This window comes from Dermacentor andersoni, chromosome 2 (genome assembly GCF_023375885.2).
Source record: "Dermacentor andersoni chromosome 2, qqDerAnde1_hic_scaffold, whole genome shotgun sequence".
NCBI lineage: Eukaryota > Metazoa > Arthropoda > Arachnida > Ixodida > Ixodidae > Dermacentor > Dermacentor andersoni.
Window position 1 is genome coordinate 170286760 of NC_092815.1, and position 253887 is coordinate 170540646.

Genomic DNA, 253887 nt, shown 5'->3' on the forward strand with positions numbered 1-253887 from the left:
GCACGAGAGAGCCTGGTGCAATATAGGTGTCACGATGGCAATTGTAAGCGTGCCGTTGAGATTCCTGCGATGCTAACAGACGAGAACGGGCAAGCTGGCGCGCACGGTCAGCGTGAGGGATGGCGTCGCGGGCATACTCGGTCCTCGAATCCTGTGTCAAGGGGAGTGAAGTGCCCAGTGGTAATACAGGGCCGCGACCCAAGAGTAAGTAAAAGAGGAAATACTCAGTAGTATCGGGGCGTGATGAATTATAGGCGAACGTGACATAAGGGAGCGCCACATCCCAGTCCTTGTGGTCGGGTGAAACGTACTTCGATAACGTATCAGTAATGGTCCGATTAAGTTGCTCAGTAAGGCCGTTGGTTTGTGGATGATAGGAGGTAGCCAGTTTGTGCTTGGTAGAACATGAGCGCAGGATATCGGCGATGAATTGGGAGAGGAAAGTGCGGCCGCGGTCAGTAAGGAGCTGTCGCGGGGCGCCGTGTACTAAAATAATATCCCGGAGTAGGAAATCTGCGACGTCGGTTGCGCAGCTCGTGGGAAGTGCCCGAGTGATGGCATAGCGCGTCGCGTAATCAGTAGCGACAGCAATCCACCTGTTACCGGAGCTGGACTCGGGGAAAGGGCCAAGGAGATCCAAACCCATGCGAAAGAATGGCTCAGGTGGAATGTTGATTGACTGTAAGTACCCGTCAGGAAGCGTCACTGGCTTTTTGCGATGTTCACAGGGCTTGCAAGCAGCTACATAGCACCGTACGGAACGTGCGAGGCCGGGCCAGTAGAAGCGGCGGCGCACGCGGTCGTGAGTGCGAGCAAACCCAAGGTGTCCGGCAGTTGGGGCGTATGAAGCTCCTGAAGCACGGTTGAGCGGAGGTGTTGAGGGACGACAAGGAGAAGGGGAGGACCGTCCGGATGAAAACTGCGTCGGTACAATGTGCCGTCGTTGAGAACGAACCACCGTAACGACGGATCAGTAGGAGCAGATTCCATGCGGTCAATGAGGGTCCTCAAAGTAGCGTCAGGGCGTTGCTCGTTGGTCATGTCCAAAAGCTGAAAAATGGAAAGAACACTTGCGGAGGCGTCCATGTCGGCGTTGGCTGGTGTGTGTACAGGGTAACGGGACAAGCAGTCGGCATCCTTATGTAGGCGACCAGACCTATACACCACCGAATAGGAATAATCTTGTAGCCGCAAAGCCCATCGTCCAAGCCTCCCTGTGGGATCTTTTAAGGACGAAAGCCAACACAGAGCGTGGTGATCTGTTACAATGGAAAAGGGCTGCCGTATAAATAGGGGCGGGATTTCGCCGCTGCTCAGACAACTGCCAAACATTCGCGCTCGGTAATAGAGTAGTTCCGCTCCGTAGGTGACAAAAGACGGCTAGTGTACGCGATGACACGTTCATGGCCGTGTTGAACTTGTGCCAAGACAGCACCAATTCCGTAGCCACTGGCATCAGTGCGCACCTCTGTAGGGGCTGAAGTATCGAAGTGTCCTAGAATCGGTGGGATGGTGAGCATTGTGGTAAGGCGCGAAAAGGCGGTGGCCTCAGACTATTCCCATGAAAGCGGCACACTTTTCTTCAGGAGATCTGTAAGAGGGCGTGCGATGGTGGCAAAATTTTTAACCAAGCGGCTGAAGTAAGAGCAAATGCCCACGAAACTTCGGACATGTTTTGTGGACCGTGGAACAGGGAACTCTTTCACTGCGCGAATTGTCTCTAGGTCCGGTCGGATGCCGGTCGCATTGACGACATGTCCAAGAACAGTAATCTCACGATGGCCGAAGTTACATTTCTTGGAGTTGAGCTGTAGACCGGCCTTGCGAAAGACGGCAAATACAACCGAAAGGCACTCAATGTGTGTGCTGAATGAGGGCGAGAACACAATAACATTATCTAGGTAGCAGAGACAAGTCGACCACTTGATCCTTGGAGCAATGAGTCCATCATACGACCAAAGGTAGCCGGAGCATTGCATAGCCCAAAAGGCATAACTTTGAAGTGGTAAAGAACATCAGGCGTTATAAAGGCGGTCTTTTCACGACCTAGATCATCGACAGCGATTTGCCAATATCCGAACCGTAGGTCGATGGGCGAAAAATGCTGTGCCCCGTATAGGCAATCGAGGACGTCATCGATACGAGGTAGTGGGTAGACGTCCTTCTTTGTGATGCGGTTGAGGTGGCGGTAATCAACGCAGAATCTCCATGAGCCGTCCTTCTTTTTGACCAGCACGACAGGGGACGCCCAGGGACTTGACGATGGTTCAGTGATGTCTTTCGCTTGCATCTTGTCTACTTCTGTTTTGATGACGTGACGCTCCGAAGCTGAAACTCGGTAGGGTCGCCGATGGATGGATGGATTATCGCCTGCATGTATACGATGTTCGACAAGTGACGTCTGGCCTAATGGTCGGTTGTTCAGGTCGAATATATCCTTGTAGGAAAGTAATAGACTGCACAGCTGTTCAGTCTCCGTGGGAGTGAGATTCGGGGCGATCATTTTCTTAATGTCGTTGTCAGTACATTCGGCAGACCAGAAATGCTCACAGGAAGCGTCGACGGCAAAAGTCTCAACGCAACTAACTTCTAAAGCAGTGATTGTAGCCAGGTTGATGTCTTTAGGCAGAATTTGCCTAGCGAAACCAAAATTCACCACAGGGAGGTACGTGCGATTGTCTGTGACCCTCAGTATTGTACGCGGAACAGTAACGCTGTGGGTGAGAACGATGGCAGTTATGGGAGCGGAGATGTAATCACCATCGGGAACTGGCGTAGAAGGCGACATTTCGATGTATGTCAAGACCTGTGGTGGAATGTGAACAAAGTCATTAGGTCTCATGCGAATTTCTTATGGTGTTGGAGGAACGTCCAGTAAAGGCAGGTCAAGACGCACAGTACTTGAGGAACAATGATGAGTGCTGAATGGGCGGAGAGGAAGTCTAGGCGTGGGATGATGTCATGGGGGAATTCGTCAAGCACGGTGAAAAGGACGACAGTATGGCAGCCGGAAATGCTCACACGTGCAGTACACATTCCGACCACGGTCACCGGGCTACCGTCAGCGATTCGTACGAACCGAGTAACGGCAGGCATAACAATTTTCTTTAAATGGCGGCGTAGGCGGCTGGTCATAATCGGTATGTGTTCTCCGGTATCTATGAGCGCTGTGACGAATGTGCCATCAACTTGGACGTCAAGAAGGTTACGTCTTGTAAACAGCGTCAAAGGAGGATTTTGCGGCGAATCCGACATTGCAGCACCACCTCGAGGTGCCGCATTGCCTAGTTTTCCTGCTGGTACGGTGCTGGGTAGGTCGGCGACGGCGAGCGGTGAAGCTGGGGCGTACGTGGCTGGCGACGTTGAGGCGACGGCGAGCGAGCGTAGCGGCGAGTCGAGGTAGTAGCGTCGGAAGCATCTAGGGGCGAACTTGAATTCCAGAAGGTGTTTCGAGGAGGGGACGGCCAGCGGCTCCGGCAGTGATGGGAAACGTGACCGATTCGGCCGCAGCAGAAACAGATCGGCCTGTCGTCAAGTGTACGCCAGTCCGAGGGATTCCTGTTAGTGTAGGGATAGCGGACACTGTGGACTACGATAGGACCGAGCCATAGGAGCAGGGCGGGTGTCAGGGCCACTCAAGGAGCAGGCGCTGGGGAGACCCATATTAGCGATTTCCTGGCGAACGACGGACTGGATCAGCGATATCGTCTCAGCAGTGTTGTTCCAAGACGTCTGTTGAGGCGAGGCAGGAAACGCTGCTTCGAGTTCGCGGCGTATAGTTCGGGTTACGTTTTCGCTTGGTGGTGGCGAGCTAGGTTGGTCGGCGGGGTCGGTACAGGAAGAGGTCGCTGCAGTATTTGGAAGCCGTGTAAAATGACTGTATATACGGCGACTCTTCGCCTGCTCGAAACGGCGGCATTCTTTCATGATGGCGTCGACAGTTGATACGTTTCTGAAGACCAGAAGGTTGAATGCGTCGTCCGCAATGTCTTTGATACTGTGTCCAACCTTGTCCGCCTCTGGCATGGACGTGTCGATTGTATGACAGAGGGCTAGGACTTCCTGAATGTAGGAGACATACGACTCGGTAGCACTTTGGGCACGCGTGGCGAGTTGTTGCTTGGCAGCTAGTTGTCAACCAGTCGGATTACCAAAAACGTCACACAGCTTTTCTTTGAACAAGTCCCAGCTGGTTAGCTCTTCCTCGTGTGTGTGAAGCCACGTTCGCGGTGTTCCGTCGAGGTAGAACACGACGTTGGCCAGCATTATGGTCGGATTCCACCTGCTCACCTTGCTGACGCGCTCATACATCTTCAACCATTCTTGCATGTCAACACCATCGAGGCCGGTGAACTTGCCGGGGTCTTGCGGCTGAGATAGAGCAACGTACAGGGTATGTCTATCTTAAAACTTTTTGTGCGCAAACAAACAGGGATGAAGAATAGGAGCAACACAAGGACGAGCGCTCGTCCTTGTGTTGCTCCTATTCTTCGTCCCTGTTTGTTTGCGACAAAAAGTTTTAAGATGAATCTGTTCCAACTAGGCCGACTCGCAGTTATGCTTCGGGTATGTGTAGTTGGCATTGCTGCTGCAGATGCGGCGTCTTCCACTGGAAGCATGGTCGCCGGCTGGGTGAGACGTCCGCTGCGGAGCTCCGTGGTGAAGACGCATACCCCGCACCTGCACCAAGATGTCACGGGTATAAAACTATTTACACGGTGTATTTACAGTGTGTATATAGACAGCAGCCGAGGATCCCGAGAGGCTGTCGCCCCTTCGTCGTCTTTACCATCGACGACCTTGTTCTCTTTTGCCACCGTAACAATACGAGTTATATATACATATATATATATATATATATATATATATATATATATATATATATATATATATATATATATATATATATATATATATATATATATATATATATAAAGTTAGAGAGAGTGCTATTTCACCTGCAAGGAGCTGGTGTGACAAAAAAAGTGTACACCTGAGTATTTTGTCGCTTTTCATGGTACCTCAATTCACTTAAAACAGTTTGGATTTTGCAATTATATTCACACGTTTATAGCTGAAAACCGCAGAGAAAACAACAGAGAACTACCTGCATTGTGACTGAGAGGTCACAATGCAAATATTTGTGTTGTGTCCTTGCTGTTCATCTATGCGGTCTTGCACTATAAATAAAATGTCACACCACCGTAGCTGAGGAACAACCCTTACATTTCAGAGGCTTTTTCGAACGCTAGAAAGTTTCGCATTTAAGCATATTCTGACAACACATGTGCACCACCTACATATCACAGGGATGGAAAGAAATACTTCTGCATAGCCATGCTGTTCAAGCGTGCGTGTAGGAATACAGCAGTGTATGGTGTAACATAGTGAACAAGTAGTGAAGAAAGCAGCTGATATTAAGGTGACCCGATTTGTAGGATCATTATATTACCTAAGCTGCATGCAAAGTTGCGTTCTTTGTACTGAATTACCGCAGCTTTGATTTGTCAGGTTGTTTTACTCCACACACACAGTACTGCAATAAAGTATGCACAATTGTGAGCAATGCGGAAAGTAATGAAACATTACTTGTGATATGTGGATTCGAACACATACTTATTAATCAGCGCGAAAAATAACGTAAGACACAGAGTTAGAACACAGGACGAGCGCTAACTGTTGTAACTCTGTTTGTTCTCTTGTGTTCGCGCTGATTAATAAGTATACATCCTTTCCAACTCGTCCATCTTTCTACCTTACTGGATTTGAATATGGTACATGCGAATGCATACCCAATTTGCCACTATAGATATATTTTTTTTTTGCACCTTGTCCTCCAGAATGAGATCTGTCATCGCTGCAGCTGAGGACATGACAAGATATTAAGTGAAGTTCGGAGCGTGACGCGTCCATTTCCCCGCCGGCGGGCGGAGTCTGGCGGGTGTAATGAACTATTGTCGAGAAGAATCACTGCCAGCTCGTTGTCTTAACCTAAAACATTCCTTTATTCGTATCCGTTTGTTCCACCTTGTTTGACCCTCATATTAGTCACTGTTGAGTGCTTTGTTTACCTTTCGGGTCTATTTTTCATAAAGGCTGAGCACGTTGCGCGCAGATTTCGGTGTCTCTCTGTTGTTGCTGCGTGTTACGGTAGCACACACAGTGAAGAAATATAAGTGCACGCGCTCAGTACCCCGGCCTTTCGAAAGAACAAACGACGCATGCTGTCAAAAGAATTTTGTGAAACCCCATTATCGCCAATGAAGGCTCAGAGGTTGTCGTCGCACAACGCTTATAGTAAAAAAATATCTGTCCTGTTCCCGCAGTAGCGGCGAAATCCGCACACGGCCCCATTATCCGCCATGTTGACTCTTTGATTGGCTGTGGAAAGCTCACGAGCCGTGAAATTTGAGCCGGGAAACGGAAGTTTTGCGAAATGCGATTTTGCGTTTTCATCAAGATGACGAAACGTGACGTGGAGCTGCGAATTTTATCGACTAATACATCTTTTTTTTCGTCCTTGGCAGCTATATTGTGACGTTAGCGTTTCAAAAAGAAAGTGAGCGGTAGCGTGCAGAAGCCAGTGCAATGCATCTGCAATTTCGCGAATATGTGGTGGCGATCCAAGATAGCCGCCATGCCAGCTTGCTGATTGGCTGAAGGAATATGCCATGGGGAGCGTCACAGGAAGGACCCTTTCGTAAACGTCAATTTGACGTTGCGTTGGGTCGCCATTGCAGAAATTTTCCGCCGTAATTTGTTGTGCGACGGGCCGCGCAAATTATGCTATTGAGCAGCCATATGCAATGGCGGCCGAGAGGAATGCGTAGCGCCACATTTTCGCCGTCGTTTGGCGCAATGAAAATCTTTTTTTCATAACGCGTGCTCATAGTATTTGCATCGCTCTCAGGTGGTGTTGGCATTTGTGTTTCGGGCCATCATATTTTAAAAGAACGCATTTATACGAAATAATAATGATTGAACATAGCAAACTTTCTGCAACGTTGTCCACTTTGCACTGCTGCATTTGTATTGTAATCAAGATTAATGCCTTTTCGCTCAATCAAAAGTTATGACAACGGCGTCTTTCTAATTTATAAAAAGGAATGTACGTAAGGCGGCGCCTTGAAGTTTCCTCCCGCGGTTCGAGTAACCAGCAAAGTGAACAAGAGATGGTAGCGCCGGCTCTTGCGTCGCGCTAGTGGATATCTCTGGTGCGCACAATACTATCGGCGATATTCGGCCTTTCTCAGCCAGCCGAGTCGGGCTGAGTCACTTACGTTTCGCGAGATAGCGATAACGTGGCCTAGAACGTGTGCGCGTCACCACTGGTAGGTCACGTATGTTGTCTCAAGGAAGAAAACGAGAGCGTTGGCGCAAACCTACGATGACTCATTTCATTTTCCGGGGACACGCATCCTAGCTAATGAAGCAGACGACGGAGGCGAGAAGCGTTTTCGACGGAATAGTCATGCGCTTTGAGCTAGCTGCTTTATTTTTACTGCCGAGGAAAACAGTTTTGCTTTACCGAGAACCTTACGTTCAGTGCCTTCATTTCAGTTTCTTAGGCAAAACATCAAGTTAGCGTCACGTTACGAAAGCAAAATGGGGCCATCAGCGCCATTTTATTCGCGTCGCGCCTACGTCACGCCTCGAAGGAAATGGCGGAATGTCCATAATTGGGGGCGAGCTCCACCACAGGAAAAGTTGGCGCCACCGTCGGCGTGACGTGGCATGAGGGATCACGTGGACATAGCGGCCACGTCGGCTGCTTCGGAAGCGCCGAAGCGAGCTGAAAACGAAAGTTTAAAGTTCCACCTGCATGGCATATGTTTGTGTTATGAATTTATGCACTGTATTACGAAAAAGAAGCGGAGGGAAATCACACGCTGAGAAGACCGATAAACATACAGTGCGACGCAGCTTGAGAAATAATACTGAAATGTCCACGAATTTAGAAGACAAAAAACATTGAATAGTCGCGACGGCACATCACAGTCGCCGTAGGCGTAGAAGTCTCTACAACGAAATTATTTTTGAACAGTTCTGATAGCGTCCACGCAACAATGGTTGCTAGTGTGCTGTCAAATGCTCATATGCTGCGGCCTGAAGCCCACGGCCCGGTGCGAAAGCGCGCTCACAGCGAAAGCAAAACATTGTGCGCGGACATGCATGCAGACGCACAGTCGGTTGATGCGAACCCGCGCGATCGCTGCATTGAGGCTTCATTCTGTTATGCCCCATTTGGTTATACAGACAGCCCACTATAAGAACATATTTCACATAGTTTAGTCTCAACGTTTGCCTACCTTTCATGCAAGAAGCCGGTTCTGGATCCATCGCGGCGACCGCGCGCAGTGGCGTTCACTGTACCTATTCGGTAAAGGCCGATCCACACGACGGACCAAGTCCGCGGGCCCCTCGGTCACGTATGCGACGTCACGGCCCGCCGCGGTCCGGTCCGGCGCAGAGCACATCCACACGGCGGACCGCCATAGCAGACGGCAGAGCAGACCAACCAGCTACACTCTCTGCCAGAGTGTTACCATTGTTATCATTCCGGCTCGAGTCCCACACAGCCGGGAACTGCTCAACGAGGGATACAAAATAAAAAACCTCCTCGTCACTCCAAAAGGACACGGTGTTTAAAAAATATATCTGCTGCACGCACGTGTAGGCGGAACGGCGGACAGGAAACGACTGTCTTGACTGGCTTTTGCTGAGCTGAAAACTAGATTGGATTTGGCTGAAGACACTCTGTTGCCGGACAACATTCGTTGGCTACGCCAAAATCGCTGCGGTTTGCATGCGGTCCGCCGCCAAAACTGAAGCGGGAAAAGCTTCGGCGATTTGTTGGACCGCGAGGGCCGCAGTCTTGCGCGGGCCAACGACGGTACGCACGAACTGGTGACGTCCTATCACGTGATGCATGGACCGCGGTCCAAAAGAGCAATTTAGTCCGTCGTGTGGATCGGCCTTAAAGGGACAGCGTCCGTAAACAATTCTGTGCTTTCACTTTGGTATGGTATGCAGGGGCGAAGCTAGGAGGGGGGGGGGGGTTATGGGGCTTCAGCCCCCCCCCCCCCCCCCCGAAATTTTTTCGTGCTGTCCATGCACCGCCAACCAAAGCAAACCACAGCGCCGGAAATCATTCTGAATTTTGTCTAGAACGTCTTTTTCGCGTATAAAAAAGACATTTCACCGCGAACATTGCGAACTCGGGCTGGATTTCACGGCAACGCCCATGCACCGGGAGTCACATAACGCCCAAGCAGCCCCATCCGAGCACAAAGTTTCAAGGGCGTTTTGATGGCGAACGGCCTCGCCGCGGCATCTTGCGGAGGCCGCGGAATCTACGGAGCGCATGGATGTCAATTCTGAAACTTGACGGGTATAAAGTTATCATGTGTGATATCACTTTATATGTGAAAGGGACATTGACATTTCCAAAGTTGTGCTTTAGATTTTCGATTGCGGAATTTTGTGGGTTTAATGTTCCTATAAATATTTGACGCCAAAGGTGCATTGACTTTTGTAAAGTCTTACATCGGGACATACAAGGAGACAAGCCGTATCAACAAACTATCAGACAAGTTGACAAAGCCTGCAGCGAGGTCTGATGAGATGAAGCGTTGTGCTGGTTCATTTGTGCCGTCATGACACAAAAAACATCACCATCTTTCTTCACCTATGCCAAAGCATCCATGTCAAGACACTAAAGCCAGCCAAGGCACCGACGTTCTTATTTATTTTTTCTACTTTGACTTTTATTCGCGAGGACACATTGAGCCTCTTCAATTTCTTTGTCCCGCTACCCTACCCACGGGCTGCCAGAGCCAGCCAGAGCGCATGTGTTTTTCTCTCGTGGCACCGACCACCACGCGGCGCACTTCAATGCGCGTTCGTTTTTCTCTGGCCGAGCATATTTTCATATGGCACAGTTATGGACGCTTTCTGGCTAGCAGACGAAAAAAGAAACAATAGTTGCTCGCCGCCGTCAGTGTGGGAACTCAAAGAATTGCAACGCGTTCGCTTGAGCGCAACCTCTCCGGAAAGTCTTGTCTCGCCAGTGTAGGATACAGAGCAGTATGCGTATGGTTCTCAGTGGACCAAGCGCCTCACGTTTTCTTCGATATTTCTTCAGTACTACCCCGTTTGTCATATATTCGCATTGGCTCATTTTCATTTGACTTGCCCTCGTATATTTTGCAGAACTCCTGCTTTTTATACGTGCTCTCTGTTGTGGCTGTAATTTCGGTGCAATTACTCACGATACACGACCGGTGACAGCTGCTCCTGCGTCATACATTGGAACAAATGACAGCGTCATTGAGATTTTTCACTGGCCATAGCATATCTACAAGAATCTAAGCAAGGTTCATGAATGACAAAGTTACATTAACATATTTGTCCTCAACTTGGTAATTTCATGGCATTTACATTTTTCATATCAGCGGCATGCACTGCTTTGGTGGTTTCGGATTGATATAGTTCTAAAGTTCGTGTGATATTTTCTTTGCTTATTAAATAGACAAAACCATGAAAGCATTGATATCAGTTATTCTGGGCACAATTTTTGGCACATACAACTATATTCTTTTATGAAAAAATACATGTTTTACTTGTTTTGACAGTGCGTAGCATTGAAGAATTCGTTTGCAGCATCTTTGGCAATGGCAATGCAGTTATTATTCACGTATTTTATCCCCAGACAAATTGTTTAAGAGGAAGCTTTAGCTCGGGCCCAACTCCGACGCGGCCTATTCGAATACATGTAAAAGGCAGAAACGCTTTTCTATGATAACCCCTGGATCGCTTTAATGAAATTTGTCGCATTTGAGAGAGAAAGTTAAATTATAGTGCCTATTGGAAGCGTAATTTCGATTTAGGGCCTGAACATTGTTTAAAATATTTTGAAAAACTCGAAAGCTAGAAAAAAATAGAAGCACGACGTTTGCAAGCTAATAGCTCTGCATCAAGAACATATGTCGCTGTTCTGTAAACGGCATCTGTTATAACAGTCAAAGCGGAGAAATTTGGTGTGTCAATTCGTATCTTACGTGAATTGGTTACGTTGTATACAAGGTTTCTGCGAAAGCTGTATTACCATAATACTAAATTTCTTGAGGTTCATGTGTAACATAGTAATTTTATCCGCTATAGGTGTACTATTAGGTGCAATTCACATAAGTGTGATATTATTTTTCATTGCTGAGTTACAGAGTTTTGAACTTGATAGTCTCGTTTTCTGAAAATTTGCAATCTTGGTCAATTTTTAATAAAGAATTGACAATCTAAATGAAAAAATCCAAACAAACAGTCACTAGAATTAACGTTTTTCTTTTAAATGCAACAAACTGTCAAATTTGGTGCATTGGTTGCCGAGAAAAAGGAATTCTCCTTCTACGTGCATTTAAATACGAGCACCCGAGCTAAAGCTTCCTCTTAAAGAGGAGGCCGAGCTACAATGTGAGCCCCCCCCCCCCCTCGGACGAGATTTCTGGCTACGCCACTGATGGTGTGGTATGGTGAAACTTTAAAGAAGTCCTGCAGATCGTGAGTCTTCACGAAGCGGGCCGCTCCCACGTGGGAACCGGAAGGCCGAGCCTCTCGGCGGCATCGTGGGCCTGCTGGACAGCCCAGAGTTGGTCAGCCAGAAGAGGGCTGCGGAGAACCGCCTCCAATCTGGCCGAGCTCTTAGCCATGATAGAGCGTGGCCGGGCACACCGCCAGAGCATATGTTCTAACGTGGCTATATCTCTACAATCGTGGCAGGTAGCGTTGGTGTAAGTATCCGGATAGATTTTATGTAAGAGCGACGGATTCGGATAGGTATTCGTTTGTAGTAGACGGAGCGTTAATGCTTGAGCTCTATTGAGGCGCGGATGAGGAACAAAGTAAGTTCTACGGCTGAGATAGTAGTGTTTAGTAATCTCGTTGTAGGTGGAGGGCGTGTCCCTGTTCTCTCGGGACTCGGCTTCCGATTGGTCGAGGGTAGCGCGGTGGGCAAGTTCCCGCGCAGCCCCGTGAGCCGACTCGTTGAGGTTGGGAGGAGCACCCTTTATCTGACCCTGATGTGCCGGAAACCAATAAATGAAGTGGTGCGTGATTGCCTTGCCCCCAATAAGTCTGAGGGCCTGTTTGGAAACGGTGCCTTTTTCAAATGCTCTGACTGCAGATCTTGAATCACTATAGATGACATCCCGTGAGCTATCCAGCAGGGCTAGAGCAATAGCCATTTGTTCAGCTATTTCGGAGTCCCTCGTCCGAACCGAGGCAGCATTGGTGATGCCTTGCCGACCATCAACAGTGACGATGGTGAACGCCCGACGTCCCTTGCAAGAAGCGGCATCCACAAAGCTGACCTGTCGCTGATCACTGTGTATTTGCCTAAAGAGGTTGGCCGCCCTTGCCCTCCTTCTACCGCGATTATGATCGGGGTGCATGTTCCTAGGTATTGGCGCGACCGTAATGTTCTCACGAACCGACGGAGGAACGTCAGAGAAGTCCTCCGCTACTCTATCGGAGTGATATCCGAGTTCCCGCAAGATGGATCTCCCTGCCTTCATTGTTGTGAGGCGAGCTAGCTGTGCGCGCTCCTGGGCCTCTACAATCTCTTCAAGAGTGTTATGAATGCCAAGCTGCATTAAGCACTCTGTACAAGTGTATACGGGTAACCCAAGAACCCGCTTAGTAATCTTCCTAAGCTGTGCATTCAATTTATCCCGCTCTGCGCGTTTCCATCGATGCATGGCTGCCACGTATCTAAAGTGACACAGAACGAAGGCATGCATTAGTCGAATGAGGTTATCCTCCTTGAGTCCATGATGCCGATTTGATACCCTCCGAACTAAACGAACAGCACTTTCAATTTTAGCAATTAGCTTGCGTATAGTCTTGCCATTTGTACCCCCTGACTCAACGATCATGCCCAAGACCTTGATTGAATCGACTCTGGGTATACGGCAACCATTTATTGTATATAAGTTAATGTCTCTATCTTCTAACGATGTCCATCCCTTGGGCCTTGGACCTCGTTTTTGGGGACTATATAGCAAAAGTTCCGACTTCAAGGGGGAGCATCTGAGACCGGTGGGTTCGAGATAGGTTTCAACAGTGTCTATTGCCTCCTGTAAGGCTCCCTCAACCTGACCGTCATTGCCTCCTGTGCACCATATAGTTATATCGTCAGCGTACATAGTGTGTTTGATGCCTTCAATCTCGAGAACCTTTCTGCTTAGGTTAACCATGGCTATATTGAATAAACGGGGGGAAATGACTGACCCCTGTGGGGTGACGCTCTCGCCAAGTTCCAGCAGTTGTGATTCGAGATCGGCCACCCGCACGGTAGCCTTCCTATCCGAAAGGAATGATCTAACATAGTTATAAAATCTCTCACCCAGATTGAGCCGAGATATCGAGGCTAGGATATGCGAATGTAGTACGCTGTCGAGGGCCTTCTCAAGATCAAGTCCCAAAACGGCTCGAGTGTCGCTAGAGCCGTTGCCTATGATTTGATGCTAAATCAGTTTCATGGTATCTTGTGTGGATAGGCCTGGTCTGAATCTTATCATACTATGGGGGTAAATGTCGTTATTCTCCAGGAACCGGGAGAGTCGATTCAGGACCGCGTTTTTCGCTACCTTACCCACACAGGATGTAAGCGAGATGGGCCTCAAGTTGTCAACGCTAGGTGTTTTGCCAGGTTTGGGGATGAGTACTGCGAGAGCAGTCTTCCGAGGTTTCAGTTTGCCCGAGATTATTATATCGACAGTCAAAAACTTCCCTCGTTTTGAGAGTACCTAGATAAATGTCCAGGAGTGCTGCCACGTGGTTTTTATTGAGCGCCGTAAGCGAAACCTATGAGCAGCACGCCGCGTGATCCCTCATACTACGCAAGGCAGGCGCTTCCGAAAGATGGCGACTCCGTAACTCTTCGCCCCCAATAGCGCCCCTGAAGTTAATAGCGCCCCCGATAACTCGGCCAGTGCACGCCACCGTAGCTACCGTATTCTAGTACACTCTAGCCGTAGCAGACAACGCGGTTCAATACTCCGGGTACCTGCCGTGGTTGCTCAGTGGCTATGGTGTTGGGCTGCTGAGCACGAGGTCGCGGGATCGAATCCCGGCCACGGCGGCCGCATTTCGATGGGGGCGAAATGCGAAAACACCCGTGTGCTTAGATTTAGGTGCACGTTAAAGAACCCCAGGTGGTCAAAATTTCCGGAGTCCTCCACTACGGCGTGCCTCATAATCAGAAAGTGGTTTTGGCACGTAAAACCCCATAATTTAATTTTTTTAACCAACATTTGCCGAATTTTCTGCCTGTCGCATGGTGCCTACGTGGCAATTCGTTCAGACCCTTCCTGCACAAATTGCCCCTGCTCCAACGTCAACGCATAAAGAAATTGACAACGTAGAACATATTGACACGTGTACTTGTTTATCTTTATCGGGTGACCGCGTTTCACCGACTAACAAATGTTATTGCACAGCGCAGGACGCGCTTGCATGTATCGGAAAATTCTCGAAAGTTATCGATTGTCCTATCAGCTGTCTGTTGTCACCGAACCTTGTGTAATCTGATTTCATCGTGCGACGCGAATGATGTAGAACTTTCCGGAAGACACGCGGGTCCCAGCGATTACTCTGGAACTTTCGATGACTGATGTATAAAAGCCGATGCGCTTGACCCGCTGATCAGATTTTCGACGATCGCCGAGTGTGTTCGCCGCTATCGTTGTTCTTTGAGTGTAGCCTGCGTTTGAGGGCACAAGTTCGCCGAATAAAACGCTAGTTTCGTTAATCACAGTTTTGCTGCCTTCTTCACCGTCACTACTACGTGACAATATCCTCTTCCGTTGCCCCACAGCCACCACAGCCATCCGTTCCCTGCATAACTCCAAACCCTCCTCCTTATCAAATGCCGCCGTCGAACGAGTGTTCAGCCAGGTCTCGTTCAGTAAACCGACCTTCGATATAGAATGTCGAACGAGACATTGGTAGCGCTCCTCCACGTGATGTTTGGCCTGGCCAGGAACGGAGGCTGCTGCAAGGATTTTAAACCGGGCGAAGGATTTTTGTCCCGTTTCAGCTCTGACATTTTGTATGGACCGAGCAGTTCCACTTCGCAATGAGCTCGTGATGCTCAATCATAGCATACTTCTTTATATCTATATGGCGTACTATATTTTGTACCAACCGCCATCTATTGTGTTCGACTTTATCTTGCAATTTTCTGTAGTTTTTCGTTTAGTGTATTGTGTGGTGTTAAGCGAAATTATCATGAACTGTAAGTTTATAATGAACGCCTGAATGGTGCCATTGCTTAGCGTGTTTAGTGCGCGGTGCTATTTGTGTGCCGTTCTTTTCGTGAATTTTTGGTCCTCTATGGAAAATAAAACAGTGCATTTGCAATGAAGACTGCATTTGCCTTATCATGAATTTACCTGCATGCCAGCGTTTCTGCATGTCTTGCGCTTGTACAGCATCTGTTTTCCGTGCCGCATGGCCTCCGTGACGATGCACGCGGATGTCATGAGTGGTCAAGCGTGGAAAAACTAATATGCAGGTATTCTTGCCGAAAATTAATTCAGTATGCTTAAAAAATGACTTCAGAAAAAGACAAAGCTTTTTGGCCACTTTTGGCCACTCAAAAGTTTTGCTTTTGGCTACATTTGGGCTACTGCAGAGGCCAATTTGGCTAGCTGTGGTTGGAGCAATCTGGCAACCCTGAGAATTTCCCCGCCGTTTGTTTGCAATCGAAAATGGCTGTCTTCTTGATAGCGTTGGCGGCGGCGGCTCGTCAGCTCGGGCTCGGGAGGGAGCCCAAGGATGCGTTTGACATGCCAGACGACCTGTTTCGGCGACACTTTCGCCTGAAGAAAGAAACTGTGCGGTGGCTGTGCGACGAAGTGGCGGAGGAACTCGGAGGCGTGACAACAACAGCGCTGTCGGTGGAGCAACAAGTGTTGTGTGCGTTGCGGTTCTTCGCGACGGGCAGCTTTCAAGCTTCGGTAGGGAGCGAGGAGACGATCGGCGTGACCCAGCCTGCGGTCAGGAAGTGTGTGCGACGCGTGGCGGAGGCAATCGTCCACGCCGGGACCCGCAACAAGTGGGTCCGCTTTCCGAGGAGGTCGGAGGAGAAGGCGGCCGTGAAGGAAGGATTCCTTGGACGCGGCGCCATTCCCGGCGTCATCGGATGCGTGGACGGCAGCCTTGTCGCCATCATCGCACCGAAGGGCGCGCAGAAGGCGGCATTCATGTGCCGCAAAGGCTACTACGCCCTCAACACAATGTTCGTAAGTATCTTAATTTTTGTCGAATTGGCCCGTCATCGCAACGCGTGGCTTATACTGTGCGCGCTCTCGTCAGATCTGCGACGCAGGCATGCGGATTCTCGCCGTCGACCCTATGCGACCGGGGTCAGACCACGACGCCTACATCTGGAGAACCACGTGGTTGCGTCGTCGGTTCCAGGATGGACATATTGCCAAGGCCGGCGAGCACCTCCTCGGTGAGCACCGGGAAACATTTATACAGTTGCAATTCTGGCAGCATGCAGTAATGTGTGCTCGCGCCGTAAGAGAATATTGAAGCCCGTACCGCTTATGTTATAGTTGGTTATTAAGTATAGGCGAGATGTAGAAAATTTTTCAATGGTATCTGCGCGAAACAAAGTGACAACACACCTGCGGTGTACTTTAGGCTAATTTTTAATATGTGTGCACAGTGCACGTGTGTTGTCACGTTATTTTTTACACTGATATTCATTTATGAATAAAAAGCACACAACTCGCACAAAGAGCTGTCTTGCTTTAAATAGGGATGCTACTATGTCCCAGCTACCGTTATCTGTGATTACAGCTGCGTCAGGTGCTCAGCCTGTACATTCCTTTATTGCAGCCTTTCTGTAGTAGGTGTATGTTACATGACCGAGGCATCGCTTACTCAACTTTGTGCAGATGATTTAATACCATTTTTTATGATCATGCAGGTGACAGCAACTACCCCCTGGAACCATGGCTGCTGACTCCGGTCGCAGGCCGCCCTCCCATGCACACAGCAGAAGGCAGGTACAACACTGCACATGCCGCCATGCGGTCTGTAGTGGAGCGGTGCATTGGGCTTCTGAAGAGCCGCTTCCGCTGCCTTCAGCAGTACCGCGCCCTCCACTACAAACCAGACCACGCTGCCAACATCGTTGCAGCATGTGCAGTGTTGCACAACTTGTGTCTTGATGAAGGTGACGACATGTTTGATGATGTCAGTGATGACAGCAGCAACAGCAGCAGCAACAGCAGCAGCAGTGATGATGAAAATGGCAGCCCCTTCCCACAGAGAGTTCCCCAAGTGAGGGCAGCGCGTATAATGTATCTGAAAGGCTGTGCTGCCCGGGAAAATGTTATTAGATCATTTGGCACGACACGGCAGCAGCACCAGCACTACCTTCAAAGGGTGCGAAGGCGGCTGCGTCGACAGCAGCGCCGACAGCAGCGATAAACATGTGCCTGACACTGCAGGCAGATATTTATTACTGCTGTCTATACACCTAATAGAGAGCAGGAACCAGTGTGAAGAAATGTGCCCACTTAGTGGATAGCGTGCTGTTTTCTTTTTTTTTTTTTTTTATCTCGTGCTCAATCATAACCAGCGTTTTCATGTATCCTGTGCCAGTGAGCTGTGACTACCGGAGATGATTGCATCATTCCACTGTGACGCTACATGAGAGCCTTTCATTTAGTACCTGTGGATAGAACACTTTGTGTTTATCAGCAGAATGTTGTAGCCACTTCTTTGGGCAGCTGGGGTTTGCCAAATGATTTGCTGCTGCTGCTGTTACTTCTGTCATCACAGACACTGTCACCGCCATCTGCACTGTGCATGGGAGGATATTGGTCTTCGTCTCCTCGCTTCCTATTTGGGCTGCTGCCAAGCACAACACTTCTCGCTCCACCATGTGTACTGTTCTCACGCACCTTGTAGGCCCTGTGCTGTTTTGCCACACAGCCACCGCACAGTTCCTTGACATAAGGCCAAGTTATGCCGAAAACGATCGCCTGGCATGTCAGGCGCGTTATTCTCCCTTGGGAGAGTGTACATATGTAAATAGTTCTGAAATTGAAGGAACACGAATTGTAAATATTCATTTCAAGTGCCAGTTGCGTAGTTGAATATCCTTTATTTATATCTGCACTGTAAATAAAAGAATGTGATACATCTTCAATGCCATCTTTCATAAAAGCAAATGACAGACAAGTACTCAGAGCATGACTTCGTGGCGACAAAATAGCAGTGTGATATTCACTACATGGGACCCAGTACACTACCAATGGGCCATTGGCAGATATTAACTCACATAAATATGATACGAGGATAATGATGTTTTTTAAGCTCATGCACAACCATTCATCTTTATCCAGCAACTTCACAGCAAGAAAGATGTGTCTTGTCTGTTATGTAGTCAACATGTCTAGCACAAAATAGAATTTATTTTCAATGACTAGTGCCATAATAAGATCAGTATATAAAGATTAATGTGCAGAAAACAAAGCTGATACATAACCTGGCAAGGGAACAAGAGTTCAAGATTGCAAGTCAGCCTATAGAGTCTGTGCAGGAGTGTGTTTACCTAGGTAAACTAATCACAGAGAACCCTGATCATGAGAAGGAAATTCACAGAATAAAAATGGCTTGGATCGCATACGGCAGACATCATGAGCTCCTGACTGGGAGCTTACCGTTATCATTGAAAAGGAAAGTGTACAATCAGTGCATTTTACCTGTGCTGACATACGGAGCAGCGACTTGGAGGCTGACAAAGAAGCTTGAGAACAACTTAAGGACCGTGCAAAGAGCTATGAAACGAAGAATGCTAGGCATAACTTTGAGAGACAGAAAGAGAGCAGTTTGGCTCAGAGAGCAAATGGGTATAGACGATATTATAATAGACATTTAAGAGAAAAAAATGGCACTGGGCAGGTCATGTAATGCGCAGACTAGATAATCGTTGGACCATTAGGGTGACAGAATGGATACCAAAGAAGGGAAGCGCAGTAGAGGATGGCAGAAGACTAGATTGTGCGACGAAATTAGGAAATTTGTGGGTGCTAGTTGGAATCAGTTGGCACAGGACAGGAGTAATTGGAGATCGCAGGGAGAGGCCTTCGTCCTGCAGTGGACATGAATAGGCTGATGATGATGATGATAAAACAGCAGTCACATGCTTTTAAAGAATGACAGAAGTGACAAAATGTTTGGCACTTCAACAGTCTTTCATATAACAACGGCTGCCAGGGCAGCCTGTCAGTGAATGACAAAATAGTGGCCACATCGATGGCTACGTTACGTATATCACAAACTGTTCTCAACTACAATGGGGACTAGATTGTGTCGCTGTCACAGATAAGGACACCTGAAATATCACAATGGCTATCACAAGTAATAGGCGCTTGGGGTTAAAAAAAATTCCAATTTGGCCCCTTGCCTTCTGTAGGCACAAAAGGTTCGACATTGCAAACATGACATACATATGGCATGAAAATTCAAGCAAGAGATTTCAATTCCAGTTATCACAGCATTCTAGTTAAATGCACCCATAGTGCACAAGACAATGTTGAAGTTGACATAAAAGTGAATGCATAGTGTACATCTTCCTTGGAAAAACAGTGCACATTGAAACATCGCAGAAACAGCAAAAGGAAAGTAAACAACACCTAACAAAAATATTGAAAGAACTCAACATAATTTATAATGCTTCACTGGGAAACTTGCACTGCGAATAAAAATACACAGGAAAAAAATTAACTTGTGTGAAAAATATGACATAGGGACAAAAATGCACGCAAAACGATCATATCCGTTAGTGCTACATACCAAAAAAATGGGCATTCGTGTTTCAAGTGACATCACAGCACTATCAGCTTTCGCTGCCATGGTCACGCATGACCTGCACATCATTTCAAAAGGATGGCTACAACTCATCACAACAGCTTGTGAGGACGTGTGGGAACCACCACCAAATGCTGCAGAGGTGATTTGAATGGAAAGATAGGCAACACTTGCACCTGTTCGCACTAAAGGATGATATGGGGGGTGGGGGGAAAAAGAACTGTCCCTCATGGCTGAGGCGGCTCACCGAGGCCATGCGCCAGGGCAGGCGGGAGCTGGCACAGCGTGGTCGCGATAAGGCCAGTGGCCTCCCGCAAACCCCACATCTCCGCTGCCAGCTGACGACGCTGCGAAACAAATTCACTTACTTCAGCTACAGGTTATGCAATGTAAATGTTTGTTTCGCGCTGTTTGCAAGCGTTATAGTTTCAGCAAAGTTACTCTTGAGGGAAGCGAGATCATATATATGTGACATGAGAAATGGCCGTGCAAACTGATACGGTCTGTTACGTTAAAAACATGTTAAAAGTAGCAAATCATACCAAGCCGCCTCTGCCTGTAAGAAGGCAGTGTTAATGACTACTTGAATTAATATACAACAGGTGATCACGCTGTGGTGATACATTCAGCCATGGAAATGTTTTGTACGTTACTGTGTCTTAAAGAACTCCTCAAAGGTGATATATAAACGTGCATGAGCCAATGAGTACAGATGCCTCTCATGTATAATCTGGCTGTAACATACATTACCATGCGCACTAATCCCCTCTTAAAAATGACCTGGTCAAGTTGCATGTACCTGCCTATCTTGCTGCAGCAGCAGCTGGTGGACGCTGGTGGCCTGTGCGTTTGCAGCCTCGGCCAGCTGGCCCTGCAGGCTGCATCATCAAGTGGCTGTTGCCGAGGTGTCCTGCGGGGCTGCTGCCGAGTTGATGACAGGATTTAAAAAATATTGCTCCGTCCTGCGTAGAGATTTTACTGGTTCATTATCAGGTGGAAGCCCAGAAAAGTAATTCCAGCCACAAACCGTTCACAAAATGAACACTAACTTTGCATAAACAAAAAGACACCACAGCATTATAAAATGCTACAGTGATAGTAATTTCAGCTTGTATGCTACAAAAGCTGCTGATTGGGCAAATTGTAAAACGTCGCAGGTTCCCGCCCCCATACGCATAAACAGCCGCGTCACTTTGACGTCCGCAGTTTGGTATAATTACAGTTTGGAACAGCGTTACATACTCGCTAGTTAGCACCACTTTTCAGCCCACGATTTCAAATTTAGCGCTCAGCATTGCTGTTGCAGCGCCTCTCTGGAGGCGTCATCACAGGTATAGAGGCTAGAAAATTCTGTATATCACACGTGTCCAAGCTCTTTTGCGGTGTGCTTAGAAAAAAGAAGAGGCGAACCGACAAACGGACGACTGTTCACTGCGAGCGCACGCTGCGAGTTCCCTTGACATTACCTTGAAAAACCTGCTCTCTTGTCAGCGTCGGTGGTTCAGTGGTAGAATACTCGCCTGCCACGCGGGTGGCCCGGGTTCGATTCCCGGCCGACGCAGCTTTATTTTTCTTCATATAACATCACTTCTTTTTTCGCAGCATGAAAACGGTTCTCTATAATAGCACTTAAGTACGTATTATCATTGCGTATATTCCGTGATTGGCAGCAGTCACAGGATTTCTAACATATTGAGTACTAATTGAGTACATAACCTCCTTGCGCTTACTTCTGGTGCTCCAGTTATTACTGTAATATTACCGCATAAATCGTGACACGTTGACGCGAACGGTGTGCTGATGGAAAAAAGAATCGTCTCTTATTCCTTCCTGCACTGCGTGTCATCATAATCGGCCTAATTTATGTTCACAGCATGGACGAAGGCCTAGCCCAGCGATCTGCAGTTAAAGTCCAGTGACTCCGTCCCGCGCGCCTGTACATTGCCTAATGTCATCTCATCACCTAATATATCTCTTGCGTACTCAACAACATTTCCATTCGCTTGGCAACAAATCCGTTGCTCTCAGTAACAGATCATATGCTCTCCGTTGCATTCGTTCCAACTATACTTCCTCAAGCTTTGCGTCGGTGCCAACTCCGATTCCTCTATTCAAATACATGCAAAATGCAGAACTTCTCTCATTCGACATTGCCGAACCAATATGAATTAAATGCTTTGCATTTACGAAGAAACTTTACCTCGGGAGCTCCTATCTAAATACATCAGAACGGAGAAATCTTGTTGCTCTGCAACCATATTGCACCAATTTTGATCAGGTTTGCTGTATTTGAAAGAAAAAAATTAAAATCGATTGAGTGGAGGAAGCGAATGTTTTATTGGGGCCTACAATCTATTTAGGCTACCAATTTATTACAGGTAAAACCTTTGATATTTCTCCTAAAGCAGTACTTGAAGTGTGTTGGAAGAACGGGGTCCAAATAACTGAGGCTAACGGGGCTTATAATCTGTTTTTAGACACATTCGCGAACATTTTGTTTCGCTCACTTTACTGTAAGAAGGCGCAGAAATTATAGAACACGGAATGCATGGCTCGCACCAAAACTGCGCGATGAAATGAGCATCGTTATTGGACTAGATTGGCCTAGGCCGCGATGTCGGCGCAGCCTGGACAGTCGCGCGAGGCGAAATCGAACGTCGGCTTTTCGAACGTGTACAAGATAGCGGCCCTAATCTAGTTACGTTCCGTGCGGTCGCTACGACCTACTCAACACGCTGCTATGGTCTAGCCACCATAACGCTGCTACATCGCCGTAATTTTTGCACCGAACTATTAAACATGCCCGTTGATGGCAGAGAGATATCTGAAATTGGCTGAAACATCTAACGACTGTTGTACCAATATCCCTGCGACTAGTGGCTTGCCTGAGGCAATTGATTATGTTCCTGATCACGCTGATCACGCTATATCTGTAAGACGAAAAATCATCACGAAGCCATCAGTAAAAATTGCATGTGTTTTCCAAAATTTGAAAATTAACTCTAGCTGCACTGACAGTCAACGACACCAGAAAAGACCTGTTAAATATATGGCTGCTATGATTAATCCAGTTCTCGCAAATATTTGAACATTTGTGTAATGAACATCATTTTTCCATAGAAACTGAGGTTAGCCTGAATCTCTGTTGTTCATAAAAAGGGAGATGGAAATACCATAAGTAACCATACACCATTGTCCATTCTGCCAATATTTTTTCCAAGGATTTTCGAAAAACATTTGCGCGCTCAGCTTTACATATTTATTGATGAGTACAGAATACTTATGCTCCCTCGTCATTATAGGCTTATTAAAAATAAATCAACGGAGTAAATAAACGGCCAAAATAAATCAATGGCTGAAGGAAAAAAAATAACGAATAATGCTTCATCAGTTCGAAAATGAGTTCTTCGTAATCGATGTTTCCGTTTAACTTTCAGTTGCCTTTGACATAGTGAAGCATGATAATTGCTTGAGAAGCTCCAATTATAAGCAATAATCATCGTGCTTTAGAACTATTCAGAGGTTACCTAACTACTAGGAAACAAAGAGCATAAACAGCTAACTCACTTTCTGAAGTTAGACATGTTTCTTGTGGGGTGCCTCAAGGTAGCGTTTTAAGACCTCTGTTATTTACGTTGTTTGTGTTAACCTTATTGATAACGTAAATACTAATTACAAATAAATATTTATTATATATGCTGATGATATCAGCATATTTCTTTCTTCAACGCGTGAAAAGTTAATTTTACTGTGTAATGAAACAATGCAGTCCCTCCAGCACTGGTCGGACTCGAACTGCATGGCAGATTAATGAAAAAAAAAACTAAAATAGTACTATTCAGCCTCCCCCCCCCCCAAAAAAAAAATATAAAGCAAATTAGACCTTCCACGCCAAGCAATGTTGAAATTGTTGACAGTTTTAAGTCTCTCAAAGTTAATTAAGTTTTCGTCTAATGTCCTGGGAGGACCATGTAAAGTACTTAGTAAAAAACTAGGTAAAGTCACGGGCACAGTAGATCATGTCAGGTATCAGCTAACTTCAACAACAAAACGAGATGTGCATAGCTCACTGTTGTATTCTTATCTAAATTATTTTCGACTTCGATGGGAACAGCGACATTTATTAATTTGCAGTAGATTCACTTGATTCGGAAAAGTTATCTTCGTCTTATTTTTGACACAGCATATGGGTCACCAAGCGCCGATGTTCTTCCAAAGTCCTAAATGATCAGCAAATATAATTTATATAAATATCGGCTAACTGCAAAACTTAAACTAGATGCTCAAGATAACGTATATAACCTTAAAGGTCTGGCACACTTACAGCAAAATATATTGCATTACCCAGCAGTACATGGTGAGCCTTGGGCTTAATGTACACATCGTCTGAATTTCAGCAATGTCTGCCTTCGCTCCTTAACAGCTATCGTAATAACAACCTTGACATTTTTTGCTTGTAAGCATTGCAAACTACGTGAAATGTATACATTATCTTCATTTAAGATGAAATTTTAAATTTTATCTATAGCTTTTGCTTCTGTGTGCTATATTCAGCTGCATGTGTGTGCTTATTTTGCGAGGATTGAGTGTGTTGTGTGATGCGACTACCAAATTAATTTAACGAGTGGCTGTTGTCTCGTAAAGCAGCATAAGAGCAGCTTTTATCTGTGGTACTACATTAGCATTTGCTGTACATAAACTCATTTCATTAATTTTTTTTTCAATTGTTCAACCTATAAGAACTCAAGTACCAATGAAGTTTACAACTCTGTAATTAGGCAATAATAACGATATCACAATTATGTAAACTGCTTCTAATAACACAGCCAAAACTTACACCATTATAGGGGTGTGCGAATATGTTAAACTATCGAATAACGATTCAAATAGTGCGCTATTCGATTCGGTCTTCGAATAGAATACTCACTATTCGTAAATGTGAATATTTTTGGAGTACTTTTTTATATTTAAAAACGTCAGCTACGCCCGAATAAACACAAAATCGGGGCAAAAGTACGATAAATTTTCACCGTCGCGGGCAAAGTAGACATAGATCATGAGAACTTGCGTAGTGGTGTAGGCTACGTCAATTAGGTAGCCATACTTCGCAGGCTATGCAGCGATCATTTGCACTCTCTGAAGAGCCCTGTGCATGCAAAGGAACTACCTGTTTGCTCCTGCTGCTCCATTTGTGCCTTTAATGAAGAACGCTTCATAAAATAATTACACGACGAATAATGACAGGAACTTGCTTACTTTAAGAATACTGGGATGTGAACTTTGTTTTGTTAAAATTGCGATAACGAAAACTATTCGAAAAGTATTCCATTCGATTCGCTTCTGGCACTATTCGATTCGCATTTCACTCGGTCTTAAACATCACTGTTCACAAACCTTTAATAAACTGATGTCCTATAATATACCAGTAATACGCCAGTAATTTACGAGTAGGATTTTTTGCAAAACCCCCGTAAACATTGCAACAGTTTGACGCAAGCAGCACATTCATATACAACATTTATTCGCTTTATGTGTAACGGACACAGCTTACAGAATACAGAACTGCGATACCTGTTTTTGGTGTAGAGTTACAGGTTTGTAAATTTCGTGTTTCAATTTTCTTGAAACAGCAATTTCCGGGAAATTTACCGAAACTTTGCAAGACCTAAACCAAAGTTCTGCTTCTAGTCACTAGGATTTACATTTCTCTCTCAAACTCAAAAAATTTCATTCAAATCGGTCCGGCGTTTGCATCAGAAAAGCATTTATGCATTTTACATATGTAGTCGAAAGTAGAAATTGAAGGAATCACATATTTATTTGAGGCAAGAAATGTTTTACAAATTTTTCCAAAAATCGGCAGCTTCAAAAAAAAAAAAATGCTGAAGGAAAGAGTTTACAAACCTGTCACTCAACGCAAAAAAAATATATATATGGTAGTTCTTAAGTCGCATGTGCTCCAGCATCTGAACCGTGCAAATGTTGTATATGAGTTTACAACTTACGTTGACCTATTACAACGTTTACAACAGTTTTGCAAAAGTCCTGCTCACAAATCAGTGGTTTATTATAAAGTGGTCTATATACACCGAGTGGTATAATACGCTGATTTTGACCGCTTTAGATTTCCGTGCAGTTCAGAGAATTGTGATGCCGTTTATATTGCTGACTTATGCCGCTGTAATGAAATTTCGCGACATGGAATATTTTTTTCTAGAAAGCCTGACGGCCTAAATTGAACATATGGCTCTTGCAGCCATTATAACTTTTTTTTTTAAATCAGACAAACATAACCAAATTAGATGCCGTAGATGTTAAAGAAAACGATTACTCTCTTTCCATGTATTTAGACAGACCTCTCTCTTGTGTTTTTGCGCAGTTACATTATTTATGTGTCACCAATGTCCATAGTCTGCACAACACAGTATTTCACCGTACGCACGCCAATAAAAGCCCTCATAATTCATCCTGCTCATTATGGCGGTTACTGAGCAATGCGTACGACTTGTATTCTGGCTTTACTATCTCCACATTTTTTATTGATCTCGAGTGGTTTGCATTGTAATGTTTAGCAAACTAGAACGATTAATTTCTGTACTGTATGCCACGTGTGTGCCACATTTCCGTGTTCTTAAATTGATCTCGAGTGGTTTGCATTGCAATGCTTACTAACGATTCATCTCTACACTGTGTGCCACGTGGGTACTGTGCTGCCACCCGTGCTTATATTAATTACTTGATTAGTTACGGCCGGTACATGTCTGGATAAGGTGTAGTTGTGAAGTGTATCTCTATTAAGGCGTTAGCGTTAAGGACCCCGTGTAGCAGGAAATCCGGCGACCCGCGTCCAGCGTCGACTGTCTTTTCGCGAAATGTCATTTCGAACCACGCATACCCAACTCCTCTTCTATCACCAAAGTTGCTCATACCTTGCATTTCATTCTTTATAAAGTAATTCATCGGAATTTTAAAAATGATGGCCCGCAAACAAATTTATGAAAAAAAAATCGTCAACGCGTACCTTTTATGTTAGATCTTCTCAGACTGAAATATTAAAAGTGCGAAAAAGGAGATCGGCCCATGCAAAAGGCCGCGTTTCTCCGAGGAAGCTCGCTTTCGTGCATAGCTTTCGCCTCCAGCGTTTCCCGGTAAACATTACGGTTACGTAAGATGCAGTTGCCGGAAAGCGTGATTAGCAGTCTGGGATCTTCGAATGCTCTCGCGTTCCACTCCTAAAGGCGAAGCTTAAGCATCCTCATTTTTTTTTTTTTTTTTGTCACGCGCGATTTGGTTGTACTGCCACGAGTACTGAATTATGTGGACTGTTTGTAATGTTCGATTTCCTATCAGTTATCATATGGTCAACTTCGCCAGTGTTATCGCTATTTTAGAGCGCAGCTCTTTGGCACCCGTTCCCGCGTTTCGCATCGCCGTCGGTCTCGCCGTAGTGCCTAGCCGTAACGAGCTCCGTAGCCGAGGCCAGCGCACTGCTCTAGCCGCACGCGCTTCTGGCGCCATCTCTCGCTCACGGCGCGAGCCTTGCTCTCCCTTTGTCCTCCACAGCCAAATCAAGTGTTCTCGCATATCCTCTCGCCCCCTTCCTCCGCGCAGCACCATTGCGGTGACTTTCCAGGGTTGCCAGATTGGGCTACTTTTTGTCCGAGTTGGCGTCAGCATTTTCCTTTTGGCTATGTGGCTATTTTTAGGCTACATCTTTCTGTGTAAAAAAAGGTAAAAATAGTTGAGCACGAATGAAAAAAAGCACGCTGGAATCAAAATGCAGACCACAGCAGGTTAAAGAAATCGACCGCGTCTGCTACAAAATCAAAATTTGCAGGTTCTATGTGAGAGAACACATATGCATGTCAAAAGGTCAAGGATCGCGGCCTTTTGATAATTTTAATTAAGAAAGCTGGCCTCAGGGAACACGTCTCCATCCGCGAATAATGCTACCCGCGCGCGCGCGCGCCAGCGAACATAGATTGTTGCTGTCTCCACATGTGAGGTTTCGGCGTTCTACGTTTTAAGCATGAGGTGCTTTTAGCTCCCGTTGACGGTGCGCCGCGGGTGACCTCGGGGCCACAACGGAGGGAGAACACCCAGCTGAACCTAACCGAAATTTGCCGCATTTTCTGCCTGCCGCATGGCGCCTACGTGGCAATTCGCTCTGACCCTTCCTGCTCAAATTGCTCCTCCTCCAACGCCAACGTAGAACATATACTCTTCCGTTGCCCCACAGCCACCACAGACCATCCGTTCCCTACACAACTCCAAAGCCTACTCCAGTCTTTGCTATACTACCCATATCAAATGCCGCCGTCGAACGAGTATTCAGCCAGGTGTCGCTCATTAAAACCGACCTTCGAGATAGAATGCCGAAGGAGACATTGGTAGCGCTCCTTCACGTGAAGTTCGGCCTGGCCAGGAGCGAAGGCTGCTGCAATGATATTAAACCGGGCCAAGAATTTCGGTCCTGTTTCAGCTTTGATATTTCGTATGGACCAAGCAGTTCCACTTCGCAATAAGCTCGTGATGCTTAATCATCACGAGCTGTCTTTTTGTGTCTATATATCGTACTAGATTTTGTACCAACCGCCATTTATTGTGTTAGGCTTTGTCTTGCATTTTTTTGTAGTTTTTCGTTTAGTGCTTTGTGTGGTGTTAAGCGAAATTATCATGAGCTGTAAGTATAATACTGAACGCCTGAATGCATGTCATTGCTTAGCGTGTTTATTGCGCGGTGCTATTTGTACGTGTGTTGTTCTTTTCGTGATTTCTTGGTGCTCTGCTGATGGGAAAAATAAAACAGTGCATTTGCAGTGAAGACCGCATTCACCTTATCATGAATTTGCCTGCATGCCTGCATTTCTACATTTCTTGCGCTTGTGCAGCATCTGTTTTCCGTGCCGCATGACCACCGTGACGATGTGCGCGGAGCGCACGCATGGTCAAGCGTGGAAAATCTAATATGTTGGTATTCATGTGAAAATTAATTCAATATGCTTAAGAAATGACTTCACAAAAAGACAAAGCTTTTTGGCTACTTTTGGGCTACCCAGAAGTTTCGCTTTCGGCTACATTTGGGCTACTGCGGAGGCCAATATGGCTACCTGTGGTTGGAGCGATCTGGCAACCATGTGACTCCCACCGCTACCGTCCACTCCGCCCTTGCCGTCCCTTCTCCCACTGTCGCGGCACTGCCGGGGTGCCGGCGGTGGGCGCTCCTTGCCGCCTCGGGTGTCATCCACGGCTCTCCGCTCCTACGTCTCCGCGTCGCGTTGCTGTACGGCTCTCAGCCGTGTCTCTCGCTTCCCCGTTTGCGGGGCGCGTTCCTCAGTGGCATTTGTCGCCTCTGGCAGTGCTTGCGCTTGGCTGTCCTTCTCCCGCCTCCACTCTTGCCTTATACCTCCCCTTACCTGGCGAAGACTCAAAATACAGTTATTGTGTTTCGTCCCCTTACTTCTACTTCCCACCCCAACCTTATGCGGCCACATTGAGGCCACATTGAGGCCTGTCTGTGAGTGAATGAGTATGTGACCTCTACTCAATACCCCTGTTCTCCACCCGTTTCCCCATCCCACCTTAGAAGAAACATTAAATAATAGTTGCTAATCCACCCCCACCCCCCTCTCCACGGCGGTGACCCCGCGTCGCCGGAGCGCCGGCTCGATAGCTGCGGATCGCAGTGTGTGCTGTCCAGTCCGAAACGCATGCAGAACCGCCTCCGATCGTCACTGCGTGTTCTGTATGCGGTGGCCTGTTGTTGAAACAAGGCAGCAGCTGCGCTCAAAGATCGCATTACCAAGAAGCGTAATCATCGGCCAATTTCTTTAGGTTGTCATTACTGTGCACAACATTTTCTAATATGTAGCGTGTTTATAAGAAAACCCAAAGGCATGTACTTCTCATTTTGACAAAGGCTAGAGCACCAGCCGTAACGTTACTAAAGTATATTGTGCAAATCCTGTCCTCATCACACACTTGGCGATTTTTCCAGTTCATGAAGTGGTGCCGCAATGGGCCTTTAGAGCACGGGCACTGAGCGATACAGATAGGCGCTAGAGCACTGCACGGGCCTGATTTTTCGGTCTGGCCCGGGCCCCCTTAATGAAGCCCGAGCGAGCCCAAACCGGGCTCGTGATACCAAGTCCAGGCCCGGCTCGGGCCCAGGCTTTCGGGTCGGCCCAGGCCCGGGCAGTGCCCTAATAGACACAGTGACACAGTGCAATGCACAATTCGTCGTCGTACGAAGGATAGCCACATCGTCTGCGCGCACCACGCGCAGCTGGAGTGGGCTCCGTTCCCGCGTCGGCACATCGCGCAGACCAACAGCGAGGACGACTGCCTCTACCTGAACGTGTGGCAGCCGCTCCTCGAGGAGGAGGAGGATGGCGGTAACGCCGGGTGTGGCATCTGCGGCCGCTCTCCACTGCTACCGGCCGTGGTCGTGCTGCACGGCGGCCGCTTCCAGTATGGCGGCGGCGGTGGGCCATACACCTTCTACGACGGAAAGTACCTCGCCGCGGCGTGGCGCGCCGTGGTCGTGGTGCCGGCGTACCGGGTGGGCGCCTTCGGTTTCCTCAATGCAGCGCTGCAACCGGACGAGGCCCCTGGCAATGTCGGTATCAGGGATCAGATGGTCGCTCTGCAGTGGGTGCGCGACAACATACATCGATTTGGAGCCTCACCCTTCCAGGTATATATACTGCGTGCGACCATATGCCTGTGTGCAGAGAAAATCCCGTAGGATAGTCGTACACCTTTAAAGTGAAAGTGTTAAAGTGAAGCTTCTAAAGCGAAGCTTACTTTGCCTCTTCCTTCAACTTTTCCACTGTTGCTGTTGCTGATGTGGCTTTCTTGAACGCCGCGCGTCAGGAGGTAGTTCAGAGCGTTCATATACATGGAAGGAGCGTGGCAGAGGGGAAAGGCGCTGCGAGAAACTCGTTTGGACCTTTCCATCGCGTCGCATGTGCACAATGCCCTCTGTAGATCCCTGGGCGTCGCCAAAGTACCCTCTTGACAGCTGTAATTATCCGTGACTCCCCGCAAAAGCATTGCAGGAACTGCAGCAATTAAAGGGACACTCATAGCAAATACTAAGTTGACGTGGGCTGTTAAAATACCATTCCAGAAACCTCGCAACGCTTATTTCCTGCCAGGGAAAGACAGTTTAAAAAAAAGTCGCGTTTGAAGGGTCCGCATAACTTTAGCGCAATTCAAATCGCGCACTCTCGGGCGAGGAGTGGTGAAATTGCATACGTCATCCCCGCCCTTAAGTGCCGTTGATGAGTAAAACGGTGCCCGACAGAGGGCACGACAATTCTCTGTGCAAAACGCAAACGTGCAGCTATGGAGAAACCGAGCCAAGACAGAGCGTTGGATTCGCCGCTGCAGCTACTTCTGGTCAAGTAGTGGGGGTCATTCGGGAATCCCGCGACGTCACATGGACCTGCTGGCATTCACTCGCAGTTTGTGTCTGGCTGGCTACTCGCAGTTTGTGTCAGATATTCGTGAGCCAGCAAAACCAGTGCAGCACTACGCGATAACGAAACTACAGAAAAGCGAAAGCACGGGCGGCTGCGAGGGAGAAAACGAAACATTTCGACCGACCGCGTCGTTGTCAAGGGTAACGTCAGTGAGTTCTGTCTAAAGATCAAATATAACTGGGCAAGTAGCATTTTATTTTGTCTTATAATGCAATACAATGATTTTGGTATTACGAGTGGTCGAGTACTAGTGACAAAATTATAATTATGAGTGCCTTCGCCATCGGGCTAGTACTTGAATGTCCCGGGGGAGTCTCTAATCATGTTATGCATTTACCTCAATTTCTCATTACTAGAGCTCTGTTCGCGATGATATTGACGCCTTAGATGTTCTCGAGCACTAATCTGTCACTTGAGCTTGACCTATTACATGACTTTAGTGTCCCTTTATCCTCTACTAACGTGCAAGTCCAAAGGGGAAGTAGACAAAATGACAGAGAAGATGCAGGGAGAGGAGACATAGAATGGGTGTAACCGACACAATCGTGAAACGAGTGACTAACAGCCTTTCCACTCTTAGTTCGCAGTTCCCATACAGGTGGGAGGGATAGGGGGTCGTAGAGGTAATAGGTGACGTGGAAGGCAAGGAAACGCTACTACTATAGACGCGACAGCAGTTGCGGGCAAACTGAAGGTACTGTACGGTGCATTTCAGCTAGTTCTGAAAAATAAACACCATCCAAATTTGTCAAACGGACAACTGACGCAGGGCGTGCAGACGCAAGGCTTATAATAGCACCGTAGCGTCGCGACACTAGGGAAGCGGTCGCACGTCAAATCGACACTTATGTGCCCGCCGAGGTAGCTTTGCGGCGATGGCACTTCTTGAGGTCGCGGGTTCGATCCCGACCGCGGGAACCGCATTTCGATGGAGCGAAATATAAAAATTCTCGTTTGCTTATATTTAGGTGCACGTTAAAGAACGCCAGTGTGTCACAATTAATCCGGAGTCCGCCAACACGGTGTGCCTCATAATCTGATTGTGGTTTTGACACGTACAGCCCCGTAATTCAATTAAAGTTTAGCACTTCTGCCACGATGTGTTGCGGCGTGGGAGGCAATGACAGTGACAACCTTATCGCACGTTATGAACAATGACGCATAACGCCCCAAGCAAATACATCTCGCTTTGTGTTCTGTGTACTATGTTGACAAATGAAAGTGGCGCACGCAAGCAATGCTTAACATCAACTGTGCTAAACGCTGATGCTAAACGCTGATGCTAACATCAACTGTGCTAAACGCTTAACATCACTGTGCTAAACGCTGATGAAATTAAACATTCGCCGTAAACATCACTTCCAATTATCGTCATTTAACGCAAACAGCACAGAAGAGATTGCTTACATCGATTGCCACAGTGCGTGCGATGCGCATATATTTTTGACAAACGATGTAGAAGATAACATTATAAGTAGGTGCAACCCAGCATCATACAAGGACTTCAGGATTCCGTAGTGAATGCAGGCCTCAGTGATCGATCGCAGTCCTGCTGTGCGTGCTACGGTCTGCACGCAATGTTCATTATCTCTCTTTCTATTCCCCTTTCCCTTACCCCCATGTAGGGTAACAAAGCGAACGCTCGTCTCGTTTACCTCCCTGAATTTCTTCTTGCTTTCTCTCTGTCTTGAACCCAACTGTTGAAGTCGGCAGACCGGTCACGGCACACTCGATACATTACTGCTGCGAACGCTTAGGGGTGCCAGATATGTCTTGTGCGGTAAGATGTCCACAGCAGGCGACGCACATCCGGGTCTTGTGCCTGGATCGTACAGTTGCAGCAAGTGGTGTCGACCTTGCTGGTGCCCTGCCACTTGATGGCGACAGCAGGAGTATCAAGCTCGGCCGATGTTACCGCCCGGAAGGAAACAATGCAAAGCTGCTGGCCACACTGTCATTGTGCAGGTAACCCTTCTGGGCCATGAAGCGGGAGCTGCGTCCGTGGGCTACCACCTGCTGTCCAACCGGAGTACCGTGTACTTTCAGCGGGCGGTGATGATGGCCGGTTCACCGTACGCTCCTTACCCCGACAACAGCGGCAGTGCCGCCGAGCGCAACGTGCGCGCGCTGGCCAGGGAGCTGCGTTGTCCGGATTCATCGGCCGGAAGGGCCGCCGTCGACTGCCTCAGGTCGCGCTCCGTAAGGGCCACTCTCGAAGCAGCCGACGGCGCCGGCATCGAGTTCGGGCCTAGTTTCCTCTCCCCTCAAACAGGCACGCATATTTTGACGATTGCACTCTCAATTACGTCTGCGATTATATGCAGGGGATAATCCGACTGCGAATCCAGCGTCTACACGAACAACCATTTATGTTCCACAGATGTCCACAGAACACGGCGTTTTAGACATTGCACACATCCTATAGAGATCCACATTTGTCCAGACATTATAAATACATACCATGGATGGTCCAAGTGCCATCCAAATCTCGTTGCTGTAACGTCGTAAGGATATCGCCGCTGAAGATATGTGCCTTCTAATATATAGATGCTCACTTTAGGCATGCAGATGTCTACAGAACATCTAGAGGGTATTTTGCAGTCCACGTTAGCGAGCTGTATATATGTGCTTGCGGGTGCCACAGTAGATGTGCTATTAAGGGCAATTTCAACATTATGTTCTCAGCAGATGCTGTGTGACTGAACACCCACAAAGCACCGTCAGCTACATTGCGTGCACACGTTACTGCACATGCTCGAAACTAGAAAGCGCAGCCTATACTCATTCTCCTGAACCTCCCGCCTGGTACACTGAGCATATTAAATTAACGAAAGTTTTAAAAGTAAATTGCATCAGAATATAGGCAGAGTATAGATGTACATGAGATGCAAACATGATAGTTTCGAACTATAATTTCAACAAATGAGAAAACATAATTATGTCGTAGGGAAGCTGAAAAATGGGCTGTGGGTGAGGGTGGGAGTAACTATTCATGTGTAATCCGAAAAAAGTCATTTCGTCATGTTGTTACAAAAATCATACATTAGACGCCATGTTATCAGCAGCATGATGCCATAGCCACGGGCTACCACGTTTCGGAAAAAAATTTCCGAAAATGTTCGACTGTGTAACCTGAGACTCTGGTTCCACTTTTGCTTCTGCGAAATTCAAGTACCACTTTCAATGTGAAGGGCATTATATGCGCAGTAAAGCTCCTAGAATTTAGAGCCTAGCATTTTCAAAGATCTCGTCGCATAAAAAATTGACCTACTTAACTTTAATTACATCCTCCAACCAATACGGCAACTTAAATAAATCTTGAAGAAAACTTAAATGTAGCCAACTGATATGGCGTAGCAGGCACAGCTCTACGATGTTAGTATGCAATGTCCATGAACAGTCATGAACGCCAGAGTAAAATGAACGTCACTAGCACATCGGGTACATGATATTTTCGAAATATGTTACTAGGACGTCCTTTAGACGTTATCACGAGACAGACGAATGGATCGTGCCTGGATGTCGATAGGATATGGGTGGTTCACTGGGTACACTGTCTTTCGAAAGCTTAGACACTCCGTAAGCTCGTCATATCAACATTCAGCTGAACCTCTGTAGAGGGAGTATCTGCTGCACTTCTCAAAGTCTCAGATTTCAAGCCAATAATTGAGACCCCATATATACGGCGGCCATACAAGTTCGGTCTCGCGCGCCGTGGCTACGAAACTTATTACACACTCTATATCCGCTGTCAAAAGCGCAGAGTCCGCCCATCGTGTGACTATATGTGACTCAATGTCGCGTTGTTGTTGCTTGTCGCATGGCCACCTGCCAACGTTCGATCAGCATTCAGGCGGCACGCATGCGACAACCAGAACTGCAGCGCGCCTAGCTGATGTGAAGGATGGAGACAATTTTCGGTGCTTGGGATTAGGGAGATCGCAACACAGCAGGCACAACAAATTATATTTGATGTCGTCTCCTTAAAGATGTTATAGCTTGAAGAGCGTTTTCAGATTGGCTGTTGACGGTCCCAATAAATTACTCTGTCCATAGGACATCCGAATCATTTCCCAATGTCCATGCACCCTTTAGTATAAAAATAGGACGTACTCTGGACGTCCACTTTCGGATATCCTATTACGGATGTCCCAAGGATCTGCTTCGGATATCCTATTATGGGTCTCCCAAGGTTATCCCACATGGGCTTTTTTGATATACACGTAAATATTTGCTCTCCAATCGTGGCTTTGTCTGAGGTTGCTCGTAACAGAATTAAGTTTTATTGCATGTTCGAATTACAATTCGAAACTATCATGTCCGCAGTTGGTGTGTAAGTCGTGCTTTACGAATTTCCTGACACAATTTACTTTGAAAAATTCAATTAGTTCAATAAGGCACTTGCGCTTGGCGGAAGGCCTAGAAGAATGAGTATGCTGCACTCCTGCACACGCGCACGCGCGCGCAACGTGTGCACGTCATGCATGTATCTGTCCTGATGCGTGCGCGCTCTGCCCGTTGCATCTGTCACACAGCGTGTGCTGCGACCGTAATCGTCATTTTGGCAAACGCTGTGCAAATGGCCCTGGCAAATCTCCGTAAAATGTACGCAGCATGTCCCCGTAATGTCCCTCGCGGACATGCAAGGGATATCCGCAGGACAGGGAAATAGCTACCAAACGGTGGTGTGAGCGATCTCCGCATGACGTATCTGACGCATCCCTATAGATAAGATATCCATGTCCTGGCAGTGGATGTCTAAGGATATCCATATGACATCATATATATTTGTCATTGGGGTGTTAGCAACGGCCAGTTTATGAAAACATTTTAGGCCTAGCGCTCGGCTGGGACGCTGACACATATTTTACACCTTTACATCGAATAAGCGTCATTAGAAAAAGTTTACGCCAATCTTGTACTCAGTAGCAAAAACGAGCACAAGAAAAATGTGAAAACTTCGTCCTAAATACAGCTTTGTAAAGGAAAATTCATTACTGTTCCTGGAGTAGAGGGACGCTGCTCCTGCAGTCCTTTCCTCATTCCACCGTGGTCCATGGTGTTATTCAGTCGCTCCTGGTCATCTCCATTCCGCTGCAGTCACGCACGAGCACCAACTGGCAGAAAATGCCGTGGTGCCAGAGAAGCCCCCCAACATGCGCGCGCGCTTCAGGCCCCTGGATTTTATTGCGGGCTACACCAGCAACGAGGGCGGTCCATATGTGGTCGAGATGTTACGACGTTCGCGACTGCACTTCAGCGACGAGACCAGCGGGCGAGATGTGCTAGGCCCACTCGTTGACTGGCTCCGGAGGCACGGAGTGCCGGAACCGCACGAGGTGCTCGACTTCTACGGTCTGCACGCGCAGCAGTTCGCGGCCGCTAGGGGCGTCAGCGTGCTCGCGTCCCTAGACGAGCTGCTGGGCGACATGCACGTCTACTGCCCGGTTAACTTCATGATCGAAGAGGCAGCGGCGCTTGGCAGCCGCGTGTTCACGTACGAGTTCACGCACCTTCCTTACTACCGCTGGTGGACCCGCTGGAAGGGAGTTCCCCAGCTGTTGGACCTGGTCTACGCGTCCGGCTTGGTGCGCGCCATCCAGCACGAGTATGGGCTCGACCACAGGGAGCTGCGCTTCTCGCAGTACATGGCCACCATGTTCGCGGGATTCGTCTGGAACGGGTCAGTGTGCCTTAAGAGGGGAAATAACATAGGGTTTCCACATTACACTGCAGTTGCACAAAACGGCCGGGGCGCGAGGGTGCACCCAAACCAACATTTTTCTGTAGGATGCGTTTTCTAATGACGACGAGGCATAGCCAAAGAAAATGTTCCAGCGCACGTGAACGTGTTTATGTGTACGTCGGTATGTATAAGTGCCGGGGAGGGGGAGTGGTCTAAAAACAATTTTAATCTATTAACTATACACGGGAAAATTTCTTCCGAGGCCAGTTTCGAGAGTCATCAGAAGCAGTTTAGCTAGCGAGAAACAGGCGCACTTGCAGCGCCCAGTGTGCGACTTGTTCTTAAAAGTGCTCATTTATAGTGTGACAAACACTTAAATGTTTCACAGTTACGGAGATGTTACTGAATAAGAAGCACTTGACCTGAAAAGGCGGTGCATTGGTAGTTCATAAAGCCCACCACTCAGTCTCGTCACGCCAACGGCATGCTCCGACCCTGTTCGAGTGTCGCCTCCAGCCAGGTCATCCAGCACACAGAACGATTTGAGGTTGTCTGCTTCCAATGCACTAAAAAAAAAGAATGTGCAGGGATGGCCTGCACTGGCCTGGACCTCTTGTTACTGATGTAGCAATTATATGGACACTCCAGGCGCATTTCCGTCGTCGTCGTCGCCGTGATTTTCCGTATAAAGCTCAAGCGCGATAACACCATGGCCACGCGCCGTATGCCGTAGGTGCGACGGTGAGCCGAGAATGGCGGCTTGATCTTAGGCGGGGAGGAAACGTGGTGTCTACCGCCGCGCGCAAGGGGTCGGGGGTGGGAGGGGACTGCGTATGGCGTGCCTGAGGGCAGCCGCGCGGACCTTGTTTTGAAAGTGATCTGCGATGAGTACAGCGTCTAGGTGCGCCGAAGGCCCAAAGGTTCGCGTGCGCCGTATTCTCGACACTTTGTTCGCATTGAAGCGAGAGCCAGCACGAAAGTGGATTCGCTCGCTGCTGCTGCCTCTCTTCCTTACGCCAGTGTTCTGACATAGCAAGTGTCCACGCTCATCGAGTGAGATATGTTTGTTTCCCTGTGCACGCATGACACCGTGCTTGTTAATGTAGTTGGTAAGCGAATGTTTACAAGTTTATACCGCCGATAAAACAACTAGTCTAATATTTTGTTATTGCAATCTATGCTTCGCCCTTTGGGTGAAACTGCGACTTATTTTTAAAGCAACAACGCATTCTGCTAAACTATATTTTTAAAGAAAGCACGAAAGCAACATCTCACCAGATCTTTGGCAAGTGCTCGTGGCTATTGGTCTATGTTAAGCCATTGTTTCTTCTGCAATAAAGGTCTAAAGCCTCCAAACAGCATGAATGAATGTGCAGCCTTTGATTGTTGTCTGTTTTGCAGTCCTATACTGTTAAATGATATGCACTGCTAAATTAGTTTTAAAATTGTGTGCAACTTATTTCAGTGAGCCACCACCGGCGACCAACTGGACCCGCTGGGAGACCTTCCATCGAGGTCCACTAGTCTTTGCGGGCAGCGAGAACAGCAGCTATACAAAAGCGGCTTCAATGCCTCACGAGACAAACTGTGCCTTCTGGAGGACGTTCCTCCACCCTCAAGTCACAAGTGCAGCTACGACTATGAGGATATAGTATTTATGCAGTGATATATATATATATATATATATATATATATATATATATATATATATATATATATATATATATATATATCACATTGTGCGCGGTTTAAAAGGCTGACCCATATATGACTTCTAAGTGTGGATGTAGTGGTCAAAGAAAGGCTAGCTTACAGCACACTATGGATTGACTGTTCTTGGGAAGACTTGCAACTAAGATGCTTGATATACATCGCAATGCACAGTTTACATCAGCAGCAAGGGCTTTCAGCCACTCATCCTTAATAAAACAGAATATAGTCTCCGATATATTTACAGAAATTTAACATCAAACAGCCACACAGTGCTTGAATAGCTATGTTACAGAAGAAAAGCAGTGTTTCAACTTCTATGGAAGTGCGTTTTGAGTGAGAGGGCAAGGAGCTGGGGCTCAGTTAACCTATACAAACTTTTTTTAATGCATTGAAATTCTTGCGGTACTTCACGCACTTACTGGGGGCCTATACTATACATATATTTTTTTTATCTGACCGTTCTCCTGCCTACCTGGGTCGCTGGGTAGTCCGTGGTTGAATAGGTATCAAATTGGGCTGCTGTGCTGAGGGAACAGAGCACGAAACCAACCGTTGGACCAACTTTGGGCCCCGAGTATGTGAAGCACGTGGCCTCCGAAATGTATGGCGCACCGGTGCCTGGGAACGCTGAGAATTGTTCCCTCGCGTGCCGCAGATTCTGGGGCATATACTCATTGTCCCAAGTTGTCGTGAGCTTCATTGAAGAGCGACACATACCCAGTGCATTTGTGGCGCAGCCTGCTAATGCGTTGTGTTACCGTCATTGAGGAACCCGTCTCACATAGGTTCTATTCCACTGAGCATCGAACAAATTTAAAAGGATGTATTTTTTGTCACTGTAAGGCGGCACGTTCCCAGTGACACATCCTTAGCTACCCAAGTTAGCATCAAATGCATTCATTTAATAGTGGAACACGCCTACTGGCACGTTGCCCAGTGACCCAAGTTGGCATCAAGCAGGTTCACTGAAGACCAGCACAGACCGAGTGGCATGTGCCCGTTGCTCCAGTCGGTGTCAAATGGTTTCTTCAAACAGCGGTGCCTACCCAGTCCTGCATCCACAGTGGGCTCATGTAGGCGGGAGAGGTTCGTTAAGAGCAGCACGCATGTACACACTGGCATGTACGTACACTCAGTGAACCAAGCTTGTCCGGTGGATGGTTTCGTACCGTTACCTCAGCACAGCAGCCCAATGTACTAACCATTCGACCATGGACCAACCAATGACCCAGATAGGCAGGAAAACGGTTAGATGCCAACATAGATACATGCATAGATAGCCGCAGAAAGTGCGTGAAGTACCCAAAGAATGCTAATGCCATTAAGGGGTCCCTTAAATTTCCCCGATGTTGAACGGAATCGAACCCTAGTCATGAGGCTGCCTCAAGGACAGCAACATGACATTTTAGGAGGCTGCGCGACAAATGTACTGGGTATATGCGCTCTTCAATGAACATCTCGCACATTGGGTCACTACTATGTGGCACTGAGTGAGCGGCAAGCGAGGGGACCATTCTAAGCATTCCCAGGCCTTTGCACGCGACGCTTCTCGTCTCTGAGGCCACACGCGGACTTCTTGGCGGCGCCACTAGATGGCGCAGCGTGTCCAGAAAGAAATGCAAGATAGGTGCCCGATTGCTGTATGACACTTTCTCAGTGTTCACACACACCAGCACGCCATGCATTTCAGAGGCAACGCGCAGGCTTCGCAGCGACGGTGCTAGATGCTGCCGAGTGCTCTTAAGGAAGCGTGAAAAAGGAATCCTGCTGCAGTACATGCCTCATACATAACTAGTTTTGACGATGGCCATACACTGTTGCTATATGCATTCAATGCTAAATGGATTACTGTTGAGTCATCGTGAGATGGGTTCTGCCTAAATTTTATTGTGAAACAAAGGCTTACTTAATTTGTACATAAGAGGAGGTCAGTCCTCAGGGCTGAGGAGTGGGGGCGGCAGTGCCCCTCTCCTCCCATCAGTATAAGGTATATGAAGATGTGTTGTGTGTAGGCGAGAGGCTTTTCGGAAGAAAAAAGCAGGCTTCATTGTCGGGGACGGACAGACCTTGAGACAGAGACACAATGCGTCTGCTCGTCTTCAGGTTTTCATTTTTTGCCTTGTGCCCTGCATCGCATTCTGTGTGGCACGCGCACTCCCCCAAACCTTACTCACTGGCATCTATGCACCGCACGGCGTAGCAGACGACGCTACCGCAATACTTAAAACAAGCATTTCCACAGTGCGGCCCAGTTAATGCGAGTGCTGCAAAGCACATGTCAACTTCTCACACTGCTATATGGACCCATTACCGCGTAAGGCTCCTGCCGTATATGCTTCTTTCAAACGAAGGACGCGGGTCAGTTCCCCGAAGAGGGCCTTAAACACCCTCCCTCCTTAACTAGTGTTGAAGCTAGCAAAGCATAAAGGGAAAGGAAATTAACTCCCCCTTGCAATAAAATCTGCGGGGGCGCTCACACATGAAATCGGATGACCACGCATAGGTGTCATACCTCATGAACCTCCGCTGCTGTTTAAGATATTCAAGGCACAAGGCTCAAGCTGCCATTCTTTATTGACACTCATTCTTTCAAACGAAGCATGGTCAAATAAGGCAAACTTAGCCATGCACTAAACTCAAAAGGAAGACAAGTGCAAGTGCTATTGCAAAGCAAATTACTGCAGATATCAAAGTACCAAACTGTGGAGAACACTGTTGGCCACAACAAAATTTGTAAACAAATAACAATCAGAACAGAAAGGAGGAACAACTGGTGCCAAAAATAACCTGTACCTTGAAAATAACAATAGGAACTTCACCGAAAGGTTTACATGAATATACGTTGGCCACAAATGTCTCAGTTACCCAACGCATGCCTTACTTAACAAGGATGCCATCTCTGCAGTCATTCAGTATGCTGCAGCATGTACACACAAATACACTTGAGCTTTTCACAGTAAAGATTACAACAGACAAAATCCAGTCAATGTGAGCTTGAGCTTATGCACTCTGGCAACAAAGCTACCAAAGCAACAAGATAACAGCAATCCTCCAGATTGTATATTTAAGCTTCAGCGTGCACTCAAGCCCATAGCACATTTTTGATGACATGAATAAGGTAAACAAAAGTACACATCGTGCCACAGAAACTTTGGAAACACGGGTTGCTGCACCCTGGCAGCTATAAGGACTGCTTCAGCTTATACAGTTTACCGATGATAGGGTATGTAACTATTACACAACCCAAAGTGCACTCCTACGACACTCCAAGCTTTGTTTCAATGCTTATCGGTGCTGTTTAAATCAGTGTTTTCGTGAAAGAGTGTGCTAGCAAGAATTGTGGTCGCAGAAACAAAAGAAAAGGAGCCTAACAACACAGCTGAGCTCGGGATTCATTTATCTTTCCAAAACAAAGCACAATCTCCGCACAATAGCCGCTTTACACAGTGCCCAGATAGCTTTTGCTCACAGAGCCGTGGACTGTACGATTATAGCTTGAAGGCAAACACAAACAACAAAGTTGCACTTGAAGTCTCCCGCGCTCCTAATGACATCAGAAAGTGCTGATGTAGCAAAGCTGTAAACACCTGGCACATTGTGGCTAATAAACAAAACACTGTTCCTGCTGCCACAACCTTAGCAGGCATGAATGCATACTCCACATCCATGTCTGTTAGCTCAGTCTCCTAAAACCCCGTATAATGCTAGCCCATACACAGGAAGGCCATGAAGTCCCAAGCAAATCTCTACCAAAGTCATTGTATCCCCACTTGCATTTAAAAAGCCTGTGGTACAGAACAAAGGACTAGCAATTGGGGCTAAAGCACAGGAACGGGAGGATGGAGACCATAAGGGACGCCTCGAGGCCAACAGCATGAATGACAACAGTCGTGCAAGTAATGGCAAGAACTTATATTGACTTGCTTCTTCCCAAGTCGGCAACATCTTATCAGCCACTTCAACAACTCTGTCTGCAAACATTCAAATAGCATGTAGCAAGTGGCAAGAAACCAAACAAAAGCACAAGCAAATGAGGTTGCTAAAAGTAGCGAAAGAGGTCTGTAAGGAGGAATTGTCACCCTAAGGTGTACTAGAGGCAAATATTATGTTTATCTAAGTAGGTAAGACTAGCTTTCAAAAATTCCCAAAACATCATGCCTTGGACAGAGTGCCTGCAAGTGAGAAAATGACATAATTGCAAGGCAGGATTGATCCTACCATCGTGAAGATACAGAACCACCTCCAATGTGTAAGGTGTCCCATCTATAATTGGCAAACTGCAGCCACGCGTTGATAATAAAATAGTCATTAGATTGCAGTCCTACAGGGAATAAAGTGCAGATTGGTCGATATTGTTGAATTTCCTTACAGAACTCACTGGTGCTACCTCTTCACACTGCTTCATCAGTGCTTTTTATTGAAATGCAGGGTACTCTCGACTTAAAACAGGGAGCAATGCATGACATCCACAATCACCAGCATTTGAATTGTGGAATAATTGTGAAGCCTTTTCAGGGCAATTGCAATTCTGCAACTGAGTCATCCACAAAGTCTAATCTAACAATCTAGACTAATTCAATATTTGCCGTCAGCATTGCTTTAATGAAAGTACTGTGTAATGTCACTGTACACACAAAGAAAAGTTTTAGCGCAATGCAATGCCATTCTCACACCACATGCCCCACATCACAAACAAGACTTTATTTCAAAGCACTATAACAAGAGTTAATTTACCATGCTACTTGTCATCCTCGACCATGTTTACTTAAGCTGGCACATCTTTCTTTTGATCTGAGATGTACGTTAGCAAAACATTCGAGCAACGAAGGAACCCTTTTGCTTTTCTTGCAAGCGTTCGTGATTCTCACAACCTTAAGGAACGTTTTGAATAAGTGGCACCGAACTGTCACGCACAATCATACTGTCTACGGCTACAGTGAGCACCCATTAGTTATTAAACAGACAGGGTGTGTGAGCTGCTACAGTAAAAGCTCTGTGTTCTCAAGGAGAGAAGAGAAATGTCAAAAGTGAAATGACCACAGCGAAATGTTTCATGTGTCTCACACATATGCAAAAAGTGATTGCAAGCACACTTACTCCTCCTCTGTACCGCGGCATGGACACAAAAAGCTGCTAAACTAACATGTTCAGGATCAATTACCTCTGTGTTCTTTCACAACAAGTTTTACTCATACACGCCACAGTTCGCAATTTATAAACACACCTCTGCCTACCCGCAGGAAGTTCATCCATCGATGATTGAAGAAAAGAAAACGCTGACAGCACGAGTAAGAAGTCCTCACATACTCAAATTCTCAATTTGAGCTACCGCCTGTGTGGCTCTGCCCAGCATTCAAGAAAATGTTTTCCATTGTGAAGCAAGTTATCACTGGGTTTCACGAGAGGCCTTGGAATAGAACACAAACGTAACGACTTTACCTCATCGTCATGCTTCACAAAATGTGCTAGCAAACTGTATTGTGGTTACCAAATGGCACAACTCATATGAAGCAGTGCCAACTTATGTAAGCTAAGCAGAGTTTTTTTCTACATAGTGTAGCACTTTTTTAAAATTAGTTTCTTTACCAGCTATCTGTCACTATATGTGAATAATAGCAGAGCAGGTCAGCAACAAGAGCACAGCCAGCAGAGGCCCTAGAAAAAGTAACAGATACTTTTATGGTGTGCCCATCATGGAAGCAATGACCAAACATATGTCTAAAGGAACTCTGTAATAGTAAAAGAAAAGAAAAAAAATGAAAAAAAGGCCTACAATAGCTCTGAGCTGATGCTTAATTACATTGCAGATTCACCATGCACCTTGTCTCTTGTACCTCATAAAAAGATAAACCATCTCTATCTTAGACTATTTCCATGTCACATGCCATACATACATTCAAGTGTCGTTACCTTGTAGCACATATCATAGTGCTCGTCTTAACAACAATCTCTCGCAGCATTACACAAGGCAGACAGTCAGTCAAATCTTGCCTCATGCTGTATGTATCAAACCTTCAACTATGTGCAAGGCTGGTCATCACAGGACATCACAGAAGCATAAGTTCTGTAGCATACACATGCAAAGCTCCAAGAAAACATGTTCTGAATGTGGAAGCATTCTGGGTCACCTTTAGACAAGTGCATGCAAGCCACATATGAAGCCAAAACAGGAAGCGCCGAAGACCTGCCGCAAAAATTGGCACACACCTTTTAATCAAGTCGATGAGGATAGCTATAGGGGCTTGTTGGTACAGCATATCTTATTTCAATGTAGTGCAAGCTGAACTAGGACAACAGAAAGGCACATCTGACACACACAGATGCATAACTGGCAGGCTACGAGAACACAGTGACAAAGTAAGCAACTTGGCCACTGACGGCTTTCTTGCCATCTACTGCCAGAGATGCAAATGCAAACCTAGATTTAAAGAAACAGTCATCATGAGTAGAAGCAGGTGTGAGACGACGCACTTGATAATAGAAGCTAGACACATCAACATTCAGCAACGCATGCATCAGTAAACCTTCCATTTCATTATCCTCAAAAGAGCTGAATTATCTTTGTTCGCGCTGAACATGTACATGTCTGTGAATATGTGAGTAAAAAAACTGCTTACATGTGGTTCCCAGTTTATTTTTTGTTCATTTTTACCGAAATATTTTACGTGTTGTATGACGTTTCGAGGGTGTATATATAACGATGAGAAAAGGAAATAAATCTGTTGTTAAAAGTTAGTGCTGTGTGTGTCAGATGTGCCTTTCTGTTGTCCTTGTTCAGCTTGCGCTACAACGAAATAAGATTTTAATCAAGAGATAATCAATACAGCTCTCTATCTGAACCAACCAAAGAAAATACAATACACTAAAAAATAAAAGATCCCCACAAGGGCACAAGAAATAACTACACATGCACAGCTTTATTGAAATCAAACTTCTCTATAATCATTTTACATTTGTTACAGTTCCTTTGAAAGCTACCTTCAAGATATGCTTTTTGACAAGCGTTCAGAGCAGCTTACAATTTAACAGTAGATTAAAATAACCAACTTTTTACTTATGAGTTGCAGGTGACTAAAGTGTTGAGCACACTATCATAAATCAATAATTACACTGCAAATTTAGCATGCTGTTGGATCGTCTTGCCCACTCGTCCACCACACCAACTGATTTGAGCAGAGCACAGCAAATGATAGTCGGCAAAGTCCTGAATGTTAAGGTGTGCTACTTAATCTTCACATCCAAGAATGTTTTGAGGATCGTGCCAATTATATTGACACTGGAATCCTCACTTGGCTACATTAAAATGCAAAGCAACAAGAAACCACGAATAATGCTCAAAACACTGAGCATAATGTCAAGAGATTGAATGTAGAAAGCATTTGGTCATCTGTTTATGTTCATGTGGCCTTACAATATGCATGTTGCATATTACTAGTACTTCAATCAGAGCATCATTCTCAAAATATACGAAGCCCAAACCGTGAGTGTCGCATAACACACCTAAAAGAAACGCCCTTGATTGTATGTTACGAGTAGTACACCAAAAAGCAATCTATCACAGCATACAGAAACAGCCTATTGCACACTAGAATCTTTGTTTCTAAATAAAAAAGAAAATGACTTAGAAACAGGAAGCATTACAATACATCAACGAGTCGCCATTACCACTGTCTTAAGACAAAGAAACTCAGCAAAGATAACAGCTGCTCACGTCTGTGCAACACCCACCAACCCAACTGAGTGAATGAACGTGTGACAAAACAAGCACACCTCGATCCTTCAAGAAAAGGCCTGCACGTATGTGCTTCGTGGTCAACACAAGCAGGCACCCCAGCTACTCATTGCAAGCAGATAAGGCAGCATTATGTCTAACTATTGCCACACTGAGTTAACAGGCATTAATAGTAATTGTTATAATGAACCAGTGGCAAAAAAAGAAGTGTATAGCTTCATCAAAGCTCACCAAAAGAAAAGCACTCCCACAACCTGTATACAGTTCAGTGCACACAGAGTGCCCCGAGTTGAGAAACGGTGGCAGTGGAATGGCAAAGAAAAGGGAGCAACAAAACGCATGCACGGCGAGTGAGCAAGTCTCCTTGACTCATCCAACAACACATAAGGCGGTGCATGCAAGTGCCACACAAGCAAGGGGGAACGCCGTCTACTTGTAGAACTTGATCTCGCTATCAACGACATCCTTGAAGAGCTCCTGCAGCTCCTGCGTACTCCCGGGATTGTCCAGGTAGCTGTCCACCTCTCGGATGCACTTGGCCTCCAGCTCAGTCATGAGCGCGTGCAGTTCTTTGCCCGACGCACTGCCTGTCTGCATCGCCTGCAGGGCCTGCTCGTGGTGCCGATACAGGGTGTGACGACGGTCGACGGTGAACTCGAAGCGTGGCTTGGTCTGCGCACATAGCGGAAAGAGAAGCAGAAAGAACTTGGGGAAAGTGGTGCAAGAGATGCAACTTGGTTTTGGGACCTTCAGCCATCCTAACTGAAAGGCTCTACTGGTAGCCCTATGCTTAAAGAGCTGTGCTGTTTACTACAAGGGAATCTCAATAAACAGTTCTTCTGTCAGCTCGTCCTGTCTATGTGTCCGTTTCTTTGTAATTTTTGAAATCTAACTATTTAGGACTTCGTCCGCATGCAGTGTCTCAAGCAATGGTAATGGCACCAAAAGTTAATACAAGCTCGCATTTTCTATTCTAGGCAAAGGCAGTTTGCTTTTTAGCGTTGGATAGAACACATGCCTTACAGTCCAGTGCCTTTGAGGGTCCTAGCACAGAAGTTTTCAAAGAGCCAGGAAAGAACAAAATCCTGTCACTTCTTGGTTTCCTTTCTGTTAAAATATATATAAAGCAACAAAGCTAAAACGGAACACACCAATCATCTGGTCAGCCAATTCTAATATTCCCCCCTACACCATAATACACCGAAAATGCAGGGTGCACCAACCGACAATAACTTCTGGTCATTGCTAGGAAAATTTTAAATGAGTTTTGTTAATAGTATGGCGCAAGATCTCAGTGGCTTAATATGCTTCAATACTGTGGGTAAAGGTGACAATCATATATCTTAATATAGTTTTATTGACATGTAAAATGTTAGGTTGTGCTTCTGCTTACAGTGCTTTCTATGACGTTTCATGCGATGCTAAGTTACTGAAGGAAAATAAATGAAACGAGCAGAGATATAAGGTTAAATGGGACCGCATTTACTCTGCAGAAGATATGGCCAGTACAACCAGTACGGCCGAACCTTAGGTTAGCCCCACTACATCGTCTCTCTTGTCTTGTTGGAGATCGTCGTCTTTGTCCCTCTAGTGGCAATGTGACATAAACCCCAGTGGCGAAAGCGCTGACCCGGCACCTCCTAGATGGCGGCTGCATGATATGGCTTGAAACAACCCACATGGACGACATCAGTTGACGTGGACAACGGGGAAGCATCGGCTGGAGCTACTTCATAAGTCACATCACTGAGCTGTCAGACGACACGGTAAGGGCCATAGTACCGGGATGACAGTTCTTCTGATAGGCCCACACGCCGTGAAGAAAGTCCAAAAGAGGACAAGGTTGCCGGCAGAGAACTGGACATTACGATGACGGTTGTCATAAAGAGACTTCTGTCTTGCCTGTGACTCAGAAAGGCAATGGTAGGCAATCTGACGTGCCTGGATGGCTGTAGCTATAGTGTCGTGAGCATACTCAGACAGGGACTCGAGAGCAGTTGGCAGGAGCGTGCCGAAAGGCAATGTCGGGTCATGACCAAAGAGGAGATAGAAGGGAGAGTAGAGAGTGGTGTCGTGACGTGACGAGTTGTATGCGAACGTCACAAACAGAAGCGCGGCACCCCAGTAATGATGATCAGAGGAGACATACATCGAGAGCATATCTGTAAGTGTACGGTTCAGACGTTCAGTGAGGCCATTCGTTTGAAGGTGGTAGTCTGTCGTGAACTCGTGTTTCGTGGCACAAGAACGAAGTCGATCTTCAATAACCCGAGATAAAAAGTAGCGGCCCCTATCTGTGAGAAGCTGGCAAAGAGCTCCGTGAAGTAAGATGACGTCTTGGAGCAGGAAGTCTGCGAAATCGGTAGCACAACTGGTCTGGATGGCTCGTGTGACGGCATAGGGGGTTGAATAATCCGTTGCAATGGTGATGTACTTATTTCCAGCTTTGGAGGTAAGGAAAGGGCCCAACAAGTCGACGCCAACATGATAAAACGGTTCGCTGGGTATATCAATTGGCTGGAGGGTTCCAGCCGGAAGCAAAGCAGGCTTACGACGTTGGCATGGTTCGCAAGTAGTGGCATAACGTCGCACGGTACGGTAGAGTCCAGGCCAGAAAAATTGTCGCCGGACACAGTCGTAGGTCCTGGAAACACCCAGATGGCCAGCGGTGGGGACATTATGGAGTTGCGCAAGTACATTTGCCCGGAGATGATAAGGAACGACTATCAGCAGTTCATGCTCTTCTGTGCACATATTTCGGCGGTATAAGATGCCATCCAAAACGAGGAACAAGCTAAGCGAGGGGTTTGACAGGTCAGAACGGAGGCGGCTGATGAGGTCGCGCAAGGACGTATTACATGCTTGCTCCTCGCCGATGTGATGTAAGGCGAAGTGTGTGAATATTCCAGCAGTTGCATCACTGGAGTCAGGAGCGTCGACGGTGTGCCGAGATAAACAATCGGCATCTTGGTGTAGCCTACCGGACTTGTGCACTACTGTGTTGGTGAATTCTTGAAGACGTAGTGCCTAGCAACCTAGACGACCCGTTGGATCTTTAAGTGTCGAAAGCCAACAGAGAGCGTGATGGTCCGTGGCAACAGTGAAACATCGACCGTATAAGTAGGGCTGGAATTTGCTCACTGCTCATACAAGTGCGAGGCACTCACGCTCTGTAATGGGAGTAATTTTGCGTAGCGTGTGAAAGCAGGCAACTTGCATACGCAATAACTTTGTCATGCCCACATTGACATTGAGCTAAAACCGTGCCAATTCCATAGCCACTAGAATCTGTATGGACCTCTGTTGGGGCAGATGGGTTGATGTGAGCAAGAATTGGCGGAGTAGTGAGCAGGGTGATAAGGCGTTGGAAGGCAGCAGCTTGGTCAGGACCCCATGAAAAGGGCGTGCCTTTCTTCAGAAGTTCAGTCAGAGGCTGAGCAATGCATGTGAAATTTTGGACAAATTGACGGAAATAAGAGCATAAGCCTACAAAGCTGCGGACGTCTTTGGCACAGGTCAGCACAAGAAAATCGAGAACAACACGAACTTGTGTGGGAACGGGGCACACGCCAGTTGAGTCGACGAGATGACCGAGGATAATAATTTCGCAGTGACCAAAGTGGCACTTCGAAGAATTTAACTGTAGCCCAGCAGCACGGTAGATGAAAAGAATAGACGGAAGGCATTCAAGGTGTGTCACGAAGGTTGGCGAGAGCACGATGACATCGTCGAGATAACAAAGGCATATAGACCACTTAAAGCTGTGCAAGAGCGTGTCCATCATGCGCTTGAAGGTGGCTGGAGCGTTGCACAAGCCGAATGGCATGACTTAAAACTGACAAAGGCCATCTAGTGTAGCAAATGTGGTCTTCTCACGGTCCATGTCATCGACGGCAATCTGCCAGTAACCGAAGTGCAGGTCTATCGATGAAAAATATGTCGCGCCGTGTAGGCAATCCAATGTGTCGTCTATGCGTGGCAGTGTATAGACATCCTTCTTTGTTATCTTGTTTAGATGGCAGTAATCTATGCAGAATCTCCAGGTGTTGTCCTTCTTTTTTGCCAAGACAACAGAAGAGCCCACAGGCTCGACAATGGTTCAATAATGCCCTCGGTACGCATCTTATCAACCTCCTGTTGTATTACTCGGCGCTCGGCGTGTGACACGCGATAAGGCCGTCTGTGAATAAGTGGTGCATCGCCGGTATGTATGCAATGCTGAACAAGGGAGGTTTGTCCCAAAAGCCGACCGTCAAGGTAAAAAATGTCGGAATAAGATGTGAGCAGATGATGAACATCGTCGGTTTGTGCAAGGGTAAGGTCCAGGGCTATCATCTTGGTAATGTTGTCGTGCGCTGGAGGCGACGTGGCGGAATGAGAATTGCAGGCAGTGGAAGAGTTGGATGAAGACAGAAGAGGTGAGAGGGAAGAAAGGTCGTACACCTGCGACAGTGACAGTGTGGAGAGAAAGATCCCTTTGGGTGGTGTCTGAAGGCAGAATCCAAAATTCAGAAGGTAATTTCAGCGGAAGGTAAGTTTTGTTAGCCGATACGGTCACTACGGTGTGAGGAAACGACACGCCGTGCGAAAGTAAGGCGCTGACACAGGGAGTGACAACATAGTCACCATCCGAAACACACGGGTTGGGCACAGCATTGATACAGGTCAGTGCCTACAGAGATAGATGAACAAAGTCGGCGCAACAGAGCTGAATCAGTACGGCGTCGGTACGGTCGGTAACATCAGGGAAATCAAGTTTGACTGCACCAGCCGAGCAGTCAATTATAGCTGAGTGGGCAGATAAAAAATCAAGGCCAAGGATCACGTTGTGAGGGCAATCATCAAGTAGATGAAACAATACAGATGTGTGGTGATCGGTGACGCTGACACGAGCGGCACACATTCTCAGCACAGCAGGAGTTCCCCCACCAGTGACTCGTACGACGCAGGACTCAGCAGGAGTGAGCACTTTCTTGAGACGCTTCCGGAGATCAGCGCTCATGACCGAGGTGTGTGCGCCGGTGTCAATCAGGGCAGTGACAGGCAGGGCATCAACTTCCACGGCGATTAGGTTCTGATCTGTCGGCAAGGTAAGGAGAGGATTTGCAGGTCGAGAGTCCAATGCAACATCACCTCTGAGAGCTGCATCTGTCAGTTTCCCAGGGATGAGAGTACAGAAGGGTGAGGCAATGAAAAATGAAGGGGCAGGGGCGAGCGGGACCAACGATCGTACAACAACGGCGAACGGCTCGGGCGTCTGATGGATGCAGAAGGGCGGCGGTCATGGAATGTCGGGTCATTTGGAGCATGAAATGGCTCGCGCTGGTTGTCATTGTGGCGGTGGTAGAATGTGAAGCATGAGAACAAGGGCTGATAATAACGGTAATAGCGAGAAATGTGCCCCACGCCGCTACAATGGAAGCGTATGGGCTTGTCGTTTGGTGTTCGCCATTGGGCTGGATCTCGATAGCATCGAAACGTTGGTGGAGGTTGATGAAGAGGGGCAGGACTAACCGGAGGGCGTTATGGAGCACACGGGTGGAATTCATGCGTTGGCCAGTTCTTCGAGGTCAACTGCGTGGATGAGGGAGATTGTCGATTGCATATCCCCAGAAGGGCGCACGAAAGAAGATGGTGATGCAGCCTCAATTTCGCGCTGCACAATTCAGACAATGCTATCTGGAGTGGATGATTGAAGGGCTGAATGAGTGTCTTTGCATTACGACGTAGCGGTGGTGTTGGGAAGCCGCACAAACTGTCCGGCAATATGATGGCTCTTCGCGTCTTTGAAACGTCTGCACTCACGGATAATTTCATCTACCATCGAGCAGTCTTTAAAAACGAGCAAGTTAAACGCATCATCGGCGATGCCTTTCAGAATGTGCCTCACTTTGTCAGCCTCGGGCATACTGGCATCGAAGCGGCGGCAAAGAGCTAGGACATCAAGGATGTACGCAATGTACGACTCGGTAGCTGTCTGAGCCCGACAGGATAGGACTTCCGCAGTGGCGCACTTGCGACCAGCGAGGTTACCGAAGCGGTCGCGAAGTTTTTGCTTCAATACGTCCCAGATGGTCAACTCTTTTCACGTGTGTCATACGAGAGCGTGGTCCCTGGAGGTAGAAGATAAAATTTTCGAGCATCACTGTCGGGTTCCATCAGTTGTGTGCAGCGACGCGTTCATATATGCCAAGCCATTCTTCGATGTCGACTTTGTCGGTGTCATTACCAGAGAAGGTGCCGGGGTCGCGCGAATGGGTCAAGACAACTGACGGTTGTGGTGTCATGGATGCTGATGGCCAGGGTGCGCCAGGTGCTGATGCCATGCTTAACCCAGCGGCCTGGTCGTCTGTCAGAATGGTAGGACGGCCGAGGACAAGCCCGCTGCAGAGTTTCGTCTTGTGCAATAACCAACACCTCCACCAAAATGAAACGGGCAGAGATATAAAGTTAAATGGGACCGTGTTTACTCTGCAGAAGATATGGCCGGTACAACCAGTATGGCCGAACCTTAGGTTAGCCCCACTACATCGTCTCTTTTGTCTTGTTGGTGATCGTCGTCTTTGTGGCACTGTGACGATATGATAATGAACTTTTCTTTCTGTATGCCACTGCTGTAAACTGCACAAAAAAAAGGAGCCCTTTGTGGAGCGATTTTATCATTTTACCCCTGATTGTCTAGCTGGCTCAGTATAATGTCAGTTCAGCACCGAGAGAGACAAACAACAACCAAAGCTTATTTCCTCCTTTCAATGTAGCCTTTTGACATGTTATCGCAACATAGCTTTCTGGTGTGTGATCCCCATTTGCATGAGTGCGGCACATTAGATTTATGACTCGAAGCATCCCCATGTTCACCTAAACATAGCTTATGTAGTAAAATCAGGTTCTTCTCTCTTCTCGAAGGTACAGGTGTCACTTCCCCATTAGGGTGTCCGAGACGCACGGCTAGAGATGGTCTAGGTAAATAAAGAGTGCTGTTGCCAAGGGTAGCGGTGATGAGTTCGCTGGAGGCTTTGGATGCAAAGAAGCAGACGCAGGTGAAGCTCTATGACACTGTATATATAAGGAGTTTTTACAAGGAATAGCATATATAGAAATGAATTGTATACGTACTGAAAGTTGGGGGAGTTGGTTGCTATTTATTATGAATCTGCAGTGCGCCCAACAAACAAGACACAAGGCAAAGATTGTGTGTCCCCTTTGCCTTGTGTCTCGTTTGTTGTGCACAATGGAGTTGATAATGAACATATATAGATGCAATGAGGAACTGGAGCACCTATAGGGTAACCCTCTATTGGCAGAGACGACAGTGCATAGCACCTCAGGTTTACTCCAGAACGACTGGCCGGGGCAGCAGGGCCCTGTTTTCTATGCCTCGGTGCCCCACCTTGAACGTTTATAGTTTAATCACTGCTGAGTGGTTTTTAGAAGGGACCACCAGCACACCAATCATCGAACCTGTATGAGGATCATCATGCAAATGGTTCACCAGCTATTAAACCATTGAGCCTCGTCTACGTGCACTTTCTTGTACCACAGTTCAAAGTGCGTACTCTTCTCCTCAAATAAGCATGTAAAAATGCAACAGTGGAGAGGGCCACAAACACAGCAATCATACGTTGTCCAAAAGGTCATAGGAACATTATGATTTGGTTCGGGGAATAGGTTGATAGTCAGAGAGACGTCCGAGGGCAGCAAGGAAGAAACAGCCTCGCTATTGTCGTCGTATGCCCAATGCTTTGAGTTCTTGTAATTGTCCTTTTTGTCTTTGAATATATGTTTGTGTGTCCTACCTGTTGCCGTTGCTTCCTTGCTGCCCCCACAGCCATCTCTGACTCCTACCACTAAAGCTTGCTCCCCAAACCAAATCATAACAGTGGTGTCCACGACGGAGACTTTCTCTCCGGGTGAATAAGAATGTCCGAGCAATGCAGTCAGAGACTGCAGCTGAGTGCAGCATGGAAATGGAAATTGTGATGCTCATTGAGGCCGGTGAGAAGCTTGGCTTGAATGGTGTGGAGCTAAAAGCATGGGCAGAAGTGGAAGCAAAGAAAGCGCTTGCGGACAGAGCACAAGAGCGTGCTTTGGAATGCACAGTGATTGATGCCCGATGCAGAGCCTCTTAGGCAGCAGCGTGGATTCTCAAGCTAAACCTCATTACCTTGAAACAATGAAGTGCGTTTGAGAGAAATGCACGTGAGCAGATAAGTTTCTGAGGCTCAAATGACAGGTCCGGGATTGGGGCACGATGTGGAGTGCGAATTGCAGGTGCATGACATGCAAATTGTTCTTGCAAATTTAATGTAGGAGCAGAGCAAGAAAGGAGTGTTGGCTTGGTCAGGCATCGACGTTCGGGAGGCCAACAGCAGTCAGAGGGACCCGGTCGAGTGCCAAAGCTTGAGGAGATTGCTAAATAACACATCTTCCGCTCCTGTCGCCCAGCAGGCACACAGGAGTCCATGAGAGCGTGCCTGTCGTCTCCTCCTTGAGCAAGCCTTGGAGTGAAGCAGCCACGTCGACTAGTTGCTAGTTGTACCAAGCACAATATGCTAGTATGAATGCTTTACAAGGATGCTTTGCTAGTGTCCTCATATGCCCAATGCTTTGTGTTACTATAACTGTCCTTCTTTTCCTCAAATATATGTTTATCTGCTGCGCCTGTCACCGTTTCTTCCTTGCTGCCCTCGGAGACATCTGTGACTGTCACCATTAAGCCTGCTCCACAAACCAAATCATAACAACAGCATAAAGCAAGAGAGCCCAAACAATGTGGGTGCAATAAAACACTAACAAGCAAGAAGCACTTTTAAATTGAGGCAGCAGGACGAAAGATCTGCTGTGTCGCCATGTCTCAAATTTATACACAGGCAAGACCTTCGGAACATCCGCCAGTGTAGTAATTGCTGGTCATACGTCCCCGAAGGCTGTGGGCGGACCACCTCCAGCAAGCATGCATCCTGTTTCTGAATGGGGAGTAAACACTCCTCTGGTGGCCTACATCTGCTCGGTGCCGAACCCATCGGCTCCCCTTAGTCTTCAAAGGGGTGGAGTTCCCACGACAGTCAAAACAGCCACGGTGGGCGCAGCAAGCAATGGCTGTTGCTGACAATGACAGTGCTCAACATCATTGCTCAATGAGTGAGCAATGACATTTCTCGCCTGCGTCGGAGCCAGAGGTAGGCAGAAACATCTCAGCTTTTGCCGTCAAAATGACCGTATGAAACATGGGCCTAGTGCACTACCGATTGTCACCCTTCTGTAGGAAGGCTTTGTTCCCTAACAGGCACGAACAGCCCCACATCCTGGGCCTGTTAGGGAACAAAGCGCAATCGTACCAGCAATCGGGTTCGCCCCACTTGATCCTTCATGAAAGCACTTCGGAATCGTGCGTCGCAGATGCCTAAGGTTGTAAACGCAGCATGGGTTGCTGGCTATGATCGCAGCTCTTCAGGGCATGTAAAATAGGTCAGCGTCGTGAGCTGCACAACTGTCTCATCTCGGTACCATACACTACGTTAGGGACATGCCACTGCAAGCCAATTATCCGGATGTGTTTATAAATCCTCAAGAACATACTGCCAGCCATCCCTCTACCCATTTTTTACAGCCACTCCATTTGGCTGGACTGCCAATTGTGAAAAGAAGGAAGAAAAATGTGGATCTCAAGCCAAAATTAAAGAATTAGATCACGCTTCTGTTGCAGCAGGCTTGCACTCATCACAATCATTACATGCACTGCATCTAATTCTGTTTCAGCTCTACATGCTCTCGCATAGATGCAGTGCTGATGGCTCTTGCACAAATAATAACAAGGATTTTTTGGGACACCCGCCACATATCACAAGAGCTTAGTTTCAAGGCAGTACTGCTTTCACTTTCAACTTGATTGAGTTGCACATTCTCTCAGTTTAACACACTGCACCATATATATATTTTTTTTCCTTTTATTTACAGTGAATAGTTTTTACAGAAGTGCCCATGGGAGATGGTGCAATTCTGTTTCAACAGCTGAATTATATTTGAAGAAGTAGACACTACCCACACAACCATTTGCAATGATCAATTGGCTAACAAACTCTCACAGATTAATTTCGTAATTATTCATATTATGGCATATAAAGCACTATTGCAATTGCAGAACTGATGTCAGTTAATTTAGTAGAAATCCTGTGATTAGCAATAGTTTCAAGATATCCATCACCAATATGTGTTAAAAAATGCGCTTGTGTACTAGTTGACCTTTTTCTGCAGTGCCTGCAAAAGCCAAGCCATAGTCAGGAGAGTAATGACATTTTGAGTGGGCGACAAGAGCACAAAGCAGCTATCACAGCAAAAGGAAACTACCGGACTGTACCTTCGCTGGGTCGTGCTCGAACACAGGAGAGACGATGTGGCGTGAAGGAACCACTTGATCACAAAAAATGAAGGGCTTGAACACTGAGTGTGCCGGGTCAGGTGTGCCCGTGAACCAGTGGCAGCACAGCCTCTTGCTCGAAGCAGCAGAGAGAACAGACACCTGCGAAAGGTGTCAGGCAACACAAGTACAGCATGCTGCACTTTGCCTGGCAAGCAATGGCTGCCCAAGTTGTTGAGTACAGTTATTGGTAAACTCTTCAGGGCATTCTCCTGTGCACTCCTCAAAACGGCTAACAAAAGATGCACTTGACAGATTACAGAGATAGTACCCACTGCTAAAATTTTTTTAAAGAAGGCTGCAATGCTTTAGCCTCAACGCAAACAATTAATATTAGCTACCGTTAAATTGCAAGTGCACAAGCATCAAAATGTGTTCGACAAACTTCCCATACGATGGCGCCAGCCTGCTTGGATTTGCGAAGTCCACACATACTACAGTACACATGCTTGGGAAAGGAAAGTGGCAATAACTTGAATGCTCCACAAACTTGTTCCCCAAACTTGTTCCACGAGACAGAAACTCAAGATAATATCCCCATGGATGGCAAAAGGATGCCTGGTTAGCTCAGATGTACACAAAATTCACGAAATTTCAACAAGGGTGCCAGTGTATAGTCAGTGGTTTTATTTACCTGACTGGCAGCAGTTGGTCGCTTGTGCTCGGTGCCCCGACAGATCTCACTATCCTTATCCCTCAGCACGGTGGTCATTGAGCTCACATCAAAGTCACCTGCCAACAAGAGACAGCAACAGGCAGGCAGGCGACAGAATTTGTGGCACCCTTAGAATGGATCACAGTGGTCAACGCAGAGAGCTCTCTTTGGATATCTCTCTGAATCGAGAAATTCTAATTCCACTGGCCTATATGGACTGGGTTTGTGTCTTTCACTGGTCATTTTGGAACAATTAACGTAACAGTGGAGCACTTGTTCACCCCTCTGCTATCGGGCCATGAATTTGGGCAGAAATGCATGGCGAGTAGCGTAGCTATCACCTGCTTAGGGGATGAGTTTGTCTAGATTTAGCGCTTCGTAAAAGAGTACTAATAATAACAATAATGCCACGCTGTGCTTTTTCACAGAATGGCTGCCTCTCGCGCTGTTGTGGGGCTCAATTGGTATTCCAAGAAACTGCGATACAGAAACCACCCCGGTGCCATAACGATCACAAGAATGTAGACTCGGAGGCAATTGAATCACATTTCCAAAACAGGTTGCACATCGCAACTTGTGCTATGATTTGCTGCAGAGCAGATTTTTAAGGCAAAGTTTTCCTTGTCTCCCTTCCGAGGTTTGGTGTTCGTTGTCATTTCCTTGCTGCATATTTTGGGGGCACTACACATAAACTTGGGTCACTGGAAATCTGCCCAAACAGATAACTTCAGCGCTCGGTATACATGCTACTAGGTATATGCCACTTTGACACAAGGCATGTGTATTTAAATATGTCTTGATTTTCTGTGGGTGCACACTTCTAATCAACATTCTTCCCAGATATGTAGCACCGTGGCTTCATATCAGGTCTGCCAGCCTGGTGATGTGATATTTCACTCCTAGGATAGTTGAAAACTGCTTTTTACTCTCATGCACCGAAGGCAACATTCAAGGTCTCTTGCTGTCTTCCCAAGGTAATGCGAGTATTTTTGCAGCATAGATGAAGGAGGCAAAACCAACACTGTGCATAGAGCCATGCAACAACCGTACAGAATATTTCCAAGAGAGAGGGAGAGAGAGAGAGAGATCTTAAGTGAGCTGGAATGCAATGCGAAAGCCTTGTCACTTTAGATAAAGGAAACTGAGATGGCATGAAAAGAAGAACAGCTTTTTTTTATGCAACAATAATAATTTTAAGAAACGAAAAACGAAGTTTAGTTGCATGTCCAATGACAAAAAGCATCTCCAATTTCGGACTACTGTAGGGTAAGTAAGGCAGCTGGGCCTTGATGGCTCAGACTGCATTGACATTTCTGTCTCTAAGCCCTAGGAAATCAGTGATCTGAACTGTCAGTGCATATCAAGCAATGTCTTTGCTGCTAATCACATGGTGGCATACTAATGTTGGCGATCACTGAAGACAATCTAATACACGCCACAAAATGAATGTCAACACGCTGCGGCACCCCTGCAAACTTGCAGCGTGTGGTTGTGTAAGGAGTCCTCATATATTTGGGACACTCTCAAAAATCTCGTGTTATATAATTGATAAAAAGGTTTACACATGCATTTCAGTCATGGAAGACTCCCCAGGCAAACAAGTCAACTGAACCAGAATGTGGGAGCAACGAGTAACATTCTGAACAACAGTGAACAGACGGAACGTGAGATATGGCGAGAGTTAACACAGTGGAAACATGCACGCCCTAAAAATGGGCACGAGCATGTCAGTTGATGAACAGATGTGTTGCACATACATTATTGCATGATGCAATAGCATTTACAGTGTCGGGTACCTTCAGCATTGCATCGCAAGCTACTCAAAAGAAACTTTTTTAAGATCATTCATGGGGAGAGTGGACAACTTGCGCAGATGCTGCCATGCAGCCGGTCAAGATTTTCCTGCCTAGTGCTCCAAGAAATATTATTAGCAGAAACTATGGTGCACGCCTTCGCAAGCATTGCAAAACAAAGTTCACTGAACTGAGAAACAGTGGAAGACTTATTTGTTGAGTATGGAAGTCTGCTCTGCTGTAGCAAGCTGCATTAAGATTTTAACCCAAAAGCCTTTGCTGATGCTTCACAATTACATTTCAAACACTGTAATCACATCAAGCAAGCCCTCCAGTTCTCGTAGCAAATGCCCAGCGCTGAATGCCAGACAATTTGCCGTTATTTCACATAGTATTTAAGAAAGAGCAATTGTGCCAAAAGCATGCATAACCTACGTGATAGCTTGATACATCAAACTTAATTTGTTGAGCTCCACTTCTTCAGCCACACTTCGCAAGCAACGCTTAAGTAATTTCACCAGTAGGTAAAGTTTAAGAGCAATGTTCAAACTATAAAAATGAAAAGAAAAAGAAGTAGTGGCATGCACTTGCGGGTGTATGTAATTTTTGTGATGCACCCCTGAATCCTAGGCTATGTGCTGAGGGTGTGTATTCTGTACTTCCCCCTTCGTAGTCCAAAAACTTTCTTATCACATTATACGGCAACTTAAAATCAAAGCACAAACCAAACCCAAGCGGTGACAACACAGTTAAGAAACAGGAGAGCAAGTTTGCAACAGCAATGCAGCCTTCTTTTCGTTACTGCACAGCAGCCATGCTTTCTGATTGGGTTTCAATGTTTGTATTTCTTTTTTCTTTCTTTCTTTCTTCTTCGCCTTCTTTTTATTTTATTTTTATAAATGTCCATGGCTACAGCAGCTGTTGGCATAGAGATATGTATATCAAAGGCTATGAACCGATGACAGAGGCTCAACATAAAAACCAAGCTACTACTTCACCATGACTGCCATTAGGCGCTGTATGAAACCAATCCGGCAAGCAGATTAGGTTTAACAGGTGGACATTGGTCAATGTGACTAGAAAGCCATGGTTAAAAAGCTAGCGCATGATGAAAACATAAAAGACAGTTTGAACTAATATGCTATATTTTAGCGCGACAGCGTTGAAGGGACAGACAACTGCTCAGAACATGAATCGAGATAACCCTGCCGATGGAATGATTCCCTATCAAATTGGCTAAAATGAGCCGTTTCTCCCGTTAAACGTGGATTTATACTTTTAATTCATCACCGAAAGTTGCGAAAAATGACTTTCAGTGCCCCATGGGGCAATGACATGAAGCTGCATGAGAGGTCCACCACATGACCTACTACTAGTGTACACGGTTTCTGGTCTTTCTATTAGTATTCAGATGCAGTATACTTTTTATTATTATAAGTTTTTCCTGACTAACACTGTACAGATAAACCTTCATATATAGTGAGCAGAAAAGTGGCACTGCTTTCATCTTCGTTTTTGATGAGTTGGCTTGGCTTGTCTATCGACAGAACAATGACGACGGGGACCAGCCAGCCATGACATAGGTGTGTACATACTTGGGGAAAAAACGCGCTACAAATATAAATGTCTGTACAACAACGTGAACTTATTGCACCAGCTTTTTATCTTCAAAAGTGGTTGAAAAGGTCAAAATGTAAGTGGTTAACCACAGTTACTCCTATGAAGGCAGAACGATGGGTGGCTTTCACAATTTGCGAGGCAGGCTATTGACATCACTTCTCAGCGTTACTGGAGGAAGGACTCTTACTTTTTCAGAGGCTGCTCAATCGAAAAATTCTGCTTACTAAATATCCACGTGCTTTTGGAAATAACTGCTGCTGGTGTAAATACTACCAAGGGTGGGCTTTGAGTTGCACCATAAAATACTAGGTACTTGAAAATTGCTTTTCAGTCCCTTTAACAGCCTCGTGTCACAGAAAATCTGGTGTCTGCATCCCACGTCAACCATCGTTTCGGCAAAAATTATTTCTGACGGCGCATACACAAGTACGCAGGCCCTCCATGTAGCACAAGGAAGTTACTGAACTAACTTAATTTCTCAAGGTGAAATATGTAAAAAAAATCATAAAGCACGACTTACGCACAACCTACAGACAACGATGGCATTGCATCGTGATTTGAATGTATGAGAAAACATAATTCTGTTACACAGAAATTCAAGACACCAACTCCTTTTCCAGCATTTCTACCATTCATGGAACGGCCATGGCCTCCGAGATTTGCAAGCACCGGTGCGCGCAAATGTCAAAGGCCATAAAGTGTCGCGCCCGGTTTTTCGCGACACCTCCAGATGGCGCTCATCTCCGCCACATCATGGCCCACGCGAGAGGCCATGTTTCTACCAGAAAGCTCACCTTCGTGCATGCCGTTCACTACCAGCATTTCCCGGTAAACATTATGGTTGCATAAGCTGCAGTTCCCAGGAAGTGTCAGAAGCAGTCAGGGATCTTTGAATGCTATAGCATGTTACTCTTCAGGGAAAAGCTTAAGCATCCTGCAAATTTTTCCCTGAGCACTTGGAAGCAATTTTTTCTTATTGCTACCAACTCTCAACTTGACTGCATAAACTAAAAGCAATCCTGGCTCTCACATTTCTCCCACCCCACTCTAATGATACCTCATCATATTATCTTCAGGGGCACTCGTAGGGTCATTTATAAAAATGAAATCGCAATAAACTATCGAATGTACTACTGTGCCAAGAGCACACAGTCATGAAGTATGGATGCGTGCGATCTAAACAGTTTTTCTTGGCTCTCCAATCCTTAAGCAGAAAAATGCCATGAACTGCTGGGATGTTACTAATTAAAATCCTGCTTTCTGCAAAGCTAAAAGCTTTTGTGAGGATAACACAACCCTTTTCATTAGTATTTCAATCTCACCAAATGCCATTCTTACATTAAAATGCTCAAGACTGCTAACACATCATCACATCATTGCCAACAGTACTGAGTATCGCGGGGCACTTTCTGGTGACATAGGACCACTGATTTGAGTGCAATGGTAAAACTACTGTTCATCACAGAAGGAAGAGATAGGAAGGCTGTTACACATCTCTGAACTTTTCACAACAATGCATCAGCATTACTGGCAACTACTAGCCCATTGCTGCATCATATTTACTACCTTACTATACAGGCAAATAAGCAAAAGCACACTGCTGCACTAATATCAACGATAATGGGAAAGACTGGCTGGTATCTGTGGGATAACATTTACGCTCTGGCAATGTCTTCACGGGAGAACTTCTTCAAGCTACAGTATAAAGGCCAAGCTAAGGAACCGAAGCATACATGGCACCTGTGTTGAAAATAGTAGTCCTACAATTCCATTTGCATTTTCTGATAAAGAAAATACAACTGTTTTATTTACTATGATGTGCCATATTTGAATAGAAACGACCACATTCATGAGTCAGCACAGACTTATTTAATTTCTTTAGTTTGCTCTTATAAGTTTTGGGGGCACACAAGCTTTCAATGGGAGAGGTCCCCCAATATTTTGCATGCCTTGCAGCATTCGTGCCTTGTCCCCTACAGATTAAGCTCTGTATGCGCCTGCCTGCGTTGTAAGAAGCATACATGGCATGCCAATAAACTGAACATTTTAAAATTTTGTTCAGGAAACTTCTTTTGAAGATGTGTTGGAAATAGTTTTAAAGGTAGCACCTGTGGTAACCAATGATAACCAATTTGTGGTAAAAGAATTCAGTGCATTGATTGACACTACACACAGAGAGTTGCACAAGCTGGTCCTATATACATGCATCTGTGTGTAGTGTTATTTCTTGCAGTAAATTTTTTTACCAAAAAACGCACTACCTAGCCCAACGAGATGCTCAGGCGTAAACACACCAAGTTTCAGCCAGAAAGCCTCATTCAACCAGTCTTGAAAGCATGTCTGTGATTAGCCCAAGTTTTGGCAAGTCACGATGCACCTGACCACATGCAGTTGGAGTTGCTTGATTATATGCACAACAAACAGCACTATTGCACCACCAGCAAATGTTAGGTTCAATTTGATAAGCAACAAGCTTTGTACAGAGCACAATCTTGGGCTAGTTAAGGTATGGCTTTTAAAAAAGGTAGCACAAGCAAAGGCAACGACAACAGAAATATCAGATGGGCGTGCTAATGACCAAACAAGGGAACATAGACTTTCAATGACGAATAGGATTTATGGTAAATTTGACTGGTTCCTACTACACTCCAGCTCGAATTACAGTAATGCGGAGTTTTCCCAATATTGGAGCCAGAGAGAGCCTGCCCGAGCTGAACATTCTGCTGCTCTCGGAGCAGTCAGAGTAATCACAAGATCGAGATTCTGTCGGATCTCAGTTGCATTCCTAGCTCGAAGCTGAGAGCACCTCCTTGCACTCCCAAGTTTGGGTATGGCGCTATGAATGAACCAGTTGAATGTGCTCCAGGCACTGAATTTCGACAAGCTGAATGTGAACAGCACAGCGAGAGCACTCTAGAGCACTTGCAAGTGACCAGTCAAATGCACCATTAGCATTGTTTGCCTGTTTCCTGTGGCGCACACAGCCGCGCAATCCATTTCGGGTACACCCACGTCCTTCGGCAAAGCCATGGCATTACTGCCTACAAGTTGATGGAAGCATTCTTCATAAAGAGAAAAGGTGCAGATTGTGCGAGCGTCTCAATGATTTTGATGCAAAGCAGTGAGCTCGACCTTTTAGATGTGGGGCTTTATGTCTGCTATTATGTCACAGGCCAATGGTAGCGCTTCCCCTTTTTGTCACTAAGTTGCGTGTTCAACGGATCTTGCGTGTGTGCATGGGGCTTTCACCTTCTTGCAAAAAAATGTCACTCACAAACTAGTGCCTGTTCCGTCTGGGTTTCTCTTTGTCTGTTTGCACTACACTACATATTCAATACTATCTTTGCTTTGCGTATGTACAGGTGATTTTCTGACACGTCTTCAATATTGAGAAAAGCACAGACCAAGCTGTGCTCACTTCTGAAAACCCCTTTCCATCTGTGTTCCCAGCGTATTCTTCGGAATGGTACAGCACAAGGTTTTCTTTTCATTGCTTTCACAAGTTTACAGGTAAGTACACCTGATTTCTTATATGGAAACTGCTCAAATGGCATAGTGGCCGAGGGCATGCACTTGGCTTCACACACTTTCTTTCTCTGCCAAACAGCTGTGCAAATGCCTGCAAAGAAAACTGCTACCAGCTCTCCATAGACCTAATAAATGTGGCAGTCAAATGACTTGATGGAAGCATTTGAAATGAAAGCAATGTAATTAATGTGAATGCTCATCGTAATTAGTGACATCGGCTAATTATGGCCCACACTGTTTGCTGCAATTGATGCCGACACGCTATCCATTGAGTCTTGCATTACCGATGTCCTCAACAATGTCAAGGAAGCAAGCAGGGAGCAATCTTCATTACAGTCAGGGAAGCAATCTTGCATTACAGCTTAAGGGAGCACAGCAAACATTGTTCTCAATAGGGATCCTCTGACACTGCAGAAGATCCATACTGAGAACAGTGTCCTGTGCTCTGGTCTCCCGCAGGAAAGCAAGGGTCACAATGAAGCTGTCTTCGATCACTACAAAGCTAGGTATGTAGCGATCAGAAAACAGCTTTACCTAGACAAATCATAGAGAGGGATGTGGCCAGCGAGGCTTATTGGTTCCTCAATGCTCTTTGCATCAAGTTGGAGTCATCATCCTTGCCATGATCTCAAGCCTGGCCTGCCACATCGCATAGTTAAAGGGTCGTAGACTAAGGCTATGAGGCACAATACTTTTTAATTAGGAAAGCCATTTATCTTTGAACCAACCTAAATCACTCATTCGGCATAGCCAATGAAAATTTGTGCGGCAAAAGCGTACACTAAATAGGCCAGCCACAAGCTAAAGCTTCCTCTTAACCAACACAGGTTTCGCTGGTTAAAGGAAGGTCACTATGCTAGCTCGTCCACGTTGCCACATTGCTCGTATCTGTAGATAAGTTTGACGTGAATCCACTTTCTGTCACATAAACTGAGGTGCACAAGAGAAGAAACCAAGCCACACCTGACTCCACCTGTGCCAGTAGAATTTTCCACAGAGGCACATCTTGCCCGGTACTACAATGCTAAAAACTGTGCATAACCATAGGCAGAAAGTTCTGACACGTATTTACATCGCTTTCATTATGCCAGCTTCCAGTGAGGTTTGCTTGAATGGCACCCAGACGCAAAAAGTAGGCTGCAAAGGTGCGGTATGTACCTGGCTGCCTGTGGACACAAAGGAGCCGGAGGACATGCAAATGCCGCTACACTTGTCCCTGAGCACCCTCATCATTTCCTGCTCTCCAATGCCTTCTTCTACGAACAAGAAAAGAAAGAAGAAAACAAACAGAAAGGATGCCTCCATTACTCAAGTATACTGGACATGTCTGTCACCGAAGATAATGTGACCCATCTTATGCAATGCAAACAAGTTCACATGTTTGCGGTGGTAAGTATGGAGTGGGTTAAATTATGCATATACACAAGAAGTGTAGTGTGCTTGTGCAAATAAAAAGTTATGTGTGATACTAGACATATGTAGACTGAAGCTTATGCATGCTTTTGACACAGAAGTGGGCTGCAAATACAGTTACTAGAAACCTCTTACTCCACTCTGTCTGAAGACTTTACCTGCAAGATTTCCACAGAAGATGTTATGCAATCCTGTAAGGTCACTTAGACATGCATGATTACTGCCAATTAGATATGCAAAAATGGTCAGTATCACTCTCGTTTCCTTATCAGTGAGTTTTCACATTAATGACACACTTAAAGGTACCTATACGCAAGCATGTTTCAATTACAGATCATGGTGAAAACAACAAATGAACATTTATATTACATGGTGGAGGGGGCCCCCCCATATCTAGCAATTCAAAACATCCAGCTAAAAAATGTGGTATGTTTCAACTTGTGGACAAAAAAGAACAGCAGGCACTGCCATCACATTTAGAATCTCATCTAGATCAGTTCAAAACATTAAACCATAGGTGAAAGCAACACATATAGTAAGTTGCAATCACACGGGCATTGGAGAAGCTATAGTACTGCATTTTCTAAGAGCATGTGTATGTCTCAAATAGTACCCTTTAATCCAGTGTCTAACAGAAGGCTCACAAAAATACTTTTGCCCATGTAAAAATATTGTGCTGATTATATTATCCACAATGGTCTTAATATGCACTTGTTCCCAATACATGCACAAGCTTTAACTAATAATACAAAAATGTACTCGAAGCAGAGATCAAGTTATGATGACTGAAACATGCAAACATGCTGCTGGTAAACTTCGCACTGCTGAGATAACTCTGCCACTTTGTAGGCTTGCAGGCACTTTTCGTCAAACAACTGAGCTCATTTAAATCATACTAAATAATCACATGAAATGCAGTCATTGTATCAGCACTGGCTTGTTATATCTAGGTTCTCACAGTGTAATTCAATTTCATTGTAATTCAATGTAATTCAAATTCAGTCCTTACAACTACTACATCATTATATATAATATAATTACAAGTGGGTTTGATTTCATGTGTAAATAATCTTAGGCATGTATGTTCATATCCTCTATTCTATTATGCTGCTTTAGTTAATCAAAACAAGCACAAGAGAAGTGATCAAGACATGTGATGCATAGTTTCTTGCATGGAGTTTTCTTTCACCAGAACAGCTCAGTTAACCAGTAGTAAAACCTCGTTCATACATTTTCAGAAAAAAAATAACACAAGGCAAAACTTACTAACTGGGAAAACATACTATCCGAAGCCACTAAAAAATCTGGCAGACTCAACTGTAGTTGGCATCCACACAATGTGAAGTGTTGAGCAAATCACTGCAGCATAAAACGCGCGCCATGGTGGTGGGGCACAAGCGGCCCTAGAGGTGCATTGTCCTTTTTTGCAGCCTCCGCAAGCTTACACCTGTGCTCCACGAATTCAGCCCGAGTCAGCAGCTTCTTTCGGCAGTGCATTTTGGTGGGAAGTTTTTATGTCCCCACTCCACGACATCTTTGCGGCACGAGATGCCAACACGTATAGAGCCAGTGGGGCCCCAGTGGCTCGAGACGCATTTTGTTGTTCCCCTATACAGTGGAATGTTTTAAGACAGCAACAGGAAACCGAAACGAAATTCACCAACTGGCCGACACCGGAATGCAATGCCACTGGAGCGAAACGAGACGCTTACATTGCGCCACCTGCCGCAGGGAACAGTGGCACGTTTGGGTCATCGCCTATTAAAAGTGTGCAGAACACTTACAATGGCACTATGCAAGAGGCACCGTGAAACAGATAGCTGAAGATGCTTATAAGTTAATAAATGTTTATTCTTTCCCTCCCTCTCTCTTTATCACAATAGGGTTGAGAGTGATAGCTGTCAACGCAAGGTGTGACTATGCACGAGGAGATTTGCCGGTATCAGAAAAGGAAACTGAGTGCATGCCGACATTTTCACGTGACGTAGGCAGGTAAATACTATAGGGAAGCTGCTGTGTCAGGTGCCTCCTGCTGTCAATCGTGCACGCCTTGTGCCATTTCTTGTTCATATGGGATCTAGCAGCAGGAAAACGTATCATACAACAGCTATTTGACGATGCACGGAACGTAGGTGCCAGAAGATCACGTTTTCTGGGAACATATTAACCAGTGAAAAAGAAGCGTCACTGTATTGGGTCCTTAAAAGGGCGTGAAACTGAGCTTGTTGGTACCGACTCATGGCAAAAAAACGGTGTGAGAATAATGAGACAAGAAAGACAAAAGAGGCAAGCACTGTCTTTGTATTGGGTCATTTTCTGTGTTCTCGATCATGAAAGTTGGCACCGGGAAATCATAAGAAACGAGATTGTATCAATAAGGCTCTACTTTATTATGTCTCAACAACTATCCTATGCTTAAGCCTCATATACATACATGTTTGCCATATACAGTACAATGCATCTTGTTAGTATGTAAACTAGGAAAGATAGCATACCATGGGTCCTTATGTATGCAACAAGTGACCTAAAGTCGCCACCGTCTCTTAAGTCAATGTTCATAAATAAAGTCAATGAAGCCACTACCTGAAATATAAGCTCCCAATCTTTCATGAAGTCAACTTCCTTTGATTATGTGGCAACTTAAGATGCCTGCATGGTCCAGGCAAATGTACTGTACTGTGTTGGATACTTTGTTCTTTCTTCAGGATTTTGTATGAAAGGGAGATTTTGAGGAACAGGTTCCGGCTAGTGGCAACCACAGCGCGTAGTGCCACATGGCTTGGCTGCACCATGGAAGGCTGCTGCCTGTGTCTGTTGCATGTGGAGATGGCACATTGCACAAGACTACAAGACTAGTCTTTATTTTTTTAGAAACTCTGTTAGCCCCACTTCGCATGCTCATTCAAAACTTGGCTGCCCTTAAAGGGCCCCTCACCAGGTCTGACCATCTTGAGCTGACAAGTGCAGTGCATACAATGCGCGCTCATGATCGTGTCTGCTAAGAACTACGTCGCTACACACCACGGAAACAGCAAAAATTTCAAACTAAATGGCACTTGCCCTCCTCCTCATGGGCGCCGTGCTCCAAGATGATGGGATGACATATGTCAGCAAGGGCGCCACGTACATGTATATGCTATGATGTCGCTCATAGTGACACGTGACACTTCGATAATTATTCAAGGCAACAACAGTTATTTGTGTAATCTGTTGCTTCAATAGACAAATTAATGTTTACAGAAATAATAAAACACACAAACCAAATTTCTGCATGTTTTTGTTTTACTTTGCACTGCAGCAAGAGAAATGTACTTCGGTTTTGACCACACACACTGTATTTGCCCATGTGCTGTAGCGCCGTACTTTCATATTTCCCTTTTGTCCAGTTCAGATGTCGCTAGGTTTATAAAATTTGAATTTCATGGTATTCTTGTAATATGATTTCTTAATGATTACATCCACTGCACATGTCACTTGCATTATATAAATTTTTTGTAATCATTGCTATTGTTTTACGCATGTGCCCCACTCCCCTCTGTAATGCCTTGGCACTTAAGGGTATGTGAAATTAATAAAATAAACAAATATAGACCTTTCCAACAAGAGCTGCATGAGTATTGTCATAATGTCCTCTGTACTCTTGTGAGCCTGAGTAAGCACTTCCTCAAAAGCACAGAGGACAGCAGAAGCAGCATTTGCTTTTTCTGCCTTCGTGCAACCGTCGTGCACCCTGATGGAAGGGAATATAAAAAGCAAGCGATGCAGTACTATGAAAGAACTGGAGAACAAGTTGACACTGCAGAGACGGCACACAATGGTCTGCTTGAATCAGAGAGTGAAATATGTTCGAGCTTCTAGAGTAATGTGTAATGTCTGCAATGTTTCAATGAAGCAGGCGTATCGAGGCACCATTCAGAATGTCCAGAAAGCCCACCTTTTGCCGAGAGCTTCTCAAGAAGCTGCTTCCCGCACGTGTAGCGGCTGTCGACCTCACCCGTGCTGAATGCCAGGCGAAAGTTGAGGTCCCCCCGGCTGTCGTTCCAGAAACCCAGCTGCTTTGCCTCCTCCTTCAGCCCTTGGCTGCACAGGTCAATCTTGGTCTCAATGGAAAGGCAGTTGGAGATGTTCCTGCAGCCACCTGGGAGGAGACAGTGATAGTTAGCAAGGCTGGCAAAAATTAACATGGAAGGAAAATAAGTAAACAACATGAATGAGCAGTGGCATGAGAACTGATAAGCATAACCTCGAGAGATAAGAACATGGTAGCACGGAAAAGATAATGATTCAGTCAAGATTAAGAGAAAGGAGTAAAGTCGCGCAGGTCATGTAGTGCAGAGAAAAATGACAGTCACTTTAGCATACGTCAAAGAGTGTGAAGGCAAAAGCCTGCACACTCAAGAGACATTCATTAAATTACTTGACATTTTCATTTGAATGCGTTGTTACTTCTTATTACTTGTTTTCTCCCACCAAAGGTCTTGGGTCCAAGTGCCTTAATTGATGCTACCTTAATTAACTGTGCTAAAATTAACTTCACCCTAATTAACACCAAAAGTCGTGGGTGCAACTCCAACCAAAGGTTGTGGGTTCAAGAGCCTTAATTAACTCTATATTAATTACCTTTTCCTTTTTTTTTGACATCATGAGCGGTATCGGCGCCAGACGTGGAAGAAGACAATGACGAATGTGAAAGTAGTGGCACGAGCACATGTCTGTGCGAGGCAAGCTCATGTGGCTTTCTGTACTGCACACCGCATTTTTCAGACCATCGAGGTATGATCCACTTAAGGCTCTTGCCTTAATAAATAGCAGGTGGTCTATAACAGTGGCATAGTGGATGTAAAAAAAGCAAATGCAGCCAAGAGTTGATTGTAAGTTAGAGCAATGAGACTAGGAAATGGGTCAGCACAAGGTGGCTTCAGCTAGTACATGGAGCACAGTGGTAATACATCTCTGGGAGCGGCCTTCGTGCTGCACAATAAATATAGATTGCATTTGGCATAGTTGCGCTAACGCCTCTATGCATGTGTCGCTGCACCCTTCCACTTTTTCTTCTTCTCCGTCTGCCTCCTCGCTTCCCCTACTTTTGTGTGAAGCACAAAAATTTATTATCACTTCTTGTCAACTTCCCTTCATTTCGGCTTTTTTAACCCTCTCTGTCTATGTATATATAAGAAGCACACGGTAATAATGATAAACACAATGTAGACAGATTACATCCAGTAGGACAGATTTTCCAAGTCTGAAGCTCAAATAGATGCTAAGGAGACACTATAGCCAAGCTATTTAATTGCATTTCTTAAATGAAGAAAGACTTATTTTAAGTAAGAGTGTGCAAATACTCGAATATCACTGAATCAAATTGAACAGTGAACATTTGAATAATTCAATCTGTGAATTGAATATAGATACTAGAGAGTTTTAGAATAGAGGCCCCAGACCTGTTAAGGCCCCAAAGAAATAGCGTTGAAGCCGCTGCGCATTCGCAGGACGCAAACTACGTTCGGGTTCTGCGTCGAGCATGCTATACGACTGATTTAGTGAGAGCCGCAAAAGCTGCCCCAAAGGCTTTGCGTCAACAAACAAGGCAGCACCCATCGAAGCGACGGCTCCAACCCAGCACCAAACTAGGCTCAATTCGTGGTAATGCGTGAAGTTCATAAACTAGGAGAAGTGACTGTGGTTATCGCTTTCCCTCACCTAATGTGTGTAATGAAGACCAATTCATTAGATGGCGCTGATTCCAAATACGAGGGCCAATTTAACAGCTCGTAGGGCTAAGACGGCTTAACTTGGCTGGTGAAGGCATGTAATGTTGGTTACCCAAAACTAAGCGAAACAAATTCCTTGCAGCTAATAAAATAATCTCTAAATTGTAATGAAATGTGAAAACACTAAAGTCAAAATTACTCTTCTTATCACGAAATCGTATATTTTATTTAATTATCTATGGTAGCTTTTCTTTGATGCTGTCGTGGCACTGCAAGCACAAGACGCTATCCGCAAACATAAAGACTTGTTCTAAAACTCTTCACTCCTGTGTGCCCCAACACCAACCCCCACAAAGCTCTTTTATTCTGAAACTCTCTACTGTTTGATAAGTATGTGATATATTCGGTGTAGGGACCCGTGCAGTGTCGCATGCGTGCGCTGCGGAGCCCCTCGAACTAGGTGCCGCCCAAGGCGAGCGTTTCACCTGGTTTTCAGTGCCAAAGGATCACCGAGCGCGCCCCGGGCCGACGCAGTGGCGAACTTTGTCACTACAGGCGCTTCCCGTCGTCCGCTCGATGCGGGGATTGCGCACACACAACGCCCGAAAGCCGCCTTTTCCATGGCGCGAAACGTTTTGGAAGGGTCGCGTGCGCTGCCGCGCGTTTTCCAAAGTACCCCGAAAAAAAAAAAAAAAAAAAGCACGCGGACGCGCGCTGCGGCAAACACTCGTGCCTTGCACCGCGTTGAATCCGCCATGCGCCGCCATGGGCGCCACTGAAAGCCGCGTAGCGGCGGCCGTTGGAACCGCCGGCGGGCCTCGTGCCGGAGACGCCTGCTTCCACTGCAGGCATGTCTGAAGTGTGTGCGTGATATTTGCCGCTCATGCGCGTCCCAGATAGTTACTTCTGCGGTGTCAGTGTGCGCAAGGAAATCGCACTGTACAATGGTGGACATGTGTCCGACTTCACCGCTATCTGGGCCATTGTTTCCTTACGCGCCAAGTGTTTGCCGCAGATGAGCATCAACAAGCTTGCCTACGAAATCGAGCTCATCGTTAGTGTGCCGCTTTCGTTATAACGCCACGGCCGCTAATGGCTTCAATTGTTGGCTCGTGAACCAACGCTCTTTATTCACACACTTGCTTGGTTTACATGCCCGTGTATGCTTATAGAAGGTTGAGAGAGCGCCATCGCGCCTGCGAAATAACGCATGGTTTGTACAGGCGCGGCCACACGAGAAGCCAGTGACGGTAAAGCTTGCAAACCAGCACGATGTGCTTGAAAAAAATAGCACATATAGTACTCCGGCAATAATTAAGGGTTGATTGTTTTTATGCCTGTGTCTTACCACTGCACAGCATGGATTTCACATGTTCCATCGTCAAACAAGCAGAGCGTTTCGATGATTTCACCGGAGCACGCAAGCGAGATATCAGAAGACGCCTTAGCTGAAAATTTGCCCCCCTGGTCAGTCAAAAGCATATCGCTTTTACATTTTATGTTATTTTTTGAATGTCACAACCGTTTTTGCTAGTATCACCCTCGCACCCATGCCGAATTAAACCGCATGTTGTATCGCCTGTTGTAGCGCCCCGAGTCTGTATAGCCAATGCAGCGCTTTTTAATTAGTTAAAAGAATATGTTGACACAATATTAACACTTTCAAAGCAAGTACAACGCGTGGCAATAAATAATTCTTATAAACCACACGCTACATTGAAATCATTCTCAAAGCAGGGACAAATACAGTGAAGCAACATGAACTATATTGACTCATCATGAAAAAGAAGAAAAAGAGAACAAGCACTAGCCAGCACTAGCAAGAAAAGAAAGCAAACAAGAAAAGAAACATGACGGTTTCAGAATTGACCACAACGCATGACACAGCTGGGGTAAAGTGAATAGAGAGTTTTAGAATAGGGGCCCCAATATTTTGGGGCCCCAAAGAGCTTTGCGGGTGTTAGCGTTGGGGCACGCAGGAGTGAGGGCCCGTACATGGTCAGTCCGCCTGTCCGTTCCGCCCTCGTCCGCCCGCGTGCTGATGGCTCTCTACGGGTGAGCGAGGAGCGGTCGCAACTTTCCCTTCCGCACGCCTGCTCGTCTCTCATTGGCTGGTCCGAGGCGGACGGTTTGGCTGTCGTCACAGCAAACATGGCGCGTGCTCGAAGCGAAGCGAAGCGGGGACGTAAGGCCTAAGCTACAGCCGAGTCAGAAACAGTATATTTTTTCTCCTTTTAGAGCGCAGCTCTTTGGCGTCTGTTCCTGGGTTTCGCGTCGTCGTCGGCGTTGTCGTCGGCCTCGTAACCAGCTCCGCCCCCCTTTCATCCCCCCAGCGCTAGCAGCGACCGACTGATACCGCTGGATGCCGCTGACGCCGCTAGAGAGTCAAGATAACGTGACTGCATAGAACACCGTCGCCGCCATGCAGAAAGAGGAGGAAAGGGTCCCCCCCCCCCCCCTGTTCTTGTGTGGCGGATAGGGTGCTCTTCAGTTGCCGACGCGCCGGTTATTTCACGTAGGCCCCGGCACGTCGACGAATACGTGACCACCTTCCCACGGCTAGACCTGGTTCTTAGCGCTGCGGAAGCGAGGGTATCATATTGTTTGTGTCGGCATCGGCGGCGTTGTCCCTGAAACCAACTCCGCAGCTGGGGTTGACTCACTATCGGCGTCAGCGGCATCAGTCAGTTGCTGCTATCTCTTCCCTCCTCCCTTTATCGTGTTGTCCGCTTGCTGCGCGCGCTTCTGCCCCCATCGTTTGCCGCTGGGTGTACACGCCGCCCCCCTCCCCCCTCTTCCTGCGAGTCTCCGGTTGTTAAAGCGCCGGCTCGAACTTAATTCCTTTCTTCGCTCCTCCTCCAATGCAACCCCTGTGCGGTGGCAATCAGAGAGCCAGATCGGTGGCGGCGGATGTGTATATGTGCACCGCCCGAGCCGAAATTGCCGCTGCCGTTCGCCCTGTGCGGTGGCAATCAGAGAGCCAGATCGGTGGCGGCGGATCTGTATATGTGCACCGCCCGAGCCGAAATTGCCGCTGCCGTTCGCCACTGCGAAATTATCTTGCTGGTAGTAGCTGCCTACTTCGCCCCTACCGCACTCACGAAAGACGTCGTGCACTTCCTGCAACTCGCATTAACCGTCCATCGATCCACACCGATGTTAGTAGTGGGGGACTTTAATGATGACATAAAGACAAACAGCAATTTCCTAACACTTATGCGGGAGAACATCCCGTTCCTCTCGCTCGTAACGCGTCCCACGGCTGTGACAACCTCGCGAGGCACTTGTATAGATCTCGTCTTTGAGAATCAAGCATTGGTGTACCAAGTCGAACATATATCAGTCTATTTCTCCGACCACAAAGCTTCCTTCATGACTGTCAAGAACTGTTAGTGGAGTCTTTGTTAAAGGAATACGTGTGAAAAATAAAAAAAAAATTCTGTGATAGCGCATACATGTGTTGCTCGATTTCTTTGCCTCAATCTATCGAAAAGGTGAAACAGCTTATTTGCTGCGCTCAAATTTCGCATTAGGAAGTAACGTAATCGTCGGTAATTTTTTTTTTGTGATATTTACTAGTTATCTGGCACCCACGGAGATAGTCATCGAAAGCAGCAAGCCGGCGTACCCTTCCAGACCTGATCAGTGCGTGCGATCGCCAACAGAAACAGACGGAGCGCAGGAAGTGTGTGTTGTGTTTACGAGAGCGTCGGAAGAAATATTTGAAGCCGTCGACTTCGTGATATTTTGTTCCATGCTTCGCGTGCGTGTCGCAAACGAGAAGTCCATCACATACACGTGCATTCTGAGCAGCAGGACACATGTACAGTGCGTGGCGAAATAACTAGCGTCCGATTGGCGCACCCAGCGTACACGTTTGGTTTCTGCTCTGTGTATGCGGATCGTTGCCGCGAAGTGGTGAACGCCAGCCCTTCGCAACTTTCAGAAGTAATGATACGATCAGTAGCGATAAATGTTTATCGCCTTGTTATCGCTGCCATTCCGCGTGTGCTATACTGCGCGTGAGCCGTTTTGCCGGCTGCGACGCGCCGAGGTGACAGCGACGTTCGAGCTGTGTTCTTGTTATGAAGTGTGTCCTATACTGCGTGTGAGCCGTTTTGCCGGCTGCGACGCGTCGAGGTGACCGCGACGTTCGAGCTGTGTTCTTGCTGTTATGAAGTGCGTTTGCAAGCTACAAACCGTGATATGTATGTGCGATGTGTCGCAGCGTTGCTGGGTGTAGAAGTGCTCGTTCTACGCGATGTGCGTTTGCTCAGAAGTGAACTGTGCAGAAGTGTTGCCGATCGCGTTTTCATATTTAGTACCCTTACAGATAAGCCCTATCACACCGGCCTTTTCTGCTTCGTACATCTATTTTTTCTTTCAAAGGTTGTTACTGCACGGTTGAAGATGCTTCTATCGGTGGGGGGAAATTAGGGAACATCATAATAATTGCATACGTCAAGACGTTCAGCGCTGTCGTGAAATGTGGACGCACCTGAGAGCACTAATGTCATGAATGCAAATTTCTGGCAGCCTTGATTTTCATAATGTGGAAACTAGTGTGAAGATCAAGAATTTCTAGATTTCACGAAGTAAGTTACTTTATATCTTGTGATGCAAGCGGCTTACATAGCCAAAAATCTGAGCTGCTTGTTTTTGACTAGTGACTAAGCACAGCGTCTGTTTGTGAAGACACCAGTGGCATGGTAGATGAATATGTTATAGGTAAGAACTGGATACTACCTTCTTATTAACTAAAAATTTTACGCTTGCTGACAAAAAGCAATATGAATGTAAAAATGAACACTTAGGACGAGTAGTAACAAGTAAGTGTCACAGGTATGGTGTTATATAATATTCTGCTAGCAGCCAGCAGAACTGTGTGAAAGAAATTTTGCCCAGAGTTCTTCCTCACTAGCCAGCCATGGTCACATTACTAATGCAGGCAGAATTGGGTAAGCGAAAGTTTGTGGTTACTTTGTTTATCCACCCTATTTGATTATCTGGTTCGTGTCGCCTGTTTTGGCACGAGCCTTCAGTTTAAAGCGAACAATAGCACAAGTACCAGCATTATATGCCTGATAAGTGCTTTATTTTCTTTCCTCTTGTTCATTCTGCCAACAGTCATTAGCAAATAATGTGCATTAAACTGACTTTGGCCTGTAAAGTATGTCCATTAAATGTTTTTCCAGTGCACTTTCATCTGCCAGTAAGTTTACTGCTACCTATCATTCGTGGGTGTGGGATGTTGGACGCTATAAGTGGCTATCTGACTGATCTTTATTTTGAATAGGCCACGGTTCCACTCATTAACTGAACCGTTTTCAGCTGCGCTGCCAGACTATAGAAAGGGGGACCTCGCCTCTTGTCATTCTTTAGCATGTTCATGGCCACAGTGCATTGTCCCTGAGAAGTCAGCTGCTATCACAATATAAAACGTGCCTATTGGCTGCTATGAGTTTATCCTGAACACGAATTTTCACATTTATGTAAGCAATAGTTATGTGACCGAAGCCAGCCAATGAGCATGAACTGCTGGCAAAATTTTCAAGTGACTCTGCAGGCAGAGTGTCTGCTCCCTATATTATGTTAGCCACACTGCTTTGTCAGTATGCTGAATTGTTCTTTTTTTGACAGAAATTTACTACCCAGCCAGACAAGATATTGCCAAACCATCAATTTTAGGCCCGTACACATGGTCACTTCTTTATTTTATGATATTCTGGACATGACACCCATGTCTAGCTTAGATTAGCAACATCAGCTTAACTTATGCACGGAGTTGAGTTGCTGCATGTGAGAAAAAAACCACTGCATAGCTAATAGGAATTAGACTGGTACGAAAAAATTATTTGTCTTTATGGCTTGTTGTCTAAGTGGTGCTGTTCATTTGATGCACACAGTAATACGTGAACACAAATGTATGTGTATCTTGCATTTATGTGCATGTGTGTGTGAAAAAAACAGCACAACTTCTAATATCAAGGGACGTTGTACCAACTATACCCATTAAAGATGTTCTATGTGGTATTCAGCTGATATTATTGAAATTTTATCACATGGTGCAGTTACAACATTTCATACCTTTATGTAAACCAATTTAAGACCTGTATTCACTGCATGTGAGAATGCATATTTTGGCCAATGCAGTACCTGGGGTAGCAGCTTTTTAGTTAGCTTTTGCCACAGCTTATTAGAGGGATCTTGTTGATTATGCCATCCAAACAACTCATATAAAGGTTTGTGTTTAGTATACCAGCAGTGAAATACTGAATGCAGCTGCAATTCTTTGTATACTAGTGAGATTAATTCCACTGCTCATTGTTCTGTAACATGTTGTTCTTCAGTCACACATGGTGACAGTATTTGACGTCATGAGTTCTAGGCTAATTTTCACATGGGCCTTTCGATGAAGTGAAATCTGCCTCTTCAACAGTCAGTTTAGTGGAAAGCCACCACTGAACCAATAGCTCAAAGACCAATTCCTGCATGCTTTTCACCAGTTGGGTAATGTGCGGAAACTATGTGTGATACATCACTTCAGCTACACCAATAATCACACAGCTAAACCTGCCACATATAGTTAAGTCATTGATATAGGCAGAGGAAGATGATGCACGTATGTAACAGTTACTCATCCCTTGAAATGTGAATGACCCAAACCTTTGTGAGCATATCAGTCACAACCATCTAGCAGCACAAGTGGGAACACTTGTGCTATCACAAGCGAAAACAAGTAGAATAGTACCACCGTCTCAGCTGGTTTGTCGTGATTACCTTGCCTGCAAGTTTCTTGTTTATATTGGATAGGCTTCCTACTTTATGAATTAACAGCTTTCACAACATTTACTGCGCTAATGAAGGCACAGCACAGATACCAGTACTGAAGGAGGTATATACAAGTAGGGCAGAGAACTTGTGGGTAAGTTCAAAAATAAACAGGTAAAACTATGTCGAACAAACCATTTTCACAATAGAAGATATACCATCGGCAATTAATGCACATTCAGAACATGCAATAAGTGCCCTGTGTGGGAGACTGAGACCTGTGATGCCAAAAACTTGTTTCCCTTTTAAATATTGACGAAGAAAAATTCCAGTCTGTACTTCTGTGTCGGAGGGTAGAATATCAAAGGAGAGGTGCAAAACGGATTTTGCATGTAGTAGTCCCTTATGAATGTGCTACTCAAGTTGTGCCAAGCATAGCTATCTGTGTGCAAAGCATTGCACAAGGTACCATATGTATGTCTGACACATTAAAAATCTTTTGCATTGAACATTCCGAGCTCTAAATGTGATGCATGCTGTTTTCAGCTACAAATAGTGTGTATACATATTTGACCTGCACCACAAAGAGCTGATGTCACAAAAAAATGTGTACACCTTAGTGTTATGTTGCTTTTCATGGTGTCTCAGTTTACTTAATACAGTTTTGAATTTACAGATTGCTTCACATGTTTATAGCTAAAAACCACAGAAAACTACTTGCATTGTGACTGCGAGGTCACAACACGAGCATTTGTGTGGTATCCTTCCTGTTCATTGGTGTGTCCTTGCACTATAAATGTAAAACGTGACACCTGCAAACCTGAGCATCCACCATTACATTTCAAACACTTTGTTGAATGCTCGGCAGTTATGCTTACAAGCACATTGTGACAGCAAATCTACACCACCTTAATTTAAGTGCGATGTAAAGGGTTGTTTGTGCATGGCCAAGCTGTTCTAACGTGCCTGCAGGGATACAGCATTGTCCAGTGGCACCGTATAGTTCAGGCGTAACAGTGAACTAGTAAACAAAGCGGCTGATAATACTAAGCTGACCCATATGTAGGAGCATTATATTAGCTAACCCACACGCAAAGTTGCTTTCAGTGCACTGAATAACCACAGCTTTGATTTACCAAGTTATATCGCTGCACACACACAGCGCTGAAACAAAGTCTGTACAATGGTGAGAAATGCGCCAAGGAATGAAAGATTACTTGTGATGTGTGGATTTGAATAGTAGATGTGAATGCATACCCAATTCACCAGTATGCATGTTTTCTTTTGGAACAATTTTACATTTGGCCCAGAGGCTGAGCCACTACGGCCTCTTGACTGCAAATTTCTGTGCTCTCACAGTGCTAATGGGAGTATCATTCATTTGGCTACCCGAATAGTGAATAGGTAATAGAACACTACAATCTTTCAGTTTTACGCAGAGCACTTTGTGCATTATTCAGAAAACTGAACCTAAGGAACTATTCGCTGCTCTGTTATGGAAATAAAAAAATGGCAATGAATGTTACCTCACTTTTTGTGTGGCCCTGTCTTCTGCCCTATGTGCCTTCATTTCATTGTCATGTGCATGTTAAAACAGCAACTAATTAAGAAAGACAAACACAAAACTACTAACTACATCAACCCATCAACCTTTTCACACCACAAGAGGTCACTGAACTCACTGCTAAGCTACACTTGATAATCTCGGTTTGCTTTTAAATAAATACAGGCACTGGCCAGCTGTTTATGTTATGCTATACATTTTTCATTTTCCTAAAATATGGCTGTGCATGAGCTAGCAAGGTTGTTACTACATAAATACATAAACAACATGCAGCCCATGCCCAACTAACTCGTATAACCTGAGTAGAGCTTATTTTTTATATGTAGAGCAATCAAAATAGAACACGCATGTATGATGCCGACAGTATCAAACAGTCTCAAGTCGAACATCCTTGTTTGGTGCCATGGGTGAGAGAGGGAGCATGCCTGTCAAGGTACTGCTTAATTTTGTGCGCTTTGGTAATGTTTGTACATTGTTAAAATGTTAAATTAGGTATGTTAAGTAGTAAGGTGGCAACATATTGGCCACCCAGGCTGGCAAGAAAGAATGCAATTGTTTGATTTCACTCAAAATAAGTTATCAGCAATGTAAATTATATGCTTTAAAATAAATGCTCCCTTTGGAAACATCTCATGAGTATACCTATATCTGCATAAGGTCACTGCTATACATACATATTGCTTTAAGCCAGTCATAGTGAATCGTACACTCACTGCTTAACCTTCAATTCCTTGCTGCATGAAGTAACCACTTATGCACAACCTTCTTGCACACGGTGAGAACTTCATTCATCGCTGAGCACATCATTTAAGGTTATATTTTGTTTAGAAAGTTTACAAGCAGCAAGTATTAAATTTCTAAGGTGCATGTTTCATGCCTCATCTTTGGTGCCTTTATATCTGTAAAAAAGGAAAAGGCATTCCATGCATCCAACTGCTTTAAGCACTCTCTTAAGATTGGCAGAGTGAAAAAAAAAAAAAAAGCACGAGCAAGCGTATCAGCAAGCTGTACTCGGAGCCTCACACGTGTGCTCTGGGCCGCTATTTTGTAGCAATGCCTTATGCCTTATTCTATCCTATTCATATTATCCACCACACACGGCCGCCTGATCGCGTTGATAATGTGGGCAGACCGTCGCTCTGACCAGTGGCCAAGCGCGACAAGCCTGTAAAGGTATAGAATCGGAAAAGGCATCGCTAGAAAATACCAGCCCAGTAGCAAAAAGGTGCGTCTTGGCGACCTACGCAAATGCATTCCGCGACAGATGTGCGTGTGTTCCATATTCTGGCAAGCTGTCACTAGCACTCAGAAACCGCGCCACCGCGCTTCCGGCGACACTATCAGTTTCGCGTGACGCAGAACGCAGCACGTTGGATAATTAGAGAGGTTTTGTTCAACCAGCCAAGGCAACGCGCACTGAAAGTAATCATCCGAGAATACGTCGCGTGCTGCGACGTGATGCGATTGCAATACATCTGTAAAAGGTGGCGCAGATAAGATGACTGTGCAATGTTTCGAAGAAGGATGACGGTGCCAATGCAACACATACGGCTGCAGAACAGAATGTGGCAGCGTAGAGTCGCATTTTCACCGGAACGCGGAAACTTGAAATCACATCTGCAAAAATATGCCAGTGTCGTCTGCTGTCAAAGGTCGTTGCCAACCTTGAACACCTTTGCTCTGCCGAACGGTTGCCAGCTGTCAACAGGCCGCGTCGCCCAATAGGAGTGCGCGTGGGATCCGCTCGTGCGGATTGAGCGAGCATCGAATTTTGCGACACCTTCCGCCTTTTGGGCTTCCGCACGCGGGCGGACCAGGGCGGAACGGACGGGCGGACTGACCATGTACGGGCCCTGAAGAGTTTTAGAATAGGGCTTTGCGTTTGCAAATAGCGTCTTGCGCTGACAGCTCCACTACGGCGTCTAAGAAAAACGATTAAAAATAATTAAATAAGATATACCATCTTATGATATGAATAGTAATTTTGACTTGCGTGTATTCGCGTTTAATTACAATTTAGAGGTTATTCTTCAAGCAGCAAACAATTAGTTGTGCTTAGTTTGGAGCAACAAAACCAACTTTACGTGCCTTCACCAGCCAAGCTTAGCCGTGTTAGGCCTACGAGCCATAAAATCCACACTCGATTTCAGAATCAGCGGCGTCTAATGAATCAATCTTCATAACACACGCTAGTTGAGAGAAAGCGATAACTGCAGTCACTACTCCTAGCTTGCGAACTTCACGCATTACCGCGAATCGAACCCAGTTTGGTGCTAGGTTAGAGCCGTCGCTTCGATGGGTGCCGCCATGTTTGTTGACGCAAAGCTTTTGGGAACGCTATTTGAGCTCCCGCTAAATCGGTGAAATAGCGTTCCCAACGCAAAACCCAAACGCAGTTTGCGTCTCGCGCATGCGCAGTGGCTTCGACGCTATTTCTTTGGGGCCCCTATTCTAAAACTCTCTAATATGTATATAGTTGCAGACATCAGGGCTTCGAAGTTCAGGCGTCTCCCATTACCGCGAAGTGATATTAAGAGGCATTCAAAACGAGGTTAAATGCCCTGTCAGAAACCTTTAATGCTCGCATACGCCAGATTGTACAGTCAACGTGCAGATAGCTGAGGCGAGCGTACGCCTAACGTTATATGCCGCAGGTCGCATTTCAGTGCCTTCGATAGGTAGAGCAACAGCCGATGCCGTTCAACGCATGGGTGATTGCGAGACGTTTTTTATTTTTTTATTTTATTATTATTATTTTTTTTTTTTGAAGGCAGTCACCTGCTTTTTAACATGGAGCCCTTTGTTCAAAGCGTCTAAACACACCGAGCGCTTCACACCTTCGCTCTGCATTCTCTGGCTTAGCTTTTCGCATGTTTTTTTTTTTTTTTTTCAAAGGGGGGCATCGCGTCTCATCAGTACCAACAACCTAACGTTCATCGTATCTTCTGGACGACGAAGTTAAAACGACCCGCCGTGGTTCGTTAGTGAGTTGGCTTAAATGAAGGCGAGCGTGGACACTTACGGTAATTTCATGCTTCTAAATAAAATCCGAGTCACCAGGAGGTTATGTTCACCCTCATGAGTCTGCAGCGACTTCGGGTATTTATTGACTCATGCGCGTCCTGTTGAATTTACATTCCGCGCTTTCTGAGCCGGAAGGCAGTGATTGAATTATTCTCACTCTGTATACTGCGTGAGTTTTGCGATGTGTGCGCAAAATTAACAGATCATTCACATTACTTTCCTCTGTTATCCCGCATGTTATAAATACGCATAACGCTATGTTGTTCTTCCAGAGCCCAGCAGTGTGAGAATTGTTAGGTTATGTTACATGCACATAATACTTTGAATGTGACTGATCTTGTTAAATATAGCCTCGCCATATTTATTTTTAGGGCATTGAACAATGATATACCAGTAACTATCATACCAAAAACATCCCTTATTAATATAAACAATACTAGATTTGCAGGCAATATGAACTTCATTTCACCCTTCGTTCGCACCAACTATGGTAAGCAGTCATTACACTCTTTAGCTTTATCTCTCTGGAACACATAACCATTTCCTTTAATATTGCTCAACGCTCACAGATTTCATACAGAACTTAAGCACTTTCTTTTAGCTTCCTCCGACTTTACTATTTGTATGTGTCGTATCGTTAGCTTTAACTTTGTTTCTATGTTTGTCTCCCGCATTTTTTTTCTCTTCAACTCCCTTTGTAGTTTCACTTTTGTTGACTAATCCGAAGCCTTGTTATTGTTTAATGCATTCGTCTGCTGCTTTTCTGTTCATTTATGCCTTGTCTCCTAGAAACCTTTATTATCGTAAGTTTTACATTTCGCCATTGTTGTATGTATTATTAATTCTAGTCATCATGCACAGGAGGTCCTTTTCAGTTTCTATTTACGGGACCTCCTTCTGTATATACCTATCATGTAATTATCCCCATTGTTGTCATGAATAAACTGATTCTGATGTTAAATTGCGAGGTTTAGCGTCCAGAAGCTGAAAAGTGGACTATGAGGGGCACCGTGGTGGAGGCTTCCATATTTATTTTCGCCATCTGGTGTTCTTGACTGCACACCCCAAACACGGTACACGAACATTCTTTTTTTTTTTTTTTCGAATAAAGAAGCAGCCACGTGCACTGCGAGCGAGGTGCAGCTTAACGAAGCGCTAAGCGGGGGAGACGGGCGTGACCACTCGGGAAAGCTCGCACTTGCTCCGGTAAGGGAATGACAAGCGCTGACGTCGGCGGAGAAACTTGACGTGGGCTTGTGTTAAGAGAGGTTTAGCTTGCCCTGTATTCGGGTAAACACAGACGGATGAGGCGCGGCGTAAACGGGAGCGGTCTGCGCGGTGCAGCCAGCTGGTGGCGCAGAGCTCAAGCAGACCAAAAATAGCTAATATTGCCTTAATCAAGTGTATTCTACTTCGCTGCTGGTGTAGATTTTCGGCACTGGCGTAATAGTGTTGCTGCCAAAATTTTACACCCGCAGCGAAGTAAACTACAATTGCTTGCTGCACTATTAGCCGTGCTTCTCTGGTTGAGCTGGGCGCCAACAGGTGGCTGCACCATGAAGGACGCTCCCGTTTACGCCTCCGCCCCAACGACCCCGTCCGCCTGCGTTTACCCGAATACCGGACAAGTTAAACGTCTCTATTCTCTGTCTCCTCTCCTCCCATCCTCTATACAGTTGTATCTACGTCCCCTCCGTACTTGCAATATTAGTAGAAAGGTAAGCGCTGCAGTTTCTGCAATGCTTCTGACGGGCGTCACGGATAATTACAGCTGTGAAGAGGCCAATAGAGTTTTAGAATAGGGGCCCCAATATTTTGGGGCCCCAAAGAGCTTTGCGGGTGTTAGCGTTGGGGCACGCAGGAGTGAAGAGTTTTAGAATAGGGTTTTACGTTTGCGGATAGCGTCTTGCGCTGACAGCGCCACTACGGCGTCAAAGAAAAGCTATTAGAAATAATTAAATAAAATATACCATTTTATGATATGAATAGTAAATTTGACTTGCGTGTATTCGCGTTTAATTACAATTTAGAGGTTATTCTTCAAGCAGTAAACAATTAGTTGTGCTTAGTTTTGAGCAACAAAACCAACTTTACGTGCCTTCACCAGCCAAGCTTAGCCGTGTTAGGCCTACGAGCCATAATATCCACACTCGAATTCAGAATCAGCGGCGTCTAATGAATCAATCTTCATAACACAAGCTAGTTGAGAGAAAGCGATAACCGCAGTCACTTCTCCTAGCTTGCGAACTTCACGCGTTACCGCGAATCGAACCCGGTTTGGTGCTAGGTTAGAGCCGTCGCTTGGATGGGTGCCGCCATGTTTGTTGACGCAAAGCTTTTGGGAACGCTATTTGAGCTCCCGCTAAATCGGTGAAATAGCGTTCCCAACGCAAAACCCAAACGCAGTTTGCGTCTCGCGCATGCGCAGTGGCTTCGACGCTATTTCTTTGGGGCCCCAAAACGTTTGGGGCCCCTATTCTAAAACTCTCTAATGTGGCGGCATCCAGGGAGCTTCGGAGGGTATTTCGCACATGCGACGCGATGGAAAGGACCGAACGAATTTCTCGCTCTCAACCACCCCTCGACGCGGCGTGCAGGACGACTACAGCTGCAGCAGCAGTGCAAAATACCAAGGAAGCGGCACAGAAAGCCTCGTTTTAAAATTCTAAGCAATAAATAAAAGATTGCCGCAAAACACAGGTCTTCTATACTAAGAACCTCATTAGTATTCCGTACAACAGAACGTCACTAATTCATTAGTTTCAGAGGAAAAAAAAGAAAAGCGTTTTATTCTGTTCAACAGAAAACCTACTGACAAAAATATTTTCCAGAGCTTCGCATACTAGAAATGAGCTGTTATCAGTGCTGGCATACTAGTTTAGTGTTCCCCTTAATAAGAGTAGACCGTATTGTATATCTTGATTTCAGTGTACTTAAGTTACTGAGACAATGCTACATTCTTGTTATGCAATACTAGGACCACCCCGAGCATGTGCAGCCCCGCATTTTCTGGCCCAGAATTTGTAAGCATTAAATTTTGTGAAATAATTTCTATTATTCAATTCGATATCTGGCTTTGTCTTCTTGATTCGATTCGAAATCCACTATTCGATAATCGCAGACCCCTAAATATAACCCAAAAAAATTAACCCAATGTTCCTTTTTGAACATTACAAACAAACCACAATGCCACTATTGTTAGGGTGAAGTTGCAGCTTTTGTCATGGTATCTTTGCACAACTAGATCTTTTTACTTTCAAAATAGTCCAAAACCTGCCAAGATGAGCTGTTGCTTACTCTGCCAGGTTCTCGCCATATTTATTTCTTGTTTGTCTCGCTTACGAAACTGCTTCGAACAAGAATTCGGTGCTGTCCTTATCATGCAAGCGATCCCAGCCAACTAGCAACCGCTGCCCCCCACCCCTTTTCCACCTTTACAGATGAACCCAGTTAATCAACAGCTCACATGCCTATGCTCAAATGGAGAACGGCACGTTCGCGATTTCACTCCATGACCTGTCTTGCCTCTTTTATTTTCCACACTCTCATGGTCTAGAGCAGAAATTTTGCATTGCAGCTAGAATTTAGCAAAGCCACTGTATGCTTCGTGATTACTTCGATAGCCTTTGTAAAAAAAAAAAAACATCCTATGCGACAGCGACGCACATAAAGATACCGCTGTGTGATTTGCGGCTTCATGTCATGCAGTGCCCGCTCGCGAGGTATAAAACTTCTGGAAAACGTCGCCAAATGACGTGGATTGCATTAAACATTTGTGCCAAGAGGTTTCTAGAAATGTTTGTAAAATGTTTCTTAAATTGATACTCTTGACCAAGAGTACTTCCTTGCGCACTGTATATTTAGGTTTATAAAATTTCTAAGAATGTTTTATAATAGTTAGGTTTATTAATTGAAAGTCGTATTGCCTTCATCCCCCCGCACAAAGTGCATTTAGTTGTGTTTAGCAAAACAACATTCGCGATCTGCACGAATATCGCTACCAATGAGACGCAAGCAAGGAAGAACAAAAAAATATGACATCTCATCACGATAGACATATATGCAAAATCAACATTTCCTGTGACAGATGTGTTTATACACACAACACAGTTCTTGTGCCCTTCTCCGTGCAAACATGTAGAGAGACCGCTAATTTGCTCACTTTTCTTGTAACGTGTATGCGCGAAGAACAGACTCATGCACTGGTTGGTATTGCATTATAAATTATGGGTAGCGCAAACGGAAGCACGCACGACAGCAGAGAAGATTTAAAAAAACTTACCTGTCATGTTTCGTGCTCCCTTTGTGTTACGCATTGCATTTATGTGCCTAAAGTTTAATCACCTTACGAGGAATCGGGCGGCTGCCTTTCGGAATTGTACTTGGTTGCAAGCCCACGCAACGCCAGAATCTATGTGCATAGCTTACGCAAAGTGATGCACGCCTGCTTTGAGCTGCGTAACATGATCCCGCAATTATGTCAATTAAATGGAGCGGCCGTGGTCTAGACAAAAATTAACATCGAGGAAAGATAACGGACATCCTTTAAAGAAGCATAAAAAAGGATGTTGATGTAACGTCCTTCTCAATTTAGTTGTTGCCTTTCAAAAATTCCGAAGATTACCCGATTCCCAATATGACATCTTCGTACTGTTGGTCTAGATGCCCTCTGGAAAAGATGGACGCACGATAGGCATGAAGAAACCCCACGATAAACTTCGTAGAGAGCTATTCTTTTTTCATGCAATGAAGAAAAAAATACTGCCATGGTCTAGTGGTTAAACTTTCTGTCTCGCGAATGAGAGGACGTGAATTTGAATCTTGCTGTGAGATAGTTTGCCTCTGGCCAGTGTTCCTTTAATATAATTGTATAAATGGCTACCGTCGTTAGCTTTGACACAAATGAATTACAATTACTGGCACTGAACTGATTTGTAAATAAAGATAAAGGTCTAAAATAGCTCTCGAAAACCTCATGTCAAGAAGTTTTCTAACCCACTAATTAATGTGGCATTAGGACAGTTACAGGAGGTTTTCCGGAAGTATACATACAAGTATAACGTTTAAACAGGGACTTCCTTTAGACGCTTCGTTTATTCTTTAAAGACGTATTTTAGACGTTCTTTAGCTCTTTTCGTGTTTCGTGGCCGCGCTTCGTTCGTCCTTGTGGGGGCAGCCCCTGAGCAGTTGAGCTCTGAAATACACGAGGTTTTGCAAGCTGACAGCCACGACCGAATCTAGCTGTCACCCTGCCTCCAGGTCGACTCTGCAGTGGCCGATGATCGGGGTTCGTGCTCGCGGGACACACGTTTGTCACGCGATTCGCCATCCGAGAGCGCGTCGGCGCGGGCAATTTCCGCGCACGCTGTCTTGTTTACACACACACCGCGCCCGCTTCTGCGTTATCTGGAATAAGAACTTGCGACGGACACTTATAAGGCACGCGCGAGGCCCACCGCGAACGAGTGACGCGCGCTTTCGCTGCGATGCTTCCCGGAACTTGGTTTGTGCTCACGGCGCCTGGCTTATACGTCGAGGAGCCGTCGTCGGTAGGCGGCATGCGCAACACAGCGTAGGGTTGGCGAGCAATTGTTAGGAAAAACGCGACGGGGACAAAGACGACAGAACAAAAAAAAAATAATACAGGACGAGCGGTGACGTAGTACGCATACGGGCACGGGCACGTGCATGCGTTCCGCGTGGTCACTGGGGCGCGTTGTGCCGACGCACGCTCCATGCCGGTGCACACGGCGCTCCGTGCCAAAAATACTCCGCATGATTGCGTATTACCACGGGCACCACAGATACCGACGACCCTGGAGGTCAAAGATAACGCGCGAGAGCGTAAACACCATGGGAACCTCACACCGCGGCGACGGCGCTGAAAACGAACGCCCGAACAAACGGCGTTCAAAGGCGCTCGTTCAAAACGCGAAGGCCAGCAGGATTTTTTTTTTTTTTTGTCAATTTAACAAGATTTTCATTTATTCAGTAATCATGTCCAGGCGCAGGCAACTCGGCAATGACTCTCAGATGCGCAACTGTTCAAAATTATGTGCCTGCGGCTCCGAAACAAAGCTGAGGGAGGGGGGAGGAGGGCGCGGGCTCACAGGTTAAACTGCAGGGGTTGGTTCCACTGCATCGCAACTGCCTCACCATCTCTAACAAACTGTTACGGAACATTTAGAATGGGCAATGCGCGAAAGACGAGACGCAGGTAAAGGCTGACTGCTGGAGCTGTGGGCTCTGCAAGCTGCATGTGTATCACCGTGCGTGTCTACCCACCGCCTCCGCTAAATGTTCGTTTAACACAGGAAGCGTAAGGCACACATTTATCTACGTACTATTTACATTCAAAAGCCCAGTGCAGACACCCCGGGTGATTCAGAGCTCCAAGCTCCAGTAGACAGCCAGCCTACCACTTCTTCTACATCTCTCTTTCGCGCACGGATTTTTCCAAATGGTCCGTAACATTATTAAAGCGATCGTAAAGAGAATCAGGCCCTTAATCCGTTTAAACTGATTAGGTGTTCTTTCACAGCACAGGCAAAAATAAAACTAGGGAGAAGTATCGAGAAAGTTGATTGGAGGATTCTTTGTTCAAGGGCTGAATTGCTCCAATGAACGGTGATGACTACCGCACCTTTACACATTCATGTGCCATCGATGTGTGTTTGGCAAGGACATGTCCATGTTTCAAAAAATTAGTGATATTTACGTTTAGCTCCCGTCGCTAAGTAGGATCCTTGAAGTATGGTTTTGGGAGTGGAAAGTGCTACAGCTCATTTACGAGTGAAGTAATTTTTGTCTTCAATGTCCCTTTAAGCATGGGCTTCACAAAAGCATAAAAAAATAACAGCCGGCACCTGTCTGCCTGTGCAGTCATTCCGACTGATACATTGCGACATTTATAAAATAAGAGGCCGTACACAAACACGTCAAAATCTAATTTATGGGAGGGGGTTCCCCGCCGCACTCTGCGAAGGCGAGTGGCGTCGAACTTGAATTTATTTTTCACCAGTAGTACACACAAAACGCAAGTGCAGAATTCAGCAATTCAGTGAGGCTGGAAATTTCGAGGATCCGTGCAGCGAAGCGTACACATCTGGCTATAGTGAACAAGTCATTTTTGACCTGATCGGTGGCTGTGGCGTTACGCTGCCAACCACGAGCTCGCGGTTCTGACCCTCGGCAGAATTCAAAACGAGGAAAGCGCTTGTGCACCGTGACTTCAACTTCGTAAAATTGTTATTAAATTCTGGGTTATTAAATGCGAAAACGACGGCATACGATTATGGGGACACGGCCGTGGTGCGGGACTCCGGATATAATGCGACCACCTGGAGATTATTCTAACGTGCACCTAACGCACGCGCGGTTCACATGCCTTTTCTTCCATTTCGCCCCCATCGAAATGCGGCCCCCCGCGGCCGGGTTTTGATCTCGTGCTTAGCGTGTGGAACTTCTCGATTCACGTTACCAGAGCGATACAGAAATGGGACGCAAATGGGATCGAGACGCTGACATCGCAATCGGTTCCTGCGTAACCCCTTTGCGTCTCGTTTCTATCACGCCCGGGAACGTACGTAACATTATTCTGGTCTGTTTCTTTATTATAAATCCGCCATCATAGTTTACCGTGATACGCCAAAGTGGCGCTCGAATCCAGCCTATATGGGCCCGAGCCATTACGACCTGACACGGAGGGCCAATGCAGGATTTGGAATAAAAAAAAATATAGACCGGAATAGTTTTGCGTTATATCCCGGCCCTGGTAACACGAATCAACAGTCTCCCCATCAACTAGCAAATCTAGCGGCACCACTTGCGTGCTTTGAACCCCTGGCGGCAGAAATTGATTCGAAGACCCCAGTTAAGGTACCTTCCACAGACCATGTGCTGTTTTGGGACGTTGAACCCCACATCGCATCTTATCTTCTAATACACACACATTTCGCTGACGAATAAGATAAATCGACACGGAAAGAACGAAAGAGTTCGATCCGTACCAAATGGGATCACAATGCGCATAAACAGCTCGCAGACAGGAAGAGAGAAGCCGCGAATGCGGACGGTGCTCACTCACTCTTGATGTTCTCGGCTGCCCACAGCTTTCCGGCCGTCTCGAGCACCCACGCCTCGGTGCGGTCGGCGATGAGGAAGCTGTTGTGGTACGTGAACGACAGGTCCGTGTCCGAGCAGGGTCCGCCCTGACCGTGCTTCTCCAGCAGCGACACTATTACGTCCAGTGCCGCGCGGGCCGTCTTGCCCCTCTCCAGGCCGAGCCTGAAACAGTCGGAAAAGAAAGAATACGCAGGCTGCTTTACAGAGCTCCCGCTCTTACAAAATATTTAGAGGAACAGAACCGAACAGAAATGTTGCCAGCGATAGACTTGAGATTTGACAGCCTCGAGCACTTTCTTCCTACGTGTGTCAAAGAAATCCTTGCACACATTATTTTCTTTTTTTGGAGGGGGGAGGACAATTTGCTTTTTTGAAGACGTATTCTGTATGATCACATGTAGAAAGCGTCTTCGTAAAATATTTGGTTCGCATGTAAAGCCTGTAGAAAGTGTCTTCGTAAAATATTTGCCACTGCGTCATGGGCACGCAGATTTTCGCATAAGGAATGATCGACAAATAAATGAAGCGATAAGGCTACCACTGGCTAACCAGGCAAGAAATGGTATGGAAATCTGCAAGCCTCGTCATGCTGTGTCGAGGACGGCCGAAGTCCAAACGTCGTGCTTCCACGTAATATTATTTTCTGTGACCAACTAAGTTGCTTCCTCACCTACTGCGAACTCTATTGTCACCACGACAAGCGCACACAGGAACACTCGGAACCGCACAATGTGGGCTTCGAGATCGAGCGGCGCGAGCGGGTTAGGACACTGAGCTCCACCCGATTTCGGAGGCCATACGCACAGCATCACGGCGCGGTGACGTCACAGGAGTGCACTCTGCGCAGGTTGCAGGCAGTGCGAGGCACAATTGCCGCAGTCCGAGAACCGGGGTGCGTGTAGGTACTGTTGCGAAGCGCTGTCAGCGATGAAGAGAGAGAAGACGACGAAGGTCGGTGACGTTCGCGTGGCTCGGTCTCCATCTTGAGTGACATCCGAAGCGTCCTTCTGTATACAACCTGTAAACATATTATACGTCTTTTCCTCCACGTAGCAGTATGTTCGGAAGATGCGAGAAAAGCCGAGAACTGTAGAACAAAGAGGGCGCGCTCATCGCTGTCGATAAGAGAGGTCGCAAGCGCCGGGGGAAGAGGAGAGCTGACAACGGCCACGAGCCACAGGCAGGCAGCCACACAGACAGATGTAAAGTATCGGAACAAAAGGGCTGATCTTGTATTAACAGTACACGTCAATCCGTCTGTAAGACAACGTATGGAGGGCTCACACAGGTAAGGTTAAATACGCTTTCTCGGAGCAGGAACCTTGTATGCGGCCTGCAAAACCATTTTAAGCTTTCGAAGACGCACTACTGTGTCACACATGAAGAAACTGCACATAATATCGGCGGCCCCATGACCGCCTGAAGTTCAAGACTCCCGCTATATGTAGCTGCTGTCCCTGAGCTCCTTTCACTATAGAGTCTATAGTAAATCGCTCCGTCAGCTTGACGTTAAAGGGGCTGACAACTGGCTAGAATGCGTTGTGAGACATTGATGAAAATGAAATGACCATAATTTATAGTGTTAGAATCCAGCACTCTGTTCGCGATTTAAATAGGGATTATAATTTCAAATTGGACCAAGAAAGTCATAAAGGAAATCACGCGGAAACTCATCTGGGAGTTGTCTAAGTACGCGTAAACACTGTGCCGCTTGCTCACCTCCACACAGCTCGGTGTCATTAGAGAGTTTTAGAATAGGGGCCGCAATAGTTTGGGGCCCCAAACAGCCTTGCGGGTGTTAGCGTTGGGGCACGTAGGAGTGAAGAGTTTTAGAATAGGGTTTTACGTTTGCGGATAGCGTCTTGCGCTGACAGCGCCACTATACGGCATCAAAGAAAAGCTATTCGAAATAATTAAATAAAATATACCATTTTATGATAGGAATAATAATTTTGACTTGCGTGTATTTGCGTTTAATTACAACTTAGAGGTTATTCTGTAAGCAGCAAATAATTAGTTGCGCTTAGTTTTGAGCAAACCAACTTTACTAGCCTTCACCAGCCAAGCTTAGCCGTGTTAGGCCTACGAGCCATAATATCCACAATCGAATTCAAAATCAGCGGCGTCTAATGAGTCAATCTTCATAACACACGCTAGTTGGGAGAAAGCGATAACCGCAGTCACTTCTCCTAGCTTGCGAACTTCACGCGTTACCGCGAATCGAACCCAGTTTTGTGCTAGGTTAGAGCCGTCGCTTCGATGGGTGCCGCCATGTTTGCCGACGCAAAGCTTTTGGGGACGCTATTTGGGCTCCCGCTAAATCGGTGAAATAGCGTTCCCAACGCAAAACCCAAACGCAGTTTGCGTCGTGCGCATGCGCAGTGGCTTCGACGCTATTTCTTTGGGGCCCCAAAACGTTTGGGGCCCCTATTCTAAAACTCCCTATTAGAGAGTTTTAGAATAGGGGCCCCAATATTTTGGGGCCCCAAAGAGCTTTGCGGATGTTAGCGTTGGGGCACGCTGGAGTGAAGAGTTTTAGAATAGGGCTTTGCGTTTGCAGATAGCGTCTTGCGCTGACAGCGCCACTACGGCGTCTAAGAAAAACGATAAAAAATAATTAAATAAAGTATACCGTCTTATGATATGAATACTAATTTTGACTTGCGTGTATTCGCGTTTAATTACAATTTAGAGGTTATTCTTCAAGCAGCAAACAATTAGTTGTGCTTAGTTTGGAGCAACAAAACCAACTTTACGTGCCTTCACCAGCCAAGCTTAGCCGCGTTAGGCCTACGAGCCATAAAATCCACACTCGAATTCGGAATCAGCGGCGTCTAATGAATCAATCTTCATAACAGACGCTAGTTGAGAGAAAGCGATAACTGCAGTCACTTCTCCTAGCTTGCGAACTTCACGCATTACCGCGAATCGAACCCAGTTTGGTGCTAGGTTAGAGCCGTCGCTTCGATGGGTGCCGCCATGTTTGTTGACGCAAAGCTTTTGGGAACGCTATTTGAGCTCCCGCTAAATCGGCGAAATAGCGTTCCCAACGCAAAACCCAAACGCAGTTTGCGTCTCGCGCATGCGCAGTGGCTTCGACGCTATTTCTTTGGGGCCCCAAAACGTTTGGGGCCCCTATTCTAAAACTCCCTATTATCAATGTTATGAAACTTGATCGGGCGAGTACTAACGACAGCGCAGTGGCGACACGAACTGGTGCCGACGGTGGCGCAAGGAGCATTGATGACGCAAGCAAAGTACTGCAGCTGGCGGCGCCAGGTGCGCTGATGACTGCGGGCTGGAAAAGTTTTGAAGTGAGGGAAGCTCAGAAGCAAATTGATTATGAAGGACGACTGAAGAATATGAAAGAAAGTACATGGGCTGGGGGAGTGCTCAGATATTTCAAGAAAAACATCGATTCACAATGGAGGAAAAGAACTAGGAAGCTTACCAGCAAATAGGCGACCGGTATGGTGAGCAACATGGTAACAAAGAACGTCAAGCGGAAAGTCGGAGAGGCTGAGACAATCTCGTGGGTGGCAGCAAGGGTAAAAGAAACCTGCTATGAGTAACTACTTAGGAGGAAAAAACGAAATCAGGAAATGACCAATTTATGATAACTCAAAGGGAAGCTATTTTCGAAGCGAGATCAGGATGTCTTAGAACACGCACTTATAAAGCGAGATACAACAAGGACGAAAAAGCACGTGCTTGCTGCGGTAAAGCTAGGGAAACGATGGAGCATGTTTTATTAGAATGTGAAGATATCTGTCCAGCGTTTGATTTAGACACCTCTGGCCTCCTTCAAGCCCCTTGGTTCAGCGAGAGCAGGGGGAAAATAAAGATGTGTGCAGTAGAGATTAGTAAGCGGCGATTGGAAGACTGGTGGAAGAAGGGAAACAATAAACAGCAGAGGCGTACAAAAACAATGTTACCAGTAGGAGCTCAGAAAGTTTGGTGATGGGAATTCTTCTTTCCACCCTTTTTTTTTTTTTAATACAGGTAGGATAGGCAATATATTAACAAGAGCCTGGTGGCCCGACCCATCCATCCATGACGTTCCTATCACCATAAGCCGTTATCGCTCTTTAGCGCCTTATCCATCGGCGTCGATCCATTATGAACCGTGACCAAACGTACTCAGGCGGCGGCTTCGTACGGCATCGCCGCGCGGGCCGCATCTTGAAAACGATGTGCGAAGCCGACAAAGAGCGCCGACTGCTGATAGCTTCGCGCGTTGTGTTCTCGCCGCTTGGAGAGAGACGTGCGGGCCCGTAGCTTGAAAGCGGCAGAGCGAGGCGTGTCCCGAGAGCTTCGTGAGCGCTGTGCTCTCGCGACCTCGTTGGCGTTGCAGCGAGAGGCGGCGTGAAAGTAAATTCACTTGCTGCTGCGGGCGCTCGCTCGAAAGCGGTCTTCTTACAGGACGGACGGACGGACGGAGGAACGGACTGTTTTCTCGTTGGGTAAGCATAGAACTGCTCACGCATTTAAAACCAGTAAGTGGAGCTAACTGGCGGTGAAGCCTTGGCACTTCGGATGTAGTACATGATGTTACTGTGCGTGAGTCGGCTGTTATTAAGTGCCACATATTATTGCTTAATATTGCAGTTCGTTGCCTTTGCGCTTTACTTTAGGCGCATTACGAAGCAAGAAGAAAAAAACTGCGCTTTAACGAGCGGCGCTCGAGTCCCTCAGTGCATGGCGGCGAACATGATTGCAGTTGTACTTGCGCGCAATTCTGAGCACGCATGCTAGCTAAAACCATTTGTTCCAGATGGCTCAGGACTTCGAAAGACGTTATGCTTCAGAAATCAAAAGGACAAGCGCGGCTACGGCGATACGCTGAGCTGCCTATCACGTGTAAAAACGCGATTTCATTCACTTAAGAGTGAACTTGGCTTGGCTAAAAAACACCCTGGCACTTGTTAATGACAAAAGCTGTTGGACAGCAAGGCACGTAGCTATTATTGTAAAAAATAATTTATCATTACAAAAAACATGAATCGCAGGAACATTGGCCTGATAAATAAATTACTTTCTCACAGCTACGACCACACTTGTCTTTTGTCTCTCCCAGTATGGCCGGCGTGTAATCGCTATCGCGCACACGCATCACTGTTTCCAGCATGCTTGCAGTGAATGACTGCATCCTCAATGCAGATCGAAAAATTCTGATAAAAAAATTTTCCACAGCGTTTTCCACATTAACTTGCATGCATGATTCAACACTCTGACTGGTAAGCTGTCCATTGCACTAAAAAAATGGGTAGCATCAAAATTGGTTGTCAGCGCCTTTAAGATCTCTTTCAATTGCGCCCGTTTCTTCTTGGCACCACAATCAATCTCAGTCACCTTCTTGGCGGTGCAACTACTGTTTCCACGTGTTGCATTGCTGAAGCATTGCTGTTCATATACGTCCGAAGACACCCCTCTTTCCGCCGGCTACAACCGGGGTGGGGGGGTGACAGAAGACCTATGGGCCCCGGGTGCTAGACGACCTAGCTACGCCACTGGTCCGCAGGAATAAGGAGATCTCACTTTTTTGACGATGTAAAACGCGGGAATTTGGTGACCGGTCGAAAACGGGTTTTTAAAATTTTATTTTCTTGGAGAGAGAGGGCGTATAGTGCTAACAGTTGCAATAATTATTGCTTTTGTGAGTAGCTAATTGAAACCAAGCCAATCCGACATGCTTAGACCATCACGCAGACGCTATTTTGCATAGTTTCTAGATCTAAAATATCCACTGAGTGGCCAGCTTTCTTCGCACTTGAGACAGCTCGTTGCAAGGACTGCTCTAAAAAAGAACATTCTCTTGCGCTCACGTAAGCACTCGTACAATAAGCTTTCTGGTTACTGCGGCACAGTAAAAAATAAAACTAGGAAGAAGCGTCAGGAAAGTTGGTTGGATGATTCTTTGTTCAAGGGCTGAATTCCTCCAATGAACTGATGACTACCGCAGCTTTCATGTACAGCCACACATTCATGTGCCACCAGCGTGTGTTTGGCAAGGACATGCTCATGTTTCAAAAACTAAACAATGATTGATATTTATGTTTTGCTTGCGCCGCTAAGTAGGATCTTTGACTATGGTCTTCGGAGTGTAAAGTGTAACAGCCCATTGACGAAATGTTTTCTGGGTTAGGTAACAGAAGGTTTGAGAGCGTGAATGGCTGACAAAAAGCACTTTATGTGTGAGGTTTACAGATGTATCACTGGAAACTATTTTTTTTTTATTCTCCACACGGCTGCCCACACATGAAGATGTGACAAACTCAATGCAGTCTTTTGGGCATCTTTCTGCTAGACTGATATATACCATAATTTCATTTTATATCAGCATAGGAGGAGTTCATTTAATTGTAGATGTTTTGAAAGCAGGGTATCGAGTCGGAACTGAACCAAAACCGAAAAATAAAGAAAGAAACGTTATTTAATCGAACCGGAACTGAACCAGAACGTTAAAATTTTGTTTTACCCTGGAGCGATACCCAAGTGAAAAAGATAACAGTTTGCGGTTAAGGTAGGCCACCTTTTCTGGAGCTTTTCAACCACGCATTGCCAGCACTTGTGGCTCAACTATGCTACCTCATCTGTAGATACACACCATCCTCCCACGGTTTTAATAGTAGCGGTGTAGTTAGTACGGCTTTCAACATCTTACGTAATTTGTCAGACTAGGTGTTGTGTTAACGCGACAACATTTACATCGCGTCCGACCTAAAGACTCGCTAGCAAGACTGCGATGCGTGCAAAATACCCGAGACAGTGAAGCACGTTATACTTGTTGCTTGACCCTGTTGTGACTGTGAACGGCAGGCACTGATCTCTTCGTTAGTGCCATTAACAACAGGCCGTTCAGCTAGAAAGTGTTACTAAGTCGTCGACCAGGCATAACTATGAAGAGAGTTATCAAGGTCATCTTAGAATATTTATTTAGCACATGCATAGAATCAAGGCAGTGAACGGGCGCTTTGAACACGAGCGTGTATACAGTCTCTGTCCTGCTTGCCTGTGCTCATCATTACTCCTCTGTCCCCTATTTTCCTCCTCTCCCCCATTGCTCCTTGAACAGCGTGGCAGACTGGATGACTCTCTGCGTTTCCTCAATATATTTTCCTCTCTCTCCCTTCCCCTCAATGAAGGTTCGATTCATAGATTCCAGCATTGGTGTTGGAATCTGCATAACTCTTCGGTAACTACGTGCAACCTGAAGAACAAACAGGCGTAACCTTTCAGTGAAACTGGAGTAGCATCGAGTTTTTTGTACAAAATAAACTTGTGCTGTTTTCTTGTTTTATTCTTTGGTTCTGCAAATGAATCTGAACCGATTCGAGCCGGTTTGAACCGTTACTTTTCCGTTCCAGATTTGAACCGGAACTGAACCGTTCTCGGTGAACCGAAACGAAAACGGGAGCGAAGAAAGGAGGTTCGACAACCTGCCTGAAATTGATTTTTCTTCATAGATACAAATAAAAAATAGAACAAGCAACACTTTTCTAGAAACATTTTCCTAACAAATTTGTTTATGTGGAAAACAAAACGAAATTTTACCGCGGAAAAATAGGAATATTTTCACCTATAAATGTGTTGGGGGGAAGGGGAGTGATAATCTGACAACGCTTACTGCAACAGGCCACACGATATGGGGCACTACAGGGCGTTTTAGCAGGTTTAACATTTAATGAAACATTGTTTTTCGTAATTTTTACGTAATTTTATTGCCGACAAATTCTCACAAGCGAAAGAAAGTTAGCGTCGTATGCGTTTGTTCAGGCCACATGCTTGTACGTTCCGACGTAGTTAAAGAGATGAACGGTGACGAGGGAGCAAGCGTCCCCCATGCTAAAAAAAATGGGAGAGATTTTTACATTGACCCTTGGAGGGCGCTTCTCCCGTATTGTTGCAAGACGCGGGTTCCCCCCGCGCGTGAATTCGCGAGACGGCGTGGAGGGACGGAGATATCAGCCTTGATGGTTTCACATACTCGTCATTGCCGCCGACGGACATTGCTGACTGAGGTCGCACCACGCAAACAGAGCGAGCGGGTCAATTTACGGCGTGATGGTCTTCGCGGGGGAGGGGGAGGGACTGAGGGAAGTGAGGAATACATTAAACAAACAATTAGCAATCTCCATTGGCAAGGAGAAATTGGCATGAATTGTAGATTGCAGGAACGGAGACTTAACCTCAAGTTTATTCAGGCAAACACAGACCATACAAAGAACGCAATGGCGGTGCTGATACGTGCTATGGAGGCCAGGGCAATCTCGTTCGCGATCGTGTGCGACCGAAGCATGCGAGGGCGAACGAGATTCCTGGCATACCATCTCCTTTTCATCAATTTAAAGCACCAGAAAATCCAAAAAGCGGTAGTGTTTTCCGAAGGGTCTGGGCGTATGACTGTTTCCCTACTTCTGGTTTCCACACACGTCGTAGCGGTAACATTCTCTGCGCCGTCCCGCGCCTTCACGGTGGCGGGGGTTTACGCCCCGCCACATGCGGACATCAGGCAACAGCTAGAACACAGTTACTCGTAATAGTTCTGCGGAAACCCGTAATGTGGTGAGAAGTAATTAATAAGGGAAAATGAGACATTCACCCAAACGTAACTAAGTGCTACAAAGGAAACCCATACAGCTTTCTCGAAAGAAAAGCCTCGCATTTGAAGAAAAATTCGTCCTTATTCGGGACTCGAACCCGGCACCACCGCCTTTCCATCCTTTTCATACATGCGTTAAACGCTCTACGCGAGGGCCTTCTGCCCTCGTTGACCGGACCTTAGGACACTAGGAGCTACCGTGCCCACATTTAGTTTTTCAATTGGTTCTTGTCTAAAAAATAAGCGCTTTGGGTTAATTTTAAGAACCCCTTTTTATTCATTTAATGTCAATTGGCTATAAGCCCGTTATTGCACGCCAGTAGGAACGGGTTTCCCCACGTTTATTTAATTCATTCTACAACAGGAGACCAGAGACAAAACAGGGGCTAGTCGCCTTTGAGCAACGGTATCAAAGCCCAAGCACACGTGACGTGGCCTCCGAGACTGCACCATCTCGGAGGCAACAACAATGAATCCGTTGAGTGAGTATAGTGGTGTCATGCGCGAGTAGCTACGAGCAGACGACGGCAGCCCGGAGGAAGGCTTCCGGTCGCCGTGCTTTCGAGTGAAACGTTTATGGAACGGTCATCATTTCCGCGATCGGGCGCCGTGACCAAGGGCTGCGACGAGCAGCCCGATCTCGCAGCACGGTATAGCTATAGCTGCACGAGTCGGCACATCTGCATTATTATCCCGCATGTGTGAGCTTTTATATTTATACGCCTGTTTGAATGCAATAAACTTTCAGTCGTGAGTCAGCGCTCGTGTTTCGTCTCTCTTCTTTGTCCATGTTCTTTTAGGGCGCGCTGTAAGTAATAATAATGCGATCTCGCAGGGCGTAATATAGTACACCGCAGAAATCGCCCACACAGAGGCTTTCCCTACTCGATCACTTGCCTTGCCGACCGTTAGCGCAGGGAGGGCAGACGCAGCAAAGAGCATGACGGCGATCTCGGAACGGAGGGCAATCTGCACTGTTGGAATCGCACCGCTGGCACGAGTTGTTGGAACCTCAGTGCTGACGCCCGTTGTTGCAAATGGGTCGCAAGCCCCAAGGGTAGCGTTGGCCTGGCGGCCTGGGGCACTGGAAGCATCCGAAGGTCCCGGCAAAGCATGAGTCGACTGGTAACAGAACAACTGGTTTATTCTAACATCGCAAAAGAGCGGGCGGTCAGGTCGACCGAAGTGAGAGACGGGAGAGCACGTAACTCGACAGAAGAAATCGGAGCCTCTCTCTCGGCGTCCGGGGGCAGCTGCTCTTATACTCTCGGAGTTGAGGGCAAGAGGGAACGTCTCGGGATGAGACCACGTGACTCTGGGCCCGGACAGGCTGAGAGACATGTTGAGACCAGTGTAGTGACGCATCGCCAAGCCGGCGCCGATCAGGCCTCCTCGCTTCACACTTGGGGAGCTACTCTCCCCGGCTGCCGCGCTTTGACAAGCGTGGGCACACACACACACACGCACACACGAAGACACGTGGCACTGAAACACGCCTGAACGCGCTTGGCGGGGAGGCTTTGCGGCAGCTCCGAACGGGCCAAAATGTCCGCCGCTTTGAACGAAGCCCCGGCGTCCGTTGCATCCGCGCCGGCTATACCGCGCGCCGTAGGCGAAACGTAACAGACCGCCCCGCCGGGGGAAGGAGATCCCGATGGTCAGGGGACTGCATCCGCTGTCCGGAGGGATGTCGCTCGATGATGCTCATAACCGAAGTCGGGCGTCCTTTGGCGTTTCTTGAGCGCAGCGCACAGAGAAGCCCTCGTTCTCACGTTCAGGTGCACACAGGACACTGCAAAGTGACTTCGGGAGAGTTGACATTTTTGTTCTCGTTTCCGGCAAGCGTTAGAACTACGCCGAAAGTCAACCGCTCAGTCAGCAAGCACGGCACAACCCTCACTAAGCCCTGCCAGGCTCTTTCCCCTTTTATACTGCTGCCTAGTTCCTTACAGTAGTTTAGCAGCACTCAGAACGCGTCCACAAATCGGAAAATTGCACTAGAAAGCACATCATCACTTTGAAACACTACACAAAAGCAATAAGTTAAAAAAAATCCTGCCTCAGGAAGAAAAACATCCGTAACAAGCAATTTTGAGGCTGATTCCCACGTTAGGGGCTTCGACTTAAGCCATCGGCGTTACCGTTGAGACTCCCCTTTTTGTAACGCACCTCAAAGGAATATTGTTGCAAAGCGAGGCTCCAGCGCAGGAGGCGGCCATTTTTGGGAGAGATGGTCTGCAGCCATTGGAGAGGGCAGTGATCCGTCTCAATGATAAACCTCGAGCCAGCTAGGTAACATGACAATTTCTGAACGGCCCACACGATACACGCACACTCTTTCTCGGTGGCGCTATACGCCTGCTCACGACTCGTCAGCTTACGACTAGCATACAGGACGGGGTGTTCTACTTCTCCATTTTCCCGTTGGCACAGTACAACGCCCATGCCTCGCTCACTAGCATCACACTGAACAACGAACCCTTTTGTGTAGTCGGGCGATCGTAGCACAGGCTGGCTTGTTAGGGCGCTCTTTAGGGCGCTAAAAGCTCTTTCCTTTGTCTCATCCCAGACGACTGTTTGCGGCTCTGTCTTTCTTAGAGCATCCGTCAAGGGAGACGCGATATCAGAGTACCTGGGGATGTACCTCTGATAGTAGCCGGCGACACCTAAGAACGACCGAATACCGGTCTTCGTGCGCGGTTGCGGGAAGTCTCGCACAGCGGCCACCTTTATTTCAGAGGGGCGGCGACGACCCCGACCAATCACGTGTCCGAGGTAGACAACCTCGGCCTGTGCTAACTGGCACTTGGGAGCCTTGACTGTCAAGCCCGCATCGCGCAGGCGGGTTAGCACTGCCCGCAAGTGAGCCATATGCTCAGGCCAGGATGCGGAGAATATCGCTACGTCGTCTAGATACGGTAAAGCGAATTCTTGCTGTCCCCGCAACACTTTATCCATGAGGCTTGAAAAGCAGTATGGCGCGTTCTTCAAACCAAAACTCAAAACTTTAGGACGGAATGTCCCCATTGGTGAAATGAACGCCGCATACCTACTAGCCTCTTCTGTAAGTGGAACCTGCCAATAACCCCTGACAAGATCTAGGGTGGAAATAAACTGAGCGCTACTCACTCTCTCAAGGCGCTCCTCGATGTTAGGGATCGGATAAATTTGATCCTTCGTGATGGAATTAAGCCTGCGGTAGTCGACGCAAGGACGAGGTTCCTTGCCCGGTACCTCAACTAAAATCAAAGGGGAGGTATAATCACTCTCACCCGCCTCAATAACACCGAGCTGTAGCATTTTCTTTACCTCAGCCTCCATAATATCGCTCTGGCGGGGTGACACCCGGTACGCCTTGGATCGTACTGGCTCTGGGGAGGTAAGTTCTATGTCATGAGTAAGGACAGAAGTCCTACCAGGCCTCTCAGAGAACAGACCTTGAAACTCTTGTAAGAGCTGGTGTAGTTCGGTTTTCTGCTCAGGCGACAGCGATGCTTTACTGATTAAGTCACTAATGACTTGATCGGTGTCTTTCCTGTTCGTCACTGAGCCTAGTCCCGGAAGCTCGACCGGAAGCTCTTCGGGAACGTTTACCATCATGCACACCACTGCTTCCCGTTGTTTATAGGGTTTGAGCAGATTACAGTGGTAAACTTGCTGTGCTTTCCGCTTTCCTGGCAGACTCACTACGTAGTTAACGTCCGACAGTATTTGAACAATCCGTGCTGGGCCCTCCCACTGCACGTCGAGTTTGTTTTTTAGCGATGTGCGCAATATCATGACCTCATCGCCCACCTCAAAACGACGGGCCCTGGCTGTCCGATCATAATAAACCTTGGCCCTCTGCTGGGCCTTTGCCATTGCTTCACCTGACAACTCCTGTGCCCTTCTTAAGCGTTCGAGGAGCCTAAGCACGTACTCCACCACGACTGGGTCGTCGCCCCTGCCTTCCCACGATTCTCAAAGCATGCGAAGCGGAGATCGCAGCGAGCGACCGTACACTAGCTCAGCTGGCGAAAACCCCGTAGCCGCATGCGGCGCGGTCCGTAATGCAAACATCACCCCAGGCAGACACAGCTCCCAGTCAGTTTGATGTTCAAAACACAATGCTCTCAACACGCGCTTCATGACGGAGTGGAGCTTCTCAACGGAATTCGACTGGGGGTGGTGCACTGAGCTGTGTAACAGCTTTACCCCGCACCTTTCGAGAAAGGCTGTCGTCAAAGCGCTAGTAAACACTAGCCCTGATCTGATTGGATTTCCGCAGGAAAACCAACTCGCGCAAATATGGACAGTAGTGCATTGACTATCTCAACTGAGCTGAGTTCCTTAAGCGGTACTGCTTCAGGGAACTTTGTCGATGGGCAGATCACAGTCAAGATGTGTCTGTACCCTGTGGCTGTTACCGGCAGAGGTCCCACTGTATCAATAACGAGCCGTCTAAAAGGCTCCGTAATGATAGGTACTAACTTCAACGGCGCCCTCGATTTGTCCCCTGGTTTGCCCACCCGCTGACAGGTGTCACATGTCTTCACAAAGTGGTCTGCGTCCCGAAAACACCCTGGCCAATAGTACTCCTGCAAGAGACGGTCCTTAGTTTTCTTAACTCCTAGGTGTCCGGACCACGAACCCCCATGCGACAAGCGCAACAGATCCTGACGGTAGCACTGAGGCACGATCAGCTGATCGAACTCCACTCCCCTGCGGTCTAGATACTTCCGGTACAGGACCCCACCTCTTTCCACAAAGCGAGCATTTTTCTTGGCAATACCTTCCTTGACGATGCAGCGGATGTTTTCTAGGCTGCCATCCTTCTTTTGCTCGGCTATCAAAGCCGACCGGCTGACTTTTAGCAACCTGTTAAGTCCATCTGACGTAGGCGCGATGAGCAAATCTGCAGATAGCTCTTCTAACTTTCCCGTGTCGGGCATTTCCTCTCCAGTATCTGGTGCCTTCAACGCTACAGGCTCAATTTTATTCAGTTCGGACGTGCTCTGAATATCAGCTTGCTGCGCCTCTGACCCTTTTTCATTGTTCGACAACGTCGGCCCCGCAACTACCGCCTTTGCAGCGAGCTCCCGAACCTTCGATCTGGTTAAGGCCTGAACGCTAGCCTCACCAAACAAAAGCCCCTTCTCGCGCAGGAGGTGATCGGACCTGTTCGAAAATAGGTACGGGTACTGGGGGGACAGCATAGATGACACTGCGGCCTCCGTCTCAAGCGCTACGAAAGGTCCTTCAATAAGCACTTTTGCTACGGGCAGACACACGCTATGAGCTTCCACGGCTTGCTTGATCCATGCACACTCGCCCGTGAACATATCGGGTTCTACGTAAGAGGGGTGAACTACATCCATTGTAGCTGCGGAATCGCGAAGCACTCGGCACTCTTTCCCGTTCACGAGGAGGTCTCGCATGTAAGGCTCGAGAAGCTTCATGTTCTCGTCAGTGCTGCATAAAGACAAAAACACGACTTTTGTTTTTGTTTCTAGACACTGCGCCGAAAAGTGACCCGGCTTCTGGCACGTATAACAAACGCGCGCTTGCCTCGTCTCGAACCGCTTTCTGCGTTCGGCTTCGGTTGCCGCCGTCTCCTTACGTTCGGTCGGACTGCTTTCACTCGCATCCGCACTACGTGTGTCCCCCTTTGCTCTCATGGGCGTGAACTTTGGCCTCTCAAACTTGGAGCCAAATTCACCATTTTGACCGTCCTTAGCTCCGCGAGCCCGACGCGTCACAAACTCCTCGGCTAGCTCAGCGGCTCGAGCCACCGTACTAACGTCTGGCCTATCCAAGACCCAGTACCGCACGTTCTCAGGTAACCGACTATAAAACTGTTCTAGCCCGAAACACTGCAGAACTTTCTCGTGGTCACCAAACGCTTTCTCTTCTTTGAGCCACTCCTGCATGTTTGACATAAGCCTGTAGGCAAACTCTGTATATGACTCACTTTTGCCTTTCTCATTTTCCCGAAACTTCCGACGGAACGCCTCCGCGGACAGCCTGTACTTTTTTAGCAGACTCGATTTCACTTGGTCGAAATCCTCTGCCTCCTCTCTTTTCAAGCGAGCGACTACGTCGGCCGCCTCGCCGGGTAACAAAGTGAGCAAGCGCTGTGGCCACGTTTCCCGAGAGAACCCCTGCTTCTCGCACGTTCGCTCAAAGTTAACCAGGAACAAACCAATGTCCTCTCCAAGCTTAAACGGCCGCATCAGGTCAGTCATTTTGAACGATACTCGTTCTCCTGCACCGTGTGCCTGACTTCCATTACGAGCGCGTTCCATCTCTACCTCGAGACGCTTCATTTCCAAAGCGTGTTGACGGTCGCGCTCTTCTTTTTCTTTTTGTTCTTTTCGTTCGCGCTCCTGTTTCTGTTCTTTAAGTTCGCGCTCCTGTTTCTCTTTTTGCTCTTGAAGTTCGCGCTCATGTCTTTCTTTTTGCTCTTTAAGTTCGCGCTCCTGTCTTTTTGCCCGCTCCTCAATGGTCTCAAGGCATTCCGACAGCTCGTCATCCTCAGCTTCTAACTCAAGAATAGCCCTTAGCAGTTCCGGTTTTCTGAGTTTGTCTGAGACATCCAGACCCAACTCTCTTGCAAGCTCCAGCAATTTCGGTTTGCGCAACGACTTCAAATCCATGGCTGCTCTGAATGCTGCTTTCTCTACTGCCTACTATTGTCTTGCCGCAAACTAACCCGGCAGCAACGACAACCACAATTACCAGCTCTGTTTCTGACACTAACAAAAGCCTGGCAAAACTCAGAAGAAGAAAGTCCCGCACTCACCAAACCTCGCAGCCAAGAATTCAGCGCAGTCGTTCCGCTGCAGGCAACCAGTCATCACACAGGGCTCGTTGCACTGCTCCCGGATGGTCGTTGTGCTGCTCAGCATACAGTCAACCGCATCTCTTCGCTGCTGGCCTCCGTTGTCGCGATCCCACCGCTGCCACCAGTTGTTGGAATCGCACCACTGGCACGAGTTGTTGGAACCTCAGTGCTGACGCCCGTTGTTGCAAATGGGTCGCAAGCCCCAAGGGTAGCGTTGGCCTGGCGGCCTGGGGCACTGGAAGCATCCGAAGGTCCCGGCAAAGCATGAGTCGACTGGTAACAGAACAACTGGTTTGTTCTAACATCGCAAAAGAGCGGGCGGTCAGGTCGACCGAAGTGAGAGACGGGAGAGCACGTAACTCGACAGAAGAAATCGGAGCCTCTCTCTCGGCGTCCGGGGGCAGCTGCTCTTATACTCTCGGGGGTTGAGGGCAAGAGGGAACGTCTCGGGATGAGACCACGTGACTCTGGGCCCGGACAGGCTGAGAGACATGTTGAGACGAGTGGAGTGACGCATCGCCAAGCCGGCGCCGATCAGGCCTCCTCGCTTCACACTTGGGGAGCTCCTCTCCCCGGCTGCCGCGCTTTGACAAGCGTGGGCACACACACACACACGCACACACGAAGACACGTGGCACTGAAACACGCCTGGACGCGCTTGGCGGGGAGGCTTTGCGGCAGCTCCGAACGGGCCAAAATGTCCGCCGCTTTGAACGAAGCCCCGGCGTCCGTTGCATCCGCGCCGGCTATACCGCGCGCCGTAGGCGAAACGTAACAGCACGGATGGGATTCACGCCAGTCTGCTATAGCTGTCCTCGGCAAGCAGACGAGAATGCCACCGAGTGGCTATTCTCATTCGTTGTTCTAAACTGCAGCTGCAGGTTTTTCTTTTTCTTTTTCGCGTACTGGCCAGGAAGGGCGCCAGCTGCCACCCTCCCAGTGGTGAGGTTACGTGACTTTCTTCTTCTTCTCGTTGACTTCTTTTTTTTTCCTGCAGGTGCAGAGGGCAGGTGCTCGGCGCTCACGCGCGCTCGAAAGAGTGCAGCGCCGAATACGACAGCGTCCACACCTCGATTGTAAGTAAACTTGAGATATATCGTTCCGCGCGTGCGCCAGACAGAATTTCACGGGAACGGCAACGTGGCGCTTCGCTCACTCGGTGGAAGCTGTCACGTAATTCGAAAAATAAAACGCATATCTCAATCACACGATATCTCAAACTGACACAGAAGAGAAACGCTAGGTCAGTTTAGACTGATTATATAGGTAGTGGAAGGCTACAGGTGCGGGAACTGACAAAGACAAAGGAGGCACACAAAGTACACAGTACTTTGTGTGCCTCCTTTGCTTCCGTCGGTTCCCGTGCTGTAGCCTTCCACTACGTTCCACCAACAAGCCCAACTAGTTACAGTTATAGTTACTGATTATAGGTATTCTTTCAAAACTATATTTTTGTTATTTCGCGCGGTAATATGTTGATTGCTGGCAAAAACGAGTAGTAAATTTCTTTTTTTCGCGCCGATACATCAGTGTGGAGGGAGCTCGACGTCGTTGTATTTCTTTTTCTTTCTTTCCTTCTTGTTTTGCCATCTCGGGCCACTCCGGCTCTTGAAACTTCCTAAGTGCGGTCCGTGGCTCTTACGGAGTACGTTGTGGTTCATCTTTACCGAGTAAAATAATTTAATTAGGTCATACCCGCCGCCACCAAAGTCCTTGAGGCAGCGGTCGCCACCCGCCTTTCATTTTTCTGCCTCTTCTGTTGTCGTTGATGTGGAAGGGCGATTTGCTAAGACAGCTCAGGACGTTTTGTTTTTTCTCCTTTAGTGTACCTTTAAAACCCACTACCTAAACATATACACAGGAATGCAATGCTTAGCGTTCCTGTATATGCTCCCGCAGGGAGCACAGTTGCGCATAACCTTTTCGGCGCCGCTCGCACCGCTATTCGCTGAGCACTATCACGTGATGCAAAATGTCAAATGTTCAAATGCGCCGCTGCGAAGCCAACTTTACGGGCGCGGCGCCGACTCGCTTCCGGATCGTCAAGCGTGCGTTGTACCAATCGGCTCCGGGTTGCAGGTACGGTAGTCGACGATATTAAGTGAATGACTTTGGTGAAGTGATGCGAAAAACATCATAATTTGACATTTATATTCCAGTATGATGGGGTGCAGCGCACCAAACTGCACGAACCGCACGGAAGGTGGCAAGGCTTTTTACGCGGCGCCCTGCAGACGGACGAGACCGGCCGGCTCCGAAAGGGACCACGATATGCGAGGTGCGTCGCCTTGTTTACAGAGGTGAGTTCGGCTTGTTTACACTAAAGCAGCATTTATATCGAGTAACACTCCTGTACACGCTGAAATGCGCACGCTTGGCATGAGAGGCTGTTCACTTGTGCAATTTTTGGTGCATATGCGCAGCGCGACACAGACGCGGTACAAAGAATGAACAACACATCTGTGTCGCGCTGCACATATACGCCAAGAATATTAACATACCAACTCTGCCAATTCATTGTGTTGCTTGTACGATTGTTCTGTCTATGCGACTCTAGGACAGTGTGTTCAAAACAGAGCAAATACTAGCAGATACAATTTGCCCGCTGCACCCTGGTTTCTCTCTACTCTTTTCTTTTTTTTTTTTTTTGTCGGTATTCTGATTTTTCATGCGAAGTCGATTGATGTGCTCGTGTTCATTGCATTGTAGTAAGCGAAAACATCGTGCGCTTCCGCTGATGAGACAGCTGTGATAGCTTCAGCATTTACCGCCCGCAATATGTTGCTTGTTCGATCAGCCTTAGTCGACATGAGGATCGAATGTAAAACTGCGAAAAATTGCCGTATGTAGCTCGCGACCAGCAGACAAAAAAGCAAAGGGAACACCGCGCGGCATTTGCCTACTGCGCGCTCGAAGAGTGGAGACCTTTTCATCGGGCGAGGAGGATAAGGCGAGCGGCGAGCCTTTCCTCCTCTCTGACTTGGGCGATCCGGCGCGGCGCTGCTTGAGAAAATATTGCTGTCGCGTGCTGGCTGAACGATTTCGGCATGTTTCAGATCGTACTTCGTTAAATTTACGCCATGTTCGTTTATATAAGGTCGTCAGGGAAGCATTTCGGAGCATAGGTAAATACAGTAGGAAGAAATATGTCTTGGGGGGCGCAAAAATGTGACCCGCATAATCAGCCGCGGAGTACGCGCATTATCAGTCGCGGTGTGCGTATCAGTTGTGAACTATTTCGCTTATACCGGTTTTAATTCAACAAAGAAAGCTGGTGTCTCGGTATTACGAGCATTAAATGGTAAATCAGCTCAATGTCTGATCGCTTGGCGTAGGGAGTAAAGCAAAAATCATAAGAGCGCATGCTCGTGAACGGCCAACCTAAGGCAACCACGAAACATCTATAAGCGGCAGGCGCTATCAAATATTTGTGATACACCGGCATCGTTCTCACGCATTTCAAGTCTGGGAGGCTTGAAATTACTATATGTCTACGCTAGCCTTCCTGCCTGAGGCCGATGGCGCTGCTCAACACAGAGATCACTGCGGTTGGTGAACCAGCATGATAGATATTATAAGCTGTGTGCTTCGGCATTGCCTTTTTGGCCTGTAACTGTAAGATATGCTGCTTTACTACTCAAAACTATTTTTATTCATGGGTGGAAACCATTATCCATCGAACCAAGTAGTCACGCCATGTAACCTGCAACGAACAGTTTGAAAGCTTAATTGTCAAAGTATAACACCACAGCTCCTATCGTAGCAGAACGGTATACCCACGCTGTTACGATTGTCGCCTATGTTTCATTTCTCCTAAACCGCAGTTTAGAACTAGAGGACAATACTGCAATAAGGTCACATTAGTGGATGGAACACTCAGAAATACACACTTGATCTCCGAGGCTGATTGTAGGCTCAAATACATGCGCGCACACATCGCGCTGCGTGCCCCGTCCGCCTCAATGCCAGCAGAAAGTCCGGCCATACCGAATTAACCCACTTCAGTACGTCTCACGGAACCGTTTAGTGCGTAGAAGACGCACGTCATGCTAAATAGACCGCGAGAGAGCGAAAACAAACACCAGAAACTATCGCCGAACCTGCCGTGCAAAACGGAGCGCTCGCCCAAGCCAGCATGCCGACTGCCCATAGATGGCGCCACTGCGTAGCAATATGGTGGCGCCCATGAAAAAACGGTGTATACTGCTGAGCACTCTACTCTGGATACGTGGCGGTTTCGCAAATACTTTCCGCGAACGATTACGCTTTGTATTGGAGCCGGTGTTGTGAGGAGCGCGAGATGACGGGCAGCGACAAAGCAGCACGTATAGAGCAAAAATACGCCACTTGTTTTGCAGCACGCTATAGATAGCACAAGGTCGCACACTAGGAAATACGACAGAGCCCTGCGTCGTGTGCGCTTCTGTTTGTGTGTGTCATTGTTATTGAGCGCTGCGAAGGAAGCGGTGCGTTCGCAATGCGTGTGCAGAACGAGAAGAGAAACCTGGCGGCTTCGATTTTTGTTAGTTTAAACCATATGAAGCCAAGAAAATTTTAGAGGAAATTATTGATTGTTTAATTTAAGTTTAAACATGATAAGATAAAGGGAAAAAGAAAGTCGACGAAAAAAACAATACTATAGACCCTTCCTACACTACATACATACGTACTACACCCTTCCGCATTGTTCACATTCAACTATGGAGCGTCGATGATGATGAGGATGATGTTATGCAGACGTCCCCTTCGAAGCGGGGCGGTTTCCGCGGCCGCCGGCGCTAGGGGGGGGGGGGGGGGGGAGCCGCGCATTAACCGGTCAGCACTCGAGAAACGTTTAGAGTTTTGAGAAACCGCTGTAGCGCAAAGAAACACGGACAAAGAAGAGGACAGGACACCAACTCGACCAAGAAGAAGTTCTAATACGTTTAGAGCATTGGTTAAACAAAAACAAAAATATGTGGATCCCACGCACTGTGGGAAGCCATGTAAGCGAAGCTTTCTGTGCTCTGTTTGCTTTGATTGACGATAATCAGCAGTGATGTTGACGGCGAATGTTTAATTTCTTCATCGTTTAGTCCAGTACGAGAATGGTGACATTAAACATTAAATTGCGCGCACCACTGCCGTTTTTCTGCGTAGTACATAAACAAGAAGCTAACGTGGTTGCCTGAGGTGATGCGTTCACAACCAGCAAGAAGATTTAACACTGTCAGTGCCCCAACCGGCACAGCCAACCGTGGCAGAAGTGTTAACCCTTAATTGAATTATGGGGATGTACGTACCAAAACTATACAACCGCATTATGAGGCACGCCATAGTGGTGGACTGCGGAATAATTTTAAACCCCAGAGGGGTTCTAGTTTTACCGAGCTCCTAACGCTAAGTACACGCTAGCGTTTTTTTTTTTTTTTGGGGGGGGGGGGGGAATTTCGGCCCCGTCCAAATGCGGCTGGCGCGGTCGGGATCGAACCCGCGACCTCGAGATTAGTGCCGCCTATACGGTGTTGCGGCTTTGCGCGTGCACGCCGTGCGTCACTTGAAAACAATTTGCACGGTGTTTATTTTTTCAGAAATAGTGGAAACGAACGGCACCGTACCTTGAACTTTGATTTGTCCATTTTGCGAGCAACCGCTGTCGTCCTCCCATTCCCAAGTCTAATTTTCCCTCTCCCGCCCTCCCCCACATGTACGGGAACTACGAGCGAAGCGTGGCAAGGCTCGACAAGACGGAAGAAACAAGCAAGCCTGTATTTTCTTTTATTTATAGTTTTCTTGAATAAATGTTTATTCCTCCTCCTCTTCCATTCCTTCCTGAGTTCCTTCCTTTTGGGGTCATATCATGAGAAGCCAACAAACACTGACACCAAGGACAACATAGGGGAAATTACTTGTGCTTCATAAATGAAATAAAGAAACGATAAATTAATGGAAATTAAAGTGGATGAAAAAACAACTTGCCGCAGGTGGGAACCGAACCCACAACCTTCGCATTTCGCGTGCGATGCTCTACCAATTGAGCTACCGCGGCGTGGTTTTCCCGTCCACTTTCTTGGGTATTCATGTGTTCTAGTAGAACCCTGGGAGTGTTAGCCAGCGCCACCACTAACAGATCTTGGCGGCGGACGTGGAACGTCCTTTTTGCCGCAGGCGTCACGAGAACGTGATCTTTTTGGGTGAAGGCAACTGGTCAATAAACCCACATATGCTACCTGAAGGCATCAATGTTGCCCCACGAAAGTGGATGGGAAAACCACGCCGCGGTAGCTCAATTGGTAGAGCATAGCACGCGAAATGCGAAGGTTGTGGGTTCGGTTCCCACCTGCGGCAAGTTGTTTTTTCATCCACTTTAATTTCCATTAATATATCGTTTCTTTATTTCATTTATGAAGCACAAGTAATTTCCCCTATGTTGTCCTTGATGTCAGTGTTTGTTGGCTTCTCATGGTATGACTAATAAAAATCGGGCCCCTCGGTTAACCCCCTTTCTTCTCGTTGATTCCTTTTGGGGTGTTGCACGATACCAGAAAGCGCTGCAGTTTCTGCAATGCTTTTCGGGAGGGGGAGGGGGCCCGGATATTATTTACTACTGTCGACGATCATGGAACCCCAGAGGGCATTGTAACGATGGAAAGGTTTCCCGCGTCGCCTTTCGTCTCTGCCACGTTCATAACTTGCACTCTCTGAACCACCTCCCAACGCGTCGTGCAAGACATCGGCAGCCACAGCAGTGGAGAAAAGTCGAAGGAAGAGGCAAAGACAGCTTTCCTTTATGAGAGAAACATTCATCTGGCACCTGCGACACCCCGCATGCCCTATGCTAACATGTGCCCTCCCCCCTCACTCCCTTGCTCCCGGCATTGCAATAGCTGCTCCTTTCCATCTTATATTTTCACGCCCCTCACTTGTGGACGCGACTGCACGCAAATACACGCAAAGTGCTTCGAGCGGCCAGTCGCGCGGCAATTTTGCGTGCATTTGCAGGCTTCTTTCACACTCGGAAAAACGCTTTTAAGGCTAAAGCCCATGAGCGCGATTTTGTGCGCGACAGCGACGAGCGACGGATCGGGCCGTCGCGTGAACAGATCGATCGGTCTTGTCGCGCGATCGCTCGGTTCTGCAAATCTAGAATTTGTCGCTCGTCGCCCGGAAGTGCTATGAGCGACTAGCCAATAGCGCGAAGCCGGAACTGGATGTACATAACGATTGTCGCACGGAACAAGCAAACGATTGAATTTTCATACGTGCAAGGATAAGAACCTACTGCAAGACTTTCAGAAATATTTTATGCTGCTTTTTACAGTAAAATACATCAACTTAAGTTGATAAAGCACGCGTCGCACTAGTTTCGGCGCCTATATTGCTGCCCTCATACCGGCAACACTGGGGAGACGTCACTCGAAGCATGCTCGAAGTCATCGCTCGCGTATCGCTCGCATGGGGTACGATTTGTAGGCGACGAGCGAACGCGACAGCCATCTGCATCGCGTCGCTTGTCCGATGAGCGCGATATTGTGCGTGACAGCGACGAGCGACGGATCGGGCCGTCGCTTGAACAGATCGCGCGGTCTCGTCGCGCGATCGCTCGGTTCTGCAAATCTAGAATTCGTCACTCGTCGCCCGGAAGTGCTATGAGCGACTAGCCAATAGCGCGAAGCCGGAACTGGATATACATAACTTAAGTACTTCCGACTGTCGCACGGAACGAGCAAACGATTGAATTTTTATACGTGCAAGAATAAGTACCTACTGCAAGACTTTCAGAAATATTTTATGCTGCTTTTTACAGTAAAACGCATGAACTTAAGTTAATAAAGCACTCGTCCCGCTAGTTTCGGCGCTTATATTGCTGCCTTCATACCGGCAACACTGGGGAGACGTCGCTCGAAGTCATCGCTCGCATGGGTAGGCACCCTAGCATGGGATACGATTTGCAGGCGACGAGCGAACGCGACAGCCATCTCCATCGCGTCGCTTGTCGCTGCCGCGTGCAAGATCGCTTGCATGTGGTTTATACTGAACAGAAAGCTGTATCAGGAGTTTTTCATGTCGCTCTGCAATTTTCTCATTGACACTTTTAATCTAATTATAATATTTGAAAAACTGATTAATTATTTAAGACTAATTACATAACAAGTCGGAATGAAGAAGATAGTTTTAGTATCTCCAAGCGACGGCAAACAACATTACATTGGCTCTGTCCATCTGCATGGCATTCGCATATCTTAAAACTCTCGCTAAAGTTAGCTGGGACACGCTGTATATACACACTCTGAGCACTTCAATTCGGGATGAAAAAAGAAAAATGAAGCTAGCACCATTTCTTTCACCATAGCACCACATTCACAAGTGCAGTGTTAAAACCTAGGTGAGCTTTGCTCGCTTGCCAGCAGACTTGCACGTTCAAGGCAGGTTCTCCCTGCAGGAACGGAACATATAAATATGAATTCGCGTCACCAAATAAAATTGGACGATACGGGCCGTAAACTCGTCAAAATTCACGCGGCATTGAAAACTCACAAGAGTGTCGCAATAAGCGCCGAGGCTGCAGCAAAACGCGCATCTACACGCACCGCCAAGACACGTCAACAGCTGCGGACAGTGCTTCGCCGCCCCGTCCGCGCCGTGCTGACCGAGCAACGTGCGACAGCAGCGCCACGAGATGCGAGGATCGGTGGCGGGTCCACGCAGTCACGGGAGTTTGAAAACTGATCTATTATAGGCAACGTTGCATTCAACCACCTCGCTTTTACCCCCGCCGAACCCGCGTACACCTTTCGACTCTGCTATCGTGGGGCGGAGGCTACAGAATGTTAGTAAAACGCTTCTCGTCACTGGGGGAGAAATAATTAGGGGCGGCAAAGACGACGTGAAATTCCAGGAGTAAAACGCTTTCATGCTCCCCCCGGCAAAGCAATGCCGGGGCCGCCAAACAGGCATTGCAAACAGCAGCCGACACTGTACAAGCCTACGTGGCCGGCAACGGCCTCAAATGCTCCTCTACCAAGTCGGACCTGTTTATTGACAGGTCCGACTACCTACCTAGAGGTCGCCCTCCGGCGACCTCTAGGACATACCTCTAGGACATACCTAGAGGTCGCCCTCCGGCGAAGCAGTAGGAACCAGCAGCAGGAACCAAAGGCGCCAGCGCGACCACAGCAGGCCAGACATGAACGACCGAGCGCCTCTTTCGAAAGACCGTTCTTCCCCTCTCCCGTAGGGGAGAGTCCCGCCTTCGCTCTCGATGAACTCTTCCGCTACCTTCGAGCTGACCGCGCGTTACGCAGCAATTAATGGAGATAAACGCCTTACTTTCGTTCCACGTCGCCTTGTCTAATGCTACCCCTGGGACTGGGGAGCGTCCATGAGTTGCTCCTTAGATGCTATTTCGACACTAACCTTACGACAGCGGGGGAAAAAAAAATTCCCACCTTGTGCGCAACTCCAGTATACACTCTAACAATTCACCACTTGCGTAATTAAGTGTTGTTGCTCGTGCGCGAGAAATGTATTTCTTTTTAAAGTAAAATTAACTAGAGCACAGAGCAGCGGAACGAAGTATCATCCCTATTCAAGTTTCTCCTTTGTAAACAGTGGTGGGAATACATTTCAGCTTTTTGGCAGCAGGCAAAGTCAACTTTCGGAGCACGTAACTCCTGTGTTTGGAGCAGATGAGGTTGTAAGCCAAGGCGTGTAAGGTTTCCACTAAAGCACGCAAAGATGGACAAAATTTAGTTTTGTGCCATCTACAGTTCACATAGTCATTTTCTCGTACAAAGTTCACATAATAATTTTCTCATAAGCACTGAGAACAAAAGCGATTCACCAGGGCACGCGACATCTGCAGCAGGCGAGTTTACACTGAAAACGACGTGCTGCCGGTTGCATTCAAACCAGTTCTGATAAAACCATTAAAAAAATATTCTTGCTTTTCAGCAAGTGCTAAAAGGGCATGCATCCTGACAGACGCGCTTTCTTCTGTTGTTGACGTTAGATTTTACAGGTACATTTACATTTGATACAGCTCACACATTTCGCGACCTACTTTTTTTTTTCATACAAGCGTCGCACACACAGATCATTCACACGAACTTATAGATATGACAAACGTGAAATACAATTTTTTTTTTTCTGCCAGGATTACAGTTCAGTGAGCACATTTTCTTATAGGGCATGTTATGATCTAAAAGTTTTTATATAATGTTTACATTTTCTGAATGGCATCAAAATCTATTTCCTGGTCGACACTATTTAACAGTGGCGATGGTATTGGGCTGCTAAGCACGAGGTCGCGAGATCGAGTCCCGGCCACGGCGGCCCCATTTCGATGGGGGCGAAATGCGGAAACACTCGTGCACTTAAATTTAGGTGCACGTTATAGAACCCCGTGTGGTTCGATGAAATAACCGAAGTTTCTCGCTGGCTCATAGTTCGGGCATGCTTGATTTTTGACGTGGGTACAGAAACTCGCGATCTCGCTTCGTATAAATTGATCGTTGTTAAACGTAGCGCTTGCGCGTGCGTCGTCTTCTGTCCGTTTGTTTCTCAGGTTTCTGCGCTAAGTACAAGGAAAACACGTCACACCATCAAAAACTCAACATTAACAAAGTTCATTTTGTGCATCCCTCACATTTATCATCGTCAGCTAACATATTGTCACCCGCCTGCTTCATCGCTAAGTGTCTTGACGACCGTCCACGTACTCATACACTGTCACAGACGTCGACAGTACATCACCAACGCAAAAATCTCGCTTCGTGAGTCTTTCCGGGTACGTATAGCGAAAGGGAAGAAAACACGGACGCACGCGCGCGCCCAGTCCCAGGGTCGGCATTCTTCCCTCCTGTTGCTCAAACACGTCCCGTGTTTCAGCTCCCGTGGTACCTTCCTTATTTCCTCCCTCTGTCTCTACAATATTCATTGGGTCCCGGATTATGAGAGAGGCTAGCGGAAGCTTTTTCCTCTTCTTCTTCTTCTTCTTCTTTTTTTTTTTTTTCCGGGCGCTGAGCCAAGCCAAAGGGTGTTGGCCAAGCTCGTTGCAGGGATGCCGAACATGCCATTTCCCATCAAATCTCTCTCTCTCTCTCTCTCTCTCAGCACTACCGAAGAAGGCATTTCAGAAAAGGGGAACCAATATTTTGTTCTATGAACCAAGCCGGTCGAAGCGAGCGGCTGCTCCTCCGTTCATCTCCCGCGGTCGAAGGGAGAGGGCGCTGTCGGATCAGCGAGCAATAGAAAAAGGAGAAGGAAAGCAGTAGGAAAAGCAAGAAGCCCTCGCGCACCCTTCCCTCTCGCTCTTCGGATACCTGCCCTCCTCTCCGACAGCAGCGCGCGCAGCAGCATTTACCTTCTGTTCGTCGTCGTCGTCTTTGCCGAGCGCATCGGCAGTAGCAGCTGCAGTGGCGTTACGGCGGCTTCGAACTACCGGCCTGTCCGTTCAAAGGCCTCCCGTGCTCCGAACCTGCCTCGGCACACTACGCAACGAGCCGGCCGGCGCACTGTCAACGGCGCTTCGTGGGCGCTCCCGCCGCCTCGGCCTACGACGAGCGGCCAGTGTTGTCGCCCCTTTGTGTTTGTGTGCGTGGGTCCTACACCGACATGTAGCAGACAGGCGGTGCACCGCAGCGAAACCAAAAGGCTCCTCCGCGATTCGGCGGGCCGCCCGCCGCATAGTGTGATGACTGTTGTGGTGTTACAGCCGACTTAAGCCGACTCGCAAACGTTTTCCAGTTACCGGCATGCAGCGCTATCACAAGCAAGTGCGCCGTCGTCACGCGACGACGATCTGACCGTGTTTACCTGCCAAAAGACGACGCACGCGGATACACCGATCTCGCGTGCCGCTGCACGAGATGCACCTCTTCCTTGCGTTTCCTTCGGAGGAAAGTGCGCGTTTGTGACTGTTCGCGCCGCACCGTCGCCGTAGGCCCCGTCATTTGTGTGGGTGTGTATCTGTGCGCGCACGGAGTCGCCACATTTCGTCAGTCGGTGTTTGTCCGTCGTCCGCCGACCCCGGTTTAGCGCGAATTTAGCTGCACTTGGTCTGTACTGTGTTAACCGGCGGATGTGTAGGCGCTTGAGCCATCGTCGTGGAATACGGGCCGTGCTCTGTGAGTAGACATTTAACCGTGCTATCTCCGATTAACTCTATCAGGACAATAGCCTGCTTCGCTTATTGTGTTATTCGGCGCGTCGAGTGTCAAACGTCATCCGGTGGCCAGGCGAGGAGCGTTCCGTTCTGCCAGCTAGCCACACAAGTACCTGCAATCCCTGACGGCCATTACCGCATATGCCTAAGCTGAGTCCGCATGCCTCGCACAGGAAGCATAAGGAAAAGGCGGAGTGTAGACAGGAGAAGTCACCGAAAGTACCGCACCGTCACCAGAAAAAGACTGGCACTGTCAAGGATGAGGCGGCCGTCGTAGTACGTGAAACTTCAACTCGAGGACAAAGTCGGCTGGGTGGCATCACCACTGGCCCAACACGTTCGTCACACTATCACTGCGACACCTACACAGTGCAGTATGTGAGCGGTGGAGTGCTAAGACAAGTTGAACTGAAAAAACCCGTGCTTCAGCTCTACAGACTGGACATTTTTGCAAAAGAAAGAGTCATGGCGCGTTCGCGATTGCCAGGAGTTGATAACTCCAAGGTGAAGCAGCAGAATGCAGCATCTGTATGCTCGAAGGCTAAAGTGCCTGCTGCAGCTAGCGACACAGAGCGCATTCCTGTTAGAGCGACGCGAAATGATCTGCCTTCGTTGTGCAAAGCTGGGCTAGCTTGCAAGAAGCTGCAAAAGAAAGTTGCTCCAAAAGAAAAAAACAGGTTGCAATCTCTAAAAAAACAGGAAATCTATGATGATGTTTCTGATGTTCCACTGGAAGAATACTGCGATGCAAGTGGCGGCGCAGACTCTACACAAGTTAATGTAGCAATGGGTGCAGCTGTGAGTAAACAGTGCCACCCTCCACATAAACAGCACAAGGGTGTGCCATTAGAAACGGGTGAAGTTAATGTAGCAATGGGTGCAGCTGTGAGTAAACAGTCCCACCCTGCACATAAACAGCACAAGGGTGTGCCATTAGAAACGGGTGCCACTGCGAATAAACCGTGCCAGCCTCCTCACAAAAAACACAAGGGTGCGCCATTAGAAGACTATGAGGACATCTCTGACACGCCTCTCGACGAGTATAGCCCCTCGGAAAAGGCAGTCCAGTCTGCATCTGTTTCCGATGCCACAAACGGAAAAGTAAGTAATGCGCATGGCAAAATCGTTGGATTGAAGCCTGTTGATAGCCCAAGCAAAGGAAGGGCTTCAAGCAGCAAAGACTTGGTGAATAATGCTGAAAGGAAGGGACCTCCAGAAGCACAGAGTTCTGTCAAAACATCAGCTGCAGAAGTGCAGCCAAGTGAAGCCAAGTCAAACACCATTGGGTCAAAGCTCACTAGCAAGCCAAGTTCTTCGTCGGCTTCTGACAAGGACATGGTCGAAAAGAGAGCAGCTAAACGACCTGGAATGCCATGCAAGGACCATGGCGCTAAAAAAATAAAAAGTGATGCAGATGTAGCAAAAGACAAGACTGAGTCTGGGGCTAGCACTGTCCAGAAAGGCAGCAGCAGCTCATCACTAATTAAGAAAGCATCACTAGCCAAACGAGCAAGCGAACTATCACCTTGCGCCAAAAATATCACAGCAACATGTGCCTTAAAAGAAACTCCTGCAAGCAAGTTAAAGGTTGATGTAACTGAAACAGAAGCAAAGACTCACACTGGTACCACTAGTGTACAGAAAAAAAACTGCCTGCAAGCATCTAGTAAGGCAGAACCAGACAAACTAGTGAGGAAACCAGCGTCCGGTGGCAAGAGCATTTCTGATGTATCTACTAGCAACTTCGGCATTTCTAGAAAAGTTCCTGTATCATCCACTCCTAAAACAGCTAAGGATGTGGCTGAGACAAAGGTTAAGCATGGTAGTGAACGTGTCCATGGAGACGGCACTTCGTCGGTTACTAAGAAAGTGTTGCCAAGTAAACTAGAGAAGAAACCAGCATCTTCCACGAAGGGCAGCTCTGACATTCTAGCAAGCAAGTCTAGCTGCTCAAGCACACCTACAAAAGACTTGACCACTGCAAAGACTGTCAGCCCATCAGTTACTAAGAAGGCACTGCCAAGCAAGCCAATGTCCTTTCCTAAGGGAAGTCTAGATGTGGCCAAGTCTAGTAGCCAAAGCATTCCTGCAAAAGCTCCTTTGTCTACCCCAAAGCCTGCTAGCAATGATACAGCAAAAGTGAAGCCTGGTAACGATTCAGCAAAGTTGAAGGTTGGCTCTACTACGCATGCCATTTCAACAGTGGCAAAGGTGGCATCGTCAAGCAAGCTAGCAGAGAGACCAGTGCCCTATGCCAAGAACACCTCAGAAGCACCTGTGCCTACATCTGACAAAGCTTTGAAATCTGCAAAAGAAATGCAGAGTTCCAACACTGCAGCCAAAGCTGATAGAAAGCCTCAGTCTGAACTCAAAACAGAGCACACAAAATCTGCCTGTCATTCTGGATCGTTCTCAAACAAAGGAGCTGTGAAAAATGTAAATGCAAGTGGGAGCAAAGCAAAGCAATGCAGCATGACTGCGGCACCTGCCAAGGACACGCTGAAAAAGAAGCCACCAACGTGTTCTGCCAGTGGCATTGAAGTCAAAATCAGCCGCTGCAAGCTCCTCAGTAGGCAAAAATCCCCAGAATGTTCATCCAGTTCACAAATTCAAGCATCAGCCGAAAGGCTGTCAAGTGCTCCGGAGTGCGATAGGAATAAGCAGCAGGGCACACCTGAAGCTCCGGCAACTAAACAAACTGAGCAGGTACGAAAAGCAGTGAGGACACAGCCAACAGAAAGCACTGAATCTTCTGTCAGTGTCCCTGACAGCGCCAAAACTACTTCACCATCCAACACTTCTAAAGAGCTCTCTGAAAGTGAAACACAGAAGTGTCGCTCATTGAACGTCCTCAAGGTTAACACTGCAGAAGTAACAGGAGAACAGAGTAGTTTGCAGCACTACACTATGTACAAAAGTTCACCTAAAGCCACAAAAGTGCCAACCGAGGCAGTTGCTCCAATGAAAGACCATGTAAGCAAGGTGCCCACAAGTGACATTGCAGACAGTGTTTCAGAAACTGCACCATACAGTTCTGACAGTAAAGACAAGGATAAAAGTTGTCTGCATGACTCCTGCATGCCTGCAGTGCAAGAAGTGCTGACTGAAGCCCTAGAGCGAAATGCCACGAGTGCTTTAGGTGCTCAGGATGCAGAAGCAGATGTCGCTGGTTGTGTGGAAGCCGCAGCAGCGCCAACCGAGGCAGTTGCTCCAACGAAAGACCATGCAAGCGAGGAGCCCACAAGTGACATCAAGAACAGTGTTTCAGAAACTACACCGTACAGCATTGACAGTACAGACGTTGATAAAAGTTTGGTGCATAAGCCCTGCGTGTTTGCAGTGCAAGAAGTGGTGATTGAAGCCCTAGAGCAAAACGCTACCATTGTCGTAGGTGCTCAGGATGTTGAAGCATATGTCGCTGGTTGTGTGGAAGACTTGAATATTGGTTCAGAAGTAGAATGCCAAGATGCCTGTCCTGCTAAAAACGAGTCGGCCATTCACCAAGATGATGGACATGAGCTGCAACAGGACACAAGTGACACCGCTGACCAATCACGTAAATTCATAGTGCTTACTGCTGCTCCTGATGACACATTTCCTGGTGAATCGACAATCATTCCTACGTGCCATCGATTTGGCCAGCAAGACAACACTTCACAGGAGGTTCATGATGTTGCAGGTTTACTAGAAGAACTAGGCAATACTGAAGAAGAACAAGACTGTGCCTCAGCATGCGCCAGCACTTCTCCTGCACCTTTGCAAAAGGGCCTCTTTCAAGCAGAATGCAGCACTCCACCAACCAAAAAGGTAGACGTTGAGCCTCCAGGCAGCACAGAAGTTGGCGCAGGCTCTTTAACTGAGCAAAGCAGTGTCAATCGTGCAGAAGAGGACCACGGTGTTTCACCACGAAGTAAGATGGCCAGTGGTGTGCTTGTCTTGAGAGAGTGTAACAAGGCTCGTAATGTGTTCCTAGAAGGTGCTAGTTCCCCAAGTCTAGCTGGCACCACACAAAGTGACACTGAAATTCCTTCCAGTGCCATGCAAAAGGGCCTCTATCAAGCAGAATGCAGCATTCTTCCATCCTCAAAGATCGATGTTGAGCCTCTGGCCAACACAGAAGTTAGCATAGGCTCCTTAACTGAGCAAAGCAGTGTTTCGCCACCAAATAAGATAGCTAGTGATGCACTTGTCTTGAGAGAATGTGACGAGGCCCATGATGTGCTTCTAGAAGGTACTAGACCACCAAGTCCTGCTGGCACTACAGGAAGTGATGGTGAAACGCCTTCCGAAATCGGTCAAGGTGATCCACGACACACAGATTTGGGCACAACTTCAGCACAGGACCCAGCAAGTAACTTTTTCGGTGCGGACAAACAGGGTGCACAAGGTGTGGACAGCAGCATGTTTATAGCTAGTCAAGCTGGTCTTCAGCAGATAGACCGAAAAAGGGTCGCTTTATTACAGAAACCTCTCTGCGATGCCAAAGTGGTTAAAGAAGTTTGTGGCAGTACACCGCTTGAGGAACGTGAAGACACTGCCAGCAAAGTGGAAAAAACAACCATAGTAGCTGTGGTGAATAAGCTTATCGGTGAAGTGGTCATGGGCACAAAAAATCCTGATGCATGCAGTATCACAGCTGCCAAAGGCAGCTTCCAAGAATCGGAAGAACCAAAGTCAAGTCCAACCCTTCCTCAGCAACAAGATGCAGCCGAATGCTTGTCAGTAAGGCCAACTGGTGAAAGGGACAACAATGAAAAATGCATTGCAACCTGCCATCCTGCATCTGATGAGGTCCTACAAAAGCAAGCACGAGACTCTGGTGTAGTTTTTCAAGAAGAGGAGCGGATCTCCGACACGGTCACAGAGCTGCCACAAAAGTTGCAGGGTGAAGTTGCCGACACAAAAAACGATGACGATGAAGGTGATTTTCTCCAAAGTTTCGAAAATAGTGATCAGGTTCAAGCCAAAAAACCACACACGGCCCCTCCTCTGCCCAAAATCCATTTGGGCTTAGCCGTGTCCCAACCACTTCTTGACACCACAGTCAGCAGCAGTTCCAACAGTAATAACCAGCAGAAAGAGGCATTGAAAAATACTCTGGCTCAAGAACTACAGGGCAATGCTATCACTGCAGCAGCATCACTGAGACCAGATGCCGACGGTGGTAAGACAAATGGCGGAAACGGCTTTCCAGCCAGCAACAGCGAGTCTCACGTGGCAGATGAAACAACCCTCGCTGAAAAGTGCCAAAGCAAGAGCGCAGTTAACACTGGACGAAGTTGTGCCGACACCAAGTCAAGCCGTCATAGTGATGCATCCTCAACCGAAGAAACTAGCTCAACGCGAACAACGGACTCTTGTTTAGAGTCCTCGGAAGCAGAAAATGTCCCTGAACATGAGGTTGCAGTCGCAAGTGACCATGATGCCGCAGTGCCCAAACCAATTCAACCAAAAAAGAAAAAGAAGCGCAAGAGCTCAGGCACAAACACTTCAATGCATTCTGCATGGCTTTTCTCACGCAAGAAAAGAGTAAAGCGACCACCGAAGAAAAAACAGCCTCAAGAGGGCAGCAGCCAGCCCACTGAACCATCAGTGGTGGTGGAGGAGACTGAGCTAGTGAACAGTCGCAAAGCTGCAGACTCCATGTGCCCCAAATTAGGTGTTGGCAGCACAAAGAAAAAGCCACCCATGGCCATTGTTGGTGAAGTGGCAACATCCGACAAAGTTATGCTCAAAGGCATCAACCGAAAGCCTTCATACGCTGCCGCTGCAGACCAAGCTGTGGAGGATTTGAAATTTCACACCGGGAAGCACCTCCAGCATTCAACCACTCCTTACGCAAAGGTGACCAGCTTCATGCATGACGCTATGTTGGACCTCGACATGTTCACTGGCTTCAACATCTTGGATGTGTGTGGCTCTCGCACTGGGAATCTCAAGGACCTGAAGGCACAGATAACAAACCGGAGCATCACCAAAAACGAGGCTGTGGCCCAGATTGCCCAGTCTGTGCACACCACAGTCGTGGAAGAATACTTCAAGCGTGAGCGTGCAATCAGGACGCTCAACCTTTTGGCCAGGATACCGTTCTCTCTCGACCCTCGCGAGGTGGGCAAGATACGGAATGTCACTCAATCCATTGTGGAGCAGTCACAAATGTGTGCCAAACTCAAACTGTGAGAGTAAGTGATGACAATGATGATAATGCCATGGACATGTCTACGTATAAGTGGTGTGCATGACTGGGACCAATTCATTCCGTCCTTGTGTCTGTTGTGTGTGTCTTGCTGTGTGCTAAGTTCATAATGCCAAAGATTGCCTTTGCCACTCAGTGTACGCTGTGATGTTGATCTTAATAATAAACTTCCAGCAAAGGTTTCATTTTCCTAAAATGTCACTTGATGTTTTCATGCACTACGCAAAAAGAAATGGTGACCTAGGCAGTGTAATTTAGGGATTGTTTCACTCTGTTCCATTTCTTTCTTACTGTTCACAACAGCGGGAATGCCGCTCAATGTATTGGAATACTAATATTGGTGCATTATCTCGGCCCTAGTCTGCCAGCACATAAACAGATGACAAAACTTTGATGAAAACAGGAATGTTATATTTAATGTTTGTGTGCACCACAAAGAAGAATGCAAATTATTAATGCTATTAGCATTCTTTGGATATTTAATGCATTTTCCGGTACATCACCATATTCCTTTCATGCAAACTCGGGTCACCGGGTGTGTGCCACTCTCCAATGACAAAAAAAAACATTTAGAATTTCTCCAGTACTGTGTGGAATCGGACCTCGTCAAATGTATTCAGACACTCTTGTCTGAATATATTCAGCCACGTGCAAACGTCGTAGCGGTACAGCTAGATCGCAGCGTTGTCCAGAGGGAAGTGCAAGAAAGAAGACCGACCTCGGTACACGCCTCATACATGATGCGTTTCAGTGGTGGCAATATACAGTATGCCGCTACATTGCTTCAGTGCTAATCTCAGTAACGTCAAAAGTCGTCCAAGATAGTTCATGCAGGAATTTTTTATCTACATGACATTTCTTTCTCTACTATCACAGGATTTATAATTCTCATCCAAATAGTTCAAAAATTTAATTTCTTCAAATTCTTTCTCTAGTACATTATTTTTCGACTGCAACCCTGCTTCCCCAACCAACAACACTATAACCGCTGGCTTCTTGCCAGTTTCCCCATAGTGGCCGAGTGCATTATTTGAGAAGCAAGCAAGCACAACCACAATGGCGCTCATCACTGTGGGAGAACACTGCTGTCTCAATACAAGAGTTCAGAGCCGAAAGAATCGGTGAAGTCTGCCTTTCCCGTACAAGAATTTTTCTTTAATGGCAAGGAAATTCTATTTTCTCTCAGTAGTAAAATATGTGCAGCATCTCCACAGGTAGGCAGGTAGGCAGACTCCCGTCTTGCCTCATCAATAAAAAAAAAATGTGTGGTGCTTGGATTTCGTTGAGGTTCCCTCAACACAAGAGCCAGACACTTTGTTTACTGGGCCACAGATGCAGGCGTGAAATAAGTTAATAATTGTCAAATTGAGCACTCTGCCCTTGTGGCAGGTTATGATTTGAGATGGTTGGCACGTTGGTCCTGTTGTATAGCAACAATTTGCTCTATCGAAGCAAGAGCGGTTGCATGGGCACTGGTTTCCCTCGTGGCTGAGAGGTGAGAACTAAGTGCTGCTGAGATGGCTGTGTGAAAGAGTGCTGACACACCAAACAAGCAAAGGGTAGGTATGCTGTGAAACGAAAGTTCCTTGGCACGGAAACGCAAAGCCAAATGCTTCGTACTATGTAAGCCAGCTCCAACAGAAGTTGGACTTAAGCAATTATCTTTGTCTCTTTTGTCCATACGGAATTTTTTTTCGAGGAAACGTGACTGTTTTGTATGACGTTGCTTAGATGGCTTCTACGTGACGTCCCATTCACTGCATGCACTCCGCTATGCCATAGTAAAATGTGCCACATATCAGCGTTTGCGAATAAATTTCTTTTTTCCTCCACGTGCTTACAAGCATGGGATACTTCACTCAAGTATGAGCTATTCCAGAGTGACTTAAGGTACACAGCACAACAAAATTCAACAAGTTCGCAGGAAGACAACAAAATTACAAAGAGAAGACTTAAAATCTGAAGAAAAATCAGTAGACTAGAAGAGGAAAAAGTTAGCTAACTGATGGTTTTAGGGAGCGTTCACGAAACCACCGCTGACATTATCAGTTCATGTGTCCCCTGTGGGGTTTGAATTTCTCGCAAAAGTATAAACTTGCAGTATGCTGGCCCCAGCTCATGATTGTGGGTCCACATTACAGAATCCAATCACAGTGAGCAGCACTTTTGGGAATGAAGTAGAGGACGTATATGCTTGCAGAAATGACATTTGTTCTGCTTCCTGTTCAGCTAGCCAAAACAAGTAGCTCATCAAACAGACCAATCTTAGAAATTGAAAATAGTCTAATTGCCCTCCGGAATATCAAGGCAGCGTAAACTCCAATATGCAAGTGAGGCACTGTTTGCAGCAGTCATTTGCAGCAGGCCGAACTGTGTACATGCAAGGTTTAACTTGCACCAGTAGCATGCTCCAAGCTAAATGGGAAACATTCCACGAGATTACACCACAAACTAACCTCTGCGTGCAGTGCATCTGCGGAGCTCATGCAAGACAGAGACACGACAAGACACCCTTTCAGTTCAGGGTACAAATCACTTCGTTTCTTTATTTCATGGGCTCATGCCAGTGCACCAGCTTGAGCACTCGTGGCTCGGCCCAGACGCTCTCGGGTTGCCGGTCATGTCGATGACGCTGCCACTACACATCAGTGCACACCTACCCCCTGAAGCGATTGATGACGAATTAAGTTTCATATATGCTCCCGCTACCTATGCTGTCCAGTGGCACTAGTAGCAGAGCACTGTATCGTATCTGTGTAACTACAACAAACCAGTCCTGCCATCTCGCAAGTTTTAAGCAGAAAAGATAAACATCGGGTAATGAAAAACAGTCAAGCATTGCTGAATGATCATACCTTCCATACAAACAAGCCACTGGCAATTGTGTTATTCAATTTTAGTGGCAAAAACTGTTTCACAGATAGTCCAAGTGTGATAACATGCATTAAGTCCAAGCTATTGGCAAAACACAGTACGCCGTCAAGACAAACACTGCTTTTCACCTTCCATGGTAGCCAGAAAATGGTCATCTCAATTTGTCTGTGCTGTTGATTACAACAGTGTCTCGTACATGCAGACACACTCCTTTTTATTGGATACTTTCACTATCTGGACTAACTTTGCCTGTAGATATACATACATGTGCAAAGACAAACTTTGTGCATTTTGATGCCAGTGAAGTGCGCAAATGAGAAAAACCTTCAAAGATGTATGCTAATCCGAGCAACTCGTACATCAAGAGCAGCAAAGCTGTATATGAGAGTTCTCATAGCTTCAGAAAGTCTCTGGGGTGTGCTTTCCCACTGTTCAAAACCTATTGAAGACTTGCAAACGATTCACTATATCCAGTGCAATTCCTTCGCTACTGGCTGTGAAATCGAGCAAAGTCACTGCCTGGCGAGCACATGTACTTATTTATCGAATGACTGCATTTCATCGTCTAACAAATGCTTCGCTCAGCACAGGACGCGCCTGCATGTCTCGGATGTTTCTGGAATGTTATCGATGATTCTATCCACTGTCTGTTGTCGCCGAACCTCGTGTAATCTGATTGCATGTATGCGCAATGCGAATGGTGTAGAACTTTCTGGAAGACACGCGGGCACTAGCAATTACTCTGGAACGTTCAATGGCTCATAAAAGCTGACGCGCTTGTCCCGCTGCTCAGATTTTTGACGATTGCCAACTGTGTTCGCCGCTGTCATTGTGCTTTGAGTGTAGCCCGTTTTTGAGGGCACAGGTTCGCTCAATAAAACACTAGTTTCGCCATTCACAGTTTCACTGCTTTCTTCACTGTCACTACCACACGAAATTATCACCTGCTACGCTTGAAGTGTTTACATGTGTGTATAAGCCATGGATATAGGTCACTTGCATCTTTAAAGACCATTTCTTCCATTGCTGTAGCATGGCCATAAAACTGTTCTGCAGTTTTCGCGATGTACAGAAGCATTTAACCTTGCACTGTAGTGAGACCAGTGAGTGCCCATGGCAAGCGTGAGATGTGTGACCGTCGCATCCTGTGTTCGCCACAATCACATACCAATTTATTGTCGCCTTGTGTTTCGAGTAAACCTCTGAAAGCATTTTCGCTCGTTTTAAAGAAATCAAGTGGTTGCTACAGTAAGTGAATGCTGCACTTTAGCAACTTGTTGTGATGTGTTGATCACTCCGCAATCTTTGTGTTACCACTCAACATTAACAAGGTGGCATGAATCAGCAGTAAAAAAAGAAAGGAATGCTTAGCAAGAATGCATTATCATGTCATAAAATTTATAATTACGATAACTGTGTCATGCAATTGTAATAACTGACATAATAGTTCTGCGAAAATCCGCAAGGTGGAGAAGTATTTAATAAAGGAAAAATGAGCCGTCCACCCAATCGTAGCAATCGCTACAAAGGAAACCCATACGGGTTCCTCGAAAGAAAAGCATCGCAGTTGAAGAGAAATTCGTCCTGGTCCAGGACTCGAGCCCAGGACCACCGCCCTTCCGGGGCAGCCGCTCTACCATCTGAGCTAATCAGGCAGATGACAGGGTGAAGTCAAACTTACCAACAACTCGAAGCAAAGACGTAATAGTTCTGTGGAAACACGCAAGGTGGAGAAGTAATTAATAAAGGGAAAATTCTACCTTTGTAGAGAAGACCACCTTTGTAGCAATTGCTACGATTGGGTGGACGTCTCATTTTCCCTTTATTAATTGTAATAATTGCATAACTCTCACTAATGGTTACACAACGGCCTGAAGTGTTATATTATCTATGGTTCTGACGCCACGAGGGTGAGTTTATTTTGCCTCGCAAGTAAATCATGGGCTTTGTGTTTTGACTCACTGCAACAAAAGGAAAGTTAAATAGGGTATTGGTGAGGATCATGTGTGACAGTAGCCTCTAGACACACAGCGTCACAACACCGAGTTGAAAGGCAGTTATATATAATTTCCTTTCACTCTTCAGTGTAGAGTTGTTAGCTGGACGGAAAACAGCGGCTATTATTAGCTGCAGTAAAACAAGCTAACAAATTTAGCATTTCAAGTAATTGCAACTTTGCATATAACTATGCAAGGGCAGCTTCGTGCTTAAATTCCACATTTTTAGTGTTACTGCAGTAAGAATACTCTCGTTTGAAGCAACCTGGTGATCCTGTTAACCACTCGCAGTGGCCTAATATTGTTTAATTGAACTCATGAACTACTTGCGCTTTGCAGCATATAAAATAAAAAGAAAGAGAGAAATGGAGATGCATGCTCAAAATTGGTGATGCAAAGTTTGCATTTCATTGCTACTATAACTTAGTTATACCGGGATACTGACTTATTTTGTCACTACCGCAAGATTCACAGAGAATCTGGTATAATTAGGTTGCACAACAACTTTAGCAGAGCAGGCAAGAATGCCAGCGAAAAATGCACAAAAAGCCTCAAGTACCGAAATGAGCAATGTTTGGCTGAGTGCCAGGCCCCCGTTCTATGGCAGCTTGAGCTTACTTCAAGTAAAAAGAAACTTTTTGACTCAGTTCGAGCAAAAATGTGGCACTGAAGGGCAATATACAGTTAAACCTCGATATAACAAAGTAGGTAGAATCAGCAATTTGCTTCGTTATATTGAAATGTTGTTGTATTGAAGCTCAACCTTTTACACAAATAAGTACAGTCGCCAGTTGATTTTTCTTACATAGAAAGGGGCCGCAGGATTTTTCAAATTATCAGGCAATTGAAAAAAAGCAAGTCTGAATGAGAAAACAATTCATTTTGATGAATTTGGGAGTTGGCGACGATATCTTCACGTCGGCAGTACGAATTAGGCGAGGCCAGCCACGCTTTCGCATGTACTCTGCCACCGTGGCTGATAGCGTTGCCCGCACTGAGACGACGCTATCGTGAAAAGTGCCGGCAACGGGGAGCGAATGCTTTGTCGACCTCTTGCTCTAATGGGTCGCCGAAACTCGAGATTATGCAACATCCAACACTAAACACGTGGCAAGATAGCTTACTTGATACCATGCCGTCTCGGCACGCCCACTCTTTGCACACACGGCAGATTACCTCTAAAGCAAGGTGCACGGATGCGTATGTGCTCAGCTGCGCTTACAGCCACAGCCGAGACGCCCGCCAGAAATCGCAACGCATGTGCTTGATCGCATTACCGCGGGCTCACTCCGCTCTCCCTCTTTCCCTTTGCTCGCGCGGGAAGGTGGCCCCCGAGAAGCCACCATCTTGTATCACCCTTGCATACTTTTATTTGCATCTAAAGCACAAAGTGCGTGGGGCGCGATAGGATCTCATCGCACTTGCACTTCCACAGAACATGATGCCTCTCCACTTGCGCCGCCTGCGATTTGAGAGGTGCGTTTGCAAGCAGCCGCTTGTAATTCAACCGTTTGACCATGTGCGTCCACGGAAGTTTCCATTTATTGCCTCGGCATTCCTTAGCGGCGAAAGCGAAATATTGTAATATTGAAGTTGCATACAAACACACTTCGTTAAATTGAGGTTCTAAATACATGGTGTTCTATGGACAAGAGGTTATGAAAAGTTAAATACTTTGTTATATCGACAATTTCGTTATATTGAAGTTCGTTATATCGAGGTTTAACTGTCAGCGCATTTCATTACCATAAAATTGGGCCAAATTGTCTACAATGACAGGCCGCCGTCTACATTTGAATGCATGCCGCCGACTGCCTATCCAAACTAAGGCGGCAACGGTGCTGCCCCTGTAGCTTGATCTTGCAGCAAATACCCAAGCCTTTTCACATGCTTTGTACAGAACTCCGTAAAAAAAAAAATTATGGGGTTTTACGTGCCAAAACCACTTTCTGATTATGAGGCACGCCGTAGTGGAGGGCTCCGGAAATTTCGACCACCTGGGGATCTTTAACGTGCACCTAAATATAAGTACACGGGTGTTTTCGCATTTCACCCCCATCGAAATGCGGCCGCCATGGCCGGGATTCGATCCCGCGACCTTGTGCTCAGCACAGAACTTTGTACAGAGACATGCATTTTCGCTTTAAAATCATTCTTTTAAAAACAGTACGGCACAAGCGCCCTCACAAGAACAGATACTAAAATTGATTTTAGCCAAAAGGTCCAGATGCTGCTACCAATAAACGTTTGTCTATTTGGGCTCCTCTCAGTGACATGAGACACAATAATTATGGATACTACTGGCAAAAATAATCCGTGCCAAGAAGTTGTCTATTCGAGCGAGGTATACAAAAAGTAACTTACTTTATAATCATTGATAATTACATTTCAAAGTAAATTAGGGGCTTGACACAGGCAGCACTGCTGGCTGTTCTTTGATTGCCATTTGATACCGATTATGTTAGCTTTCACCATCACTGCACAAGAACCATTGCAGAATTCCCTTCAACAGTTTCGCTGTAAAATAACTAGTGGCGGCTATTATAGCAGAGCCAAAGCAAAAACGAGATTTGCTTACTGCAAGCATGACGTGGAAGTAATGAAGGGTCAAAGAATTTGGCCTACTGGTGTGGACCATTCAGGAAGAGGCCATACAGGTGCTGAGACTGGTCAACTATGCTCCGGTCTAGATGATGCCTTCTGCAGCAGACACTGGCCTCTGACATGGTATTGCCAGCTTTGAACTACAAGATCCACAAAGCAATCGAGCACACCATGTAATAGGCCACTCAAGCTCATACAGATAAGGTGTTGATTTACTGAATTCATGGAAAGCAAATGTACGTAAAAAAAAAAAGGGGCATAAGTTAGATATGTATGCTTTTTGTCTTTGTTTTGCATTGTTTCTTTTTTTCCCGACTTCAGTAAGCTTGTCTACTTGGATAATCTGTTTCTTCATTCAATAACTCTCCATGTGCAATACATTCTTTAAACCACAGTTCCTCGGAATAAAACGTTAACACAATATGTAGAATGTATATTTTACTTTAGGCTGTGAATAAACTTGATGTTGACAAAGTATCAAGAGTTCATAAAGCCTTCATGCTGTTATTTTTCTTTAATTTATCTCTTCTATCTGTAAAACAGTAATCTACCACTGCTTCGGAAGGCAAAGAATCATGGCAAGAGGATGCACAATCAGATTAACTGACCAGTACAAGGTCAAAGCATGCATGTCCACAGCACAGTCACATGACTGAGCTTGTGTCATCAAACCAGTGCTGCTAACCTCCGAAGTCAGTTTCCCATAACCTTGATTAAAAAAATTCCCCAGATTTCTGCGAAATGTCATCGTTCGGTTTGTCAGTACCATTTCTGTAACAATAATTTTTTGGGTCATGCTAATAGAGTATGATAGACAAATAATCCTGCACAAGAGACAATTATAGTTTAACTTATATTTAAGTTTCTTTTAAAATATTGAAATAACGAAGTCACTGGACTCAAGCTGAAATGATACCACAGTGCAAGTTGGTAAGCTAACACAGCCTCCTGCTTGGAGCCACATTCGTAGCAGGTGTCAGCACATCTATACTCTCATCATCATCCTCAGCCTATTTTATGTCCACTGCAGGAAAAAGGCCTCACCCTCACCAGAACAGGAATTGGCCTCCCTGGTGCAGTATTCGGCCACACCTTCCCAAATGAATTATTTATATTCTGTTGTTACCTAAATTTGTTTTGGATGTAGAGAAAAGCGATACGAAACCTTACTCGAATTGTAAGCAAGATGGGCACAGAGCCTTCCAAACAGAATTTAACAGTGTCAAAACAGAGTGCCATTTCCTGACACCAATGCAAAAGATGTGAAATTCGTAGTACAGCATACATTTGTTATGCCAGTTACATATAAATGTTTCATTCAGAGTGTACAGACATCAATGGCAGAGCTAGAGATATGAAAGGAATAATTGCCATAGCAGTACTTTGTTAAAGAGCCCAGGGCACTCACACCCTGTCATTTACTTGGGGAGATGCGTTCACTGCGCTGCAGTATGACTTAGTCATACTTTGCATGCTAATGGGATGGTAATTTGCAGTAAAATGCTGTCACATTAGCAGTTCTATGGTTTCTTATGTCTACAAGTCTTTCCTTTTAGAGTGCAGCTCTTAGATGCCCATTCCTGCGATGAGTGGCAGCGTAACTGAGCAAACAAGCATAGCGAAAGATGAAAGCGAAAAGCGAACGCGGAGTGCAGTGGGGGATGAAAGATGCGAGGAGGAAAGCGAAGGAGGGTATGCGAAAACGTGAGAAGAAAAGCGTAGTGCAGCAACAATGGCTACGAGATGGCGCCAGAGTAGCGTGCATTGTCTGTCGGCGGCGGATGCTGTGAATAATGCCCATGCATCACCCCTTCATCGGCTCTCGCAATATCCAGATTAGCGAGGCAGTTGCGCTACACTTCGCTCCATCTGCAACATGCCACACGAGACAGATTGCCCACGCCAGCCAATATATCGCAAAATGAAAACACGCATAGAGCTGTGCTCAAATTTCACATTCGGGAGTATCGTAATGGTCAGTGAATTTGTCAATGCCGTAGCGTAACATTTCCCTAGATTTGGACAAATTTCTCTCTTTCCCTAAACAAGGCCTAAGATCCTTAGATCCAGGAAAACTTCCCTACACTTGGCAGCACTACATCACACAAAGGAAACGGCCACGTGATGGTAACCAAATGTGATGCAAATCTCAACATGCCATCGCCTCTGAGATTTTCAGTGCACCACAGGCACTGACCAATAGCTGAAGTTATGCTCAGATGCCATGCTGATTCTCAATGTTTGGGATTCCATGTCATTCCTGGCGAGCAGTAATGGCGGCATTTTCTTGAGTTTAGGTACTGTTTCAAAAACGTCCCTTTTTAGAGCTTTTCATTAAGCATACACTTGCATTTAAAATGTAAAGCTTTGCATGGAGGCTGCTCTAAATATACACTATTTGAAACTAGTATTTTTACATGGTCCAAGCTTTCATTGCAGTTGTCCTTTAAAGGGGCGCCGAAACACCTTTCTAAGTAACAACAGGATGGCCTCACTATTGAAAGACATCGCTGTAAGAAGCTCCTGCCACAAAAGTTTTTTAACCCTTCAAGCATAATTGAAGTTAGATGAAGTTATTGCATGAATGAGTGGCTTTCTCGCTCTCCTTTCTTCTCCACTTGTGTGCTGGAAGCTACGCAGGGGGAGTGGCAAGAAGGCAAGGCTCCGCCCAAGAACTGAGCATCAAACCAGCGAGAGCACTTGTCGCAGCATGCTGTAGCGGCTATGGCATCTACACGCTATGCAGCATGCCGCTGCTCTCTTGGAGGCCACACAGCTGTGTCAAACTGTTATGTGCAGACCAGTAGTGCAGATTGGAAAGGCCTTTTTTGTCTTTTGAGATCGTTTGAGATATATTTTTCATTTAATTTAATTTTCATTTAAGAAATAATTCTTTCTACAACATTCATATGACCGCAAAGATAAAAGAGGCGGTGGCATCCTTCTAGGAATAAGAAAAACACTTCCATCTTATGTAATTAACTCATACTCTAACTTGGAAATTATCGGGGCTGCATGCATGTTCTCATCCTTGCGAGTACTTATAGGTGTATGTTACCGGACCTCCAAATTCTACTAATTCATTTATTAACGACTTGCGCAGCAACATAGAATCAGTGACGAAACTTCACCCGTTTGATGCCATCTATCTACTAGGCGACTTCAATTTTCCTCTGATCGACTGCGTTAACTTATGTTGATCCTGTAATACTTCGACAGAATTCATTAGTTTAACCTTAGATTTTAACCTGTTTCAGGTTGTTACGCAGCCTACACGGGGTAATAATATCTTAGATTTAATCCTCACCACGGCACCGGAAACAGTTCATCACATTGTGTCAATTAATGGTTTTAGCGATCATTCCTTACTGCAAGTAACTCTCAACGTACTACCCTCTTCTTTTACAGGTTCCGCTACTAAAAAAATACGCGATTATAACAAAGCCAATTACAACATTATAAATTCGGAATTAGATATATTCTTTTCCTGCGTGCTGTTACCTTCATTCCATAGTCGATCGGTGGAAGAGAATTGGATACTCTTTAGGAATAAGATTTCTGCCTTGGTTAACCAGTACGTCCCTCTCATTAAGATAACCAATGATAAATCTTACCCATGGTTCACCAGATACCTTCGCTTACTGAGAAACACGAAAAAGCGCCATTACGGAAGTGCTAAGCACTTGCGCACGCTAGCAGCTTGGGACACATACAAGGAAAGCTTGAAAATTTACTGTGCTGCCCTGTCTTCAGCTAAAGATAAATACTTCACTCATGACCTACCATCTCTTTTAAAATCTAAACCCAGAAAGTTCTGGCACATTATAAGCCCAGATCAGGACCACACTAACATTTCTTTACACAACAATAACACTCCCATTCCAGATAATCAGTGTGCTTCCACATTAAATACTTATTTTTCTTCTATATTCACCACAAAAGATCAGACTGATCTGCCAGATGCATCGGAGCTGAACTACCAATACATGTCGCCAATACAAATAACAGTTGAAGGTGTTGCATGCCTGATAAATAACCTCAAGCTAACCACATTCTGTGGCGTTGACAACATTAATTCTAAAATTCCGAAAGACACCGTCACAGCATCTAATAAAATTCTATCTCACATCTTCAGGCAATCTTTAGAGACTGGACAGCTGCCTTCAGATTGGAAGACAGCAAAGGTCATACCCATATTTAAGTCAGGTAATAAACACGCACCGGAAAACTACCGTCCAATACCATTAACATCTATGTGCTGTAAAATGCTAGAACACGTAACTGCATCAAATGTCTACAGTCACCTGGAAGCCAACAATTTTTTTCTTTTCTAACCAACATGGATTTCACAGGAGCTTCTCTTGTGAAATGCAATTACTAGAATTAACAACTGATTTGCATGCTTACATGGAAGAAGATCTCCAAACTGATTGTGCTTTTCTAGACTTTGCAAAAGCATTTGACCTCGTAGCACATTGCCGTTTGATATTGAAATTATTTGCGTTGAATTAGATTCTCTCACATTAACATGGATTCGCAATTTACTTTCTAATCGTCAGCAATTCAAAGCAGTTAATAATTTTTCCTCTCCTCTTTCGCACGTTACTTAAGGTGTACCACAAGGCAGCGTTCTTGGGCCATTACTATTTCTAATATACATTAACGACTTACCCAATAACAGTTCCTCACACGTGCGCATTTTTGCAGACGACTGCATTCTTTATCATTCCATCAAATGTGCCGATGATCATGCAATCCTCCAAAAAGATCTTGAACTTATTTCTCTTTGGTATAAGACTTGGCTAATGAAGCTTAACATTTCTAAATGTAAAATTATCTCTTTTAGCCGCAAGCTGGGCAGTAATTACTAGAACATTTCCTTATCATATATATAACATTACTATTTTGCATGATACTCAATATAAATATCTTGGTGTTCACCTAACATCAACTCTTTTGTGGTCAACGCACATTGCACACTAATGCGCCAATGCTTCAAGATAATTAGGGTACATAAGACGCAAGTTGCACAGTTCTGCTAAAGACATTCGTAAACTAGCTTATCTAACATTTGTTCAACCTCAGCTTGAATGCGCCGCATCCGTCTGGTCTCCCCATCAGAAATACTTGATTGAAAAACTCGAATCTATCAAGAATAGGGCTACCCGTTTTATTTCATTGTTATGACTATAACAAAAGCATAACACAAATTAAACTCAACCTCTCACTACAGCCCTTGCATGATCGTCGTGATATAACCCTGCTATCATTATTTCATAAATATGTCCATAATACAGCACCATCAGTCCTGCCTCTTGAACCTCCTCATTACAGGTCACGCCGGCTGTACAATCAGTTCAATTTCATGCGTATCTACGGAAAGACTAATTCATTTAACTACTCCGCTCTTCCAAGAGCCATTCACCTTTGGAATAATCTTCCTAACGCCATCGCTTATGAGAGTGACCAGGAAAAATTCCAGCATCTTCTAGCAACGCATTTTTCAAACTCTACATAACCGAACATGTTATTTTTTCTTGAGTTTCCTGTTATTATTGTGCCACTACCCCTTAAATACTCTTTTATTATAGCCAAATATTGTCCTGCTTGCTCTGTAATTCTATTGGTTATATTTTACTTTATTGTGAAAATTTCTTGTTCGCTGACCTCCCGCATCCTAAAGCATTCGGTTTGTCCTTTGCACAATTTTTAACACTACATTACTGCATGTTAGCGCATTTCTTATGCTGTATTTCTTGTATATGTATTCACATATGTATTATAATTATGTATAACCTTTGAGTGTACTCTCCCCCTTACACAATGCCTCTAGGGGCCTGTAAGGTATCTTTAAATAAATAAATAAATTATTTACCTCAATATTAACAATAATATTATTACTGAGAATGTTCTCATGATTAAGAAATTAGCCAATAGCTATTGGTGGGCTTCAATGCTTGTGATGATGACATTTCAAAGGAGAAAGCAAGCTATTTTTGGCTGTTTTTAAAACAAGATAGTAAATGCCCTGCTACATGCAGCACAATATTTCGCTCATATGTTCAAAGAAGCCATTTCCTTCGATCGGCAGCATTTTCTTATCATGTTCCAAAAGTGTATGCAAGCCTAGTGCATGTCACAGCACCAGCGGCTGATAGTCAGTGCATTTCATTACCATAAAATTGGGCCAAATTGGGTCATTCTACTGATGAACAATCTAAACAAAGAAACCACCGCTAGTTCCAAGCTCCTCTTGCTCCCAGATGAGCATGATGGCAGTTGAAAGGAAAATCTGGTATTCACCTACGTGTTGCCCAAAGCTACACTCCTGAGTCTTCCATTCGCGACTCTATCTCGACCTTGCATATTTACACAGAGCTCGTTGGGTTAAGTGGTAACTGCTTTTTCTGCATTCTCAAGTCACTGCTGCATCCATATGCTCTCCGCTCAGCGCCTCTATTAGATAGAAAGTCGTGGTAACTGCTCTGTCGTGGTAGATGCTCTAGCCACACTGAAAAAGATTGGTATGCATTTTCCAATTACTGTATTAACGTATATTACTGTATTACTGTATTAAGAATAGAACTGGCAGAACTTTCAAAGTTAATCAACAAGCGTAAGACAGCTGACATCAGGAAGTATAATATGGATAGAATTGAACATGCTCTCAGCAATGGAGGAAGCCTAAAAGCAGTGAAGAAGAAACTAGGAATTGGCAAGAATCAGGTGTATGCGTTAAGAGACAAAGCCGGCAATATCATTACTAATATGGATGAGATAGTTCAAGTGGCTGAGTTCTATAGAGATTTATACAGTACCAGTGGCACCCATGACGATAATGGAAGAGAGAACAGTCTAGAGGAATTCGAAATCCCACAAGTAACGCCAGAAGTAAAGAAAGCTTTGGAAGATACGCAAACGGGGCAGGCAGCCGGAGAGGATCAGGTAACAGCAGATTTGTTGAAGGAAGGTGGGCAGATTGTTTTAGAAAAACTGGCCACCCTTTATACGCAATGTCTCATGACCTCGAGCGTACCGGAATCTTGGAAGAAAGCTAACATAATCCTAATCCATAAGAAAGGGGACGCCAAAGACTTGAAAAATTATAGACCGATCAGCTTACTGTCCGTTGCCTACAAACTATTTACTAAGGTAATCGCAAATAGAATCAGGAACACCTTAGACTTCTGTCAAGCAAAGCACCAGGCAGGATACCGTAAAGGCTACTCAACAATAGACCATATCCGCACTATCAATCACTATCAATCAGGTGATAGAGAAATGTGCAGAATATAACCAACCCTTATATATAGCTTTCATTGATTACGAGAAAGCGTTTGATTCTGTCGAAACCTCAGCAGTCATGGAGGCATTACGGAATCAGGGTGTAGACGAGCTGTATGTAAAAATAATGAATGATATCTATAGCGGCTCCACAGCCACCAGAGTCCTCCATAAAGAAAGCAACAAAATCCCAATAAAGAAAGGCGTCAGGCAGGGAGATACGATATCTCCAATGCTATTCACAGCATGTTTACAGGAGGTATTCAGAGACCTGGAGTGGGAAGAATTGGGGATAAAAGTTGATGGAGAATACCTTAGCAACTTGCGATTCGCTGATGATATTGCCTTGCTTAGTAACTCAGGGGACCAATTGCAATGCATGCTCACTGACCTGGAGAGGCAAAGCAGAAGGGTGGGTCTAAAAATTAATCTGCAGAAAACTAAAGTAATGTTTAACAGTCTCGGAAGAGAACAGCAATTTACGATAGGTAGCGAGGCACTGGAAGTGGTAAGGGAATACATCTACTAAGGGCAAGTAGTGACCGCGGATCCGGATCATGAGACGGAAATAATCAGAAGAATAAGAATGGGCTGGGGTGCGTTTGGCAGGCATTCCCAGATCATGAACAGCAGGTTGCCATTATCCCTTAAGAGAAAAGTGTATAATAGCTGTGTCTTACCAGTACTCACCTAAGGGGCAGAAACCTGGAGGCTTACAAAAAGGGTTCTACTTAAATTGAGGATGACGCAACGAGCTATGGGAAGAAGAATGATGGGTGTAATGTTAAGAGATAAGAAAAGAGCAGATTGGGTGAGGGAGCAAACGCGAGTTAATGACATCTTAGTTGAAATCAAGAAAAAGAAATGGGCATGGGCAGAACATGTAATGAGGAGGGAAGATAACCGATGGTCATTAAGGGTTACAGACTGGATTCCAAGGGAAGGGAAGCATTGCAGGGGGCTGCAGAAAGTTAGGTGGGCGGATGTGATTAGGAAGTTTGCAGGGACAACATGGCCACAATTAGTACATGACCACTGTAGTTGGAGAAGTATGGGAGAGGCCTTTGCCCTGCAGTGGGCATAACCAGGCTGATGATGATGCTGATGTGTTAACGCGATAAACTTAAGGGGCCCGTGTCACAGAAAATTTGGTGTTGGTGTTGGCACCATCACATTTGTCCATGGGCGAAACTTTCCCTATATATTTAGGTACATGTATATGCCACGCCTTGCTATATTGCATGCGGCATAAGCAGGTTATATTGCCACACCATTCTATCACTAAAGTTGCTCATACCATGTCTTACATTCTTGGCAAAGTTATTCATTGGAATTTTGAGAATGACTGCCCATAAACCAATGTCATGAAAGGAAAGACCGACAGTGCATGCCTTTTATGGTAAATCTTCTTAGACTTAAATATTAAAGGTGTGAAACAATAACAGAAACCTGAAAATTATGAAACTTTTTTTGCCGCAGCTGTGCACTACCTTCGGGATCGGCCCACACAAGAGGCCGCGGTTCTACTGGAAAGCTCGCCTTCGTGCATAGTGTTTCTTGCCAGCGTTTCCCAGTAAACATTACAGTTACGCGAGCTGCAGTTGCCAGGAAGCCTACAAAGCAATGAGGGATCTTTGAATGCTATCGCGTTTCACTCTTAAAAACAGAGCTTAAGCGTTCTCCAAATTTTTTCTTCGAATACAGGCAAAGCTTTCTTTCCCGAAAAGGTTACCCAAAATGAACTATCAACCTACATTTGTGATCAAACAATCTCCACCTATATTTGTGAACAAAGCTAGCAAACGTACCGAGCTAGCAGAGTTCCCACGTCTAGCTCGCTGTAAAGCCAGCCTGGAGATTATCCTGACTGGCTTTAAGAAATGCTGCATATCCAACGCACATGATGGCATCGAGGACAACATCATTTGGAGTTCCGAGAACACGAGCAAAGCACCCGACTAGGTAGACTGCTTCGGAAGTTCCGACAAGGATGCAGCTCATGGCATCAACTAGCGAGAGTTAATAGCCGAGCTTATGGTATATAAAAGTGTGTCATGATCAATGTTTCTCATTTTTTAAAAAGACGTATAGTTCAACCTATATTCAAATTACAATGTTTTATTTCTCGGCAAGTGAAATATGTAGGAGTAAACCTAAATTTGTGTTCGACCTATTTTTGAGTACATATGGCATGTATTATTTGTATATCATTCCTGTAAGGAGAATACAGAAAATGTCTGCAACTGCAACAATGCTTACAGAATCTTTTCTGAGGGAATGAATTGAGCTAAGAGCAGTAAACAGCACTAAACAACAGGAGAAGGAGGGGGACACAGACAAGAGCGCTGACTAACAACCAAGTCCTTATTCCAAAGCTTTGCACATTCATCATAGCGGTGAAACACGTGTAAGCCCTTCCCTCTATTTCTCTTCTTCCGAAGGAGATTGCCTTTCTATCGCATTAATTGAAATTTTCGCCCCTGCGCATGCTGAATTCTGTTGATTCTGTGCTTTCAGATAGCGGCGGAGCATATATATGCTGACTGAAACAATAAAGACACTTGGTTGTTATTCAGCGCTGTTGTCTGTGTCCCTCTCCTTGTCCTGTTGTTTAGCGCTGTTTACTGCTCGTAATCATGAACCAACCAGCCCAAATGTGTACTCTTCTGCAGAAATGAGCTAATGCCAGAATGATAAATGAGGCAGCCGCCTCCTTCTGACATGGCAGAAACTTAAGAAGAAGTCCGTAAAATCTCAGCTATGTGTATACTATGATCAGGACACCTGGAATACTTTGCTTCAAATAAATGACACCGCATCGACGGTAACAATGTTTAGTAGCTAGTTAAGGTTTTATGGTGCAGCAGCCAAGATTGACCACAGTGCGCCAATGCAACCGTAACAAATGTAATGCTTCTACTGTGAAGCTCTGTCGACTCACTAAAGTTCTCTCCCTTCTACTTAAGTGAAAGCATTGACAGTAATACGCTAAAGGGGCACTGGGGGCAACACTCAACACTTTTTGAGCATAATTAAACCTGCCTGGTTATTAGACAATGCTATCATGAGCACATTAGCCAAGTTTTGTTCCATGGCATGTAGAAGGAAGTCTACTATTTTATTCAAGAGACCACCTAACCTTTCCTTTAACTTCTTAATACCCTCCCCCCCCCCCCGGTCTTTCATGCTTATTGTTGATGCACCAACAAGTGCGATAGCTATTGGCCATATATTTTTTAGATATCACGGCAGTGCATTGCCCTGGTAGGACCAAAAAATGAACCAGCAGTGAGAACTGTGACTTGATGATGCCGATGGTTTATTAGCATCCCACTGAAACAGGGCAGTGACAAATGGCCACCTAGCCTGCTTGAGTTACTCAGGTATGCTATACGTGCTTTTCGTTCTAGCATTCTTGTATACACCTCTCTAATCTTTTCTCTCTTCCTCAACATTTCTCTATCTGCCTTGTACCACTACCTGTGCTTGCAACAAATCTGGGCGTATCAATCTCATCCCTGCTTTTTTTCCACCAACACTCTAAACGTCTCTTGCTTATCTTGACTGCTGACTGGTTGATGCTTCCGTTCACTTTAAAATCCAAGCTTGATCCTCAAATGCCCTTCATACTGACATAATGTAGCACAAAGGCACAAAACAAAGAAGAGACACAGATACACATCAGAGGCACTTGTGATGTGTATCTGTGTCTCTTATTTCTAATTGTGCCTTCGTGCAACATTATGTCAGTAAGCAAACACCAACTAGCCCAACAACGAGTCCTTCTACAGAATCTTCCCTTCACGTTATTGTACAGATTATCCCTTCTAATTTCTTTCTTCTCGTTCTTGTAAATCTCCATTGTCTTTTTTGTTTCCATTCTTTGCATTCAATTCACAATCTCTGTTTCTCTCACTTTCTTTCTGATGACTCCTGGTTGTCTATTTACAGTTTCAATCACCCTGTACTCAATTGCCAACTTTCTTGACTTCTTTCTCCATTCTGTGTCCACACTTTTCAGGTACAGATACCTGTGCAGTATAACTGCCCATTTATTTTCATCCATGTTTCTGAGTCTTTCTTCAAAACTAACATGCTCTGTGCTTCTCTGACTTCAAAAGACGCCCAACACATGTCACCCTGCAATGCCTCATTTATGATTTTACCTTGGGGGCCCAAAGCCAACTGGCATACTGATCTTTAGTTAAATTCCGGCCCCGACAAGATATGCCATTTTAAGCATAGAATGGCATTTGCGAACATCAGCTCTGGCACCATTACTTCTAGGTGCGCCATTTTTCCATATTACAATAAGTATAGTGAACTCTCGTTAATTTGAATCCACTTAATTTGAACAGATGCCATGGTCCTGTCAAGATTATGTGTACTTCAATTAGCAAATACTCCCGGTAATTTTGAACACACAGGCATTCGTGATGGTTAATTCAATAGTACCGCGCTGCCGACCATGCTCTCAGCAGTGCACCAACGCATGTGGCGGTGCCTCTGACCTGGCAGTGTGGCCGAACGCTGGCTGCTGCTCCCATCTCTCATTGCAAGTACCATAATTTGGCATGTATAATTCGTACCAAAAATAAAAATTCAAGGCTATTCCGCCCTGCGAAGGTAGATGACCAGTGAAGCTGTAAGCATCGTGGCATGAAAACTTGTGGAAAAGACTTTATTGCATCACTCACTGTCACTTAGTAACGACGGTCACAATGGCTTTGTGGTCACTATGTACACTGATAGGCACACGCGCAAATGCAAACACATTCTTTGATAACGTCAAATTGATGCACGTATGCCGCTAGGTGGTCGGTTGGGCCGGATCGGTGTGGCATAGCAATCACTATGTCTGCAACACGAAACAAGTAAACCACTCCCTTTTCAGTCCCGACACATCCACACTGAAATCACCGACAACGACCAGAGGGGTATTGCCATTGCAACTAACCCATGCAAAGTGAGTAGCCATGAGCCTTACGGGGCTATGAGCCATTGCATTTCTCGCTTGCTTACGGGGGTATGAGCCATTGATGATGACAGTTTTCGACATCCGGTTCCGTATGTTGTATGTGAGATTAGAAGGAATGTAAGCACTGTCCGCTATACTTTGCTGAATGCTTGTAGGCTCTGTCTTATGGGGCTATGAGCCAGTACATTTTTTGCTTGCGTACGGGGGTACGAGTGTTTACGAGTATGAGCCGTTGATGATGATAGTTTCTGTGGGCGGACACGAAAATTCTATCGAACCCTAAGCATGTACAGCTCCGCTGTACAAATAATTTAAGAGTAAAGTCGTGGTGAGGGTTATATGCTATATTTGCATTGCGATGCGGCTTCGCAGCAGCAAAATGTTTTCCTAGAAATGTAGCTTCACGGCAACACACGCCGCACTGCCGTGAAGCCACACTCCCGAAACACGTCACACATGTGTTACCACGGTGCACATGAACCGCCTAACTTGGCGCAGCACTTAAGTCCTCCCTTCAAGGAGCTTCCGTTAATTAGAACTCCATTTGATTCGAACCAATTTTTGGGCTCCTTAGAGTTCGAATTGTCGAAATTTGGCTGTACCATGAAAGAAAGTGGAATGCTCTGGGAGGTAAGATCTTTGACAATCTATTGATTCAGTGTTTGAATCGTCAGAGTGTGTTGTGGGATTTTTTTTTCTTCTTCCTTTTTATCCTTATAAACATATCGCAACGCACTTGGAATTCCTGCAATGGGCACTGGCCGGACTGGCAATACATCAAAATGACCAAGGCAGTGTGTCCATAACAGCTACTGCAGTAAAGAAAAAAAACTAAAAGGATAGTTACCAGTGTGTAACACGAATGTTAAAACGTTAGCTGTGGTTTTTCTGCGGGCTAGGTGTCTTTGCTCTCGATCTGGAACTCGTCAAATTGCTTGGGGGTCTGAAGGTCCTGCTTCCTTCATGACATTTCAGTCTCAAAAATGTTTCATAGCATTTTTGTTCAAACTGCTATGCTCCTCTCTGATGCTTGAGTACTTCCCGACTTTCCAGGTATACAATAGCACAACTGAAGGTGGCATGAAAACAATAGGATGATGATTCTGAAATGACGACAAAGGTAAAATGATGACAGAATGATGACAGCGTGAGGATCATGGCATGACGAGTGTATGCTGGCGATGGCGTAACGAAGCAAGTATGATGAGAATCGGATGACAAAGTTGAATGACAATGATGGAATGACCACAGCAATATCACGACAACAGTATGATAACAACTGTATGACGATGGCACAATGACGATTCTGAAACGATAGCAATGGTACAACAATGACATTGTGATGACGACAGCATGAGGACAGTGGCATGATACCGAGTGTATGACAGCAATGGAGCAACAATGATGGCTTGACGATGATAGTATGAGGAGCATTGGATGACGAAGCTTTAATGACGACGATGGAACAACCATGACAGTACCACGACGATAGTATGACAACGAATGCAGACGACAACTGTGTGACGATGTCATAACAACGATGGCATGGCGACAATGATCGTGACAACACTCATAATTACAAATGAATGATGACAGCATGATAAGATGGAATGATGAAGAAGAAATTGCATCGACAGAATGATGAAGGCGACATGACAGCAATGGTGGGCACAATCGGTTGGTTTCTGCCGCCCATGATGCATAACGATGCATGGAGGGCAACACCACCTAATGGTGCACCAGGGAGCCGAGCTTTGCATCACCATGACCTAACTACTTGCCCGCTCTCATTTATGAAAGCGCATGCATCATCATGTGCACTTCAACCAATGGAAGTACCTTCTGGCATGTTGCTAAGGTCTGCTTCTGCAAACAGCACAAAACTCGGCAACATGATGTTACAAACTTTCTTTCACTCACTTCTCTTATTGCGAACGATGCCAACAGCACAAAACTAAGCCATGAGCTAATACAAGCTAGCGCTTTGCCAACTGAAGACCTAAATCAGGAACCTGCTTTGAACATCCAGTGGACATTAGCTTTCTGCTCGAAATACAAGAAGCCTCGTCAATATCAGTTAGATGAACGGCAAACAGAACAACTCCTCCATTTCCAACTATGTATTTAGATATGAACTCCCAAGGTAAAGCTTACTCCTGAACAGAAGTAGTAGTCTGGAGCAATGCGCAAGCAAATTTGCACTCACCTCACCAAGTCCATGCCCAGCAGTCGTTCGGTGCGGTCATCTGGTCCATTGAGGTGTGTAAAGATGGCCTCGTTGCCAATACAGACACCATGCTCGTTGGCTCCCATCTCGGCACCCCACATCCAGGCCGGCTTGCTCAGCATGACTGCGCACGTCTCGGCCACCTGGTCAACTTCAATGTAGGTGCACTGCAGTGGTTAACCAAGAAGTAAAAGCTAAGTCAATCTTTGTCTTGTGCCCAGAATAAGGATATCAACAGCACATTGTTAGAAGCTATTTTTAGAAGCTCACACATGACAAAGTGATGAAGTTAGACATGTAGTGCGCTACTTGAGTGAGAGAGAGAGAGAAAGACAAAGGAAAGACAAGGAGGTTAACCAGAGATTATCACCAGATGGCTGCCATGTACTGGGGGAGGGGCAAGGGGATGCAATAGGTGAGAGAGAGAAGGATAAAAAAAAACTTTAAAAACCTACGCACACACACACACGTACACAAAAACTGTTTCTGTGGGCACTGTCACGCTGCCCGCAAAGGCGTTCCTAGTGTTATGCAGTGTCACCGTACAATCCCATGTCACACAGTGTAGTCACAATTTGTCAGAAAGTGCAGTGTCTCTTAAGTACCACAGCAGCGCCTTCATAGCGGATCGCGCTGATGTTCGCATAGGCCAGTTTCCAAGAATCTTGTCTTCTGTCATTGGGCGCTTGTCCAGTTTGTCTAGGGTGGCTGAGAGTGTTGAGCGAGCTGTTGGTGTAACATTATGATGTGTTTGCCAGTGCACCTGCACGCACAATTAGCTTGTATATATACATTTCCACCATCGTCTTCCTTCTTGCAAAATTTAATGGAAGCGTGGGGTGTTAAATCTCAGAATGGAGCTCGTGCAAGCAGCCTGCTGCACCTTCATCACTTGGCCTTGCTTAATTTCTTACCTCAACTGCACGACTGTTATGCAAGTTTTTTTACAGAAGGACCTGCTGTTCATGGCGACATTTCTTGCAAACTCCTCAGTGGTGAAAATACACCATCGCAGACCATCCCCCCCCCCACTGTGGTGTATTCTAAAAGTAAAAGAAAAACAACAAAACGGCAATAAACGCAAGTCTTGCAAGTCAAAAGGTCAGTGCTTGCTAGACCCAATAGTGATTTTTTTTTTCCTCGTTGACAACATCAATGTGTGACATCGTAACAAGACGCACTGTTGGGTGAGTTGGTTCATTATATTTAATGGGCCCATGATGACAAAGCTTTAAGCTTGAATTATATGTACTGCACGTTATACCATACATGTCCCACAGGAAGCTGGCAAATTTTGAGCACATCTGGAGTGGCAGAAAATTTGTACATGCATAAATTTTTTTTTTTACATAGTGATTGCCGTTGCTGTGCCATTGAGCGCCAAAACATGAGGAACAAGCAGAGTCCAGCATGGCAGGCACGTGGTTTCAGGATGTTTCATAACGGATAACACAGTGGTGACCTCGCATTTCTTGATGTCAGTCAAGCCACGCCAGAATGGCAGCTGCTGTCAGTGGGAGGGATTTATAGGCAGCGATTTCAAATTGGAATTTCATCTAGAAATGTGTGTTGAGACTCCAATTTCTTCTCTGTACGTAATCATATTTGTCCCATGACCCTTAGTTACACTGATAAATGTAGAATAGTTGGATTACCATGTTGTAGCCTCTTTAAGAAATTAAGAGAGCACAACAAATGATATGGACAAGACTAATGGCACAGCTTGCACCATTTTGTTTGTTTTTTACCCCTGAGGCACTTCTTTCTGTGCATGTGTAGACAATGGATGCCTTTCTTACCTCTTCCCGAACTAAAGCAGTTGCTAGCTGTTAACCGTGCTGTTGGGTGTTTTGTCCGTGTCTGTCTCTTTTTCACTATTTTAATTCCTTACCCCTTTACTTCATGAATTCTATTTTGTTGTGAAAAAAATTAGACAAGCCTGCGTTTAGGCCTGCTACGCCTAAATAAACCTCACTTTTCTAATGAAATGCTTGGTTGCGAATTTGTGAGCCGAACTTGCCACTTGTCACGTATTACATATGACAACACCATGCAGTACGGGCATATTTAATGCCCATGAATAAAGACATTCCCATTGCAGAAAATTTTGTGCTACATGTCTTTTAGTCAACACATGTGCAGTACAATGCCTGCACAAAGTAACTGCTAAACAATGACAAAGCAGGAAGCCCAACCATCACTCTGCAGCACATGTGTTTGTTATTGCACGCTCCTGGAATAAAATAAACGTCAACACGCAAGCCATCCTCAACCATTGCTGTGTGAATTCTGTGAGCTATGCACAGGGCTGTGAATATTTCACAACACCATCCATACATATTCTTACGGGGTTCAAAACAGTCAGGCGTATATTTGCAGGATATTTACAATAATCCTAGCGCCTGACAAGATGGTAGGCAGCGCGCGAAGTCCAGAGTGTCGTCTTCTTCTGACCAAGCTGACATCTTCTTCGTCAGCGCGTCACATGACCCCCTGCGGCGGAAGCACCGGCTCGGTGCTGGTTAGGAGGCGGGCGAGTGATAAAACTTAAGATGCGTGACATGGAATACGTCGGAGTGATGCTGAGCCACGGTTGGCTCAAGAGGGACGATTTCATACGTGACGTCAGTTACTTTACGCAAGACACGGTAAGGGCCAGAGTAGCGTGAAAGTAACTTCTCCGAGAGGCCAACGCGTCGCGACGGCGACCAAAGAAGAACCAGGGTGCCCGGTGTGTAATGGACGTCACGATGGCGGACGTCATATAAGCACCGCGGATTGTCCTGCGACTCCACAAGTCGACGTCTGGCAATATGGCGTGCTTCTTGAGCTTTGAGTATGGCTTCACGGGTGTACTCGGACGTGGAATTCAGGCTAGCAGGCAGAATGGTGTTGAAAGGTAGCATAGGGTCGCGGCCAAACAAGAGGAAGAATGGAGAGAAGCCAGCGGTATCATGGCGAGACGAATTATAGGCGAAAGTAACGAACGGTAGCGCAACGTCCCAGTTGCGATGGTCAGTGGAGACATACATGGACAGCATGTCAGTAAGGGTGCGGTTACAGCGCTCGGTTAGACCGTTCGTTTGTGGATGGTAAGCAGTAGCAAGTTTGTGTTCAGTAGCGCACGAGTGCAGAATGTCGTTGACGACTTTAAAAAGAAAGTAGCGGCCGCGGTCGGTGAGGAGCTGTCGAGGGGCACCGTGGTGAAGGATGACATTCTCTAGGAGGAAGTCGGCGACATCAGTTGCACAGCTTGTCAGAAGAGCCCGTGTGATTGCATATCGGGAGGCATAGTCTGTTGCTACAGCAATCCACTTGTTTCCAGAATCAGACGTAGGAAAAGGGCCTACAAGATCAACACCTACACGGAAGAATGGTTCTGATGGTACGTCAAGTGGTTGAAGGCAACCAGCAGAGAGTGTGGTCGGCTTTTTGTGTCGTTGACAAAGGTCACACGCAGCGACATAATGGCAGACGTCACGGTATAGACCAGGCCAATAGAAGCGCCGACGAACGCGATCATAGGTCCATGACACGCCAAGGTGACCGGCAGTCGGGACATCATGAAGCTGGGCGAGAACAATCTGACGCTGATGCTCGGGCACAACGAAGAGTCGGGCAGGGCCGTCCGGGCGCATGTTAGAGCGGTACATATACCATCTTGAAGTTCAAACATGTGAAGGGAACGATCGGGCGTCGTTGAACTGAGCTGTTGAATAAGGTCTTGTTCGGCTCCAATATCAGACGTTGTTCGGCTCCAATATCACGAAAAGCAGCCAGAGAGAGAACGGTGACAGGTATGCCGGCCGCAGAAACGTCAGGAGGGTCGACAAGCAGTCCGCATCTTGATGTAACCGGCCGGTCTTGTATACAACTGAATAGTTGTATTCTTGAAGGCGCACGACAGACTCTATCAATGAGAAGGTCGCCTGGCAATTGTCGGGGCCATGGGTTGGGGTCGTGACAGGAGATGCGGCTTCTATTTCACGTCGAATGACATGGACAATGTCATCAGAGTGATTGGGTGTGGGCGGACTGCGGAGGTCTTCGCAGGTGGACGTAGCAGCCGTGTTGGGAAGGCGGAGAAATGGCTGGGCAATGCGGCGACTCTTGGCTTCTTCAAACCGCCAGCATTAGGGAATTATGGCTTGCACAGTGGAAGAATTCTTGAAGACAAGAAGATGGAAGGCATCATCTGCCATGCCCTTAATGACATGTGCTACCTTATCTGGTTCGGACATCTTCGGATCTACTTTGCGGCCCAGAGTGAGCACGTCCTGGATGTAAGTGAGATAGGATTCTGTGCACGTCTGGACACGCGAAGTGAGGTCTTTTTGAGCAGCGCGCTGACGTCCAACTGGCTTGCCAAACAAATCTTTGAGTTTCTGTTTACAGATGTCCCAGCTGGTAAGTTCCTCCCCGTGGGTCTGAAACCAGACGCGTGCCATGCCCACGAGGTAAAATATCAGATTCGCAAGCATGATCGTCTGGTCCCAGTGGTTGCTGGCGCTCACCCGCTCATATAGTTGAAGCCAGTCTTCAACATCAGTGTCGTCGGTGCCAGAAAAGGTTCCTGGGTTGCGGGGTTGTGATAGAATGATGGTGGGCGTGGGTGCTAACGGGCCCGAAGCATCCTCCCCTTGTGCTGGCATTGTAGATGCAGCCAAGGAGCGCCCGCTGCTTAAATCCGTCTTGATAATGATCCCGCAACCTCCACCAAAAATGTTACAGGGTTAAAAGCAGTCAGACGCATATTTACAGGATATTTACAATAATCGTAGTGGCTGACAAGATGGTAGGCAGCGTGCGAAGTCCAGAGTGTCGTCTTCTTCCGACCAAGCTGACAACATCTTCTTCGTCAGCGTGTCACAATATGTATATACAGTGAAGGCTGTCTAAATTTTTTTTCAACACTTGCAACAGTTGTCAAGCACTAACAGTAGCCATAGGGAATACAAGCACAAGCATATTTTTTGTTGCCACATCGTTTCTACTGCAAAGCTGAGTACTAAGTGTGTCAAAGATTGTGAGCAGTATAGTCGCAGTAAAAATTACCCCAGAGCAGCACCAGCAGGCCCCTAAAAAAGTAATGGAACCCGGAAAGGACACTAATGGTACCAAACACGGACGTCCATACTGTAAACAACATGACTCTACTAAAGTTGTTCAGAAGGGCCGCAGTAACTACACCGCATGCATTCGCTGTGTAGTTTACCACACCTGTGAATCTCTTAGTACATCTCCGACTGTTGACTCATGACGAACATCTCACTCTATTGACGATTCACCTCCTGCATCCAGACAGTGCTTTTTCGAGATCTCTATCACATCATCTTTATCATCATGTGATCTCTATCACATCATATCACATCACTCTTTCAGGTTCTGCTCCAGCCAAAATAGCAAACATACCAGCATGAACTTCATCAAGAACTGTGGTGCACCTCTCTATTCCGGGAGTTATTAAAAAGTTGCGTATACTCTCATGTGCCCTTAGGCAATTTGCCTTACCACATATGTCTGCAGAATATGCTGCTTCCATGCCTCTAAACACACACACACACACACACACACACACACAGATGGGTCGGTTCCTTCAACTACTTCAAGCACAATACTGAATTTGATGATCAGTAAGCATTTCTGCCTCAACTGCCAAGCTACATCAACGGCTGCAGAGACTGTAGCCATCTGTGAAGCTGTCCATTTTATATCAATGAAACCACCTCAAGTCTGGACTATATATTAGGACGCAAAACTAGTACTACAAGTGATTCGTTCTACCCTTAAACAAGCATTGTACTGTCTCCTTGCTCAATATGTGGTAGAATTACACGATTTCACCTTGAGCACTGGTCATCATATAAGGTTTCAATGGATTCTAGGGCACTGCGTCTTATACAGAAATGAGCTCACCAAAGAAGATGCAATAATAGCCCACAATAATGCCATGCAAGCGTCCATTCCAGTTTCTTGGCCCGACACTGACGTTCTAGTGTACACGCCATATGGGCAAAAAACAATGGAACATACCGGGCACTGCCAAGTCACCGTCATCACTGCCTTCACAGACTCGAACTTGGTATAGAAATGAAATTACCACTTATGATGAAAAGAAGTAATGCAAGCCTGCTGCACAGGTTATGACTAGGTGTGGCATTCACTCAATGCTACTTGCATCTTATTGCCTGTGCAGACAGTCCGGACTGCAAAGAGTGCGATATACCAAAAACCACAGCACAAATCCTGTGCATCTGCTCGTGATATGCTGTGCAAAGACAGCCATTTGTATAACATTTGTTCAAGTTTACCAATCAACCTTTGTCTGAAAAGGTTTCAGTGGGACCTTGGCTGGTCCTTTATTATCAGCGTGATGTCCTAGTGGTTCTAATCAAATTCTTGAATGACAGTGGCTTGTATTTGAGATTTTGAAGAGTCTTTGTTGTTTAAGTTCACTCACCACCATTTTCATCTTTATCATGAACACTTCTCCCTCTTTCTCTTTTTCTTACTCCCATTTCCCTTCCCCAATGGTAAGTAGCAGGTAGGTCAGAACTTTGATTCAAGCCGACCTCTGAACTTTCCTATCACAATAAATGTATTTCTCTCTCTCTCTCTATCTATTTCGTAACACCAGTCATAAAGAAATAAATATTATAAAGAACCCCCAGAGCATAACCTCAGTGCCAACGATTACAGAACCTCACCAGATCATAAATTCTGGTTAACTGGTTTTCCATTGTCGTACATTAGTGCACAAAAAGATGTATACAATGTTGAAGCATTGTGTATGGTGGCCACTAAAGAACAACATTAAATCAGTTTAGATTGGTAACTTATTATCTAGAAAACATATTCTCATTAACGTGATGGAAAAATTTTCGTAATTACCAGAGAGAATAAAGATTCAATTGTTCCCTTCTGAATTTCGTGCTGAAGCCTCAGTGGTGGTACATCAGTCTGATGTCACAAATTTCAAAGTGCTTTTAATGCATTCGCATTCTTAAGGTACTTCACAAACTTTTTGGGGGATATCTATCCATCTATGTACATTTGTTTGTATGTATGTATGTTTGTATGTAACCGTTTTCCCACCTACCTGGGTTACTGGGTAATCAGTGGTCAAATGGGTAGCACATCGAGCTGGTTTGCTGAGGTAACAGGGTTCGAAACTAACCATTAGACCAATTTGGGTCGCTGAGTGTTTGGCAATGTGTACATGCATGCTGCTCTTCAACGAACCTCTTTCATGCTGACATGGGTCAACGTAGATGCAGGAATGGTTAGTTAGTTAGTTAGTTGAATGGGGTTTAATGGCGCAAAAGCGGCTGAGGCTATGCTGCGCCAAACACGAGGTGTTTTAAAATCAAGTTTATGAAGGAAAAGGCTTTGTTAATCTATATTTTATGTAGAAATCCAGTGTCGTGTAGAAATTTACGGACGTCACTCAATGGGACTAGCGGATCATCACCTAAAATTAGAGCAGGGTGTAAAGGTATGTGTAGTTGATATAATTTGTGCAAAAGTGTTCGTCTGTGTGTTTCAGTCTGCGTACATGTGAGTAATATGTGCATAACTGTTAGTGGCTGTTGACATTTCTCACATGTTGGTGTGTCTTCTTTGGTGAGTAAGTAATTGTGCGTGAGGTGTGTGTGCCCAATGCGCAGTCGGCATAAAACTACTTCGATGAACCGCTCCTGATGATAGCATGACTTCCACTCGCCAACTATGGGTTTCGTGAGATGTAGCTTGTTGTCGGCACAACGGTCCCATTCGCGTTGCCATTTTACCGTGAAGGCTTTTCTAATTGCACGGATGCTATCATTATATGGGAGTTTCGTGTTTGTGATACCTTTGTGTGCTGCCATCAATGCACATCTATCAGCTGCTTCGTTACCTGGTATCCCAACATGGCTTGGGACCCAACAGAAACGAATTGACCTCCCGTATTCGTTAAGCGCCAACATATTTAAAATGTCTCCTATCAGGGGTTCACACTCAGATTTCAGCTGTAGGGCCTTCAGTGTGCTTAAAGAATCAGTGTATATGAGTGCATGTTTGTGTTTGTCAGTGATTATCTTTTTAACAACAACCCATATAGCGTAAACTTCGGCCGTGAACACAGAGGCGTGTTGTGGCAATCGGATACTTGTTTCCCAACTTTCTGTTACGGCCCCCACACCCACGTGATTTTTTGTTTTAGAGCCATCAGTGTAATATTCCATGTTATTTTGATATTTGTCCTGAAGTGCACGGAATTCTTGTATAATGTGTTCGTGTGGGGTGTCTTTCTTCTTTAAATGTGTCATTGTCCAGTCGCACAACTGTGTGAAATCGTACCACGGGGCCAACCATTGTGGTTTCTTGGCAACCTGGAGGACTTCGTGGGGAATGTCATAATCCCGACAGTATTGCTCATACCGCAGGACAAGTGGCCTAATCATGTTCGGTTTATTTGTGTAGTGTAAGCGTGTGTTGCATTGTGTGAGGATGTTGTAGCATATGTGTTGGGGTGATGACTGAATTTTGAGTACGTAGGAAAATGTGAGGAATGCTCTGCGCTGCTGTAAGGAGGGTTCATTACACTCGACGTATAAACTTGGAATAGGTGAAGTTCGGTAGGCACCACTTGCCAGTCGCAGTCCAAGGTTATGCACCGGATCAAGTCGTTGGATGTAGGATATTCTGGCTGAACCGTAAACCACGGAGCCGTAGTCTAAAAGGCTACGCACAAGAGACCGGTAAATACGTAAAAGACAGGTTCGGTCGGAACCCCAGTGCTTATGAGATAAAACTTTGAGGATATTCAATGCTTTATTTGCCTTAGTCTTTAGTGCTTTAATGTGGGATAGGAAGTTTAGTTTTTTGTCAAAGGTTACTCCCAAGAATTTATATTCTTGTTTCACCGGCAGCGCGACATTATTCATTTTTAAATCTGGGTCTAAATACAACCCTCGTTTTTGCGAGAATAGCACTGTAACGGTTTTTTGGGTAGAGAAGCGGAAGCCATTTTTCTCAGCCCATTCGGTTAGTTTATTAATTGTTATCTGGAGCTGCCTTTCACATGTTTGTAAGTTTGAGGCGCGGCACGCTATATGCAGATCACCGACGTATATGGAGTGCATAACAGAGGGGGGAATGACTTTGTTAACGGAGTTCATTTTTACTATAAAGAGTGTTGTGCTTAGTACGCATCCTTGTGGCACACCATTTTCCTGATTGAATACACGTGACAATGTCGTTCCTAAACGCACCTGGAATGTTCGGTCCGACATGAAATCGGCTAGACATTTCAGCATTCTACCTCGGATTCCTAAATCTGCTAAGTCCCTTAATATACCAAACCTCCATGTTGTGTCGTACGCCCTTTCTAAGTCAAAGAAAACAGTGAGACAATATTGTTTGTGTAGGAAGGCTGCACGTATCTCGTCTTCTAGCCGGACTAGGTGATCTGTTGTGGAGCAACCTTTCTTGTATCCACACTGATGGTTATCTAGCATGTTTTCTGTGTCAAGGACGTATGTCAATCTTATGTTGATGATGGCCTCATAGGACTTTGCAAGACAGCTTGTGAGTGCTATGGGTCTATAACTGGTTGCTGTTGTGGGAGACTTTCCGGCTTTCAAGAACGGGATTATGATAGCTTTCTTCCACTCTTTGGGCATTTTCCCCGTTTCCCAGATTATGTTGAAAAAATGAAGCAAGGTCTCAACTGCTTTAGGGGATAGGTGGGCTAGCATTGTATAGTGTACCCTGTCCGGACCGGGTGCTGTTTTTTTGCCACTAGTAAGGACTCTGTTGATTTCTGGAAGTGTTAGAGGGCCGTTATACAGTCTTTCTGAACTTCCTGTGGTCGGAAGCTTTAGTTTTTCTGCTAATTGCTTATGTTTCAGGAATGCAGCAGAGTAGTTTTTCGAGCTTGATATATCATGGAAATGTTGCCCTAATATGTCTGCTTGTTCTTCTATATTTGTTTGTGTGCCTGGAGGTGACAGTATGGGGATAGTGTAAGAAGCGTAATCGCCTCTAAACTTGCAAAGCTGATCCCACATTCGTTTGGATGTTATTGAACTATTTATAGACGAGACATAATTTTTCCAGGACTGTCTTTCGGCTTGTCTGCGTGTGTACCTGGCTTTCGCTTTGGCTTTTTTGAAGGAGAGTAGATTGTCTTGTGTTGGGTATCGCCGAAAGATACCCCACGCTTTGTTTTGTAGTTTTTTTGTTTGTGTACATTCCTTCGTCCACCAGGGTTTCAGGTTTTTTCTTAATAAGTCAGAGGATTGTGGGATTGTTTCTGCTGCTGCAGCAAGTATACAGGCGGTGATCTTATCATTCATTTCATCTATGGTAAGCTCATCTGATATGTTATCCAGACTGGCCTTTTGAGTAAAGAGAGGCCAGTCTGCTAGGTGGAGTTTCCAACGGGGTGGTCTTAATGGTATGGTAGGTGAAGGAGATTTTCTTTTAATAATAGCAGGCATATGGTCACTACCATAGGGGTTGTCAATAACACTCCAATGAAAATCGTCAAAGAGAGATGGAGAGCATAGTGCCAGATCTAAGCAACTCATAGCGCCTGTGCTTGGGGAGTAGTAAGTTGCCGCACCGGTGTTTAAAAGGCATATGTTATTTGTTAGGATAAAATCTTCAAGTGTTTGACCCCTGGTGTCAGTTGTTTGACTACCCCACAACGTGTTATGTGAATTAAAATCACCGGCTAATAAAAATGGTTCGGGTAGCTGGTTTAAAATTAACTCAAGGTCTCTTACGGTAAAATGTAAATGCGGCGGAATGTATACTGAACAAATGGTGATGGTTCTGTGAGCTAAAACGGTGACAGCAACGGCTTCTATGTGAGTGTTAATGGGAACTTCTCTGGCTGCTATACCACCTGGCAGGACAATGGCTACACCACCTGACAGCCGGTTCGCCTGAGTACGGTCGCGCCGTACAACAGTGAGACCTTTCAAAATGTTTTTGTGTTTTTCGCCTAGGTTTGTTTCCTGTAAACACAGGGCTACAGGAGAGAAGTTTATTAATATGTCTTTAATGTCACCTAAGTTGTGTAAAAGCCCTCTACAATTCCAGTGGATAATAAAAGCCATTTTAAAATGGGAAGATAAGAAATGGCATTACGGAAAAATTAAGTGGTGTGGTATAGGTGACATGGATTTAAAAAGGCTAGTACAAATGAGCGATAACCTTTAGGTTAACGCTTTCTTAGTTTGAGTTGTTATTGGGATTTTATCCCTCTTGCCGCGCTCGAGAGAGCGCTTATCCTTCGGTGTCAATGACACCGGAGTTTTTGTGTCGACCTCCATCGCTCTCTCTGAGGCGCTGGAGGACCGAGAGTTAGGCGCCGAGACACGTGCCTCGGGCCTTGGGGTTCGTTTGATTTTAGGGCCCTGTGGGGCTGGTGTCTGCAGGGCCGTCGAAGAGGGTGGAGCAGTACTGACTGCTTCCACCACGGGGGCGGGAGGAGTCACTGCGGCACCACTGCGCCTGGGCTCGGAGGACTCCGGAGGCCTCTGTGACGCTGCCCCCGCCTGCGTCACTTCGGCATAACTTCTTCGGGGAAGGTACGACAGTCTTTTTCTGGCTTCGAAGAACGAGATTTTTTCTTTAACAGTAAGTGCAATGACTTCTTTTTCTTTTTTCCAGCAAGGGCAGGACCGCGAATAAGCTGGGTGATCTCCCTTGCAGTTAACACAATGTGGCGAAGAAGTGCAATTCTCTGATTGGTGGTCGTTGGAGCTGCATTTAGCACAAGTTGTTTGTCCTCGGCATGCATGTGAAGCATGTCCAAATCTTTGGCACTTAAAACACAGTCTGGGATTCGGGATATACGGTCTCACATTGACTTTGACATAACCTGCATCGAGTGAAGTAGGCATTACGCTTGTTCCGAAGGTGAGTATAACATGTTTGGTGGGGATTTCTTGATCGTTTCTTCGGATTACTATTCTTTGTACTTTGGTTACATTTTGCTCCTGAAAACCTTCCAGGAGTTCCTCGTCGCTTAAACCAATGAAGTCTTCTTCAGATATTACTCCCCTGCTTGTATTAAGCGTTCTGTGGGCTGAAACAGTCACTGTCGCTTCGCCAATACTGGTAAGTTCAGAGAGCTTATCTGCTTGATCTTTGTTATTCAGTTCTAGGAGGAGGTCCCCGCTAGACATTTTGGATGCTTTGTATGTTGGTCCGATTTTGTCTTTCAGACACTTCGCTACCAGGAAAGGAGAGAGTTTCCTTACCGGAGTGTTGCTTTCACTATGCACTACATAGTACTTTGGAAATGTTGGGGCGTTGCTTTGAAAGGAAAATTGAAATGGTACTTCGGTGCGGCATCTCTTCAGACGCCGATCATAAACAACAGAGGCTTGCGCTGCCATAGGAAAATGTGTATGTTCGGCAACAGCGCCGACCGCCCACCACGGAGCCCAACGAGGGGACGCGGCACAGCTTGTGTACAAGCCTGCACGACGCCAGCCGTACGCCATCACTATAACCCAATATGGTGTACCCAAGGTAGGATATCCACACAAGGTTAACCCTTGCCGCCGTGAAGAAAGGAAGTAAAAAGAAGAGAGAAGGAGACAGGAAAGGTCAAAAAGTGAGAGATAAAGACAAAGATTCGAGGAGGGAGAGACAGGAAAAGGCGACTGCCGATTTCCCCCGGGTGGGTCAGTCCGGGGGTGCCGTCTATGTGAAGCAGAGGCCAAAGAGGTGTGTTGCCTCCACCGGGGGGCCTTAAAGGTCCAAACACCCTGCATCGGCTCAACCCCCAGGATCCCCTTTTCCCCAGACACGGCTAAGCCGCGCACGGCTACACGCGGGAGGGTCCAACCCTCGTGTGCTCGGGTCCGTGGTGTCGCAACACACCAAACGCCTGCTGACGCAGACGCCCCTGCGGGGAGATGCAGGAATGGGTAAGTACCGCTGTTCGAAGACTCTTTGGCACCAACCTGGGGTGTACAGGATATGTGCCACTCAGTCTGTGCTGGTATCAAATGAATCTCTTTGATGCCAACTTGGGTTGATGGGTATGTGCCAGTAGGTGTACACCCCTCTTCAATTAATGTCCTTGATGCGAACATCTACAACAATGAAAAAGCTCCCTTAAATTTCGCCAGTGCTGAGCGTAATCGAACCCACGTCACAAGGGTTCCTCAAGGACAGCAACCCGGCGCATTAGCAGGCTGTGCCACAAAGGCCCTGGGTATACTGCTTCTCAGTGAACACATTTCACACCACTGTTTTAGCGAGGCGGGCAATGAATGCACTCGGTATGTACTGCTCTTCTATGTACGTCTCGCTAACTTGGGTGACTGAGTATGTGCCACAGAATGTGTGGCAAGCGAGCACACAATTCTCAGCGTTTGTAGGCACTGGCGCACCACACTTTCAATCTCTGAGGCCATGCACAGACTCCCTGGCAGTGCCACTAGATACCGCAGCATGTCCAGAAAGAAGCGCGAGAGAGAAAAGTCCGGTTGCCGCACAACGCATTTCTCAGAATTCGCATGCACCGGCACTCCATGCATTTCAGAGGCCATGCACAGGCTTCGCAATGGTGGCGCTAGATGGCGTCGACTGCTCTTAGGGAAGTGCAAAGAGAAGTCCAGCTGCAGTACACGTCTCATACATAACTCATGTCAATGGTGGCACTATGTTGTGTCGCTATATTGACTCAATGCTAACGCATTACCGTCGACAGTTATCGTTATATCGGTTCTGCCACAATATTTTTTTGTACTTGCATCATTCTATTGCCGAGAAACCTTTTGTAATTTTCCATGTGGAGTCATTGGCTACTTTCACATCATTTATCAGCTCCCACAAGGCCTGAAGGCATTACAGAGAGGAGTGGTAGAATTCATAAATACAGTCATATGTGGTAATATAATATTAGCTCAATATTCACAAAAAAGAACAATGTCTATAGAAAGAAAGATGTCCTTCACTACAGACAAACATTTTACTAGGCCAGAGTAGACACTGTCAAAATTTTTGACATCACAACAAGCTGGCACGGGAACCTCAGGGCAGCGTTGCCACCGGTCCATCGGTTAGTAGCAGTCTTTAATGCAATTAGCGTTCTTAGGATACTTCACACACTTTCCGGTAGTTATCAGTCGGTCTCTCTAGCCATCTGCCCACTAACTTGGGTCATCGAGTAGTCCGGGGTCTAACGGCTAGAGCATCAGGCTGCTGTGCTGAGCAAACTGGGTTTCAAACCAATCGTCAGACCAGCTTTGGTCACTGGATATCTACCGCTCTTCATTGAACCTCTTTGATGGCAACTTGAGTCAATGTGTAGAGCATGGTCTAATAGGTGGAGAGTGGGACTGCTGTGCTGAGGGAACTGGGTTCGAGACTAACCGTCAGACCAACTTTGGTCAGTCACTGGGTATGTGACGCTGTTCAAAGAACTCTTTGACACCAACTTAGGTCACTGGGTATTTACCAGTGCTATATGCCACCTCTTCGACGACAAAAATTCTTTAAGCTTCCTCCAGTAAAGGGCGGCATTCTACCTGCGCCAAATATATACAGAGAAGCTTGTCTGAATAATATTCAGAAGGACTTCGCATGGACCGCACCAGCATCGCTAGATGGTGCACCGTGTCTAATAAGAAGCGCGTGAGAGAAGCCTGGCTGCCTACACGCCTCGTACATGACGCATTTTGGCATTCGCGATACGGTGTGTCGATACACTGTTTCCCTGCTAATCTCATTAATGTCGACATTCATCGTAAGATGGGTTCTGCCAGAATTTTCCTGTTGTAGAAACGTGATTCACTAAAACAGCTCCACTTAATGGCTCTCTTTAGTGCGATTTTAACAGTGGCATTCAGTTTCTCCTTCGGTGGCCTTTAACAGCTTTTTCTTTTTTCTATGGCTGTTCCATTAGCGTATTACTTTTCTGCAGTGGGACGGCAACCTCACCTGCAACTTGGTTGAAGTGCTGTGATGGGTCTTGGGCACGTACACCACCTCCTGCACCTCCCCCGCGGGACGGTCAGAGTTCTTGCCAAACACGATGCAGTCATTGCGTGTGGCCGGTGGCAAGGCCACAAAGGTGTCGCATGATGTAGGTCGGTTCCTAAGAACAGACTCTGCAGGGAAGGAAAATGTGGAACAATCATGAAATGCAGAGGCGATTTGAAACAACAGGTACTATGGCGTACGGTTTGAAAACAAATTACATCGTTCGGTGACAGAGGGCTTGACACTGTGAGCATCAGTAGGCCTCAAAATTGCTGCCAATTCTGAGTACTGTACACTCTTACAGCAAAGCTGTTATAGGGACACTAAAGATTAAATGACTTTGCCTGTGATTTAACCTTTCTGCAATACCAAGAAAGCTACTGTTACCGTGAGAGGAGGCTTGGTAAACCAGAAAAGACTCAAAATCTAAAGACGAGTGGTGCCGCTACTTTGAAGTTTCCACACCAGATCGTTGTGACATCACGGATTTTGATGGCACTCGCTAGGTCCTATTTAGTTTTTTTATCAGCAAAAATTAACTACACTGCGTTCTAAAGGAGACAAGGACTGATCATGGCAAGCTTCAGAAAATTTCAATGAGCCAACACAGTCCAAATATGAAAAAAAAATACTTTGAAATATGTGACGTCCGTTACCCTGATGTATCGCCGTTGGGGCTTCTGCGGGAAATTCAAAAAATGAAAATTTGAATGTCATTTTCTTTTTTAATAATAAACCTGTTATGGTGAAATTAATGACAATAGAGTTTTCAAACATTACTTTTTCAGTCCAAACCGAATTATTGTTTTACTTTAGTGTCCCTTTAAGGGGACTTCCACAACTGTTTTCATGTGGCTACAGTGAAAGCCGACAGCAGTCGGTGGCATGGCCGATATCAAATGTCCTTTCTAGGAACAGCCAGCAATGCGACCTGCGTCAAAATCCCCAATTTTTTTTAAATGTAATTATCAATGATTATAAGTTGTTTTGCATTACCTCAGTGAAATAGACAGCAACATTTTTGTGCATTTTCTTTTTAGCCAGTAATTCGTAATTTTTGTTTTTCACACCATGTTTTTACCAGCTCTACATTGTAGGTCAGTCATATGGCTATGGCGGAGAAAGCTGACAGCGCAGTCCAGCAACGCAGCATGCGTGGGAATCCTGGAGCGGCAATGTGACCAGGGAATCTGTGAGAACATGCAGGCAGCTTCGGAGATAACTCATCACCAAACAGTCCCCTAGTACTTTCGTATGGCGTCGAAACTCGCCTATACAGCTTCACTGATATTCAGTTATTAGTTGCTCCGATTAACATATATCTGCGAATAATTTTTTTTTTGTATGTGCATGTACAAGAGTACAGTAGTCTCTCATACAAATGTCCCTGGTTAAAGCATTTTCTTGGCGCTTACATTGTCCATACAGAGACCTGGCACAAGGACTTTCCTATGTATAGCATTCCAGCTTTGTACGTCATAATGCTGCTATGTTTTCACCAATTCTGTAGCATTTCTGATAAGCAGGTGACATAAATTTGGCGGTGCAAGCAATATGCATTTTACTGCGCAGGCATACTGTATTCAATGGGCGAATGGTCCTCTATTTCAATTGCTTAAGCTTCCCAGTAACATGGAATATTATGTTGCTCACCACCAATCACCAACCCACAGCATGGCGGCACGATCCTCAGCTAGTGCCTACAGCACCCAATGCAAGATAGGGGAAGCACGAGGCTGTTAGTCACAGTAACAGTGATTACATATCTGAAAACCTCATTTTGTGATATTTCCAATCAATTTGTATTTCCACTTGGAACAAGAGGAAGTGACAGCTAGGTCCAAAAGACTGCAAGGTTCGCAAAAATGGCCAGTATAATTTGTGCACGGAAGCCACCTGGAAGTTGACCTTGCCTAGTATATCCAGGGATGCAGGCCACAGTACTAGTAATGAGCCAGTGTACAAAAGGAGTTGCAGCAGTAACTGGTGAACTAACATGTACAGTGGCAGCTCGGTTCACGAATGCTTCTTTTCTTGAACAATTTCATTCGTTAACAGCAGTGTTTGCAAAATTCTACTTGGCTTCATGAAGTCTAGTTTGGTTCACAAGCTTATTGGGCTCACGGAGATACCATATGTGACATCGTGATGATGTTGTTTATTCAGTTTTATATAAAAACCACTTTATTAATAACAATTTCACCTCAGTACTGACTTTCTAGCTTAAAATGTAAGTTTGGTGTTTGATGCTCCAGTTCAAGAAGAAATATTCAATTAATAGTACTATGAAGTCTGCCAGGACTTCTTTGAGAACCACCATTCCAACCTAACTGCAACAAATATGTTTACCCATGATGAATGACAATGTGGCTTCCACAGGCTTGTGCACCAGAGGAAAAAAACAAGCGTCATTGAACAGATTTCTTGCCTGAACTCAGCTTGCAGCTAAAAGACCAAAGAAGAAGGACACCCCTGAGTGAGATCCTCATGATGTGCTTACTGAGTGACTCTCCCTTGAACCAATGACCAGCTGCTGCACACCGACCTGCCTGTTTCTCCCAACAGGGAAGTGCGAGCGTGTTCGCATTCTTCATAAGTACTGAACAGTACACTTGTTTTGATTTATATTTGTGTTTCAATAAATTTTGTTTGAAGCCTTAGAGTCTGAATGGATTAACTGCATTCACATGGTTTTCCATGGGAAAGTCTGCTTCAGTTTACGACCAGTTCGATTCACAATCAGTCACGAAACAAATTATGCTTGAGAACTGAGGTGCCACTGTATCATGTAGCAGACAAGGGTAGAGACTTGGGCACATGGTAATTCATCGTAACACAAGCACAGCGCAAAAGATGGGGATGAGATAGAAAGACGCACAAGGTACTGACTTCCAACATCATACGCAGGAAGTCAGTTCCGTGTGTGTCTTTCTATATTGTCCCTGTATTTTGTGCTGTGCTTGTGTTATGATCTTGTAGCAGCAGTGACCATGCAGACTGTCATAAGGAGAGGTACATACATGGAAATAGCTTGTGGGAATGAACAACCCTTGTTCACATGTTTATGTTCTGAGGGGATGTGGTCGACAGGAGTGTTTGCATAGCTAGGAAACCTGGCCAACCTAGAAGCAAGTCACGGAGAGGCTCACGGGTAGCATGTGCAGATATCCTTGTTTCCTTGTCCTTATCATGTTTCCTTATCATGTATACTTGTCCACTAATCACTTAGGCAATCGTAGCCAGGGCTGTCCTAGAGAATGTCATAGCCCAGCAGTGGGTCATGTTGAACCAGCACTTGCACTGCATGGCGTCGCATAGACCCCACTTGCTTGACAAGGTAGAGTTCACAGATTCCATAAATTTACAAGCAGCACACAAGATGAGGGAAATATGGGGAGGTGAAAAGTGTAAAGGAAGATAGCTAGGACACAAAGCCCAATTTACCACCAACCTTGGCTGTCACCTTAGCTACGTGGTGGCCAAAATCCAGAATTAGTGCAAGGGTTGCTATGATGACGGCAAGGTCCTCGCTGTATGTAGCATGTACAGCATCACCAAGTTTCTATGGGGAAGTGTGACTTGGTTTGCTGAACTAAAGCTTATGACAGAACAGCAGTTGCTTGGACTGATGTAGAAACAGTTTTCCATTAAATACAGCATTTTAGTTTTCAGATGCAACTGTAGTAAGACACAAGTGGAGGGAAAGCAAATGTTCATTGTCCAAGTAGTATCATCTCCACGTTGTGTCTTGACTACTGCAGATGAAAGGGGAATGCTGCCAGCATAAACACTGAAAAGAATAGAGCCCCAGTAGGGATTATTAATAGATTCCAGAAGGTACAGCAGAGCTGCTGCAAAAGTAGGAGAGTGGACAGCTGAGTAGAAGGTGGGAAGCTTGCTGATACAAGTTTGGTAAGAGCTTGTCATGTTTTGTATCAGTGCATGTCTTTGTTTGCACTTGAATGGCACGAATGCTCGTGGTAACTTTCATCAATCAGAAAGGAGATGAGCCACTGGGGTGAGTTGCGGGAACCAAGTCTCTGGGAAAGTCGCTGGGTCTTAGTTACAAATGAATTGCTGTCATCAAGCTAGACAACACTGGTCGGCAGACAAGAGCCCACGCTGTCATTGATAAAGCAGCAGATCAGAGCAAGAGCATCCTCATAGTGGCTGAAGCTTGAGAAACTATAATGAGAATTTCGAAGAAGCTCTGGACAGTTGAGGTGAGAAGAGAGATCCTTGTTGGCAATTCACTCAAGACCTGAACACAGGTTGGATGCATTGTAAATGGGAAAGTAGGAAGACATGCCACTTGGGAGACATAGCACTTGCCCTTGCCCCTGAAAACAGGAGTGATGAGGACCCTTTGCTAAGCATTCAGGGAGAACTGTGCGATCAAATATAGTTTGGAAGAAAGATGAGACAGAAGCACGTATGACAGACACATCTTAAGCAAGTTGTGATGTCCTCCATCGGTAGGTTCATGCCTCAGCTCCCAGCCCACCTAAATCATGTGTCAGAGGCTCATCCTGTATTCATGCAAAATGAAAAATATGAAAGCTGCCACTAAACTCAATTGAAAGTTTAGCATGTGCCCCGTCATCCTCCATTTGCTTTTATGCGTGTCCTTTTCTGCTAGGACAAATTTTAGAATAAACTGGAACCAACATTATCAGTAGATTTTCACTCTTACAGAGTGAAAGTTGTTCATAAGCAATCTCAATATAAAAACGATGCACCATATCCATCACCGTTGACAGAAAAAGTGAAACTAGCACTTTTTGGTCCACTAGCTCTGCTTGCTTTCATTTGAATTGCTGATTAGCCAAGTTCTGTATGTTTGTATTTACTTTACTTGCATTTTATCTCACCTTTCTGGATGCTGAGGTCAATGTTGGTTGGCCATATCTTTTTGTTCTCAGAACATTTGATAAAGTGATCATGCCAAATTTTTTCTTATACGCATGTGGGCCTTACAAGCTTCTTTTTTATTTAGTTCACAATCCCACGTGGCTTTCTCAGCCTTTGTTTATTTTTCACATGCATTTTCACCAACACAGGTCAATAATATTTTTATGTTCCTTATTGTACAGTTACCGTTACGTTAAAGTGCTCTCGGTTGCGTCTCCCTGTTCCTCCGTGCATCGGGCCTTTAGGGGCAAATATGTGAATCAATGAAACAAAGTTTGATCAATATTATTGGTAGTGCTATTACTACCGCGAGATGCTAAATGAGAGAAATCCAAGTGAGGATGATGGCAGTTGAACGTTCTCTCATATTAGTACACATCGAAAGATGCATCAATCTACGCTTGCCGGCAGTTAGAATAATCGTAAACGTCGTTACCATTACAAATGTATTGTTACCAGAAAAACGCATTTTGCAACAGGTGATTAAGAGCGCAAAAGCACATGCACTTGTTAATTTCAAAGAAAAAGTAGGCTTCACTGCACAACACAGGGTTAATGCAGTGAAAAAACTCGCGCTAATGTGCGCCAACGTTCTCGTGTTTTCCTATTGTACTTCCTTATCTTCTTCTTTTTTTTTATTGCAGCAAGAGGAATTAACTTATAAATAGGCCGAAACAATATTTTCAAAGAAAGATACATCCCCGGTAAAAGAGAAACAAATAGTTTGGCGGCGGCTTTAAATGAATGAATGAAAATTGTCGTTTTTCTGCACGGGTAAACGGGCGCATGCAGAGACTGTCGTAAAAAAATGATTTTATTAGAATGCATTTCTTATTGCTGCCGCGAATGCAATGAATTACTTTACGTGCCTTGTTAAAGGAGAAGACACGATCGCGATAACGATTAATTACGTAATGTGGCAATACTAAAGCCCATTATATATAGCACTGATCACACGTGCGAAATGTGCGAAAAGGGCGACACCCGCAACAATATATAGTATACACCGATAAGCGTACGGGTGCATTAGACACCGTGGTGCCGTCTGACAATTAACGGCACCACGGCGTGTCAATTCTTATTATTATTACATTTATTGAATCATTGCGACATGCACATTCTGTAGTAGACATTTTTTTAGCGTGCATGTATTTTTATGAATGTACGCGCGTTTCCAGCGCTAGTTCTGATGCTGGGAGCATCAGCTGCCCTATCTTCTGCGTATACCTTTCAAAGGCCAAGTTTATCTATACGGACGTACAGCTGCTCTCAGCACGGACAGGAGTACGTCGGCTGCGGTAACCAATTCTCTGCGGAGGTGCCTTCTTGTGGACAGCGGCGCCAGAAATGTAGGTCGTTTGACCAAGAAGAAAACGGCGAAAGAATTCGACGTACAAGAAAGAAACTGGGCCGGAAGCGTGCACGACCGAGCAGTACTTCAAGAGGAAAAACGTCTGCGATATGAAAACCTTTCAGGACATGTGTATACTGCTATTTAAATTAACAGTGACGGGCGATTCCACATACGAGGTTACATGTTACGCCCAGGTGCGCGAGCTTTGTCACTGAAAACGCCGGCCAAAAAACAAAGTCGAAATATAACTCAAATGTGAGCCGTCGTACAGGATAATAAAACAAGAAGCTGATCGACTTATTCAAACGCGTCGATCTGAGGCAGAACGTAATACAAAAACATTAAAGCGTGCGGTTGCAGCTGTGGCTCTCTCGGTTAGAAATGACTACACCCAAAACTGACCGAACTGTATCGATTGGTACGCGGCGTACTACACGAAAGTAGAAAACTGCCCTCAAGACTGAATGAGATGATTGGACGGGAGAAAAAAATAAAGTTGCTCGAGGCACGTACCCATGTTGAACAGCTTAAGGCAACTTTCTCCGCGACCGTCCGATGTTTACTGCCTGAATTGTGCGGATCTTTGCGGTGGATGGTTGATTCGTAAACTCGCGACAATACTCCACAAGCTTCGCCTCGTATGGAAAAGCCGCTCCTCCGCCGCGCACGCAAGTGGGTTGGCACAAGACCCTCAAAACGTGGAGCACGAATCTACAACCATTATGTCTACGACAAAGTTTCACAACAACACACTAGCAAAACCTCACTCAAAAACAACTTAATATTGTAAACATTTTTTTAAAATTAGCAATTTATGCGCGATCTACAAAATTTAATGTAAGCTAATCTGCAAATAATTACCCTAAAAATTGCGTATATGGTTTGTTTAAAAGCTACTAGATGACGCAACAATCGGTTTTAACTTTTTTTTGAACACAAAGTGTGTTTGCAAAAGTTGTGGAGTCTCGTTAGTAGTACGTTGTAGAAATGTCTCTCAAATTGCACTTAATATATAAATAAAACTAACTGTGCAACAAAGTAAAAAAAGTTCTTGTATAATTTATTTACAGCAGGGGTGATATCGGAAAAGTATCACGTATTAGCAACACATTTTGAGTTGCATTTGGCATACGTCGGGCCTCACATTTTTGACGTACCCTGCTTCTTTTCCCATCGTGGACTTCTAAGGGCTGCTTCGACCGGCGAGTTTGGACGGTGCTTGCTACCTAAAGCTCGTGCACTCCAGCTTCTCTCCAATAATTTTGTCAGGATGGCCCTCTTTCGGTTACTCCCTGCTCGCACAGTCGTCCAAACTCAGGTGAGTCAAAAGCTGTCTCCACATCGCGGTCTCCGACTGAACGCGTCCGCTCCGCAGGCCGACCTTCGTTGAGCGCAAGAGAGAGCCATCGGAATGAATGACTGGCGTTGACATTGTTAAAAGTGGGCTGAATTTGCGCGGAGGGGCATTGGCGACTGCACGCTGATCTAACGGAAGAGTTCATTCATCAACGACAGCTTGACGCAAATTGAATTAGACGCAGCACACACACTTTTCCTCGTTTTGAGGTCAACCAGGTCGACGCGCGTGTGTTCGTATTCGTGCTTCGCTGATTCTCTGATCGACGTGGCCTTTCGTTTCGTAAACATCCCGTCTTGGACACGCGAAACGCGAATTTCACGACTGGTTTAGTTTGGCCGTGCCGCGCCGTTCTTTGCGGGGCCGGTGAGGGGGCCGGTTTCCTTTCGCCGGCTTCTCTGAATCGAGCTTCCAAGCTGGTAGCGGGCCTTGCGCCGGTTCAGCGTAATGTATACTCTATGTTCCGCTTGATGTACTCAGTGGTACACGCTCTGGACAGAAAGGGGAAAAAAATAAGCCCAGGTGTGAGTAGTACAATTTGGGGACTGAAGATTTTCTTGTCCCGGTTAATGCACGCAGCATGGTCTCTTTTTTTTTTTTTCCTGCTATAAGACCAGTCTGTGGGGCTACCCCGATGAGGAACGGACTAAAGACTTGCCGGTGGCACGTTTCACCGCACGTTCGTGCCCCCTCCCCCGCCCTCTGTGACGCTCATAAGCGTTGCGGGCGCTCCCTTGACGAGGTTGTTGATTCCGTTATACACGTGTGCTCTCATTAGCTTTTTTTCTTTTCCTTGCACCGATACATCGCGCCTGGTGACGAAAACTCGCAGGTGTACGATCTGCAGCGGAGAATACAATTTGTCAACTGTCTTAATGAAAAAAAAAAAGTTTGGTTTGCTACGCTGTGTCGTTTGCTAACAGCAATGCGCGCGGTGTCATATACGCCCTGCGCTCCGGATAACTCTTCCTTCTCGTGCCTGAATCGCAAAGCGTAAAAAAGAAATCCGGAAGCACTCAAAGGTGTTTGACCTGGCTTAGAATACAGGCATCTTGCTTTAGTTTACCACCTTTAGCTGAATTTTACCGTTGAATGTTGTGGTTAGCCGTGTTAGTTGGACACGGCTGTTGAGTTGCACATAATCCGTGCTTATCAAGCTTTGTGATCTTTACCACATCCGCTAGAAAAAAACCTTTGCCCACGGTACTGATTACAGGTTAGGTGTGGTAATAAATGGATAACTGTCCCACTCTTTTTTGTGCGCGTGTATTTTTGAAGTAGGTCACTCACTCCCTTTTTCTTTTGCTATCAGGCTTGCTTAAATATGAACTTTAATGTCTCCCATCTCAGTTCTTAGTAACTTTGCTTAACAACAAACTCTCATATCTGAAGTTATCTGTGTCCTAGTAATTACCAGAGCAGTGACGTATCCAAAAATTTCATGTCACAGCTTCATATGCCAAAAATAGCCGTTATCAGGGTTACGGAGCGCAAAAGTCGGAAGGGGTGATTGCTTCACACTGTGAACTGCTTCTGCCACGGTATGAGGAGAGAAGTGCACAGCTATCGTCTGATAAGCAATTACGCATGTAAGCACACGGAGAATGTGGGCCTTGACACTGCGAAATGTGATGTGCACTCTAATACCATGCATAGACACACACACCAGCAGTACAGTACTTATCTTTAGTGCAATACCTGGCGTGACATTGGCTCATGCGTTGTTGCATGAGCCACTATGTTCTGTAAGCTTTTTTTTTTTTTTTTTTTTTTTTATCGATTGCTATAGACTAAACATGCACGTAGAGGCCCATGACTGTGCTATAAAAAAAGAGGTAGCTCTTTGACCTACCTTGATTTCTTTTCTTCATCTTTTTTTTTTTTTTTTTTTTTTTTTTTTTTTTTTTTTTTTTTTGCCCGTGGATGGGGAGATATGGAAACAAATTCCCCTATACAGCCAACTGGGGGATCGCACCTCGAAGAGCGAGAAGCTGTTGTGCATTATTCACTGTAGCCAGATCTTGCTACTTTTGGTAATGTGAGCCTGTGGCTAGTGGAGAGGCAAGGCCACTGGTGCAGTAATTTCTGGTTGGATAATTTGTTTTTCTGTATAACATTATAAGCCATTTGCTCTCATGTTACCTGTTTTAACCCATTTAAGCACCAAGACTACAGCTGAATGTGCCATGTTAACAATTTATGGTTCCAAGCACTAGTGAAAATAATGACCTTCAACATACTTCTTAAAAAGAAGCTTTAGCTCAGGCCCAACTGCGATGCCACCTATTCGAATACATGTAAAATGCAGAAATGCTTTTCTGGGATAACCCCTGTAACTACGTTAAGGAAATTTGTTGCATTTAAAACAGAAAGTTAAATTCTAGTGACTGTGTGAACCTGAATTTTGATTTAGGATGCAAGCTATTTTAATGAATATTGCTGAAAATTAGTAAGTTAGAAAAAAAATAGAAGCACGAACTTTACAAATCTGTAACACTGCACCAAGAACAGATATCGCTGTTTTGTAAACGTTAGAGCATCGAAAGCGAGCATATCTGATATTAATTTGCAGTTTACGTGAATTTGTTGCATTTACAAGGGTCTTGCAAAAGGCCTATTCATAAATTAGTAATATAGTTCACAGGGATATATAATACATCGATTTTGTCTGCTTTAGATGCACTATTAGGTGCAGTTTACAAAATTGTGATTTTTTTTCATTGCTGAGTTAGAATTGTAAACTTGAGTCTAATTTTTTTATCATTTTGAAATTTTCGACAAATTTTGTTTAAAAATTGATGGCATAAATAAGAAGTCTGCTTCCTGGATTCACTAGTTATTAATTTTCTTTTTAATGTTGCATACCTCATCAAATTTGGTGCAGGGGTTACCAGGAAAAAATGTTTTCTCCTTTCCTATGTGTTTGGATAGGAGCCTCCAAGCTAAAGCTTCCTCTTAGGACTTCTCACTAAAATTGTTAATTTGGGCAGATATATTGATCTTATTAGAATTTGTGCTTTTCTTGCACCTTATGGAAGTTGCAGATCTAAATGAATGTGCCCATCCAGGCCAGCTGGAACACGAGGCCATGCTAAAAGTCTCTAGATGGCAAGAATACCCGTCAAATTACATTTTCCTCATTTTCTTTATTTTTTAACCAAAAAAGAAAAGCCCGAGAAAGCCATGATAGCCTACAGAAATGTCGTGACACAACCACAAATCCCACTTATATAGGATCATAGGATAACTTAGCTAAAATCCCTCGTACCACTGATTTGGCATTACGACATTGACATTTAGTTCTAATGGTATTGAATAAACACAGAATTTTCGGGCTGCATTGGCGCATGTTTTCTGGGCTATTCTTCTCATCACGACTTCCACAATGCAAAAAAACTGCCCTGTGGAAAGGTATTGTGACACGGTTGGCCAGGAACAGAATCCTTACCTAAAGCTGCCAGATGTATAGAAAACCCGTCCGTATTCAGTACATCCTGCTCTCTCAGCCTTATGGCACAAAAGCAGCAGTCATGCCGTAGTGTTGCAGTTTGCGCTGCAGCATGAGCATGTGCAAACATTCTCGCACAGCTGGAAAAAGGCTGTTGTCCTGCCTGGAGCTTTTTATATATGGGCTAGTTTCACTCGGTCACCCGGGAAGCTTCTTTTTTAATTTGCACTGGTGGTTTTCCTACTGCTGTAAGCTAGTTGCTTTAACTGCACATTTAGCAGGTTGTAACTTGGAAACTGGCACGGATATCTCAGTCACAGTTCTAAAATAGTCATTGCATAGTGGGAGGGCCCCTAGATTTCAGCTCAATTCTAAATTGTGCGGTTTGTTGCATTGCCAGATAACAAAAAACGGGTGCCCTTTTGCAGGACACAGAAGTAGGCAACACACACAAGCATGAACTGGTGTCAGCACTAGACATACAGCGGCAGATGACCCATATTGCTCTGTGTGATTTCTGGCCAGTAAAAAAAGAAAAAAAAAAGAAAGGCAGTGTTTCATATTTTTATATTTTTTCTGCCACTCCTAAATTTGAACTATTCATAAAGACTGACACATCCTCCGAATAGGAATAGAAGTGGCCAACTGCACACTCGTTTATTTGACAAGCTTTTAAAGTGTTTTGCAGTGCTGAGGTGCTTGGTGTTGTGCTGTGGACCACAAGGTTGCAGGTTCGAATCCTGGCCACTGTGGTGGCACCTTGAAGCGGTGGGAAGTGAACAGAGAGCACCTACGTGAATATTTTTGTGCAAGACACGGGCTGGTGTCATGTGGAGTGCAAATCAGACAGAAGGCAATGCATTTGTTTGAACTGCTGCAAAATGACCAGAGGTGTAAGCTGAAAATGAGTGTGCACTTTTGCTTGACAAATGTTACAGCCGATGGCTCTTTTTGCATACCTAAATGTTTTATCATAAATATCATATTTTTCTTGTGTGTATTGAAAAAAAATTTTAGTTGCATGACGTTTTCGGTAGAACTGATTTGAATAAAGTACCAGTACTGATGTGGTGGCAGTTGTATGCATGTAACGTGCTATACTGTCAAAACCCAATCTTAGATACCTACGGAAAGCTTATGCTAAGTACTGCCCTATTTTATGGAATGCTTTTTCCAGAACTGAAATGAGCAAAAGTGAGAAATCCAAGAATTGCCACCTTGCAACACTGCAGATTGGTGTGTCGTGAAAATGAGCTAAGCGCATGGTGCCCAGCAAACAGATGTGTGCAGGGTACATACATGGCAGACTTTTACATGTTACAGGAAAAAAAGCGACCGATTACAATTACATTGACTTCTTTCAAAAATGTAATTGATTACGGTTACCATTTACTGCCCCACAAAAGTAATTGAGCAATTATTAAAAGGTAATCAATTACTTTAACACATTACTTTTCTCCGTACTTCATTGTGCGCACATACGGTAAATACAGCGAGCTGGCCTGCCTCTTTCAGTGTGTCCTCTCCAGCCTTAACACATTGGTTATCTTCAATAAGAATTGCATTTCAAAAGTGTCATTGGCACTCTTCGGTCTCTTCCCTCGTTTTTGTATGGAGATATCTGCAGCGACACTGAAAGCTCGCTCAATGTGCATGCTAGAGAAAAAGGGTGTGTTGTAACGTACGAACACCATGCTCACGAGACCGGGGTCACTCGAAATGTCGTGATGCTCGGGTCTGGTCTTCCGGGAAATGTCGCACTTCATTCAGCGAAGGTGCTCCCGACAGAGCGAGTGAAAATCGGAAAAAACCGTTCTGAGGTAATTCCCTGCCATCAACGTTTGAAAGGGCCATCGCTTTCGAGCCATAAAGGCTCAAGTTTAATTTGTCGGCCAACATCTGGGGGTCCTCCTTCTGGCGCCCTTCACTGGTTAGCCACTTGGACTTGACTAAGTGTAACAGACCCCATCAAATGTTCACGTTCCTTAAGAAAATGGAAAACCTGGAATGTAATTTCATATAAAGCTGCATATTATTCTGTTTTAAAAATACTGATCGTGTGTTGCAATCATAGAAATTGGTGTACAGTGGAAGCTCGGTACGATCTTCACTGAGGCTGGAAAATAAAACAAATCATCTAAGAATCGTATCATCTAAAGCAAGGTCTGAAAATGCATGAGAATAGGTGCAATCAGTGACAAGCTCAATCATAAAGGTTCGTGTGGTGTCGAGTGACATCACTTTGCATAAACGTTTTGCAGAACAGCATCACTCGAACCACTGCCACGCGAACCACGCGAACCACTGCCTATGCACTTTTATTAAGCAGCATAGAAATGGCTTGTCAATTTGTGCTGAACTTTATTGTTTTCAGTGTCCATAAAAAAAGTTATTCTGGAAGTTCGAAAGAAGGCACCTTTTCCTCACTCAAGTGAACACCGATGCACTGCTGCTTGCGCACCGTGTGTGTTTTTCCTCCAGTGTGGCTGGGGCTTAGCACGTTAGGTTGTCCATGGGTCTTTGGAATGTTATTTTTAGGGACACTAAAGCAAAACAATACACCACTTTAGGTTGATAAAGTATTCCTTGAAAACCTTGTTCTCATTAATTTCATGATGATAGGTCGATTATTAGAAGAAAAAAATCAAGCTAAAAGTTTAATTTTTTTAATTTCATGCCAAAACCCCTACGCCGGTGCGTCAGTGTGATGTTACAGATTTCAAAGTATTTTTTCATGTTTGGGTGACGCTGACTCAGTAACAGTTCATGAAACTTGCAATATTTGGTCTTTAACTCCTTTAGGACGAAATGTATCCAATTTTTACCCCTGAAGAATTAACTGGGCCCTAGCACGTGCTGTCAAAATCTATGGCCTCGTGGTGAGCTGGTGTGGGAATTTCAAGGCGGCGTCTCCACCCGTCTTTCGTGTTTCTTTTTTTTTTTTTTTCCTGGCTTACCAAACGTTTTCTCGTGGTAAGAGTGATGTTTTTGGAATTGTGGAAGGGCAATTTACTGGTGCAGAAGAAATCATTTTTCTCCTTAGTGTGCCTTTAAGGGGATTCTGAACCACGCTTCGGGCTTGGTGGAAAGACTATCCCTGGATAGCATATGCTGCTCTGAACATTCCAGCCATGTTTTGCAGTCATGCACGGCTTTTGGAGCTCGCAAGCGAAGCGTGAAGTCGCCTTTCTCTAGAATCCTTTTTTATATAGAAGCCTGCTCCTCAGTGTTTCCTGGACGCGTTATTTCATAATATAAGGGATTCCCATATGCAGCTGCTATTGGCCAACAGCAGACAAGAATCAAAAAGGGTGTTTGGATCAGCGCACTTCTTCCTACTGTTACTGCGTATATTTATTGATGCAGTTTAATAAACAGGCTGAAGTTAGCGAAAATCTGCTGTCGAATTTCGATACTTACATACTTTCTGAAGAAGCCGACCATCATCTGATCACGCTCAGCCAAGGCTGCCCTCTTAGGAAATAAAGTTTGGCCACTCTGCTTATCAGTGTCGTGGCCGTTGGGTCTCGCTAATTTAGACTAGTTTTGAACACTCGGCTAACCTCAAACCACGCTTAATTTCAGACCACATGCACGCTTGCCAGTGTGCACTCACTCGTGGCCACTGGGACTAGACACCTTGGCAGACTAAATGATAGCGCTTCAAAAATGCGCAAGTTGAATGTAGCTATTATCTGTCGTTCAAGCTTGTGAAAGACATAGCCAGTCCGCACCACGCAGCAGTCAGACTGGAACCAATGAGCACAAGTACACACTCAAGCCCTGTTGTGCATAAAGCAAGCTCTGTGCATACACACTACAGCTGTGTGTAGCTGCGGTCGGCTACGTAGGATAGATACTGTGGCTGCAGCGGGGGGCTGCGATGAGTCCACTGGCTAAGTGCACTGCAGTTCGCTGAGGACAGCCGCATTTGTCTTATGTTTGGCGCATCGTAGAGGCTAAAATTTAAAGTGGTGGTGTCTTATGTTAATATCCAAAATCAAATTTGAGCTGCGAGCAACGGTGACATTCAGAAGGCAGAGAATTGTGGGCACGCCCCATTCCGCCGTAGCCTTCGCAGTACAGGGCATTGAAGGAGCGCAAGTACCACGAAGGGCATGTTTGATTGCCAGTAACTCTGCTTCTGCTGAACGTATTGAAGTACTTCAAATGCATTTCTCCACTTCAATAAAAAGTGGTTCAGGGCCCCTTTAAGCTAACACACTGGAATATAAAGCTATTAGTTTTAAAAGTACCAGTAAAAGCCCACTACTGCAGTCGTATTCAGTTTCAGGTGACAGTGTGATCGCAATAATCATAAAAATTAATTGTTCCTATGGGACGTTGGCCAGGAAAAGAAGAAAGAAATCTATTATCTCAAAAAGCGTATTAAGCAGTGTCACGTCACTGATATTGCACTGCATATGAGCCACGTAGTTGTCATGCAGATACATTGAAATATATGCGCTTAATGGCTAGCTACTTCTGTCTTCATCAAGAAGCTATGCATATATAGCACCAAGTAAACCATTGAGCTGCAGCTCCTACCGCCTATGAAGGCCGTCTAAAAGTGCTTCCAATAAAGAGTGAGAAATTTATTACAAGAGAAGAGCTCAGAGGTCAGTTTTCTAAGAGGATGTGTAAATCTGCAAGCCTGCCATATTCAGGCGATTGAGGTTTAGGAGTAGGACACTGGTTGTGGGAAGGAGGTAACCCATGTACAAATTTGAGCCATTTTAGACACTGGAGATTTTGCCAAATTTAAGTGCTCAAAGCTGCATCACCCGTCATAGCTTGCTTCATCAAAAGTGTAACTGGTTACATGTAATTGGTCGCTGAAAAAAAGTATGAATTACAGTGTGCATTACTGAGTCAGGAAAATAATAATTAAACTACAACATTACCAAAAAATTGATTACAGGTAATGAATTACATGTAGTTTGTTATGTACAAGTCTAATATAAGCTGGCATATTTCATTGAACCTACAGGCTTGTATTAATGGCCAGTAGTTTTCACTCTCCCTCGCTATTTTTTCACGATGTTACAAAAGAAACTTGACAAATTATTAAGTGACAGAGCCACATTTCTCGTCAAGTGTGTATCCACCTTAATGTCGACATTGCTTAATCTATGTAAAGAAAAGGCACAATTTTTTTTTCAAGCACGGAAACAGTCTCCATGGTCTTGTGTTGACAAATGTTAGTTGTGTCATGGCTATTGTGCTTCTTTCTACGCGTAACTAGGCTGTGATATTAAAGTAATGGATGTTCTAAAGCTGGTTTCGATGAGCAGCCTGTTCCAGCTTTATAAAACAATAAAGGTAGCCAACCACTGTTGACTGTAACAGAAGTACTAAGGCTCTTTGTCAACAAACAACAAAGATGAATGAGTCTGGCCCTCTTTTTCTTACCGGTGAAAGAATGTTGGGATTGCGTCCTTGGCACATGCTTGGTCTGAAAATAGACTTTCCTGCGTTGCCTCACGTTTTGCGTGCACTAAATCAGTCACACGAGTATACATGTTTAGCGTTTGTGGGGGACCCGCCGTGGTTGCTTAGTGGCTTTAGTGTGGCGCTGCTAAGTATGGGGGGGGGGGGGGAGGTCACGGGATCAAATCATAGTCACGGCAGCCACATTTTAATGTTGACAAAATGCAAAAACACCCATGAACTTATATTTAGGTGCATGTTAAAGAACCCTAGGTGGCCAGAATTAAGCATTCCCCCTACAGCATGCCTCATAATCAGATCGTGGTTTTGGCATGTAAAACCCCACAATTTAATTTACCTTTGGTGATGGCAAGACTTGGTGGCCTTTACCTTGGTGCTATGACACTTTCAGTTTGTGCAGGACAGCCTCTTTTTAGACATTTCTTTAAGGCAGTACGGCCATTATAACAAAATGCTGGTGACCTCCAAAATTGTTCATTCAGGGTTCGTACACCCCCATGGAAATCCTTGAAATACCCTTGAAGTTGAAAAGAGATATTCAAGGGTCCCCTTAAAGCTCCTTAAATCCCTTGGAAGCTGGGGTTGCGGGTGACTTTTGAACATTCAGTGTAACACACTCCGCATCGGGGCTATGTCATGAACACTCTATCGAAAAATCAGATATTTTCTTTCCAAGAGAGAGAGCAAATCATAAATGAAAGATAGGGAGGTTAACCAGGACTGAGCCCAGTTGGCTACCCTACACTTGCGAAAGGTAAAAGGGGACGGAAAGATTAAAAGAAGAGAAAGTCCACTGGGAATATCATTCGGTCACACAGTCCGGATCACAGACGATGACTCAATCCGGTAGCTTTGAAATATCTCAGCAGTGCTTTTGTGGCCTTTTGTAGCTGCGATATACGAGGCCACGGTCCCAAGATCTTGTTCAAGGCGAACGGCTTTCTATCTAACTGATTGAGAGCTGTGGAGAGGTCATGTCTTTCATTTTCAAATGATGGGCAGTAACACAGTAGATGTTCTATAGTTTCCTCGACACCGCGGGCATTGCACTCGGTGCTATCAGCCATTCCAATCAAAAACATATGCATTCATGAATGCGATGCCCAAGCGTAAGCGGCACAGCATTGTTTCCTCATTACGCGGAAGCCCTGGTAACAGCCGCAGTTGCATAGATGAATCGAGGAAATGCAATTGATGCTGGCTGAATTCATGTGTGTGCCACTTCTCCGATGTCATACGGTGTGCTAGCTTGCTTAAGTGTTGGGCTGCGTCAGTCCGTGATAAAGGTATAGAAACAAGGGTAGCTTCGTGTGCTTTCCTAGCAGCTTCGTCAACGAGGTCGTTGCCAGAGATACCGCAATGGCCAGGCAGCCACGGAAACACGACGTCGTGTCCTTTCGCAATCATATGTTGGTGCATTTCTCGTTCCTCCAACACGAGTTGTTCACAGGACCCGCGATGAAGAGATGACAGGAGACATTGTAAGGCCGCCTTCGAATCGCAGAATATCGCCACTGATTAGCCAGTTGGTTGTTAATATAATCAACGGCACCTCGGAGGGCAATAAGCTTTGAACCGGTCGATGCTGTCAAGTGAGAGATATTGTATCGGATGCTTATTGATCATTATGGTATAACCACTGTGCCAGTGGAGCTGGTCTGAGTGGAAGAGCCATCCGTATATATGTGGACTCGGTCAAAGTAGAAAGTGTTCAAACAATCCAGAGCTGCTTGTTTCAAGGTAGGCAGGTCAGTCTTCTTTCTTATCCCTGGAATAGTAAGACGCACTTGAGGTTGTTTTACACACCACAAAGCTGAGGTTGAACGGGCTGAGAGTGTGAAGCCCGATGGTAGACAGGCACGATGAATGCTGACCTCGTTGGAGAAGGACGCCTGTGATCGTCGTTCTGGCAGGCAGGCAAGAGAGCTTGATTGCATGCATGAAACATGACGAACATGGGCCCTAAGCGTGTCGGTGCTAATGTGTGTCATGATCGGATGGTCTTGAGCCATTATAATGGTTCCTGCTGTTGAGGCGCTCCGCGAAAGTTCTAGGCAAACACGTAGTACCTGTGCTTGCACACTCTGAACTTCTCGAAGGTTTGACTTGCACGTTTTAGCAAGCACGGGAGAGCTATAGCGTAGGAATCCGATAAAAAGCGCTGGATATAACTGTAGCATGGTGCCCACTGACGATCCCTACGTTTTGCCGGCGATGAACTTGAAGACGGGAACAACAGATGTGAGCTTCTTCTTCAAGTGGGCAACCTGAGGGCTCCAAGAAGGGTCCTTGTCAACAATGACACCCAAAAACCGATGATTTCTTTTGTAGGAGATAGGCTGGCCATTAATGCATACTGGATAACGAGTCATCGCTTTTCGCGTAAAAGCGACTAACGCACATTTTTCTGTTGAGATGGTAAGGCCTTGTGTGTGAAGATAGTGAGATGCCTGTGTTGCTGCTTTCTGTAGCCTTGCGCGAACCTGCAGATGAGTGACCACTGATGACCAGATGCAGATGTCGTCGGCATAGATTGAGACACACTGTTTCCGGTAAGGATTCAGCCAGCCCAAGAAGCGCGAGGTTGAAAAGAATATAGGGCTTAGAACACTGCCTTGGGTAATGCCTCGGCATGTGTAGTGGCCGGTAGTCAGACCATCTTCCATACGTACGAACAAGGACCTCTGTGTCAAGTAGTTTCTGATGCAACGATATACTCGCCCTCCTAGTTCAATTGTCAAAAGTGTGTCTAGAATGGGTTGATGGGAAACATTGTCGTAAGCGCCTTTCATGTCAAGAAAGAGCGCTACTGATAATCGTTTCCAAGATTTTTGCTGTTCTACAGATGACACTAAATCGATGACACTGTCAATCGATGAATGGCCTCGTCGAAATCCCGCCATAGAATCGGGGTAAATTTTGTGGTGTTCTAGGTACCATGCGAGACGCATGAGTATCATGCGCTCCATGAGCTTCCTGACTCAGCTGGCAAGTGCTATAGGCCGATACAATGCCAGTTCGAGTGGTGACTTTCCTGCTCTTAGAAGCGGTACCAGGTGGCTGTATTTCCATTCCTGTGGGACGACACCATCTTGCCATGAATTATTAAAAAGGCTGAGGAATTCTCTTCGTGCTTCTCAACCTAGGTGACGCAAAGCAGTATATGTTATGCCATCGGGCCCTGCTGAAGACAAACACCTACAGAGCACCATAGCAGCTTCTAACTCTTCCATAGAGAATGGAGCGTCCATACTTGTATTTCGTGGACCGGGGATGTCACCTAAAGCCATGTCAAAGACTAAAACTGTGCCGCCGGCGACTTTCGCACAAAATTCCTCTGCAACGTGTATCTCACGGCAGTTTTGATAGAGAGCAAGGGCGTTAAAAGGGTGTCGTTGCTGGGGTCTTGAGCAAAGAACCCGTAGGGTATATGCCACACATGGGAAACTGACTTGCGGGGGTCTAGTGACTCGCAAAAGCATTTCAATCTTTGATGCGCTAGCTTATCCATTCAGCGTCTTATCTTCTTTTGCATGCGCCGAGCTTCTCTGAGGTCAAGAATTGACTTTGTGCGCCTGTACCTCCTTTCTGCTCAGCAACGTAGCGCACGAAGCCTTTCCAATTCAATGTCATTCTCTGTATGCTTTGATGAATGTGTGAAGCAGCGTGTAGAATCTTGCATTGCATCTGCAATTACGTCTTCTAATGTGCGTGCGATATGTTTCTTGCATGTGTCTTCTACACGATCTTGAGACTGACCAGTCGATTTGGCAAGATACAATCGGTAATGGGGCGTCTAGTCCATCGATTCTCACATAGGTCAGAATATTACTTCCAGGGGTTTCAATATCAGTGAACCACTGCACGCTCAAAGTCAGGCAACGTGACACCCAAGTCAAGGCAGCTGATGTACGTTGTTCCTCGCAGAAATGTCAGGCTTCCGTCATTTAGAAGACACAGGTTGTGGCCTGATTCGAAGGATACTAGTGACCTGCCCCTCGAATTTATCCTGGAGCTTCCCCACATGTGGTGGTGAGCGTGTAAGTCCCCTGTTATTATCCAAGGACAGGGAGTAGCAGCCATAATATCTCTTGGCCTTTTGTTATCAAACTGACTTGTTTGGGAAAGGTAGATGCCAATAATAGTAAAAGACAGTCTCTTCTTTTTCACAGTAACACAGACGTATTGGTTACCATCGTGTGGTGCTACGGGTAGAGAAAAATACATAAGGTCTTTGCGAATGTAAACCAGAACCTTACTACTACGCACACATGTGTTTGAAACAAAAGGTTCATATCCTGATAGTCTTGTTGCACAAGATTGAAAAGTTGCTGGCCTGTTAAGGTTAGAGGCTTCACATGTGGCACTTGACAGGCCTTAGGCTTCACATGATGTTGCTTAACTTGATATCTGAGCTTTGGCAAATCAGGTATTTCCTTAACATCCTTTACCTTTTTTACCTTTACCTGATTGGAGCTTCACTGAGATTAGTATGAAACATGGTAATGTAGGAATTATTGAAGGTTTCACAAATTTAGTTTACTCTCTTGTTGTATGCTTCCGTCTGGCTTCATAGTAGGTGAAGTGAATGTAGCGGAGTTATAAGAGGGTGCATACTTAGGCTGGTGGGTGCATATTGCGAGCATGAGAAAACAGTGCAAGCATAGACGCTTTATTTGTCCATTCATTTCAACCTTGCAATATTCTCTCATGATCATACCACAAGTGATGAGCAATTTAAGTTCCTGCATCTTCAAATTTATTGTGTTCAGTGTATCCTTTTGTTATTTAATAGAATTTATCCACACTCTGCGTAAAACAAGGACGCTGTACCAAAAAACTGGGCTGCCTCCAACAATGTGACTTCAAAACTTTGCCAAGGAGTAAAAAAAAATTGTAAAAAGGAGCATTCAGCTTTGATAACCACTCTATGAGGTGCTGAAAGGACTGCCTGTAAAAAGAACATTTACCAACTCGTTTTATTGGTGTATTCAACTCGCAGTATCTTTTCTATTCCACGTATTTGGACTGTTGTATGCTGTTTTCCTCTGATAGTTGCATGACATGTTCCATAAGCACACTCTAAAACGCACACAAAAAACCTTTGCCATCTGCAGACAGATAACCAGTATAATTGCAACAAACTCCTTACTCCCTGTATTGTCATGTGCTGAGGCGTTGCTTATGAATGTGCATGGCTGCACCTTTTCTTGCCACTTCCTGCAACCTCTTTGCCAAGTGGTCATGTTCTCCCTTTGTTTACTGCTGAAAGTGTATACATGTGCATTAGCCAGAGCCACAAGCATTTCTCATGCCTCATTGACAGCATAGAAAAAGTAGAAAGAAAAAAATAAGGAATGAAACCCCTGCTTTCTATTCTGAAGCAGCCCAGGGGGAGCCTGCAGAGCGTCTGGCTCAGCTCCAGCAAGAGGAGTGTCTGTCGTCTCTTGTTCAAAGCCGAGTTGCGCACTGTGCATATGCACAGCTGCTGCGACGGTGACCTCCAGGCGTCTGTCCCGCGCACTCCGAGAATACAGGACAGATGCGAGCACTGCGCCGGCCTGCTTTGAACTCGTGTTCTCGCTGAGAGAAAACTGGCCGTAGCAACTTGCATATTGAGGACTTTGACATTGGATTCGGGGCGCAAGCACGCACTTGCGCATTGCGCAGCAGACGATGCTGCACCTTTCGGACGGCGATTCGTGCTGCCCTCCAGAGGTCTGTGCGTGTGACAGCCATGCTGTAGATAGATGGTTCCTGCCTTCATTATTACCACCGTATACTCTCTCCCCTCTTTCGCATGGCCTCGTGGGAAGGTCAGGTCCAGGTTGTCGGCTCTAAGTCAGTCTTCTTGCGCATCATGCTTTTAGCGCTTTCTTTGGGCTTCTTGTTTTTGTCTTTTGCATGCTCTGTTTTCCTTAAATATAACTGATTGCAACAGATGGAAGAACTCTTGACTAACAGTTTATTTGAGCAGTATTGACATTTATATGAAACATGTGAACACCAAAGCTTGAGCAGAACTGTGGTCAGAAAATCTATTGTGTCTCTTGAAAACAGGCTTAAGACGTAAGGACAGAAAGAGTGAACACGGTGTTTGTTTTGTCCTTTTGCCGTTGTGTCCCACTTGGCAACTGTTTTTGAGATGTGACCTTGCAGCAGCTGGCCCAACCAATTTCATCGCAGTGTGGAATTCATTCTTACTTCTAATAATTCTAAACGTTTCACTTTATTGCGCAGGCTTGCTAGCTGCTCAAGTAAAGTGCTTGTTAAGGGCTAGTACCATTTCTTTGTCCGTAGAATTCAGCTCTGCTATAGGAAATGTGCTCCTACTAAGTCTTCTGGGCACCTCGCTGAGCCATTGCATGCTTGTGAAGGTTGAGTTATTGCATGCGTAGTGTTGAGCTATAATGTCGAGCACTAACTCGAGCCATTGTGCTTCAATGTCGCAGTTGCGCAGCAAAGTGTGATGTTGATGCTAATTTGTACATACCGCATTTGTTCATAAAAACTGGAATTGACAAACATGGGTTCGCAATTCTGACAGGTGCTTTTGTCTCTAAGGGCTTTCAGGGTTGCATTTCAATATAGGAGGTTCAGGAGGTGCACATAGTTTTCGGTTTTTCCTGTTTGGCTGGAGCAGGAAAATGCAGTGGCCTCCACCTCTACCATTGCATGGCATATGTGGACAGCGCAGCAAGAACTTGCTTATGCTCTTTGATATGTGTCATTTTCTTTGTAGTTTAATAGTAAAAACAGTGCTTTAACCCCACAAAGCTCAGCGTATCATTTCTGATGTGCTGAATTTGATGCCTAAAAATTCAGATTTAAGCACACAAGACCTTATCTAGAGCCCACACTAGTGTTTTTGATGTACTGGGGGGAGTTTTCAGTTATAGGTAGTTAAGCAAATCAATTACAAGTAATTACAATGCTAATCAATATTTCCTCAATTATCATTTCACTGTTTTCTTTGTACCAATATACACATACATTTCATGGACAAATATATGTGACCAAGTTGTTTTAATTTTATTTGATGTGGAGTGGTGTTTGGGCTTTGTGGGGTTAAGCTTTGACAAGCATGTTCTCCCTTCATTTTTAATTAATATTTTGTATTCGTAGTTGCCTCAATGCCATTCATCAATAAAGATGACAGAGAACTTTGAAAATTCTGTTTAAGTATGTGTAATAGTTGGATGAATAAATAATTCTGCACCAGTTATTTAATAAGATGCCCTGAACTTTTTCTGTTCGTATGTGTTGCGCTTATGAGACCGGAGTGGGTTGTAATAGCTTGGTTTTTCTGAGTCAAGTAAAAGGCACTGAAGGAAATAAATTCGGATAAAATTGCCTGCGAATACAATAGACATTTTATTGTAGCAGCAGTTCAAGAGCGATCACATTTTCATGCCACATATACTGATGACTAGTTATGCAATATATTATCTCTTAGCTTAACATACATAATGTCAACAATCGTGAAGCAAATAATAAATAAAAAAAAAAGCAAGGCACTCGCTGTTCCTAAGGCACCATGAAATTCGCTGACTTGGAGACTACAGATGTCTGTAATTGAGCGTTGCTGTTCGCGTTATGTCTGCGCTTTTATGGTTTCTAAAGGAACGCTTGGTGTAGGAGCTCATTTTTAGATTCAGTGCTCTTCAGTGGAACAAAACTTGCTTAAATGGAACTGACACCTCCTGTTAAAAGTGCATTGCTCGTCCACTGCCTTGGCATTTAGCAGTGCTGGCTAACTTCACATGGCTAATCTTGTACACCCATACCCAAGGAACTGGCGAGAGATATGGTGCCACGCTGGCTTAACTGGTAAAGTACCACATAGGTATGGGATGTGGGCTCGATCTTCGCCTGCAGCAAGTTATCTTTTATTCACTTTCATTTCCCTTTGCCTGATTATTTATACATTTCAATTAAACGTAATGATTACCCCATGCTTCCTCCGGCTTTACATTCTGTCACTTGGCATTGTTGTGGCTAACAAAACATAGAGCCCCTTAGTTACCTTGATTCTTCTTTCATTAAATCTAACTAGCAGATAAATGGAACATGGGCACTGATTGTGCTTTGACAGGCACAGTGCTTAGATATTTTGGTTAGACAGAACCCTTTTCTTGTTGACCAGTTGAGCAGCACTGGCGCCTAAACTATTATTATATTACACAGGAAATGACAGTGGACGCTAACTTAAATACCCGAGGGACTCCATTAATACAGCTGCTCACATTGTGATATCAACACCTCATTTGTGGTGTCCGCTTGCGCAAGAGTGCATTACTCTGCCCCCTTTCCACTGTGTGCTGCAATAAGAACAGTGAAATGGCAATGACACATTACCTTATGCTTCTTATGATAATGGATCAGGTGACAATTTAGATTGTGAAGATGCAAGGACTTGTGACGATGACCTGGACACTTTGTGTGATCCAGTGTGCACTGCATTATCATACTAAGCCGCAAGGATGGCATTGAAATTCTGCAGTTGCTTTTAACATGACAATAAACTGCTCCGAATTGTCGCGCAACCTTTGACCAGTGCACATATTGCATAATAGAAGCTACAAAAACTTAAACAAGGAACATTCACTTAATGTCCTCTTTTGTGCATCCCAGTGACATTAACCTCCTTAAGAACTTTTTCTCTTTTACCCGCCGTGGTTGCTCAGTGGCTATGTTGTTGGGCTGCTGAGCGCAAAGTCGTGGGATCGAAGGTCGTGGATCGATGGGGGCGAAATGCGAAAACACCTGTGTACTTAGATTTAGGGGCACGTTAAAGAACCCCATGTGGTCGAAATTTCCAGAGTCCTCCACTATGGTGTGCCTCATAATCAGAAAGTGGTTTTGGCACGTAAAACCCCATAATCTAATTTTAACTGTTTCTCTTTTCTCGAAAAATACCATATTGACTAATTTCCTGATGTGGTGTGCCCTCATCACATGGTTAGCAAACAGTAATATGTTGGCAAATATTGTGGGAAATCTAGTTCAATAAAGTGATAACGATAGAATGTCTACTGCAATCTATGTTGTGAGGACGGTTGGCCATAAGCCAGAAAAGTGGCGATAGTCATGACGAGCTGAGGTCACCAGGATCCCTGACGCCTTGCAACACTTCTTTCAAGCTTCCGTATTAGCTCTAGTTATATTAGTTCTTGCCATGTCAGAGCAAGAAAGGAGAAAAAGAATTGTGATAATTAACGCACAAAGAAACCCGTGTTATTGATCAGAGAAATTTCAAAATGCAAGAAAAATTAGTTGCCCTCAACTCGTATTCTCACATTGCTATATGCCACATTTCACTCTCCCATGACATCATAGGGTAATACCAATAGCAGCAGGGCATTGGGGGAAGCCTGTGCACCATTGTTTCCAAGCTTACTCGGCCTGTTGGTGGCATTCCTATGGTCTCCGTTCCTATGATCTTGGAGGCCACAGCGTTACTTGAATGGCTACAACAGCTGCCGTGAGGCGTTCGTTCGTGTGCCATGGTTGGAAAACCTTGCCATTAGCTGTGTGCTAATCGGGCAGTGCTTAAAATGGTTGTAAAACATAATGCCATAGTTTATTTTCGCAGTACTCACAGCATCATGCCAGCATAATTTGCACGTTACATTTGCAACCAATGATAACAGTGCCACTCGTTGACGTCAAGTTCGTCGCACAACGTGCACGAAATCACCGCGTCATGATGCTGCTATCGGTGCTGCCCAGAAACTTTTCTCGGGGCCAGTTGTCTTCAGGGAATAACAAACCCCCCCCCCCCCCTTTTTTTTCTTTTTCTGGGGAACTCCGAAGATAAACTTACGTTTAAATATATTGGTAAATTGCATATTCAGATTACCAAAAAAAAATGACATTCTTACCATAGGCAAGCACTTGGTGAAAAAAAAAACATACATTAAGGTGCCATCTTGAAGTTCTCACAGTATCTCTTCTAGACAATATCATATGGCATTATAGATTTCAGTAGTGTCTGCTTTGAACCAAGTCTCCATTCACGATAAAGCTGACCTCTGTGGTATTCGAAGTGTGTAATCTAGCAGGCTAGCTTAAATTAACATTTCTATCTGGTGTCAGCAATTATAACCCCTTAGCTATGCACCAAATTCAGCGCTATTCATAGGATATTTAATTATCATCGAATTTTGTGCCTGTTATTCATGGTTGTTGGTGACGAAAAGATCTTATAAAGCACCATTAACCCTCTGTGTCACTGACGTACCCATACATTCTCTGCTGTCTCCAGTCGAATGTGCACAGTAACTTGAAGTTGGCATGCTTCGAGGTAGTTCCGCTATCTGTTGTATATTTCTAAAAGCATATTTCCCTATCTCTAGGTTTTGCTCAGTCTACGTTTTTGTTGGTGTGCTGCCTAACGCACCCCTTCGTGGACGTGATTGTGCCACACGGAACGTGTGTCTGAAATTGGAGGAAGGGTTCTCAGACTTTGTGCACCACTACCGGGGCAATTGTCCGTTCAAATATTCTGCCATTTGTCATGTGTCCACATAATTTTCGTTCTTTTACCCTGACACGGGGGCATTATCGCGGATGCATGTTTGTGAGAACAAAACTAGATAAGAGATAGAAAAGGAATGTGAGGACCATACTAACAATACATTTGCCATTAACCGTATAATTTTTTTTCCCCTTCTGCATAACCAAAAATAAACCATTGAGTTCGTTTTATAATATGGAAGAAAAATAACTCACCACGAGGGCATTACCTGTGAGAAAGCACGACACTCTGTGCCCGACACTGAAAGGGCCAAGACATGGAATGTTCCATACATTTCCTGGGCTTTGCTTGGATGTAGTAAACATTCTTGTGCAGCTTCTGCAACTGAGAAAGTGGCATCATTTGCATTTGCATTTGAACAGCCATGTATCAGCATGAACAATTCTTCACCTCATAAATTTCTTATTGTTTGACATCAGAAAATTATCATGCACAAGTGTTGATAAGCTTTTATACAGAGGGGTAAATTTTAAGTTTCCAGAATTTTTAAAATCGCCTGTTGGAGATAACAATTCTAGTACTTGAGCTGGAGTAATCGGAAAAACGGGCATTATTTGCATGAGAATTCAAAATACATATTCAACTAATTTAGAAGAGTTGCTAATTAAATTCTTAATGAAAGCTTTACTGCACATATTGCAATTTACTAATTGTAGCCATTTAGTTTGCAAGACGTGTCCACTTGTAATGAATTTACAGAATGACCCCAGTTGGAAGATATGCGCCATCAAACTCGCTGTAAAAATGCACTGTTGTTCTACTTACTTTTTTTTAACAAAACGCTTTTTCATCCATTGAAGCATGTAACTGCCATGCCCATGTATATCGTCCCACAATTTGGGAAATATATTGAAACTGCTGTCATCCTGGAAATTCATTGCAGGTGTTCTTGCAAACTCACAGACTACAATTCGTAAATTGCAATATGGGCCATAAGGTAATAAGTGACTTAATGAATTTTCATTCATTATTTGAGTATGTGTTTCTTTTTCTCATGCCAGTAATGTCTGCTTCTTCTAATAATATAGTTCAAGGACAAGAATTATGCTATATGCCACAGACGATTTTTAAAAATTCCAGGAAACTTAAAAATGATCACCCTGTATATAATATACACAATTATTTATGAGGGGCACTTTAGCAAAGTTTAAGTGCAATATAACGTCTACGAGTTGTTTCTGTTTGTGAAGCGACTACTATACTGCAGTATCTATGTTGCAGTTTACTCTTTCTCTTTAGGTTTCAGTCAACAATCAACGTTGTGTCTTATTGCAGTGTATCACTACAGCCAACAGGTGGTGTCTGAATTTCATTCTAGAGTGGGCAAATATTTAAATTTTTTAATACAAATTGAATATTACATGTTCAACTTCATATATTACATATTTGTTATTTTTTAATATCTAAACTAACCACATATTTCACGACAACCAACTGTTAATGTCCGGCTGCTGTTCTCCGTCTGCTAACTAAAGTGTCTCAAGTTATCAGAAGTGAAACAACACAAAAGTTTTTAAAGCAATGCAGAAGCAGAATAGGTAATGAAAGCTTTGTTTTCAATTTTGCAACGGAAGCGTATATGGCAACCTGTAATTTGAAAGGTGTAAGCGTTCTATGTCTACCAAACGAGGAAAGCCATCCATCTGTAACGTGACATGAGATAGGGCCCGCGGCAGCGAGCGAATCAACCTTCGTGTTGTCTCTTGCTTCAATGTGAACTAAGCGGCGAGAATACAGCACACATGAAGCTATCAGCATGTGGCGAGCTCTGTCCTCATCGCAGATCGCTTTCAAGATAGGGCCCACGTGGCCGCACCATAAGCAGTCACCACCGCAGTATGGTTGGTCATGGTTCATAATGGTTCGCATCGAAAGGAGGCAGCGTCGTCGACCACATCTACATGCGAGGCCTAGCGAACATCACACAGTTCAATTACGTCATGTACTACAGCACACATCGTCAGCCAGTGCTCGCCTTCTGTGAAGTAGTGGCATCGTCCAAATGCACCATCATATAACACGAGTGAACATTGCTGTTACTCGACTCTTCTTCGTTTTCTCGTGCTGGTCTCGGTTAACATATTGGTGTCGCAACCGTGCTCTTCCATGTCATGATTCTTTCACGGTGTTTCTCTTGATTATCCCAAACACAGCAGCATATGACGATGAAATGGCAGGTGATTAGTTGCAAATGCTTACATATCATTCAAATAAGTTATAGTTTGTATCTTAGTGTTTCTTGCAGTAGAGTCATGTCGAAATTTTATGTTTTAGGCTACAACCAGTTATGTTTTCCTTGCATTGGGCCCTTTTACATACTTCTGCGGCACAAAAGTCGTTTCACAAGCTTTTTTTTTTTCATAATTTCTTATATTTGTTCAACATTCATTAATTTAGTGTTTTTGGAAAGCTAGTCATACAGCAGCCATTCATTCTTGTAGAGCTTGTTTACAGCCAGGCTCTGTAAAGATGTGGAGAGGTTATTCATGTAGTTCTTTTAATGAGAATTAGTGATGTTGCATTTAAAACTGGTCCAATTTTTCATGACAGTTTGTTGTCTTTTCTTCAATCAATGCAGGCATGGTGCCTAATTACGCCAAAATAAATGTGCCTGTTGTAAATATATGTGTCTGCATTGGACTGTGATATTCAGTTCAATATTTGACACTTACTATTCGTATTCGGAAAAGTTTATATTTGCCCACCTCTAGTACATACCCAAATTAGATGCAAGAAGTGTGGGTTGGCAGAACAATGCATTTGCAAGTCACACGAGTTAACCAGCACATGTCACTGCGTCACGTGACATGTCGCCCACCTTCTGTCCAGATGAATGCTATGCATGCGTGCCTCTTCTTTTCTCTTTTTTTTTTTAATGGCAGACATGTCCCACACTGCAGCTGGCCACTGGGTGCACCTGCATTGTTTGAAGTGAATTTGATTTTGTCTCGTAGAGGCTACGCACCTACCTGTTTCTACCGGGCTTGAGCACTATTGCTGTGCATGTTAAAGCTCCAGTCAGTATCGCTCGAGCCACTTAAAGTGTAAAAAGAGCATCAGTCTAAAAGAGCGTAAAAGTGCAATGCAATTTCTTGTACCTTTTCTTGGTTTATATTGCAGAAGACAAAAGAAAGAACTTGCAGTGTGTTAAAGCTGATCAGTTGACCTCTGATGTGTAAAGTGTGTAAAGAGGTGTTCAAAAAAACACGCAGTGGCCATGATGTGTTTACGGCACTTGTGATTGCTTCCCGCTCTTGCAATACACAGAAGAATGGCCTTCGAGATTTGTTCCCATTACTCTAAAAAGGAGCCATTGCTGAAGGGCGCAGTGCCGACACAACCTATGAAAGAACATTTTCTCTGGGCAAGAGGGCACCCCTAAGGTACAAATAGGCCTTAGTAAATGCCCTCTTAAACTAAATAGCAAGCTATGCTGTGTGCCTCTATGTTGTTAATCGTGTGTGAATCCTTTTCTATTTGCAGAAATGCCTCCCAGCACTTTCCGTGTTCTCCAGGAATATTTCGGCAGACTCCACGGTGAGCAGCATTACTGCTTTTCCTGCCGTGCCTGTTGGACAAGCAACAGTAGCTCAGTGTCGAAGGATGCAGTAACACAGTACTCCTTATTGCTGTAACCCCATTCATTCACTGTTTGCGCTTTTTCTTCTTGTCAGTACAAACCAGTTTGTCCTTTTTTCTTGTATGTCTGTAGACAAAGGCGTAACAGTCAAATGCAATTACATTGGTCGCTGTTACTATGGAATTGCATGTATAGTGAAGAGGATGTGTTTTGTGAATGAAGTTGCAATGTATCTTTAAGCAAATTGCTTTGTTTGCCGAAATAACCTACACAGTAGTGCCGCTGATGAACTGACATTTGGAGCAATTTTTGGAGCAGTTTGGAGCACCCAAATACAGATTTCGGAGCAGTTTAGAGCTAATAAATGCGATCCGCTGGACACGTCCTAAGCTATTTCGAACGCTTGAAATTGGCAAGAGTTATTCTGGAAAGTATTTGCTTGCTGTAAAGCAATGCTGCTCTATGTTGAAATACAAAGTAAGGGAAACCTAAATTTGAACATCCCTTTAATTTAAATGAAGACAACATACCTCTTCACACAGCGTGCTGTAATTAGTTTACTTCAAATTGAGTGAAGCTGCTCAGACATTGCCTTTTACATGTTGTTAATTTTTCGTTGACTGCTGCCAGTTTAGCAATGTTTTCAACAAGGCTCTGGCATCATTCAGAAACACCTGGCAAGGCTGAGTGTCATCAATGCTCTTCTCAGCCAGGCATTCCACTCGATTCTATATGCCGCCCTTATCATCCACCGCTCACGGCCAGCTGATACCATAGATAATGCAGGACCACTGACGAAGCACAAGAAGGAGTGGTTCCAGGAAAAGGCATCGCTACAAAATCTCAGTCCTGTTATGTTGCCAAAGGTTGAAGGTTCGGTGCACGTGTTGATTGTCCTTCCGTCTATCTTTGGCGAAAACATGACAGTGGTAGAGATATGGACTGACCAGATCGTAGGCAAGCATACATGCATGCAGGAACGTGTTGATAAAGCTCGGCTTTATTTTTGGACGATTCCTTTTAGGGATACTTTCGCTTTCGGCACATATCGTGCGACTGTCACCGAACATGTGACGGACGAATATGTTGATGCGCAATGCCAAGAAGGCCGTCGCTCGTAGATGCTGATGTTTCTGATGCTAGTGATGCAGAATGCTGTGAAAGTGAACATATCCTCGAAAGTGGTCATCCGATAATATGGCACTTCTTTAGCCACTTGTGGAATAAAGTCTCTTGTTTTCTTTCAAATTTGGATATTTCCAACTCCCCATTATCCTGACTTTTATGCGATACCCGTTGAGCCCGAATTATCGGTCAGCAACGTATAGATAACATAGTTTGATCTATGAAGGCGCTTTAGTCATGCGTGCTATGCAACGTCTGTGAATCGCTGCAGCCACACACATAATGCGCAATTACTAATTTTCGCACACTTTGGCGCAAAATCTTGTTTTTTTGTCAGGATGGCGCTGGAAATCTCGTTTGGCGCCATTTGGTGCACTAGTGGGAGCATTGCCTACAGGTTTTAATGCTGTTTTGTTACAAACAGATGAAAACACCATTCAATTCTGGGACACCAGGCCCTTTCGGCCCTGGTGTCCTATAAAAAGGACACAAAGAGAAATGGTTCTTAAATTGTGACAAAATGGTTAGAAAACTTAAGGAAGAACTTAAGCTATTCTCGATACATCTCTGCCAGCATAAGCAGCAATTTCTTTATCATTGTCTTACTAAGAATACCCTAGTTAAAGACAAACAATGGTGACTTTTTAAAGGCTAAATTAGGCAAGCAGTTCTAGTTTTATCTGGAACCTCCTGTCTTGTGTAACATTCCCCAATTTTTATAAAAGCAGAATGGTTCTTTCAAGTTAGCGAAAAAAATACATAAAAAACTGACTGAAGTGGACAGACTGGAGGCCTGTAGCCGTGACATTAGCAGTGACATTATGATATACACATGCCAATAATGTAAGGGCTAGGGTGTGACACTTTGCGGCTGTGTCCAACTGCAACAATTATTTTGTATTCTTCTATCGGATCACTCTTGATTTAAAAGCTACCATATTTTCCCGTCTATAAGTCACACCTTTGTATAAAAGTCACACTCCCATCAAAATGGCAGTTTTTCCGAGAAAAAAAAAATGTACAAGTTGCACCGGCGTATACGATGCACCTGTTCATTTGGTAAGTGATTTAGAAAAAAGTAGAGTGGCATTTCACTTTGTGAACGTGGGTCACTCACAAGCAATGATATGGACATATATCCAGGTGCATTTCTGCTGTCGTGGTCGCCGCGATGTTCTGTATAAAGTCCAAGGGCGATAACATCGTCCCCGTGCGCTGTACGCTGTATATGCGAGTGAAAGCATGCGACGGTGAGCCGAATCACGCACAAGGGAGGAAGGCAGCGTAGGAGGGAGGAGGGGAGGGGGGGTGGCTCGTACTGTGGTAGCAACTGGGTAGTTTGCGCAGCAGTGTGCGGCTATTTTCTTCTTTTTGATATTTGAGTAGTGTTGCAGTACTTGTAAGGGACACTAAAGGCAAACATTAAGTCAAGCTAAAGTGATAGATTAGTGCTTGAGAATCTCTAAGGCGTCAATATTATCGCGAACAGAGGCTTAAAGGGACCCTGAAACGCTTTTGACGATTTTCTACAAACGTACTGAGTCGTTAGGGTAGGTCCTTCTGATCATTAATTGACACATCTAAGTGCTCTGTGTAAAGCGTGTAATTTATTATAAGGGTTTAAAAATGCACATCGCTGCCGATCGCAGCACACTGCTCGGCGGAATTTTAAGCCGCCCCTACCCATATGATCGAAATCACCCATACGACGTCAGTGGGGCGAGCTATACGATTGGCTGACCAGGGCACGTGATCGATAATTTTTCCAACTTTATGGTAAACAAATGATCTTCGTAATACTTGGAATGTTAGTTAATTTGTTTTTATAAGAAGAAAGTAACATAAAGAGAATGCACAAGAACAATTTTTCAGTACACTTAAGCACTTCCGGCACACAGCAAGTGTCGTCTGCTTGTGTACAACGTACTCCATTTTGACGAGAGCTCCGCGGTCAGAGTTGGTCTCAGTCTTTTCGCGAGCACCATGATTCGACTTTGTTGCCTTGTGGACTGCAAACGTAGCGACTGGCAATATGTCAAGCTGCGACATCGTGTCCCTCTGCAAGGCAGCTTTCAAGCAAACTGGCTGCTGCGCATTGGAGTGCCGCTATCCGATCGGCGCCAGGATTTGCGCGTTTGTGGCCGTTACTTTACACCCGAAGATTACTAACGCAATAGCGTTTCGCGAGTCCGGTATTAGGGCAAACGCAAGCGCAAGAGGACAGGCTCTGGCCACTTGACTCTGCCGTAGCGGGATAAGCCATGAGATGAGCAGAAGGGTAAATGTGAATGGTCTGCATGGTGCAGCCACCTGGTGGCACAGAGCTCAACCATACACAGTAGCAGCAACGAAGTGTATTCTTCTTTGCTGCTGGTGTGTATTTTTTGCAGGAGTGTAATCATCAACACGTTGTTTTTATAAATGTTTAAAATGTTTAAAACTTGGTTAGAGCAATATTAGCGCTTTGTTTGGCTGGTTAAGGGCTGCGCCAACAAGTGTCTGGACTGTGCGACCGATCAGGCCGCTCACGTACGTCTACGCTAAAGTTCCTTCATCAGCTTTAATTTATGCCTCCAGTCATTCGCCGAAATGACCAGCTTGCCTGTGGTTACCGGAATACCAGACACGTTCGGCGCTACGACAAAATGCTCGCAACGCACGCTGCTTCGATAGCTGTCGCTTGGGGTCGACGGCCAAGCGGCTAGCGGAGAGGTCTCGCGCGAGCGGGGGCGGGCTCCAAAACAACCGGAAGTGGACGATGTGACGTCGCATCGTGATGCAGAACCAGTGAAGGCGGAGCTTAGCCCCGCTCGCTCGGCGAACGAGTTGAGAAGGAAAGGCATGGCTAGGGAGGAGGGTAACTGCTAATCGCTTGTAGCTCCGTTAATACGTAACACTTCACTTAAATTGTGCTGCGAATGTTGTACTTAAGCTGTACCCTACGCGTTAACAAAATTTGTCCGAACCGTTTCAGGGGCCCTTTAACCCTTTCGCTGTCGGACGTTTCTGGCCGTGACGCACCCCCAGTGTCGGCTTGGTTTCAGGGAACGAGCATAACAGGGAATGAACACAGCAATTTATTTTTGATTATGATTGGTATACAAATAACATAGTCAATGCAATATGCACATTTCAGTGTTCTGCAGCTGTTGTTAGTAAACATCATCATCATCATCAGCCTGACTATAAAATCTGTTCAACATCCGAATCTGACGATGCGGAACCCTCTTCGTCTCAAGCGACTTTGTCCGAGTCCGAATCCGAGCTCGGCTCGTATTCTGAATCGGAATTCAGCCACCGCTCCCATGAGCAGACGAAGGTCCCGCGCGCCGAGCCATCCGAAAGTAACCGCGCGCAGGGAGGATGCGCTTTCAGTCGCCCGCGCAACGGAGAGAAATGGGACGTTGCGTGATCAAGAAGACAGAGGGAGATGAAAAAAGGCTAAACAAAGTTCGAAGGGCTTTACGTTTACTGCTGCAAGTCGGAAGCGAGGGTGCGGCGAGAAAGCGAAAGCAGCAATCGAGTCACCCCTTTTGGAGAGGCAACGGCACGTGCGCCTGAACTTGACGCGCCGTAGCAGGCACACCAACAGAATAAAAATAAAAACCTTCAAACCCGCGGAGAAGGAAGAACAACCCTTGAACCCATAACCACACGCGCGCGACGCATGATCCAGCGAACGCGGAGCCACCGCGCCACTCAGCAAAGAGAAAGTGGGGAGTGGCAGTCGCACCGTACTCTTCAATACATGGGTTAACACAGGTCGGAGCGAATATACGAACTTGTAGAAAGAGTCAACAGATGGCGTGGCCAATCCAGGAGCGCCTGTTTTTGCGCTCAGGCGCGAAATTTTGAACGCGCGATAGAGAACGTACCGGTACGTCAGTGACACCGTGGGGGCGAAGCGCGATGACGTACCGGTACGTCAGTGACAGCGAAAGGGTTAATAATCGAGAAACTGTGGTAAATGCAGGACATGATTAGAGACTCCCCCAGGACGTTCAAGAACTTGCCTGATGACGAAAGCACTCCTCAGTTAAATTCTGTCACTAGTACTCAACCACTCCTTGCAAAAGACAGCATTGGATTGTATAATAAGATGAAACAAAAAGCTACTTGTCCAGTTATATTTCATTTTTAGAAAAAAGAACTAATTGAAATTACCCTTCACAGTGACGCGGGCACTTGGAAGGCTTTATTTTCGCACAACTCCGCGCCGCCAACACTTTCGTGTTTCAGTAGTTTCGTTATAGCGTAGTTCTGCACTGGTTTTGCTGGCTCGCAGAACTCGCACAAACTGCAAATAGCAGAGAATTCAAGTTCCATGTTATGTCACAGGACGTCCGAACGGTCTACGCCACTTGACCAAAAAGCAGCTGTAGCGGCGAAGTTCCTCATTGCTGCCGTCTGTTGGGCGCCGTTTTACTCACTGATAGCAGCAAAGGGTGGTGATGGCGTATGCAACGTCACCACTCCCCCAGTTGGGTGGTGAAAGATTTGAATTCCGGAAAACGTATTCAGACCCTTCAGATGCAATTTTCCCGTAAACTAAGTCCTTTCCTGGCACTAAACAAGTGTTGCAGGGTTTCTGGAATCGTATATAAACAGTCTACATGTACTTAGTATTTGCCTTTAGTGTCCCTTTAAAAATATGCATAAGTCCAGTTCATTGTTTTCAGTATGTTAGGATGTTTACTGACCTGTTGCTTGGCTATTCGTTCAGCACATTGTTGCGCTTATTCTGTACCTATCCCATGGTGTATGCATTCTTTGAGAACAAGAAAAAAAAAGAACAAAATATGGAGTGAAATGTGTTTGTGTATGTGTGTGTATGCAGGACCTGAAAGGCCTGATGGCCAGCAAGATCAAGACATTCCAGTCCCAGGTGAAGGAGTTCCGTCAGAAATGTGGCAGCCAGGTCGTCGGCGAGGTCACCATTGACATGGTGCGTTGGCTGAGGCTTTTCACTCTGTCGCTATTATGGGTCCGTGAGACGAGCAACTTGTTCCTGAAAAAAAAAAAATATAGAATAAGACTGCTGCAGCAGCATGTGTAGCTTAGGGCATGGATTGGCGTAGCCACTGGCTGCAGTGTTTTGCCATTTCTTCAAGAGCTCCATGAAAAATAATCCTGGAAAGGAAGAGCATATATAGTAGCAAAAAACGTCATGTTTAAGGCAAGTGTACAATACAAATTATTGTGGCCCTTATGTATCTGGCTTCTTGCGAACAGTCCTCGGACTGGATGCTTGGAACATCTATATAATTTATTCTGTGTTTGTTGACTAGTGTCATTGAAGACCATAACGAATGCCTTGGCTTGGTGTAGTTTCATTCAAACAATTAGATTGTGGTGACTTCCCATCGCCTAAAGGACATAAGACTAAAGGCTAAACATTCACACTGCGCCAGATGAATGTGGGAGCATCCAAGTCATGCAACACGCTGCCCAATACACTGCAATACATTGAAAAGCATTTGAGACTATGCACTAATGAGGCTGATTGCAGATTTGTCTGCACAAAGAATAGTTGAGAACTGGATGCATCAGAGGTGTGTTTGTTTAGCCCGCTACCTCATCACAAGGAAGTTCTCCTGGGTGTGTTGCTGCAGCATGTATAGACATGTTTGTAAACACGAGCATTGTGATGTCTCTGGCATGAAGGTGCAATGTCAGAAACATCAATTTGCCCTTCTTGCTGAAGTCTCTTCTCTTCAAAGCTGAATTAATGTGTGGCTGAGGAAGCTTTACGCGGTGAGCTTGGGATGACACACCAAGGACTGTGTGCCTGTTGTAGCTGGTTATGAAAGTGTCGGTCATGGTAGGTCACAGTAGGCATGTAAATATCTTAATCACACTGTGTAGTGGAGGAGAGGTCGGTCTGTAGCATGTTGTCACCATGTTTACACTTGTTGCCGCGAAGTTTGGCATTGATTAAAGGTCGTGAGCGAAAGGGGTGGCAGCACAGCTGGTGCATAACGTGCACGGGCTGTTACTGTCAACAAGTAGCTAGGAAATTACGATGTTTTGATTCTATAATTTAGGTTTTAGTTAAATCAGACAACCTAGTGTGTAAATGTTTCTTGTTGGCACTTTATTCTTCAGTTCAGAGTGGTACGTTGGCGTGTATTGGTGTGCACCTATGTGTGTGTGTTTGTATGGTGTTTAACTCTTGAATGTTAACACTCAAGCACTGGACAATCTGTTATACTAGTAATTATGTTAGGCTTAGTGTATATGATGTCAACTAGATTGTGTGCTTCATAAAGGTGTGTCTGTCATGCATAAAAGGTAATATGTAGTAACAAACTCAAAACCTGAATGTCACATAATTGCAAGCTCGTTTTTTAGTATCATACGGGCAGATCTTAATTTTGCTGAATTGGTGCTGCTACTCGGACTTCTGATGGGCCAAAGCTGCTCAATCCTATCAAAAGGTCTTGACATCATTTGAGACAGGCCAGGCCTGTTTGCTATGGTTTTCTGTGGTTGCCAACATGGGTTGATATATGAATGAATAAGAACACCTCCAAAAAAAGAATCATGAGCCATTCCAATCTGTGAAGGTGGATGACCAGTAAAGCTGGAGACGTATTCTGAAACGATACACTTCGGCAATACTATCACCGAGGGGATAGTATCGCCATCAGGCGCACACTGATTGGCTGGTTGAGCAAAATCGGATGACATGGTGCTCAGGCAGCCAATCAGCTCATCCGATTTTGCTATAACGGGCAATCTATACGCGCCGATGCCGAAGGCGTGGCCCAGAGGATAGTATTGGCAAAACTGATTGTTTCTGAATAAGGCTCCTGTTTAGCACACGACACAGAGGTGACATAGAATTTTGAACAAAGGTACGAACACATTTATTGTCCTTATCAGTGGTCATTGTGACGATAGGTACTACACACATTCTCGTATCACCTCTGTTATTAAATTAGTAAACATTTCTGTGCCTACCCAACTAGAAAGTTTTCCATGACATAAGACAATGAATGGCTCATGCCCCTTAAGCAATGGCTCATACCCCCATAAGCAAGCAAAAAACTCGGTGCCTTTGCACTCTGTGAAGAAGAATGACCAGCGAAGCTGTGTACGTGGGCCCCTTAATGGTGAACTGCACCGCCGCCGCAGGATGGCCCGGCATTGCACTATCTTCGAGATCGGCCCGCGTATGGCGAGTTTTATCTACACGCTGACACGATCTTGGGGGAACTAGCCCTTAACAGCTTCGCTGTAAAAACTCAGTGCCTTTCCACTCTGTGAAAAAGGATGACCAGTGAAGCTGTGTACGTGGATCCCTTAATGGCGAACTGCACTTCTGCCGTGGGTTGGCCCGGGATTGCACTATCTTCGAGATCAGCGCACGTATGGGAAGTGCTTAACGCCTGCTTCACCTCCACCGCGGGTCGGCTCGGTATTGCTCTATCTTTGGGATCGGCCCACTTATAGGGAATGCTTAATGCCTACTTCACCGCTGCCGCAGATCGGCCCGGCATTGCACTATCTTCAGGATTAGCCCACGTATGGGGGGTTTTGTGTCTACACAGGGACGTGATCCTGAGGGAACTAGCCTGTAAAAAAAGTTATCTAATTATTATCTACCTGAGAGTCTACTGATTTTGAAAATGGTGCCTATTAATAACTGGTCTACTGAAAATGCATATCCAAGTGATGAGACGTATAAGCTTTTGCATAGAATGAAGCGATTTTGCATCAAATTCAGGAGCTGAGTTTTTGCACATGCAGATTTTGTTGACGGACATGAAAAATTCACGGAACCCCAGCCATAAACAGCTTTGCTGTAAAAACAAGGAAATGTGAAGGTCCAGTTTGACACTTCTTTTTTTATAATTGCAGCCAAGGCTAAGTTCATTGTGATGGCATGCAATATTGTCGACGGGAAGTGCACGTCAGACATAGGAAAGTCAATTGTGTCTGGGGTATTATTCTGGACAGTGACAGATTCCACCATGTTTGAGTTTTGAGCCATCAGCGAGGGTGTAGCCGTGCTGTAAGCCAATCAAAATAACAAGGTTGCAAATCTGACAACATGGTGGAACTTGATGGTGTCCAGAATAGGCACCCCTGCACACTCGCATGTACTGCTTGCTTCTTCCCACAGTCACACTTTTTCCACCGAAAATTTCTTTATGAGGCGTGAGCTGCAAGTTTCATCATGCCACTTCATCATATGTCGTGCTGCGACTGCAGATCTACGGTGGTATGCGAGGCATCAAAGGCTTGGTGACCGAAACGTCGCATCTGGACCCCGAGGAGGGCATTGCCTTCCGCGACTACTCGATCCCCCAGATCCGCAAGCTGCTGCCCAAGGCGCCTGGCGGGGAGGAGCCCCTTCCCGAAGGCCTCTTCTGGCTACTGCTCACAGGCGACATCCCCACACCCGAACAGGTTTGTTGCCTCCTCGGTTTGTTCTTTTGTTGCCGTTTACTTTGTCCACATTGCGTTATCGTTTTGATCAGTCCTCCTGACTGACGAAGGTACCGACAGAGACCGGGCACTGTGAAAAGGTTAGGCATGTTAAGGGCACCAACCATGCTAGGGCTTTGACCAAATGTACTAAATATTCGAAAACTCAAATAGTAGATATTTGATTTGCGAATTGAATTATTCGAACATTCACTATACTGAAACATTCACTATCAGATTCGTATTCATATATTCAAGCATTCATAAACCCCTAGTTTATGGTCCATGAAACTAGCAATATCTGTGCACCATGTGCAAGTGTATCCGGCACATTTCACACTAGAGTGCTGTTTTGTTGGCGCTAAGATACTGGCAACTATTTTACCAAACAAGGACAATATTCTCTACAAGTTAATGACTGCCTTGCCTGGAAGCTACTGTGATTATTGATTCCCCTGTCATGCATGTTGCACGTTATTATTACTTCTTGATTAGTGTGTTGCCTCATTAAAGACACATATTTCCATCAGCTTCCGTTGCTGTCGGGCACACTGAATGGAGTCGAGGAGCCTTTCAGACGTGCTGGAATGCTCCTTGCCCTGCTTGCAGGTGAAGTGGGTGTCCAAGGCGTGGGCACAGCAGGCGGACCTTCCCTCGCACGTGGTGACTATGCTGAACAACTTCCCCTCGCACGTGCACCCCATGTCCCAGCTGAGCTGTGCCATCACAGCCTGCAACACTGAGAGCAAGTTTGTGCAGGCCTACAACAAGGGAGTGCCCAAGGCCACCTACTGGGAGGTGAGCACATTCAGTGTCGATGCCCGTCCAAAGTATTGACGTCATAGAGCCACACACACAAAAAAAAGAAACACAATACCAAGAACTAAAACCAAGATTGCCAAGGAATAGAGTAAAAGGGTGACAGCGCAGAAGGGGAGGGGGGGAGGGGGAATGTGGACTCAGAATCTAGAGATTCTTTCCTACTGCCTTTACCTCACATCCCTTCCGATAGGTGTCAGGACTTTTTCCCCTCTGATTTTCCATTAAGTTCATTCATTTCTACAGTATCGTTATTTTCATCATTCACTTTATTGTTGATTTCAGACTTTACATTCCGTGAATCAATCAGTGTGAGCTGCGCAGAGTATTCCGCGTGAATTTGCAGCGAGCATTGCATTGTTGCACTGTACATGGCTTATGTGCCACTGTGAGGCAAGCTGCCATATTCGAAAGACACTGGGAAAAAAACATTTCCACCACACCTTTGCGACAGAAAAAAGTTGCGCTTTCTTTCTTATGAAGGGCTGTTTGTGCCTCACTGTTTCCCCTTTGTGTGTGCAGCACACGTTTGATGACACGATGGCTCTACTGGCAAAGCTGCCCCCTATCGCGGCCACCATCTACCGCAACCTGTTCCGAGACGGCAGCAGCATTGGTGCCATTGACGTGTCCAAGGACTGGTCGGCCAATTTCACTGCCATGCTGGGTTACGATGACCCAAGCTTCACCGAGCTCATGCGCCTCTACCTCACCATCCACAGGTGCTTGGAGGGATACCTTGTCGGGCTTTCGGGAAGCGCGACACCTGGTGCTCCTACTCTGAATGTTGTTTGCATATCGCCACACGAGTAATTCAGCAGCACTAGAGCGTCGATTTTAAATAGCATTAAAACCGTAACAGAACTGTCTTTTTCTTTAATGTTTATATAGATACAGTAGATTTCAGTTGATTTGATTCCGTTCGACAGTCCCAGTCGGCATCCATACCTTTCAGTGGGTCCAAAGTTTCGTTCTTTCGATCCTGAAATTGGCCTTCGCCAGATCATTCAAACTTGGCTGGGCAGCACGCACGCATCTTACCCCAAATGGGGACCCCTGTGGTGGCTCCAATAGCGACTGCATCTGTCTTGACCGTGCTTAGGTCACAGTGATCGTGTCGAACGCATCGTCATCTCTCATCGAAGGCTGATGTTTTAGGCCTGCCCCAGAAATATTTTAAAGCGAAAACCACTATCCCACAATGAGTTATTGTGGTATTTACTAGGGGTGCTCGAATAGACAATAGTAAATTTAAAATTGAATATTGAATCAAGAAAAAGAGCCGAATATGAAATATTTCGAGATATCAGATATATCGAAAACCGTAGTTCGCCGAAGCGCAGAAAAAGTATGTACTAAGCAGTAGTACTGCTTAACCGAAATAGCATGAGATCGCCCACTTACCTGTCAGAAACAGAACTCGGGGAGAGTGCAATGAAAGGGCAAAAACATGCTGTATTTATTCACTTCGTGCGACAAAAGTTATTTTCGTTTGATGCCACGGCAGCCAAGCGGCGACGACAGCAGCCTCAAACTTACTGAAGCTGCGAGCCAGCTTTTTAGCCAGCCCCATCTCCTTGGCAAACACACGCATGGCAGATTCCTCGTTGTTGTTGCATATTCTCCTTGCACGGGCGCGGTAGCGCTGCGGAAGTCAATGGGGTGGCTTTTTCATTGCGGGTGCTGTTATCGTCGCAACGAATGCATTCATGACGCTGAAGTAACGCGCAGCATCTGCCACTGTCGCGCCTGAGTCGCCCGTGCTGTTGCTTTCTGTCTCATCATCACCACTGTCTTTATGCGACACTTCAGCAACAACAGAGGCAATGATGGCGAAAAGTCTAACCTCGTGGCCGACATCTTTTCGTGGTCGCAGCAGCGCCACCGAGCAAGTTCGCATTCCAAATGCCACACACCGTAGTCAATGGTAGATCCCTGTCGCATGCCAGTGCAGACTTCTTTGTGCCACATTCGATGACACAAACGATGTCCAATTTTTCTTCTATGCTGAGCACCCAGTGTTTTTTATCCGAGCTTCGGCATGATGCGAGTCCTAGCTTATATGACGCCACAATGCCCTCTGGCACAGCGCCGAAATGATGTTGATGTTGATGTGGCTTCACACGCAAACGCACAGGGCGCTTGGAGCCCATTGTTCAGACGTCTGAGGCTTGTTGTTCGGGCGGACTGCCCGATGGGGACAATGCACCGCCATGATTGCGCTACGAAAAGTGGAAACACTACGTGTTAACCGATACGCACGTAGTAAGCTGATACGGTTTGTGCGGATACAAAACGCATTGTGTTCAAAGGCCACTGCATCGACTTTACTACTTTTAAAATGAAACTACTGTTTCAACGGGTACAGTTTAACGAGGTTTTATTGTATAACAAAAAATGTAATGCTTATCAATTTTATGCAAGAAAAAAAAAGGCAGTGCTGCACATGTTAGGGAGTCTCCTAGCATTGCATAACAAGAAGGTAACAATTAAGCTACCAGTAACTTAGGCACACAGCAATCAAGATACAGTAAAACCTTGTTAAACCGTACCCGCTTAAACAGTAGTTTCGTTTTAAAAGTAGTAAAGTCAAATCCCCAACTCAGCGGCCATTGAACATAATGTGTTTTGTATCCGCATAAACCGTACCAGCTTATTGCGTACACATCGCTTAAAACATAGCGTTTCCACTTTTTGTCGCGCAAACATGGCGGTGCATCGTCTTCATCGGGCAGTCTGGCAGAACAACAAGCCTCAGAGATTGGAACAACGGCCTCCAAGCGCCCTGCACGTTTGCACGTGAAGCCACATCAACATCAAGAGAGAGCGTTGTGGCGTCATGCAAGCGAGGACTCGCGTCACGCCGAAGCTCGGATAAAAAAGACGACGGGTGCTCAGCATGGAAGAAAAATTAGGCATTGTCTGTGCTATCGAACGTGACACGAAGAAGTCGGCGCTGACACGCGACAGGGATCTACCATTGACTACGGTGTGTGGCATTTCGAATGCGAAGAAGTTTCTCGGCAGCGCTGCTGCGACCGCGAAGAGATGTCGGCTACGAGGTTCGACTTTTCGCCATCGTTGCCTCTGTTGTTGCCAAAGTTTCGACTAGCAACAGTGATGAGGACAACACGGAAAGCGACTGTGCATTACGTCAGCCTCATGAATGCAATCGTCGCGACGAGAACAGCACCCGGCAATGAAAAAGCCACCCCAGGACTTCTGCAGAACTACCGCACGCGTGCACGGAGAATACGTAATGCCAACGAGGAATCTGCCATGCGAGTGTTTGCTGAGAAGAGGGGGCTGGCTGAAAAGCTGGCACGCTGCTTCAGTAAGTTTGAGACCGCTGTCGTCATGCTGGGCCACCGCAGCATCAAATGAAAATAACACCTTTGTCGCATGAAGTGAATAAATACTGCACGCTTTTTTTTTCCTTTCATCGCACTGTCTCTGAGTTCCATGTTCCGTTTTCGAAAGGTAAGTGGGCGATCTCATGCTATTTCGGTTAAACTGTACTACCGTTTAATGCATACTTTTTGCGAGCTTCGGCCAACTGCGGTTTAACGAGGTTTGACTGTATACAGTATGGTCTACTTTTACTGCTGGTATTTTAGAACTCCAAATTAGTATACCAGCACTGATTACAGATAAATTTTAGCTTAGGACGGTCTAGAAAATATTTTTTTATCTATAGAATGTCTGTGTAATAGAAGCTAGTGCTTTCCCCCCTGTTGTTATGTTCTATGGAATGCCAATGAGGTTCTCAGTTTAATAGTAGACCTGTGTTTTATGGCAATCTTTTATTGTTTCGAAGGTCTTGCTTTTCAATTTCTTTTTCCCCAATATGAAAGGGCATTCCCATCCTTGCGGCAGGTGGGTTATCGTAAGGCCAATCTTTGCGACAGGCGAAAGTGCAGGCTACACATCATGTGACTCAGTCACCATTCCAGCGTAACCATCGTTGGCACTGTGTGGGTCTTGTCAGTGATTTTGAAATACTCCCCCCCCCCTCACCATCCCCCAAATGTATGCAGCCAGGCTGTCAGCACGCTAGTTGCGTTACACTTCTGCATCTGCCGTGTAAATCGAAAGTTAGTCTTGTGACCACTTGTTCGAAGCTGCAAAAATAGACTAATGTGCGTCTCTGAACAGCGTCAGGAACAACAGGCCGCCATAGCACATTTTCAATTTCTCAACGGTGAAGACACGCGAGAGCTGCGCCGTCTTTGCCCGACGTTTGTGTACGTGTGCAAGTTGTGAGACAGAAATCTGGGGACTACACCTAGGTACTACGGAGAAGTACCTACTTTGCTATGTTCGTCCCTAGCCGATCGCAATGCGCACTACGCAAGAACCGTTGCTTGTCTTATGTTCAAGCAGGATCACGACTGTTGATACAGAGTTCATAATGGAGAAGCACACAAAATAAGAAATTCGCAGCAACGTGTCATTATTCATTGTTAGGCCGCTAAAGTGGCATCTACCTAAGGCCTCACAACCCCACTTCGCACCAGGTCGCTTCGCTTCCCTTGGCAGGAAAGCTCTGTGCCAGGGTTCCTGCCAAGTGGACCACAGGTAAAAAACAACTGCTGTAGAAATGAGCGGGGCAAGTTGTGTAATAATGCAAATCTTTTTTTTTTCTAAAAAAATAGTAGGGGTGTGCAATTACTCAAATATTTGATTTCGAATCGAATGGTGAGCATCCCAATAAATCAATTCACGGATTGAATACTATCTAATATTAAATTTTCCGAATATCGGTACCTTTGGTGAATGACCCACCTGTGGTCGGTAGCATGATGTGTGCCGCATTCTCATGGCGTGCAATCTCTATCACTACAAGGTTCAACCAGGTTGATGATAACGATAGAAACTATGTATGCTGTGCGAACAGAGCGAACAACAAAAGAAGCATGTGTGGAAAGCACGGAAGCGTGTGTGAAGACGTTGCGTGAACGTGCCGTGGGGCTCCCGATTTGAGAACTGTTCACTATATTGGCGCCGATAACCGCGCGGAGCATTGCCGAGTGACATGGTGCGCATTCCCCACTTTTGTCTGCTGCGCAGATTGGCCTTAACGAGCTGATGATAACCCACAGAAACTACCAGCCGTAAAGATGGATAAAACACTCCTGTTTTTGGGAAGAAAACTGGAGAGCAATAATTTCTAACCAAATGAAGACTGCCATTATGCACAGTATGGCCCACTGTAAACTGAAAACCCCAATGCTATTTAGGACAACTTCGCTATTTCTTCAGCTTCCGAGGGCAAAAAGTACTTAATTCTATTTGGCAGTAGTAGTAGTAGTAGTAGTAGTAGTAGTAGTAGTAGTAGTAGTAGTAGTAGTAGTAGTAGTAGTAGTGGGAGTAGTAAACATTATCTACAGAAAAAGAATTTGTGTGAGAGACATTCTATCGATAAAGATATTTTCCAGACCTTCATAAATGAAGAGTTATCAGTGCTGGCATACCACTTTAGGGTTGTCTTTGTAAGAGTAGAGCATACTATACATGTCAATTCCTAGGTGCCCAAGTTACTGATGGCTAGCAAGATTCTTTAAATAACGTGTTAAGCCTCCTGAGCATGTGCTGCACTCTTTCTTGCACAAAAATTGCAAGCATAAATGTTTGTGTTAAGTTTTCTTATATTCGATTTGAAATCTACTATTTGGTATTAGCACACCCCTATAGAAAGAGGAAAAAGAATGTCTTAACACACATTCAAATGCGTGTTAAAACAGCACTGCAAATGTGCGATGCTTAAGAGCAAGAATGGCGCTGGCGTCCAACCAAAGCAAAGCGGCAGAGTCCGCATTGTTATCATCATCAGCAGAAAACGTACGTGAATGACAGCAACGATGGAATGCTTCGTGTCTATTTGTGCCCTTAGAGCCTTTATTCTTGCGTCTACCTGAGCGCATAACAACCGCATTGGCCGCATTACTTCATAACTGCATAGTCGCCATCCATGATCGCATCAGTAACCACCACAGTTTCGTCCACAGCAGTTGCGACAAACAGTAGTTTTTGACTCGTTGCAAAGCTGTCAAGGAAGAAGATGGTCACGATGGACGGAAAATCTGTTGGGGACCAGCTCACTGGTGAAAAATGCTCAGTATCTGTGCGCGGTAGTGAAAAACGTGTCTCAGACGAAGGCGTGCACCGCGGCCGCACTGTGAAAAAAGTCGCGAGGCCTTCACCACTGTGAGAGCCAGTCGTGCACGAACCGATGAGAATTGCAGTTTCTGCACCGCTTTTGTGCAAAATGGAAACGGAATTTGTGGATTCATTCAGTAAATGAAAGCTTTTTGATGTAGTAAGCATTTGTTTGTTCTTCGCTTGGTACCCTCGATGGTTTGACATTCGGTCAATTCGGACATTCTTTCAGTCCGGTGAAATCAAAATTAATTAGGTTTTAGTTTATTTAACATGTTAAACTAGCAACTACAAGTTGCATCACGTGTTCTTGGCATTCAAAAAAATGCACCAGACGGCAATCTATTGAAATGGTTAGTCTAGGCGTAAAGCACCATACCATTTGCACTTGTGTATTCACTTGATAAATGTGGAATATCAAGCATGCTTTAACCGTACAAAAGATGCCTGCCATGGTTGCTTAGTGGCTGTGGTGTTGGGCTGTTAAATGAGGTCGCGCGATCAAATCCCGGCCACAGCAGCCACATTTCAGTGGGGGCGAAATGCGAAAGCACTTGTGTACTTAGATTTAGGGACGCGCTAAAGAACCCCAAGGCGGCCAAATTTCCGGAGTCCCCTACTACGGTGTGCCTCATGACCAGAGCGTGGTTTTGGGACGTAAAATCCCATAATTTAGTTTTTAACCGCACGAAGGACATGTGATAGACATAAATTACTTAGGAGCTAAAAGAAAGGTGCAGTGATAAGGTGCTGTCTGAGAGTGACGACGATGGACATTAAGCAGGTAAATTTCCATTCTGTGAAGGTATTGTTCTCGCATATCGCCCTGTTTTTTTGTTTTGTTTTTTTGTCAGAATTGGAAGCATACATCTTTCGTGCTAAAAAATTAGGTGTGCATTAAATTTGTACTTTGTTTGGGAGCTACCCGCCGTGGTTGCTCAGTGGCTATGGTGTTGGGCTGCTGAGCACAAGGTCGCGGGATCGAATCCCGGCCACGGCGGCCGCATTTCGACGGGGGCGAAATGCGAAAACACCCGTGTACTTAGATTTAGGTGCACGTTAAAGAACCCCAGGTGGTCAATTTCCGGAGTCCCACACTACAGCGTGCCTCATAATCAGAAAGTGGTTTTGGCACGTAAAACCCCATAATTTAATTTTTTTAAATTTTGTTTGGGAGCTCTAATTTTATTTCTATGTGTAGTTTTCTACCTCGAACTCATAAAAAAAATTATTGCACAATCTATTCAAGGGCATTTGAGAATTGGGGCAATTATTTCCAATGAATCAGCTGTGTGTTTCGGCATTTTTTTGGCCCCACGTTTAATTTGACCAGCAGGATAATTCTACCAATTTTACTTCCATTTCTGAAGATGAGGTTTTAATACCTGTCCTGTCTTTCTTTCTTATCTCAGTACTGCTTGCACTGTATCCTATTGGAACTCTGTCCATCGCAAATTTCTCTGGTCAAATTGAAGGAGTTGCCCATATCTTTCAAGTGGGCACTCTGAAGTTGTGAATTTGTATCTGTCGGTGGAAAACAAGCAGCTCCGAGTTGTATTGTTGCAGGCGATACCACACGCAGAGAGCTTGTAAAACAGTGTAATTTCTGCAGAGATTAGGTGTCTTTTACAACTGAGATATTAGCCTAGCTATAGTGCTGCCACTTCTGTCATCCATGTCATCCATAGTCCTTGAAACTCCAGTCAAGTGCTACATCAGCGATGAATGCAGCCACCATGCAAGAAAGGGCAGCATTGTGCGCAGTAGTACGCGTAAACTGCTAAAACCAGATACAAGTGTTCGGTCAGCAGGCTGAAGCAGTGTGACATGCTCTTGAATTTCTGACTCAGTCCATGCCCTAATGGCAGGGCATACTTTTATCCATGACAGAGTGAGTCGACTCGAAATGACCAGTGGAACACGAATTCTTCAATCTGGAGTAAAATTTTGCTGAGATCCACTGGTGGAATTTGCCATAACGGAGACTTCGTGGTTAGCGCTTCACGTGTGTTTCCATCTCCCTGCCTGCAGTGACCACGAAGGCGGCAACGTGAGCGCACACACAACCCACCTTGTCGGCAGTGCCCTGTCAGACCCGTACCTCTCTCTGGCTGCCGGCATGAACGGCCTGGCTGGGCCTCTGCATGGCCTCGCTAACCAGGTGAGCTATCATGCAGAGTCATCTTTCCTTCTTTTCCTCGCTGCTCCCATTTCTTTGGTCTTGCCACACAATTTGGAAGGCAGAAAGAATAAAATGCTGTTACAGTTCTTCGCAAGGTGCTGATGAGTGTGGCTGTGGGAATGTTTAGCACAAGGCTGGGCGTGAGGCACATGGCTGCACGATTCGGTCTGCTGACCATTGTTGTCTTTTGAAGGTCCCCTTGCCATGTTTTGGAATGGTGAACTAAGGACCACAGTTCATAGATCACGCGGTGACGATCTTTTCTGCAAAATGTTGCCAGGAAAACAACTGAAAATTCAAGCAAAAGATTGCGCGGCCTTCTTCCCAAAGGAGCCAATCTCTGATGCAAGCGCAGGGGTCACGGCATACAGGGGCGGATACAGGATTTTTCCGAAGGAGGGGAGGGGTCAGCTTATAGGAAGCCTGATACCTAAAGCCGAGTATGGGGAGTCAACACCCAAAGAAATCGGCGCACGTGCTTTCAGATGCAAGGCAGTGCTCGACATTATTCATTGGTCACCTATAAGGATGTTTATGAGAAAGTATTTATTATGGCCATAGCCTAGTTTACATGCTCTAAGAATGGGGAGAGTGCAGTAATTGTAGCCATGCACTGTCTACCTCACCATTATGAACGGGATCAAAAGTGCAGACACTTCTCTTCTTTTGAAGTACTAAAAAAAAGGTGTGTAAGGCCGCACATGGCAATATATATAATTTTTTTTGAAATGCTTAGATCATGTAGATTACATCAGTAAAAAACGATTTTGCAAACTCTTTAGTGCCCCTGTAGATTGTACTAAATAAAAAGACAGTAGATAACACACAAACAACAACAATGCTTTATGTTTTATGTTGAAATGCGGCACTGCTTACCCAATGCTCCAAAGTGCACCAAGTCGCAAAGCCGTTACTAGTACACTTCAATGCTGAACAGTGGAGCTCCATGCGGTTACTTTATTATTGATGTCAAAAATCCTTACTGTATGACATCTGAACAAAATTGGTAAAATTATTTTTAAAAATATATATATATATATGAGGAGTTTTTTTTTCGAAATGAGCCAAATCCACAAACCGAAACTGGGTCAGATAAAACGGTAATGACAAGAAAAACTAGGCAACTTTCTCATAGAAAAACCGTTGCAACGAAATGGGTCAAATAACGCCAGGCGAACGTGTTCGCAGATCGTATTTCGTATCGAAATTGAGCCAGATCCAGCTGTTGCACGGATCAAAATGAGCCAAATCCATTTGCCCAATAGGAGAGCGCTTTTGGCATGACGTCATTTAGCCATCGCTGCCTCCTTGTCAGTTCCCGCCAAGGAGTTGGTTCCTGCCTGACAGCTCAGAGTGTTTCGTTCGTGTTTTCGCGAGTTCTTCGCTTTTCTGATATCGTTGTTCATGGATTCGGATGGCAATGAAGAGATCGGCGAAAGATCTATCCCTAGACGTCGACGGCGAAGTGAAAAAAAGCCGCATCACCACCGTAAAAGCAAGAATGCGCCGTTGCCAAAATGTAAACACGCGAAAAAGACTCTCAGGTGTGCGCTTGTGACAGAAGCATCCACTAAACGTTTCAAGGAGAAGTTTTACGAACTGTGTAGCGTGGAACAAAAGGCGTTCGTTTTGATGTACTGCACGCCAACAGCCGTAAAACGTAGGAGAGGAAAAGAAGCGGAACCTCGTCGGAGCCTTGCTGTTGTTTACAAGGTACGGATAGAAAATGGCCAAGAGATTCGTGTTTGTCGCGATATGTTTTGCGCAGTGCTTGATATTAGTCACAGCACAGTTACTCGCTATATAAAGCACAAGCATGAAAAAGGTGAAGTGAAAGCCGACAGTCGTGGAGGTGACCAGAAGATCAAGCGCTACGGTCGAAAGCGATCAGCTGTTGTGGGTTTCATTAAGCGACTTCGGGCAAGAGAGTCGCACTACAACCGGAAGAAGACAAAAAAGTTATACCTTCCAAGTGAGCTGAAGAGCATCCGAAACCTGTGGCAGATTTATAACCAACAAGCACCCGAAGATGTGAGGGTGAAGTATGGCTTCTTTCACCACATTTTTCGAGCGACGTTCAATCTTTCGTTCAGAACACCGAGGACAGACGTTTGCTCTGTGTGCCTGAAAAATGCGTATGAGATGAAAACTTGTGGAGATGTTTCACAGAAGCAGCGTGTCATAACAGAGCAACGTGTACGTACACAAGTTGAAGTATAAGGCTTTTTATTCCCTGCTGCGTGAGAAGAGGGAAGACTTGAAAACATTCTCATTTGATTGCCAACAAAATCAAGTGCTCCCCAAAGTTCCGGACCAGGAAGCCTACTACAGCCGCCAGCTCTATCAGTACCACCTCTGCGTGGTGGAAAACCAGGCAGATGGATCAATGCCCAAAGAGGCCATCCATTCCTACACATGGAGCGAAGATGAAAGCTCCAAAGGAAGCAACCAAGTAGCCAGTGCGGTACATAATACACTTCGAAGCGCTAACTTCGAAGGAATTAGAGAGGTGCGGTTAGTAGCCGATGGCTGTGCTGGACAAAACAAGAACAGTACTGTGCTTTGCATGCTTCTTTGGTGGCTCCAGAATGAGGCTCCAGCAGGTGTCTCAGTAGTTTCCCTTGTGTTTCCTGTCACAGGACACAGTTTTTTACCCCCAGACAGGGTATTTGGCAGAATTGAAAAAGATGTTAGACGACACGAAGAAATCCTGAATCCACAAAGCTACCAAAGGATTTTTTCAAATCACGGCACTGTGTTAGAGCTTGGAAAACATTGGCATGCGTACGACTGGAAGGCCTACTGCACGGCGGTGATGAAGTCGACATCCAGCTTGCCGTTCAAGATAACCGAAACGAAGGTCTTATACATTCAAAGAAATGCAGCTGGTAGGAGTCCTCAAATTAGAGCAGAGCCTCACTATAAAGTTTCTGTGTCAAATTTCGTGTCAGTGCTAAAAAGGGGAAGGTCCCTTGCACAAGCACCCATAATATGTGCACTGTACGCACACCACGTCAACGAAATGAAAGTCAGAGATGTGACCAGCCTTCTTGTGAAGCATTTCGGAAATTCCTGGCAAGACAATGAAGAGCTTGCGTACTTCGTTAGTGTCTTCAGGCGCGCCCAAGGAAATGATCCTGCGGAAGAATTAGAAGAGAGCTGCTTATGCTGCCAAGAAGACGCACCTGCTCTTCAAGTATAGTTCTATTGTTCTTGAAGCACAGCAAAGCCCTGCTGCCAATGTTATTATAGCTTTTCTGTCATTATTACATGATGCCATTCTGGAAAGCCAATTTTAATAAAGTTTTCATAACAATACCGCCTAAAATCCAGTGTTTCAATTCAATACGAGCCAAATCCAGAGTTCTCACCCTAATATTGGGCACATCTGCCGCATAATTTTTCATTACTTGTGGTCGTAAACTTGCCCTAGCCGACATGTAAAGCATATCATATAATAGCTTTGCTAGCGTTGCATTTAGGTCCGGTAACAAATTTTTGCTTTTTTCTCAACTTTTGTTTACGTGGATTTGACCCATTTCGAAAAAAAACTCCTCATATTTACATACACATGAAACATGTTAGTGCCAGCGAAGGCATGCCTGGATTAACCGCAACGATAACGCAACCACAAGGCTTGAGCAGTCCTCAAAACATTCCAGCCCGATTAGGACAGCAAACAAAGCGCTGCACGACACTGTAACAAAGAGATCGAAGAGCCACTTTTGCAACAGTTTTCTTTGGTTTCACTGCTATGTTTCACACAGTTTACAAACATGTCTCGTTGGTAGTGAGTGGTAGAGTGGTAGTTTCCATCAGATCTTAATCGGAAAGGAGACACTTCTTGAACATCCTGTGGCGATGTCTTGTGATAAACTTGCTTCAGACTAGTTCTGGTTCAGTGCCCATGCTTCGATAGACGTGAATCAAAAGGAGAGCCGCCAGCCATTCATCTGCCGTTGTCGATAGTGCAGTGCAGGGCAGAAAAGCTTCTCTCTACCTCTACACTTGTACATGGTAGGGTCCCACCAACTCACAACAGGGTCTAAATGTTTGGACACATCTTCACTGGTGGACTTGATGAAAGTGCCAATATTGTGCTGTCAGTGCAGATCTATTTCCCAAAAGAGCAGATTTAACTGTCATTCAAATCTATTTAACGGCCGATCAATTTGCCAAAAGAGCAAGCCCTGTCTCAGCTTCTCTAAATCAGCTGAGCCAATAGCAGACGGCAGGAGCAGGGCAAACTCCACTCGGTTGCTTATGGGGTAGCAAGCGTTCATCTCTTGGATCACATGATCCAGAAAGGGAATAGCAACGTTACGGCGGTTACGCTGACAGCCCGCAACTCATGGCTTCCTGAGCTCTATGTCAACAGAGATGGCAAGCTCTTCAGCCATCTAAAACCAGCTGCAGAGCCCGGTGTCGATTTGTTCGCACAGACTTGAGACGAGTGATGGCTGCATCGATCATAATGTAGGCATCAACAATGTCTCGATCGCATTTTTTCAAGGTTTGTTACAATTTGTCGAATAAAGTCCAATACATTCCTGAGGATTATGAGCGTCACGATCACGTGAGACCTTCGTAACCTGCAAGGTAAGCCCAAAGCTTTGGAAACTGAGCATGAGTTGGAACTTCCAGAGGTCCCTGTCATAGCCATAAGCCTCTGATGTTGCCATCACATCAAGGCAGTCCACAAGGCACACGAAAAGTGAATGGAAGGTTTCGAGAGGAGTATGCCGTTCCACCCACCCGGTTTTGCAGAGCCCCTTAACCCTCTTGTTTTTTACTCCATTGCCCGACTGGGAAATCATGAACTCAAAGAAGTCGGTCCATTTCGGCGAAGCGTCAAAAAAGACAGACACATCATCGATAGTGTCAAGGGTAGCTCTGGTGCATAAGGGGGAAACAGATTCAAAATTTAACAATTATTTGTTATTTTAGAGCCCATTGAAATTCTGTGTTCACAGTATGAATAATAAGAGCAAATGTAAAACTAAGTACAAATGATTTTGGAGCTAAAAATGAAAAAATGTGCTCTCAGTGTTGCCTTCCCAACACATTTAGATTTGTGTTGCAAAAAAATATGTCTCTTGCTGTCCTAGGTCCAAAGATACTGATGCAGCTATGAAGCAAAATGACCAAAAATCATGTTTTCAGAAAAATGAGAAGAAAAATAAAACTTAGTGCTATACAGTAAAAGCTGTATTTACATTCAGAATTGACTTGTAAGCCCCGTTGTAGTATGCTTGCAGCACTTCAAGCTTTATACATTTATTCATATAGCACAAGAATAGTACAGCTGTAGCCGTCCTAGATCTTGAGATATTGTTGCCACAAATAAGCAGGCTAAGCAAGAAGCTTGAGTTAAGAAAATTGAGAAAAATGTACAACTCGATTTATTGAGTAATATGTATAATGAAGTATTTACATGTTACGAATTGTAACCAGGTAGTGTGCCCCTGGCACGTGCTCACCGCAGTGTGAAATGTTTGTTATCAGAAAAAAAAAAGGCGTTTGTTGATCACCGATGCTCCACATTTCGTGCACAGTGAGACTGTTCACAGGGAATGGAATGCACATTTGGCCACACCTCACGCACGGCATATGCCGCACTGATGCGGCATCACCACAGATTCCACACGAGATGAGTGTGTTTCTATGGTGAGACTGCAGTCATGTTCACCTTTGCTCACTGCCGCATCGCAGCTTACGCTTTACACAAAGGCCTCAAAGCATTTATAGAGTCTATACCGAAGCGCGTCACCATCGCATCCGAGCCAGCCGTGGCTGTATCAGCGTGGCACTCGTAGAGGGCACTGAAACAAAGTTTTGCAGTTTATCGTGAGCCTTCTTCGCTTTCACCAGATCAGTGGACTGCAGTAGTTGTACTGGAATGCCACTTCAACACTGGCCACTGCCGAAACCGCTGTTATCTTACTCCGCACTCACGGGGGGAGGCTTTGGTGGTGCTCAGCATGGGGTAGCAAACTATTGCCAACATCTTTTAAAGCTATTGCGCACTTTCGAAAGTTTAACACCCCTAGTTTCTTCTGCTCGCCAAATTTATGGCTTGCAGCAAATTGAATTTGACATAGTTTCGCACGTCTGTACAGATGAATTCGACAATCCGCCAATGGCATTAGTATTCGCTCACGTGTCTCGGTCAACTAATGGAATTGTACATTGGGACAACCCTTTAGCAGGCTTTTTCTTCATAGCCGTTCAGCGTACAGAGTAGTGGTGGTGTAAACACAAAACAAGGAGAGTGGCTCTTCATATAAGACCAAGATGGCTGCGATCGGAAACCTAGAACGGCAACTGCGCGTGGCGGAAAAAGGCACTTTATTGCTTGTTTATCAGTAAAAATCAGCAGGACATCCACCACCCCACCGCAATGGCGACTTTGTTGAGCTCGAGGTCATGGGTTCGATCTCGGCCACGGCTGCTGCATTTTGATGGGGACGAAATGCAATAAAAACATTGGTGTACATATAGGTGCACAGTAAGGAACCCCTGGTGGTCAAAATTGATCCGGAGTCCCTCTCTATGACATGCTTCGTAATCAGATTGAAGTTCTTGCACACGAAACTCCAGAATTTCATTTAGATATCACATGTGTATCACCTACAGAGAACATGTAGCCAGCCAGAATGCAAACAACCCACAGGGTCCCGTACAATGCACAGCGTGCAAAACTGTCTTTGGAAATTTGCTGCACAGCAAAAAGGGAGATGCACAAGCACGTGGGGGTCGTGATGTAAATGTCAGGTCAGCTCTCAGCTCCAATGTGACCTCATTGGTGACCAGGCTTTTGAGCTCATGCACACAGGTTCGACTGGTGACCTTAGTGTGTGGCCCTTGGATCCATGTGAGTGGCCAGCCAGCAATTACCTTGAGCACACCTGCCAAGCTCGTTTGTGCACTTATTGGACAATAAGGAGTAAGCTTACATGCAAGCAGAAAGCCCTGAGGTCAGCTTGTGCAAAAATACAGCCTAGACTGCTGGCATCATAGTGACACATGTAGTATAGTGTCGCCCCCTGTCAGATCTCTGTGTCATCGTACATGTATGTTTTGTAGTTGTTTAGCTAGATGGCGCACCCCCCTTCTGTCATGTGACGAGCTTGGACCAATCGGGAGGTGTCATCTGGCGTGTGAGGCCTTTTTAATAATAAACGGCCACGGGTCGGCTGAGTCTTCGTTCCGGTTTTCATCAGGAGCAGTTAGCTCCGTGTCTCCTCCACTGCGTCGGTGCTCGACGCGCGTTCGCTGGCCGGGAGCCCCCACTTGCCTGCCGCTGCCAACACAACAACACACAATGCATGTTGAGCTGTGTGTTAGGCAAATCCAAAGAAGCATCTGCAGCATCAACCCTTTTGAAATTTCAAGTGGCTATTGTTCCACTGAAGAACGACACTGAGCAAATGTCTGCTAATTAGGGGTGTGCGAATATTGGGAATTTTCGTAAATAATTGAATACTAATTTTTCAACATTCGTATTTGACCAAAAAAAACTAGGGACGTATTCTAAAATTTTTGAATATTCGGTTGAATACGAATGTATTCAAGCGAACATGAAGATTCAAAACAAGTAGAATATATTGCTGGCTGTGCTGGAGCAAGCACGATTCCTAGCGTTTGCTTCTGTCTAATCTGAGAATATGTGTCTGATTTGATGCGGAGTTTTGCGACAATTTTGTGCTGCTGGGCAAAATTTGGCCTGTAAAACGAGCTCAGCCTCTGAACTCCGAAGCTATTCGGGAAAGCCAGCTTCTCAATAGCAAGGAGCATAGGTTTGCGGACAGCGAGGGTGCACTCTTTTGCAGCACCACTTCCAGTTCTGGGCTTATTGCTTGACAGAGAGTGCAGCAAACGATGGCAGGCATGGGGTCAAATGTTTCCGAGTTTACGGACATTTGATGTCGTGTAATAAGGCACTGGTTGGCGAGAACGCACAGCTAGTGAGAATTGCTCAATTTTCGAAGTTAACATGGGCTAAATATGCAATCTTTTAGTGTAACAGCTTGCTAGCCTAATTTTTACCATTGACAATGTAATTGCGATGTTCCAATTTGTTAAAATAACAAAACTTGCTAATGAATGCACATGCATATCATTATTCAATATTCAGTCTGATATTCGAAGCTAAGTATTTGTATTAGAAAATTTTGTTTGCACGCACCTAATGCTGGTTAATTTTTTATGCAGTTTCCTCGATAAAAAAAAAAAAGATAGAGACAACAGAATGTGCTTTGTTTTGAAATTTTTTTTTTTCGGACTGCCAGATTTTTCTGACCATTTTGTGGCCTTTTAAGTGTCTGAAAAGAAAAATCAGTCAGCAGCTGCATCCATGTTAAGTGTAGCAGGGTTCGACTATAGTGGAATGTGGCCCTTCATTCTCTTTCAGCAGCACTTGAAGACATAGAGCTTTTCATAGCGCTCTATTAACCTTCAGTTCACCATAACCTGTGCATTCTCTCTCTCTCTGCTTTCATGAATGCAGGAAGTGCTGGTGTGGCTGACCAAATTGCAGAAGGAGCTTGGAGGTGAAGTGAGCGATGAGCAGATGAAAGAGTTTGTGTGGAAGACCCTGAAGTCAGGACAGGTGCGTGTGTCGTCCAGGCCTTGTGGGGTTATACTTTTTTTTTTCAGCTTCCTCCCTTGCCCTGCACCCCCCTCCTTTATTGTGCTATAGGGTGTCTAGCAGCATCCTCTAGGTTGAGTTGTTTGCCTGACCAGTAATTCGACGCTGTTGAAAGGGCGCCACCATATTTATGCTAATATTTTCATGACTTTGGATTCAAGGAGCTGCATATGTAATTTACAGCGTTACGTGAATGATACTACAGAAGTTGGGCCATGAAGAAACACAATAAGAGAGCATCCATCAACCGAATGTGTAGCTCGAAGCCAGGCAGGGAAATGGAGTCAGCTGCATTTTGGCTGCTTCATTGAGGTACCCTCCCCTGTTTCATGTGCTTGCACTGTTAAGATACTCGTTAAAACTGCTTTCGGGTCCCGCTTCATTGGAATCACTCATCAGTAGCACCTTTAAAGAGAACTTTTAGTATGAAGACACTGGAGCATCAAGTCCAGGTTTAATGCTTTAATACTGCTGTTAGCATTTTATGACGGTTATGAGCATTGAATAAATGTCTAGACAACCTCGACACAATTAGCTGAATCAACCATTGAAGTTGTGTGAGATAGCTGACCTTGTGGTACAGCCTGAAAATGTGTCGAGGGCTGAAAGAACCTGTAACAGTCGGCTATGCAAAATATTCTGCAAGCTCTGGCGACATCCTGAGTCGTCTTCCGGCTCTACGGCACCGGTGCTTCCCGCAGTAGCTGCCGCCCAGCGCGCCAGAAAGCTCTTGCCCTCTGTACACTCGCCTCGTGTTGATTCTGATATCCCATGCATGATCGTCAGGTGGTGCCTGGCTATGGCCATGCCGTCCTGCGCAAGACGGACCCACGCTACACGTGCCAGCGGGAGTTTGCGCTCAAGCACCTGCCCAACGACCCACTCTTCAAGCTGGTCTCGCAGCTCTACACGGTGGTGCCTCCCATTCTGCTCGAGCTGGGCAAGGTCAAGAACCCGTGGCCCAATGTGGACGCACACTCCGGCGTCCTCCTACAGGTACATTGCCTCCTCTTTGAGTGGGTCCACGTGGGCAAAAAAAAAAAAAAATAGTGATAAGGAAGACCAAAGGGATTAATTTTTTTTTGATCAAGTAACTGCATGAGGTCAGCAGACAATGTAGCCAAGGAAAGCGTAAGGAAAAATTTCTTTTTCTTTAATTGAACTGTTGAAGCATCTATACATGAGGCCTACATTTCTGCCAATCTTACTGTTTTTAATAAAAGGAACTGAAAGCGGAAGTAAAGAGAGTCTCGTTGCCCACAACCTTCGCATGATGCTTGCAGTGCTGCACAAATTGAGCTACAATGATGGCCATCCCTTTGTCCGATTTCTTAGATCCTCGTGTGTGTGATTGGATTATCAGGCCATGCGAGTGTTAGCCAGTGTCACTTGTGGGCATTGCAGCAGTTGTGGAATGTCTGGTAAACTGGCGACTTAGTGCTTATTTTTGGGGCTTGCCTGGTGTGGCACCAGCACATTTAATTATGCAAGTTGCCCACACAACAGTTGCAGCTGAACCCTGTGGGATTTCTGCGATATAATCATTGCTGGACACAACCTTCCTATATGTTGGATAGGGACACGGCAGAGGTATTGAACCAGGAAATGCTGGTTCGGTTTGGATTCAGGGTGCTTCAATGCTGTCCTGTTCAATCAGCCTTGCGAACTCCACGGCTAGAATTTGTAAATTGCAATATGGGCCATAATGTGATAATCAGTTAGAAATTAATTAGTGAATTTTTATTAATTAGTCAATTTTCAATAACAATTTCTTGTGCAAGTATTGTCCACTGCTTCGAGTAGACCAGCTCGTCAACTAGAATTGTGATATCTGCTACAGGCAACTTTGAAAGATTTTTGAAAGTGTTCGCTGAAACACCCTGTATTTAGGCGCATACATATGAACAAGTGCAAATAAGAAAACATGTTAAATAATGCATGCAATACCAAGTCATTCTCTGATGACGACAGATCTGTAATGCTTCGTCATGTACACTCGCCTGCCAATAATACGGGCGTGCTTGATTATTCGGACAGCTTTGCGGCAACCCACTACTGGCGCCATAAACTTGGCGTATAAGGACGACCGAAATTTCCAACACCTTACGGCACACTGTTCAATAATGTGGATTTCAACTGCATGACCATGGTGGCTAATTTGGCCACTCAGCCAAGCAGAAATAGCTATACAGTAAACTTCCATCAATTCGGCTCTGGTTCGATCTCGACCAAAAGTCCCGGCCAGCGCCCATGCTTTTCTATGTGGCCAAACTTTCAGAATTGCGATCCTGAAATTGGCCTTCGCCAGATAATTCAAGCTTGAGCATTCAGCATGCGCAAGCCTGACCCTTACGGTGATCTCAGTAGCGACTCCTTTACTGGTAGTGCCTGTATCGGCACAGCTTAGAGGACATCAAACGTCTTGAACACACTTCATCCCCCCTTAAAAACACCTTTTTTCGACTTGCCCTAGGAATGCTTGCAAAGAATAATGGTAGCTCCCGATGACCTACTGCGGTATTTGCCAAATTCTCAAGCGCACTACTCCCCCCAGGGAAATTGGCCCAAGAACCATGTTTGCGGCGTTTGTATGCTTTGCCGAATAACACCACAGCGATGCAGCAAAGCGGACTTAAGGGACTTGGCCGCCATCGTGCATCCCTGATTAGACCCTTGCCCATATTTCTTACTTAAATATCAGGTGCATGCTAGATTTCTACCTTGTTTAGCAGCCTTAATGTTATCTGTATGTTAGCTTTCTACTTTGGACACGTGGAAAGCACGTGTGCATTTGATTTGGGGACGTGTTAGAATCGGGCAAATACTGCCAAATGAATCATTTGGTTTTGACACTTATGTTTTTTGCGCCTCTCGTTTAATTCGACCCGCAGGATAATTCGATCAATTTTGTCGGTTCCGTTAGAGTCGAATTGATGTAAGCTGACTGCGTTTTGTTTTGATAAATCACTGGAATAGTTGTCGGCCATGTCGCCAGCGCCCCCTTGAAAGTGAAGCTAGTGAAGCCTAGTCGTTCTGGTAGTCGCCGACCGCATTCAAACTCCAAGGCAAGCATAGGACAAACAGCAAGATAAGCTGCAGCTTTTCCGGCATTGTGATAAGATAGAGTAAGCCAAAAATGCTGTCGCTCATGGAAGCCAATGCTTGTTGCACTGGTCACATGGAATTGAAGGTACTGTCCCCAAAAGTGACGATTCGAGAATACAGCGTTGGCCACTAGTAGAATCAAGTAACTAATTTTCTGACGAATCCAGTGTTTCAAGCTCCCAATTATTCAGACCTTCTGGCGGTCTGCATTGAGTCCAAGTTATCGGTCGGCGACTGTGCATAATTATGTTTGTCGTAACCTTACCAAACTACGTCTAATAAGCATATAAAATTGGGTTTGAGGATGAGTGAAGAAGTTATCGTTCCTGTTCTTTAAAAGGTTCCATTCACCACACTGTCTCGCCAATGCTTTCAATAGAGCATCATCATATTACTGAAGTTTTTGTATAGTTCTTCAGGGTGGCAGCCGAGTTTTTTTGAAGTTCCTTAGCAGCACTGTGGTGGCAGTTCATCTCAGGATCACTTGGGTGTCTTGTAGATGTGTAAAGCAGCTACGTGTCTCGCATGAATTGAGTCAAAGGAATCGGAATCTCAGTGCAAGTCTTCTGCCCCCTTTTGCAGTACTACGGCATGAAGGAGATGTCATACTACACCGTTCTGTTCGGCGTGTCGCGTGCCCTGGGCGTGCTGTCATCGCTCATCTGGGACCGTGCCCTGGGCCTGCCCATCGAGCGGCCAAAGTCGCTCACCTCCGAGGGTCTTATGAAGCTGGTCGGATACAAGTGAACGGGAAGCCCAGCAACATGGAAACTGCTCTCCACCTTCTTGTTCCCCCTGTCTCCTCCCTCCTCCTCCAGCATCTCCATCCCATCACAGTGAACTACCACGCTACTGTGAAAGCACTTGTTCACGACTGTTACATGCATCCTTTTCCGCAGCTTTTCTCTGAATGTTTCCGTTGCTACTCTGCAGTAGTCCGTTTTCTTTTCTTTCTCTCCAGTACTATTTCACCTTGCCTCTACTGTTTTGTTTATTGTTCATGTTTTGTTGAAGATGCATAACCCGTGTGAGCACGTAACCACCAACTCGCAACTCGTTGCAGCGTTGACACACCTGCAAGTGACAAACTGGGTTAAACCTTTGAGTCCTTGCTGAACAGCCCGGAGTGAAACCGATTTTTGGAGTGGGAGAAATTTTGGTGCATTTAGAGGATTGCAGTCATCGGGCAAGCATCCTTTTGCACACGTGCAGTGTTTTGCAAAGAGTGTTGCGGGTTATTCACGATGCTGAATGAGTGTTGAAACCTTTTAGGAAATTGTGCTTGTGTGTGCGTGTTTATGTTGGGTGTTCATAAGTTAAGAACTTTTGCACTTGCATCATCACAGTGGTGCCTGTTGACATTGCGCATAGTTCACTGTGTGCTTGTTGTTCGAGTTGTAGCTTGTTGTGCCCATCGCCCATGGGGGAATTATTCTGTATGTTATTATTTTCTTTTTTCACGAAATTAGCATCCTTGCTTATTTGGCGACCTTTATGGCAGTGCTGGACAGAAATGTCTAAGTGCTCTCGCAGAGTGACGTGGGTTTTTCTTCTCTTTTTTTTTGAGGCTTGGGCTTCGGAATCAAAACGATGAGTAATTTTTTCTTGTACAAAAGCAACAGCTGCCAACATTGTGCAAACAGTGAATAGCGTGGCCTTTTATATGACATGTACAGTAGGATTGGTGGAAAACGTGGATACCGATTTCTTTTCTGCAATTTTGCTTTTCTGCACAAGTGATAATGCATGTAAGCCCTGCACATGCCTCCTTCTTGCTAAGTGTGGTTGAAACAGAACCTCCTGGCAGTTAATGACGAGACTTATTGGCACTCGACACGTGACATGCAAAGCATGTTTCAGAGTTGACATCTCTGGCTAATGCATTCACTGTGGCTACTTTCTAGAGCTCTGAGCCATGTACCTTTCTTTCTTTCCCACCCCTTCTCACAGTACTATCTCCAACATCACAACTTCATCGCGAGTGTGTGTGCATGTGTAGCAAATTGCAGGTTGAAGCGGCGTCAATTGTTCACCATGCTTTGTTTAAATCGGCCTTTCTTTTGTCACGTGTCTTGCTTTCCTTCGCTGGGCCTCCATTTCATACCTGACAGAAAGTGTCAACTTTCATACCTGTCAGAAAGCATTGCAACTGGCGGCATGCCATCATCGCGCGCATGTAGTCTGTTGCGTGTTGCATCATCTGCTTGAAGGCACAGGCACAGCAGACTTCTGCTAGCTGTTTGTCTGTCTTTCTTAATGTCGTCGTGCTAGCAGCGATGCTTTGCTCTGTTCTCATTGCTCAAGGGCGGCAGGTTTCTTTCTGTGCTTTTCACGAATACGTATTAGTACTTGCAACTACAAGCAGCCCTGGAGTCTCTCTCGTCGGGCATAAAGGTGGCACGTTTCATTCTCCCTAATCACATTGATCTGTTCCTGAAGACTCAACATCCAGCTTTACACTCGCATCATGCCTGGCGAAATGAACACTTAAAGAAGGTGCACCAGCAGGACGTTGGTCTTCCAGGGGAGCAGCCTTTCGTGACACTGCCAGAGGTGTTTGTGGGTCCCAGTGATGCGTGCGATGTGCCCCCCTTGTCTAGCGGCCACCAATGTCAAGTTTCTTCTTTCTTTTTTTTCTTTGGGGCTGGGGAAGCACACGCCGCACATCTCATCAGAAACTGGCAGCCGTTATAACATAATCCCTCCCATAGACTTTCGCGCCTGGCTGCCAAGTCTTACTTTTAGAGGGAGTGTATTTTAGAGCCGAGTAAAAAAAAACAAACTGATCTTAGAGACAGTTGTGAGTGTTTTTATTTATTTGAAAGCGCCTCTAGTTTTCTTTCCTCTCTTGGAACACTTGCTCTTTGGAGATGTGGAATAATAATTTCTTTTTTGTACGGTTGTGTATCTGTATGCATAGTATACTTAGCCCAGTGTGGAAAAAGAGACAGCAATACTACCAAGCAATGAAAGTCTTAACTTCAGTAGCACCTCTTCCATGAGGGCATAGGAAGCTGTAATTAGATGAATGGTGTGTAAAAGGAACGAGACGCAATGTTTATTCCATTCAGTGTGATATTTGGAAATAAATAATGCAGACAAACGCCTGGGTATGTGTTGTTGTTGTTTAATAACTGCAGGCAAACAGGAAGGCGTGTTTCGTTTCAAGTCTAAAAAAGCAAATATAGAATAAAGCAAAAAGTGGTGGATCGTTATTTCAAGGTGTCCAAAGCATCAGTTCATAGAAAACGGATACTCTTCTTAAAGGGGGGTGTGCCTCGGAGATTCACTTCTGTTAATGAAGCTAACCGAGTTAACATTATATAGAATACAGAGTTCAATCTTCTGTTTTTGAATGTCTTTCGAGTTTTTCAGTATCTTTCCTGGTTATTCTTGTGTTCCATAAAAGTGGGGAGAGTATGGTCTCTTGTGCAAGATTGGGGCTTCATGCCAGGCAATGGAGTATGCTGGAAAATAGTACATATTGTTCGTTATGGATAGCTAATTGCAAACAAGTGCAAAAATAATACTTTCAAATTTAATAAAGCTTTTGACTTATTATTCAGAACATTCAATTGTTTCTTAAAAATTGCATGACTAAAATTGTAATCTGGAAGTTTATTGCTAATGAATTGCATGTATATGAAGAAAACTCGTGCATCCATAAAGCAGCAACCCCCCAGAAAACTTAGAGGATGCTTAAGCTTTGCCTTTAAGAGTGGAATGTGATAGCATTCAAAGAACCCTGACTGCTTCTCATGCTTCGCGCCAGCTAACGTAACTGTAATGTTTACCAGGAAACACTGGCTGAGAACGCTATGCACAAAGGCGAGCTTTCTTGAAGAAACGCAGCTTCTTGCGGGATCCGATCCCAGAGGTAGTCGCCAAAAAATTGCGTCATTTTCAGGTTTCTTTTATTGTTTCGCACTTTCAATATTTAAGTCTGAGAAGATTTAACATAAAAAAGATGCACTGTCGGTGTTTTGTTTTATGACATTTGTTTGTGGGATCATTCTCAAAATCTGAGGAATAACTTTCAAAAATGAAAGACAAGGTATGAGCAACTTTAATGATAGAATGGTGTGTCAGTATAACCCGCACATACCGCATGTCGTATAGCAAGACATGGCATATACATAGTACCTAAATATATATGGGAATTTTTGCTCGCGGACAACATCACCGACACCAACACCGGAATTCTGTCGCGTCAATAAATGCAGTTTATGGCGCATCTGTATACGACTCTGCGCATGCGATTTGGAGGAACAAAGACTATGCAAATAGCATGCCTACCAGGTAAAAACATGTGGCAACAAGTGCAAAATTGAGGCTTTAATGCATATAATGATTAAATCTTTCGATCATGTCTCCAGTGAGTCTTTATTCTGTGTTAGGTTTCTCTTTTTTTTTTTTTTTGTGTGCAGGGGGGGGTTGCTTTAGTTATGTTGGAATATGCAGGCACAAGTTTTTCCCTTATATGTGATCTATTAGCAATAAACTTCCAGCCGAGAGTCGGCACTCATGCCTTGTCATCTTTATGTTTCTCTCTGTTTCGAAAGCTTCATGCACTGATCACCACAGTGTGTTGAACCTGCTTATTTTTTCCGGCTTTCAAAGTGCTGCACGGCCACTGTGAAGAGATCTTCGAATGCGAGGTCGAACATCAGTGTAGTGAAATTTTAATATAATGAAGTGAAGTGCCGATTTTACCGTCTTTGTTAAATCGATGTTTAACTGTGTATGTCCAGTAAATTTGGCCACCAGGAGATCACACTAAGCTTCTTGAATGCCGGTGGCCCGCAGGAGAAGTGCTATAGAAATGTCCTTTGGTGGCTAATCAATGCAGCTGGGACACTCAGTAAAAATAATTGTGTGTCTGTGAGTGAGAAAGAAGTGCATTAAGGCAAGAGCTATTTTTTTCGATGCTGTGTGCATATATACATCCACCCTTGGGTTGGGGAGTTCAATATGCAACCAACTTTCCTACAAAGGACCAAAGCAGAATAGCTGTCTCAAAGTAGCAGAAGCCACTGGCACTAAAGAAGGAAAAAGAAATCTAATGTATAGCATATGGCTTGATCGACATAGTTTTACCAATGAACTTGGGAAGTGATGGGCGCAAAGGCAGGCTTCTAAAGTATAAAAAAAAATATGAATATTCAGCGCACATGTTGTTATTTACGTGAAGGAAAGCTTTAGTAAAGTGGTCAAATAAATCGGCTCGGGAATTGATGCAAGTCCAAAGGAATTCAGCAGACAACTGTAGTCAACGTTATTCTAGTGCAAAGCATTTACGATTTGTAGTGAACGGTTATGGTGATTATATATGCTGTAGTGTTTATATTAAGTAACAATGGCGTCACGCGGCCACTTTCGATCGTGATGGAGCTAAATCTGGTTCTAATTTCTCGACCACGATTGGCTCCCTCCCGCATCTTGTGCACATGAGCCAATTGCGACAGAGAAATTTGATCCCGATCAGGCTCAATTGCAATCAAAAGTGCACTGTGTGGCACAGTACAAGACAGAATGAACCACTGATCCTAATGCCGCTAGTGCACGTACCCAACAGTGTTGTGGAATGGGTGCCCCCATTCAATTCCAATTCCATTCCTTTCAATTACTCAGAATTAACAAACAGCCCATTCCCACTCCTGGAATGGCCGGGCAGTTCAATTGCATTCGTGTAATTCCTCAACGTAGGAAAGGCATCTTCGTAGTTTTATCGAGTTACTGATGAACACACCATAAAGCTGATGTCATCAGACACATTAAGAACTGCAAAAATATGCAAAACACGTTACCAAGGTCGAGGGATAGTAGCTTGGTGACATATCTCCTAACTGACATATCTACTAATTCCCATAGGCGCAGTTCTCGTGCTACCTATATTATTTGCATGGTCAGCATGTTTTAAGGGTTTGTCATGTTTTAATATTGTTTAGGCTTAGATGTTTTATAGCTCATATAACGACATAGCGTATTTTCGCTTAAGTGTCCTCATGATTTTTATATGCTGCACTAAAGGTCGCAAGCAGGGCAAAGTGCAAGAAGAAGCTTTGTTTTGGTTTTATTCATCAAAACTTTGCTACACAATGTCATGAGCTAAATGGGCACTTCGCCCTTTAGTATTGAAAACCCGAAGTGTAAATGATGGCTGCGTCAACGGTTAGTTCTCAAAACAAAAAAGTGAGATAAGACAATTGCCTTCTACCTATGTGTTGCACTTCACAAACAGCTGCTTGACAGAGGTGCTTGACAGCCAATTTCGCTTCGCTGTTATTATCAGGGATGCCGTAGAAAACACTCGTTCCATGTCAGCTCATGTCGCATTCACAGTGAAAACTGCCCTTGCAAGGTGGGAAAGCAAGGGAAACCTGCTATCATTCGCTTTCCAATAGGTCAGAGGCTTAACCGTGTCTGTACAAGTTCCTTCTGTAAAGTAAAGAGAAATCTCCCCTGCAATGGATCCAGACATATTGTCTTGGTGGGCATTTTAATTTTGCCTGCTGTTTTTTAAACATCAGCCTGCTTGGCCCTGTTTCAGAGTCTGCATTCACGACGGTGCTGGCGCTGACCTGCTCTAACAAAGGACCCCTCCCCAGCACAGCAGAACGCATCTGCTCGGCTGTTACAGCTGAACACCAAAAAGACTTGAACCGTGGGTCTAGGAGGGCGCCTGTCAAAAAAAAAAACAGTCAGTCCACGTACTTGCGAACCGCTTTCCAGGCTTCGCTGTAGGCCTTTAGCCGCCTCCTTACGAAGAAGTGTGCCTTTGCTTAAGATTTATGCAAGAGAAACTTCTATATTTCGCAACGTGGGAAGCAAAAGCCCGGCTGTCTCGTGCTTTTTCTGCAGCAACTCCGTGGCTTCCTCTACAGGGGAGGGAAGCTCAATCAAGTCTGTCGCCAGCCTCAGTTCATATTTAGACAGTTTAGCCTTCTTGCATGCGTGAAGAGTTTCTGTCAGACCTAGATGACCCGAAAAAGCGATAACGAGCTTTCTCGTCATTCGCAGCTGCGAGTTCCACCTCGTCACATTGTGAGATTCCAAATGCAGACCAGCCACATTCAACACTTCTCGGCGGTGCTCTTGCATATAAATGCACCGATGGCGCCGCATTTTTGTATGACTCCCTCGGCATTTGGGTCCTAAAATTAAGTGAGGGCAACAACTAGTGAATGTTGCCACTGCAATTACTGGTAGCGCAAACGGCAAACCTGCAATGCAATAGAGTTTCAGAAAGAGTATGATGGCATATGTAATCATACGGTATTGCACTCGATGACATACTGACGCTCTTCGAGACTGCATTAGACAAAATAAAGTGGAGACGGACGCAGCCGTATTTTCCAACCCTACAATAGAGTGCACATTAATGCATAGGTTGCACCTTCCTGCTCTTTGGGAATAAATGTCGTGCACATAGTGCCATGGCTACGGCACTATGGCTGGTATTATCTTAATGAAATGGGCTTCATAATTCAAATAAACATACTAGCAGCAGAGTGCTGCCTCTCTGACTGGTCTTATATGCCAGGCAACTGTGTTTACGGGCAGAGCGATTTGTACTATAGAAGGAGTGACATACACAGGATTTCATTGTCCTGTGCGGGGGTGGGGGGTGGGGGTGTAATAAAAAAAAAAGGAGAGAGATCACAAAAGGGGAAAAGAAAGGGGAAAAATAGCAAGAAGCACAAACTACAGTAAGACAAAAATAGCTTGAACAAGGAATCAACCAAATCCAAATGTGTTAAAATGTAACTTCGGGACACCATGGGCGTTCATTACATGATGTGCCAGCGTTGGATTTGTTTGTCTTTAGAGGTATTTCAGAACGGTTGATTGACGTGGTGAGAGCAGACCTCAAAGTTGCATAAGCTTGGTGCCTGGCCTGCGGCAGAAAAATGATCTGCAGCCACTATTTGATGGCAAGCAGAGTTCGTGACCTCGGCCATGGCAGCAAATGCACCGCGAATCCCCAAGATGAAAAAGCGAAGCACACTCGAAAATTTGGCTGAACTTGAGCTGGGGGTATTTGCATAACAAATTTTTAAAGCACCGAAACTGTAATAAGCACAGTTGTCTGCCATTACTTTTCAAACTGTAATTATTATATTCCTACATTCCTTGTCCATGCATTCATGGCAAATTATTTAAAAAAGCTTGGCCCAAACAATTGTTCATGAAAACAGTAATAAATGAACAATCTATCAATGTACATAAGATGAAACCAATATGTTAATTAATAGCGCATACCTGCCGAATGGCGTCTTTTACGGCAAGCTGCAGGCTGTGGGCGGCGCAGCCAAATCGAAATTGCTCCAAGTGATTGAACTTTGTTAAGCATTCCAGGCAGTTGTCGAAATTGTCATCGTCATCGTGCTCTTCAGCCTCCTACCCAGTAAATGCAAATGCCCTTATCACTGATGAAGCGTGATCTGTCGCCATGCAAAGTACCTGGAAAATGAAATAAAAACAGTTAATGGAGGTGAAATTGTATGAAAATACTTGTTTCAGCTTGTCAGCGATGTTCCACTGCAGCAACATTACGTCATACTCAGAGTGGATCCAAGCAGCTGTGTGGCTCCCTGTCAAGCAAGTGAAACTGAGGAGGTACGTGTGAGCCGTGAAGTCGCTGTGCACGAATGTTGCTTCGACAGCCAGGAAGCCCTCTGTCAACCGCGACGTCCACACGTCTAGTGCGATACAGATGTACTCCACTTCCTCTAAGGACGATGATATTATGGTCTGCAGTGCTGATACTTTCCCGGGCAGGAACTTCTCATCCCGTGATGCCAACTTGTAGCCTGGGACGGCAACCTGAATTTGAAAGAATACAAAGCAGTTATTTTGATGAAAGGCAGCTTATAATATTGTTAAACTTACCTTTATGGCTTGTTTGAATCCCTACCTCTTGACAAGACGAAAGGGCTCCATGTCAGCACAAATCATGTTGATTGTGTCATCATCAAGAGCAGCCTTTTGATGAACAGGCGCAGAGCTGCACCCAGCAGTGGAGGCCGATATCTTCGGCTGACTTGCCAGTTTTTTCTCTTGTTACATGTACTCACGTTCGTGCTTTCATTTTAGGTGCCGAATCAAATTAGATGAAACTCCAGCTACCGCATGTATAGTTTCTGAGCAAAGCTTGCAGCGTGCAGCTTGTTTGTTTTCTCTGCAGGTAATTTCAAAAAATTCTTTCCAATGTTCCATGTTGGTGGACTTGCTGCATGTGTGAGCCGCTGGGCGCAGGAGCCAGTGTGGCAGTGCGTTATGGAAGCGTTTTTTTATTTGCAATAGAAGGCTGGAAAGGAGGGTGGGGGTGGTAAGACAGAAAGCCGAGGGGGATCCTTCAAAGCATTGTCTAGCATTCACAGTATGAGCAAGCTACTAAATGCACCGTTGGGCTTCTCTAGCTGCCAACAGGTGCCAGTGTGACGGAGGCACCTCCTAGACCACCCTCCACCCTAGAACAGAGCGGACATGGGTTTCCTTCGGCGCAAATCGTCGCGTCTGGGCTTGGGGAGGTGCCGCCATGGCAGCAGTTGCTTCAGAGCAACTCAGTCTATAAGGACGTAATTGTAGTTGTTGCTTATACGTACGTAATTGCAATTGCTTATAAATGTAATTGCTTATAAATGTACCACGCTTGTAATCTACCGTGCTTTTAATTGCTTATAAACGTAATTGCTTATAAATGTATCGTGCTTGTAATCAGCCAAGCCATTTTAAAAATACTGCTTTATTGTGAAATTCAAGGCTCTGACTTACCAATGTTTGAACGTGGGATGGTTGGTTCTTCGGCATATTTTGACAAAAAACAGGGTGTAGATGGAAAAGCGCTCTACTTTCGGAAAAAGACATAATTCCACTTCCATTCCAGGCAAAAGGCACTTAATTCTATTCCCATTCCATTCCTCCAAGCATTGTCGCCATTACATTCCCATTACATTGCAGGGTCACAAAAATGTTGAATGATTCCAGAGTCATTCCAATTCCGGAGCGGCAACTTCGCAACATGGTACCCAGTCGCCCCTGTAGACTGTGCTATCACTGGGACCAGCCCACCAAAAGAGCTAGATATTCCGCCCTGCAAGAATTAAAAGTTACTGCAGTCGGAAAAGAATGCTTTGCATTAAAAGGAAAAGAAGTGATGTGGAAGGTCTACATGATAGCACTGCTACAAAACTGTTCATGCGCATTGCCTCTGAGATTGCTTCGGGCCGGCATGCCACTATCTCTGATCTCATGTTAGTCACAGGCTGTCCGAGACACTGCATACACAACGCTCACAGAAGGCACCGCCTCTGTCCGTCCGGGATGATGCGAGATCTGGCCCTGACATTCCACAATAGTGGTACTGCAATAATGCTACGCTGCTGCTTGTACAAGAGAAACCCTCTGCACACGAGCTAAAATGCGCAGACAAGTTTGAACCACTGATCTCTACTATGACATCAAAGGCACAGTTGGCAGGAATCAACTCCAAAGGTCAGAAGCCGCCAGCAGCATCCCACAATCTCTACAGTGGGCGCACCAGTATTTTGTCAGTTTTAGCATGTGTTAGCATGGGACGGTCATTTGAGGGATCGCCCGATATTTGTGTGCAGGCATGAGTAAGAGCGGGCCCAAGAGAGAAAATGTGGGGGCTTTTGCTTCTGAATATTTGACTCTGCCTAGGCACTATGGAGGAGGTTTCTTAGTGCGTGTTGTAGGCATTTGTCCTAAGGCGGGCCAGCATTGTGGAGTTTGTTTACGCTCGGACGCTGGCTGCTGGCACAGTAAAGTAGCTGAAGTAGCGGGCACTGATGCCCCATTTGGCGACCGCTGTGTCGGACAGACTGTCTTGCACCTACGACGCTCGTGCTAAGTCAGTCGTGGCGGATCATGGCTTTCTTGCACCTTACGACGATGTACCTTGAAAATAACATCACAGATGTTTCCGTGGGAGCAGTAGGGACTGTATTAGAGACCAGACCGCATATACTAAAAATCTAGAAGGCCTTAGCAACCGCGGTGGAATGCAAGTGGCTGAGAGGCCACCAGTGACGCCCAACGCTCTTGCAACCGCTATGAGAATATGTCGCGCTACCCTAACGCCTCTTATGCTAATCTAACCAAACCTAGCATACCCTAACGTTAACCTGACATAATGTTAACCTAACCAAATGTGACCAAGACCAAATGTGAAAAGACAATAATCCTCACGGTGTAACCGCTGTGAGAATACGGTGCACCACCCTAACGCCTTTTATGCTAACTTAACCTAGCTTTAACCTAAGCAAATGTGGCCAAGACGAAAAGACAAAAATTTGCATTGCATAACTTCTGTGAGATTACGCCATACCACCGTAACGCCTATTACGCTGACCTTACCTAAGGTAACTTAAACCTAAGCTAACCTAACCTAACGTGGGCGATACACAAAACCAATAATCCTCACTGCATGACATCAGGCGGTAGCATTCAACCATGGTTGCTAAGGCGCTGTGTGTTTATTTCATTCAAAGAGGACCACTCAAAAAGGCTCATGAAAAGTCACGGACAGCAGCATACGAAAAGCCTACCAAGAGCGAAGATACTGAACCAGGAGAGCAGGCCGGGCCTCCCCGGCCTGCTCTCCTGAAGAACACCCCTCCTCCCTGGCCTGATCCCCCTGCCTCGCACGCCACAGGAGAGGGCACGCACGCGGGCATCCGGGCCGCGTTCCTCGCTCGCGTGCGCCCCGCTCCTCCTCCCCCGCCGGCTCCACCCACCCTCGCCGCTATGCTGCGCGATGTTATTTTTATTGCGAAAGGAATACTGCTCGAGGTTTCCGCTCTTGGCCGTCGTCCCGGAGAATCCACCATTGACCTTTAGCGTGACCTATGTGTGACGTCATACCAGCTGTGGAAAAGCGGGGCCCCAACTCGGCTCGTCGCGATCGTCCCAGCGAATCATCCATGCTGCAGCTGCGCGCCGCTGCCACGAGGGGCGCTCGCTGTACGCGACGTCATGCCAGCTGTGGAAAATACACACCGGCGCATAACGTAGCGTACGTGGACGTCGCTTGCGGCAGAGACGGGGATGCGGTCGCTACGGTATCGACGGTGGTTGATGGCGACGGGTGCGTTAAGATAGCGTGCTCCACGTGCACGAGGGACGCCTGTACAGCCGAGGAGGTTGCAGTAGCGCTCGCTTGTGCGGGTACAAAAGCGGGAATAATATTATGCGATAACAAATTAGCTATCCGAAATTTTAACAAAGGGAGAATCTCGGAAGAAGCCCTCCACATTCTACTCAAGAACCCTCCCAGGAGGGACATAACTTTTATTTGGGTACCGGCCCATGAAGAAGTCCCAGGCAACGAAGCCGCTCACGAGCTCGCCCGAGCACTCTACCACCGGGCAACTCTAGAGCAGCCAGTTCCAGGGATAAAAGATAGCATGATCACGTACAGGGAAATTGTCGATCACTACAAAGCTGAAAGAGGAATCTTTCCGCCTCCGCATCGGTCTCTCTCTCTGGAGGACGCTCGCATTTGGCGACGCCTCCAGGGAAACAATTATACATCACCACATTGGATCTACTTAACACAGACGAGGGACTATAACGACGCCCTCTGCAACATTTGTAAGCAAAAAGGTACGCTAGACCATATAATATGGGAGTGTGCTGGCTCCCCAGGGGCCAAGGAAAACATTGACAGTAGAGAAGCCTGGGAGGCCTTGCTCCAGAGCGAGGCTGAAGACGACCAGCGTCGAGCAATCCGCCTGGCCGTTGAGGCCGTGAAGACGCACCGTCCTCAACGCGCGGGGACTGCTTCGTCCTCCCCCCCTACCTACGTGTAGGTTAAGAGGCGGGCACCCCAGCTCGGTGGAACAATAAAGTTTTCAATCAATCAATGGAAAAGCGGTCCCCCCAAGGTGGCTTTGACTATACTTTGACTCGGCTCGTCGCGATCGTCCCAGCGAATCCTCCGCGCGCCGCTGCCGTGGGGGAGGCGCTCGCTCTACGTGACGTCATGCCAGCTGTGGAAAAGCGGCCCCCCAACTCGGCTCGTCGCAGTCGTCCCAGCGAATCCTCCACAGTATAAGTGACAACATTCCTCGGGAGCATCGGCTTAACCGTCTCTCCTGCAAAGACGGAGGCCCTACTGATACACCCGAGGGCTGCCTCCCGCCTCAGCGTCCACCAGTTGAGAATCGGCACCGACCCCCTTCCGTGGAAGCAGACAGTGACGCACCTTGGCCTCACCATAGACCACCGGCTGACGTGGATCCCGGCTACTAAAGCCCTCAGCGCCAAGGTGCGCCGTGTACATGCAGCCGTGGGCCGACTCCTTCAACGAGGCCGAGGATGCTCCACCAAATGGGCCCTGCGCCTGAACAAGGCTGCAGTAACATCGTCCTTGTTGTATGCCCTGCCGCTGTTTTCCCTGACGTATGCCAGGAAAGCACAACTAGAGGTTCTGCACAGGACGGCTATCAGAAATGTCCTGGGGCTTCCAAGGCACTCCAAGATCGCCGCAACACTGGCTGAGGCCGGCGAATGGCCACTGTCACTGCTCATGTTGCAACGGGGACTGGGGCATATTGACAGGCTACATCGCGCACCAGACGTATGGGGAGCCTGTGTTGCCTCTATGAGAAGACAGTTCCCCAACTACCTGTAGCAGTGGCTCTTCCTCCTCCCCATCACGGACCTCCGGATGTGCACCTCTCTCTCCCCCTACTTTCATTCCCTACCCCCTGTGCAGCGCGGTTGAGGTGTCCTCTGCTGAGAGACAGTTACTGCGCTGCACTTTACCCCAACCTTTCCTCCTCATCATCAAGAATCTCCTTCTCTCTCTCTCTCCCTCAAGGGGATAGCCAAGCGGAGGGCACCAGGCGCAGCCCTGCAGCAGGCGGCAGCCTGCAAGCTCCAGGAGGAGTTGGAAGGACACCTGCTGGTGTTCACGGATGGTTCAGTCCTCCCCAGCGGGTCAGCAGCAGCGGCATGCACAGTTCCAACTCTCGCCTGTCACAGGCAGTGTAGGCTCCCGTTTGCAGCAAGCTCTACTGCAGCTGAGCTCGCGGGGCTGCACCTGGCTGCCGACCTCCTTGCTGAGCATCTTCCCCAGCAGCCGGTGGCGGTGGTGTGCGACTCCAAGCCAGCGCTCCAGGCCCTCGTCAACCCACGGCGGGCAGGACTTACAGTGGTGCTGCTGCTTGCCAAGTTAACGGCTCTAGCCACCGCCGGAATCCCAATATCCTTCCACTGGCTGCCCTCACATGACTGAGTAGCCGGTAACGAGGAGGCGGATCATATCCAGCTTTTCCGGACACGTACCAACTAGCGCCCCAAGCGGGCCCGGCACGAAGCTAGCGCGTTTTCAATGGAACGAGCGGGTTTTTCGCGAATAACAAAAGCTGCAGGACGATTATTGAAAAACGCAGGTGGCAAACGTGTTCTGGAAGACAATCCACGCGAGCCAAATGCAGTGATCACTCTATGGCACGTAAGAATTTTGTTCCCACAGCGGTTAAAGTTTTAGCAATGGAAGCCTATGGAAACGACGAAAATTTGTGCTCGATTTTTGAGGCAAGAACGATGACTGTAATAAAACTATCCCGTCTATCGTAATACGCAGTGCAGCGTATGTAGTCCGGAGACTCAGCTTTCGATTGATGCTTATCTCGACTCTCCACATATGGCGTAAGACTGTTCCCGAAAGCGATTTTTGTAACACTGTCGTGAAAATTCACGTGGTATCTATAAAAACATGAGCGTACCGCATGGCAAAGCCGCGGTGGCCGTGGCCGAGTGGTAGAATAGCGAGCACCTTTGGTTAGCGTCACGGTGGCCACGGTTCGATTCCCGCTTCGTACTTTTTTTTTAAAGCCGCATAGGACCTAGTTTTGTAGTCTCTCACTAGATGGCAGAATCACAAAACCCAAGATTTGCTTTCGGTTTCGGTTTTTGAGCAGCGCATTTTTTTAAAGCCGCATAGGGCTTAGTTTTATAGTCTCCTATCAAATGGCAAAAACACAAAACTCAATATTTGCTTTCGGTTCTGGTTTTACAGTGGTGCTCTTGAAATATTATCCTTTCTATTTTTCCTTCATAAAACGTAGCAGTATCGTGTTCATTTGTTAAGTCATCGGTTTTATGAAGATTTTATTCATTGGACATCATAACTAGAAGCTTGCGCATGGCTTTGTGTTATGAAAAAAAAAAAACTTTCGTGCTTTGTAGCGTGGAACGTGGGAGAACAAAATGGCTATTCTTATTGCGTTATTCTTGAAGGTCCGTTTTCTTCGACTTTCGGCTGTCCTTAATGGCACACACTCCGAGCGAATCACGTCCACCTGTTCCCCAATGCCACCCGGTGGCCAGTGCCAATCCTATGCAACATTCGTGTGGAACAAAGGGTCTGCTAGGCTGAGTCGCTGCCCGAACGTTAATTATTTCTAAAGATTCATCCAAATAAGAAATGCACCGACTAGAAGAAGATGTGCAGCGTCTGGATTGATAGCTACTGTTAATGTGTTCCCTACAGCCAAGTGGTATCAGTCCGTAGGTTTGGCCATAAAAAACCATTTGATTAAATGTCCCGTGCTGTGTCTGCCCCGGTCTCTCTACAGAGAAGCTAGCTTGGCTAGCCGTCAGCATTTAGGATCAGCATATGGTGTCCTTCGTTCGGTGCATTTGCTTTTAATGCGCAGCATTCTTTGGCGAGTACCCCAGCAATTTGGTAGCAAAATCGTGTCTGTAACGCCAAAAGCTTGACGCATTTCTCATATAAATATATAGGTCTTCATAAAAAGGGTTGGGGTGGCCAACTTGAAATTGGAAGTGGCATCAGCATAAATTTGGGCGCGATACAGAGATGGGCCAAGCTGAATTTGGTAGTAATATGGGAGTGGCCATACCTAAATTTGGGGTGAAATGGTAGTGAGCCAAGCTGAATTTGAGCCTGATATGGGGGTGGCCCAACCTAAATTTGAGGTGATATAGGGGTGGGTGAGCCTAAGTTTGGGGGAATATGGGGGGTGGGCCAGCCTGGATTTGGGAATGATATGGGAGTGGGAGAACCTAAATTTGGGGGTGACATGGGGTGTGGGCCACCCTAACCATGGGCGTTATATGGGGCTGGGCCAAGCTGAATCGGGGGGCGGGGCGGTAGGGGGGCTAACCTAAATTTGGGAGTGATTTGCAGTGGGCCATTCTAAATTTGAGGTGATAGAGGGGTGGACCAGGCTAAGTTTGGGGCTGATATGGGGGTGGGCCAACCTGGATTTGGGGATGATATGTGGGCGGGTCAACCTAAATTTGGAGGTAACATGGGGACGGGCTAACCTAAACATGGGGGTGATGTTTGGCTGGGCCAAGGTGAATGGGGGGGGGGGGGGGGTGATGGGTGGACTAACCTATATTGGGGGATGATTTGCGGTGGGCCATCCTAAATTTGAGGTGATCGAGGGGTGGGCCAGCGTTAGTTTGGGGCTGATATGGGGGTGGGTCAACCTCGATTTGCAGGTGGTATTGGAGTGGGCCAATATAAATTTGGTGGTGTTGTGGAGGCGGGCCAATCTGTATTTGGGGGCGATATGGGGGTGGGCCAACCTAAATTTTGGGGTGCGTCGACTGGAAATTTGGGGGACGATTTATGGAAATTCGTGGGTGGACCAACTTGAAAATTAGGGGTGGCCCAATTGAAATTGGGGATTGGGCCAACTCCAAGTTTAAGGCTGGGCGAAAAGAAAATCGGGCGTGGCCGACTTTAAATTTGGGGGTGGGCCAACTTAAATTTGAGGGTGTGCCAACTTGGAATTTGGGGGTGGGCCTACTTAATCTTTGGGGGTGGGCCAAATGAAATTTGGGGGCCTGTTTACGAATAGTTAGACAACACCAGTGGTGTTTCTGCATCTTTTTCATGATCGCAAAAGTACGTATATTAATAATTGTTACCTAATACTCCTCAAGGTGAGCTACCACTCGAGCCTTCCCAGCCCACTGGGCTAATAATGTCACAGAAGTACTCTCACCGTGACAACTGCGACGTTCAATGTGGAGATCAGAAGAACAAATCGCAGACCGAGCTGACCATTTTCACACCAATGTCATCGCTAACACTCCTCGCTCGTGCTAGAGGCAACACAAGCTTACAACGATCGTACTTCAACTTTCACTCGCACGCTAGTCGACACGCTCTCAGTGCACAATTTCGCCCATCATTGGATAGAACCTTGCTGGGTGTTTTACTGTCATGTTGCGTCGTTTTTCACGAATGCCGTCTCCCGAAAAGGGAATACATTTTTGAGATTGACGAGGCAAGCTAGTATATAACTCATACGAAGCAAATGTGTAAATGGCTATAGTGATTTTTCAAAAATGAATATAAGTAAATAAGATTTCAGATAGTATTATTTCGACCGGGCATGACAACGAGTTTTTCCCACCTGTCACAGTGCTTTGACTGAAAACCTAATCATATTGCTCAAACGTGTTGCCCCAATACTACATGTGCTAAATGTACAAAAGTGCGGTGCGTGGTCACAGCTTCAAGCCAGTCTATTTTGTGTAGGGTTGTTGATATTGTAGTAATATGGAGTTTTCTTCTTTATAAGAGCAGAAAAAAAAATATAACAGATGGTAGCTAAGCGCAAAATACATTGGAAGATCTGAAACCAGCAATTATTTTTATTTTCTGGGTTGGTCCTCTCCGCCGGTAGATCGCTGTCCGATCACTTCAAAGAATTTTGTTTGTGTGCAACTGCAGCAAAAACGAAGATAGTACCGTTTCATTGCCAGGACCTTTATGCCCTCCACACACACAAGGAGGACACCAGATAATTGGCAATATCAGTTTATAAACTGACATTGTTTTGCTAATTTCAGTGTAGCGTGGTGCCTGCGGACGGAGTATTTTCTTAGTATCAGTCCAGTGTTAGCAGTGAGAAGCAGTTCGGTCTACCATTGCCATGAGGGCATACTAGCCATTGTAGCGCTTTACTGTAGGACAAGTTAAGTGCTAAAAACTTGGTGTGCCTTGTCCTTTCCGCAGATCGTCCATCCATTCTGTTATGGTGACGATCAACGTTGTGTCCGTCAGGCCTCCTCCTCATTTTTAGCTTCACCATCGCGAGAGTGGACAGAGAAAGGAAGCTTTCTTCACAATCAGCCCCAGCGGGATTCCACCCCTCGTAACTGCTGCAATTTGCATTCAGTGGCTGGGCATGCTAACCACATCCTTAGTTTCACAATGACTAGAGTACGCAGAAAAAGTAGAGCTTTGGTCGCTATCACTACCACGAACCCATGTCAATGCAGATATAAGTGCGTGCAGGGGCTGGGTATGCTAACTTCTCCGCTACCACCTGCATCCACCACCTTAGATTTTCCAGGCATACCTGCTTCTTGTTTTGATCGCAGACGTATGCAGGATAAACGCGCATAACTAAAAATCTCAGTGCCCTTCCACTCTGTGACGAAACATGACCTGCAAATCTGTGTATGTGGGCCCCTTAATGGCGAACTGCACCTCCACCGTATGTCGGCCCCGCATTGCACTGTCTTCGCGTTCGGCCCACGTAAGGGGAGTGCTTAACGCCTGCTTCATCTCCGCCGCCGGTCTCCCCGGCATGGCGTTACATTCGGGATCAGCCCATGTATGGGGAGCGCTGAACGCATGCTTCACCACCGCTGCCGGTCGGGCCGGTATTACGCTATCTTCGGGATTTGGCTCTGCACGCGGACGCGATAGTGGGGAAAGTAGCCCTTAAGAGGAAGCTTTAGTTCTGGTGGTCCTATCTAAATAAATGTAAAACTTGAATTCGTTTTTCTCGACAGCCACTGCATCTAATTTGACAAGGTTTGTTGCATTTCAAACAGAAACTTAAAATCTAATGTCTGTTGGTTTCGAATTCTTGATTTAGGTCATCATTTGTTTATTCAATATTGTCAAAAATCGCAAATTTTAAGAAAACGAAACCATGAAGATTACAACTCTTTTTCGGCAATGAAAACTGATGTCACAATTATGTACATTGCATCAAACAGCACATCTAAAGCAGACAAAATTGAGATATTACGCATGAATCTCAAAAAATTTAGTGATATGGAAATACAGCTTTTCCACAACCCTTGTTCACAACGTAACGACTTCACGTAAGATATAAATCAGCATATTGGATTTGTCGGCTTTGAATTGAGTAATGGATGCTGTTTACAGAACCGCGATATCAGTTCTTGATGCGGAGTTAATAATTTGTAAACTTCGTGCTTGTGTACTTTTCGCACTTTCGAATTTTTGAATATCTTTTACAAAAATTCAGGCCCTAAATAAAAATTCCGCTTCCAATAGTCACTAGAATTTACCTTTCTCTCCCGAATCCAACAAATTTCATTAAAATCGGTCCAGGGGTTAGCAAAGAAAAGCGTTTCGGCGTTTTACATCTATTTGAATAGGCTGAGTCGGAGTAGGGCCCGTGTTAAAGCTTCCTCTTAACGACTTCGCTGTAAAAGAAAGAATAGAAGAATAAAAGAAAAAAAGAACGCTGCAGCCATCAATATCGCCGCCTCAGATTTCGTCATGATGGCACCGTCACCATCGGCACGTCTCCGTGAGCAGCTACCAAGCAGTTCACTTTCGTTATCTTCCTTCCCTTGGCGGCCGCGCATTGTCTTGATGCCAGCGACGCGCTAAATCTGCACCATCATTCCGTCATGCATCGCTTCTACGACCAAGCAAGCTTTCGGCGGCACACGTACACTGCCGCATTGACACCAAAACTTTAAAATGCTTGTCTTCGAGAAAGCAGCATGAATAAAAATGGAACGCGACTATGTGGCCACGGGGAACATGTTCACGGGGCCATACTATTGATGACAGCATCACAAAAGGCTAGATGTGGTCAGGTTGACTTTACAGGTTTGGAAGGAATGACTGACGGGCTAGTTGCTTCATTATCCCATAAAGAACAGCGCTTAAAGTTAGCGCAGTTTGTGTGTGTTTCCTCCTTTGTGTCCCGTCGTGAACTGCTGTTCTTTCTGTGGCTTTACAGATGTTTTTTCTGCATCAGTTACGCCTTCCAAGATTGTTTACTTGGAAATTTTTTTTTTCGCATGGCTCTTACAGAAGCACGTTTAGTCGAAAGTTTTTTGCTTGGCTGCATAATCTCGAGGACGGGCTCCAAACTGCTCATTTTCTTTAGCCACGTAAGAACCATTACTGAAAATTTAATTAACGTAGCTTTGTTAATTACGCAAACAACTTCTCAACTTACTCCGCACCTAGAGATTACCAATCTGAACACTCGAATGATAAAATGATGTTAACATTGTTTGTATCGTTTCAATAGTTTTGTTTCGTGCAGTTGAAAGCAGCCGGCATATTGATGGTGCTGTAGACTTCTTATAAAGTAAGTGTGAAAACCCGCCGTGGTTGCTCAGTGGCTATGGTGTTAGGCTGCTGAGCACGAGGTCGCGGGATCGAATCCCGGCCACGGCGGCCGCATTTCGATGGGGGCGAAATGCGAAAACACCTGTGTACTTAGATTTAGGTGCACGTTAAAGAACCCCAGGTGGTCGAAATTTCTGGAGTCCTCCACTACGGCGTGCCTCATAATCAGAAAGTGGTTTTGGCACGTAAAACCACATAACTTAATTTAAGTGTGAAAGCTTGGACAGGTTATCTTGGCACAAATCAACTTCATGAGCTTAAGCACATGGCCCAACCTTGCACGTCTGTCTTTACAACCGATTCTCATACATTATACAAGAAGCACCTCAGCGCTACGGGACATCCCACAAGGTGTGCGAGAACATTGTGCGCGCTCCCGATTAGGTTTCTGAGCGTTGGTGGTATCAGGCTCGGTTTCCTGGCATCATAAGGAATAAAAAGCAGCTTCCTGGAGGAAAGCGTTGGGTACATTTTCAGTACTTCGCAACATATGGATGAGCACGGATATGTACGTTAGAACGAAAAGTACTGAAATATTAAGGTGAGGGTTTCGCTGGATGTATTTTAGCTGTCTAATGATAAGATCTAAAGAAAAGAATAGTGTGATTTTGTGACAATTAATGCTAACATGAAACATGAGCTCCGACACAGTACCCGTGGTGGAACTGGCCTCTGGACTACAGGGCTACATTGAACCACAATATGCTGGTTTGATAAATACCAGTAAATGAAAAGCGGTTCGCTCTTGAATTTCCTGTATGTCGGCGTCGCTGTGCAGTGTTGGGGGCCCTTTTTAGACCACAAACATTATGTTTCAGCTAATATTGAAAGCAACTGTATTCTTTTTTTAAGGGGTGGGGGTTGGGCTTTTTTAAGCGTCTAACCACAGTTCCAAAGTTATCAGTTAGCTCAAGATGCGCCTGCATGTGTTTCTAATATCCAGTATGTTGTCACGGATTCAATAGCGAAAGAGCGTTATCTTATCAGATTAAGCGCGTGAAGCGAACACTGGCGTACATTCTCCATCACATTTGACGACCCGAGATTGCGCTGCAATGTACGAGCATTCCAATCTGACGAACCGACGCCTTGATCCGTAGATCGGAATCAGAGGAAGCACTTCGCGCGCAGCCATCGTTATGTTCGAGTGTTATTTTCTTTTCCAGCGCAAGCTCATCTTATAATGAGTAACATTCGTGACTGACTTGAATGATATTGCGCGACACAAAAAACGACACGGACGTGAGAGACGACACACCAAGCGCCCCTTTCCAAGGTGACTGACTCTTTCGGAAGTGTTTTGTTCTTGACATTACTACAACGTGAGAGTATAGAGGTGCTCCATCTTCATTGAGTGAATACTGGGAAACTGACTATAGCCTTTTCTTGCGTCTGCGTTTGCACGTTTACCGGACCAATTTATTTTTCATAACTTACTTTTTAATTTGGGGGGCTGTAAAGCGCAACCTTTTATTAACACGATGTTTTAATAACACAGAAAATTTAGATGCTTATTAGTCGGCTTTCACCTCATGGTAACGAATTTATATAAAGACATACTTATTATGATAATTAAAAGCCTATTCGTTTGACAACGTTTCATCTGAGTTCCCCTTTGCAAGGTCATACAGACTTGCAGGTGGTTCGTATCGGGGACCCTCGACATATGTCCAACCGCCAAACAAAGGGTTATTCCGAATGTTTTATTCAAAAGAGCTGCCCGTGACCAGCCCAGCTAGGTTTCTTTCATTTCGTACTTCGTCGTAGCGGCTAATAGTAGCTCACAAAGCAGAGCACTGAGTGTGGATATGGCAGCGAAGGTGTTCTATATACTGTCTTGTCACCCGCCTAAAATTGCGCGCCGTGCTACTGGCCATTCCTAGAAAATGGTTTATGTGACGCCCAGCCATTTGCAACACAGCAACTTTGTTTTGCGATGGGCGAGTCCAGGTGAGAGACAGGGTAGGGTGGTTATGGAGATAAAGACACGCTATTTTCTGCAGTAACTTAAGAATGCATGAATGAATGCCTTCATTTATTGAGAAAAAGGAGGAGCAAGCATCAGTGGAAGCACGTCTTAGCAGATTGGGAAAGAAGCGGGGGACAAAGGGGAAAAGCTGAGGCCCGGGTTGCAGGCGAAGTCGCAGCTTAGGGGCGAGAGAATATAAGCAAGAGTTGGCGAAACCAGTTGAATTCCAGTGTAGATTTGTGATGTGCCGAGTAAATGATTGGAGTCACCGCCCAGCATCCGTCCTTTGCGGCAGTATAGGCTCCCGCCGTTTTTGGTAACAAACCTTTACTGAAAACCAATCTTAGCAATTACTTATTCATCAGCCATGCCTAGCCACGTATTCTTCAGTGGCAGGGTCTGTGGATTACAACTACGCTGTCCCGACAAGTTACGGCTATAACATGACGCTTGCGGTTACGGATGCCATACTTGTGACTCTTACTATACTACTACTATACTGCGCGAATACTGTAAAAATGGGTTTACTGCACAAGTTAGTGAACAGGCATTTTAGAACCGCGTTTTTCGCCTTACATACGCTCAACGCAAGCACCACTGCAGCAAGTTAGGGTGCGCGTCCCTTCAAGACAGAGACGCGAACGCAAAGAACGCGTTTGAAGACACGGTCTTGGGCCTCGTGCCAGACATATCCAAGCCAACAATATGTTAACAATCATGCCGTCGTTTCTATGCAAAGAGGCTATCTATTTAAACTTCTGGAGTGACAGTCCAATCCGCCACCTACGGGAGCGCGTGAAGCCGCCGGGGGCCACATTGTTAGAGAAAAAGGAGCGCGGCCACAGTACGTAGCTGTGGTATACGCGCGACGCAACCTGGGCTTGCGGTTCTGCGATGAAAAAATAAAATGAAACCCTTTTAGGAAGTATATCAGTCCACCACTGTGTGTCGCTGTTGTCAAAAATAAAGTGCCATGGTGGTGGGTGCCTTGTGTTCTGTGTACAATATGTTGCGAAAACTGAAAAACAGTCGTTTCCTGTTTTCTTCATTCAGTAACCTGCCGCGTGCATCGGCACTGTGATGCCCTTTCGTCGATACGTGGTGCGGGCCCGTATTGACACAACGACATGACCTCGAAATATAGTATCCTTATGCCATTTCTTAAAAAAATCACTATTTGTGTAAATGAGAGTTTTTGGTTTAAACCTAGAAAACAAGAAAAAAATTTTCAACGGTAGGTCTCATTTTTGTCCGGCATTTTAGTTCTAGCTGAAAAGAGTCGGTGAAAGCAAATTTACAATAAAGCTAAGGGGACCCACAATCTGCACGCAGCCGCAAGCCTACATGCGCTCCAATGACAATAACCTGTCAAAGTTAAGGTCATGTGTCAGCTGGCGGATCAAGCAATCTTTACTTTTTTTTCGTTTTGCATCCGTTCTGCCTGCGCCTGCGGCAAAATAGTGAAGTGGGAAGGCAGATAAACAGAAATTGGTGGAGGCAGGTGGTAGCGTAATGGTTAGCGTGCCCATCTCCCAAATGCAAGATGGTGCATTTGGGCGATGGGCTCGAATCCCAGTGGTTTGTTTGTGAAGACAGCTTTCTGTCCTCTCTGGTGACTGCGAAGCTGAGAATGAGGCGGCAGCCTGACGACAACAGTCGCCGTCAACGTAACAGAATAAGCGGGTGTGCAAGGTCACACCTAAAGCCGAAAGCACATTCAGAGGAAATACACTATGCTCTTGTCGACAAAAAAACAAACAAACAAAAAAAGACGTGACGAGTAACGAGCGGTGATGATGAGCGAGGCTGTAGACGGATAATGTCCCCATAGACAGGACCACGCTTCAATCCCGGTGCTCAGCGGAAATATACATAGACAGCGTGTCAACTAGCGTGTAATTGATACTTCATTAAGGTCGCTGCGTGTTTGTGTTGTGTCTAGCAGGAGCGAGTAGTGGAAGAGATGACACTGGAGAGAAGGCGGTGAGCGATGTCCGCGAAAAGTAATTGAGGATAGCCATAATGAACGTCGATGCCATGTTGAATAAAGCCTGCGACTTCATTTGCTCAGCCGCCAGAAAGGCTTGAGTGGTAGCATACCGCTGGGCGTATTTGGTACCCACAGCGATAAACACACACTTTGCGAAAGTAAACAGAGGAAAGGGACGTAGTGAGTTGGCCGCCCTTTTCGATCTCTGCCATAGTTTGAAAAATGAATGTCGCGAAGTGTGACGCACAAAATAGTATATGTCAACCCAAATGAATCATCGTGGTCATACTTGCGCGACACGCCATGGTGGCCTGCCACCAGGACATCATGAAGTTGCAGCCATGAGAGTTTTCATTGGGCACTTGAGAATAAAAACGAGCACATCAGACACGTCCAAGGGACATTTCTAGGGTATAAGAGCACATCGCCCCCCCCACACAAGACATATATATATATATATATATATATATATATATATATATATAAATCGCGAATATAAGCTTACGAATAGGGACATCATAAGATCGAGCACTACGGCGCTTGTTGATCTCGTTTAGGATGACGTCAGCATTCATTCAGCGTTTATTTCTGAGAAAATGAGTTGAAGTTCCGTTTATTTGCATCACAATGACAGGCGTAATCAGGCAAACATTGACAGCATTTCATTAGAGAGTGCCTGTCTAGCCTGTGGAGATTACGTATGACAATGACAACAAACACAGAAAGCTTTGCTTACATCGATTCGCACATACATAGGATCCGCATAATTTTTTGACTGTCAATTTACATGCTTAAGAATGGCGCTCATTAACGCAATATCTCCATTCGCAGTGAGCAAAAGCGGCTCTCGTGTCCACAGTAGAATTGATTTAAATAGCTTTAATCCCATGCACATTATATCATTGCCAACTTCCGTGGGATTGGAGTCGTGAAAATGGGATACACTTGACAGGGAAATCAGGAGGTTGATGAACGGCAAGAAGGCAGAAGCTTGCACAAGGCCTCAGGGATATAAAATGACTTTTTGAGCAGCTTGGTCAGGGGCCCACGCAATGGTTTCCACGTCTATTAAAAATTCTAAAAAAATGCGGGCATTTAGGGAAAGCTGAAACCGCTGGAAATTTCATAACAGCATTAGCCTAAATATAAAAGATGACTTAAAAATAGGAAACCATAACGATGACAAGCTGGCCAAATTTTGGCACAAATAAATTGGCTGTTGAAGCAGTTCAGCTGAAACGCAATGGTGCGAAATAAGGCGAGAATGTCGGCAAGTGTTGAACAAAGGTCAAGTAGGTCCTGTGGACGACGCCAGCGCTCGGCAGCTGTCAAGCGACTGCACGTATTAGCGAGATGCCTAGTCATCAGTAGTTACAGTATGATTCGGGTCTGAAATATTGGATGCGGACTCCATCACATTGAACACAGTGCATTCTATGGTGTCATTCTTCGACAGATGGTACCGATTCTCGCGCAATAAGGATGGGAACAAATTGTCTCACGTGCCGGCTGTCACCTTCCTCCTACTGCCAACATTCCTTCCCCTCCATAGTTGCTTAGCTTTTATTGGGTTCGGCTGCTAATCACGAGGTCTCGGGATCAAATCCCAACCACCGCAGCCGTACTTAAATGGGTGTGAAATGCGAAAACCCACGTACTTAGCGTTAGGCGCACGTTAAAAAATCCAAGGTGGTCTAAATTATTCCCGAATCCTCCACTACGGCGTGCCTGCCTCAAAATGAAATCGTGGTTTTGGCAAGTAAAACCTCATAATGTGTTATGTAACATTCGTTAAGGATGTCCTGGACAGTCGCACAACTCTTGAATACAATTAAGTGTCAGGAGTTGTGCGCGAGGTCTTTGAGTGTGTGGATAGCCTTTATGGAGTTCGATAGCTGCTAGTCTATATTGCGGCTATATAATAAAGGCGGAACGGCAACATGGTAGAGAATGTGGAGAATATACAAATCCCGCATATATTACTGCACAATAACTTTAAATAGCGTTCTTGCTTCACGCACGTGGATAACCGCCATAGGAGACGACTTTGGAAACTAACTGCAAGTACTGTATATGTCGTACCCAAGGGTGTACCTGGCCTGGTGGCCAGTAAATGTGACGTAATATTGCGAGCAGCTTCGGCCATAGCATGCTAACGGACGACGACACAGACTGAAGTGACTAGCACAAGAGGCAGGGGACACTAAAGACGCTACAAGGACAAGAGCCCAGTTGGAAGCTTACGCTTATCCTTGTCGCCTCTTTAGTGTCCCGTGTCCACTCTTGCGCTAGTCATTTTAGCATGGAATACCAACTAGCCCGGTCTCACACCCTGCCACGACACAGGGACAGTTTGCTCAACTCTTGTGCCGTGACTTTTGTGTCAAGGTGAAAAACCAACATATCCATGTATATGTCTTAATACTTAAGCACATCTAGATTTGCAGCTGCGGCGGTAGCCCATGAGTGCGCATTGAAAAGTCGTTAGTGAAATAATTGTGTGCGCCTGAACGAATTCGATAGGGGAAAATCAAAATCTGTCCACGACGACGTCTCTAGTAGACGCTGTGCAATGTTCGGACGTTAACAATGTGTGCCGACTGATGAAAGGCTGCCCCGAAGTGCTTCTGACGGTTAGGCTAGCTTCTTTACTCCGTAAAATGAAAAAAAAAAAACGAAAAAGAACAGAAAAATAAAGAAGCAAGAAAAAAAAAAAGAACCGCATCAAAAGCCCAGAATCAACCATTGCCCGTCGCGACTAAACGCTCTTAGGATGACGCGTAATTTCCAGGCGACGAGCGAATACGCTTTATCAAGAACACTGATAACGCCGGCGGGACAAGCATTGTGGCGAAGTTCAATGCACAGGGATAGCTTTATTTTTTTTATTTTTGTTTAGTTGACGTCATCACGCGTCACCGCGGGAAGTTTGAAAAGTTGAAGGTCAGTACGCCACGTGGTGGCACTCACGCGAACTATAACCCTTGTGTCCAGAAAAGCTGGATACGACCTACGCCAAAGCTGCCCATCATGATGTAGTCCCGGTTACCAGAGCGGTAGCGGCTTCGGACTACACGCGACATCGGCTACGGTGCCTGCTCACCTCCATTCACCCGGACTCCCGAGTGGCTAGTGGCAGGGCCCCCAAGCCACTTCCAGAGAACGGCCTCTCCAGAAGAGACCGCTCCACACTCCTGCGCTTGCGGACTGGCTGCACCTGGACTGCGGCCCGGCTGTACGCCAAGGGCCGCGCCACGTCGCCTGCCTGCAAGAGGTGCGGGGACCCCGAGACTCTGGAGCACTTTCTCTGTGCTTGCCCATCCTTGGCGCAGGAACGCTCCACAGTGATCAACACCTACAGACGCCACGGGCTTCCAGCGGCCACAGAGACTGACCTGCTGTTCCCAGTGTGTCCACAGCTCCCTGCGCTGCGAAGCCTGATAAGTTCCACGGGAATAGACACCGTATAAGCGCCCGCTACAACGCTGGCAACTTTACTGAGGACTGCCACCTGTCGCGCTTAGTGGAGTCTATTAGGCCACATCCTCCCTCTTTCTCTATCATCTTTCACTTCCCACTCCCTCTCCCCTGATGACGCTTCGCCGTGCTCCCTCACGGGTTGCAGAATCAAGCGTCCTTCCTTTCCTTAGGTCACTATCATCACAGTATGTCGGATGATGTGTATAAGGTGAAGCTGCAACGATGTGCTGCAGCTAAGAAGCGGCGGCGTGCGGAAGAAACGGATGAAGAGCGGGAACAACGTTTAGCTAAGCGGCGTGCATATTATGCAGCCAGGCGAATGCGTTCAACATCTCTTGATCTGGGTGCATCTACAAGTATCATGCATGCTCTCAATGCTGACGCGACTTTGGCGACACCTGATCGTTCGACAGCAAGCCTTATGGATGCTTTAAATGGCGACGAGGCTGCATCTACACTTTCGATGAGCAGTATGGAACTCTACAACCTGAACAGAAGACAGCGACGTGCTGAAGAAACGCCTGAACAGAGAGAGCAACGCCTTGCCAGGGAAAGAGAGCGAGATGCTGCTAGGAAAGCGAAGCATAACGAGTCGAGGAGAAAGCGCCAAGCGGAAGGACTTCTTCTTGGGCAAGTTGGTGCTTAGATTTCCTAGGTATACTTTGTGGCGCAAAATACATTTCTGGAAAAGGGACAGAAGAAAGGGAGACAGTGAAGCGCCAATGAAACGCCAAGCGGAAGAATCACCCGAAGCGAAAGCTCAACGATTGAAGAAGCGACGAGAGAAATCTCTTGCCAAGGCTGGTGTGGTTCAACTGGAGGGGGACATTGTACTTCAACGACGTGAAGAGCATGCGAGAAGAGTCAAGGAGTGTGAGCCCGCAACTCGTGAATTTCACAGACGCTTTACAAACAATACCTTTGGCTGTGTGTGTTCTGTGTGTGAACAGTTGTGGCATAAGGACAAACTTACACCGGTAAGCGAACTTATGTGCCCTGCTTTGAGGAGGGCTTACCCAGAGTGGGATGAGCAAACGTTAGCGAGTGCAGTGGTGTTTAACACATGTAAAGCCAGTCTCAGAGAAGAAAAGATTCCACTGTGCAGTGTGTCTAATGGGTACAGATATCCGCCTATGCCAGAGGGTTTGCCGCGATTGAATCCTGTAGCCGAACGATTGCTGTCTCCCCGCATACCCTTTGTACAGATCCGCAGGCTCATGAATTGGAAAAATGGTCAGTATGGCATAAAGGGCCCAATAGTTAATGTGCCGGTGAATACTGACGAAATGTTGAAGAAATTGCCAAGAGATGTCGACGACCAACAGTCAATCTTTGTGAACATTAAGAGGAGACTCTTTGCTAAGACCGTTTACTTAGCTGACAAAGTTTCACGTGAACAGTTGCTGCCATGGGTGCAGGTATTGCAAAACTCTCCATTGTACAAGCATTATGACGTCAAGATTGACACAATCAAGTTTAACAAGATGATCGATGACATTGAGGAAAATGAGTTTGAGTTGGAGGAATGCGACGATGTAGGTGTTTGCGATCCCGTGACTGAGGCACTTGCCCTAACGTTGGATCAGCACACAATGGTCTATGATCATAGTCCTCATCGATGAGGACTTTACTTTGACGATTGCTCCCGGTGAAGGCAAGAAGCCGCTTAGCATCCTCTATGACACACACGCGGAGGAGTTGTCATTCCCGCAAATATATCTCGGCCATGCGAGGAACATTAAGCCAGAAGCGAGACCCACAGTCTTCACAATGGCTGCTTCTGAGATTAGAAGAAGCGATAGGAGAGGAGCTTTACATATGCACGTCTTGTATATGGCAATGAAGGTCATCCGTCACCGTGTGTGCGATAACTTGAACGTCATGTCCCGCAACAAGGGAGAAATTGGAGCATTCACCAGGGCTTACGTTGAAAATCCCGAAAAAGTCATTAATCCAATCGAGACAGACATGGCATTCATGAAAGGTGTACCCAATACCATACGATATTGGCACACGCGAAAGGCAGAACTGTTTGCCATGATACGGCAGTTGGGAAAACCGACGCCTTTCCTAACACTTTCTGCTTCAGAAGTGCCGCGGCTACTACACCTGATACGGCGGTTGAAGGTAACACCGTCCGAACTTAACATCGACGAAGAAGAAATGAATAGCTACTTTGCCGCTACTCTTGTCAACGAGGATCCGGTAGTGTGTGCGATATATTTCGGAACACATGCTACGAGTGATTCTACAAATGTTGTGCAACAAGCGGATCAGCCCGTTTAGGCCGAACCACGTTGTAGAGTACTTCAAAAGAACAGTTTCAGCACAGGGGTAGCGCACATGCCCACATTTTAACGCGACAGCGTTAAGGAGCTCGTGTCGCAGAAAAGCCGGTGTCGTGGGCGTCGGTGTCCGCGGCGTTGGCCGTGAGCGATAAATCCCGGCAGGCACTTCATGAATACAAAACAAATTGCAAGATAGGCTGGGTGGGAATCGAACCAGGGTCTCCGGAGTGTGAGACGGAGACGTTACCACTCAACCACGAGTTCGATGCTTCAAAGCGGTGCAAAAGCGCCTCTAGTGAATGCGGTGTTGCCTTAGAAACGAGCCGTAGAAAGTTATACTGCGGTGTATATCGGTAATTATGAACATGTAACTTACAGAAGTCGCAGTTACACGAGTAGCGAAGTGCGTTTCCGCTACATTTCTTCAGCGGATGGATGGATGGATGTTATGAGCGTCCCCTTTGGCACGGGGCGGTGGGTTGCGCCACCAAGCTCTTGCTACTATGCTGCCTAATATCCTACCTAGGTTAACCAATGAAAAAAGAAAAAAAAAACACTATGAACTACCGCGTCCAAACTTTCTGATCCCCTATTGCGAATTGTGCTTTTGTACGTCTCCGTCTTTTGTCGTTTCCCTACTTTTCTTCCACCAATCCTCCAATCGCCTCTTACTAATGTCTATTGCGGACCTGTTTGCTTTACCACTGCTCCCGCTGAACCCAAGGGCTTCAAGGAGGCCAGTGGCGCCTAAATCGACCGCTGGG

At 45.7% G+C, this 253887-nt stretch overlaps 5 protein-coding genes, 1 long non-coding RNA gene and 1 other non-coding gene across 11 annotated transcripts; 6 read left to right on the top strand and 1 right to left on the bottom strand.

The window, feature by feature from the left end:
• Positions 1-15750: 15750 nt before the first annotated feature.
• On the top strand, positions 15751-18226 carry LOC126540459 (putative nuclease HARBI1). Its single transcript, XM_050187277.2, has 3 exons — positions 15751-16301; positions 16375-16516; positions 16997-18226. The coding sequence occupies exons 1-3, from the start codon at positions 15768-15770 to the stop codon at positions 17500-17502; spliced, it is 1182 nt and encodes a 393-aa protein (XP_050043234.2). The 5' UTR covers positions 15751-15767; the 3' UTR covers positions 17503-18226.
• Positions 18227-20665: 2439 nt separating this feature from the next.
• Positions 20666-38738, top strand: LOC126540888 (acetylcholinesterase-like). The gene is made up of 5 exons (XM_055076439.2): positions 20666-20818; positions 30176-30586; positions 33342-33648; positions 36477-37059; positions 38528-38738. The coding sequence occupies exons 1-5, from the start codon at positions 20666-20668 to the stop codon at positions 38712-38714; spliced, it is 1641 nt and encodes a 546-aa protein (XP_054932414.1). The 3' UTR covers positions 38715-38738.
• Positions 21381-21451, top strand: TRNAG-GCC (transfer RNA glycine (anticodon GCC)). Its single transcript has one exon. It is a non-coding gene; the product is annotated as a tRNA-Gly (tRNA).
• A 2593-nt stretch (positions 38739-41331) lies between the features above and the next one.
• LOC126540457 (secernin-2) lies at positions 41332-168787 on the bottom strand. Of its 2 annotated transcripts, none has more exons than XM_050187274.3 (8): positions 168630-168787; positions 161810-161979; positions 146837-147024; positions 91090-91289; positions 69868-70071; positions 57559-57656; positions 56865-57026; positions 41332-47179 (listed from the first exon to the last, which is right to left on the bottom strand). In XM_050187274.3, the coding sequence occupies exons 1-8, from the start codon at positions 168631-168633 to the stop codon at positions 46937-46939; spliced, it is 1269 nt and encodes a 422-aa protein (XP_050043231.2). In that variant the 5' UTR covers positions 168634-168787; the 3' UTR covers positions 41332-46936. The 2 variants fall into 2 exon arrangements, with proteins under 2 accessions (XP_050043231.2, XP_050043232.2); XM_050187275.3 differs by lacking the exon at positions 57559-57656 and adding an exon at positions 65679-65776.
• On the top strand, positions 107142-142223 carry LOC129387247 (uncharacterized). 3 transcript variants are annotated; one of them, XR_008614498.2, is made up of 4 exons: positions 107142-107494; positions 107550-107628; positions 108712-108852; positions 112123-112354. It is a non-coding gene; the product is annotated as an uncharacterized lncRNA (long non-coding RNA). The 3 variants fall into 3 exon arrangements; XR_008614495.2 differs by having other exon boundaries at positions 107156-107628; XR_008614496.2 differs by lacking the exon at positions 112123-112354 and adding an exon at positions 141132-142223 and having other exon boundaries at positions 107161-107628.
• On the top strand, positions 116215-125089 carry LOC140216175 (uncharacterized). Its single transcript, XM_072286590.1, has one exon. It carries the CDS (start codon positions 118839-118841, stop codon positions 124875-124877), a length of 6039 nt encoding a protein of 2012 aa, XP_072142691.1. The 5' UTR covers positions 116215-118838; the 3' UTR covers positions 124878-125089.
• Positions 168788-169266: 479 nt separating the features above from the next.
• kdn (citrate synthase) lies at positions 169267-227500 on the top strand. Of its 2 annotated transcripts, none has more exons than XM_050187271.3 (10): positions 169267-169434; positions 192396-192449; positions 198455-198562; positions 201835-202032; positions 202660-202848; positions 203392-203591; positions 211060-211189; positions 219720-219821; positions 220647-220856; positions 223548-227500. In XM_050187271.3, exons 1-10 carry the CDS (start codon positions 169387-169389, stop codon positions 223710-223712), a joined length of 1404 nt encoding a protein of 467 aa, XP_050043228.1. In that variant the 5' UTR covers positions 169267-169386; the 3' UTR covers positions 223713-227500. The 2 variants fall into 2 exon arrangements, with proteins under 2 accessions (XP_050043228.1, XP_054932021.1); XM_055076046.2 differs by lacking the exon at positions 169267-169434 and adding an exon at positions 192274-192295.
• The last annotated feature ends 26387 nt before the right edge of the window (positions 227501-253887 follow it).

What these genes read in the sequence shown, in the direction of transcription:
- LOC126540459 (XM_050187277.2), top strand. Translation starts at nt 15,768, where the DNA reads ATGGCTGTCTTCTTGATAGCGTTGGCGGCGGCGGCTCGTCAGCTCGGG. An exon ending in ACGCCCTCAACACAATGTTC is followed by an intron (nt 16,302 to 16,374) that starts GTAAGTATCTTA and finishes CGCTCTCGTCAG; the next exon opens with ATCTGCGACGCAGGCATGCG. An exon ending in GGCCGGCGAGCACCTCCTCG is followed by an intron (nt 16,517 to 16,996) that starts GTGAGCACCGGG and finishes ATGATCATGCAG; the next exon opens with GTGACAGCAACTACCCCCTG.
- LOC126540888 (XM_055076439.2), top strand. Translation starts at nt 20,666, where the DNA reads ATGACCTGGTCAAGTTGCATGTACCTGCCTATCTTGCTGCAGCAGCAG. An exon ending in TCCTGCGGGGCTGCTGCCGA is followed by an intron (nt 20,819 to 30,175) that starts GTTGATGACAGG and finishes CACCACGCGCAG; the next exon opens with CTGGAGTGGGCTCCGTTCCC. An exon ending in TTTCCTCTCCCCTCAAACAG is followed by an intron (nt 33,649 to 36,476) that starts GCACGCATATTT and finishes ATTCCGCTGCAG; the next exon opens with TCACGCACGAGCACCAACTG.
- LOC140216175 (XM_072286590.1), top strand. Translation starts at nt 118,839, where the DNA reads ATGCCTAAGCTGAGTCCGCATGCCTCGCACAGGAAGCATAAGGAAAAG.
- LOC126540457 (XM_050187274.3), bottom strand. An exon ending in GGCAGCCGAGAACATCAAGA is followed by an intron (nt 70,072 to 91,089) that starts GTGAGTGAGCAC and finishes GTCTCCTCCCAG; the next exon opens with GTGGCTGCAGGAACATCTCC. An exon ending in GACCAACTGCTGCCAGTCAG is followed by an intron (nt 57,027 to 57,558) that starts GTAAATAAAACC and finishes CACCTTTCGCAG; the next exon opens with GTGTCTGTTCTCTCTGCTGC.
- kdn (XM_050187271.3), top strand. Translation starts at nt 169,387, where the DNA reads ATGGCCCTCTTTCGGTTACTCCCTGCTCGCACAGTCGTCCAAACTCAG. An exon ending in AGACCCTGAAGTCAGGACAG is followed by an intron (nt 219,822 to 220,646) that starts GTGCGTGTGTCG and finishes CATGATCGTCAG; the next exon opens with GTGGTGCCTGGCTATGGCCA. An exon ending in ACTCCGGCGTCCTCCTACAG is followed by an intron (nt 220,857 to 223,547) that starts GTACATTGCCTC and finishes CCCCTTTTGCAG; the next exon opens with TACTACGGCATGAAGGAGAT.